Source organism: Lonchura striata, chromosome 3 (assembly GCF_046129695.1).
Source record: "Lonchura striata isolate bLonStr1 chromosome 3, bLonStr1.mat, whole genome shotgun sequence".
In the NCBI taxonomy this organism is placed as follows: Eukaryota; Metazoa; Chordata; class Aves; order Passeriformes; family Estrildidae; genus Lonchura; species Lonchura striata.
The window spans coordinates 69,403,905-69,692,262 of record NC_134605.1 but is presented as its reverse complement, the minus strand read 5'-3'; the positions used below and the strand labels follow the sequence as shown (position 1 = coordinate 69,692,262).

The following is a 288,358-nucleotide window of genomic DNA, read 5'->3' as shown; positions in this document are numbered from 1 at the left end:
ATGGAGTCTGACTCCTTCTGGACCAGACGTATAAATGCAGGTGAAAATATAGATATTCCTGCATTGGGTCATGTTTGTTTCAGAGGCAGCCTGCTTTCCCTGCTGAGGACATGTGTTGGACCTCCTGGAAGGGACAATGGGCCAGACCAGCTAAAGGTGCAAGGAGCAAAGCCCCACTGACTGTGAGCAGCAGGACTGGAGTGGGCAGCCACATGTCAGGAAAAGGCAGCTTTGTGTGAACACCTGCTTATCAGAAAGAGGCCCTGGTGAAAGATGTAGGCTGAAACCTTTTGGGGTGTCCCCATCACTGTTGCCAGGCCACCAAGGCAGATGTCTGGGAGGGTGCCTTTCTGGGGCAGGAGGATCCAGACAGTCTGTAGAGGCAATTGTGGGCAAAGCTCCAGTGCTTGAGCGAGCAAATTGTGCCAGAGGACGAGAAGATGCTCATGGCAGCACCATCCTCCTCTCCTGCTGGCAAACAAGAGTGATGGCTGCCTCCTTGCCCAGCAATAGGGCCAGCAGTAACCTCACCAAACAAGGTCCCAGCACAGTCAGCCAGTAAACTGTACCAGACTTGGACTCCCAGACAGAAAAAACAACCCCCTGCCTGTGCCATGTTTACATTAGAAGTTTATTTTACAGTTCATTTCACAATCCGTTTCTCTTCTCCCTTTGCTGTGAGGTGATTTATGGTGCTGCAGATCCTATCTGCCTGCCCTGCCCAGGGCACAGACCTGGCAAAAAACCTGCCAGGGGTCTGTCCTTGTCCTTGTTGCTCTTTCATCTACAACTGCCTTTACCTATGAGTAAAACTAGAGCCGTTCAATCCAAATTATGATAAATTAGTCTCTTGCTCCCTTGTGCTGGTGTTGGTGTTTTGAGGGGTGGGCGACTCAGTGTCTCAGGAGAGAATGAGTGGACAAACAAGGTGCTGAGGGCTACTCTGAAATTTCCTCTGGCTGACTACTCTGCTGGTCCCACTGGTGGGGTGTTGAGGACTCCTGGCATGCCATGGGACTGCAGCCCCTGTGCCCCTGGGTGAGAGGTGCCATTCCTGGCTGTGCAGCTGTTGGCACCATCCGTGGCTGCAGGACATGGCTGCTCCCTGCCCGTCCTGTGCCGCTAGGGACTTTCAGGGGCTGTTGGGATTAAGTGGGATTAGTTGCTCAATGGTACATTTAAATGCTGATTTTTATGTTTCCTGCTTTAGCGACATTCAGGGAGGTGGTTTAGCTTCACTTGTTTAATCAAGAGCTCCAGAGCTGAACGTGCAAAAATTCTGTGCTGCATTTTACTGAGAAAATAAGAGATCTGATCAGAAGATCTGGTGAGAAATCCCTGAATAATACTTGACCTTCCTTGCTGTCTGTGTGCTTTGAAGGCAAAGGATTTAGTACTTCCTTGTGCAGAGCCAGGTGTTCCCTATGAATAACTGGACCCAACCTAAAAGCAGGAGGAAGTGTATTTAAAAAAACAGAGGTGTGGTAATGACACTATCAAGCTTTTTGTGTGTTGTGTAATCCATGTGCGTGTGGCTCCTGAAGAGCCTGCTCCCCAGTCATGCCTAAATCACTCCATCAAAACAATGAAAAACCCTAATAAGTTGATTGGCAAGAGGGGTTTGTTCCTTTTCCCCAAGAAAATGGTGTTCACCTCATATAAATATGAAGTTCTGGGGACTGAATTCTTGTGTGACAGACACAGTGCCTTGTAAACATCAAAGCCAAAAGTTCTGGAAGAAGTTTTCTCTTACAGTTTTCTTTATCACCACTAATTGCCCTGATGATGACAATGTGCAGATGGTAAGAAACAGAGGAGTTTCACATAGAGGGCACTGAGAACCTATGATTACCTAGATTAACAGCTAAATAAGTGTGTCTCCACAAATGTTAGCAATTTACACCTTTTGAATTGCAGTTGTACCAAGTGGAGGGAGTTTAACGTTTAAGAACATTAAGAAATTGTTTTAATGTTCAACCTACTGCAAAGTAGAAGTCTCGAAAAAGGGCACTGATTTGGCAATACTTGTGTTTGGGCTTTAGGTGACTGGTCCAAATTTAGTTCATTCCTACAATGTTAACAGTTCTTAGAGGCAATATAAAAATATCTGCTTTTTCCTCCTTTCCTACAAATAAAGCACATGTGCTTTTATTTAACTGTGGAATGATTCTTTCTTGTATGTAATAATTCTCCAGACACTGGAGGATAATGTTGGAAATAGAGAAACAAAATGGTCAGGTAAGTACAAATTTTCTTCTTTTGTGCACATGACTAAATATTTGAAGGGAAGATCATGGCACCATTTATTTTGCCATTTTATGTGTCAATAACATCACGAAACAGTGCATTAAAATAATAAACTAACACTCTAGCTATAGAAACTGACCTTGGATTAGCTAGAATTCTATCTGATAAGCCCCAGTAAGGCTTAAACCATTTGCACCAATACTATGAAGCTGAGATACGTGTTGGGGTTTCTTTTCCTCTAACTCAAAGTGCACATTTTAGGAAAGGCAGCAAAGCTGTCACTGCTTGGCAGCCTCATGTGGGGACGTTCTTAAAAGCTTGTAAGGAAGTCAAAGGTAGAACTGAAAAGCTGAGGAATGGCAGCACCAGCAAGGGCAAGAATGATTTCTGCGGGATGATCAGGAGGTGGATTTCGTAAGAGAGAAACCTTCTCCCTGGATAGTTTTTCATAGCTAGCAACCATGCATTGCAGTTTCTATCTTGCAACACAAGCTGTCTGCAGAGATTGTGTCTCCCTACCTGACCTGCATGCCCTGAAAGAGGGCCATGGGGCCTCAGGGGAAAAACACGGCCCTGGGGTGTCCTGCAGACCCCAGATAACCTCTCAAACCTGGTGTAAACTCTGCTCAAGAGGCATCTATAGAAAACAGGCTTCCTCCTTGCAAACCTCCCTTTGCATGGAGCAAAAGTGGAGAGGTTGTCCCCTTCACCTCCTGCCAACCTCTCTGGCCAGGCCAAACTCAAGACCCCAAGGGAAAAGATTCAGCTGATATGTTGTAACATCCTTCCTCTGTTTTTGCCAGTCCTGTTTCTCAGTTTGTTGGCTAAGGTTCAGTATATCTCAAGGACAACCCAGTTCCATGGGAGGGAATAGGAGAGATGCAAACAATTTTGAAAACACTTGTTTACATTATTTTGTAGATTTTTGGGAATCTTAAATTAAATTCAACTGCCCATGAAATGAAAATAACCCAAAGGAAAATTTAGTAAAAGGCTTGCCAATATATCCAATGAGAACTACAACATGGTAAACATAGTGATACTAAAAGGAACAGAGATATATCTGCCAAAGTCTGGATTTCTCTGGTTTGTAAGTCAAATTTAGTGCTCCTTGAGGGTATCCACTTCCCAGTTCCTGAACAGTTTGACTCCTGAAGCTCTGCTTCTTGCAGTAGTCTCTGTAGGTTTGGGTCTCCATAGTTCTTTTCTACAAAAATTCTGGCAGCTCATGAGGAATGCTTTTCTAGAACTTTATTCTATCACTTCTCTCAAGAATCTATCTTTTCAGAGCAGTTTGCAGTTATCAGTGCAATATATGTAATACTTACACAGGTAAAGCTTCCCCTAAAAGTTCGTGCTGGACAAACAGCGTAAGCACAGGGCTCTCCCAGCCTTGCCACTGTGGGACAGGGCCAGGCTCCACAGCTGCATCTGGGGAAGCTTCATGTGAGACTGGCACCTCCAGGGTCTGCCATGGAGCAAGCTGTGAGGGCTGTGGACCATGGGCATGCAGGCCAGATGTAAAGGAACAAACTGCTGGCATTAAAAGAGCTCCTGCTCTTTATTTGGCATCCAGAAATGGCCTGGGATACTGGGAAGGGACAGATCAGAGATCTGTGGGGTGCTACTTTTTCATGCTGGTTTATGGGGACTGCATTAATAGGGCTGCTGAATGTTGATAAGGGTTGCTGTAGTGAGAGAAGCCAACTGATACGATAAGATGTATTTTTGTGTCATGTTTCGAGCCATTTAATAGCATGGGGTGGGGGTGGGGTAAACAGGAGCAAAAGTTGGGTTAAAAGATGACCTTCGTGTTAGAGAAACCTATTTGAACTTGCTTTCCTGTAGTTTAAATGAAAAACTGGGTTAAATTAGTTCTGATAAAGCACTAACTGCATGAATTATTGTTCACAGGCAGGAAAAGTGCAAATTCCTATCACTATTCTGCCTATACATTCTTTTGGGTTTGGGGTGGGTTTTTTATCACAGGACAGTACTTTAGGCCTTTCCTTCAGTTTGCTAAAGTGAACCTTTCTTTCCAGGCAAGTGGAGTACTGGGCTAAGATTGAGCTTTGTGATCCAATCCTTCTACTTGCAGCCACTCCTCACCCTTGATATGAGGTTGAGGTGACACAAGGTACAGATCATTTCCTTCTAATAAAAAGCAAAATGTTCTTCTGAAGGCCTGAAATATCCATTGTCTGAAAGCTCCTTCAGGAATATAATTTATGGTCCCTCTTTTGGGGTAGGGGTGTCTATCCCATCCATTTTTATCTGCACAACATGCACGTTTCTTTCTATGATCCTTCACCCAGAATTGTATTTTAATGTTACAACTGAAGATGCGTATTTAATTATTGTGATGCCTGTAAGAAACTCCAGGTTCCTCTGAAGTCCTCTGACAATGCAAAGTGTTTCACAATGTATGAAGAGGTAATTTGCATGGAGAATCAATATGCTAATTATTGTGTCAACACTTATTGTTTTGGCGTGTTTCTTGGCTCTTTGTCCCAGGATATACAGCCACGTATGGTCCCAATTCCTCTGCGAGATGTAAGATGTGCCTTGGCTCTGCGACAGTCACAGGACTTGTTAAAAGAGATGCAAACCAAAGAAGACTGGCACAGCTTGTACTGTCTTATCCAGTCTAGCTTCATTCTGTCAGGGAACATCAATTAAATCAGATGAAGAAATTAGGGAGCTTTTGTCTAGCTGGTGAGTTAAATAAATATTGATTAAAATAAAATGATTGCTAAGCAGATGAGTCAAACTAACCACCATACCAATTCATATGTTTACATAAAGCCAAGTGGTGTGGGAATACAAGTGTCAAATATAGGCCCAGAGATGTTCTCCTTCTTCGTTTTATTTATTTCAAAGATGGTTGAGCTCTGAGTCAGGGACCAGGAATAGTTGTGCCAGGCGCTGTGCTGCCTCAGAACAAAAAGATGAACTTTGCCTCTTGGCTTTGTTGGCAGCCCAAGCCGCCAGGCTCTCTGGGACGCTGGGGCCAGGCACGCGGGAGGAGCGTGAGAAGCAGGCGGACAATACGGCTTTTAACATCACGGCTCCGAGAGGGAAATGGCACAAGCACAGGGCACACACAACCTGTGCTGCAGAGCTTGGGGCCACTGAGTTTCTGACAGATAACACTGTGGTGGGGCTATGAACCACCCAGGACAACAGCCAAAATTGTCCTGGGAGCTTGGAAAAAGCCACCAGAAAACACCGTGTCTCTCTGCTAGACCTGTTAGCTCCTAATTGCGCCACAGTAACTAATGACCCAACTACCTAGGAAGAATTACAGTGCAAACTTGGATTACACTTCCAGTTTTAAAGTGCGTGCTTTAGGGGCTGTGTATACGTGTGGGGTACGAGGAAGGCTGGTAGAGAGGCGCTGTGGATTGGGATAAGCAGTCATAAGAGAAGAATGTGGCTGTTTCCTCACCCTTACTGTCCCTGGATGCAACAAAAACAGTGCAGGCAAAAGGGACAGGTGTGCACCTGAGAGCTCCCTATTGTCCAGGTGTTCACAGCACAAATGAGAGTGGCTGGACTTCCTGCTTTTGTCCAAATCTCCACTGCAAACTTTCTGGCAGATCACCGTGATCTGGCAGATCACTGTTATTTCCCCCTCACCTGGGAAAAAGGCTGCTGGATTATTGTTTTGCCAGCCAGCTGCTAAGTTGCTGAACCAGCAGCACACAATCAAGTCAGACACCCCACTTGACCCAAGTTTGCTTACCAAACCCTGTTACTCACCTCCCAAGGAACAAAATGGCTCTTACAGCCCCCTGCATATGTCTTCCCTGGGACACATGTATTTGTTGTGGATCCCAGACTTGGGGGGCCAGCTTAGAGGCTGGTGGTGGGTGACACTAAGTCAGTCTTGCACCTTCTCCATGCTTACTCCTCACCTCCAGCATCAGGAGAATAGTTATTTTCTCTCCCTCTACTGCAAAGATAAAAAGCAAGAGCAGGGAAGGGTTTATAATAAATTTATATTCACTAATAATTTTCAGATATACTTTTTCTAGGTCTCTGTGATCAAGAGCTAGGAGAAAAATATTTGTAAATGGCGCTAGTCTGAAACTCAGGCAACCATCAAAGCTTTCTTTTCACAAATACTTCTAGTTTTACTTTATCAAGGATTCCAAGGGCTTTCTGAGCCTAATGACAAGCCCTTTATTTGAACAAGCACATCTTTGGGTGGGTTTTCTCCCAAAAGTTGAGAGATTATATACATTCAGGGTGAAGCTAACCTTGAGATGACCTGCTCTGCTGCTGGCTAATCTCTTTTTTTTTTTTTTTTTTTTTTTTTTTTTTTTTTTTTTGGGTGTGTTTTACTGGAATATTTCAGGGCTATATGCATTAGGCTCATGTTCTAACACTTCATATTTTTGCTCTACATGTCAGCCTTTAATTTTCAAATTGCCAGCTACTATCAGGTAACTGAGGTTAACAGAGGTCTCTTTCTTTAGCTGTAGCTTAGAAAGCAGAGGAAGACTAGAGACTATTGAGAAGTCCCGCTCGAAATTTGACAGGGTGCTTTTGCTCCTTTACCTGCAGTAATTAAGCTGGCCCCCCACAGCCTCTGGAAAGCAGCTCTGCCAGCGGGACACCTCCAGCAGCCACTCTCACAGGTGAGCACAAAGGCTCACAGAGCAGAAATGCCTTCGGGCCCCCGGCATGTCAATAGGTCTGCTCAGCTATGCCGGGTTTAGTCATGCATTTTAAGTTTCTTCCTGAACTGGGGTCTTAATTCTTGTGCCATTTTACTGGAACAAAGAGGTCAGATTATTTATAGGTCGGCCGCCTTTGTGTGCACAGAGCTAGCAATGCCTTCAGTGCTCCAATTTCTGGGACTCTTTTTCCCTCCGGCTCTTAAGTCCCAGCTATTCTCTCCTAATGCAATAACAGTAATTATCCTATCGCCGGCCACCGCAGCACCCTGCATTAACGCCTGCCTTACCTAGTGCACAGCGAGGCTGGCAGCCAGGTAAACCCCTGTAATTTATAGCTCGTCAGAGAAGCCAGCCAGCCCACGGTCTTCCTGTTTTGCAAAGAGACACACTTATCACCCAGATGCTGCTGCGATGGGTGCACTGGAAAGGCAGGAAGATAAACTAGTGCACATGCAAGCTCTGGCCCCATCTCTGTTTGTGTTCTCTGTTGTTTCATCCAGGCATGCAGTCAAGCAAAATCATCATGGCTCAATGCAACCAGGAGACAATATTGATGTGTTTTTGCTTCCCAGTAGACCCATGACATTTCACAATGTAATTGTTGTTTCGCATCCTGCTGCTGAATGCGGAATGAAAGGTGTGGAGCAGGCCATGCCAGGGTATCTCTGCTAAGGCTTGGATTCAGATGGGAGCATCTCAGATGTTTTATGTGACTGGTGTCCTATAGCACCCCATAGTGTGTGCTGTAGGATGCATGGACTGACTTCACTTTTTCAGTCCTTGTATAGTTTGATGACCGAAGGGCTGGAGCACGTCTCCCGTGGAGACAGGCTGAGAGAGTTTGAGTTGTTCAGTTTGGAGAAGCAGAGGCTCTGGGGAGACCTTACAGGACCTTCCAGTGCCTATAAGGGGTTACAAGAGATCTTTGTCAAGGACATGAAGTAAAAGGACAAAGGGTAATGGCTTTGAACTGAAAGAGGACAGGTTTAGATTAGATACCAGGAAGAAATTCTTCATTGTGAGGGTGATGAGACACTGGAACAGGTGCCCAGAGAAGTTGTGGAAACACCATCCTGGAAGTGTGCAAGACCAGGCTGGATGGACTGTGAGTAATCTGGAAGGTGTCCCCAGCCATGGCAGAGGGTTGGAACAAGATGTTCTCTAAGGTCCCTTCCAGCCCAAATCATTCTATGATTCTATGAAATTCTACATGACAGCACTTGTGGTGTGTCTGCTCTTGAGAGGAGAAGATGTTTTCTTTTACTGCTAGGCTGACACATCCAACAGGATTTGGAAGACAGCAGTACTTGATGAGGACAGATGAAATTAAGAGCAGATCTTGAAAGAATCAGTGTTGACACTTATCCCAACCTCATGCAGTCAAGGCCAGACAGTCCTTTGTGCAGAGGGTGCAAACACACACTCATCTGCACTGGAGAGAACAGTCAAGCAAAACCTCAAAACCTTCTCCAATACCCTTCGGACTTAGCCTGCTGCTGTTCTTCAGGTAGTGAGGAGCATTTTCTGACATGCTAGAACACCTCAGGATGATAAGCACAAATTTACTAGCAAAGAAATCTGTGGCAATGTTTTGCTGAGTAGCTTTCACATTTCTGATGGTCCCATGACCTCTGAAACTCAGCAGGAACAAAGCTGCGGGGTCACAGTACACTTTCTCTTGACTCCTTTAGCTGCTGTTCGTGTTTTTGGCTGAGATAAAAACTCTTTTGGAAATTATTCATATCTTTGTTCAGTGCTTTGGCAATCTGAGGAGCCTCCATTACTCAATGATGCTTCAAGCTGGCAATGGTAAGGCCCAGATACCCTTGGATTTGACAAGCAACAAACATCTTCATCAGTGAAGTCATACAAAGTGATGCTGTTTTGGTGTGCAATTAAGTTACTAGAGATCTAGTCACAGAGCAGAGCTTTGAACTAAGTAGCTCTCCCTGTTTGAAGCAAATGGGGAGAACAAACACAAATATGTGTGTGTCTGAGGCTCAGTTTGCCAGTGGGCAAGCTGACAAGTGGGGCAACGTTCCTCAGCAAAGCTGTCTCAAGTGGAGAAAGTGGAGGCTTCTGTGCAGGGGAGGCACAGACAGGGTGTGGAGGTGAGGCATCCTGCACCCTGCCTGCTCGCTCCACGTGACTGGGTTGCTCAGTTCTCTGGTTAATCCTGGAGAGCCTTGTAGAAAGATGACTTTATCATTTAGAGGCCGAAAAATATTAAGTGTAAGCATCAGAAGCAAACCTGAACTGAAACTTGCAAAGCATTCCAGGAAAAAATGGGGAAAAACTTCTTCCAAGTAAGAAAGGAAGAAAAGCAAAGTCAGACTGTTGTGCAGTAAATGATATTAAAGATAATTTAGGCATGGCCTGCAATCAAAGGAGCATTTTACCACTGCTCAGGTTTAAGGAAGACAAATCCTAGGGGTAAAAGAAGGCTAATGTTAATGGGAACAGGGATATGTAAATAGAATTGTTACCGTGCTCAAAGAGCAGGGGGTGTTCCTCTCAGGAAGGCAGGTCATGCCTGTCCAGGAGTTCTGGAAAGACCAGCATGAGAGGTAGCACGTCTGCTAGCAACTGTTTTTATAGATCTGCCAAGTCAGAGAGGGACCCCGTGACTGCAGGATATCCATTACAACGTGTTCAGTTGTGCAGGGTTAAAAAATAATCCAGCCAACCATCGGCGCCCTTGTAACTCTGACCTCACTGGTATGCAGGGCCTTGGAACATGCCTTGAAGGTTAATTAAAAATGCAAAGGCACATCAAAAATTGGATGAAATGCAACTAAAGGCACATCCTGCCAGACTAACCCGATGGTTCTCTTTGATAAAACAATTATTTTTCCAGACAGGTGATATCTGCCAGATTTCCTTTATCTAGACTACTTTAATGTATTTGCTGTGATGTCAAGTGAGAAACCACTGATGTTGCTGGAGACAAAATAAATTATTAGAGAAATTGTGTTGTTGGTAAGAGGAGGAGACAATGAGTGCTGAGGCTGGAGATCTCAGGTTAGGAGAAGCTGTCTGTGAGAGTTCTTCAAACAGGAATTTTGGGACCAGTTTTGTTTCACTGTTTGCGTTAATGGCATGCTTCTGGCCCATGTGAGCATTGTGCTGATGAAATGTGCTGCACAAAGCCATGAGGCACTGCTGGCATGGAGGTGGTTTGCAGGCCAGGCAGGATGAGCAGGGCACCTGGAGAATGGCTGTAATAAAAGGAGGGTGACATTCAAGTAAAAGACAAAGAGTCATGCAGGTGAAAACTGATGTCAGAGGTGGCTTTTGCTATTAGCAGAGAGTGAATCAATTGGGAAAAGAACAGAGGAAAAAGAAAAATCAGCTTTAGGTACTCACAGGGGAGTTGTGTGCTGCCACCTTGATTCTGATGTTGCACCTATTTCCAACTAAGAAGTGCCCAGATCAACACTCCTTCCTTCCTACCCTTTTTTTTTTTGGGAAAGATGTATTAACAGCAGAGCAGCGGAGAAGATCTGCAAGGGAGACCAGAGACCCTCTTTCCCAGGAGGCCATTCTCCTGGGGCGTTACTGGAGCACATGCATGTGGTGATGGGGATGGAGTTTGATGAAACAGGCACCCTTCTGCTGTCACAAGTATCCAAGTGCTCCCCACTCCAACCTAAGGCCAGCCCCCAGTTATTGCCAACCACTAGCATATCCACATCTATTTTCTTTGGATTAGGGTCAAAAGCAGCCCCTGGAACAAGAAGCATAAATGGGGGTAGGGTGGAGGAAAGAGAAAAGCTCAGTGGTGCCTCCCAGTGCTTTGGTACCAATGAATCATTGTTCATGGAGCCACATTCCACTCTCTGTCCTGGGAGCTGCCAGCTCTTCCACCTCCAGCCTGTGGCAGCTGAGCTGTAGCATCAGGGGTCCAAGTGACAGTGGCATTCTGTGAGGAGCAGTTGTAGTGGCATGCAATTGCTTTTGTTTTAATGTTTTTCCTTTAAGCTTGGAAAAGCAATGAAAAAATGAATAAAAACAACTGCCTGTCTGCATGATTCATAGCCAAAGCAACCAACTATCTCTTGCTCTGCCTAGCAATTACTAGAGTTTTCATACATGTGTTGTGGAGAAGGGAATTTGCAGGAGGGCCCCCGGTGAAGCCTAACCAAAGAGGTACGAGCACAACCTGACCCTCTGGCTGTGCCTCAGGCCAGTCAGACATGGAACAGCCTGGGTCTGGAAGCTACATCGTTGTCTTTGCTGAGATGCACTGGGAGAGGGGCTGCTGTAGTGAGCTGTCAGACATGGCCCAGCAAGTGGCCAAGCAATGGTTTCCAGCCCAGGTTTGTCGCCCCAGTACTCAGGTCAGCAAGGGGAGCAGAAGTGCTCAGGGCTGTAGGATCTTTTGCAGAGGGACTGCAAGGTTACATTCCAGAATTCTTTCAGCTCCTCTAGGAGCTAATATTATCTCCATCACTGCTGCATTTCTAAAGAGAGGGGTGAGAGAGAAAGGCAAGAATGTGAGAAAAGAGTGAGACAGAGAAAAGGTGGGTGCTCATGCAAAACTGCAAGAATGAAAAGTGGTGGCTCTCAATGATTGTGTAAGACCCACGTGGCATTTGCAGCCTTGACAAAGCAGTCAGGCAAGCTCCGGCTCCTCTCGTGAGAACAGTCAGGAGCAGAGTGGGACTCTCCCACCAGGAAGTCCTGGCAGGCTCTTGATTAACACGTTGGTGTTGAGAAGCTAAGTCAAATACAATTATTAAACTGATTATTCATATTCCATTCTGTTCACTGTGGGAAGATACCCTATTTTGGGGTTGTGTTTATGGGCCATACAGACTGTCGGAGTGAATCTAATTAGCATGAGAAATCCAAATGGAACAATGACTGGTAACTGTTAATGATGCAAGTATGTATTATACCAGCTCAAATGAAATCTTGGGTTGCAAGCAGCACTGAAAGGCAAAAGAACATTTACAGTTTTGCATAAAACACTACAAGTCCTTACCTCACTGCTCTCAGGTGTTGTTCAGCTGAGCTTCCCCCTGTACAACAGCAGTGACTTGTGAAATGATTCCCAGTCACCACCAAAATAAAATGCTGCAAGGAATGAATGACCTGCAGAGCTTTGGTAGGAGAGGTGGTCTGTATCTGAGCTGAAAGCAGCCTCTCACTTTGCTTTCACTGCCGCAAACCTCAGCTGCCTACAGAGCTGACTTAATAAAAACAGGACCCTTTTTGCTTGTAAGGTCTCTGGATTGTGTCTCCAGTCTGGGGGTCGGAGCATCCTGGGCCACCAGCTGTTGATGCTGCTCTTGGCATGCCTCTCCAGCTCCACCAAGCAAATGTGGGGCAGGCCATCATCCAAATATTCTGGATTCAGTTTGGATGGTGAATTATGCAATACACACAGGCACACACACAAAACCTATTTTGTTGCTTCTGCCCAAACAGGTGGCAGAAACAACAGGAGGTGGGCACGGCACGTAGACCTTTCCAACTGTACAGTGAGCTGTGCGTCTGAGTTTGTTGAAATTATCCAGTCCCAGGCCTGCATTTTGGTTAGCAGACCCCAAACCAGAGTGCTGGTGACTGGCACTCTCACTCTGTGGAAACTGCTGTGCTTGAACAGCCAGGGGAGCCAGGATAACTCGTAACAGTCATGGATTTGGTCCAACACTGAGCCACAGCTCTCACATGGGATGGCCCTGATTCCATGCCCTGCTTCTCACTTTCTAGCCTTGAAAACATTTCAGATGGGTCTTCAGTTGAAGACCTACTTATTCCTCTGTGTTTTCTAGGTAGGATGTGTTCATAAGAAGTGAACTGTATAGAAAGATGGTTTAAGCTGCAACACTTCGGTTTTCAGAGGTTAAACACAAGTTAGATGTCTTTTTGGCAATGCTATAAATGTATATGCAATGGGAAACCTGGACAGTTGAAACATTTTTTACTTATTCATCCTTCCAAATGTGTGTGATAAAGACAACATGGTACAGAAAAAAATGCAGAATCTCCCCTGCAGTATTTACTTTACATTTTCTGTGTCATGAAAGATGGGAGAAGTAATTGATAAGGGTAGGCAGGAAAGTATAAGGAATAACATGAGTAATAGTTGTAAGACCAGACCATTGAATAAGGTTTCTGTGTCCTTGACCAGAATGTGCAAGCTGGCTGATAAATATCCTTTCATTCATATGGTGTTGGACTGTTTGAGATGATGTAGGGCATTCAGCTAAAATTAAAATATTTTAGTTAAAAGAGGAAAAATGCTTATATTAACAGTTGCAGAACTCGAATAGAAACAAATAAAAGGGCTGGAAAATTGAATTCAGATACTTTGGTTTTAAATAGCATTGAAGAGAGGTCTGACGTGGTTTGTGTCTTATAAAAACCCTCAAAATTTCAACAACACTTTTTTAAAATAAAAGTTTGGCAAAATTATTAAAAATACAGAGAAAATAAACCTTTCTTCTGTGTAGTCCACTTCCTAATGCAGATTTGAGTAATCATAATGAGTCCACTGAATGACACTCACGTTTTGGCACATGTGAGATTGAAAATAAAAAACCTGTGAAAGTACATAGTACATTTAATATATTTTAAGGATTTTTGCTTGAGGTTTATTTCCTAATGACTTTGCATAGAAGTTTTTTCCATGTAACTAAAGCCATACTTAGAAATTTATTTTTCACAGCTAAGAATGTCATCATAACTTCAATTTTGCCTTAAAAATAATGGTGAGATTTGACTTTTTATATGCTTTTATTTCTTCAGGATTATAAACAGCGATTTTTTAAATTTCTCTCTGCTATTGAGATGTGTCAAAGAATTTCAAAGACAAACAAAATTTTGCCATTGAAAGCAAAATTCCTACACTGTCAGGCAACCCTTGTTTTAGACGTTAAGGCTGAGTTTTTATTTTGCAAATTATTTGTGTAAGAGAAAGCATGAAAAAGCCCAACTCAGTTATATTCAGACTCAGTTTAACAAGGCACTATGCACCCTGAACTAGTATAAAAGCTGATCCAATTATGAGCAGGAGGTTGTACTACAGGAGGGCTCCAGAGGTCCCTTCCAACCCAAATTATTCTATGTTGCTAAAATAAAATATTTTAACTTCACAATTTCTATTTTTTCTAGACTTATGTGAATTTAGACTTCTTCCAGATTTTAACAATTAAAAAAAATCAAAACTAGGCTCAGAGTTCATTAATCTTTTCATTATTACCAGTTACAATAAATAAATCTGCTACCTTCAACTGGAGGGCTAGAAAATAATTAAAAATTACAAGACCTCTTGGTATCACTTTAAGAAGAGTGAACAAATTCTGAAGAGGAATCTTCACAAGCTATTTTGCTAATTCACTTACTGTGTAAGAAGGCATAACAGAACGAGCAAGACGTCTTGGATCATATCATAGCCAAGCTTTATTCTGTAGCAGCTTCAATATACTAAGAAAAACCTTACGTCTTTATTGCTCAAAACCATTGCGCTGCAGCGAACTGAAATTGCCTGGTACTTTAAACATACTTGCATGGAGAAATTTCTGTAATATGAGTTTTTCACTTGATATTATCAATCAATGGAACATTTAAGAATACAAAAAGAGGAGAAGCGTGGCAGAGCAGGTTGAGGTGGGCTCCCAAGTACAGAGCTGAGGTCTCCCTTTTGCCTGCACTTAGGGAATGCACCATTGCACACATACAGTCCCCAGAGGAGTCAAGCAGGAGGCAAGTCTTATTTATTCCAGAATCCATGAATAAGTGGAAATTGTTTGTTTTGTTAAGCCATAGATCAATCTTCAAAGCCTATTTCTTTTAGCATGGCTCCTGTGGGTTTTCAGGAGCTAGAACTATCCCGCCTGTGACTGAGAGTGACCTAGAGTGACTGTTTCTGTGTCTCAGGCACAAAGAGTTGTTATCAGAAGATGAAAGGACAAAAATTGCAATAACATTTACTGATTACATGGCCTCATCACTTTTCTTTTGAATGCACATTCAACGCTATGCCAAGATGTCATCCAGTGTCAGTGTCTACGATTCCTTTTGGTCCACATGACTTCTCCATTCATTTGCTCTCCTATGGGTTAAGGTTCTGCCTTGTCTACAAATACAGAACCAGAGGAGGAGAAAAAAAGCAGTTATCCAGACAGGATAAGAGAAGTTGTGTTCCCATCCTGTATACATGGAAACCTGAGAGAAATTTGTACCAGGCCAGGATGAAGTTTACAGCATCAAAATTCCACAAAAGTCCTAACACCTAATGTTTACTGTTGGACATTTGTTCATCTCCTGAAAAACACTGGTTAAAAAACCCGACACCAATACTTTTTAACTTCATCTCCCTAATCCCTAATTATAAAATGTGATTATCAAAGAACAAAGAATTTTCTCTACTGTCTTTATAATGTACAATTTACATATTACCCCATCGTCCCAGTACACTAATTTTTAAAGGGCACTAAAATATGATAATAACAAGTATTATGCTTGCTGATGTATTATGAAATGTATCCCATTAGTCACTTTATATCTGAAAGGCAGAAAAAATTTCAGCCTAGCAACAGAAAGGCTTTTAGGATTAAAAAAATATTTGGCAGGCAGTAGGCGTGTTAAACTATGCCAGGAGGAACCCAATTGGAGGTTTCTAGAGACAACAGGAGCATAAATAAGTTGCCATCCATGTCGCCCACTACAGAGCTGGAAGTCAAAGCTTTGTCACCTGAAGGAGCAGAAGAAAAGAAAAGGACAGCCTGGTGGCAGCTGTGGCCTGGCTCTGAGATCCTTGGGAGGAACTGCTGCCCTCCAAAGCCACAGAGAGAAACAAGGCAGCAGATATTCTAGCTCACCTGAGCCCCACTGTGCCATGCTCCTGCTTGTCATGTGGGCCACAATAAAGATACCTCGCTTCCTTATCTTAGAAAACCTGATCCACTACCAAAAATGCTTAATTAATGATGGTGCTGATGAGACAGACTGAGGGATTCTTGCTAATGGTTCTTTTTTCCCTCCTACATAGGAAAATAGTTAGTGCTAGAGATTTTACTGGAAAGCAGAGCAAGCAGAACACTTCCATTTTGGACACAAAGCAAGCCAGGCAAAGGGCAAGAATTTTTCCTGCTCTTTATTTATATCAATAATTACCTAGAAAAGTTTGGGTTTTTTTTGCTGTGATCTCTAACTTATTCTGGAGCAGGAATGTCCTTGATTAGCCAAGCAAAGGCTTTTCCCATGAGAAATGTGTTTTAATCACACTAAAAATTTAATTCAATCCTTTTTGGTTTGGACAAGGAGCTCTTTCAGCAGAAGAGGAGCATGCAACCAGCGAGACTCCATGTATAGCTTAAGACTGACCTGCTAAAGAGAAATAGGCAGCAAAATTTCATTTTCCAGGTGTGTCCAAGCTCAGGACCAAGCAGTTCAGAAGGAAGACAGGGAACTTCTACAGGCTTTATTGAAGATGAGAAATTGAAGATGAGGATATTCAAAGCAGGACACATACCTCAGCCACACGGTGCTATATTCCCTAAAGTCATCATAAAAGGTGATAGAAACATTGCTTTCTCCACTTTTGAAGGAACACTGCTTTCATGTCTGAACACAGCAAGTAAAATGAGCAAAATGAATATCAACTGGAAGGATATAAACCTATTAGAAAGCATCCAGAGGAAGACCACCAAGACTATTAGAGGGATGGAGCACTCTCCCCTGAGGAAAGGCTAGAAGAATTGGGATTTTTTCATCCTGGAAAAGAGAAGGTTTTGGGATGACCCAGTCGTGACCTTCCATCACCTAAAAGAAGCCTACAGGAAAGATGGAGAGAGACTCTTTACTAGAAAATGTAGTGACAGGATAAGGGGAATTGGCTTTTAGCTGAAGAGAATAAATTTAGGTTAGGTATTGGGAAGAAATTTTTTATTGTGAGGGTGGTGAGGCACTGGAACAGGTTGTCCAGAGAAGCTGTTGATGCCCCATTCCTCAAAGTATTCAAGGACAGGTTGGAAGGAGCTGGAAGCAATTTGGTCTACTGGAAGGTGCCCCTGCCCACAGCAGGGAGGTTGGAACTAAATGATCTTTAAGGTCCCTTCCAACCCAAAACATTCTGTGGACCTGTGATTCCATCGAATGAGCATAATGAATGCATGTCACCCTCAGTCCTGGGGAGAGCTGGCCTATTCAAGGACACTCTTTCTGCTTCACACTGCAGGCCAGCAGAAGGAGGAAGGAGGCCTGAGAAAGGACAAGCTACACCTGCAGGAGTCAATGTTCCTGCTCTCAGTGGGAGAGGAAGGTGTTTGCCTTATTTCACTGGCAGTGAGTGACAGTATTTGTGCCAAATCTTTGGGAAAGGCTCTATGCTGCACAAGAGGGCAGCAGGGTTACTGAACTGAGTGTTTCACAACACTGACAAACAAAGAAACACTGTCTGTGCCCCTTGCAACCTGGCTCCCAAATGCCAAGCACAAGTGGCCTGGTGGCACCCCCATGAAGGATTCCAGTGAACAAAACAGCACTGGGCAGGGGAAAATGGTCTGCTGTTGGTTATCTGAGAAGCTTTCAGATGCTTCTTTACTTATTTCCACTTAGTAAAGAGGGTGCTGGAACTGATAAACCTCTGCCTGGAGTGAAACCCTTCCCACCTTCTTATGTTAAACAAAACCCACTTTACTCTAGTTTGGAGACAAGTCGTAAGCAGTAATTTGAGGACATCTAAAATGGCTGTGCACTTTCCTTCTGTTCAGCCCAGTCTTTGTGTTCCCTATCATGACTTAGGTAGGGCAAACACAGGCAGACAAAACACGGGCTGAAACCTGCCATCAGAGCTCGGCCCCATCACACAACCAGTGCCCGAGGCTGGAATTCGATCATGAGAGAGCTAATAATAACAACACACAGCAAAGAGCAGAGTACCTTGCTGCTGTTGCTGAAAGCATGAAAAATACCATCTTAATTTAGAGACTTATTATGGCATATTATGGCAGGGCATGCTGACAAACATGGAGCAAGCTAGAAGTGCTATGCTATGGTACGTACTCTTATTGCAATAATAATAATGATAATAATACTGATAAAAATACCTGATGAAAATACAGAAAAAAAAAAAAAAAGGAAATTCTGCTGTTTATTCAACAATAAAGAGGAAAACTATTACATCCACAAAATACTCTCTCTTTATAGTGGGCAAAAATAAACTGAAATAAGTAACTTTTCTGCTTTTGAAAGCCTGTTAAATGCCCCCTTGGCCTGAAGAATATTTCACACAAATTATTCTGATCTTTTTCAGATTTGTATTTCATCATTGTTCATATATCCATTTTGCTAAATTTTATTTTTAAAACCAGTAAAGCTCACACTCAAAGAAACCCAGGAACTTCAAAGCCTGGTGGCATTTCATGGCTTTCATTTTATCTAGATTTGAGAAAAAAAAACTTTTAAACTCTTAAGACATTGCTGTGAGCTTAGTTAGGATGCAGTGCTTGCATACATGTCAGAGGCAGCAGCACATGTGCAGGACCCCTCAGTTTGCTAGGCTGCCTTCTTGTGCTGCTCCAGCTGGGGAAGCAGAGGGGTGCTGAAGATCTGATGCTGGGTTGAAGTAGGATCTCAGCTTCACCCAGCCTGAAATTCCTTGCTTCTCCCTGCCCTTGGCTCTCAGCAAACCAGGAACAGGACAGGTGAAGAAACTTAGGCATATCATGGGGTTCCTGTCTTTGGACATCCCTCAAGGCCATCACTGGTACTCTGCACCAGGACTCCCCAGTGCCATGCTGGATTCAGGCTGTTCTTTGCTTTTTCATAGGATCTCCTATAAAGCCACTGTAGTACAGGAGAAGGTTGCACCACCACCAGCACTGTCTGAGCTTTCCACATGCACCCTGGGAGGTGACCTGCATTTCATTTAACAGCAGCTTATAATTATTATCTGGGGTTTCTTAGCGAAATACTAGAGAAATCCTAAATTTGGTTGGAAAAAGATCAGCCTTTTCTGTTTGCAGTTACTTGCTGAAGAGATTATTCTCGGGAGTTATAAACCATTCTCCAGCAAGGAAGGAGTGTTTGGGATTTCCAGCATTAATGCTCCTAAGAAATCATTTGGCTGTCACTAACGTTATGTAAATAGATGGTTCATGTTTATATTCTACAAAATGCATTTACAAGAAAAAGGCTGACTAATTCAGAGGTCAGCTTCTAATTCAAGGTTAGTGCTCAACAGTTTTTTAACCCTGCCAAATAAAACCACTAAAGGCTAAATTAAAACCACGTGCTCTAACTTACCTTTATGTAGTTAGTGATATAAAGAGGGTGGAAGCAATTTTGCTGTCAAATTTAATGCCTCTGTCCAAGTAGTGAAGTAAAACATCCTACAGGAGCTTTTGCACAAGGACACACATCAAGGGTGCCTGACCTAGAACGTGTCAAGTGCTTGAGTACGTGAAAACCACATTTCAATGACCTGCCACTGTTATAGACTAGAAGCTTTATTTCCTAGGAATACATTGAAATAAATAGCAATTTAATGAACAAATCATCTTGGTATAGGGAAAAAAAATATCAGCATGAAGACATTTGACCCATACTATATGGTAATATTGGAGATGGTTGCCAATTTTCTGAAAATACCAGCTTCTAAAGTTTGTACCAGCATTTTATTCTTCCTTCTAGCCATTTATTTATTACTGCTTAAATGTTATACAGTCTTTGAAATTTCACTTAAAACTGAAATGAAAACTAAACTCCACTCCTTTTCATTAGATTCTCTGGTGTAAACAAAACTTTAAATTCATCTATCACCTAAAAACATTTTGCCTGGAGAGAGTGAGAGTGCTCATCTGCGGACTTGAGCAGAAAGTCAGTGATGCTGTTCAACTTCTGCCAGAATACAAGCAGGGTGCAATGTTTCTGTTCAGCTCCATGAACATGCTCCCAAATGGTTCAAGGACTGAGGTCTAGCTGGCCCCACCTCTCAGTCCCTCTGTGTCTAAGAAACATTTGGCCCAGGACTGTGAATGTGTGTCAGGGTGACAAAAACCCAAGCAGATGTAGTGCTTGCTGAGCAGTGGGACTGAGGTATGCAGGCAACTCCCATGCAGAGCCAGCCTGGTCAGGAGCTTCCCAGCTCCTTGGCTTCTGAGCTCTGGACTCTGCTTGGGGTCATGTAACCTCCCTCACAGGTCCCAAACAACACTTCTGGTGCTTACAGTTGCAGAAGAAAACCTTTGGTTTATGAATGGAGAATTCAGCTGTGTGGCATTCATCTGTAGAGCCAGTCAGCTCAGAAAGGTTTCTTTCTGGCAAAATTATTGTGGTTATCTGACTTTGAAGTGTATAAAATACAAGTTGGATTATGAAAAAAATAAAAAAATGTTTTCACTTCATGGCCTCAGTAAAAACAATCACTTAGATTGTATTATGGAAGTTTGCATCTGTTCCACAGCATCAAAAATGTCACCTGTCCAAGAGCTCAAGTTTCCCACAAAGTCCAGTTGTTATAAAACGCTTAAATATCTCAGTGGCCCAGTGCATACTACAGACTACAGGTGCTGAAGGAAATACAAATCACAGCCAACTGTAGAATGTGTCTCCAATTCAGTGAAGGCCAGGAAATAAAGAACATCCATTTCTTTAACTGCACTGGGCAAGGACAGCATGGGCATATGGTGGCTGAATGCAGGGCTGGGTTTGCAGTGCTGGCAGCCTGCTTCCACCTGGGTCAGGACTCCTCTGCAGGAGGGCTCCTTGCACAGGCAGTGCAAGGGTGGATGTGTCAAATGATTCTCCCAGGTGCTGGGTATTTGTGTTACCTGGAGATGCATCCTGCTTGAAATAGAAATAACAGGGATGGCTCCAGGTTCAAGGCACTGGCTCAGACACTGAAGTGACACCACAGCCTGAAAATGACTGAATCTGTTCAGAGCAAAACAAAGATCTCACAACTAAGTGCTAAGTATTCACCCTCTCAAAATGATTTCTCAGATGCTGAACCTCATGTTTCTGCTGAAGTCTCTCTTATTTCCCAAACCTTTGTCTCACTTCAGACTTTATGTTCACATTGTACCTTTAAACCCAATGAATCCTATATTTCTTTGCTAAACTGAACTATCACTGAATGTAAAAAGATCCAGTATGTGCCCAGACTAGATGTGGTGACACCCCAAGAACTGCTGCTACAGTCATCTCATATGCAAATGTTTTTGTCTCTAAAAATGGTGACCACATGCTTTTATTGTAGGCTCAGTACTGTCTGTAGGTCAACCACAGGGGTGGGACCCAGCACTGAAGGAGAATAATCAGAGGATTTATTATCTAACATTGAGCCTATATAACTTTAATAACTCTCATTGCATCTGTACCCAGATTCTGACCATGACTATAGTGGTAACATGACTTCCATGATGCAGGATATGCTGACTGCAAAGGAAGAGCTTTAGGTTTTTGGATTAAGTGGAGAAACGGTTTTGAGTGGATCAGCCAAGATAGCAATAATTGTTATGAGGCTTAACGTAGCTTGTGCAGAAAATATTTCTCAATTGCTTATGGTGGATTGTCAGATGTAAGAGCAGGCAAATTGAGCAGATTGTGAAAATAATCTTAGCGTAGCTTCCAACAACAGAAGTTAAACTTTTCTGTTGCTAAGAAATGTGAAATTACAAAAAGCAGTAATACCAGTTGTTCAGTACCAACAAAAGCATAAAATATTGTTAGCTGCAGTTATTCATTATACATTATCTGATTAAAAGAACTTGATAAGTAGCATTTTCCAAGGCTTGCCCTTAGATAAAATTATGTTTTGGCAGAAAAGGTGTTCTGTATTGACATATATTGCATACTGAGAAAACAGTTTTAAAAACTTTACTGAAGAGAGCATATTTTTCCTGCTGCTCACTAAAGACTCACATCATATTAAAACACTTCCAAAGGTTTTTCATTACTTGAAAACACTTCCAAAGGTTTTTCATTATTTGAACAGGGACTCATCACTTATTTGTCTGAGCAATTTCAATATGGTAATGTAGCAGTGATAGAAATTAGAAAAAAAAACCCCCAAACAATAAACAAGATTACAACCAAATTATATGTATTTCAATACTATCCTTAGCTGTAGATGCCAGTATTAATTCTGGGAGTTGCTACTTTCTAAAAATTTAATGAAAAATGAGAGTAAATGATTGCTGCCAGGTACCTGTTGAAATTATATATATTGCATACATCCATAATAGATGATCATTTAATCTTCATTTAATCTTGAAGATTATTCTTAGCTTTTAATCATTTAGGGTGTTTAATTATCTCTCCAAATGTCAGAATTACCAACCTTTGTCAAACTTCAGTTTACAGGAGTGATAAGGCAAGCCTTCACACGGCAGTTTATCTCTATACCCTAAAGTTGAAAGATCTTAAAATGTTTTCCAGCTAATAGAAGTTCTTTTTGTACAGTAGTTAAGAATTGCTCAATTGTAATTTTAAAAATTCCTTAAGGATGAGTTAGACGGTGATGAAGGAAAGACATTTTTGGTGACTGAATACTCCTTATCTTCACCTCACACTATCCTAAAAGTTTGACTGCTCTAATTTTCAAGCTATCAAATCTTTTATGTGCTAAAGCATAAATCATGCATTATTAGAAGTATGAATTACAAGAATAGTTCATTTATTTGGTGTTCTATATACTCTTTATCTAAAATGCATTATATGGTTAATTTTTTTTCATTTGGTAATATTCATTAAGTCTCAAACTCTTCTTTCAGAGAATAAAATTGTTTCAACCTGATTGAGACATTTTATCTGGGGAGAGAAAAGAGTTACTCTCTTAAAAAAATCCACAATAATCAGAAAATGTTTTGATACTTGAATGGGATGCTTGATGCTTGAATCCTGTGTATAAGGGATGTTCTTTACTGGGAGATCCATTCAAGAGAGTGTGCAGGCCTCAGGAGTCTCCCAATGGAAAACAGTCACATATTCTTCCTTCAGAAATGTGAGTTTTTCAATTTCTTAGAACATGTGAAATGTGTTATATTCCTTTCACTGTTGCATCTGAGGCTGTGACTATTTTCTTCATATGCACATAGCTGGAAAGAGTGTGGAAATCTATTGAAGGCGAACTCTATTTAATGTTGAGCTTTCAAATTAAATGATCTTCATTATAGAAGTAAATAATTTTATCACTTAATTTTTTTTTGTAAATATATGATTATAGCACTAAGACAATGCATATAATTTTACCAATAAAGTGAACCTTATCAGAGTGGAATGCCACAGTGGAGACAAGGGGACATTTCCACCTTGAAGAAAATCAGACAAAACTTGAAAGGCAAAATAGAATTTTTCTGAAATGTCCTTTAAAATAATGTTCCTAATTCCTACCTGAAATGGTGGCCTACCTGCCCAAGAATGCTACTTTCAGGACAGATGATTTGTTCTACAATGAAAACACAGTGTAAGCCTGCACTCATGCTTTTTAGTTTAGTCCTAGGACCTGGGGATTTGTTTTTTGTTTTCAAGTGTCACTAAATCTTTCTCCCTGCCCCTCTGCTGCAAGATTAATTATTTTCTGTACAAGGGCCCTTCTTTCAAAGTCCTCCATTATTCTGTTTTGACCATTCTGGGGAACTTATCCAAGTCAACAGAAAGACAGCCTTTATCTCAGAGAGGCTGTTCATGAAGTGGATGGTTTCATATATTGCTGGGAGAGAATTGCCTTAACATCGCTTATTCACACTGCTGTGCCAGGTGCATCCACTTACATGGCTCAAAATGCTGCTACCACCACATCCTCTGCTGCCAAGACCATTATGTGCTCCGAGAGATGGAGCAAGAGGCAGGACTTAGATCTTCTCTGCTGGGAAGCAGAGGGAGAGAGACCGATCTTTGTGTCTCAAAAGAAAAAAAAATCTGCTGTAGGAAGCCTTTTAACTCGCTGCGGCTCTGCTACTGTGAGCGCTTCGGAAGAAGATGGGGAGGAAAATAGCAGGAGTTTAGAACAAGATTCTGCTCTGCATCACTGCCCCAAGATACTGTAAAGAGGACAAAGGGAAACTGGGATATAAATAGAGAATGACATTTTCCTTGCATTGTCCACAATGAATACATTTGTACATGAACAAAATCGTTGGAACGAGTCAACATGCATGCCTGATGCTGAAGAAAAGCTTGTTTGTGCTCAGTACATTGAAGACATTGTTCGAAAATAGTTCATCCTTTTGTAAATATTGCCTCGGCATTGGTGCCAGGGTCGCTGTTGCTTTGCGCTATCAGCTGAATAAGTGTCAGTCATGCACATGCTGCTGGGAGAAATTTTAATACGGGCACCAGATTTAAAAGCAGAAAAATATCCTCTTAAGGACTGTCCCCTTCATTTGTAGTTAATACTCCCTGCTTTACCCTTAGTCTTCTTTCTTCAAAACTTACACAATTTTCTCAAAACTAAAGGGTGTTTCATACATGTCACCAGGAAGTAAAACTTGCCCTATCCCTCAGGCACTGCTAATGTACGTACAGAAAGCAGATTTCCCTTTCTGACAAAACCCTGGTAGGAGGAAACCTTGCCTTTGCTTTTCATCTGCAGTGAAACAACTACAGCAGACACAGGCAATGCTCCCTCCTTGTGCTAAGTGGCTGAGGTCAGCTGAGTGGTGCCACGATGGAAATCTTGGCTCTTCAGTTTGTTTGCTGTTTTCTGGAAAGATATTTACGTGGTAACAACCCTTTTCTTCAGAAGTTTTGAGAATCCAGCAAAACAAAAACTTGCACCACATGTAAAACCAAATCTACAAAATTAATACAGTATGTTCTGCATCCTGCAAAAGCTTTCTTGTATCCCTGAGCAGAAGGAAAATATGATGAACAAGATATATCCGTATTCATCCCCATACCCAGATTTTTTGGCAAAATAAACCAAAATCTGAAACTACAAAATATGTACGATCCTCCAGCATCTCACACTATCCCTATGATAAAGTCAAATAGATGAGGGGAAAGTGAACTAGTGACTTGGAAAGAAAAAGAAAAAAAATAAATGGAAAAGCTGAAAATTATACCTTGAAAACATTCTATGGTGTCCAGGCAAGTTTGAAAATGTTTCTCTGCCCTAAATAAGGTATAGTTCAATTTCAAATAAGATGTGGTAGAAGCTATTCTAACAGGCTTACACAGTGTCTGAATATAATGATGCCACACATCCTGAAGATTACTATACTCTGCCACTCTGTGCTTTTATCTCTATGGCCATGCCCCAGGGTTAAAAAGGTTCAGATCCTCCAGGCCTCCAGATATTTTGCAGGTGGAAAAGGGAGTTTCATTAGGCTGACAGAAAAGGGACATCACATGTGTTTTTCTTGCAGCCTAGTTAAGTTGTACTGTGCTCACCCACCTTCACCTGGGCAAAAGAGCGAGACACCCAATCTGCTCCTGGCTGGTAGGACAGGGCTGAGGGAATACAAGTCCTGCTGTGCTGCTGGCTTGCTTGGAGACAGTGGGCAACTTCTGAGAGAGCCCTCTGGGAAGGATGGTGGAGTTGCTCGGAAGCTGGGGAGGCTGGAACCAAGTACTCTTTAAGGTCCTCTTCAACCTGCCCCACTCCATGATTCCATGATCCGTGATCACCCCAGGAATCCCATTTTCTGAGTGCTTTAGTTCAACAACTGCTTTTATGCATTTGAACTCTGCCTGCATTTATGGCACAGAAGATGTACTGTTCTGGCCGTTCCCAGTTCAGATAGACTTGTCCTGTTACCACTTTGTTTACAGCTGTGGTGGGTTTTTGCTATGTTATTTCCTTTTGTTTTTTGACATGTTAATACAATAATAAAGTTTTCACATTGTGCTGTCTCCTAAAAAAAGGGTAAAATAATCTATAGATCAAGGATGAATGTCCAAAGATTGTACTAATTAATTAATGGAAAATTTACTTCATATCTTGTAATAATGATTTCCTACAAATTACTCCAACATATATCACTTAAGGCTTTCTGATAAATACTTTAATTAAAGCAATTTTTATGTTTTCTAATTCAGGTCTGCCATCCAGTAGCAGTTTGGAGATTATGAAATACTAGATAATTGCCTGCAAAACTGTTGCACCTATTTGTTAGTCTAGAAGTAGTATCACAGTGCACCCCAAACTAAAACATGCATGTGCTTTCACACATGAGTCAACTAACAATGGTAAAAAGTATATAATTGAAAAAAATAAAGGCAGGCCACTAAAATTCATGGTTTGGTCTTTATTATTACTATTACTTAAATAATTTGTGGCTACTGCACCAGGTGATGAATGGATTTTTTTTTTTTAGATTGGTTCTGTAAGTTTTGGAACTAAAATGACTGCTCAAAACCAGCTACACTAGCCAAATTGCTTTTGTTTGAGCTCTGGACACCTTGAGCTCTCATTTCAGTGTAGGTCTCTGCACATTTTCCAGCACTGAAATGGGCCTAGGATTCCATCCTTCTTCTCTCAATGGTTCAAAAATAATAAGAAAACCTAGGGGTTAAAGCAAAATCCTTTTGCAGTTGAATTATGTTGACTAGAAATGTGAATTTAAATCAGAACAAGAATCCATTTCTGTAGCAATCACTGCAGTGATTGGCTTTTGTATATGGTAGAATTTAGCAGACTTTTTGAGTAAAATTTGTAAATTTTATTCAAAAAAATTCGAGTGAAAAAGTTCCTTCAGTACAGCAGAAAACAGAAGATCAAGAAGTTGCCATTGTAGAAGTGAGGACTGATTACTCATTGTGGACTGAGTAATCAAGGAGACAGTATATATCTATCTTAAGTAGGTATAGCTTGCCTTCCTAATTGCATTTTGCAGTGGGAATAGAGCCTCAACCTTCTTCTGTATTTCTGATAAGCAGAATGGAATTTTATCCATATCTTCATAGGACAGAATGATAGCAAAAATATTGCAATACAATGGAGTTATTTCAAAATACTGCTTCTCTCAGTATTAGGTGATTCATCGATAACCATAAATGCAAATATTCAGGAGAAAGTAGTCTCAACAAAGGAACATCCTATCCTATGCCCTGGGAGTGATTTAAAGTAAACCATTTTATTAATAGGATTCCAGCAGTAGCCTATACAATGCTTTACCACTGTCTTTAGATGACACTCTGACATCACAAATACAATATATTATTAATTATAATTTGCTTTTAGCATCCAGGTGTCCCACTTCAGACCAGGGACCTTTCCTCTAAGCACTGTAAAAATTCATTAAAAATGTGTCTTGAAAGATTAAGATGAGTATCTGGCTACATCTTGGCCTTGATTGCAAAAGAGCACTGTCAAGCATCTTAATAACGTATTTACTGATGTTCAACTAGATGCTAGAGAACAAAATTGATCACCACACTTAAAAATATTTGCTGCTGCCTTACAGTAGTGAAAAATGTTACTATTCATCATGCATATGGCAGAACCCTTGGCTTAACACCAGTTCCTGCAATCACCCTCCACACCTTGTGGAGGAGCTGCCAAGTGCATCCAACCCTGCTTCTCCTCAGCTACAGTTTTCCATGTGTCCCTGAGCAGCTATGACAGGGAATGTTGTTGAAGTCTGAGAACAGAAGCCCCTCAAAAAACTATGCCCTCCCTGTCCATCTACAGGTTAACAGATTGAATGGTCTCTCTTGCTTATCAATAGTTTTTAGCATGGCATTGAACAACTGCTTTACCTTTATAGATTTGATGAACGAGGATAAAAGAGGGGAAAAGGGGTGCAAATGGGAGTCAAACTATGATCAGACTATTCTGCATACTCACCTTCATCAATCCTTATCACGTTACCAGTAGTGCCATAGCTATCTCCTCTTATGTTGATTTTTTTTCCTTTTGGCTTTTCTGAAGGTGGGGAAAAAGCCTGTGAAGCCAACTTGTTTTCCTTTAGTGCAGTGGGTATTCTTTGTTTGTCTGATATAGGCTTTCTAGCATTTATTTTGCAATGTTTTTTAAACACATGTGTTGCCATGCCTTTGCGCTGAAGGCAGACAAACCAAAGAAACATGCGCAACACTTAGAAAGTAGTAAAGTTTCACACAGCACTATGAGTTTTGGTTTTTTTTGGGTTTTTTTTTTTTTTTTTAGATTTTGCTCCCTGTCCCTTTCTTTGCAATTCCTTATGTTTTGCATGCTTTTTGAACTACTGCCAAGTTGTGCGTTGATGTTTTTGTGGCAGCATTTATTGGAGCCTCACAAAGCTGCTCTGGAGGGGTAGGAGCTAGCCAAGACCTCTCTGTGTATTACAGGGCATTTATCCACAGCAAGGCTCATCTGCTATTTTCTTGCTCAGTCACTCCCTTTTACAGCCACATCCCTCATCCTCTCCTCATGCTCACAGTAATCTATGCATTTTCATTCTTGCCCCCTCACAGAACATTTCTGAGCATGGTGGTGAAGGGGCTCTGCTACTGGACTCCTATCACTGCAAAAAAGTGATCATTTGTTTCTGACCTTTGCTTCCTCTCTTTTGTGTGATGTTTGTCCATGTGAGAAGCTGTCTCTTTGCCTATGCAGCTTAAGGTTTTTGAGACCCTCTGGTAAAAAATGTAAATTGTCTTTCTTTAATACCAGATCTCCCCTCTGCACAGAGGGACTTGTGAGGCGTTGCCTCCCTTTGCAAAAGCTGCCTGCCTCTTCTCCTGTATCATACTGGTTTTCTTCAAAATACTTTTTTGATATAGTTAATAGTGGTTATTTATATATATATATATATATATGTAACCAGCCAGCTAGATGTTCTTTTCTGATATCTCTATTTGGGCATAACTTCAGGTTTTTAAAGGATGCTTTTTAACTTGTAGCAACCCTGACCAAGTTGGTTAGCTATGTTCACATTCTTTTTAAGACTTTGTAAAACCTCCAAGATATGATTAGCCCTGGGCTGGAATAGAAGTGAAGTGTGAAAGTCTTGGAGAAGTAAATTGCAGGATTTAGAGATTCTTATATGTATGGTCTTCTCAGCTATATGCTGAAGACTCCAAGAAAATCCATGTTTTACTGTCTCTGTGAGTGAGCTTCACTGTGAATCCTTTTGTTGGAGGCGAAATGGCAAAAAAAATTAAGTTTTGTTCTGAGTTTCTTTATTTCTGGGTAGGCAAACTTGGTCCTTGAATCCAAGCACAAGAGCAGTCACCTCAACTAAGATTTTAGAAGTAATGAAAGTTTAAGAGGAGGAAAAACTGGGACGGCCCATCAAAAACTTGGATGGAAGGATGTGTGGGATAAAACTGGGTAAACAGAAGAAAAGATAAACACTACAAAGCTTTCCTAATAACAGATTATGACACACTAGCCAGACACAAAAATGCACCAAACTCTACTTTCTACATCAAGGAAGTGAGTCAACCTAATCTGACTGGACTTCAGGAAAACATTTGTTAGTATGCTACTTGAAAAAAAAAAAAATAAACTGAGGAAGATAGCAGTTGCTAAATTAACTCTTAATATGAATAAAAGCTTGCAAAGTAGTTTGTAAGGGAAAGTCTCAAGGTAGCCGAAAGTAGATAGTGAATTTCCTTAAGGAACAATCTCAGATAGATCTTATTAGCTATTTTCACTGACAACTTTAAATTTGGAATGATCAACTGAGGATACAAAGCTGGGGTACTGCCTGCACAAAGTGGGGCTGGAATATTGTATAACAATGGGCATGAAAGTCATTTTACATTATGAGCTTGACTCAGTACCCTGGAACTCTGCCTATACCAAACTTAGGAAAAGTTCTTCAGTATGGTATTTTCACTATAAAGACAAACCAAGTGGTTTAGTAGTTCCACAGGCACAGAAGTAAAATATATAAAATAAAATTACTATATAAAAATTCCACAATAGAAATGTCATGTACCCAGTTCCAAGGGAAGGCAAAAACCCCAAAATATAAAAAAAACCCCTATTTTTGATTGCTTAATTAGAGACAGTCATAATGGTAGCTAACTTCCACAAACATGACAAAAATCCTCCAGATTCTTCTATTAAAAGAAGCAAAAAAGAAAATTCTTATTTTTAGATGTTATTCAAGAGTGCCACACAAGCCTTGTACATCCGTTCCTCCTTCAATTTCACAGGCATCACCTGTAAACTGGAGATTAACCTACAAGATTAACAGAAACAATATAATGAGACACTAAGTCCATCTCCTCTGTTGTTCCTATAAAAATATTTCAGAATTTGGTCGCTTGCTCCCAGAGCTGTCAAATGAAGCCAGTGCAGGACAATGAGTCAGAAGTGCTGTACAAATTCTGGAAGGCTTACCTGAACTAACACACTGTGATGTGCTGAAGGTAACCTAATCCTGGACACAGCTCTGTTTCATGAGCCAAGCTAGCTCACCTGCAGTGCCCTGTGCTGTATCGTGTGTGTGTTCCAGCTCACGTCCATAGTCGTGCAAAGTGCAGAGATTCCCAAACAAATCTGGACATGCCAGGAAATTCAGGGGAAGCCCGTGGCTTGTATGAGAATGATGGCACCCTTTCATTAAAAAAACCTTTTGACACCCTTGTCATGCAATACCAGTATGATAGTGCACAGGTCAAGGTCACAAGCTAGGAATGAAGAATGTTTGCTGTCATCCATAAAAAAAGGTTAAGTTGGATGTTTCGGTCAATCCTTAAGACTTTTAAGATGTTGAAAGCAGATAGCTTTAACATAAAAATAAATATATTAAAAATCAAAATATTAGTTGCTTTGTATCTAGAAGGCATAGGAAGGTATTAACGACACCGTAAGAGGCAGTAGCAACATCTCATCTGGATCACTGTGCTTACTTCTAACCCCACAGATTAAAAAAGATTACTGGAATTTGAGATAAAAAGGAGGGTTAGAAGAACGGTTAGTGAAAAGCACCCTTCTCTGTGATAGGTACAGCACAGCTGGTTTGGCTGAACTCAGGCTGAGCAGGTTTTGGCAGTAAACTGAAAAACCCAGGGGAGGACACACGGAAACGGATTTTATACCAGGTGAGAGAAATGCTCTTTAAACTGAAGTTGAAGACCTTGCAGAATGTGAGAAGTTTAACTGGTCATGATACATATGATCTGAAATCTTTAACCGTGAAGAGGAACAAATAAACAGGCAAGCTGATGGCAGGGGATAGCTTCAAGATGGAGTCCAGTGTCTCTGCATGTTAAGTTGAAGAGTGCAACACGGCTGCCTGCGATAGAGAGGATTAGCCCCACAGCAGAGGAGGTCTTCTCCAGTCCTGCCCACTTTGTCAAGGACAAAGCTGGCTATGAAAGTTCTGATTTTCAAAACACTTATCAAATTTACCCACTTGTCACCGGCCAGTTTATCACCACCCGCTATCTTATACTCAGTGTTACACAAGAGTGTAAATTAATGTGGAGTGCAATACTCCTAATTATTACAGTTGGAACAAATGGGGCCATGCATATGCAAATATCCAATTAGTCACATTGTGGTTGTCTGTCTGTAGAAATACCCTGTGTGACTATGAAATCATACTGCCTGCTTTGGCTTATACAATGATGTGTGTTGCTGCGAGTCTTGCATAAGGAGAATTAGTCCTTCTGTTTTAATAATACTGTACCATTCTGCTCAATTCTGAGCCCTTAATCTTGCATCACAGTGCAACACTGTAACAGCAACACATAATTGCCTATTTTTCCAATTTTCTATTTTGTTAAATGCTAATTCCTGACCTCTGCTGAATGTATACAGTGGCCTATCTTGACACAATATTAGATTAATCTTAACTGAAAAGAGTTTCAGTGCAGCTGTAATAGAAAAAAGAATATGACTTCACCTACCCAGGAATTTCGGGTTTCAGTCTCCTTTTCTCAGAAGAATGTAATTGTTTCACTATGACACATTTGTAGTTTCATGAGTTCTGTTTGTTTTAGCCTGAGATGACCTGGCCTTATTAGTTCCTTCTACACCCTCCAGTTTTGGTGGGGTCCCAAGGGCCTCCTTAGTGGTATTGCAAAAGGAAATCCCCATAAACCACATGAATCCCTAAAAAAAGCTGATGGCACAACTGAGCATCTCTGTTCGGGCAGGCAGCGTCCTCCCCTTGCGCAGCGCTGCCACGGGTGTTGATCACAGCCCTGCAGAGACAGAGGACAGCACAGCAGCCTGTAGGTTCTGCTTGCTCTCCAAGACTGAAAGGCCACCCTCACCCAGAGCACTTTTTCTGTATTTCCTCAATTTTAAGATACCTCTTTGCTGTGATTTGCAACATCATCACTGTGGTGCTTCTGTAATTTACAGATAAAGGATGACAGAAATGTGGTTTGGAGGACTGGGTACGATATAGGGTTGTGTTCACTAAGGCTGGCATGATACCTGCCTTTCTGCTCAATTTGTAGGGCTAACTGGTTTCTGAATTATCACTACTTTGTTTTGAGGAGCATCAGCAATGGATTGATAAATAAATGTGTTTCTGTCGTTTTATAAATACCTCTACCTTTTCTCCAGAATACAATAATTCCTTATCTTACTGCTTATACACAGCAATTTAGATTACTCCTAATTACTAACTAATTTTATGGTTAATGTCACCTCCTTCCTCCTCTCCCTAGATGCAGACATGTATATTCTTACATACATACGCATACCTCATCAAAATTATTTCAGCATAAGCATGAATACCACGAACCAAAAGTTTGGCATCCCTGCTACAGTGAAAGATGACTGCCACCTATGGGTAAGAGCTCATGTTAACATATTTTGGTAAAATTTTAATATTATTCTTTTTAGTTAATTCAGTTTGTAATTATCTATCAGGACAGAGTTCTGATTAATTTGCTTATATTTTGTCAACAACAATCACTGAAAATCATCCTCTGAAAGTTAGGTATTAAACCAACTCCCATATGAAGGAGCATCAGCTTTATGATGAATAAAAAAATAGGGTACGACGTTCTTATTTTTCTTATTGTGAATAAAGACTACATTGAAGTGCTCTAATTCCCTATGCAAAGAAAAACGATTTATTGCTATGCAGGTAGGTACAACATGTTAGATAAAGCTGTATTTAATGACGACTATAATTTTAAAGTTAGCCATCTCAAGGTTTTAATATTTTGCTTGCTGTTTCTTTTACTAAATACATACAACTAGCTTAGATGTGCAGTTCCATGAGAATGTATGTATAATCAGCATGTCATAGTAATTTTATTTTCAAAATTTTTCATTTTTCATAGTAAAATGAAAGCTAAGTGGGGGAAGGGAGGCAGTAGAAAAATATATGTCCCGATTACGTAAGCCTCAATTTTTCTGATAATCAATCTGCACAGCATTTACCTAGAAAATTCAAAAGAAAGTACAGACTGGAAAGAAAAATTTATCATATCAAAAATACTTTTTTCTGATTCAGTTTTCAGGTGCATAAAAGCAAACAGCCTGATAATTCTGTATATCCGACTACCAAAGAGAAAAGCGCTCGATTACGGCTGCTATACTGTGGTAAGCTGCATTAAAATGGACATTACAATCTCTTTCTCAGAAATACCATACATAAAAATTGCTGGAAGTCTAGCAAATTAATACACATATTTCAGTTTGGGAAAAAATCTTTTTGCTCCAGTAAACAGAAACTAATTGTAGCCATAATATTTCTCCCTTTCGGGGCTGGGACATAGTATTTCTGAAGGAAGAGAGACAAACTTAACAAAAGAGAAAACTATATTAAAAGAGAGAGCAACAAATACAAACAAAGAATAAGTCCAATACTGATTTTTTTTTAAATCTCCCTTTTAAAGTAATCTTAGTCCCGGGCTCCAGTAAACAGAAACTAATTGTAGTCATAATATTTCTCCCTTTCAGGGCTGGGACATAGTATTTCTGAAGGAAGAGAGACAAACTTAACAAAAGAGAAAACTATATTAAAAGAGAGAGCAACAAATACAAACAAAGAATAAGTCCAATACTGATTTTTTTTTAAATCTCCCTTTTAAAGTAATCTTAGTCCCGGGCCTTCTCATTTGTATTGTACTTTGCTAAATATGATAATTGGCCTACCTACAAAACCCCACATCAGTATTACACTAGTGCTTATCTCCTCCATTTTCACAACATAAAATTAATACTGTAATAAATTAATACTATATTATAAACATGCCAAATATTGTAAAAGTGGTTAGTAAATGTTGCTCAGATATCTGAGGTTCACACATCACCATTTCATGCTTGCTTTCTAACGGCATTGGTACCCTTTATAATCTACGTAACTCAGACGCCTGCGGTAAAATCTTTGTGCTTCATAGAAAAAAAAAACATCTTCTAGGTAAAGTCACTGCTCCACAGTACTATATTAATGATGTATTTTCCTGACGTATTTTAGGCCAAAAATAGCATTCTTCAATTTACTTCCTTGTGTCCACTTTGGCTACCAAATCAAACTGTCACCAGTCCAGTAACATTTCCCTGTATTTTCAAACCATGTTTAAACTTAAACCACTCAGTCTCCTTTGATGGGAACTTCATATCAGACAGAAATTACTCCTTAGCACATTTGATGAATCCAGCTTAAAATAAAACACCAGAACTGCATGAACGTCTGTGACAAATTACTTGCCTCAGTCATCTTGCTCTTTTTTATTTAATCTCCCACTGGAGTACACTATTTCATAGGTACACTATTTTTTAGTGCAGACCTCCTCCCACCAACCTACTGCTTGCAAAAGGAATTAAAAAAAATATTTTCCATGTGTTATACCAAAATCTGAACAGATTATACTTTAACCTTCCAAAATAACTAGAAGTAGGAAAATGGAAATAAACAAATAAGCTAGTAACTCAAATTTACAAAAGCAACAAAAAGGTAAAGAAATGTAGAAATGCAATAAAGCATTGTTAAATTAAAAGATCTGCTAATGGAATATGAAACAAACTCTCCTTTCCTGGTGACACGTTGCTGAGTTACTACCTGCATATCCTACTAGTAAAAAGGAAGAGAAAATATTTTTTAGTCAGTATGACAAATTTTGAGATATTCCTGTTTCAGTCTCTTTAAAACCAAGGCCATCTTAAAAGACAGGGTATTCAACAAGATCTACATTATATTGGAAAACCCAGAAAGGTTTTTCCTGATTTTTTGCCGCCAGTGATCTCTGTGTTTTACAGAGGGGAAAAAAAAATATCCACAAATAAGGCGGCATTCTTAATTCTCTGAAGTGCTTGCTGTTAATTTTATACCCTTACAGAATGACCAGTAAAATTCACCTTTCCAAGTAAGGAAATACAGAACATTGTATCATAGCTTTTAAAAATGATACTTTCAGTTCTATAGAGATGTCTCATCAATTTCACTTGAATGCTGCTTATACTATATAACACAGATTTTACTTTAAATAATAGTACTTAATGCCCATATGGATTTTTTGTTACCTAATAGCTTTGCTAGATTGGTCATGGATTTTTTTACTGTGCTATGTCTTTTTTCAGTACTTAGTTATATGCCTGCATTCTCCAACAGACATTCAAAATACTACTGCATTCTGGTCTATGTCACTGTTTTGACACTGAAGTGCATTCAGATACTCATAATGTCCTTATAGAGGCAAGTAAACAAATAAACAAAAAAAACAAACAACAGGTTACCTTTTGATGTTCTGGAATGAATGGGATTTATTCTAATGGGATAAAACCTGTTTGTTCATAATAACTTAGTTTGTAGCTGAGAAAGAGAGCAACACCCCTGGAATCACTTCACTGAAAATTCCAGAAATGCAAGGAGTTTTACAAAAAGTCTGCAGTTACCTTGTATTGAAAGTAACCATGCAGAGCTGACAGTAGCAAGGACTTGCATAACAAGGACTTGGAGGAAGGCTTAGTACTATCCATGCCGGAGTGATTTAAAGAGAATGAAGGCACGTATTTCTTTATGATGCATTATGTAACAACAGAGAGGGTAATGTGAGGCATTCAAAAAACTGCAGGACCCACACTTGATCTCATTCTTGTTATTTATCAGACAAATATTTAATAGTTCTTCTAGAAGAAGGCTTATGAAACACCAAGCATAGGAATGTTATCCGGTATAAATTAGTATGAAATGTTTTAGGTGACGTAGTCTATGTTTTGTACATCTTTAGGAAAATGTAATAGGCCCTATAATTCATCTGCTTCAAACTTCTGCAATACATGCAATCTCAGATAAAAATGTCAAAATCAGTGATAGCTGGACCTTCTGGTTCACATTAGTGAAGAAAAAACTGCTGTTGAGCTGACACATTGATAGATTACGAGTTCTGCTGGAGAATAGCTAAAAATGGTGATTCAATCTTGTCGCTACTATGTAAGAAGAATAACAGAAGTGGTGATGATACTCATGATATCATGTCTTTTATCAAACTCCTAAAGGGTATTGGTGCATTGAACATATTCTCTTCCTGAGAGCTTCTGGTTCCAAAAAAATACCTGTGTAAGTAAATGAAACTAAATAAGCCTATTAAAAACCAGGATCACTTTGTGCCCTAAATTTATTTAAACATTAATATAAATAGCAGATTGTAAAAAGACTTTTTTTTCTTGCGGGGTGGGGGGGGGTCCTCTCTCTTTCTCTCTCACCGTTTTTTTTTTTTTTTACAGTAGAGATGCTGGTCTTGTAATGACAAAATGGAGAGCTAGGAGGATTATGAAACACAAGTAACATGAAGGGCAAATCTGACTGAAAGAGAGGGAGAATATTATTCCAACTATTTAAAACTTCACTGTGTTTCTTTACTAACTTAAATCAATACAGGTCCCCTGAAATCTATATGGTGATACCGATGCATCCAAGATGCATGCAAGATAATGCGAATCATCATCTTCTGTTAGGACAGTAAATAAAAACACTTGTATAATCATCTTTTCTGAACAGCTCCCAAATCTTTAGTTATGCAAAACAGAACTTTTAAATCAGGCACCTTAAGTGCTTCTGCTATTCTACCCATGGTCCTCTGTTACGTGAAACTTATGTGGTCGTTAATGCTGAAGTGAAGTCAGGTTTAAACACTGACTTCTGTTCCTCGGTGCTTCATACTTCCCTGTGCTGCTGCAAATCACCATGGAAAGCTCAAGATGGAGGGAACAGGGCCTGGGTGGCTTTTGCCTTCCTCCCACAAAGATCACAAAATGCTCCTGGCGCTTGCTTCCGACACATCCAAGGAGTTCTGCAACATCAGAAGGGGAAACAGGGCTTCACAGTCCTCATCTTTCACTGACAGGAAAAACAGGTAAGGAGAAGGAGGAAACAGAAACATGGGGGAGGATGGGGGTAACGATTTCAATTTAGAGGCTCCCCTTTTCTAAAGGGAAAGAAACCTTGACACAAACTTCATCACATCAAAGAGACGTAGACAGGTAGGCACCTCAGATTTCTGATAACTCGGTGGGTTTGTTTCAGGGAAAGATTAAGCATTCATTTGATTTTTAGTTTTACATTTACTGGGGCATCTACAGCAAGAATTTGCAGCTTCTCCTGCAATAATTAATGTTTCATGTTGCATAGAAATTTCTGATTACATAAAATAAACCCTCTCCAACAAAACTGTGACTTAAGCTGTGTTCTTAATTTGATGATGAATGGAGAAGAAAAGCAGCAAGGCAGAAAGTTTATCACCCTACACTAAAATATTGGGAGAACCAGAAACTGAAATCAATTTTAAAAAAGCAAAAATGTCTCAGCCTTGTTCCATATTTTTCCTGCAATTCTTACACATGCATTTGCCTTTTGAGTATGCAGGCCGACATCTTTAGGATATTCAGGCAACGAATTAACACACTGTAGATACGGGAAAGAATTAAGTCAGAAATATTTGTGGAGCGTGAAGCAGTAAACAGTAACCAAGAAGAAATATTTTACGTAATGCTATCATGGCTTGACAGCAAAGTAGATTTATACCGTGTTCTTTCAAGCTAGTAAGCTTGGTAACAAGTGAAATGGGTTAAATTTTCTGAGTTTGGAATGCAACTGATTTATGTTTGTTCCACAGTGCTACGCAGCTCTTAAATGTACGAGCTCCTGCGGATGAAAGTCTGCTTTTAGGACAGGCCCCGCAGTGACAGGCTGCGGCACGGCAGGGAGAAGCCCAGGTAATTCTGGCGGGGCAGCGGCTGGCGATGCAGGACGCAGCAGGTACCCAGCCATCCAGCCAGCCCGCTTTACGTAAGGACTTCATTTTCGTTCGGCTACATCTCGCCGCCGCGCGAGGCACGGGAGAGAAGGCTATTCCATCTCCCCGTGCAGCCCCATCCCCTGTGCCAGGCCCAATGACCGCATCCTCGCACGTTTTAATTTTTTAATTTTTTTTTTTTTTTTTTCTCCTCTCCAAACAGCACATCTACACAGTGGCGTTTACCTATTCGCTCGCGCCGTGGCTGCCACGCAACCTATCTGGGCGGCCGGCTGGCACAGCCCGCGGTCACCGGAGCGATGCCGAAGAGGAAACTCCCGGTCCCCCTCCGGGCGAGGGGCGCGCTGCCGGCCGGCTCCGGGCGGGCCGCTCTCCCTCCTCGGCGGCGGGTGTGCTCCGCTCCGCGGCCAGCGGCGGCCAGCGTCCATTGCAGTCGGCGGCTCCGCGTCCGGAGTCCAGGGGCTCCGGCAGCCAGCGGGGGCACCCGGCCCCCGCTCCCCTAAACACCGCTGGCCAGGTGCGTTTATTTCTCAGCCCGTCCTCTTCCCACAAATCCACCGTCTGCGGCCGCCGGGCCCCAGCAGCAGCCCGGCCAGCCCCCGAGTCAGCACCGATCGCTCTCCCCTCTCGCTCTCTCTTTCCCTCTCGTTTCAAGCTCTCCCCGAGGAGGAAAGAGCACGGCGGGGCCGCTCGTCCTGCATTTCACCGCGCGGGAGACGCCGCCGCCGCCGGAGCGCTTAAAACAAAGCGGAGAACAGTCACTTTCCACACTGCTCCCTTCCTCCCCGCGCCGAGTAACGCGGCTGGAGAGGGGAGCTCGCCTAGTAGGGCTGAAAACCAAGGGGGGGGCGAAGGCAGGAGAACCCACCCACCCAGCCCGGAGCCCCCCGGCTGCTCCCCGTTCCCGGCGCATCCCGGCGCACCTGACAGCCCGCCGCGCGCGCTGTATTTCCCTCCCTTAGCGACAGGGGAGGCGCGCGCCGGCCGCGGCCCCGCCATTGGCGGAGCGCGGCGGCGCGGCGCGGCCATTGGCTGCGGCGGCGGCCAATGGGGCGCGCTGTATCCGGGAGGCAGCGGCTGCGGAGCTATTTAAATCCTGCCCGGTGATGTCAGCGCGGGCGGCGCGGGGGGAGCGCCGGGCAGGGCCGCGGGAGCGCCGGCGGCCGCCGCCCCGCCTGTCAGGCCGCGTTAGGAGCGGCGCGGCCGCCGCCCCCTCCGCGGGCAGCGGAGCGGGAGGGGCCCGGCGCACCTGCGCGGCCGGCCCGCCTGCCTCACCGACCTGGCCGCGCTCCGCTCCCCGCCTTCACGTCCCCGCTGACTTGCCGCGGTGTCGCTCCTGGAGGGCGCGGGTTAATCCGGGGGGGCTGGGTGCGATCGCTGGTTGCGCGAGTGTCGCGCTAAGCCCTCGCTCGCAGAGAAAGCAGAATGGCAACTCCGCGCTGAGTACACTTCTGCCAGCTGTTCTGCGCGGAGGTGCCCTCGCTGTGCTTTATTTGTCCCTAGTGCCTCTGTGACACTGAGCCCCCCAACTCAGAAAGGACATTGAGGGTCTGAGTCCAGAGAAGGGCAATGCAGCTGGTGAAGGGTCTGCAACATCAGTCCTGTGAGGAGCAGCTGAGGGAGCTGGGGGTGCTTAGCCTGGAGAAAAGGAGGCTCAGGGAGGGCTTATTGCTCTCTAGAGCCACCTGAAATAAGGATGTAGGCAGGTGGGGTCGGTCTCTTCTCCCAGGCAACCACTGGCAAGATAAGGCGCAGCCTCAAGCTGTGCCAGGGGAGGTTTAGACAACACGAAGAATTTCTTCACAGAAATGTTGATTAGACATTGGAATAGACTGCTAAGGGACAGGGTGGAATCACTGCCCCTGGAATTGTGATGGAAACTTCCCCATGCTGTGACCAAAATGCAGGCATCTTACTTTACACAAAGGTGTGTCACCCACGATGGGAACACACAGCTACAAGATTTTCTCAGTTTGCAGATGGTAGTGTGTTGTGACTATAGATTTTTGGCCCATTTAACTACAACCATTTTGGTTGCCCAAAAATGTGTGTTAAGCTATGTTGCTGCAGAAGGTCAGGTGACATGTGGAAGTGGTTCCCTAGAAGCAATCCTGTGATATGATTGAGATAAATGCAGAGGAGGTCACTGAGCTGAATATTGTTGATGCCAAAAAAAGATTTATCACAAAGAATTTAGGACCAAAAGCCAGGAAGAAGGAGGCTGTTACTGAAAGCATGTTTGTTTCTTTGCTGTAGCAAGGTATGGCAACAGAGGTAGAGGATGACAGAAGAAGACTGATCATGGAGGTGGCTTCTGTGAGGTTAGGGATGGCATGTCATAACGTGGGGTCCTCAAGATTATATTCTTTTAAGGACATTCTTCCACTGAGAGTCAGATGGAAGAATGCAAGAGCCTCTTTCAGGAATTGACTCCATGTGCCTTTTCAGTCCCATTGGTATTTCCTTGTTTTCCCTATTTGGGAGGCTGCTTGGAATAAAGATTAACTCACTACACTGAGTGTGTTGTTTATGTATTGTATTTGTCCATTAATGCCACCATACTCCAGATTTTCTGTAAGTTACGAACAAGACTCAGGAATAATATTTTTTGTTGTTTTGACTGTACTTCCCCCCCCCCCCCCCTTGAACCCCCCCCATCGTCCCCCCAGTTCCCAGCTCTATGATTTCCAGGGGAAGCATTACCTTCCTCTAAAATATCAAATCAGCATTGGCAAGAGATGAAAAGCTGGGTAGAGGTTTTCATGGTGGCCCTGCTCTTGACACATGCATCTTGCTCAAATGCTTAGAGCTAGTGATGAGATCTGATTTGAGAAGAAATTCTTCTTTAACGTGGCCTGTTGCATTTGAGGTTAAAAAAAAAAAAAAAGGGTAAGAGGGAAGCATTCACCCTACTCAGCAAGATGGAATGTGGTTAATTTTGTAAAAGAAACTTGGGTATTTTGGGGACAAGAACTTCTGGAGAGAGCCCTCACCCTGGAGCAGTATAAACCTTAAATCTGTTGGCAGAACAGTGGAGTGGAAGAGGTTAATATATGTAAATGGAAGACAAATGGATATTTCTGGACTTTACAGCTATGGCATAAACTTACAGGGGTGGGAAAGAATATGAAGAGTTCATCTCATCTATCCCATGATTTTACTACCATAAAGCATGATCCAATCTCTCCATCTCTTTCCTGGTAAATACCCAAATTATGCAAATACATTTAGGGATGAAACTTAATAACCTCCCCATGCATCTGTTTGAGTTCTCTGCTTTCCTTAGGTTAGGACAGTCTAGTTCTCTTTTTATGACCCTGAGAGACTGGAATCTCTGACTCTTCCCCATTTAGTTCCACGCATCTGCTTAAGAAAGGTGTGGAGAAAAAGACCAGTAGTTATGTCAACATTTTGTTATGGTTTTATTTTTTTTGTTCCTAAACAAGCATGGTGAATTAGCAAAATTAATGGCAGGTGAAATTTACAGCCCTGGGAAAGTAGCACACACTACAGGGGAAGATGGATGGATGGTGATGAAGTGATGATGTCAGCTCTAAAGAGAAAGGTAGGGACAGCTGAGTGCAGCGCCACTGAAAAAAGGAAAAGAAAAATCCCAACCTCCAAATTTTAGCATTTGTAAGGAAAGGGATGCTGAATTATGAGCAATAAAATGCTACTGTAAATGATACTCCCTGGACATTACAGTGTGTACCAGTACCTCAGCTTCAGAGTTTTGAAAGGTGTACAAAGATCACTGCTAGAGCTAGGTAAACAGAGACATGGAGAAACTAGAAAGGCATATGAGTAGCTGAAGCTCAGATGAGGCAGAACTCATCTGGAAATCCTTTCCCAGTCTAGACACTGCTTCTTCCTGGCCAATCTTTAGAAATCATTCCTGCTCCAGACTAGTGATACATAATACTGTCGTTTTTCCTGTTAAGAACACATTTTGCAGAAGGGTCTATAACATGGTATAGGATTCAGCTGAATTCAGGCTGCAAGATGGGGTCACTGCAGTCCTCTGCTTTAAAACATTGCCGATAAAAATCTTACTTTAAATTTTCTGGTCAGGACTAGTGAAGCTTTTTAATTTTTAAATGTGTTTTGTGTGGAAAATCCCTCTGTTAAATAATTAGCAAATGCTCTGAGCATTACTGCATATTTTATATTTCATCTGCCTGGAAGAAATGGACAGTTCTGTTGCTATAGATTAACCACCATTTATTTTGTAATCCTCTGCTGGAAGAGAGAGACTTCTTATTTTTTCTTATTTCTTTTGCATACAGTTACTCAAGAAATGGGGCTGGACAGATGAAGGGTTTAGCCATACCTTTTCTTCTATTCCCAGCCCCAGTGGACATCTGAGTTTACAAAAAAAAAAAAAAAATCTGCATAAACTGCAAATGTGAAAACCAGAGACTGAGTGGTTCAGCAGTACAAAGGATTCAAGTGCTTGATCTTATTCTCTTGGCAGGCATTGGCTAGGATGGCTTGTTTATTTTACCTTTTACATAGCCTTATTCCACATTTTAGTGTAAATTTTCCTCAGGCAGAAAAAAATCATTGTGGTTGCATGAATTAGTCTTAGGTACCAATGGACACTAATTGTGTTTAAAAGGAAGAATTCCACATAAAAAGCTGTTCAGATTTAACCCTTTTTTCTCTCAGAAGTGGTGTTACAAACTATTCTTTTAATGGAACGAAGAATAAGATCACCTTTCAAGTAATTTTGATTATCAGATCTGTGTTCCTGAGGCTCTTTGAATGGGAGGTTGTGTCAGAAGTGTGGCCCTGGCTCTGCTGTGGGCATTTCTGTACATCTCATTTCTGTTAGGCTATACCAGCAGGTCTTGGTGTGGCAGAGTGGTAACTGTCACATCTGTTTTCCTAGAGAGTTGTTTTATCCCATCTTCAAGACAAACTTTGAATTCTGACATAGTTTTATATCCTTAGCACTGCAATGGGCAGCACCATTCCTGAAGGAAAAAGTGCTTAAATTTTCATGTGTGTTGGACCCAACAGCCCTCCTGGCAGTCTGCAGGAGCCTTTAGTCTGCCAGGAGATGCAGGTGTGGGTTCCTCAGCCTGAAGGAATTGCTCTAGATTGCAGAACATAGACAAACATTGATTAACCAAACATGCCTACAACACACAGAAGTTCTCTAAGAGTATAAGCTAACTTTCTAGTCTTCTCCCATAGTGTAGCACCAATAGCTCAAGTCTCTAAGCAGACCTCTACTTATTTTTACAGGCCCTGCTAAGGTGGCTGCTCCAGTTTGGTTTGTAAGCTGTGTTACACAGAAAGTGGTTGCCTATGGGTGCTGTCTCTGCACTGGGGCTCAGTCATGTATTTTGCCCACATCAGTTTCTTCCACAATGTTGCCTGGTTAGCACTTGCAACAAGCATCCTGTGAAGCCTTTGGAAAAGTCTCTTCCAGCTTGCTGGAACACACTGGTTGCTTTTGACCATCATGGAATATAAAGGGGATGTTTGCAGTGGTTCTCAGTGGTCTGTGAAGGACCAGGTCCCTAGTCAGGCCAATGAGGATTGCAGGGAAGAATCAAGGGCTTGGATAAAATTAATTCTCCATTCTGGCAATCAGACTGGGGAAATGTGTGTTTCCTTGCAGCCCTGCTGCAGTTTGTGCAATCTCTTCTATATCCAAAACACTGCTGAGACTGATGCCAATGAAAATAACAGGCAGAAACATTTTTAACATTTATGCTGCTCATTTGCAATTCAAGTATGATGAACTCCTGAGTGCTGAAAAGCAGGGAGCAGAATAGAATGGACAGATCTGTTTATGAGGACTTCAGAAGTTATTTACTCTGAGATTTAGACGATTGTTTTAATGTTATCAATCAGCATTTCCAAAATAATGTTGAACTGTAACTTTCCTGTTGTGATAAAGCTGAATGACTAGAATCTGGATGCTTTTTTTGTTATTAGGTTGGCTCCACATATCAAAAGGCATGGGACACCAAAGAAACCTGTAAGAATGTGTTTGAAATAGCATAAGGAGGAATTCTACGTAGTATTTCCTAGGTACGATGTTCCTAAAGAAATTAAAAATTTTACTTTATTCTTTCACAAAACTTAGCTCTATGTGTATAACAAAGTCTGTTTTTAAGTATTGGCTTGTTTGAGCAACTACTTTTAGATTTGGGATGAAGTATAATGTGATGTGATAGCATGTCAGTGGGCAGTATTAATCTCTGCATAATTTTCCATAAAGGGTATGGAACTTGAGAGAAATGTCCTTTTACAATCCCCTATAATGAAGGGGGAAGCTTGTCAGCTGATTTGCCCAGTATGTGGATTATTTTTGTTTATAAGAGTTAGCTGTCACATTGCACTGTGGTCTTTCTTCTCCTCACAATCCTGAAAAACAGATTATTCAATCACTAGCATAAAATTTTAAGTCCAGAGATGACTCTTACAGTAAATACCAGTGTGACATTTAATATAAATTCTTGCCTAAAAATATCTGCAATATATCTTAGATCCTATAGGTATGCATATGTATGTATTGGTACTAGAGGATGATGTAGTTGGACAGTTGAGCACCATGTTCCAAAAAAGTAAAGCCATGTAAAGTACTCATCACCTCTTCATCATCTGAGCATATGCAGACACCTACCATTTTTGTGACACTGTTTTAATCCTATGTGGAATGTCTTCATGAAGGCAGCTGCATTTTTAGCATACATGGAAGATTACTGAGCTCATCACCGAGCTATTTCCAGTCAAGAATGCAAAACAGCAGAGATGGTTATTGTCCACTTCTTTCCTAATGGACATATATTTAGAGGATAGAGTACTTGGTGAGGAAATCAGACTTTCAGCACCATCAGACAACAATTCCCACTTATTACATGACGGATTTCACCTTAGTGGCATGAGTGGAATCATGACACATCCTCTTCCATGGTTTTCAGAGTTGATTTATAGTCTCTACCATGATTGCACAGGACTGTTTTCCTTTCTATGACCACTTAAAATGCCATTCTCTTCTGGTTTCTGTGGAATTCAAGGTTTGTAGTAAGGAAAGGGATAATTTTAACACAAGAGCTGAAATTGTGTCTGACTCTTGAACAGATAGAGAAGAATATCTCTAGTGCTATTTCCATAAGTCTTTAATTTCTAAGATAAAACTATATATTTATTCTCTGGTACCAACTTCTCTTGCATCCTTTAAATAACTCTTCTGTTAGGAGTTTTAAAGCACACAGTGCTTTTAATTTAATTCAATTCAGCATGAGGGAGAAGTGTGTATCAAATTTAAGGACCCAAATGGAATCATCAACCACTCACAAGGCAAGAAAGCATTTACAGCTTCTTCTCCTGGGCAATAATCCAGAACACTGACAAGCTACTGGGTTAACTTGTCCCACCCAATACAGAAGCCCCTGGAGTGAATCCAGCATTATTTAAGTGTGAGCTGTGTCCATGCGTTTGATTGGTGTGTTGTTTTGTTTTTCCACAGGAATCATAACTCATTTGCACAAACAATCCCTTGTCCATAATGAATACACATACCAGGATTTATAACAGATAAATTAAATGAGATGTGCTCAGAAGACAGCAAAGCATGCAGTAGAAGAAAGGAAAAGAAGTGCCCTTTTCATTCTGCCTGATAAGAATGATCACTCAGAGCAGGATATAATTTTAATTTCTAAGTTATCGAAATGCCCAGATCAAAAAAGGAAAACAAAGAGAAAACAGGTCACTATGGGCACATAGGTATCACAAATGCTTTGGTATCTTGCTTTTGTGTTGCATTCAATATCCGATTGTACAGCATACAGCACTAAAGCACACAGCATTTATAAAGATGTCATTAAAGAATGAGACAGTCTAGGCTGCAGGAAACAGAAAGAAAAAACCTATTTCCACTTAATAATTTGCCTGAATCTTACATGACTTTTTCCAGGGCAAGAAAAACAATGACTGTTAAACAAGTGGGAATTGAGCTGCTGCTCAAAGAAAGGGGTGCAACTCTATATGGCATCATTAAAAAATGAGAGCCAAAGAAGTAGTGATCTGCTGCAGACAGCTGAGGGTGTGTGTTACTCTTCAAATTAATTTAGGTAAATTTAATTTATCCATAAATCAGCTATGATAAGATGCTGGAGATGGATAACCATGTTATAGGTGTGGGTGGGAATAATAAGCACAGCAAAATAAGCTGGTTAGGTATGTGGAGAAGTGTGTTGTTGGACCATCCTGTGAGACGCTTCATCTACCTGAATTCTCATATATAAACTTGCGTCATGTGCTGTTGATCAGGCAGAATTCAAATTCTGAAAAGTCTGAGCTGTGGCAGTCTCTGGCTTTGTGTGATTGCCAAAAAACACCCAGTATGGAGCACTTGGTAGCATCCTAACCTCTATTTTCTATTTGTTATGACTACATGGTGCTGTTTCATGGCAATTTGGAAGTTATTTGAAGGACTCTGGAGAAGGGAGGCTGAATGGCATATGGCATTAGAGTGGACCCAGCAACTGCTGGAAGATACAAGAGGATTCACAGGGGAGGAGAAGAGCAGAAGGCATTGGAGAGAAGCCAAAGTGAACAAGCATGGAGTGCAAAGAATGAACAGAGGGGTACCATTATGGTATAGTTTAAGATGTTACCCAGGGCTCCTTGGACCTCTGGGAAGCTGAACAGTCCTCTTTGCTTAGCATGGCGACCTAATTGTCTATGTGTTTTATCTGTAGTATTTCTAGAATACAAGTAATGTGCAAGCTGTACTGCAATGTGGAGATAAGTAATAAAGGCAATTCATCTGCTGGATCTGCAGATGCTGATGCCTGAGGTCACTCATAACCTTCTCTGTGCCCAGCAGGAGAGGAGGAAGTGTAGTAAAGAAGAGTCATACTGCACTTGGTTCCATGGTTCAAACAGCTACAGCTGTCAAACAATAGTGTTTCTTGTTTTGGAGTTAGCTTGGGCTAAAACTCTTCAGGCCTACTTTCCTGGGGCAAGCCTCCAAGCTACAATGCTGTTAGGAATTTGCAGCTTAAATCTCCTTGGCAGAAGTTGCCATTTTTCAGCTTTTGTGGCAGCGGAGTAGGTTCCTGAGAATGGTAAAGGAAATCTCAGAAGGTATTCGTGAGACACCTGGGCGATACCTGTGGGGAAGAAATCTGTGAGAAGCCAGCAGGATGTCATGGGTCTGCAGTAGACCTGCAATGAAAGGGAGGCTTTACTCAGTTTCTTTCCCTTTTCTCAATATGTTCTCATCTTTTCCTCTTCAGGGGTGGCTCCTCATGTTCTTGGGAGATTTGAGCTTTTTTCTGAGGCCCACAACTGTCTACTTCCCACCTTATAGCTGTTTTCCTCTGTCAAGTCATGTGTACCTTGAAAAGCCTTCCTTGTGGCTCTAATATTAATAGCCTCTAATAGAACCTGTAGTCTCTAATTAATCTCTGCTGAAAAGAAGAGAATGTTGGTGTGGCTCCTGTTACAGAGCAAAGAGGAGGAAAAAGGTGAATGGGGATTATTTAGGCCAGAACAGCAGGTTCTGTATCCCAAGGCACAGTCCCTTACAGTCTTCAGCTGCCCCTGCTGGGCAGACCACACACAAGTAGTAAAACTAATGTTGGAGGCTCACAGTTCAATCTTCATTATGTTGCTGTGTAGTTGTCAGGGATTAACTTTTGTTAGGTAAAGCATGAGCAGGCAAGTCTTATTAAGAAAGCATGACTGGTAGCAGTAGCAGAACTAACCTAATACAAGAACACTTGCTCAATGACTCAGTGTACCCATCATCAAACAACACTAGAATGAAGAATGAAGCTACAGCCAGTAAAAATCAGCCAACCTGGATGGTGCTCTCTACCTCATGAAACTCATCTTCCTCAACCTGAAGGGCAGTAACAGAGCCCTACCTTCAGAGACATCTGCGACCAAGCCTGTGTAGCTGGAACCTGCACAATTAATGCTGCTCCTCCCATCTATTGACAATTACTGGTCTTGTCAGCAAGGAGAGGGGAAGTAGAGATAGCCACTCTTCCATAACTTTGTAGTGTCCTTTGCGTTATTAATCACTCATTCATAGAGGTAATGAACAGTAACACTCCTTCCCACATATCCAGTTATTGCACAATAATTATTGTGCAATTCAGCCCATCCTGACCTAAACCACAAGATGCTGAAGTCTCTTGAGTCAGTTTAAGACTGTCTTGTAGGTTTCAACTAGGATCAATTAATGGTAGGTATTTTCTGCATGCTCTCTGCAAACTCCTGTTCCAGTTCCTGCCCTTTGCCTTTGAGGTCTGTTTTCCAGTGGAGTGATGGGCAGGCAGTGGTGGGTATTGGATACACCAGGACCATAGCTCAGTGGAAAGAGCCCTGATGGACACAGTAGCCTCTTTTATATCTACACCTTTGTGTGTAAGTAGAGGTTACATTTATATAGCTTTGCATCTAGATTAAATGTGCAGCATCCACTTGCTAACTCAATGTGCATGGATGGAATAAAACATTTTCCTCTTCATTCCAGACCTGTTTTCTAGCCAAACTAGAATCTTGGCCAGTTGATGTATCTACCTCATGGATAATGTCCACTGTCTCCCAGCATAAACAAACCATAGCTATATGTATTTCCTGCTAGTTAAACTGATTTAAATGACTAATCATCTCTTCTAATTCATGTATTGCCTTTGGTCCTCATAACCTTGTTAGAATCAGGTGGGATGGTTTTCTTTATCTCTTCCACAACCCATCCTCCCTCTGGGGAGCTATCTTCTGTTAATGAGCCATTGAGTCTCACTGGTAAAATTACATCATTCTGTTGTGAGATGCTCCACCCAGGGGGAGGAGCCAAGCATCCCAACCTGGATATAATCTGAGATCTGGAATACCTTTTGGAATTTCCTTTGGAAATCCAAAGGATTTCCTCTGGGAATCCTTTTCCACTGGATTCCCAGAGGAACAGCCTTTTTTCTACTAGATTCTCAGAGGAAGACCAGGCCCATGTACACCAGCACTGGACCTTCAGAGGAAAACCACATCTTTCTACAGAATCACTGCTTCAACATCTCTCACTCCAGGAGGACTGCAGCCATCATTTAATCAGGCTGCTACCAACACCCTGACCAACAAGGTGTCAAGTCATATTCTGTCAGTGTTGTTTGTATTTCTGCATTTTTATTTTTCCTAATACAGAACTGTTATTCCTACTCACGTATCTTTGCCTGACAGCCCCTTAATTTCAAAATTATAATAATTCAGAAGGAGGGGATTTACATTTTCTATTCCAAGAGAGGCTCCTGACTTCCTTAGCAGACACCTGTCTTTTCAAACCAAGACATCATAGTAGTTACTTCATAGATACCATCTCTTTCTACCTCTGTATCTACCTCTCCTTTTCCTAATAATTAAATTGCAAAATCTTTGTGACTGAGAACCTTGTCATGTTGCTCTCTATTTAGAGAGATGTCTATTACAATTGGCTTATCAGTCATGACTGGAATTCTTAGGTGGTAGTGAAATAAATTTTTTTAAAAAAATTAATTATGTATTTATTCAAAAATACCATGTATTTTAAGGGAGTATTTTAGGATATTTGAGTGGAATATTCCTGAAAATACAAATGTCAGTGATTCAGGATTCTATCCATAAAATGGTTTCTCTATCACTCCAATTGCCATGAAGTTTTTCTTTTTACTTTGTTTGTAAAGTCAATATTAAACACTTTTAGTGTTTATCTGGACTCTCACCATAGGACTATAAACTGGATCAACCTTCACTGTGGGAATGCAGTGGTATTAGGACAGAGCAGTTGCAAAAGCTCAGCAACTGTGTATTCTTTTAGATACTTAAAGTAATAGAATTTCTAAGCTGTATAATCTCACCAGATTCTTAAAGGACACCATCTGTCTGTACCATCACAAAAGTCCAAGTATGCCCTCCCCCTCCCAAAAAATGCAAGATGTTTTTAATCATAACTGTTGAATGTATTTTCACAATTCAAGAAATTTAACAATGTTTTTGAAGATGAAAGAACACCAACAAAACTGAGAAACAGATTGTGGGCCTTTCTTCCCTAGACCTGATGGGAATGTGGAATTTGAATAATGTTTGTCCTCCTTTGTTCTCCCAGCTCAGGAACACCATTCTTCCTGTACTACGGACAAAATCATAATATAGATCTCTCGATGTACTGTGGGAATAACAGAGCAGGAAACAGAAGTTAAATATTTACAGCTGACTGAGTCCTACTCTGCTTGTCTGTATCCAAGATAGCAAAGGAGCCATTCTCAGAATGTTGTGTTCCTTGTCAGAGAGGCTTCCTATACTCTCAGACACCATCACTCCATCTCCTTTCTCAACAGTACCATTAAATTGTGTGCTGGCATGGCTTTCTGTGGAAATCCCTTATGCACAAAAATGAGTAGAATGATAATGACAGCAAAGTGCCTCAAGCTGAAGTATCAGGATGCAGTTTCACAATTCGCCTACACTGCTCTTAGTCCATTTTGCTATATCCTTCCCCTGTGCCCTACACCTGCCAGCAGCAAAAGTGGTCCTACAATTACATACAGACTGATCAGCCACGCTAGACATACAAATCTGGCAAAGCCAGCTGATTTTGGAGAGGGCAGAATCTGTTTTCTGTTTAGGCAGATCCCTTGCCCCCTACACAGCCCTGTGAGAGTCAGCACCAACACAACAAGAGGGCAGGGACAGGACATAAGGTTGTCTGTATCTTTAGCAGCAATGCAGATGACTTAAGTTGGTAAAATCTCCCACTAGAAAAGGCATGAGAACAGACTGATAAAAATGAATTTAGAAATTGCCAGGACTTGACAGTATCTATTCTTCAATTTCAGCATGGTTAAAATATGAAACTGCTCTATTACTTTTTGTGGTGTCCACTTGAATTGGGAGCAGGAATTGAAGATGAAGGCCTTGTGATATTTTTGGTAAGCATAAGCCAATATATCTGATTTCTGCACAAAGAAAATAAACTAAAACTATAACCAAAACTAGAACTAGTGTATACAGCAGGTGGATAGAACATGAAGAGTCAATATGGATTTATCACAGGGAAGTTGTACTTCAAAAATCTATTAGAGTCCTTTATGCTGAGTGTATGAAAGTAAACAAGGAGCTGAGAGGGGATCCACTTTGGCTTTCAAAATACTGTTGACCAGGTCCCTCAGTAAAAGCCAATAAAAAATAAGTTTGATGAAGCAAGAAACTGTGCAGCAATGGATAAAAATACAAGTGTTTACACAATAAAGATTTGCTTCAATGTCACTGTTATTAGCTTTTCATTACCCAGTGAAAAGGTGAAGAATACTATATAGTGATGAGGTTTACTGATGATACTAAGTTCTTTAGCATACTAAAATCAAAAGCCAGGTATAAGGTGTTGCAAGAGAGCACTACGAATTGCTGAATGAGAAAAGAGCCAACAAAATTAGGTAAACATAAGCAAATCTTAACTTTTCAATACAGACTAGTAGTTTCTAAACATCACTAACATTCAAGAAGGAGGCTATAGAATCATTTTGACCAGTTTGATTAAAATAGTCACTGTTCAAAGGTAACCACAAGGAAAGAAACTGAGATTAAGCAGAAAAGCATTGTTAAAGCACTCTACTTTTCTCTATCTCAGATTTTTCTAGGTTACAATGAAGATCAAGAGGAATGATAAAGCTGTGGAACATTTTCATCTGAGGAGATAGTAAATGAAAAGTAAACAGACAAAGATGTTTCTATTTGGAGAAAGGGTAATTGAAGGGATACTATGAAGGAAATCTATGAAATTGTTACTGGTATTACTGCAGATAGAGAGCAATCACATAGAACTTCTCACAATAAGATAATTGAATGGGAGTCTATAAAATTGTCATTTGGCAGGTTCAAAACACAAGGAAGTATTTTTTTCCATAAAATAGAATTGAATGTAGAATAAACCTGTTGTTTATGGTAATAAAACTGAGAATGTAGGTTAAAAAAGGAATCAGAGCCATCTTGGAGACAAGCCCATTGAAGACTATTATGCAGTGGTTTAGAAATAAATCTCCAACTTGGAACTGTTGGGAGCTACAGGATATACCCTGGAAAGAATTGATTTGTATGTCTAATGAGCTTTTCATTAGCATCCACAATTGGCCACTGTGGGAAAGAGGGAACTGACCTACAAAGACCTCTGGTCTGTCCAAGTACAGACATTTTAACCTCTACTTTCCAAACACAGTAAATTACTTTAATGAGGCCTCTAATATCAGCCACATAATGTGAGGTTAGCACAGGTAGGCAATATTTTAGATATTACTCCATATTGCCTTGATTAACAGCTACGAAATATCCAAAGGGCATTCTTCAGCATCATTCAAGTGGAACTGGTCTTATGCCATGGATGCAACAAACCCCTGTATGAGACCAGAGCACTTTCTCCTGGTAAACACCATGACATATGTTTTTATCAGGCACTAATTCGGGGGAGAATTAATTTTTATAAAGTTATTACATTTGAGTGTCCTAGTTATGTCAAAATATAGAGCTGGGGGCTTCTTAATTTATACAAATGTTGCTAAACATTTATTTTCAGGTTTTCAGTCTGGTGGATAATAAAAAAATGACTACTCACCAAACTTGGAGCATTAAATTGAGGCTGTTTTTTTGGCAGCTCTTCATAGAGGGATTAATATTACTGGAAAAGCTTTGTTTCTCAGCAATACCTCCTTAAAAACAGCTTCCTCTGAACACATATTTCTATTTTATTGAGAAAAGGAAATACAGTATTAGAAATCAATGTTTTTAAAGGGTAATTTAAAGAAATCTATCTTGGCAGATGCTGAAATATTTTCAATTTAAAACAAATAGTATTTCTGTCATCCAGTTGGATTTTTTAAATTAGACCATTACTCCTTGATAAGTTAATTAAAAAACAGAAAGATACTCAACCAATCTAAAAAAGCATATTGATGAAAGTATAGAGCACATGTCTAAAAACTACTTTTACTGATTTATGGGTGAAATTTTACTTTTTTAGATGAAAAAACCTTGTCTCCAATGTCTTAAATCATAGGGGAAAATGCTCAATTTTTCACCCTATCACACCTAATGTTTTACATTGGTACACTGATGGACTATTGTTTCCCTGTGCTATCATCCATTATAAAAAGTGACAGCATCATAATTGAAATTATTTAAAATATGTTGCATTTAGATAATTCTTTACTTTGCTATAAATATGACTACACAAGGAATGCTGCTACTGGAAATTGCTAGGATGAGCTACCAAAATGGAATTATTGCTCAGTAGGCCATATTCCTCTGGGAGTAGGAAATGAAAAATATCAGAACCTCCTTTGAAACGCAGAAAGGTCAGAAGAATGGAATGAACATTTTTTATTGTGTCTGAGATGCAGACAAGGGAAGCATGGAGTATGTTGCAACCATGGATTGAAATGTTTCCAGATCCATCAAATGAATCCGGGTCTCACCAAAATCCCTGATAAGTCTTTCAGCTGAGTGAAGTTACAATATCACCCCAAAGATTTTGGGGTAAAAGGAAGTAAAACTTAAAAAAAAAAATTGCACTGTGTGATTAGCTTCGTAATCTCTGCCCATGGATGTCCCTGTAACTGTGATGCATGGCTGCATTTTGTGCTTTTTACAGTAAGAACTTGCCAAGGTACCCCGTGGGAATCCTTCTGGATTAGTGCTGGGGTCTGAGCCAAAGTCATGACAGGTATCAGTCTAAGAATTTAACAAAATAAATAGTGGCAAGCCAGAACCCAAATTAAATGCCATCTATGAGCAACTTACCCATATAGAAACTGTCCCACAGAGCCAACAGCTATTGCTGTCCTAAAGTGAACAGGCAGATTTAGCATTTTCAGATACTGTAATATTTTACAGAATTTCACACAACTGGGCAACTGGTGAAAAAGAACCTGGCCAACTTCAGAAAAATGGCAGAAATAACAAATCTTTGGATGTTACGTCCATGAAACTGTACAGTATCTGAAAAGGCTAAATTTATTTGTCCACTTTAGGGCAGCAAGATCTTGGAGTAAGAAAATATTTATCATATTATAAATGTATTCAACAGAACTGGCCCTAGAATTGAATCTGGAGGAACACTGCTGGTGACTGGTCACCAGCCAGTTTTAAGCACACCCCTTTAATAAAAATCCTTAGACTGTTCAACACCAGGTGAAATCCTATGAAACTTTAACAAAAAAGCTTTCACAGAAAACTTCTGTACTTCAAATACAGGAAAGAAAGAAAGGGGAAAAAAGTATGGGATACAACAAAAACCACAATTTTCAATATACTGTCTACTGATAATTTTAAAAACACAGAACTTTTGAAAAAGCAGGCAATTTTATTAATTAGATGTGAAGTCTCCTTTATATAAAGCTTTCCATATTGCTGCTCACATCAATACTATCTCATAGAAAACAGCAACCTACAAATTACAATATTGCTTACTTTCCTAAATGTGGAGTAAAATTTAGGCAGACACTATGCCTTGGTTGTACACCTCCATTCCCTCCTTCTGACAAACAGTAATACAAGTACCACTGTAAAGTTTGTAACTTTATGCTGTTATATGAGAATAATCAAGGGACAAATTTTCTCCATTATCAGAAAGGATCCAGTTGTGTCCAGCATCATCTCCAGATGTTTAGCCACATCTACACCTCAGTGTATGCTGCAATAGGAGATTTAAGATTGACCAGTCTGGCCATTTATTTAAAAGTTGTATGGCAGGTGAACATATTTTACCATGTATACCTGCAATTATGAAAGTAATTAAGTAGCACAGGTAAGCCCAAGAAGCCCCTCAAATAAAACCCCTTGGACTCACAATGTTATTGTAATTAGCTGTCTGTCTTAGTAGGTTGTCTGTTTTTTCCATCTGCCCTGTGTGCTAGGAATGACAACCCATAATTTGACAAAAAATATTTTACATGATTTCTTACTGAGACAAGGACTTATTTTCATTTTTTCCCAGTTCTTTCTTTCCTTTGCTTTTAATTACAAATCTTCATGGTAGTGAGAGACAAAGTAATGATCTTCACTCCTTCCATTTAAAGAGAAAACCTGTCTGGTGATATTAGTTTTATCTTTACCTTACAAAGTGACATAGTCTAAGGACCCTGAAAGGCAGGTATGTCAGCTCTGCGGTTTTGGTTTGGGATTGTTCCAGGTTAGACAACTTTACAAATACCCTAATTACAACTGTGGAACAGTTTGCATTTTGATATAAATTAAATCCCTGTCTGTAAGCGTGGACTTCTAATTTCCACAGAGGAAAAATGGAAGTCAGTAGTTCTATATGAAAAATAAACATAAGCTGCATTGAAAATTGGACTTTGGATCATTATTCAATGGTTCACATTAACATGCATTAGGGAAGTTACTGTGAGCATGGTAGCAGCATTGTGAGTCCAGGTTCCAGTTCTGTCACTTGCTTGTGGCTTTTCAGAAGGAGTTTCTTGTGTTGCTTCATGGTGGAGCAATGTGCAAGGTCAAGTGGGGAGTGTCACTGAAATTCTGTGTTAGGCACTGTGCCTGGGTTAGGAGAATGTGGCTGAGTCCATTATCAGGGATTTGACTCCTTTATTTATCATAGTTATTAATGTACCAACTCAAAAGGTCAAGTGACTCACATGAGAATCTCACTTTTCATTTGAAGAAAAATGTGTCCCTAGACTTGTGCTTATGGAGAAAAGATAAAAATGTAAATGTGCAAAGGCTTAAGAAGTAGAACGATACTTTAAAAATCATTAAAAGACACACTAAACATGAAGAGTTTTTGATGTGACGTTATGATCTAGGGGATGAATTAATGACTTTTGAGTCAAGGATAGAAAATAATTGGATAGACAATAGAAAAAGAAGTGGAGCAATCTCCCAAAATACTAATTAGTTAAAGAGCTGTTCCCACGTGTTTAAAACTTGAGATAATATTTTATTGTCTGCTGCTGTAGACTGTGACCCTTCTGGCTGTTATCTCACTTCAGTCAGCCGTAATTTTGCTGACCAATAACTTGGCATTTGTAGATCCACAACAGTAGATCCACAAAAGACACATTTGTCCATGCAGCACCAAATAGCTCTTCCACAAAGGCCTCAAGACCTGCTTCAGGGCTGGTGCCTCTCACCAATCAATTAAATAAGCTTATTTTTATTTTAAAAATTAACTCAGATTTTACATGAAATACAGGAGAGCTGTGTGATATGGTTTGCTATGCAATATCTATCCATGGTCAGGCCTGAAATAAAATTTTGGTTAGAGTTTGTTCTGAATAGTGAAATGCTGGAGCAAAACGTGAAGTAGTTTAGTGAGCTTTCAGCTACTACAAAGATCTAGTAGAAAGAAAAGAGGCTGAAGAACTTGACTGAATGTGAGAACTCTGGGTAAAATTTTCACAGTTGCCCCTACTCCAGCTTTTTGCAAGTCCTAAGTCTCTTGGTACAACTCTAACTAATCTGTTGCTGAAAGCATTCCTGTTCCACCTCTGAGTATCCTGTCAAGAGCTTCCCACAGGCTTGGTGATGGAACAGTCAGGTACAAATCATGGTATCTTGCAAAGTGAAGTGTTTTCTTATTAGCACTTGACATTGCTGGCTGAGTATGAAGAGAGAATTTCTCTACCAACCTTGATGACTCCAAAATTCCCTTTTGATCAACCAGTGGTTTGATTTTGAAGGGAAGGGCATAGCTGTTTCAAAAGTGAAGTTTAGTGGTTCTTCATAAATGCCTTCCATTTCACATCCTTTCATGTCAGGCGAAACCTCAATATCTCAGAAGTTTCCAAAAGTTGCTTTCTAAAAATCACGTAATTAGAAATTTTCTTTTAGTGACTATATATCCGTACTTTTGACTTTGAACCACTTCTCTGTGGTTCTGCTTAATTTTTTTGGTTCATCTATCACTTGCAGACTGATAACACCTTGGTGTCTAGTCATGGCCAACTGGGTCTTTATAATGTGAGATGATGATGATGTATAAACACACTTAGCAAAATGATGTTCTATCCCAGAGACAACTGTTGTTGAAAACAATCCTAAATATGACTGTACACCTGAGAAAGGAAGAGGATTATTGGTCAACAGACTACCATAAAACAAAAGAGACTGTCTTTAGCTTGGCAGAAATTTATCTTTTGTCACATATTTGCAGCCTCAGGGTTGCCGCTGTGCGATAAAAGATCCTTATTTGCTTCTTACATTTATTAATATTATGTCGTTCTACTCGCATCACAGCTGGAGAATGTTAGAAAGTATTTGGGAGCTTACTGAACAAAACTCTTTCTGTCTTTCCCTTCTGTGGGCTTCATCCAGGAGCAGTAAGTGGAGAGCTGAAATGTAGAAAAGAACTGTCTGTAAAAGATGTGTGATAAAAGAAGACAGCTAAGAGAAATACTGGAACTTTTAAACCCCTCCCACTTAGCAATGTTGTTTCTTGCACCTTCAGTTTCATCTGCTTCTCACAGACTATCTATCCTACCAAATATGCCTACCTTTCAAAATTACCCCAGCTTTGGACTGGAGGTAGCAGCAGCTGCAAGACCCCATAGGGTGTGATTATCTGTCTCCTGTTGATTATGTTTAAACATATGCTAAACTGCAAAGGTAATTTTTCTAGCGTGACTCTGGAGTACACTAAATGATAGTCTTGTTACCAACTGACCTCCTGTACCTGACAGAGATGAAACATCTTGGGCAAATTTTCATTGCTTGAATCTTTGCCAAATCCTTTTAATATGTGAAGGACTTGATCACTTTTAAACTGGTGATGTAGTACAAGCAAGATTCAGTTGTTTGATGCCAAGACGTCTGCTTGATTTTTGCAGTAAAGGAGCAGAAATTCAAAACCACTATGGGAAGGGCAAAAGAAAACATATCTGTACAGATCTTTGTCAATAGCGTAATCTGATTCCTCAGTACATCCTGCCTGGAAAAGGTTGAGTGATGCTGCAGCAGCCAGCAATACAATGGCCATGCTACCTCACGTGATGAAAAGCCACTATCTGTGTCCATGGCTTATCATGAGAAGCATAACCTCAACTTTCAAAATAAAGAATATACTTTTTAAAGTATTCATACTGAGGAAATTAAAGTAAATTAGATCATGTTGTAGTGTTGGTTTTAGCAACTTGTACTTACTCTGCTTTGAACATATATAGACTTAAACATACCTGAAAAATCTCACTAAATCTACAGTAGGGCTATTTTGGAGTTTCTTTCATGCTCCATTGGCTATTAACATTTCACAGCATGTCACAACAGGCCATTCTGATTCTAGTGAGCCTTGCTGAATGGGAATTTTTGTATTATTTAAGAGCAATTCATGGCACTGCCTATGTTCTTTATCACGTCCTCAGAAATAGGAATGATGATAGGTTATGTCTCAAAAGATAAGGAATCTTCCACTACATACCCTCTGTCTACAGTGAGTTCTCTAGATGTTGCACATGAGGTTCACCAGGAAAATTCATCATGGCATGTTACCTACTTTATTTATCCATTCCACTTGATACACCTACTAAAAATAGTTGTTCTTGAATGAATGAGTCTTGCACTCTCACATGTGTCAGTCTACAGGATCTAATTCTGTAGATAATTTTACAAAATTGAAGAGTCATAAGATGAATGGGCTGCATTCACCTACTAAATGGGAAACTATATCCTCCAGGGATATTTTGATGATTTAAAAATATCTTAGGATACACGTCAATTAAAAGGAAAAAGGAAGAGAAAGAATTCCATACACCCTTTCATGCTTATTTCCTCTTCTTCATTGTTGTTTCCCTTTTATTGCATCTATCCTCAGATAACCTTTCTGTCACCAAATCAATTTTGCCATTTTATATATTTTCTTTTGTCTTCTTTACTTTTGCATCTTTGTTGTGGTTTAATCTGACAAACAGCTAAACATCACACAGCCACTCGCTCACTCACTCACTCACTCACTCACTCACTCACTCACTCACTCACTCTTCCCCACCTCAGTGGGATGGTGGAGGGAGCTGGATAAGAAAAATAAAATTCATAGGCTGAGATAAAGATGGGTTTTATAGGATAGAAAAAGAAAAAAAAAATTAAAAGACTATGCAAAACAAATGTTGTGCCATGCAGTTGCTCTCCACCTGCTGACTGATGCCCAGCCAGTTCCTGAGTAGCAGCTCCTGGCCACCTTTCCCCCTGGTTTATAAACTGAGCATGACACTATGTGGTACAGAACGTTCCCTTTGCCAATTCACCTTGTGCAGTTGTGTCTCCTCCCAGCTTCTTGTGCCCTCTGGCCTGCTTGCTGGTAGGATGGTGGGAGAAGCAGAAAAGGCCTTCCTTGTCTTTGTATAGCAACATCTAAAGCATCTCCATGTTATCAACATCATTCTCATCCTAAATCCAAGCCAGCACACTGTGGCAGTTACTAGGAAGAAAATCAACTCTATCCCAGCTCAAACCAGTACAATGTTCTAGATTACACTACAGCTATGTGAGAAAATATTTCTACTTATTTCCAGGCATTCTCTGTATTTTTATTATTAATAACAATGAAATTGGAACCAAGTTCAGCATCAACCAATAGCTGATTAGTGGTCGTAGTATTTCTGATAAAAATGAGCAGATAACAGTGAAACTTTGATGGAGAGGGTAATGATTATAAAATTTTGCTCATGTTTTCAGCTTTTGTTGATACTTTAAGTAAAGAAATAGATAGCTGAATTTAACAGCTTCTCACCACTAGAATGGTTTTCTTGACACTATGACTGAAAACTGCAGAGAGGAGACCACAGAAAAACTTGCAAAACCTAAGCTTTAGGTTTAACATTGGCTTAACATTTAAGCTTGGTTTAACATTGACAATAAATGTTCTGTGCACTGAGACAGAAAGAATGGGACAAATTGTGATTTGCTGGGCATAGGAACAAGGACAGAAGGAAAAATAAGTCTTTCACACAGTCTTTCCTTTCTGTGCTCAGAGGCAGGTTGTAGAATACAAGAAATGATGAAAAACAGCAGCTGCAAAAATACTGAGCAGGCCAGCCTTTCTTCAGAGGTGGTGCTGAGCAGGTCAGCAAGGCTGCAAACTGAGGTGGGTTTAGAACAAGTATGAAAAGAATACATCTGCAACAGTCACAAGGTCATGCAAATACCACTCAAGTATCCATGAATATTTGAACTGCAACTGATGCCAGAAATTAAACTGGTTTTTCTTTCAATGTAATTCTACAGGTTAAAATATATTTTTGTACAGAGGATCAATCCCCACAGGAAAGTGTATGTTCCAAAATGACAAAGAACGCCCTTTTCCTAAGTTTATTTATCATGGGATAGAAATGTCCACACAGGCAACTTTACATTCATAATTATATTGTAAGATTTTTAGTGGTTCATTTTTTCAATAAGTCAAGTCTCAAAATGATTACTTGATGGAAAACCCCCAAATCTTTGAGGAAGAACAGGAACAATATTAATATTGCTCTGTTCTGGAGATGGTACCCTTGTGTGCAAAATCCATTGCCCTCTTTGGCAAATCTGGACCATCACACAAAGCACTGTCACCAATAAAGCACTGTGATTGGCAATTTAGGAGAGAAATGTGATGCCATCAGAAAGGAACCCGAAGAAGCAGCAAAGATGGTAGCCAGAAAATTATATATCAACAGTACTATTTCTACAAATAATGGTTTCCAAACTTTTCCATGAGGCATTAACAGCTCTTTAAGGGATAATCTTTATTGCTTTGTAATGTACAAAGCAATAAACAGCTGCTGAGATTGATTAATAGCCAAAGCAAAGTTGAGGCATGTAATCAATCTAAAAAGCCATTTATGGTGAATATACTACAAAGCAATAGAGATTATTGCTGTTGCACAACAAACCATAACAGAAAACACACACACACACACACACACACACACACACACACACACACACACACACAGAGTTGTTTTTTTTTTAAGGCTTGCAGTGCTAGGCTGCCTTTTACTTGAGCTTTTCTCTTTAACGAAGGCAGGCAACTGGCCTATAGCAAGCAATCTAATGGGAAAGGTAATGCTTTAAGAACTTCAGTGTTATCTAAAGGAGAAATAATATTTAGTTTTTTAGTTCTATAGCTAGAAATACAAAATTCCAAATTCCACAGTTATTCCCCATGTCCTTGGTAATGGTACTGCTATTCATATTACCAGGAAAAAAAAAATTATTAGCTTACCAATCAAAAAATCATCTAATTCATGCAAATGCAGTGCTTATTTAGAAATGAAGGCTGTTTACTTTTGTGGGATATTTTTATGAATGGCTACTAAATCACTTCAATTTTTTTTCAGAATAACACTGAATGAAACAACAGGCTTTCAGCTTCAGTTATTTCCAGCAACTTCCCCACCTCATTCTTTTAATAGAACTTTAATACAGCTCTTATTATAGTTTGGTTTATGACTCCTCTAGTCTTCCTGGGAGGCTGTTTCAGAGTCTTATCTCTCTACTAGTTTTAAACCTTTTAAAAAATTTGCATTCTGATTTTTCCAGGTCAGATAATGCTCATTTGTTCCTGAACATAAATAAAGTATAAATTGCTTTTTATCTTCTTTAAAGAGATGGTATGAACAGAGTCTCTCACCCTTCCCTTTGGCAGAATAAACAAGCTGTGCCACTGTAACTTTATGGCATGAATTTTACAGGCTTGTCCCTGGATCAGTCTCACCACCCTCCTGTACACTCATCCCAGTCTCAGTCTCGCTCCTGGATGTGGGTGCTCTGGATGGCACCGAGCTACAGAGGTAGTGCCTCCTCCTTACACACACTACTGGAAATATCTAGTAGACCTAAGGATCAAATTTGCCTTTTCCACATCCCCTTAACATTTGAAGCCAGTGGTTAACTTGTACTTCCAGGCACAACTCGCATATTTCTGTTTCTGAACTGATGACCTTGCAGCTTATGACAGAAATTTGTATTAGTACAGAAGGGCACAAGCTTGCAATTTACGCTATTACGTTTCAGTCCATTTTTATTACTCTAGTTCTCAAGGTTATTCGGGTCTTCCTTTATCATATTGCCATCCCTTTCCTTATTAACTATGTCTCCCACTTCCATGTCATCAGCAAATTTTATTAACAAATTCTGTCTTCCTATTCTAAGGTAATGAATAAAAATATGACTGAAGAGTTATCCTTGAAGAACTCTTGGTAAAATACCACTCAAAGTCAGGCATCACAACAGTAGGAACTGAGTTCTCCAATTTCACAATTACAAGAAATACAATTCAGCTCAATGAAAATTAATTTTTGGATCCTAGTGGATCTAAACGTTCCGAACTGTTGTCTTCAAAAATCTGAAACTACTTCATATCTGTAACTACCAAAATTCTAATAACACCTATTTAAAATAATAAAATAAGGATTTTCATAAATACATGTACATACCTCTTTTCTGATATAAAAATTTGGAGTATAAGAATTGTACTCATGATGTAGTGGTCCCTTTGGTTGTTTCTAAGCATTTGACTCTGTTAAAACAATTGTTTTAAAGTTATTATTGCCATAGCAGGCAATTTTTCCATTTATTCTGCCTTTTATTTAATTTTTATCACCTTCATACTATTCCTGCAAGTCACAACTTCCCTGCAGAAGACCATCTCCAGATTTGAGATTACATTCTTCATGAATTCCTTTTCTCTGTGGATCTGAAATTTGAAATTTTCTCATGTTTCCATTTTCAGCAGCCATACTATTCTTCTTTCAGGAAATACTGGACTGGACCTAGATTCATGGCCTTCGTAGCCCTTCTCTACTTTTTATCTTTTTTTTTTTCTTTTTCCAGCTGGGGAGTTCAGTGTCAGCAAAATCAATTACAATCTTTTGATAATTATCAGTGATATTTCTTTTGTTCCTGCTGGTATTTATTGTCAAAGGGATTGTCACAGAAGTGCATGACCTTTTGTCAAAAATTTTAGAGAAAATTCCCACTTACAGCAGCCAAAGTGAAGCTCATACCTATCTCTGCTGTGTCTAACCCTACACTTGTGCTCAGGAGGCATCCCAAGGCTGTGCACACCACCGCTGCTGCTGCTGCTGGCTTTGTTTGAACTAGAAAGTTCTAGTAGCAGAAGTTCTGCTGGCATGTGGCACTGACATAGCTGTTTTGGCAGGATATGTTCACATTTGGCTGTTTTTTAAAGATGCAGTATGTCCTCAGATCATCAGGATTTTATCAGCAAGAGAAATCTGGTGCTGTGGGAGATAAACCCAGAGTACCTTGTGCCACATTTTGTAGATTGCTTTCTGGTAATTCTTTGCAGCATGTTGTGGAGCTGCACTGTATACTGTGAGGTACAATGTCCCATCTTAAAGTCTCTGTAAATACTGGGTCAGATTTAAAAATGCTTTTCTGTCTTGTACAATAACCTATTATTATATGCATTGTTTCTCCATATTGCAGACTTCTCACTGCCAGAAACCAAGATTATTCAACAGCAGAGCTCTCTTGTTCATTTAGGACACATGAAAGAAGTCTTTCATATCCAAACAGGAGCTTAAAATATTGGGTACTGTGGGCAAGTGGGATATAGATACAATGAATGATAGCTAACTATTTGTAGTAAAAATTTGTTGAACTACAAAACCAAACTGTAGATTCAAGACATACTCTAAACACTGGATGAGGGAAAGTTTCAGGGTTGGATGTAAAGTTTGTGTTATCCTCACAGCACATTCACTCTGAGTTAACAGCTGCTTACAGAAAAGACAGTGGGGAAATAGGTGGTGCAGCATTCTGGAAAGTGGTGCCTGTCTGGGCATTTTGGCATTATTTGAGGTGCTCAGACTCCAGTAAGATACACAAAATTAAGTATTTCCTGCTGCACAGTCTTTTCATGCTGGGTAATGTACTGGAAATCAGAGATGAACTTGATATGAGCTTTGCTGATTGTGGTGGAACAGTAAATAAGGTTTATGTCCAGTTCGGTCCCTTCTTGTTTTGAATACATAAAATGAAAGCCGTGCTTCTCAATGGTGATCTCTCTAGAGAGCATTTTATATTAATGTTGTTTGTGAGAAAGCCCATGCTCTCCTTTCCATCTATACTGTTGTCATTAATAGAGCTACAAAGCCAACCCTGGCAGCAAAGACAAGGCAGATCTGGTTGGCAAATGTTTGTGAAAAAAACCCCACTGTATCTGGAAAAAATAACACCGAACCACAAACCTTTAATTTAGCAATCTTCTGCAAAACACATGAAGGGTCTCATAGGGTCCCTGCATTTCAGTAGAGTTTCATCCTGTTTCCTGAATTCAACACAAAGACCGTGGAAATGCTTTGTATTTTTCCATAACATTTCCAGGTATTAGAGACAAGTGTGTGAGAGACGTCCAAAGTTTCCTTCATTTGCTTCACGTCTGTCGCAAGGGCTCTGAAGACCCCTAACAGGAGTTCTGGCCTGGCCGAGGTGGATACGGACGCTTGCCAAGTGACTGTTTGCAGGTGCACTCGCTGTGCTTCTACAGAACGTTGCATTTAAGCAGGTTGTGACATGCAGTGGCTTGTCCCTGCATGCCAGCACCTGCTTCACAGACCAAAGGGCTCTTCACAATAGCCCATCAATCTTCCCCACCTTCTGGCCAGAGGCCACTCGCTTTGGCTAAACACTATATAAACTGTAACCTTTTGGGAAGACTTTGGTTAACCCCCACGGATGACGACGAATCCATGTGGCTGGCCCACTGAGGACCTCGTCTTGGTGGTGGTAGCTATATTCCCTTTCCCCTCTTTTCCCTCTATTCTTTACTTCCTTTTCCTCTCCCCTCTATCGCATTTGTTGTTGGTACCAAAATAAAGGTGCATTTGTTGTGATTAAACTGATAGTCTCCTGCCATTTGCCTTTTTGCACTTTTGGGATCAGTTAACAAACCATCACGACACCCCGCATGAGTGGATCGTGACACAACTGGATTCCTTAGATAGCTATTATAGATGTATAATATACAACTGGATGGAAAACACATAGAGCTTAGAGACCAGCATGGAACCTACTGGACTTGTGCTTAACCACACCTGTAAAGCAAGTTCCAAACAATGAGACTGACATGTTATAGACCTGCAGCACGTGTGGTCTGCAGGCAGCCTCTGTGTACATGAAAATAGGCCGAGAGAGTTGGGTTGTTCAGCCAGTAGAAGAGAAGGCTCTGGGGAGACCTTATGGCATTTTCCAGTACCTAAAGAGGGCTACAAGAAATCTGGAGAGGATCTTTTTAAAAGGGTATGTAATTTCTAACCCCCATATCTCAAGTGGATAAAGGGGAATGGCTTTAAACTGGAAGAGAACAGGTTTAGATTAGATTTTAGGAAGAAACTCTTTACTGTGAGGGTGGTGAGACACTAGAACAGGTTGCTCATAGAAGTTGTGGATGCCCCATCCCTGAAAGTGTTCAAGGCCAGATTAGATGGGGCTTGGAGCAATCTGGTCAAGTGGAAGATGCTCCTGCCCATTGCAGGGAGTTGGAACTAGATGATGTTTAAGGTCCTTTCCAACCCAAACCATTCTATGGTCCTATGACTTTTTGAACTTTGACTGAAAACTACTATTTCAGCAATCTTAACATGCTCTCCCACCAGATACAATTTGACAGGAGAATCTGTTTGGAGGAAAGGCAAGAGATGCTGATGTAGATACCTTGAGAAAGCAAGTAAGATCACCGTGTTGTGTTACACCATGGTGTTTATGCACCAGCTCTATTCAGCGAATCTCCTTACTCAGTTAGCTCCTTAATGGGTTCTGTGTCTCAACAGTTTTGACTTTATCCACATCTCTGTGCCCAAAAATCCATTCCAATTTAGTCAGTTCTTGGTCTTCATCACAGGCTTCTGTGAATTTTAAGTGCACTGTCCGAGCTCATTATGCTCCATAATGCATGCACAGCCATTGTAAGTTGTGCAAACAACAAAATGCTCATGAAAGATACACTTTGTATCACTAAACTTAAGGTTGTGTCTTGTGACAAAAAAAATGCCCTTTCTTTTTCAGCCTTCACTGGTTCTTAATTTGCTCTTTAGGCTCTACTTTGGATTGCAACCTTCACATTTTTCTTCCAAATTTATTTATTCTTCAAAAAAAAAGTCTGTTTCTCCAATACTTCTTCCTGTTTGGCTTGAAGAAATTTGGGTCTTAAATTGACAAGGAGCACCAAAGTCATGGGGAGTTCTGTTGATCTAGCTTTTTCAAAAGGCAGAGTAGAGGAAAATCAAGCATTTCACTAACATGCCAGGGATTTCCAGTCACTGGCAGAGGCAGCAGAAATATCAGGAAATCCATGAAAGCAATCATTGATGTAGGGACAATTGCATAGTGGGTGTGCAGCTGGTAGATTGCTCAGAATGCTTAGTTAGCTGGTACAAGAAGTCTTTGCATACTGTGTGTCAGCACAAACATGGGTAAAACTGAAGCACATTTTACTTGGGAAGCTGGAGAAATCTCAGCTTTTGGCTGGAGGGTTGAGTACTGAGCATGGAGGGAATCAACTGCTGGTCAGAGAGAGGGTAAGGGGTAGAGTTTTCAGGATGCAGTGGTCAAACCACACTAAGCAATACAAGGTAGAGATTGATCATGACTATTTCCAAAATCTAAAATTTCAGCCAAATCTGAATAAGATTTTAAGAATTTTTTTTATGTTTACATCACAGAATCTTTAAGGTTTGAAAAAATCTCTGGAGATCACCTAGTCCAACCCCCTTGCTCAAAGTAGTTACCTAGATAAGGTTGCTCAGGGACTTTTTCAATCAATTTTTAATATCACCAAAGGTGGAGACCATACAAGCTCTATGAACAACCTGATTTAGTGCTTGAGATGTTTAGAGATAACCATTGCCATCACAGAAATTTGGTTTCATGGAGTTCCATGTATTTCAATTTGTGCCTTCTTTCTTTTGTTCTTTCACTGTGCAACACCAAGAAGTCTGTCTCCATCTTCTTTGCACCCTTCCTTCAGATACACACGGATAAGTCCCCACCAGAGCTTCCTCTTCTCCAGGCTAAACAGTCCCAGCTCTCTCAACCTTTCCTCATACTAAAGATGCTTCATTCCCTTAGTCATCTTAGTGGCCCTTCTCCAGACTGCAGTATGTCCCTGGTGTACTGGGGACACCATGACTGGACCCAGCACTGCAGCTCTGGCCTCACTGGTGCTGCACAGAAGGAAAGGATCACTTTTGTCTACCTTCTGGCAGTGCTTTTCCTAATGCAGCCCAAGAGGCTGTTGGCCACATCTGCAGCAAGTGGCAAATTGCTGGTTCAATTTATGTCAGCTTGCATCCCCAGGTCGTTTTCTGCCAAGCTTCTTTCCAGCCAGTTGACCCCCAGCATGTACTGGTGCACGGGGTTATTCCCCTCGAGGTGCAGGACTTCACATTTCCCTTTTTTGTGCTTCTTGAGATCCCTCTTGGCCAGTTCTCCAGCCTGTTCAGGTCCCTTTGAATGGCAGCACAGGCATCTGACATACCAGTCACTCCACCCTCTTTTATACAATCTGTAAACTTGCTGAGGGCACACCCTGAGGATGAATGGTCCCCAGCTGCATTTTGTGTGGCCAATCTCAACCCTTTGAGCTCTGCAGTTCTGCCAAATTTAGTGCAGCTCCATATCCATCCTAATAGCTCATGCTTCATCAGTTTGTCTGTCAGAGTGTAATGGGATACAATCAAAAGCCTTACTTAAGATAAACAGCGTACACTGCTTTCTCTTTACCCATCAACTAGTCATCTCATCATATACCCAGCTCTCTTTCCTGTGACAGATTTCCCTGCTGCATGTAATGGAGATCTTCATAAACTTGCTTTGTTAAGACTTATTAGGCCACTTGATATAGGAGTTGCTTCTAACTGATAAAAAATGAACAGCTCCACCTGCCTTTGTAATGATCTACAAGTGATACAAAACATTGAGCTTATTTAACAGCACATACCAGATGGTTTATGCAAGGTTGAATATGACAGTAAGATTTTTGTCCAGATTGGGGGTGGGACTGTTGTTTTATTTTGAAAAAGAGGAAAGAAATACGGACAAATGGGGGATGCATTGCCACTTGTGTTGCTCAAATTGTACTGGAGGCTGCTTTTACAGGTCAGCAGCTAGAAGCAGTAAATGTGGTCAATGAACTCTCAGTGGGCAAAGTGCTTAACACTGTTAACTCATTCTGAATTGCACTGGTATGTTTGGATATTTAGGTAAGTTTCATCTCTATACAGATTTAAGTTAGTCAGACCAAAACCTGAGACTGGATACCGGCACAAAATCCCTTTCATTATTTTCAAATCAAACAAAAACTTTTTTAAAAAAGCAATTTGAATGAATATGACATAATTGAATACTTTTTCATTAAATATTTTTTCATTAGTGAGGCAGAAATGTTCAGAACACACTGCTTTTACCTTAGCAATCACTTCAGCAAATACTAGCTTACCTAGACCAAGTCAATTTATAGGCTTTGATGATACTTCCATCCTAGAGCACTGTTACTGCCAACAAGACTTAATTATGTATCCACATTTAAAAGTGGTGCTGAGAGAGCTCCTTCAATAAAAAGCACAGGATAGAAAGGATTTAAGTGAGAAAGCTATAACAGTTGAGACATAGCCGAGACATCACAAAAGAAATATTTGCTATAATTGCTAAAGCTCAGCAAATGAATAAAATTTAACTCTTCAAATTGATGACCTAGAAAATAGAGAGGAGAAATAATGTGCATATGAAAAGGATTACAAAAGAAGCCAAGAAAGGAGGCTTAGTGGGTTTAACTGGGTGGATTTAAAAATTGTTTAAAGAATGATGAGATAACAGTAATAAGAAATTCAAACTGGCTTTACCAGGAAACAGATCTACACATTTTTCTGTGAAACTTCCCTTGTATTATTTCAATAAAAGATAAGTTCAGAAGAAAGTAACAGAAAATGAGCTAACTGTGAATGATCTGAAAATAGCATAAATACATGCACGCACACACATTCTTTTGGCTTTTAAAGAAGAATATATAGAGAAAAGCAGGTACAATAATAACAAGGTTTTCATTACTTCTGAGGTATTGAACTTGGCTGCCAAAGAAAGAGGACTAGATGTCTAATAATTAGAGATAAAGTAGAAGCTAGCAGAGATAATAGCATGTGTTATGTAAACCAGGTAGCGTTACACACGGAGATCTTTTTACTGCTATCATAAAGCCTGTCAGAATCAAAAAAGGAACTAGAAGAGGATATTTTTCTAGAACAGAGGGGCATAACAAAACTTGTAATAAAAATCAGAAAGACAAATTTAAAATATCCACAAGGTTCTTATGTAGCAAACAAGAAAAAGTTACATTAGCAAGCGATTAGTAAAAGGAACTTCAAACTGGTAAGAGAGAGATATACATTTACATATAAATATATGTAGAGGATGAATTTATTCAGGGAGTGCTTTTGGATATATCTGAAGTATATAATAAAGGAACAAAGGAAGAAATTTGGTCAGATGGAGCTGTATTTGTTGTGCTTTTCTATTATTCACAGAGGTAACAACTATCCTCCTACAGCAGTTTTTAGATAAATTTCAAAACGCATTCAGAGATAGTGAACAAAGTCAGCCACAAACAACCCACTTGCCACAAAAGGCCTGTCTTTGTTGCTGCTACATGTCTGGAGATTTTCTGATACAAGCTGTGATCACATTACTCATTGCAAAAAAAAACAGGAGGGACACGAGGGAGCTGTTCAGGGAGCATCTGGTTCACCTGACCAACGGGACCCAAACCTGGAGGTAGATGCATTTTTGGTGAGACCTTGGCAGGAGGCAGCCTGGGGAAGCCACTGCAAGTGACCCATTTGTGCCACTCCAACAAAGCTATCTGGCATGTGGGACACATGTATGTGAAGCTCTGCTACAGCCAATGCAAAAATGTCCATCTTTTGGCCCTCCAGAGAACAGGAGGCAAGTGGGAGATATGACAGCACTTCTGGCCTGCCAGAGAATCAGTAACGTGAGCAATCCAACCTTCACTGCCTGACCAGAATGATCCCAGGTACAGGACAGGAGTTTATGGCTGCAGCTACACCGTGTCTCAGACCCTGATTTCTTACTTTGGAAAACTTTCAATGTCTCCATTTTGGACCTGTAAATCTGAGCTCAGAGAGAAGATATTACGATGATGCTGACACCTGAAGAGTCAGAAATAGCCAACAACTCACCCAGAGAGTTACAGAGAATGAGAAGGGGGTTGGGAAACAGTCTTGTCTTATCAGTGAAACAGGCATCATAGTATAGCTTTAAAGGACTGACCCTGAACACAGGATCACCTGGGCTTTTATCCAATAGTCTGGGGTCATCCTGTGAGTGTTCAGCTCCTGCTGTGTCATCTGTCTATTGTCACTTGCTGGGTCTTTGGTCACCTGTCTGGCCACAGGTCCAGTGCCCTTTATAATGCAAGGAATCAGTGTCAGTTCACAGCCTCTTGATTCTAGCCACCATGGAGACTCAACCACCACTGACCACCAACTTAAGAAACCCACCAACTCAAAAGAAATGAAAGATTGAGCATGAGGACTAATTAGCATGAGAAGCAAGAAAATCATTAAACCAATAGAAGGTTAAATACTAATAGAAGAATTTGCCAATGAACAGTGATTTGTTTGCTAAAATGTACATTTAGTGTAAGTGAAATGGATTGCCCATGGTGGTGGTGGAGTCCCTGACACTTTGAGTGACACTTAATGCCATGGTCTAGTTGACCTGGTGGTATTCAGTCGTAAGTTGGACTCAATGACCTCAGAAGTCTTCTCCAAGCTAATTGATTCTGTGATTCCGTAAATTTTTGAGAATCTGAGTTGATTTATGTAACACTTCCACCTTGCACTCTGCAAAGGACCAAGAACGTCTCCTGGCTAAACTGGACCCCGTATTTGTATTTAGCATCCCTAAACTGGCAACAACAGCAGGTCACCCCGAGTAACTTCTGCCAGCTATGCCCTGGGTTTGTGCCAGCCGCCACCATGCTGTCCATAAACGTGGGCCAGGACTGGCCACGGGGGAGAGAGAGCGCTACACCAGGAACCCCCTGTCCTGCGGGCCAGTGACGCGGCAGAAGCACGCACGGGCACTGCCCCTGGGACCTGGGCACGCCGTCCCGGGGATGCGGGCACGCCGTGCCTGGGATCCGGGCCCGCCGTGCCTGGGATGCGGGCACGCCGTGCCTGGGATGTGGGCACATCCTCCCTGCGATGCGGGCACGCCGTGCCTGGGATCCGGGCCCGCCGTGCCTGGGATGCGGGCACGCCGTGCCTGGGATGTGGGCACATCCTCCCTGCGATGCGGGCACGCCGTGCCTGGGATCCGGGCCCGCCGTGCCTGGGATGCGGGCACGCCGTCCCGGGGATGTGGGCACATCCTCCCTGCGATCCGGGCATGCCGTCCCGGGGATGTGGGCACATCCTCCCTGCGATCCGGGCATGCGGTCCCGGGAATGCGGGCACATCCTCCCTGGGATGCGGGCATGCCGTCCCGGGGATGCGGGCACATCCTCCCTGGGATGCGGGCATGCCGTCCCGGGGATGCGGGCACATCCTCCCTGGGATGCGGGCATGCCGTCCCGGGAATGCGAGCACATCCTCCCAGGGATGCGGGCACATCCTCCCTGGGATGCGGGCATGCCGTCCCGGGAATGCGGGCACATCCTCCCTGGGATGCGGGCATGCCGTCCCGGGAATGCGGGCACATCCTCCCTGGGATGCGGGCCCGCCGTTGCCAGCAGGCAGCGGCCGCGCCGCGCACGCGCCCGCAGGTGGCCGCGCATGCGCGTCGGGCGGCCCCGCGGCGCGCGCGGTTGCCGTGGGAACGGCGGGCGGCCGGGCGAGGCCGGGGCCCTGCGGAGGCGCCGGCGGGCCCCGACCGAGCGCGCCGGGCAGCGCCCGCTCCCCCCCGGCCGTAGTGCTCGTCCCTGGGGTGCCGCCCGGCCGGGCGGGGGCGAAGGGCGGACTGTTGCGGTAAGTCGGGCGGGAGGCTTTGAAAAGCGGCCCGGAGACCGATAATCCCTGTGCCGCTTCCCGGCAGCTTTCCCGTGCTCGGGAGAGAAGCATGATTGCCAGGTGTGGGCTGGGACAGCGTTACTCCACAGGTGCTGCTTATTTTGGGGGGTTCCTCTGGGACGTGTTGTCCCACGGCTGCCCTGGAAACCTAACTCCACTGAGAACTCAACTCTCGTTAACTCCGTTCTTGCTTCTCTTTGATAGCGGTTTCTCTGCGTCAAAATTTCACCGGGGTGAAAGTGCATCACTTGTGATTGGTAAGTTTCTCTTAATCAGAATTATGTCTAATAATAGCTATAGTTTACATATTCCTGAAAGGAGGATCTGGTGAGGTGAGAGCCTATCTCTACCGTGCCTGCAGTGAAAGGACTAGAGGAAATGGCCTTAAACTGAGATGGGGAAGATGCAGATTAGATATTAGAAAAAGAAAATTCACTGTAAGGATGGCCATGCAGTGGAATAGGTCAGCCAGGAAGGTGATGGAGTCACCATCCTTAGGAGGCCATCTGGATCTGGCGCTGGATGATGTGGTTTAGAGGTTACAGGGGCAGTGTGCAGTTGGCTGTTGGACTTGATGATGTTAAAGGTCTCTTCCAACCTCAAAGATTCTGGGATTCTTACTAAACCTGCACCTGTGTGCTGTTCTAGAGATTTGCTAGGCAGACAGAACATGGAGTCAGATGTCAGAGAGCAGAGTTCATAGCTTGAATGCAGGGCTTCTCCTCACTGTACTTAGTGATTGCAGATACACCCACTCTGCACCCTGGCAATTAAATGGCACTGGACTTGAGATGGGAAAGAGGATGGTAGAGGCAGTGTGAGATGGTAGATGCCATATCTGATGTAGTCAGCCACGTGTCTCTCACCTTGATTGAACTGAGATAAGAGCTGTGAGAGTACGGCTGTCTCACTTGTGGACTTTGCTGGGACTAATGTGTAGATCCTGTACTGCTATCTACTTCTTTAAAATCTTCTGTACAGCAACAACCAGACTTCTGGAGTGAACAACTGGCGAATAAAGACAAGAGCCCAAGTATGGCTTCTCAGACGCTGCTGTGATACTCTTCTACCTCCCAGCAGAGAGTCATAGAGGAGCTCTTCAGGTGCAAGTTAAAGGCTGTTTGGGAAATGGTGATAGTAGAGAGGGACAAGATTTGTATGCACCAGTTATACTGTCCCCATTGGCACTGCAGCCTTCCCTCTGTTTCCTGCTGGGACTGGGGAACAAAATTACAGAATCACAGAATAGGCTGAGTTGGAAGGGACTCACAGTGATCATGAAATACAGCTCCCAGCCCTGCACAGGACTATTGCCAACTGCATCAGACGTAAGGCCTACAGAAAAGACCTTCCAGCTAAGGTCCAAATTCTGGCTCACAGTAGTTGGGGGAATAGGGAATGATAATCTACCTTGCTTTTTCCAGTGAGAACTGACTGTATAAATTTTTCTAAACAGACAGCTGTAGTGGAACTCTACTGTTTTTTTAATCACATTGTAATAGAGGGAAGACTAAGGAGCAGAGAGAAAAAAATTCAATCACAGTGAAGACAAGTAATATATTAATGGTAGTTGGAAATACTAAAACCACTGATAGTCTCAGGCTCCTGATCTGTGCCTGAGGTTTTTTAAATTATGTATCATTTAGTGAAAGAGGTTGGGGCAGTTCTCCTTAGCATCCAATTTTGTGTTGGATGTGCAACAATGAAAGACACTGCCAGAATGTGCAGGCTCTCAAAGAAAGAAGAAGCAGCTGGAAAAGTTCAGCAGCAGAACAGGAAGAATTGAACTAAGAAGCTAAGGATATAAGATTTTTCTTTTTACTCCATAGTTTAGAAATAACCCAGGTGATGGTGTCTGATCTACTGTCAGTTCATTGTCATAAACTGTGTGAGAGAATAGAAGTTACCAGATGGTTTGAGTCACAGTGCAGAGGAATTTTGCATGGTGTAAGACTCACAATGAGTTTGCTATAAAATGACAAGGATATTATCTACAGAGAACTGCATCATGATAGTGATGGATTGTGGGTCCAGGGGGTTATGGACCAAGTCTGTCACTGCCCAATGCATTTCCCAGAAACTACAGCAGGACAGAATGCTCACTGGAAATTTGGGTTTATAACTTTATATTAGTGTTATCTTTCTTTGCTTGTGTTTGGGTGTGGGTTTGGGAGTAATTTCTTTCAGAGGAAAAAAAATGGCTTGCCTGTTCTTCCTTGTTTCTGCTTATCAATTGCTGATAACTGTTCTTCAGTTACTGATAATGATGCCTCTGACATATTAGGAAGCTGCCTTTGGTAAGGTTGATAATATATATTGGGTTTTTCCTGAATTGGAAAAACCTATCACTTTGCAGCATATTATTGAATTCCTGTTTTGGCTGTGATGTTTCCTAAGTAACTGGGTGTCAAGAAAAAGATTTTCAATGGAATTGTAGAGGACCACATCTGGCCCATGAAGCACAGTGATGTATTTTAGTATCCTGTGAAAAAACTGAAGGTAGATCCTCCATGTCACATACTTTCTGTTTTTGAATATTTTCCTACAGAACTGAGGAATAGAGAGAAAATGCATTATCAGTTATTATTTCCCACTATTTCAGCACTGACTAGGATTTACTGTGGTAGCATAACCAGTGAGGAATTAATAATGTGTAATTTAAAACTAGCATAATACTTTGTGCCATTCACATATATTTTCCAGTGTTCTTCCTGTGAAGTACTTTGCAGAGGAATGCAAGCTTCAAAGACTGAAAATAGAAGAAAAGCAGAACCATTCTACTGGCTGTCAGCAGCAAAGCCTAAGACCAGTTCTGAGATTGTAAATGAAGCCAGAGATGCTTTGCGAACAGTAAAAACTCAAAGACCATTCTCACCTACAGATGAACAAAGGAAACTTCTTGGGTCTCACTCTTCACTGTATCATCAAAATAGATGCCCTGTACTGTTTAGGTACTGTGACTTTAAGATTTTTTCAAATATCCTTTAGCAGCAAGAGATTTGGTACTGTAATTATGCTTCCGGTGGTTATTTTCCCTGTGTTAATCTGTATTCCTAATCACATCCTTTGCCTTCTTCTAATGATCTTTACTGTTGGTGTTAATCTAGATGTCCAGGAACTTTCTCTGGATTAGAGCTACCAGAGGGAGTCACTACACTAGTTTTGAATGTGGAGAATAGTATAAGAAAATAGTCTGTTACTTACCTTTTCTTGAGACAATTGAACACTTTTAATTGAGATAGTCTTCAGTTTTTTCCTAGAACATGTGAAAGCTTCCTTGTTTCCTATAACCCATGTGCTAGATCTTTTTTCAGAGCCTTCTGAGATCTTTTAAATATGAAGTTTTAGGTCCTGCAGTTTGAAATGCTCATTTTTAAAGTTTTTACTACCTTAAAATTATTTCTAGGTGGAATTTTGTTAACATGAGGTGCTCTTGTCACTTTTCCTTTCTTCCCTTTCCCCATATTCACTGGCAAAGGGAAGAAGCATGCAGTTAAAAAAAACCAGCTGATCACACAGCTCTGGGTCTGTTTTATTCTAACAATGTTTCATTTCTTCATTAGTCTTGATACATCCAGTTATGATTCATCTGAATCAAGACCAAATTCTGGTGTTCGTCTAAGTCCACTGACTCATGTAAGTACTCTGGAAATAACTCAGTACTGATATAAAAATATGTGCCTTGGTAGTGTTAGGAAAATAAATGATTTAAAGGCATTTGGGAAAAATGGAGGCTTGTTGTAACATTAGTCTGAGACTTAAAAAGTCAGTTTTGTAATTTTTCCCCCAAAAGAAATCCCAAAATAATTTAACTACTTAAATATTGCTATATTGCTTTGTGATTCTAAGTGACATTAACAATAATCGGAAGACTGATACTTGAATCAGCTTTCTTGTGTAAGTTTACTAAAATAGGTGAAGTTCGTGAGCATGAACATGTGCCAACAGCGTGCCCTTGCTGTTAGAATGTGGCTGATGGTATCTGGGGCTGTATTAAGGAGGAGTGTTGGCAGCAGGTTGAGGGAAATGGTTCTTCCCCTCTAGTCCACACTGGTAAGGGCACGCCTGGAGTGCTGCATGCAGTCCTGGGTTCCACAGTACAAGACTGACATAGAGCTACTGGAGGGAATCTGATGAACAGCCCCAAAGGTGATGAAGGGACAGGGAGACATCAGCCTGGAGAACACCAAGGGAGGACCTTATCCATGGTTGTAAATATCTGAAAGGTGGGTGCAAAGAGGATGGGGCCAGCCTCTTTGCAGTGACTGGACCAGAGGCAGAGGGTGGAGACTGGGACACAGGAGGTTTCCTCTGAACCTCAGGAAGCAGTTTTCCTGCTGTGATGGTGATGAGGCCTCGGCACAGGTTGCCCAGAGATCTTCAAAAGCTTCTTGGGCATGGTCCTGGGCAACTTAGTTTATTTAGGTGTCTGTAGTTGAATATGGGGCTTGGGCCTCCAGAAATCCTTTCCAACCTCATCTATTCCATGTTTCTGTGAACAGTAACTTGAAGGTAACTAGGTTGCTTTCTATTTGGCTTACATTTCTATAAAATGTCACAATTGTAATTTATTTCAAAACAGGTAGAGGTCCTTTAAGAACCTCTTTTTTTCCTCTGCAAAAGCTGTGAATTTCTTTCAATTTATAAGTGTATCTGCTCTTTCACAGTTTTTTTATATTTAGTCTTTAAATATAAAATTAAGTCGCAACTGTTTGTTTAGTACCTGAGATAACAGAGCATGCTATAGCAATTAAATTTGCATGCTGTATACATTGCTTTTTCCAGACAGGAACCTTTAGGAAATTAGAGGAAATAGCCAAGAAATTTTATGCTTTAGTAATTTGGATAAGGGAATGTATTTACATGAATCAAGTTTAAAAATTGTGAGCATACTTCTATTTAGATTAAGTATATCTACATTTTCATTTAAGAACTGGTGTTAAATTTTCATGTATTTTGTGTGTGAGAGTGGAAAAAAGTTAGCGAAAACTACCGACCAATGCAAAACCTGCTTTTTTTTTTTTTTTTTCTTATCAATGGATTTAAGTTAATACACTGTAAATTAAGAGTTTGTATTAATCATGGTGGTTGTAAGTAGTCAGTCTCACCTGTTGGCTCCTTATTACTATGGAGAGCTCTGCAAGATCGGCTGGAAACTTTTTTCTTTATTTATTTTAAGGAAATTGGTATTGATTTTAGAGGTCAACGCTTTTATGTGGGTCAAGGACACAAAAAGTGCTTGGTACTAGAGATCCAGAGACTTGATCACCTTTTCTAAGGTGCAAGATACTGACATAAAACTAGGAGTTTCACGTTTCTGGATCTGCATGATTTGTCTCAGTGTGATAGAAAGTAGAACATATTTGGAGTGTTTTGGAAATACTGTTTTAATGTCCAAAGGCAAATCAAAGAATAGATATATCTCTAGAATTGTTAGCTATAGTCATTGGTACAATATTTTCTTTGATAAATAAGCTTGATGCAGATGTAGTTAAATGAGTACTTATGAGGAATAAATAATTCTGAGTTGTTCTACTCAAGCTAGGTTTTTTTTTCTGCACCCCTGAATGCTGGCTTTCTGTGGTGATAATGGTATAGACATCTGGTTTGTTTGGTGCAGTGGTATAATTAGATTCAGGATGTGAAAATTTCTTAATGAGCAAGCTAGTGTAACTTCTGTTCTATTTTGAACTTAGCCCTTTCTTAGAAGTTATGTGGCTTTCTTTTTTTTTAGTTTTTTACTTAAATGAAAATTAAATTATCTGTGCTTTTGTTGAAAAGTCTTTTTTATTTTTGTCACAGAAACCAGTAGTAATAATTTCTGAAAAACAAGATGAAGCTTCTTCTGTTTTCCATCCAACACCACCTGCTGATGCTGCAGAGGTTAGAAAAGTCAGCAGTGCTTGCAAAGGCTTATTTAGAGCAACTTCTCTGAAAGATTTATTTTCTGCTAAGGTGGTTCCTCTGGATCAGAGTAAGAATGTTTTGATACATATTATTTGCTGGAAAGATAACTGCATGATGGGTTTTAATATTGGTAATTACATTAATTATTAATACATTAAAGGACTTGTGTGTCCTTTCAGTGTGAATTCTGGAAGTATTTAAATGGGTGTAAGGCAGTTTTGAAACTGTGGTTTCCCAAAATAATGCTGGCTTGCACTACTGAAAATGAGTTGAAAATTACTCAGGTACCTCTTCTTCCTATAGGTTTCCAAGTAATTGAATTTTACTGAAAGTTCTCATCAGTGAGTAAAATTAACATTACAAGTGGACATGCTTAAAGAGATAATGAGAGGCCATCATCTACGGAGAATCCCTGACAGATTATTGAGCCTAAAATGAGGAATAAAAAGGAATTATATGTTTTGACAGGCCTCCAACTACATCATATTTGTTGTTAAGAGTTTCTTTACTGGGGATTTAATAAAGGTCACCAAATGTGGGATTTAAAAGTAATTTTCTTGAAGATGGGAAATGGAATCTTGGCTTCCTCCATGCTGGCTCATAATAAAGTGTGCTGTGAGTCTCTATTTCAGAAGACTCATTTATAGTGACAGTTCTTACATTGTCTGGGATTGTTACTTTACATGATAAACTTAATATCTCACTTTTTACCTACTAAACTTGACTTCATTTTTATTTATTTGTTCTATAAATATGTCTTCATATAATGTGTCACTTCATGTAGCCTTAATAAGCTGATGTTACTAATTGAAGAAGTTGAGAAGCTAGTGTATTTGTAACCTGCCTTGGTCTCTTGCCCTTTGGGATCATGCAAAAGTTATATGAGGCGTTTTATTTGTGGAGGTTCTTCTTGTGTGTACATAGAAGCTACCTTTTTCCTGAGTTCCTTCATAATATTCAGGTCCTGAAATACAATCACTTTTTTCTCAAGGTGCAGTCCACCTGTTTGTAAAAGGGAAATAAAGAAGATTAAATATTAAAACTTTAAACACAACCCCAGAAGACTAAGAAATACTGTTCAGAAGAAGACATTGACTACCTTACTCTTAATAGTCTTAAGCTTTCTCACCTTTTAAATTGATACAAGCAAATTTTGATAATGTAACACAAGCAGTAATTAATAACACTTGAACAAAATGTGTTCTCTTTGACCATTTCAGATGAAGTGAAGCTTGATTTTGAAGAGCCAACCATGATGATGAATAATTTTGACAGAAGTAATAATAACTGCTTAGCAGAACAGAAGTTGTACACATCATTTAATGATGAGAGTAGACAATTAATTTGTTATGGGAATACCAGCAGATCAGGAAGTGAAGACTCCATGGAAGAGACACCAGGAACATTTTCACTTCAGCTTCAAGGAGAAAGGTCAGCATTGGTCAAGTATGGTAATGTGTATCTTCCATACAACCTTCTTCCTAGATACTCAATTATGCAAGTATCAAAATGCTTAAAATGAATGTAATTTGAAGGTAACATTACATATGCTTCAAAATGGAACTGTGTTTAGATTATTAGAAAAATTTACATTTATTCTTTTAGGAAGTTTCTGCATTCAAGTGACTGATTTGTAAAATATTGTTGGTAGAAATTTGTTCTGTATGATCTGTTTGATCATTAACATTCCAAAACCAAGTATTTTAAACACTGTGTGTAAAATCCTCAAGTGTAAATTTGATGTGCTTGCTTTTGTAGTTTAGTCCTGTTATTCTAAGGTGCTATATCATCTTCACTTAGCTTGACAGATGAGTAGAGTCATGCTTTCAGTTCTGGTATATGATCATACACCGAAACCAGGCTTAAACTCTTTAGCAATAGAAGCAGAATTTTTTGTGACTTTGAATTTTTAGTTCTTTTTCTGAGCAAAAAGGTGTAAGAGATTAATGAGACCTGCATGCTTGCAGTCTGTTTTTACTGGCTGGACCTGGAATGTCATATCCATTCTTTAATTCATAAGTTATTTGTTTTTCTTTTGATTCAGTTGTGAATTCTTGCACAGGGAGGAATAGTCCTGTGGCATTATGTATAGTTGGTGTTTCAGTTGCTGCATTAGAAATCAGATGAACAATTGTTTCTTGCTAATAACATTGACAGATCTGGCAATCTCAGCAACAAAGAATGAAAAACACTTCATTTTCAAAACACATCCTTGTAAAACTTGTTCACTATTAAAAATATGTATTTGCCAGTAGGTATCTTCTTTCTAGCATGTTTGTATGCTTAGGGAAAGGTTATTTCCCTGGATATTCTTAAGCACCTTTGATATTAAAGATTATGTTCTTAGTTTTGTAAAATGAAAGGCCTTTCATTTACTGACTTGCTGATAGCACTTAATAATTCAAGCAAATTTTGTCCATTGAGGCTGTTATAGTAAATTATACATAACAGAGCTATCATAGCCCTCTTTTATATTAAACTATAAGGAGAATTTTAAAAAAAGACATATTCTAAAAGAATGAAGACTTGTAGCAAAGAAAAAACTCCATGACTGTGGAGGAAAAATGAGAAAATAAGAGCAGAGGTGAAAAATGTAGGTAAAAAAAAAAGAAATTTAAGCACCAAAGAAAATACTTTACTGCAATATAATTCTCTTTAAAATCAGTGATCTAATAACTTCTTAGATAAAGACTATCTAAGACTAAAGACTGTAGTTGGACTGTCATACTACATAAAGTACTGTATTTTAAATTTTGTTTAAGAAAAGTTCGGTGTGAAGTACTTCAGTGTTGTAGTGGAAATGAGTAGTTCCTTTTGTGGAATATGCATCCTGCTGTGTTCAGTTCTGCTTTTTGTTTGGGTTGCTGTTTTGGTTGATGGTGTCCAAGTGCCTCTAACAGGAAAGGATCAGTTGATATTTTGCTAATTCAAAAGAATAACCTTCCTTCTCAGTCATCATTTTAAAACTTGCATGTATAATTGACCAGCTAACCCATTAGGCATGCTTCCTGTCTGTTCAAAATTGTACACTTCTCCTTATAAGAACAAGAGCTCTGCAAATTTTTGCTTTTGCATTTTGTTACTGGTGCTTTTTGCAATCATGAATCTCATACATCAGTTAAATTAGATCTCAAATTACTGGCTTAACATAATACAAAAAATTGTTTTCCAATATTGTTCTGACTAGTTTTCTCCAAAATGGAAGGGGAATATACATTCCTTCATCTTTCTGTGTTGAATGCAAGATCTGTATTTTTGAATGGCCCATTTTTATTTCTCCTGTGAGCTGTGGATGATTTCTTGAGTCACAGCTGATTTTTGCCAGTGCTTAGAAAGTGAAGCTTCCTGACACCATTTAGGTGCTCATATGGCTTAGAGCACCACATATATCTGCAGTGCTGCAAGATGCACAGGAAAAATACAAAATGCTTTCCCTTTAGCCACAGACAAAGGTCTCTCATTTTGTATCAGCCCAAGCGGTTCATCCCATCACATGATGGGATAGGTGTGGATAATCTCAGCTGCTCTCATATATTCTAACTCCTTGCTAAAACCAAAGAGCACATTGCTTCAGTGTTTGTGTATGATACTACACAAGTCAGGCAGATCACCTTGTTCTCTGTGCTTTTGTGAGTTCAGAGATGTCATTCTTCATCTGACAAGGCAGTTGAAAGGTACCACAAACCTAGCCTTCCGTATGGTTTGCTGAGTTTGGTCTCCATGATAGTTGTATATAAAAGGCTCCAGAACCATAGAGGGCCTGTTGCAGTGAGAGATTTGGCATTCTTTCTCAGTAGAGCATGTTTACTAGATGATTGATGATTGTAAGCTTAGATTACATCTGGTTCTGTATCATAAATACTTGAGGCATCTTGTGTAGGGTTACAAGATGTTTTCTATTTAAAGTACATTGCATTCAGGAGTAATAGGATGAAAGCTTAAAGGAATGTCAAACCTTTTATTCCCTAGTGTTGTGTCATTCTCTATATGAAGCAGGTGTCAACCTCAGTTCTGTGTCACAGTGACTTAAAATCCTTGCAGGAATTAAGCAAGAGGATTGTAGAAATAGTACACTTCATACAGGGAAAGGCGTGTGGGACTCCCCTTTCCCTACAATTCCTATACATGTACTGAAATAACTTCCCTAGTAAAACCATTTTTCTGCTAACGAGGGAACAGCAGAGCATGGCAAAATAGCATGGCAGATTCCTGACTTTAGTGCTATTATATTTATTTTAAAGAGAACAGAACGGAGGTATTCTAGTCCAGCAAGAGACTTGATCACTTTCTATCTCACATTCTTTTGTTGTCCCAAAGACTGAAGAAAGGAATGAACAGTGCTCATGAAATCACACCTGCCTTATAAAGGTACTGGGGGAAAAAAAGAAAAGGACCTTTTGAGGGGAAAAGTAATTTGCCATTTTGTTTGCAATTCTGTTTTGCAAATGACAATCTAGATGTAACAGAATAGGTATATTAATTGCATCAGATTGAATTTATTGGCATGTTGCCTCAGGAAAGCTAGAAACAAGTTCTGGTAATCATAAGGAAGCTCAGTTGTTTTTACATCTTCCTCTAACCATTGTGCCTTGCCATCTATTATGATTGCTATAGAAGTGAAACTTCTAAAATGTTTTCTGCATTCATATATTTCAAGAGAAGTGTCAACAGTGATGGCAGATTTGCTGATGAAGAGCAACAGTTTCCTGGGTGTGAAAGAATGACGACTTTTTTTTTTCCTACTCCAATATTCTGAAAGCTTAGATGTCATTCCAGGACTTCTTAAAAGCAGAGGTACCTTGAGTGAGGAAGAGTTTGGAGGCAAACAGTTCATTTCCAAGTGGCCTGTTCTTTTTTTAATAAGTGAGTTTTATAAAGTGCTACAAAAAGATCAGAAGGTACTGTAAAGAAGATATACTGTGTCTTGTTTTCTCACCATTGCTGTCTTTATTAAATGCCTGTTTTACAGTATCCTTGAAATATATTCATCTTCCATGAGAGTAGTTTTCTTGTGCTTTTTTAGAGTTTTGGAATATTTAAATAGGAAATGATAAAAGCAAAGGTTTAAATGATAAAATGAATCATATATTCATAGAATAGAGTGGATTGGAGGGGAACACTGGAAATTACTTCTCTCTGGTTGCTTAAACTACCTTCACATCTGTGCTCAGAATACATATTCTTTTTCTCTTCAAAGAAAAGGATTCCCATGGATGAGAGAGATTTTTTTTTTCCTGAGTGGAACACCCATTCTTTTTTGTTCTGGATGATTTTTTGAAATGAGTGACGTGGTGTGGCTGTTGGTTTGAAGTATGGTGTAGCTGACTCCAGACTTTTTTCAGAATTTTTATCTTTTTTCTTTGTTTTTAAATTATGTATATTGACAACTTTTGGAATTCTCATAAACACAGGGAAACAGGAAATTAACCTGCTCCCAACTAATCTTTATCTATTTCTGCCTCAGTTCCACTGGCTATTTGGACCACTGATTTCAGAAAGAAACAATTGAGTGGTGGGAAATCCTTCACAGGTGGAGCTTTCTACAGTGTTTTCTAGATCGTGACACCTACCCTTTCAAGAAAGTACCTGGTTTGGTATAGGGTTAAGGGACACTGAGAGAACATCAGGAAAGAAGAATTATTTTTTTCAGAACTTATTATATCTAAAGAAAAGTGTATGAGGTAACTGTTACCTCTGGTCTCTGAGCTCACAAAAGAGACAATGGAGTTTAGGCTTATTTTTACTGTGTACTCTAAACAGTCTTTCCCCACTCTAGCACTTAGTTTCAGGCCAGTGCCATTGGTCTCCAAATCTGGGAGATCTAGGTCTCGAGAGTCCTTAATACCAATTGAATTGCAATTCTGGAATGGGCAAGTGTGCCATGCAAAGGATAGAGAAGGAATGTCAGTTCAGTCTAGGTAGACCTGTAGTAACAATGGATTTAAATTTATTTTCTGTTTAGAAATGCAATGTTTATTCAATATTCAAGTTAGGAAGATGATGAGGATGTGTTTTTCAGAGTCAAATATATTTAGGCTAGTGATTTAGATATTTTTTGTGGTTAGAATTAGACTTTCGGTTGTCTGGTTGCCTAAAGATACTCTGTCACAAATAGATACTGTTAATATTTTCAATATTAAACAGAATATGCAAAGACTGTGAAGAATAAAAAGGATAAGGATAGAGGTTTATCATCAACCTTGATTATTCTTTTAAGTCATATTGTTTAACTTGTACATGAGGTTCTCCATCAATAGCCTGTATAAATAAGAAATGCTGTGTTTTTTTATTGCTGGGGTTGTCATACGAAATGAGTGAGCTATTCCCAAGACTGTGTTTACAGAATTGTTATTTACTCATCTTTAGGATGACTCAGAGACTTGGTCTATTTGTCAATATATTTTTACAAATTACATTGTCTTTCTACTAGTTATATTTTCTCATATCAGTGGTATCAGTTATACACATGATTATAGTTTTCACTCCCTTTGTTTTTTTCTCTTCTTATGATGTTCCTTATCCCCTACAGTTCCTGAAATAATTTCAGGACATCTATATTACCAGTTTTTAAATTATTTTCATGCTTTTCAGAAGTTTTGTGGTTGAGAAATAAAACTAACTCAAATTGTGTGTAATTGGCTTAATACTTCATTTTATATCTCTTTTAGCTGTCTGCCAGTAATTTCGTCTCCATTGTTTTTTTGAAAAGGAAAATAGTCTTTAAAAATTGAGCTATTATACTGTTTTTTTTTTTTCCTTTGAGGCTTATTTTCAGATTGTGTTTATCTGTCTTGTTTGTTCTTCAGATGACATCACAAAATGGAAGTTTCTGTGATAGCTGAGCAAAATTGGGACAGATTCTCTTAAGTGGCTCAGTGAAGGTCAATTCTTTGTCTAAGAGGATAGGGTGCTTTTCAAGTGCTAAGTTATGGGTCAGGAAGAAGTCAGTTGGTTTGTAATAAAAAACATATTCCCTACTATTCAAATAATGAAAGACAATACCAGAAACTAATTCTGATGTCCTCCTGGCAACATAAAATATCTGGATAGTATAATGAAATTGGAATAAAGGGATTAATGAGAAATGCAAATGTTAATTGGTATGTGGAAAAATTAATTTCTGTGAGAGTAAATGACAAAACTAAGTACTAATTTTTCTCATTTTGCCAAAAGCTAAAAACACTTTCTACTAGTTGCTTTGGCAAAAACACTTGAATGTTGCTTATATTTCTTTTCAAAGTCTACAGGGCAATGTCTTGTTGTTAACATCAGTAATTTTGGTTTAGAGTTAGAACTCTTGTTTCTTGGTCACTAAACACAGTGGAATAATCATTGGAGCAGGGGATTGTGTTCTGAAGCAGTGGCTCCTAAAAGCATTGCGTAAATGAGCCTGCTCTGAGAAGATTCATTGCAGTTTCTTGCACTTGTTGCAGCTCTGCATCTGACTCCTCCCCTTCTTTGCCTTGGGGCCCTTCCACCTTTTTGTCCCTGCTGCTGACTCAGGGTTTGCTCCAATGTCCTTAGTGCCCTAATTCCCTGGATCACCATTAGCTCCTTTAACTTTCTTTTTGAGACAAAGCTGCTGAGTTTGTCTGTGCCCTGATAAACTTGGTCTAGAGCCCTAAGTATCTTTGCACAGTGCTCCACAGTGCTCCTGCCAAGAGATCAGACGGGCTGTTCATGAGACCACAGTTCTGAACAATATTTTAAAAAGTGCTAACTGGCAATCAACAATCCATTGGCTGATACACCAGAGGGTGCTGAACCAGAGGAGGCTCAGCAGGCTGTAGAAATGGTTTGACAGGAATGTGATGCAGTTTAATAAAGCCAAGTGCAAAGTCCTGCATCTGGCTGGGCAGGAGCAACCGTGGGCCCTCCCTGGGGAGCGATATATATATATATATTCACACTGGGAGCAATCCAACTGGGAGGCAGCTTTGCAGAAAAAGACCTGGAGGTCCTGGTGTACACCAAATTCATAGAACAGGATAGGAGAGACCTCTGAAGATCATCTGGTCCATCTCTTTGTGGAAAAGAGAGTGAATGAGATTATCTAGTACCCTGTTCAATTGTGTCTTGAAAAACTCTGTTACACCTGAGCTGCTCCAGGCTCCCCAGTGCAATGGAGATATTGAAATTACTGGAGGGAATCCAGCTACTAAAATGTGAAGGAATCCTTTGTATGAGGAAAGGCTGAGAGATCTGGAACTGTTTATGGTGGAGAAGAGAAGGCTTGGCAGGGGTTCTTTTCAACATGATTCAGTACCTGGAGGGAGGGTGCATTGTGACACCATCACTGATTTTGTGACAAGAGCTCTTTCTTCTCCCCCATGGCAAGCACTCAAAACAGGCAAAACTACTTACCTGTGATGGTTCTTTTAAAGGATTTATTGGTTGTATATACTTCCACAACACCTCCTTGCAGCTTTTCCCTTTGTAGTCCATATAGAATTGTGAATCTTGGGTTGAAAGAACAAGAACGCTCAACTGCGTAAATAGCCAAATAATCCTTATCAACATAAGGCATGCCATCCTGGACAATGCTAGCAATAAAAATAAACCCAGATTACAGTGTAGATGTGTAGTCACACTCTGAATATACAGGTGAGTAAAATCTCAAATAACATTCTTTCTAAATGGCCTGTCTGTTTAAGGATTATCCACAATCAAGGTAACTGAGCTCTGATCTAGTCTGGAAGAACACCTTTGTGCCTAGTAGTCATTTTGATACATCTGGCTTGCCTGAACAGGCCCCCAAGACCTACTTAGCATTGCTTGAAATTTGTTCTTCCTAATACTTAGTGAAATGTCTTGATTTTTGGGTGTACATATAAATTGGTCTGGCTTTCCAATGCATACAACGTATGTTGGTAAAGTAAGATGTTCAGTGCTTGTATTTATGTGTCAACAGTCTGCATCTACTGCAGTGCCTACACTTCTTTTAGAGCTTTGTGAAAAGTTAGAAATTGCTCTCCTAGACTTCTGCAAACCTGAAAACATTGATATATCAAGGATCCAAAATAAAATTTGTAAAAATTTCAGTAACATTTTTGGGTTTTAAGTAAACTAGAAAAAGGAGTTTTGTTGGAGCTGAAGAGGATGTAATGAAGGAAAATATACTGGGGAGAAACTGAATGACTATGAGGGGAAAATGGAAGAAAAAATTTTGGTTACCTTATCAAAATAAAGACCAAATATAAAAGGGCTCTAAGGTTAAACAATTTAAACTATCTGGAGCTTAGATTTCCTTCTGAGGAACTAACTTAAAGATAAGAATGGTGGTTCTATAGATATAGGAAGGGCTCTGCAGTTACAGATGTGTAGAAATCGTGTGGTCATAATTAGAGTTCTTTGGCTTAATAAAAAGGGCATGTTTAAAAATGGAAAAGAAATCTGTTTCCAGACATCAGATTGTGTCTACAGTCTAGGGCTTCCTTACAGCATTTACTCGGGGCATACTATGCACAGTCTGTGTGTTGGTAGCTCTCTGCCTTTTTAAGAATCTGTTCAGGTCCTGGTTTACTTGGGATAGTCCCAGTTCTTGTCTGCTTTAGGAGAGGGTTCATAGATCCAATTTATGTGGGTACAAAGAAGAGGCTCATAACATCTGGATGAGCAAAGTTGTGTAAGACTTTGGAACTTGCAGAAGGAGATACTGTGGGGCTTATGATGTTTTCTGTCCCCACTGCCCTCATCTTTTTCTCATTCCCCTTTATTCCTTCTCTTCTCTTTGAAGAGTAACCTGTATCTTCTTTGTTCTTTATTACACTATCTCAGTTGCTGTGCTTCTCTGTTCTTCTCCCACTTTGTTGTCTAGTTTGGATTCCCAAAGCTGTAAGGATATGTAAGATTTTACAGGATCCTTACTGTGAGGAGAGGGTAATGTTAAGAGGGAATGCCTTGAAGCTGGACAATTCAGAAAAGATGGTCACATTCACTTTTTGTTCTAGTTGAGCTTTGCTACCTCACTGACCACAGATGCTTGATAGATAAAATTCTGAAGAGAAGAATTAACTTGTTAGTATTAGGCCATATGTCCCTCTTAACTGGTAACTAAATAATCGGGCACCAGCCATACGCCTCTACCAATAATTAATAAAAATTAAACAAAGGAGTAAGTCTCTGGCTTGGTGGCTATCTGCAGTGTCTTAGGTTATAGCAATACAATGAAACTATTTTTAATTGTCTCCCTCTTTTTAATACACTCGAGGTAGTGTCTGGGAATGTCCCTGCTTATCAGTGCCCTGTGCTCAGGCATTTGTTAAGGAAAATATCACCTTTCCTGGGACAAAACTGTAGCAGGGGTGATGCTAAGGGTCTAAATCTGCGGGACAGTGTGAGACAAAGTTCAGGCCCCTTGCCAGGTGCTGTTTGGCAGGCAGGGAGGTAGCCAGATTCTCAGATGTTTAAGGTGCGGTATGAGGAAGGAGCCCAAGCATTGTTCCTTCATTGGGATCTTTCACATTTGTAATTCTAACCTTGCTGCTGTTTGCAGCTTCTTTGGAGATTACTATTTCAATTCTTTGCCTCTGGGATATAGTTCAGAGAAATGTCGTTTGCCCTGGAATACCATGGAAGGGTGAGAGTTTACTGTTACTTTTTTACAGGTTTACTATTAACAAGAGGCTCATGGCAAGAACAAGCAGATAAATGTCTAAACATGCAGAATTTCTTAATAAATGCAGCTTTCACTTAATTATCCATTCTTTCACCAGGGAAAATACAGAACAGGTATTGGGTCTGGCTGAGAGAGAGTTCATTTTCCCTGGAGCAGCCCTCACAATGCCTGTGCTTTGCATTGTAGGGTATTGTTGATAACACACCAGCAGCTGGCTACTGCTGAGCAGCACTCCACAGCATCAGTGCTGTCTCTCCAACTTCAGCCTGTCACCAGTGGGCTCAGGGTAGGCAAGGTGTTTTGAGGGGACATAACCAGGACAGCTGGTCCTGGTAAGACAGCTGGTGCTGTCTCCTCAGCAGTGAAAATTAGGACAAAGGAAGTGAGGGGGCATTTGTTATTATGAGATTTGTCCTCCAGAGCAATCACTGAATACTCAAGCCCTACTTCCTTGGAAGTGGCTGGACGTTGCCTGCTGAGCATAAGTCTTTTGTTTTTCTTCGCTTCTGCAAGTGGCCTTTGCTTTTGTTTTATTAAACTGTTTCTGTCTTGGCCCACGGGATTTTTTCCATCTTGTTTCTATCCTCGGTCCTGCTGAAAAGAGTGAAAAGAGTGGTGTGATTGGGCACCTGACATCTGTCCAAGGTCAACCCACCACACCACACTACTCCAGGACTGGCTCACTTTCCTTTTGGAAGTCCTCACACTCTATATTCAAGAAAGCAGTGCTCTTCATTGAGGCTACTATGGTTTCTTTCATATGAGAAGGACAAAAATTACCCAGTTGCCAAGTTCTTTTTCTTCTGTAAATCATTAGAGCCTCTGTCAGTTGATTTCTTGATGAGGCCCTTATCAGATGATCAGATTTCTGCCAATTGACTTTGTTTCCAAGGCAACTACTCTCTTGACAAGCCAGTTCCTTTCAATAGTAGGTGACATACTTTTTATAATAGGTTGATTATATTTTAACTGCATTGTTCTTAATAAGATACTTCTATTTAAATTTCAATCCCAAATGAAAATGTAAAGATAACAAACCAAAAGTCTGTGTAACTAAAATGAAGTTGGCAGAGTGGTAAAGATACATGAACAGATTTTATAATCTCTCACAGAATTTCTAAATTGTACATGTTCCCTAATGATAAGCCTGCCCATGAACCATTCCCATTTATATAGGTATTCAGTGTATTCATTTTCTGAAAATAATGGAAGTTTGGGTGACTTACGAGGATGTTTCCCAGAAGCATAGATGGTTGTACTACTAGTATTCACAGAACAATTTTTTTTCCTACTAATTTAAGTCTCTAAACTGGTTTATACTGGTGTTTTTTAAACAACAGATTCCAACCCAACTTCTTTTCATGCACAATTGACATGATCTTGCTCTGCATCTCACACACATTGTGTTTCTCTCTGGTAAGTTAACTCATCCTTTGCTTCAGTGGCTTTTTATATTAATCTGCTTTTGCTTCCCACAAAACTCATAGGATTGTCTTTGAGTTTCTTGGATTCATCCTGGATTTACATTTTCAGGGAAGAGGCACAGATAGGATATAGTTACAAAACTCTTTCTCTGAAGAGAGCAAATTCAAACATCCATATACATATAGGCATGTAGTATCATCATGCCTACACGCAATTCTGAAGGTACTGAATTCTGAATATAGCTATGTTTAGTATAAGGTGACTGAAGTTGTTCTCTTGCTTATTCAGTGTCCCTTCAAGTTCTAGTCTTGATTTCAGAGATGGCTGAAGCTTGCAGAAACATTTCTGAAACTTAAAATTTGTAAGACAAGGCATTCACAGAAATTTTTGTTTCTACAATACACTGAACTGTCTGTAGTGTGTGCTCTAAACCCCTTCTTTCTTAGAGATGTCAGACAATTTTAGAGGGGCAAGCACTTGTCTTTTTTATTTTATACAGTATTGCCTCCCCAGAGGAGTAGCCTTTTCTGTATGTGAGCTGAAATAATTTCACGGTAGTTTGTGTAAGCATTCGGATTTTGGAGCACTTAAATCCTCATACTGTAAAAATAAAGCATTATTCACTGTTAGCCATAATGAAGCAACTGATCCTCTATAATGTGATTGCTTGGGAAATTTCTCACTGATAACAGTGACCTATCCAGTCCCTTTTGCAAGGAACTGATCTTGCAGGAGCTCTGTCTTTTATTCTGTCTCCATCTGTTGATAGTTGATAGGATGACTTACATCTTCTGTCTGGACTGACAGACAGGATTTAGGCACCAATCCAGCAAACTATTTAAACAACAGTTTAGTTTTAAGTCTTAGAGTAACTAAATTACCTGGTTAAAAAAAATTGAAATAACATTGCTAACAGGTTTCAATAATTTTTAGAATGGAGTTCAGGAGATTAGGTTGTATTGGTACATTAACTTTAAATGGAATAAGATATGTTAAATTAAACATACACTGAGAATAGAAAACATAGATTAAGACTTTCCTCTTTAGTACAGGAGAAAAGATTCCAGTTTGATAGCAGAGTCTACATTGTGTGTAGCCAGGCAAACAGAATAAATAAATAAATAAATTTATTATAGAGGTATGTATGTATTAGTTTCCTCTGTCCAAAGACTGATCATAAAATCAGCAGGAATTATAGCATTACTTTGTAAAACAGTAGAAATGGCAACATACCTGTTTCTTGTACTAACAGAACTAGGGACCACTGCAGTTAGCAATAATTCACTGGCAGACACAGAAATTCTAATATATACTTTAAAGGTTACTCAGGTGTTTGTTTCTTTGAAAGGTCTACTCATTAAATGTTATAAAAGTGTTCATCCTGTCAGAAAAAAAATACTGTCCTTGTGAATGGATGAACTTAGAGTTTTAAGCTATTTGAGTTTTATATTAATTTAATAATGCTGATGGGTAAAATAGAAGTTGCCTCTTTCTGAATTTAATTTGGTTAATCTTTCATTTTATTGAGCAAGCAGAAATGCTTCGTTTTTGTGTTCCATAATGGTGACCTCTTGTGGTGTGAATATGCTAGACCTCTTGTGGTGTGAATATGCTAGTATTTCTGAAGGAGCTTTCTCTAATACATAGGGGAGGAGGTTGTTTTTACATGTAACTTTTAATGAACGGCTAACTTACTAACTTAGTAAAATAATATAATCTTTTCTAATTAGTTATTAATATGCACAACTCAATGCCTGTGAAAGAACAAGCATTTTGAGCACAGTTTTCTGATAATGCTTTTGTGTTTTCATATTGTATCTTTTAGTGACCAGATGGAAGATCCTGGTAAAAAGTCATCACAGCTGAGGTCTTCAGGCCCGAAGAGAAGAATAACAGGTACAAGGGATTTCAATCTCCATTCAAAAAATGTAAAATGCAGTCAAATAGAAATAATCTAATTCTTGTGATTTTTCAGTATTGTTCTTTATTTTTTTTGGTGTTCTAGATATATTGTGTTTGCTTGCTCTTCTTAGTGAAGAGAAACACTATTCAAGAGATCTTCACTCTAAATACCTGTTGGTATTTTCTATCTTGCTTTTCCCATATCTAGGCTTAAGAATTTGCCAGTCCATTAATACCTTATTTGCCCATCACTTTTTGTAATCTGCCACAGTTGCAGAGAAACTAATAAAATTATGCCAGTATGTGTTATCTGAAGAAACAGATTTTGGATTGCTCTTTAGGGATGCATTTGCTAATTTTACATAACAGATTTTAATAATATTTCCTCATAGCTAGCACATTTCATACATCACAAGTGCATATTTGAGAGTCTTGTATGGTAATCTGAAGTTGCTATTGTGCTATTATTTTTCTTTATTACTATTTTTCTAGAACTGAGGAATTCTGTTATTCCAGATTGTTCTGGAAAAGGCTGTACTGTACTCTGCTCTCATTTCCTTATGAGGAGCAGAGAGTATTTACCATATCATGAGAGTTAGTACACTTATAAGCCTTTTAATTTGTTTGTGCTATTTTATTTATGTTACTGAAAATATAAAGTGTGTTTTTAGGATTGTCTTTTTTTATGTCTAGTTTTCTTAACATTTTAGCATCCTTAGTTTGTGCATGCTTCATCTTCTATCCCACAATAAAGAGTGGGATAGCACTAGGAATTCTCCATAATTTCTTCTTTACAATGGTATTATGGGTGAAGTGTTCATTTACAAATTATTTTTATTTTCTGATATGAATTGTGTTTATGCTTTGACATTTTAGAGGGGAGGTAAACTGTTTTAATATTGATCTATTTGTGGCCACTCATTATTCAGTGAAAAGGCTAAACATTATAAGTCAGGCAGTACTCAGCTTTTGAAAGCTCAGTGTTGCTAAGGCTCTTGTATTTACATGCTAAAAACAGCAACCAATAAATGTAGACTGATTAGTGATTTTTTTTTTTTACCACAATGCAAAGCAGCGGTTAAGACCTATGAAAAACTGAGACAACCAACTTGAACTTGCTGCATTCTTTTGCTTGAGTATTTTTTCTGTTGAATTGTGGTTTGCTCTATTAGAAAGTTCTAGACAGCTTCTGCAATATTTTAAATATAGCTTGTACCCTAACTTCATCAGCAGTTTAAAAAATCTCCCAGGACTGAGACACGTACAATTTAGTAATGTTGCTTTACTTTATAGTCATGTACTGTCTAGTCCTTCTTACTGCTAGGATTAATATTGTTCAGTAAAAGCTGATTATCTTCTTTTTTATTTAGGTATAAGAGCTACTTTTAAAAAAAATTATGCCATTATGACTTTCAGTTTGCTGTATTCTTCTGATGAATATGAGACATGTGAAGCAGAGTAGTACAAAAAAGCATCTGTTCTTTTCATTCTGAACTGAAAATTAAATGGATTTGGTAATTTTTTTTTTTAAGTGAGAAGTTTGGCTCTATCTGCAAATGCATGCCTGAAGTTTCTATTTCTTGCCTAATGAAGTTAAGTATCTGTGGAGTTAAAAAGCCAGCCCCATCTTTCAGTTTAAGAGAGGTAGCTACAGGTAGAAAATAAAAGAAATAATTGAGTCAATATGTGGGTTTTGTGGCAGGAAGGAAGAGTGCACGCTATTGTAGTGTTCTCATTTCAGCTGTACTTTCACATTATCCAGAGCAGAATTTTCACTTCATTACAAACACTGCATAGTGTTTTATTAATTAGACTACTCATCAATTTAAATGAGATTGTCAGCTCATTTGATCTAGAAAATAAAAATGCTATGCAAAATAATAAGACTAATAATATTTGCTAATAACATGTACTTACATATAATATATATGTAACAAGTATAGTGTATTACTTATCAAACAGCAGGATTTTTATAATCATGTGAAATAGGTATATTTGATAGATTAAACGTGTGTAAGATGTAGGTAGACAGTTAATATTGACCAAAAAAAGAGTCTGGATTATTTGCTAAAGAGCAAGCTTCTAAAATAGGAAGTTTTTAATTGTTTTACTGTTCCAAGTAATGCCTGTAGACAGTCACTGTTTTAAGGTCTGAGATACTGTTCTTGTGATGCACCTCTTATTATTAGTGTTCTCAGGTAGTATAGTAGTTTGTGTGTTCTTTCATATTTCTTTCTTGTTAGGAATTTACACTGCCCTTTAAATGCAAGAGCTAGTAATGAACAACAGGAGATATTTTCAGACAAATCCATCACTTAAAGAAATTTGTATAATCCAGTCTTAATGGCTTTCTTAACATTATTTAGTAGAGTTGTATGACTTTTATTTCTCTATTAAAAAAAAAATCAAAGCAGAAACAACAAACCAGACCCTGTCTTTATAACAACTTTGCTTGCCTACAAGATAAAGAGCTTAACCCAGTCTTGAACTCCAAATACATGCCTATATGCACCTTGTAAGCAACTGCTAGATCCTTTACATCTTGAGTTTCACAGAAACTCTGGCTCTCCATCTGTAGTGGCCCAATGGTCAAGGCCAGAATTTTGTCACTTCACAAAATACTAGGTGGAGGTGTAAAGGATGTTCAGCAAGTCAGGATAATTTGCAGTGATACTGCATCCATATGAAAACGAATCTTGATTTCCATTTTTTAATAAATTGTGTTTTCACCCTCTTCCTTGTCCAATCTGAAAACAGATCCATGCTCCCAGTCTTGTTTCCAGAAAAATTCTAGTCCACTGGTTTTTAGTTCCACCAATTTTTGACATGATGTCTGTGATACATTTTTTTTAATTTTATTTTTGAAGCCAAGTATAAAAAAAGCTTAAATAATTTTTAAAACTCTCTTTGTGAAGTAGGCAAGGTTTCTGATAGTGAAGAGTAGTTTTCTTTGAGTCACAAGGATATTTGGCTGAGAGTGGCCAAGAACAGTGGGACTTGGTTTCCTTCAAGATTTCTGACATGTTTTTTGGAGGCAAAATATCTTTCACCTATCTATAGTTTACTAATAATTTCACAGATTGTTGTGTGACAAACTGCTGAATGCAATGAAGAATAGGAAAACCCACACATTTTATAAAAGTTTAGTCATGAAGTTCGCAAAACTAATTGCATGAAGTAGTTAGAATTGCTAACAGGATGTAATAACTAACAGGACTTTTAACCTGTCAGTTAATCGAGCTTAGTGTTATATCATGCATATGTACTAGATAAAATTCTACAATCCTAGAGGACTGTCTATAGTATGCATTTTTTAAGCAAATAATAAGCTGTCATGTGAACACAGAGCTGAGAAATAGCAGGACACTTTGATGTTTAAGTAGTCATTATCTTCCAATTCAGTGATCAGATGAAACATTAATGTCAGCGAACAAAAGCTTTACAGTACAGCTTTACTTATCAAACCACTTATCCATCTAGTTTTGTTTAAAATGTTTGTTTTTGAGAACATGTAAATAAAAGAAAATCTTTAATTCATAGAATAACCCAGAATATAGCAAAACGTGACGTTTTTAGAGTTTTTTCTGACTAATGAATGAAGTATTTGTAGCTATTTATTATTGTAGAAATTGAAACCTTCACTGAATGTGTGCTTTTGTTTTGAATGTATTTTGAAGGTTTAAAGGATGAAACAAGGATAAGTGAATGGGAAGAGGAAGATTTCTTTTGGCATACAAGGATTCTACCAATTCTTCGTGAACTGGAAAAAAGTGGGTAATGCTGCTCTGAAAGAGTGTATTTTCTGTACTGTTTCTTGCAGGAAATGTGATACTCATTTTTGTTTACAACAAAATAATAACAGTAATTGGGGTATGTGGTCTTTTATGCTTTCATATATGTGGGAACTCAAAATGTCTCTCAGACATTTTTAGAGGTTCCAGGCCTTGGTCAGAAGCATTCTAGACCCTGGCAGACAGCTGAAAAACAACTGTGATTTTGAGTTTGAGCCATGGAATGAATTACCAACTTTGGAGGTGGAACAAGCAATCACAAAAGGTTAGATAGTATAGTAAAAGTAGTTACAAAGTAGAGGGGAAATTTTTTTAGTACTGTACAGGGGGGTTTTAGCACATGTACAGGGGGGTTTTAGCACATGTACAGGGGGGTTTTCACTTTGTACATGGGGGTCAGAAGTTCTAAGATGGAGGAAAGTGGGCTGAACCCATCCTTCTTCCTTCTTCTTCCTTACCTCCATGTTCTTGGTGATGTTGGCACTCACAGATTGGTTTAGAGTAGAAAAACACTTGGCAACGTAGGTAGTAGGTATTGGGGAATAATTGTAAACATGTTATACGTAATATATCTTATAAAAGATAGCAGCAACCCTGGGCGGGGGGAGAGACGAAGAAGACAGCAGATAGAGAGGATGTCAGGGTGTGTGTGTGCCTCTACCCAGGCCACTGATCAAATAGCCGCAGTCCAAGAACATAATCTGTTAGATAACTAGCAATAAACTGCCTTGAGACCGAACAGCTAAGCCTGCAGAGTTTTTCTTTGGAAGCATGGGTTGGAGGAGGAATTTCACCACCACATGTGGCCCCAAAACAAGTCTGGGGTTCCCACACATATATTCAGTGACTTCACAGTGTAAAACTGGCGTGGACAGTCTAGGTAGCCCTGCTTGAGCACAGCGGTTTTACCAGATGACTTTCAGAGGTCATTTTTCAACCTTACCTATTCTGTGACCCTGTAAAAAACCCCGAAACTGCTTTAGAGAAGATCTTCTCTTGTCTGATTAAATTACCTTATTTTAGACAACATAGCTCTGCCAGGTTAGCAGTCAGTGTTGAGCTAATAATTTTAAGAATAAATTACTGCACAGATTCACCACTACTTTAACCATAGACTGTATTGAAGGTCTCAATCCATTTAAAAAAAACTAAGGAAATCTAAATGTAAATTTCTATTTGTGATTAAAGTGTAGATGTGCCAGAAAAGTATGTAATGACTCAGAATACTGAAGCAAAAATTAGTAAATTAAGTATAGCATGAAGGTTAAACTCTGGAATGCATTTTTCATTGAATAAGTTGTTCAGTTGCCTTCTGTAGATACTGTGTTTATCTGAATGGTAGGAATATAGAAAGTAGATTTGTTTTTACAAGTAGTTCTGTTTTGCAGGATCTTTAATAGTGTTTGTAATAGCATGGTACAGATAAGAATTTTTTTTGCATAGTTTTGCATATGTTCATGAGTATGAAACACCTGTACAGTACTAAGTGATTCCCAATATGTGTAATTGTTTAAAAAAGACAGGATTCTCATTCCCACATCTGTCACTGATGTATAGAAAAAAGTGATCGGGAAATTTAAAAACAGCTGTGTAACTTCACATTTTCCTTGCTTAATGCCAAGAGTGTCAAATATCAGCCGCTGAGTTACAGTTTTGCATGGTGAAATGGTCTTTATTTGTAAGCAAAATAAAATTTAGAGGTAAAATCTAATAATGTCTTTCCCTTGTCATGAATGTAGCTAAGGAAAATCAGTTTTCATGCCCCTTTTCCTCAGTCTTCACTTGATTTGGTTAGTGTACTGGGGTTTTCCTAGCTTTTATAAAAATCTGATTATAGCTTAGTTTTTCTAATAATAGATGACATTTTCTAATGATACTTTCTAACCATTGATTGAATGTAGTACTACGTATTCCTTTAGATCTGAGTTTTGCTACTTCTTGAATATTAACACAAATTGTAACTGAATTGCATCATTGCCTCCTGCAACTGTGTGATAAATTGCTTTATTTAGACTATTTACTGCATAATTCTTAAGAATATTAGAATTCCATACTTGAAATGCTTTGAGTGGGTCTGTTGGTAATTTAATGTTTTTTAATTTCATGTGCAGTACCTTTCAGCTAATTCCCTCCATGTGAACTTTGGTCATGTTTAGTTTTTCATATATTAATAGAGAAGGCTTTTTCTTCACCTTCCTCATACAAAAATATTTGCAGAAGCCTTTCCATGCAAAAAAAAAATCTGAAGTTAACCTGGAATTTACTTAATTCTTCTGAATATGATGTGCTTGAGTTGTTTATAATATGAAAAAAAAAAACCAACCCTAAAGTCTCTTTTTCTAGAGGAACAAATAAGTTGTTTTGTTGCATTCCAATGCTCAGGAGGTTAAGCTTTAAAATGCCCCATGGGATGAGTGATTAATAATTTTTGTTGTTAATTTTGATGAAATGGAGTGTAAGACCTTTCAGTTTTGGTTCCTTGCCACCCCTGTTTCACAGCTTACTGAAGCAGAGCATTTAGAATCATGCTAAATTTTGTTAAATTTTCTGTCATGATGGGAATAGAAATGGAATAGTTATTGCTGTTCATTGAGTGTGATGATTACAAATTGAGAACTTCCAGCTTCTTCTTCTTCTCAGTCTCAGAGATTGGTCGTTGAATCTGCTTGCAGGTTTGGGGCCTCAGACATATTTTTTGTTATAATTTCCTGTCCAAATATATTTAATCACAAGTGCTTTGCCTCCTTGAATATGACTTTATTAGCTGTGAAGTACACCCTGAGTAAATGCAGAGTTTATACTGCCCATTCATGGGGATTTATGTGGAGGATGTGTCACCTAATGGACAAAAGCAAATGTAAGAAAATCTTTAAAAAATCTCACTTTTCAATTTAAAAAATAGACAAGACTTTTCCTTTGCTCTGTAAAGTAAAAATGTACATGATTCCATTGTGTTGAGATACAGTTTTTGTAATTCTGTTTTATTTTTGTGTATTTTAAGCAGAGTCTCAGGGACTTGGGTTAGGAAGTAGATGACGTTTTTGTCAGCTGGACAAGATTCCACTAATATGTCTTGCACCTCTACATTGAAGCGTTGTAGCAAGTTTCTACATTAACTTTTTTTTTAATCCCAGCAAGGTTTGATATATAAATTTATGTATATAGGGAGAAAAATGCTCATTAACTATCCCTTTTTCACATCTAATGTTTTGGTGGAGTGCTTTGAAGAATGTTTTCAGAGACACAGTTTAGTAGTAGACACTTGGTCAATCTGATTATTGAGCATCAAAGGTGAGTTTCATTTTAGCTGTAGGTATTATTTTGGCTCAATGACTTCTTGGTTTGAGTCTCCTTTTTTGCCAAAGCAGAATAAAATTATTTCTGGGGATCACCTTATCATGTGAAGACATTTATTTGGTGTCTTATTTTTGTTGTTGTGCTACCTGTTCTTTATTTTGTTTTTCTGTGTCTTCATGTATTGAGATGTTCTGGATAAAGTGACATTGATAATTATTTTTTATTTTTCTCTCCTCTCCTACACCCTCCAAGGAGAAAACAATATAGAACACCTTTGTCTAACTTGTACCAAGCTGCATCAAGCATTGGGTGAGGGAAATATGCTTGGAAAAAGGTTTAAAAGAAGAAACATCCTTCTGAAGACATTATATAAACTTGTAGACATTGATTCAGATCCACTTTCCCTGAAGCTGGCAAAGATTATTCTGGCTGTAAGTGTTTTGAAATGCTCTTTGGTAGACAGTGAAGCTCAAAATCATGAATTACAGCTTGCATTTAATTTTTTATTTCATACTTGTAAACTGTGTCTAAACAAACCCTTTCCTAAGTGCAGTTTACTACCACAGGGATACTAGTCTGCCATCCATCTAGATCAGCACGTTTGGCTTATTTTCTGCAGAGAAGTTACATCTTGGGCAGGAAGGAGGGGCACAAAATAGAATAGTTGGTGTATGGTGACAGGAATATTGTATAGGCATGGACAAGAGACAGTGTCCTAAACTGGGATACACATGCAAGTATTTAAAAAACCCAATGATTATAAAATGTACACATGGAACTGAAGCTTAGTTTTTGAATAATACCTTGATCTTGTTCTGAAAATACCAAAATGAAGGGTTTTGGTTTTGTTTTTTTTTTTTTTGAAGGTGAGTGAATGTAAATAATCGTTTTCTTTAATATTTCTGGTTAAAACTCTCAGTTAAATTTTATGCTTTAGAACTTCTGTGTTCATGTTCTACAAAGCATGTATGTACAGTCATTGGTGAAAGGATACCCACTAAAATTGTGTTTTAGGAATCCGAGTAATTTGTGTGTGTTGCAGGAGACATGTTCTCCTATAAGGTAGTGTAAGTTATTTTGTTGAGAGGGTACAGTTACATACTCAGATACCACAGAGATGTTAAGTGGTGCTTATTAAAAAGAAAGGTTCCTTTACAGACATTTTTCTGTGTAATTTTTCAAAAAGCATGAACCTAGAAGAAATTGCCCTTGAAATGCAGAGGAAAGGAAGAGAGATGTCATTGTATTTTACCACCTTTATTTTCCTTTAACAATCTCTCATCAAAAGATTGTGAGAATAAATTTCCTTATGATATGTACTGTTGTACTGGAGGTCTTTGTGGTAAGGCCATAGATGCCAAACCACTGATTTCCATACAGAATTTCCTTCTAAGAGAATTGGAGAAAGTCCTGCAAGTTATTGGTATACTACTTGTTTATATTAATACATTAAAAGTTAAAACCAGTTATTTTAAAGCCAGCACAGTTTGCTAAATAGAGTTTTAAATACCTGAATTTCAGGTTATTTCAATTTCCTTTAATTTTTCATACATAGTTTGTTTTAATGTGTTGTTAGGATTTCAGCTGTAATTTTAATAGTTCTGTGAGAATACAAGTTGCCATGGTGTCTGAACTTGTAGAATGTTATGGTGCATTTTTGTATGCAGATTTTAGTTGTGATTTTATGTCTTTTAATTTCTTTGCAGATGAAAGTAGATGGAAAAAATCTTCTTAGTGTTTGCAAGCTAATATTTAAAATTTGTAGGAATGAAAAAAATTATTTCATAATTCAAAACGATACATTATTGGGTATGTATTCTTTCTTGTCTGTATGTTAAATGTTGAAATTCAACAGTTAAAGTTGTTCATCTCTGAAAAAAAATATTTTCAGAGTTAACTTAGTCACAGACTAAAAATTGCCTGCCTAGGTCAAACTAATGGTTGGTCTAGTCCAGTGGTCACTGTCTAAGTAACGATGGGGATGGGGAATGCTGTTTAGAGGGAGCACAGGAGCCTGTGTGTTTTCTGTGATGTGTCCCCAGCACTACTCCAGCATCCAGAACTGTTCTGTTCTATTAGGGACATTGCATGGTGTATCTCCTTACCTGATCCCTTTTTAGTCGCTGTTTATACATCTTTTGTTAATTCATTGGCCTTTTTGGATTTTCTGATTCTGTCTCCCTCTATGATGTCACAGAACAATTTCCAGAAATCCTCTGTGTGCTGTTTTAAATCTATATATTTTTCTTTAATATAAAATAATAATAAATAAAATAAAATAATATATATTTTTATAAAAATAATTGTCTTTATCCTCCTGTTTGTAGTTTTGCAGGATTTGTAAGAGTTTGTACAGTCAACTTACCTTTCACCTTCAGTATTTTGTAAAAGACAGTCTTAAATGTCTGTCTTCTCATTTTCAAGACTGAGGCATCTCAGCCTCTTAGTTCTTTGAACAGATATTGTGTCATTCACTTGTTTTATAAGTCCTTCTCTGTACCTTCTCAAACTCAAGTGGATCCTTCTTGAGATTTATGATAGAACAAAACTATCTGTAGAATTCAAGCTCTGCACCAAATTTTGTAGAAATGAAATAATGCTGACTGTGGTGTTGGCCATCATCAGGGAAAATCTTGAAAATAGTCATTGTTTTTTTAATATTTTTATAGCTGCTGCTGCACATTGAGCCAATGGTTTTGCAGAACTGTCAGCAATGGCTCTAAATCTTTTGTGTTTGTAAGAGTGTTTGTATCATGAATACTGCCCACCCCTTGTAAATATGAGAAATATGAAGAAAATTAAAGTGTGCAAATGATACTCAGTATTGATTGAAAGTAATTCCTTTCATTAAAACTTTAGTATGTTTTATTAATGTAGGCCTTGTTCTTGCAAGCAGTTATTGCATGTGAATTAGTTAAGGCATATGTGTATTAGTTAAGGCAATATACACAAATATATGTGTATATTTGCTTGAATAGTTGAGAGTATTCCTGGTCTTAAAGTTTAGTACACAATTGTCAGAAATGAAGACACACCTTTCAGGTGGTAAGGAAAGGACTCACAGGAAACAGAACAGCTGGGTTAACTCTGGATGCTGAAAAGTAGTTTTGTAGAGATCAGCATCATACACAGCATTTGAGCAAGTCACATTTTGCTCTCACATTTCCATCCTTATTCACTTTTCTTTCACTTGCTCTTCTTTCCCTGTATTTTAAAAAGTAGTGAAGGAAACAGCATTGCTAGGTGTCGTTTTATTTGTTTATTCACTCTTTGTCTGTTGACACTAATAAATACTTATACTTCCACCTTGTCCTGGAAGAAGACATGGCCCTGGCCTATTATCACATCTGCCCAGATCCCTTTTGCTGTCACTGGGTTATAGATTCAATTTCTTTTTCTTCTTCTGTCCCTCTGAACTATTTATGTGCAGTGCAGCAGCTCCAGTAGAAGAAATAAGTTAATCCTTCATCCCAGAACAGACAACTGTTCAAGACCCTGTTTGATATTGTGCAGAGCAGGAACCTGTGAAACTGAGGTCTCACATTGCCACAACCCAAGTGATTTAATTGGTGAGGGCAGGATTTTGGACAAGAGCCTAGAGTGTGTACTTCATTCATATACATATATGTGTGGAGAAACTTGCAGCTTCAGTTGAGACAGAAAAAAATTTTTAAATCTCTTCAGTTTAATGATGTAGGAAAATGTTTTTCTTCAACTGGAACTGAGTGGAACATAGGAAGCAGAAATAAATATCACTTTGACTCAGTTACTAGAAGTTTAAAAGTATAATGTTGGTTAGGATTACTTATTTATTTAAGATACCCCACTAAATTCAGAATGTCTCAATTTGACTGCAAAAGATACCTTGGCCATGTGTTAACTGTAAATGTTAACATTTCAGATGTCTGACAGTGGTTGCCTACATAAAAAGTAAATCTAAAAAGACTATGAACAGATTTCAAATGTGAGAGTTGAATTTGGCCCCTGTGCCTCTTAGTGATCCATTTGAGATGCCTTAAGACACTGGATTTTTAAGGAAGTAATGGGAAGTACACAAAATTCGAGGCACACACAATCACTTTTGCAAATCTTGACTGAGGATTTCAATGATTCCTGCTATGTGTTTTCAGCTTACACTGGCTCTTGAAGTCTAGGAGAACAAAAGTCAGGCTCATTCTCTTATTCATCAATAATTGTTTCTTGGTTTCAGTCCAAATATCCAATTTTTCTAGACCACTTATTAGAAATGTAAGAGTTCAATCTGAGGGTGTTTTCCAATTGTTAATCTCTTTAATGAGTATCAAATATAAATTTTAATATTAGGCTTTCTGAATAATGATTTTCCTTTTAGATTATTTGTTGCAGGTTCTGGGGAATGAAGATATACAAACAAACCATGAAGCTCTTGTCTATTGCATGGCAGCTATAAAAGTCATGTCCGAAAAGGAAGTACTTCGTTTTAAAATGGTCAGCAAAGGAGCAGTTGAAATGTTTCTGGAATTAATGAAGCAGATTAATAACATAAAAGAACATGACACATATTTTTCCAAGTTGGGCCACTTATTAGTCCAGGTTAGCATTTACTTTTATTTCTAAAAGTATGTACTTCAAGGGCAAATTAAAAATTTAATTAGAGGAGATAAGCTAACCCTGTGTGCTACTGACAGAGTTGTACCTATATTTCAATAGATTTATTTTTAAGAAATTGAATTGTTCAGGACCTAATATAATTATTATAATAATATATTAATTATTAATTATATTAATATAATAATATATTATTATAATATAATATAATTAGCACAGATATTTGTGTATAGTCAATTTTAAAGGCTTTAGAAATTCTGAAGTTAATAGAAATATTTTTATACCTAATAAATCGGTTTCTCATTACTACTTTATTGTGCTGACTATTCTGGATAAAAATGTGTTCTCTATCTAAGTTCTTGAAACTGAAATAATAAATACAAACTGGTTTTGCAATACTCTAGGAGATTACAAAAAGCTTTTTTATTACAAGAAAAACAGCTTTTTATTACAAGAATAATATATTTTTTAAATGTATAGGGGAATACAGCTGTGTCTCTTTGACAAAGTGTTTTTGAAGGAAAACACTTTGTAAGGAATGTAAGGCAAAAGTAGCTGCAAAAGCAAACACTTTTTGAATCTTTTGAAGGCAGTAGGCTCAAAACTGTTTTCACATACAAACCACCTTGATAAGTGGTGGCTCTCAAAATTAATCCTTGTCCCTAAAACATTTTAAACCCATGTATTTTAGAAACACTGTGGGGTGGCTATTGTGTTTACCAAGGATTTGCCAGGTAGATTCCTGGCATTTGTTTGGAAGTTACTGATGTAATGTTTAGCAAATGGTTGAACTGTAAACTTTCAGGTACTTCATAGGAAAATACATTGTACAATTTTCTGAGGTAGCATTTGCACTAGATTTGTCAGCTAATTATGCCACATTTCTTTAATTCTCTACTAATTTATAAGCACAGGATTTTATACTTCTTGACATTATATGAGAAAACAGATAGCCTGCATCATCACATTACTATTGGTGATTTTTGTCTGATCTTTTTAGTCTTAGTAATAAAACTAATGAATCAAATTATTTCCAGGATTTTGGCTGTCTGCCTGATATTCCTCACAACTTTGCAGGAATGTTTTTCTTCCATTATTTGCCTGAGGATAAATTTACATTTTTTTTAATCAAAGGTTTTGTTTGCAAATGTCTAAAAGGAAAATGTTGTATTTTATGCTTTCTTTAAAAATCCCTCATATCTCTGCTTTTTTTCAGTACAAATAGAAGTATAGCAAAACTGCTTTGTACTGTTTGAATAGACTGGCTGTTTCTAAGAAGTGCTTGAGTGTTTTGTGGAGAAGTCAGTACTGACAGCTGTCTCTTACTGAGATTGCTCTTTCACTTGTTTGTGTTCTCTTCTGTAATAGTACAGATACTTCGGTTTTGTTCCTCTTGTGAGAAAAAATAGTGATTCCTACTTCTGTGGAATGCCTGTGTGACTTTCTCATATTGGTTCCTTCAACAAATCCATGTGCACTACTTCCTTCATGTGAGTTAATTGATCAGTCATCATAAACAGATGAACGAGGAGTTCTGTTTAAGGGAAGGTTGAAGAAAGTTTCTTCTGTGATCAATGTCTTCAGAATAAAGTTTTTGTAACATGCTGCATCTTGTAGCAAAAGATCAAATAGCCAGTGATGTACAGAAATCTTCAGTATTAGAAAGCAAATTATATTGGAGGAGAAAAACACTTTAAATAGTCCGTGGTCTCTGAAGGAAGCACTGGTATCTCTTAGCCTTGGTAACTGAGGTATCCCATTTAACTGGGACCAACTCTTCATTCTTTAACTGTATAATTGCACAATCACCAGATGGCAGTGTTATACATAATCTTGCTAGATCCTTTTTGTGTGAATAGAATCCCTATCTGATTTCTTCATTCTTCCACAATGTTTTGGTTTTTTTTTAAGAAATCATATAATACAAGAATAAAATTGTTTGTAATTTTTTTTTTTCCCTTAACAGAGGACATGAAATCAGGGTCAACTTTGATTAATTTTATGTTGCTTAACCTAACAGTCTGTTAATATTTATACAAAATACAGTAATGCTTACTCAAAAACCAAAATTTTTGAAGAGTCACTGTCAAGACTTAATAAGTACTCCTTGTTCCTTAATTCAAAAGCACTTAAATGTCTTCTCCTTTAAAAATAGCATTTGTCAGCAGTTAAATTTTCTGTTTGGGTGAATTTGATCTTTCCTATGGCAACATAAGGATTATGCTAAAGACAATTGTTACACGTTTCTCTCTGAAACATAGGGTCTGCTTGAAGCAATCACAATATCTCTAGAATTCAGCTGCTAGCTTCTATTACTTTTCAAACTGTACTCTTCAAGTTTCAGTTGCACATTAACTGTGTTTTGTGGATATATACTTCTGTGAACTGGTGAATGCTGTTTTCCTGCACATTTAAGTGTATGTTATTTTGCATTGCTTTTCCTTTCCAACCTGTCTTTGTCTGAGGATGTCTTTTGATAGAATTTACTACTTGAGGATTTTGAACCATCTAACTGTATCAAGCATCAAAAAATTTTACTCTCTTTTAGACACCTATGTACCATCATCTATTGATATATTTTTTTCCATTATCCAACATGTAAGTCTCTTTGCTGCAGTGAAAGCTCTTGTCTGGGTTTGAACACTTTTAATATGTGGCTTATCCTTCATTTCCTTTATTGTGTGTATTGAAACTTATCTAGAATTCAACAAATATCATCCTAGGCCGACTGTGAACATCTTGTATGTAAGCACTGAATGGGGTCGCCTGTCTCTATTCCATGTGACAGGAATTTTTCTACCAAAACTTTCAAAAAGCAAAGTATTTTATCAGAATATATTTATTAAAATGTATCTCCACTACTGTGTTTATTTTTGAAGCATCATGACTTGAGAAGGAATGTTCATCTGAATTTTTTTTTTGCAGTTGTTGCAGATGTCTTCTTAAAATGAGCGATATGAAGCAATTAGTTTCTGTAGGTTCAGATTCTCGGTATTATGAATATAGTATAAATTGCATTTTTAGTGCTGAAGTTAAATCCATTCACATATCATATTATCACATATTTTTTTCGCTCTATGCTTTGTTTTTCCATTTTGTCATGTTGCATCTCCTGTTGCTCCATTACAGAGCATCATGGTAGTTGCGGAAGACTTGCACTCTGTCAAATTTGTTGAAGTAGGACAGCAAATTTGAAACCTGATGGATAATGGACAGAATATGCATAGAGTCCTATGTGCAAAAGCTGAAACACAGCATCTTAACCTGCTCTTTGTCAAGAGTTTTCCTTTAAAATTAGCAATTACATATCACTGGATAAGCAGTCCAATTTAGTGATAAAATGCTTAATTTCCAGTTTTTTGTGATAAGAAACGATAGTTTTTGTGCCTTATCAAACTACATTCAAAACCAAATTGAAGTTAATAACTTCTCTCTGAATAAGAAAACTTTGAAGAATTCCCATATTCACATAAGATTGAATGACTCCACATTCATTTTATAGTAAGTTCTGGATTAGATCAAAATTAAGTTAAATGTCATTGCCTGTCTGACCTTGTCATTTGAATACTCTTGCCTTGGAAGAGAACCAGAATAATTCAAAATATGCAATAGGTGATGCATTTTGTACATCTACCAGTGTTAGATTATGCTTTTAGCTCCTTGAAATAGAACAGTATCATGTGAAAATACTTTGGTTTCTTCAACTAGACTTGAGCACTTAAGCTTTTCATTTTTATATTGTTCATACAGTGGATTTCTTTTATCATGATTAACTTTAAATTTTGTAATTAGAATAAATCTGACTGTGTTTTAAAATCAATTCATTTTAGTTTGCAGTTTAAAGTTATCATCAAAAATATTTTTAAGATTTAAACATAAATTTGCAATACTAAGATTTATTGAAGAATTATGCAAAAAATTACTTTAACCATCCACAACATTTCACCTAATTCCAGTTGGTACATGGCTGTATACATGCAAGATTTTAAAGCATATGTAAGAACGTGTGCTCCACATAGAAGGAGTTTACATTCAGGCAAAGACCAGTGTCAGTGTTACATCTTCAGTTATCCCAAACACACCATCTTGCTGCCTGCACGTTTCCTGTTATTTATTGGTTTATGCATGCCTGCAGCATGTTACCGGGGCATGCTTTAGGTGCTAGAAATGAGAGCGGAGCTTTGCCGAGTTGTCCGAGCAGCGCTGTGCCGTGAGCAGCCGTGGTTAACGTGTGTTCAACGCTCCGTGTGCAGCTGGCAGCCGCTCTGCGGATCCTGGCTACCTGCGCCCTGTCGCGGCGCCGGCTCAGCCCCGGCCGTGCCATCCCCGAGCTCTGCGTGGCGCTGGAGCGGCGCAGCAGCGACAAGGACGTGTGCCTCTGGATTGTCAGCGTCCTCAGGTACGTGCGAACGCGCTCTGTCCGCCGGCAGGTCCCTCTCCCTTGAAGGAGGCAGGACCAAGCGCTAAGATGGCAAGATTTACACGGAACTCTTTTTTAAAAAGCGCTGCGTAGCTTTTGACATTCTATGTTGTGTCTCTGTACAGACTTGGATTCATCATCCCCATGAAAAATATCTTGTTGTATGGTGTCGTTCTTTGAGCCCACCGATTCTGATAGAGTTTTTTAAAGTACACTTTCTTATATTTTAAAGCTGCATAAATTATTATGTATTTATTAAGCCTGGTTTAAGCCATGTTTGAAAAAAAATTAATGAGAGAAATTACACGACGAGCTGTGTATTGTGAAATAAAATACACAAGAGGGAAAATGTGACCAGTGTTCATTGTTTTGAGGTATTACAGAGTGTTTGAGGAGATTAATCCCTGGGATCAGGGCTTGAGTGTGCAGATGGAAGTGCTGAAAGAATCTCAGTTTTATGAGCAGTTCCCAAGTTGTGTTTTTTAGAGGGAGATCAGTATGACTTAGTCACCACAAAGACCATTCTGTAGTCTGAACAGTTTCTCAGTCAAAAGTCTTGAAGTTACCAAGCATCAGCTTGCAGTATTCAGTGCTAGATGGACTTGCAAACAATGCAAGGATTTGGAACATGTTGTGAAATCGGTTGTTGGTAATTTCAGGAATAGTGGGATTATAAATGCAATTTATGAATGATGTGCTGGATGAAGTATTTGCCATTGCTGCTTTTTACTGCATTGAGTCATGTTGCCTGTGGCTCTGTTCAATGAGATTCTGTTATGGACTTCTCCTCCTGTTCAAGTGCTCCAAATTATCCATCACATTCTCCTTTGTGGATGAGGTTGAGTTGTGCTTGAACAGTGGCTATGTAAGGGGCTGGCACTCTTTCCTCCCCCCAGCTGAAGCCAGGCAAATCTGCCCCTTTGCTGTTTGAGCTACCTGTAAAGCATGTGAATGGCTTCCCCAATTCCATGCTACCTTGTTCACATCTGTCTCTAGTTTTGTTCCTAAAAATAAGGTCTAGCAATGATTACAGCACTTTGAGCATATTTACTTCTTCTGAGGAGGGAGCATTTCTTTTACTTGGAAATGCCATGAAAAGTGGGATAACGACTTTATAATTAAGTGTAATTGATATTGACACTGTAATTCTGATAAGGACATTTACTTGATATAGAATTCAATATGGAGAAAAAATACCTTACTTAAAGTTTCCTACTGCTTCATTTTTTTTCCCCTTAAGATTAGAACTACATGCTCCAAGAATACAAATTAGCTATAAAAATAAATTTAATCAGCTTCCTGGAAATTGCAGTCACAAAAAAAATTATACTATGCAGTAAAGAGCTCAGATTTGAATTTTGTTTTGTCTTCTAGTGTTACAAAATTATTATTTTCTCAATCAACTTTAGACAGCTTCTTTGCAGAGAATGTGTTCAATCCATTCAGAATATTCATTCAATAAGACTGTAAATCTTCCTGAAATAAGTTGTAATTGAACATCAACAGAGATATTTTCTGGTTTTGACTACGTAAGAAGTAAGATGTTATCCAAGCTTGTTCTGTTACTGTATTTTTATGGTGTGACCAAAGCATGTCCAGTTCCCTGCTTTGGCAATGGTCAAGGTGAGCAGTGTAGGACTGGAGCAGCTGTTAGGAAATGTGCAGAGATAAATCCTGCCTGTAAGCAGGCACAGTCTCTGTATTTGCTGGTGAGAGATGTGTTCTCATAGTGCTGTTGCTGGGCTCTACTAGATGTGCACTAGGAAGGGACCCCTTATTTCCTCTCATCTGACTTCCCACATCATCTTGGAATTCCAGTTCTCCCCTTTAGCACTAAGACGTGCCGGTGTTAGCATACTGTGCCCATATGGCAAGCAGGTTGGGAAGCTCCTTATGTTTGCTTGTTCCCGTGGTTCACTGTGGCAAGGATAGCTAGGCTTCTGTTGTGCTCTTATATAACTGCACATGTCTCTGCTAGAAGTCAGAGTATTGGAATTCACTTCATTTGTTGAAAAATACAGCTCTGAGAATCAAAAGCAACTTTGTAAAAAATGTTTTGTGGAAAAAAAGTAGTTTCGTTCATTTATATATTTTTTTTTCTTTTATAGCAAACTTTCTACCTACAGTGACTTCTGTGCAGCTTTAGCAGACTGCTCCAGATGTTACATTGTATTTTTAGCCCTTCTAAACAAATACCAGAAGCAGCAGGTCAGTTTTTCATCTCTTGATTTTTGTATATTAATCCTCTGATGTGTCTGTATTACTGTGTATAAGCTTATTTTCAGTGTCCTACTTTTATGCATTTACCAAATAAAAATTTTAAATGGCTGACAGCATTTCTAAGTAGTAAATAATTGTAATGAAATAATTTAGATTAACAATTCAAAGCAATACAGAGGACAGTTGATTAACTTGTCTATCCATGTGTAGAAACAGTCCTTTGAGTACCTACTTTTTTCCTAGTTTTAAGAAATATTTTTTAAAGTAAAAAGCTATTTGAGTATTTAATTGTTGGAAATTGTTTGGCTTCCTCCCATTTTCCTCACCTGCAAAACAAGCATGACTTTTCTAGAGCTAAGCAATGTGAAAACAGAGGAAAATATGTTCTTTGCTGTCACGTAAAAAGGGGAGATTTACTCAATCCCTTTGTGTCTAATTAGTCTGTCAGAGCCCCAGGAAAGCCGTGACCCTTGTGCCCAGCCAGTCTGTCATTGTCCCATTATGGGACCCTTCACTAAGCAGTCCCACTGGATCTGTTCCACTGACTTATTCAGGGTCACACATGAAACAGAGGAACTTCCTCTTGGGTCTCCTGCTTTACCCACTATGGGCAGAGGGCAGTGCCCTTGGAGGACTCACACTAACAGTTTGCAGAATAACATTCTTTATTAATAGAATTGTGAAAGGTTAAGGTTTAAGACTTGACAGTGATAGTATCAGACTGCAAAAAATATATTCAAAGCTATATTCTAATTTAAAGCAATGTACTAACAAGCTCTAATCCCCAATAAAAGCTGGTCTGAGACAATCATTCAGCATTTAGAGATCACATTTCTTATGCAGTAGGCATAGGGTCAGCTTGTCAACTGATCCCAGAAGTTACAATGGAGTCTTCCCCAATTCTCCCTATTCATAACTCATTTTTATACAATTTCTTTATGTTTAGATGGAACTTGAGTGGCTTTTGTCCTGCCTCTTAATCAGTGAGGGGTGGTTGTACTAGGGGGTGGATCTCTCAGGATGGTACCCAAGATAACCTTGGGATGGGTACATGCGTTTCATCCAAGCAGAATGATTTCATAACAGTTGCTGATTCAAGAGCAGGACATTTTCCTTTATCTCCCTTGGTTTTCAGCTGCTATGGGGCTTATCAACTAGAAAGTACCACTGAGTTCCCTCCTCTGCAAAGCTTTCAACACAGTGCCTGGCCATGGTGTCTCCACTGTGCTCCACCCTCTGTTGGATCCCCCTTAGATTGCATAATGTGTGGGAGGTCAGATGTGCTGACCTTATTTCGTCCAAGGAGTACAACTGTATTTTTCCCTGTGACTTCCATACCATTATCTTTTTACTCTCAGTCATCTTCCCATACTCTCTAACTGTGTAAGATATCAAAATGTATCTCTCCTTTACCAGAGAAAATCACATGCCTGGAATACTGCATTTGGGATATTCATATAGAAACAAATCTTTAGACTTTGTCAAAATGCCTCATATCAGGTAGTAAAATTCTGAGTATAGTTGCTGCCAACTTTATTAGAACTCCAAGGGGGTTGCTGTATTGTCCTGCTGTATCACAGTGATCTTCTCTACATTTACTGAAGCACTGGGTTCTCAGAGCTTGGTGCAGGATCCCAGTCTTACAGATTGGTGCATTGGTAAGAGTGGAGTGCCCTGTGTAGGGCAAATTACTCAGCTCTATTGCCAGGTAAGTTTTAAGAAGAATATAATTTTTATCTAAAGCATAGATGTTTAAAGGTGGAATAAGGATTCAAAACAGAGAATATTAAATTACATTAAGATCAGTCTTAAAAGTAAGGAATTTTCTTGACTGGTCCATCATCTAAACTAGTTAGAGATCATTTAGTTATCCTATACAATTTATCCCAGGGTTGGTAAATCTTGGGGATTTGCTGGAAGGAGGTCTTTTGGGTTGCTATCACTGAAGGTAACTAGATTGGTTATGCTGAACAATACTCTTGCTCCTGCCAAATAAAAAAATAATTTGTTCCTTTGCTGTTTACCAGCATCCCTGTTTTCTGTGATAATGCACATGGAAGAAGAACAAAGATTAAGTTGTTTCTCCTAAATATCTGCTGTAGCATATCTGAATATTTCTAGGTTAACACTGCTCTTGCATAGTTTAATCTTCAAAGACACTTTAGTAAAATACTATGTAAATACTATGTAAATAACATGAAAAATGTCAAAGGCATTATATTTTCCTAGATTTATAGTTGTTCTTCCTTGTGACCATTGTATTAAAAACTCAACAAATTATGGAACCAAGAATAGGGATCTTTAATTAAATAACACCTTTCTTCTAAATTTAATCTGACATTTTAAGGGTAGTTTTTCTAGGTTCCTGGGATAATAGGTTTGTGTCATAATGAATTGTAGGCTCATATCTACCTCAAATTGTGTGTTATTATTTAGTATTCAGAATTTAGCTTCTTATTTGTCTATTAAGTGGTCTTGAAATACATTTCTTCACCAGGTTAGCATTGCATTTTGTGTTAAATTGTTAGTTGTTTTATCAAATTACAAATGAGTCAAGAAGTAGCTTGTGTATTAAAAAAAACCCTCAGCTATTACATTGTGTTGATTATATATTAAATGTCTTCAGAATAATTATTTCTTACTACAGTTTTGAAACAAGCATGCAATTGTCAGTTGTCAGCTTAGTGAAGCCCTGCAGAAACAAAAAGGATATAGATAATGGAATGCACCACTTTTTCTGTAGTATATAATAAACACTCAAGCTGTGTGGAGTGCAAATGTTTTTCCTGAGGTGTAGTTGGCACTGCTAAACTTTTTTTTTTTTTTAAATGCTGGCATCTAATGAGTTACAGTATGAGTTAGTATGTGTTGAAAATAAATGAAGTAATAGCAGTGTGAGTAAAGTTGTCTGCTGTGGGAAGAATCAAAGAAAAGAAAAAAATCATCATTATTTAAGCATTAAAAATCTTCAGGACTAAAAACTGATATGTGAGGAAAGGAAATGTCTGTGCATGTGTTTTTCTGAGTTTTCAGTTTGCAGATTTTGTGGGATCAGGTTTTTTACTGGCAGTCATAGTGGCAAGAAACACAGGGGAAGAAATGTAGGAAAGCCAGCATTCAGACTTTCTCAAGGGCTGTCATAATTGTGACTTTAATTATTAAATACTGTGAAAGTAAAAATGGGAGCACTGGAAATAGGCTTAATGACTGGCACCCACACCACATACTGAATTCCACAGCTGCAACCCAAATCATCTCAGTTCTTTGCTCCACACTGCAGTTACAGCTCTTTTCCATTTTTTCTCAGCTCATTTTCTCTCCTGGGTGAAAGAGTCAGAAGGAATGGAAGAGTAATGATTCAACTCTATGAAGAAGACTTTTGGGGAAATTGAGTTGGCAAGACTTGATAATACCATGTGTCATAGTCTTAGGTAGGGAATACAGAAGACTGGAAAAACTGAATCTTCAGGGCAGGACTGGGGAAGTCAACTGGGCTTTTACACACATCTGAAGTGTGTATTCATGGTTGGCTTTGGACCTTGCTTGTGTGGAGTAACAAAAAATCCTTGGTGGTTGCCACATGTAGTCAAAACTGCCAGAAGTGTTTGTGTAGAGCCTCTGTCTTGCAGGATAAGCTTTGCATGATTCTGTTTCTAGTCATCATTGTAGACTTCTGCCCATCTCAAGAAATCATCTAGCAGGGTTCCACTTTCCCACGTAATTATCATCTCTAAGCTTTCCAGATAAACTGCACGAAGAGTGACTTTCTCAGGCTATGGTCAATGTCACAAGTCACAAGCAGGCCACGCTTTTGGAACAGAGACATTGCCTAAATAGGACTGTAGCTTCTGTCAATAAGCCAGGCACTACCTGAGCTTAGGTGGCATTTTGGGGCCCTGCCAGCTTCCGTGTAATGTTTTATCAGTTAGGAGTCTGTTTTCAATCCTAAGAGATCAAACACGGGGTGTGATACTAAAACTTGTATAGGAGCAATCTTATGCCTGTTGTATAGAAAAGTCCCCTTACACTTTAGCGTATCCTAATTTTGAAATTGGGAAGCATTTGTTTAAGAGTCTGACATCACTGGATACAGTAATTGTCTATTCAGCAAAATGATAATTACATTGGATCACATGAACAGTTCATCCAGTCTGCTCTTGATACTCGGCAATGGTGAGATTCAGATGTCTGGAGAACAGTAAAAATGGAGCAGGCTTGTATGATACTTCCTGTGTGTACTTACCAAACCTCCAACTCTTTCCAGTTTGGAAACACTCTCAGCCAGCATATGAAATAAACCTCAGCTGACTTATTTTCTATGAAATTTTGCAGTCTCTCTTCTACCCCATATAAACTTTTAACATGTCAAAGATCATTGACAAGGAGTTGCATAGCAAACAATTCCTTTTGCCTATTCTGAATTTTGCCTTTGCTGTCTTTATTTGATGCCTTCTGGTTCTTGTATTGCAGATGTGGTAAAGCCTGTTGTTCATTTCACAGCTCCCTTGATTTTCTAAGTGTTTATCCTACCCTCTTCAAGTTACCTCTTTTCCATGCTGAAGAATCCTTACTTAGCCCTTTCTGATAGAGAAACTGTTCCATGCCATGGTGTATCTTGCTTTTCTCATAACATTTTCCAGTCCTGATTCCTGTCTCTATTTTTGAGAGGAAGAAACCAGAACACAGCACTTAAGATGTGGCCATGTAATAGGTTTACATGCTTGCATAAATTTATTTTGCAATAATTCCCAATACTTTATTTGCTTTCTTGATCTGTAATCATTAAACTCTGTCATTAACTCCAAGATTGCTCTATAGGTGAATATGGTTGGTTTAAAGGCGGTAATTTTATGCATGAAGATATGTTTGCTCTGTTCTTTTCCTGTATAAATTCATGCATTTAAATTTCATCTGCTCTTTTATTTACCAGCTGACTACAAATCTTTTTCAGCTCTTGAGTCGGCCTTCATCTTTGGTACTTTGAATATCATGGTGAAGTCAGTACATTCTTCCATATCACTGCTGCTGCCCATTTTCTGTGTTTATGGACAAATTAAATACAACAGATCCCAGCACAAATCCTTGGGAATTCCACTGGTCATCTTCCACCACTGCAGAAACTGCTAATTGGGTCAGCACCGGATGTAAAACTCTGTTTTGCATCTTCTAGTCATTTATCTATACCAGGACATTCTCCCTTACAATATGATTCCTTAGTTTCATTAGTATTTTGGTGAATGACTTTGTTAAAAGTCTCCTGGAAAGTCACATGGGTGGTATCAGATGGGTCTCTTTTACGCATGTTTGTTAATCTCTTCAAAGAACTCAATAAATGCATGAGTCAGAATTTAGAAGTTTTAAAGCTGATTGTGTTTATCTGGCTGTCCACTCATTTTTTTGTTCTTTTTTTCTTTTGTGGTCTCTTCTAATTTATTTGGTCCAGATACCAGACTTCATTCTCACTTGGAATCTTTTCATGCTTGTTACAGTTTTAGGAGGTTGCATAGTGCTGTTAGTAATTAAGCTGTTCAATTAATTAGTTATTTTAGAACTGTTGGATAATTATCCACTCCTGGTGATTGGTTACTCTTTGTTTGGTCAGTATGTTCCTTAAAGTTGATTGTGGTTGCTTCAGTTTTGGACAGATGGCTCTGATGAGCCTTCCCTGGAGAGTGCTGTCGCATTGAGATCTCCTAGTGGCTTCCAGAGTGGGCATGAATCAATGCAAAGAGCTCATTTAGCTTCTCTGCAACTATATTTTTTTCTCTCAGTGCTCCTGTTTTATCCTGATCATCAATTAGTTCTTCAGATTCTGGCAAACTTCCCAGTCCTGATACATTTGAAAAGATTTATTATTATTTTTGCATCTCTTGCATCAGCTAGAAGAACTGCACTTATTTTCAATTATAATTTGCACATTGCTTTACCTGGTTGATTTAGCAATCTGTTTGTCAGAAACGATTTATTAAGTGAAGAGATGTTGCCTTGTCATCCTCTGTAGGAACTTGTCCATATTTATCAGGTTCACTGTGCCTGGGTTTGCCCAGCTTCCTTCCCAAATGCTCTACCAGGTAGTGGCTCACAAATCAGCTTATTGTCTTCTGTGAGCAAGCAGGCTTTTGCTTATGAGACTTGCTCTTGTCTCTCCCAAAGAAAAAGCCTTGTTTCAGGGCTGTTGAATGTCCTTTTTGCTCATGGGAGTGCTGCTGTGGGGAAGGTTGTCTCATGTGAGGCCTCTTAAGTGCAGGGAATTTTCCCACTGTGTTTCTGGCTTTATTGATTAGGCAAAGCCTCATGTGATGTCATCAGTGGTGGTGACTGGTCTTTCTGCCTGCTTTTGGTTGGTTTATGGATAACTCTGTGATGAGCTCCCAAGAACCCACCATCTCTCTGTTTCAGTCAGCTGTAGAACATAAATCAGGTAGTGCCCAAAAGCAACCACAGGCTCTTCTTTATACAGTGTAGTGCAGCACCTGTGTTTAGTTCAGGTACACATTTGCCTTTTAAATACTTTGAGAGTGTTATTGGTACTCTGCTCAGTGCCATCACAGTCTTCTGAGTTTCCAAAGGGGTTTTGTATTTATATTGTACTGGGGGCAATGGTGTGTTCCTGTGTCTACCACTTGCTTCTAAATAAATAGTTATCCAGTGCTGACCCAAGTGCTCTTTGTGTTTTGGTTACTCATTTTTTCCTCTGTGCCATCCCTCATTTGGACTGAGGAGAGCTGTTTGTGTGACAGCATGATACATCATGTCAGAGAACTGACCCAGCTTCCAATAACCCTTAAACGGAAAAAAAGAACCCCAGCACTTTCCTGGTTATCATCTACATTACTTTCCTGTCTAGTTTGTTGAACAGTTGTACAAGTGCTTCCTTGATCCCAAATACTGAGGAAGCAATGTGGGAGAGGAAAGAAACTCTGTATGGAAAGGAGATTGAGTGCTGTGAATGCCACTACTTGTGCTAAAATGCTTGTCAAGGTAACCCTACAAAGAACTTGCATTGATTATGTGGTTCTTTGCTCCTACATTTGCTAGTACATATTTTCAGTTGTATTCTTCCTCAGTGTAGCTTAACATTATAATAGTGCCTAGGACAATATAGAAAAGGAAATTAATCAGTAATGTAATTGATCATTAAAGAGCAAAAAATAAAAAATTTTCTATAGTGTTTTGTGTGTGTACTTGCATATTCATAACTGATCAATCATTCTCTCTGAATTTGCTTTTTTTTCCAAGAAGGAAGTAACGATTCTAGGATAGATATTCTGACAACTCTGAAGGAATTTCCCTGCTGATAAAGCTGAATAACTACAGAAGGTCACTCTTTCCCTACAGTATGATTCCTGAGTGTGATGAGCTGAAAAGTGTATGTGCATCTTCCTAAAGCTTTAGTTATGATTTTTTTTCTTTTTTGGCTGAAAGAAAAAGCAAAAATGTTAAGAAGAGTGCAGAATATTTCATTTGTACACTGAGTGTAAAATTATCAGAAATACAGTGTTCAAAGTTTGTAATGAACCAGTCTTCACTGGCATGCATCATACAGAAACCTGCTTGTTCTGGTGTATCAAAAGATACAAGTGAGTGTATATAGTTACTAGATAGGTAAACAATTGAATATCAATAATAATAATAAGATATTACTGCTTGGTGAGACACTGTTATGAAAATATGTTATTGTATTTTTTTATTTAATTTCTCTAAACAATGCTGGAAGCTTGGGAACACCTCTAAAAAAGCTGAAATAATTTCTAGAGTTAAAATGCCCTGAGGAGATTAATTTATCCATGACAAAGGTCAGACCATTAGCAAGCTGCCCATTAATAGAATCTACACAAGACATTTCTGTTAGAAGACCAGTCTTTAATACAGAAAAAAAAAAAACCAAAAAAAAAAAAAAGAGCTGGTAAGAAATAGGGGCTAAAGTTGTTCAAATTTAAAGTCATAATAAGAATAAAGATTGTAACCTGGGAGATCAGCATTCATTGGAGCAATACTGTGGAGGATATGGTTTTGAACTTTTATTTTCCAGTTACTTTAATTTCTGAAATACTGTATTTTTTTTTAGAGAGCCAGCACAGTTTTTCATCAAATATTGTTCTGGTGACAGTGTGCTTGCTTTTCTTCTTTACCTTTCCCAGGTCTCCAGGTGTCCACAAACTTAAGCACAAGTTCTTGATTACAGAAATTCACCAAGTGCAAATGAAGCCTTTTCTGAAAAGTTTAGCTGAACAGACGAAAAATTGGGATGTAGAAATTATTGGGTAGGGTTCTGTGGTGTGTATACACTTAAGTATAATTACATTTTATTAATGGTCTCTGCTGCTCCTCAAATGCATTAATATTTGGGGGGAAGGAAGGTCTCTTTACTGACAAGGTACTCCCTGCTGTCACTGTGGCAAAACTTCTCCCTGCTCCTTATTTCACATTACTTAGTCAGGAGGCTCTCTATTTGTTTTTGATACTTCCAGTGTGTTCTACACCACTGCCTTCTCCACTTTTTTTTTTATTCTTTAAATTGAGTTTCATATTGTGGCAGCTGTCATTTCTGGGGTTGAACAGAATTTTTCCCAGCTAGAATGTCACTTCAAGATGAATCTTTACTGCATTTGGAAGAGATTTCCTCCGGGTTAGTATAACTACAGGAATTTTGCCTATAATTAGACTATTAAGCCCTGCAGAGAAAACTCCCAAGTTTTCTTTCCAAGGTGCATAATAAAGCAGAAATACAAATTTGGAAGTGAAGTGCACATTCAATTTGAATGAGAAGCAGGGCAGGTTGTAGAATTTTGACTAACTCCAGTGAAATTTGTGTAACATGGAGAGCAGATTTCATTTACAGCTGAATAGGAACTCAGCTGCTGGCATCTGACCTTTTGTTTTGTACTATCCCACTCATTCTGAGGGCCCAGACACCAAATAAAGTAACGACAGGTACTTGGCCAGCATTCACAGGTTCTAGATTAGACTGTCCTTCCTTATTGATCTTGTTTTAGTTAGAAGCTACTGACCTAATTTACTTTGCTTTCCTCCCTTACTGATAAGGACACCTGTACGGTCTGTACTTGTGCTCATCATGCTTACACTGAAAGGCAGGTATACTTTAATTGCCAAGATAAACTGTTGTCAGGTTCTGTGACTCAGCAGGTCCATGGGGTACCTTTGCTACTTGGGCAGTGCAAGGAAGAGAGTTTTAGAAGTAGGTAAATAAAAAAAACTTCCACATCCGTGACGATCAAGTGTTTTTTGTCAGTTGCCAGAAAAATACAAGTTAAATGCTGATGGAGTATGTGGTGCTATTGCCACCTCAAGACTCAAACAGTTTCTTTACAGATAGGAAGCAAATAAAAAGATCTCAATATTTTCTTGATTTTTTGTTCAAATTTACTTGTGTAGGTGAAGCTGTGTGCTCTCGTATATAGCATTCCACTCAGGTTTTAGTACACTCTGTGTTCATCATGTCTTACATGAATGCTTCACTATAAAAAGATTAAGTAATTGAGTGTAATTCCTATCTTTAATGTAGTTTGTCTTTAGTGCAATACATGTCTAAACTTCTATATGACATAGATTGATCTGATAAATGTAATTTTTCTGTAAGTGTGAAAGAATGTCTGAAATTCCATATGCACTTAATACTCCAAATATGTGGAAATGCACAGTAATGTCATTTATTATATTGATTTTTTGCTATGTACAGAAAAGTCCATGGGCCTTGCACAGGTTTAGTCTTGCAAGCAGTTTCAAAATATAATGTAGCTTTGCATGTAATTTTTTACACAGGCAGTCTAAGATGGTGTTTCTTACTCTTGCAGTCCTTACCCATGAGCATTTAAGGAAATATAGCCAAAGAAATAATACAAATCCTTGAGCATTGTACTGTTCAGGAGAAGTTGTACAGCTTTCCTCTTTGACCTTGTTAGTTAAAATTTCACTGGAAGATTATGTAGCTTTGGTACTATTCTATTAAAGCCGGATGTGCTTAGCTAAAAAAGAAGTATTTTATAAGTTTGTTTTGCTGGGCTGTAGGTGGAAAGCACAGCTGAGATCACACTTCTCAAAATATCAGTTGATTGCTGTGCGGTACCTGTTTGTCTCTTTCCTGATTGGGTAGAGCTGTTGCTGGGCTGATAGCATTTTGACCAAAATTAGAAAGTCAATATAAACGAGTCAAACTAGATTGCCTGCTTTTTTCAGTTCTCTCTTCTGATTCATCAGTTGTTTGTTTCAAATTTTTACAGCCTTTGTGAGCTGGGTGTTGTGCCAGCAAAGGTGAAAGCTCTTAGTGGTTAGTCATTAAGAATATTCATAAAAAAATGTCATGATAACATTTAGATCCTAACAAAATTGTGATGCCTAGTTAAAAAAAAATAAAAGTGGAAGTGGGTCCTACAGAATGATATTATTAAATACATGAATGTGAATTTCCTCACGTAGGAGACTGCTGCTTCTCATGTTCAGGCATAGCACTCATCTTCCCAAGAGGATGTTATTGCCAGTATCTTGAGTCAGTGACTTAGGATCTGGAACTTACTGATGAAGGCATGTATGAAAGGAGGAATTGCTGCCTAAACATCTCTTTTCCTTCAGTATTAGCTTGTATACTTTAACAAGTTAGACTGTGCCTGGTTAACTTACGTTACTAATACCAAAGAGGGTTAGAATATGTGTAAGTGTAATTATGATATTTGAAGAAAAATAATGTAATAATTGTTTAGTAAAATTCTAGGTTAGTGCAGGTACAGCAGGTTAGCAGCTAGAGGTAGATGGTTCTCATGTACTTGAAGAAATGCTGTTACTTTACCTGCACCAGATGAGTTGATTTTGATGCAAGTGACAGAGGGAAATGTTTCAAGTAGTTTAAACTTGAGTTACTTTAGACTTTCAGATTTTTTTTTCTTGTCACACACTGGTGGATGAGAAAAAGATACCATTCAGTTAGGATCCACTGCTCTTGACACTAATAGCTTGTATCTCAGTACGTACAAAATGAAAGGCTAGAAAGTGCTTTAGGAGAGCAACTTGGTGAAATCATGAGATCTCAAGATACCTTACAAAGATAGAAAGTAGGTCTCAGCAATGGTAAAAACAAAAGGGTAGGAAGAGCATATAAAATCAGAAAAAAACCCATGCAGAGCACAATATGAGGTGCAACTACAAAGGGACATGAAAAGAAACAAAACTTCTTATAGTATAAAGGGAGACTACAACAAGGAAATAATTGCTTTGGTGTTTAGAAGAAGCTGAGTATTACTGGCAGATACAGTGAACAGTGAAGTGTGAAATGCCTTTTTTTTTTTTTTTTTTTCTGCTTTTTTCTGAAAGGTTTATGCATGGCCAAATGAATAATCTCTGGTTTAGCCTGGATTATTTCCTTTTGTCTCTAAAAAAAAGCTGAAGCATATTAAATGCCATCAAACCAGATTATGAAGTTTACCTTTTGGTGTTTACAAAAGGACAGAAAGGGGATCCCAATCTCTGTGATTCTTGAAAAGTTATGAAGAATTGCAAGGTTGTAGGGTGCCTGTTTTTAAAAGGAGAAAGAGAAGGAACTGAGGAATGACAGACCAGTCAATTTAGATTGTATTTCTGGTAAGAATCAGGAACAAATAATTCAGGTATCTGTAAGCAATTAGAATGAACAACAAAATTAATAAAACCTAATTTGAATTTAACAGTAACAAGTCAAGGGGAAGGCATTTAACCTCTACAATGGTTACCAAGCCTAGAAAAGGAAATACTTTTGTCTCTTCCTGTCACAGCTGACACTTTCTTACTTGAAAGATCAGTAAATTCTGTCCCATATTATTATTCTAGTTATATAAAGTGTGGTTTTAAGATGTTTTAAGATTACTGTGGGCTTGGTAAAAATAGATGGCCTCTACTAAGTATATCACATTAATAATTACTCCAGTAGTGTAGTAGTTCTGTCAGATGTTTTTGATTTCTTCTGTAAATCAGGTTATGAAACCTGGTAGCATAAAAAATTATTTCTAGCTGCTGTATTTGGCATTCCTTCAGTTGTTCTGGATGTGCTGTTATCTGAATTGCGAAGCAAATTAAGTATTATCTTCTTTTTAAGCAGCTGCCACCTTCTGATGTTTTCCATGTAACATGATTTGGTTTTTTATTTTGTTACAGGATTTGGTTATCCGGATCATCTTCATTCTTGGTAATTTAACAGCAAGGAATGACCAATCCCGGGAGCAATTTTTTAAAGAAAAAGAAAGTGTTAACACCTTGACATCATTATTCCAAACCTACTATGAACTTGATTTGAATGCACTGACATGGCACGATGATAGAAAAGCAAAAAAACACCTAAAGTATCCTTCAGAAGCAGAAGATGTTCTTATAAAACTGATAAGAGTGCTGGCCAACCTCTCCATTCACCCTAGAGTAGGCGCAGCTCTGGCAGCTGCCCAGCCTGTTGTAGGATTACTTGTTACAGTACTAGGTAATCAAATTTGTGTTGTGTTTGTTATCTTCATTCAGCCTGTAAGGAGAGTTTAAGACTTTCCATTGCAAAAACCCCCAAAGTCAATTGGCTGATGTTCATAAACTGTTTTATGTAGAAGGCCTGCTTGAGATAGTGGTAGCGTTGGTACTTTGGTACTGACTTTTCAGTATCTGGGAAAAGGTGTTGTAGAAGTCTTTAATTCAGTGATCAGATTTGCAGATAGGATCATTAAAGATAAGAAAACAAATTTTATTTTAAACACAGTTCACTGAGAGTTAATATATAAGGAAAGTTTGTTCTTATCAGGTGCTATATAGATGTGTTTGGTGGTGGTTTGTTTTTTTAAAGGTTTGCATTTTTTGTGACTCTTGGATTATTTATTGTTTCTGTTCTCTGTATCCATAACTTTAAGCCTCTTCAACAAAATTTCTCTTACTTTTTTCCTTTTTCAGTCTTCCAACCTTTTATCTCTTTCAGATGGAAGAGTGTCTCCCTCCAAATGGAGGATTAGGACTGCAGTTCCTTTACCACTTACTGATCTCCTTGTAAATCTAATTACAGACTAGGACTGGTGTGTTCTGCCCATAACAGTTTAACTGTGACAAGATACATGTTAAACAGTTCAGTATATTTTACTGTGTAATGAGAACATTAAATATTGTGTTAAGGTAATCAACCTGATTGTACACTGTCTTACCAATCATGAGGGTAGAGACAAGTCAGACTCACAACTGGGTTCTGTCTCATGGGTTGAAACTGTCTTAATGATTTTGTAAGTGCTTTTGACCTTCAAAGCTACTTTCTGCTACCCTCTCCTCTTCTTGAGCACTCTATCAGTCAGTTTACTACAAAATATTCTGTCTCTATGAATTTACTTACCCCTATTTCCTTCACTCTTGGCTTCTGAGGCCGGAGGCCTCAGACAAATAAGTCTTTCAAACTTTACACAGGTTAACATTCTGTCAGGAACTCTGAGAGAAAAATATTTAAAATACTGTTGAAGGGATTTTTTACCCTTTTTTTTCATAGATACCTGACAGTTCAGTGTAGTAGTCCTTGGCATTTCTCCATGTCTGTCACACAGCCCTGTTTCTGCATGTGGACTCTCTTCAGCGCCATCTTAAAACAGCAAAGAGGATTTGTAAAATGTCTTAACTAACTAAATGTGAAGCTGTGTTGCCTGAGTCACAATGATTTCTGTAAATTAATAATGGGAAATAATGGGTTTGTATTGCCATTTTTGGATCAGGTGTTCCTGTTGGTTTCTTCCATGTTACTGAACAACAGAAGGTTTGACTGTAGTAGTGGCCATGTAAACTATTACTCAGTTTGCTTCTGGGATCTAATGCATTGCAAAATTAGATATACGTGTGTGTTTATCAACATATGCTTATGTTTTGGGGTTTTTTTTTTTATTCTTAGAATACAAGTCAGTTAATGCCTGTGAAGAGTTGGTTCTCAATGCTGCAACAACAATCAACAATTTGTCCTACTACCAAGTGGAGAATTCTGCAGTTCAAGACAAGAAGCTACACATTGCTGAATGTAAGGACTTTTAAGCAAGTACTTTTTATATAGCGTTTAGAAAGCAGAAACATTTTGACATAACAGAAAATAAAGACACGTAACATTTTGTGGTATTGTATTGCAGGAGTATAAAGTTCATAGGGCTAAATTCTTTCAATAACGATTTCCCATTTTTCTTGAAAACTATGACTTACCTGAAAATAGTTGGGTTGTTCATGAAACTCCTTTTCCTCTGCAAAGGAATTTGCTGTATTGTTTTTTGTTCAGCAATTTTTGCCAGACTTTTTTCAAAATCCATATACCTGAGCCAAAATAATCGTCTTGCTTTTTCCTTCTAATCACAGTATGGCAAGAGTGTTTTTCTTCTTGCTACTTTCTATACTTGTCAAATCAGATTTCTGTCTGTTTCTGGCTTGTAAATCCATTGGCAATGTTGTATTGAGTAATTCTCTCCCCTCTGACATTGTGGACTACAATCAGTTATGTGTAGGAGCTGTGCTGACTTCTGGGACTATTGTGTTAATGTTGTACAAAAGGTAGAGAGGCTGAGTCTTTCATCTCTCTGTCTCAATAGACCAGACACTGGGGAGAGACACAACCTGAAGTTCACACAACAGGTAGAATGAGGAATAGGAAAAACTATCCTTGTTGTCAGCCCAGTGCCTGGACTGGTAGACATCATATTCTCTGTAGGTAACATTTCTGCTGTTCTGTCATGGCTCATTTTATCACCTATAAGCCTGCTGCCTCTTGTTGCTGGTTGGAAACAAATTACTTCTGTCCTGTTTGTTGGCATGTGGAGCTAGTCCCATCACCTTCCTGAACTGAGGAAAGAGGAAAGCTTTTGGTGCAAGACCAGCAGGCTTTCTTCTCCTGCAGGCGTTTTGAGAATACTTGCTGTTTGATATGAGTGGTAGACAAAATCCCTTCAGATGTCATTTAAGACAAGTTTAAGGTGTGTTCAGTATTGCAACATCCAGAGGCAGAAGTAATGAGGACAAAGCCAACCTCCCTTCTATATTTTTTTCTCTCTTCTGTCGTATGAAGAGCTAAGAGTTGACTTATTTTGAATCCTCTGTGTGATGGACTGATTTTAGTGTTTTGCTTTGTACTCACAGAAGACTGATAAATGTAACTTCTGCAACTTCACTCCTCTGCTGTGTACCAAAATCCTCCATGATGGTAGCTCTTTCTAGGAAGTGCTGAAGGTCTCATTCCTACTGAAGCACACACTGATCATATGTGAAACTGCTAAGCAGAAAAGCAGCAAAGAAGTCCATGCTTCAGATTGGGACAATATTAAGTAGCTGTTAGAGAAAATGTGTGTTCAGAGAAACTGAGAGAAAAGAGAGCTATGTCAGAAAATAATTTGAGCTTTAGGAGACATCCCACCATAAGACTATCTGTTCAGGATCTAAATCAATTCTCTTATATATTATAACATTTTTAAAATTATGTTTTCCTGGATTTTCACATGAACCCACTCAAAACTGCATAGCAAAACTGGCTCACATTATTACAACTGTGCTTAGACTGTCTCCATATCTCCTATATCTCCTCGTTTGTTTCTTTGCATTTAGTCCTATATTGGAGCTCTTTGTTTTATCTTCAAAGCTGTACACAATTTTGTTCTTGTTCTACCATCAGCTTACCCTCTTTGCTACCACCAGACAGACAGACAACTGCCTCCATTTATTACATTTATTGCTGCTGCTGTTTGCATTCTGATATTCATTGATAAAATAAGAGCCATGTATTTGTGATTTACGAATTTTATTTCTCTGCAAACCAACAGTGCTTTTGAAGCTGTTAATGAGTGACAATATGGATGCAGTTGTGGAGGCTGTCAGAGTCTTTGGCAATCTTTCCCAGCATCATGAGATCCGTGACTTCATCATGCAGAAAAAGAGTGAGTTACTTTTGCATTTGTAGGAGTTCTATTTTTAAATGTCCATGGTTTTAAAAAGAAAAGATTGTTAATAAGCTGTCTCAGTTAAAGGGTACAATCAATCTTCCCTGATGTTTTGCAAATTAGGCAAACACTAGAATCCAATAATAGTCGTTATAAACACAATTTTATTTCAGTTTCATTAAAATGGCACTTGCACAAGGTAAATGCTACAAAACCCCTGTTTTTCCTAAAGTTTTAAATTTGAAATTTCCCTTTACTCAAATAGCTTTTCAGATCCTGCAGGTTAGTAGTGATATGATATAAAATTGAAATCCAACTAAAATCTCATTTATCTTCATAATCTCAGATTTTTGATTCCCATATTCGACCACTTGTTAGCACTTCGTAACGTGTGGCTAGGATATGAATGCCTCAGCAAAGACCTGTTTGCCTCGGGTTGAAGTAGGATGCAAGTCTTCTTTGCTTTGGGTATCTAAAGAGCTTTGGGGAAAATGGCACACAGAGGGTGTGTCATCAGCTTAGACACCAGTTTACTGTAAATGTTTTGGTTTTTTTGGTTTGCTTCTTGGTGCTGAACATGAGGTGATCATATCACAGTATGCAACTCTTTATTGCAAGGGTGGCACATCACCCTTAGTAGCTAGTTACTGGTGAACAGTCTCAGTCAAAGGACTAAATTTTCCAGCTAGAAGAGACTGTGGTGTTGGTGTGCCAAGCTCAGGAATTGCTGAGAGGCTTCCTCTCAGTGAGGCCAGCCCAGCTCCCTGGCTGGGGCTGGCTCCACAGTCAGTGCCAGCAGGTGCTGTGGGATTCTGGTCCCACAGAGCCCCAGGCTGCTGCACTTGCAGCTGGACTTGGTGCAGTCTGGGACATCCCTGCACTCATAGGGGAAAGAACTTCCCCCTCTGAGTGCCAGATGCCAAATCCTTGCAGTTTCTGCTGGGATGGAGAGGGGGGTGATACTTTCAAGAAATAAGCTGCAATTCAATTTGGTCAACTTAGCCTCTTCTGATGGGATTTTAACATTCCTTTGGTGTATATTTATTACTAGAATTCTTGGTTTGTTGATTTGGAAACTGGTGTTCAGCATGATGTTGCTCTGTCATGTGCCTCCTCTACAAATGTCACGGTAATACACAACCAGGGTGAATTTTTGGGTAGCATATTCTGCATTAGACTGCTTTCTAATTAGTGTGCTGTAATGCCACTTGTATGGTAAATCCATCTTCCTAGTAATATTGTTTCCTTCTTTAAAATCCAGTATACAAGTTCATGATTGCTTTGCTGGATTCCAAGAACCGAGAGGTGTGTTTTCCTGCCTGTGGAGTTCTGCTCAATCTCACAGTAGATGAGAACAAACGAGCTTTTCTCATGGAAGAAGGAGGAATTGGAAAGTAAGTTCCTGATTGTGCTTGAGAAAAGGTAATTTTGAGGCGTTTGGCCAGAAAGTTCCAATTGGATTGTTTTTTTCTGGGGCCAGTAGTTTGTAATAAAGATGTGGATAGTGGATACTTAGTATCTAAAATTCTTGGAGAACCAGCTTTTCATAGAAGCCAATCCCACAAAAAAGTCTTACAAAGACCCTCTGTGATGTAGCAGCAGAGGGTACCTTAGAAGAAAGCAACTCATGTCTGGCTTTTCAGCAGCTGCTTGTGCTTGGCTTAACTAGATCCTAGGTGGGCTACAGTGAACAGCACAGTCAGTGTGTGTCTGAGGCAAGTGTGAGGATACTTCAGGAACTGATAAACCACATGGTCCCTTGCAATTTTTGTAACCACTTGGTGCTGTAGGGAAAACTACCTGATGTAGCCATGCTTGGCCGGGAACAGCTCCTGAGTCTCCTCTCTCTGGGACTACAAGTTTAAGGCACTATAACATTGTAAGGGGTATTAGACCTTGAAAAACCACCATGGATGCAACACTTGTGGCTTTGATGTTCAGATAATAGCAGATCCAGCTTAATTGGAGCAACATGAAAAATCATGTTCTGTGCTTGTAAAGCAGTTGGGACAGCCCAGAGTTATGAAACAATAAGCCTCCCTTTGAAATGCTTTCCTGTTCATACATAATATAATTACTTTTTTATACACTGTAAGCAATTAATAGTCTTCTTGTCCTTCCTTCTCATATTCTAGTTAACTTACAATATAAAGCTGGAAAAGGAGAATAAAAATAAGTTGCTGACAAAATGAATAATAAGTGTGAGAAATCTGTATTATATAAAATATTCTGTAGCCTATAGAATCATATAAATTCAGAATTTCCTATGCTGTGTCTGAAAATTTGTGAGGGAAAGAACAAAAAAGAATAACAGCATGGAATGAATCTAGAGAATTTGGTAGTGATTGTTAAGGAGATCATCCTGACTGTGCCAAACCAGCTCTATGGATTTTTGGAACTGAGGTTATTGTACCAATATATAGTGGCCCAAAGAAAATAGAGAATTAGTCTTTTCAGAGAGTTAAATTTAAAAAGAAAAATTAGTGCAAATTATTTTGGCTTTTCATTAGATGCCTCCTGTTGTTCCACAAGGACTGCCTTCAGAGAGGAGAAAGAAAGCAAACCTCTTTTTGAGTGGTCTTCAGTGACTGATATTTTCAGCCATATCTGAATATAATAGTTATCCTGTACTAATCAACAGATTATAAATCTTTCTGTGGAGAAGTGAGGGAAGGAGGGGGTCCTAAGGTTGAAGAAAAGGTAGTTCTTTGATCATGGAAATAGCAAATTCATTTGGATTTGTGTTGTTTTTTTTTTGTTTGTTTTTCTTTTTTTTTTTTGGTTGTTGGTTTTTTTTGGGGGGTTTTTTGTTTTGTTTTGGTTGTTTTGTTTTGTTTTTTTTTTTTAATGATGATTTGCTGTGTAGTCACATGGGTATCCTGGCTGAAGCTTTTTCTGCATTCCCAACACCTTTTCCAGATGAATCATTTGTGCCTGATAAAGTTTGGCTCGGATTGCAATCTCTGCTTTAGTGGTAGCCACAGATTTGGGACAGTCCCATATTGTAGTGAAATTTGATGGAATTTTAGTATCTTTGAAATGGTTACATTTTCAAAGTATGTGAATGAAATTGGTCAGGTGGGTTAGAAAGTTACAGAGGATGGGCAGCTGCAGGCAGGAACACGTGTAGACAAAAGGCATGTTCACATCCTTGGGGAGCTACACTAAATGAAAAGGGGCAAGTTACTGAGGAAAAAAGTAGCATCTGAAGTTTATTAATGTAGAATTTTCCTGCAAACTTCCATGGAGCTTGCGTATATTTCTAGACTGCCAGATTTTGAAGAGCTGAGGAGTAAATTCCATGGAACAAACCACTGGTTTTGTTTGGTACTGACAGGTTGGTTGACTGCTTACAAGACTTTGGGCCAGCAGACTGGCAGCTCTCGTGTTTGATCTGCAAAACCCTGTGGAACTACAGTGAGAACATGGCGAGCACGGCCTCCTGCTTCAGCGGAAACACCGAGGCGCTGCTGATGCTGCTCACAGCACTTCTAGGTGAGACCCGTAGTCTTGGCCTCTTTTCCTCAATGAAAGAAATGGAAGGAGCAAAATTAAAGCAGGATTAGTTTGGGTGGGAAGTCTGTCCTGCAGCTTTATTGGGTAGCCAGTGTGGACTGTCTAGCAACACAGTGGCCCCTGTGCAGCACACACTGGGCCCCTGGGGATCATGGCATTTCTGGGGTGCAGCAGGCTGACTTTGATGCCTGGCCACCTTTCTTGTCTCTCCATGGTCTCCTTGTGGGCAAGGACAACATCTGGTCCCTAAAGCCAGGAAGGGTGTGCTCTTTGCTTCACAAGGCTGAAAGGTTAATGTAAGGACCTTCATTTGCTTACCCAGTGGGATTTTTTCATCCAGGCATTTACTTTTGCTTCAAATTTTACATAGTTCAGTGGCTGTGTAATAGTCCTGTAGTCAGTATATGTAATTTTCCTCCTTTAGTTTTTGAGCAATGCTTTGCTTATGATTTTATTTTGGGTAGGTCATATGCAATTTTCTTGAAAAAATCTTTAAAATACAAATCAAATTGAAAGAAACTAACTATATTTGATATGGTTTTAATTGGAAATTGATTAAAGATGTATACTTACTGTTAGACCCAGACAGAACATGAAATCTCATGGTCTCTTTTGTTGTAGACAATCAGAAAAGTGGGTGGATTTGTGAGGACTTTTTTCCAGTTACAGCAGAATTACTGATATTTGCTGCTGTAATAGTTCCTTGTATTACATTCCTTGCTGTGATGGACTTTATCTTAATGTGTGCAGCAATTCCATCTATTTATCCGAAAATAGCAGTGTTTCAAGGTTATTACTGCACTTCTTAACATTCTGCAAGAGATCTACAAACTTTACAGCCACAATCATGCTTGAATTTTCTGGTATACAGCAAGGAGTATATATCTTTGTTTTAGAAAGTATATGCTTATGTGCTTTTGTTTTCCTATGCATTTAACACTGCTTATTGAAGCAATTGATTTGACTGAAGAGTTCAGGCTGGATAGAAATTGTAACTCTCATTGTATAGTATAACTTTCATCAACTGGAAGTTTGTGTACAATTGCAATTGCAGTTAGAGTATGCAGCTGTAGTGGTAATTAATTAGGAAGAGGTTAGAATTAAATCAGAAGGCCAGTCATTCTTCACAGTCATTCTTCTAGTCAGAACAGGAGCTGTAGAAAAAGCACATCTTATTCATTGGATCTGGTTCCTCTGTGTGCAGAGAGCCAACAAATCTTAGTAATAGCAGCTGGTTAATATTGTCCTACATCTTCCTTCTCCCATTGTGTCCAGTAACAGCCTTGAACTGTCATTGCTCTGATTCTATCATTCAGGAAGCAGAAGGCAACTGCTGAAAGCCAGTGAACTGTACTTGAGCGTCAGCACACCCTCAGGAAGCGGAAAAAGTGGAGCATGGCACAGCAGACACCTCACTTCACCTGCTGTGCTTGGCCTCCTCCCTTTTATTTTTCCCTTCCCCATCTGGCACAGGATGACAAAAGATACAAGGAAGCAAAAGGGAATAGAAGTGGCCTGGAAAGATGTTGTGCCCAAGAGAAAGGCTGGACAAAGGGCACTGTTTGTTTTTCTTTTTCCCTGCCTGATCCCAGCAGCCTGGGATGCAGTGGCCTTGCTTTCCAATGGCACTTGTCATTCACCTTCTTTCAGCTGGTTGACTTTCATGTCACTCTGCTGGCTCAGAGCTTCTGGAGGCTGCTGTTCCCAAGCCCCTGGCAGCAGCTTTGCCTTGGCTCAGGCCCACACGAGCAGTGATGGAGATGAGCTTCTGTCTTGGGAACATTCTTCTGTTTGGTCATTCACTGAAAAGAAAGTTTCTCCCTCTCTCTCCAGACATTTTCTTGTGCTTTTACCTCCACTATCAATTCCAGGAGGTTATTTTGGAATCTCAGTCCATGTGAACTCTTACATGCCATGACAGAGCTTCCAGGGCTGCCAGCCCCTGTCTTGTTGGTATTTCAAGGATGGGCAGCCCTTGCAGACTGCAGGAGTCTGCACTCTAGTCTACAGTTTCCTCCACAGTATGCAGGCCCGCTGTGTTTGTCTTGTTCCTGGGCTTGCAGCCAGCACATATACTCTTTGGCCAGGACCCAATATTGCTGGTTTTTGAGGAGAGTCGTGGGAAAATTCAATTATCTGAGGATGCACAGCTTGCATATGGAACACTGATCCTCGCTGATCCCCAGCGCTACTCACGTTCTGCTTTGGGGAATTTACTGTTTCAGTTCAACACTTCGGCTTTGAACTGCTTCTGACCTTTGTTCTTGTAGGCTGGAATTCTTGACCTCAGTGATTTCATAAATATTCAGTCGACTTCTGGGGAGCACAGCTGTCTAATAAAAGGGAGAAATGCCTCTCACTCTGTGTTTGTACAGAGTTAATTTGGGTAGAAAAAAGCAGGAGTAGGCAAAGCAATTCTCCTTTAAAACAAATCCCATAATCCCTTATTTTTCACTTCAGGGTCTCTGGCTTCTCTGCTGCTGAGATTGATTTTAGGTATGTTGGGTTACTGTGCCATTGATATGACAAGAGCTAATGGCATAGGTTGCAATAAGACAAAATTCCAATTAAACATTAGGAAGAGATTTCCATCCTGGTGGGAATTAAGCTCTGGAACAAGCTGCTGTCCTAGAAGGTGTTAAGTACTCAACAGTATACAGACTAGAGCAAACTGATACATGGTGACTCTGCTCCAGAGATTTTTTCCCAACTTAAATTGTCCTATGACATCATCAAATATAGATTTGATGTCAAAGGCTGGATTTTGTCTCTGATTACAAGCTTTCTTCCTGCAGAGATATGACATCCTTCTTGAAAGAATGGGTGTTCTTTTCTTCTTTATTTTATTACAGAAAGACTCTAAATGTCATCTCCTTATGTAGAATCTCTTCTGCAGTCTTTCTCACAATCAGCCTCTGTTTAATTTTGGTAGTTGCAGTGTAGTGGCACAGGAGCCAAGTACTGCTTGCAGTTGCTGGTAACTTTGTGTGAGCTGGAGCCCATCTCCACACACAGGAATGTCATTTCTTCCTCCATACCTGTCTTAGCTCAGCCCATCTGATCTGCACAGGCACTTTGGCATGCTTTTGGATGGGAGTAAGTGCTGTTGGAGCATCTCTTTTTTACATAAAGTTTGACTCAAAATGTGGGTAACTGAATTTTCTGTTCAGCCCCAAGTTGCCTAAGCCTGCTGTGACTGTGCAATAAGCTCCCTTGCAGAGTTATTTATTTAACACATTGTGAATCTGGTGCTTTTTCATAGTGTAGGCCATGGGTTAAGTATTGCTCATTTGGAGCAGGATTCTACCTTCATTTTAGGTCTGTTTATGGTCTAAAGCCTGTCAAATATCCTTCTGTTAAACTGTGTGGAAACATTTGTTCACATTATCAGTTGTGTTTGTGGATTCCTGATTCAGGAGAATGCTTCTGGTTGAAGACTGATTTGTATTTTCTCTAAGTGTTGATCTTTTTGCCATATTAAATGCTAAGCAAAATGGAGGGGGAAAAATTACTGATGACTTCCTTTAATTCTTAACATTGTCTTTAATAAAGATTGTCCTGCTGTTTTATTTTTGAAATTTGCAATGAAAGGAGGGCATCAGTAAATACAGTAAGTACCATGGCTCAAGTTCCTTCAGTGTGAGAGTAGATACAGCTTGAAAATGTCTCCAGATTAGAAGAGCAATTTAGGACAGGAAAAACATAGTTGTAATTAGATGACTGGATTGCTTACCTCAGCAAAATTGCTGTGGGCAGTATTGAACCCTGGGTACTTTCCAGACTGACAGTCACAGTAAATGATCAGTCTCGGAGACAGTTTTTGTCTCAGAGACACCTGTGAGGTGTGAGAATAAAAGAACTTGCAGTACCATTTTCACTGTTCTACTGGCATTACCATCCTTTATTTTCACTTAAATCTAAGACCCTCAAAGAGTGATGCTTAACTTATCTCAAGTGCAGTTGTTCCTAAGCCATCAGCTACACAGCTGGTAAGCTGTGTCACAAAATATGTAGTTGAGTATATTTTTATTTGGAACTGATGAGAGTATTTCCTTGATTACAGATGAAGAGGTAGAGTTGGAGTGCAGCCTTGACAGAGATATAAAGGACTGCCAAAGAGTATATTGGGAAAGAGAGTTCAAGCCCGTGGCAGAAAAACTTCTTGACAGAATTCAAAGCCATCACTCTTCAGCTGAGTCTATCACTCCCTTTTAATCAGTCGGGGTGTTTTTGTCAGGTAAGTTGTATATTTCTAATATACCTGTACATTGCCAGTGATAAGCTTGTTGGAGAGCATGACTTTTTAAAAAAAGTCAGAAAAGCCTGGCATTTATGTACTGGATGCTATCTTCTGAAGAGCTTGTATGAAATCTTTGCATGTGTAATTACTTTTTACAATATTAACTGAGCTGATGAAGCAGCTGTTCAGTGTGACTTGTCTAGTAATTGCATTGTTTCTTGACTGGAAAAATAAAACAAAAATATTTGCTGAACTTCTACTTTTTAAAAGGTAAGTTATGAGTGAGTACTTGGACCTCTGTGGTACCAAAAATGCTGTGCAAATGAATGTTATGTGTCAGGAGTCACATCTTACCTACAGACTTTGACATGCTTTTACCTTAAGAAACTTCTGTGACAGAGTAACCCGGTGCTATTGGGGCACTGTCCTGTGTTCCTTTATGAGCTTCACTCTTCAGATCAAACACAGTCGGTGGCCAGAGCAGTCACCCCCTTTTCCTTCTGACACTGGGGACAAGGGTCTAGGGTATCCCAGCTAACCCAGCTGCTGCCTTGATGCTTGTGGGATGTAGGTCCAGCTGTGCTGGTCTTTCTTGAATTGGGACTTCCCATCTTTAGGCAAAGCACCTATATCCCTGATGTCAGAGAATTTCAGTTGGTCCCACACTCCCAGGAGCCGCCTGTGTGCCTTGTCTCAGATTTCTTAGCCAGCTGTCTCCCCTGAGCCTGTGTCTCCATCTGTGGGGCCGTAACAGGCCTCTTTCTCCCTGTTCCCCCTGACTGCTGCTGGCTTGTTTATTGCTCAGTTTTCATCCTTGCAGCTTGTAGCCCATGGATTAGCTCAGCAGGCGCATCACTGGCCTCGAGTGTTAACAGCCCAGTTGGCCACAGCGAGCTTTACAGACCTGACCCATTTCTCTCTTTCCTGACCTCAGATTACTGAGAATAAGCAGCTGTGCAGGTGCTCCTGCTCCTGCGGGTCAGCAGCATCGCGCTGGGCCATGTGCAGCAGGAACTGCTCCAGCTCCTCTCTGGGAGAGGCTGGAGGAATTTGTTGGGAGGCAGTGATTCCTAGCTCCCTCAGTGGCACTGTTCTCTCTACCTTTGGTAGTGGCCAGACCTCTGCATCCAGGTTAGGAGAGAGAGGCTAGGAAGTAGTGCCATGGTAGAAGGGCAGCAAGACTTCTTTCCTAGTTTAGATCCCTGCTTTTATGGGGCAGGGAAAGGGATATTTTGTGGTCCAGGTTTTGGGAGTGATGAGGAGGAAACTTCAGTGAAAGTGATAAAATTTGCTCCATTCTTTGTGTCTCAGCAGCTCAGGTGTTACTTGTGCCCAGTAAGGCTCAGGCCCTGCTTTGGGAGCTGGTGTGGTGGCAGCCTCTGTCACGGCAATCCACAGGAGAGAAGTGCTCGGTATTCAGTGTGGTTTGGCTCCAACAACAGCTCTGCTCAGCTCAGAAATATCTCAATTATCATCCCTTCTTTTGCCATTTTAATTTTAGCTGAAGTTGAAGGGAAGATAAATGGCTTCAATGTCCCATTTGTTTCTGGGAGAAAAGAATGGATTTGCTTTGAGAGAGTATTAAAGAAGGGATGACGGGTAAGCAGTCCCTATGGGGAAGAAGCTGGAGGCATTTGTTCCTGGCATGTGTGTCACAGAAAGGCAGGCAAACATCCAGCTGTGCAGGGCAGGGTGGGAGCACTGGAAAAGGCCCCGGTGGCTAAGCCCAGTTAGCAGGACTAATCGGAATTGACAAGGGCTGACTCTGTCAGAAAGCAGTTGATACTGATGGCTGACTCAAGTCAAGGTGGTCCTTGGATAATTAAGATGTGCTCAAATACAACATTAATTATGTCAGTTATTACTGATCAAACTATAACGAAGAGCCTGAAGCACTGAGTCTGCAGCTGGGCAGAGCTGGGGTTCCTGGGGCAGCCACCATGTGTGAGCTCTGGCCTTTGTACAGGAAGAGGCACCTTCAGAGTAGCTGATTGAGAAGAGAGGGTGGCAGAGGACTCTTGAGCACTCCTCTGGTTGAGCTATACCAGCCTCTGTCTTTCCCTGGAGATAAGCCTGTGAGCAGTAAGAAGCAGCACCAGAATGCTGGATTTCAGGTGTGTTCTTATGGCATAATTTACCATTTGGGTACCTCTGCCACAGACCTCAGTGCAGCAGCTCTCTGGTGTCTAGGAGCCCTTTCCTGTTGTCCTCTGGGGAGAGCTGCCAGCACAACAGCTGAGGTACTTGAGAGGCTGCTGCACTTCACAGCCATGGGCAGGGAGCTGGGATTGCCTGCAGGTTGTGGCTTGTTTTCTGATGGCAGCTGTGACCAGATAAAGCCATTCACACATGGATCCACTGCAGTGTTTACTGCTTGAAAAGTGAGAGGGCACTTGGATGTGGCTGAGAGCATAGGATGAAAACGGCCAGTTTATGTTTCTTGGAAAAATTCATGTCTACCTTTGACCTCAGAAAGCACTGGGAGACTCAAGCACTGCAGAAACTTTTCACAGACTGGAAAGGCACAACTCAGCTGTACAATGCCCTTAAGACAGGAAAGTTTTTCTCTGTTTTTGGAACATTAAAAATCCTGTATTTTCAGTTAAAAGGAAGCACCAGATGCTTCCTGTTAGTCACAATTTTTGACAGTTTATTAATCTTTCTCCTCTAGATCTTTTTAGATATTTTAACTTCTTGGACTGTAAACTTAAAACTGTTCTCAGAAAGTTCTGTAGAAAGAGAAACCAGTCTGAGCTGAGACCCACGCAAGAGGACAGACATTAAACTGCTTATGGTCTTGGGAAAATCCATTTCGCATAATCACAGAAAAATCTTAGAATCAGCTGAGTTGGAAAGGACCCATCAGCATAATCAAGTCAAATTCCTGGTCCTGCACCAGACACCCCAAGAATCACACCTTGTGCCTGAGAGCTTTGTCCAAATGGGTGAAAATATCAGCAGTACACAAGAAGTGTTCCCAGTACAGTTAGTGAAGCTCTGGCTCTGTTTTTAAACTTCTCCTCCCACCATTTTAGACTCAGTTAAAAAAATTCATGGGTCATGATTTTAACTGTTTGCTCAGTTACTGTTTGAAACATTTAAAATGGTCTTAGAAAACCAGTAGGAACAGAAGCCTAAAGTTAAACCACACAGAAACACCAAGAGAAAAAGTTGTTACCTTTATTTCAAAAATACCAGTAATACTGACAAATTTAAAAAGCAATTCACACTCATACAAAAGTATTCATGTGTTCTCCAAAACCACTGTATATTAAACGTCAGCATTTTAATCACGTTTTGATTTACTAAAAATAGATGTTTTTTAGCCTAGTTATTTAAGCAACTGCAAAAATCATTAAGACCAGCGTTGGGCATGTAATACAGTAGGACTGTTTGGCAGTCTAGAACAACATTCCCACGCCTTTTCCTAGCTCCTTCTTGGTTCATCCATGAAAAGGAGTATGAGAAGCTACTCGACACTTTGTGTAGGTAGATCTCTAAGAAGCTCTGAGGACTCCAGTCCCCTTCTTTCCATAGGAAGACCATTGCACTTTGGAGCTCACAAAATAATGCTGAACAAACATCCTGTTTTTAAGGCTAGACTAGTTGAGAAAATTGACTGCTATCTTTCAAATTATCAGTGTGGACAGAAGAGGTTTAGTTCTGATTAAACAGGGAATCTAAATAACAAGGCTTTTTTGAAACCACACACAGTAAAGGCTCAGACAATAGCAGTGCTCACTTTCACTTCTAGCTCAACTGGAACAGCCTGGGTCTGTTCACTCCACCTGCACAAATAGCAGCATCAAGATTTTCTAAAATTATTCTCGTAGGGAAAGCAAATGTCATCAAGTCCCAGTTCTTTTCGCACTCTGACTCCTGCAGTATTTGCCTTAACACAAGATCTATGTATCTATGGTTTGCTATATTGCCACAAGTTCAGAGAATGTCCCGGGCTGTCTAAAGCCAAAATACCATGAGCAGGCAGCACTTCTGCACAACCCTGTCTGTCAACCGCCAAGCATTCGCTGCCCAGCGGCAGCAATGATATTCCAAACATGGAAATAGCTGAAACTAAAGGAGTTATGGCACAATGGGCATCTTAACTTATAGCTACTGTTGGTCCTGAGGCTTCGTATCCTCCTCTGCCATACTGCAGCTGCAGAACATTCCAACGTCGACAGGCAGCCAGAGACATCAGGTCATATAGCGAGTAATAGCTCTCAGAGCATAAAGTAGTTCGGCTTGCATCCGAGCTTCTACCAGAAGCAAATTTACATGGACCTTCAGGAGAGAGAAGAAGTTCCGCTGTAGCACCGTGCTCACCACCACGTGCTGCAGCCAAAGGACGCCTGGGGGCTGTGGGTGTTGTGCTGGTACAGCAGCAGCAGGGGAGCACTGCCTGTGTCACCAGCCACACCTCACTGTGGAGCTCACTGACGCGGGCAGAGGAACCAATGCCACACTCGGTACTGTGGCACTGGCTCACAGGCACACTTACAAAGGGCCAGGGCCATAGGGAGAGGAAATTATCCTTTATCAGACTTTAGCTGGAAAAAACAGACAAGCTTTCAAGCACGCAAGCCCTTCTTTGGAGCACAATATGCACAGCTTGTTCAGTTTCAATGAGGCTAATAATTAAAGGCAGAAGGGTAGTGAGTATCTGTGGAGCAGAGGGGGGTGCTAGCAAAGGTAGGGGTGATAAGGACATTTGCCCCCAAGGACTGAGAAAGAAACAGAGAGAGCTTCCACCTGAAAAACACAGAGTGGTTGGTCAAGGTGAAGCACCAGAAAAACTCTCAAGTGTCATAAACCCTCTATCTCTACTGAGACACAGGTGTTTAGTAGCTCCTGGAGCTAAGAATTTCAGTTCCCCAGATCATCTCCTCAATGCCTTTACTGCATTTCTTTTAGGATGAAATCAAAAACTTGTTGGGGGGAGGGTGTGAAAGTATTTTTTCACTGACAGCAGGTTGCTCTGAGTTTGCTCTGGCATGTACAGGTTGTATGTGGTTTCATTTGCATAATATCTGTGAAGATGTAGGTTATTGCGTTCAGTGACACATATGTGAATGAGCCTTTGCTTTTAATGGCTATGGAGATGCAAAGTTTTGGGCTTTAAAGAAAGATTTGTGTGCTTGGAATGTTCATCTATCACAGTCTAACCAAATCATAGATAGTGTCGTACTTGAACAATCTTAAATCATTGTAGTTACAGGACCCTGCTTTAAGGGGTTTATCAAGAAATAGAGCCTTTAGTAATATGAGCATTAATGATTTCTGCATCTTTATGTTTCAGCATTGACTTTAAGTGAGGTCAAGAAATACCTTTCAAAAGAAAAACTGAAGGATATAAACTTAATGGATTCAATATCTGGGAGCTGACAGCAGGAAATGTGATTGGGAGGTGTAATTCAGGCTGTAACCCAGCAGCAGAGCTTTTAGGCTTTGATTAAAAAACTGTTTTGGGACTATCCATGCCAGAAGGGCTAGGGGACTGGAAACACCCTGGGCCAGCCAGAGACCTGTTCCAGGTCTGCTGCCAAGAGATGGATGGATCGTGCACCACTTTGCTGCCTCTCTGGGATACAGGCAGTACTGACTGCAGTTGAGGTGAAGCTGTACCATTCTCATGTCTAACCCCCTGTACTTCTCAGAGCTTGCCCACTCCATGTCAGCTGTTAGCCAGCACACAGGCAGGAGGAAAGGGGAGATTATTTCAGCCTGGGAACACAACACTTCCCAATGACTTGACTGTGAGCAGAACACCAGGAGCACCAGCTAAAGCTTAAGCTGTGTGGCAGTGGCTGCCAGGGAGACACTGATCTGGGGCCCGTGGCTGTCTCTCAGCATGCACACCAACTGTACCTTCTCAGAGTGTTCAAACTGTCTCCAGAAGCTATCATACATTCTTTTTGTGGTCTTTTCAGGAGTGCAAACCACAGTCTTGATATAAACTTTAAAGCTGCGGTCCAACAACTGATTAATTTCACCATAGTCATAATCATCATATCTGTTTGGAATTGAAAGAAAACACTTTCATTTTCAAGCAGCAGTCATTACACTTGCATTGTTTCTAAGTTCCTATGGCAAAACAAATTATTGGGTAAGTGTAACACCAGTGGCCCTCCTCCATAAACAAAAGTATGTTTAAAAATATGTGCATGCTTGCTTAATAAATAGTTCTGGTTCATCCCAAGCAATAAAAGCCAATGCATTTAGAGCAAAAACAGTAAAACTGACCTTATTCCAAACATACAATGAATATAGTTCCAAATAGCTCGTCTTAGCATTGAGGTATCCACATCTTTGTGCATGGCCATTGTGTTGTAAGTCAGATTATAAGCAATATGGAACTTCTCATCAAGTAGTTGTCCCACATCTGGATAAAGACGATTAACCAAGGAATAGCCGTGGTCTTCCCAGGAATAATCCTTCGAATAAGTAAAAATGAAGAATTGAGCATTTCAGAAATGAACTTGTGGAGACCCAGAGCTTTAATATAGTTAAACATCCCAGGGCAGATAATCCAATGGGGATGGGGGTTGTTAATTTGTTGGCTTAATTTAAGCCTCACCCATGGGGGCAGTGAGAACAAAGCCATTTCCAGGTTTGGTATCTGGTACAATGAGCAGGTTGTTCCCTAAGCCTCCTGATGGCAGCCCCCAGCCTTTACCTGAACACGAAAGGTGGGCACATGCATTCCGTGTCTGGAGAAGTCTTTGTAACCATAGCTCGTATCCTCAAAGTGGCGAGACACATCTCTTGTTGCTGCAGATTCTTCATCTTCTGTTAATGTCAAATAGAATTTCACACAATTTGTAAGGAACAAATTGGAAGTGTATGAGCAGAACTCCTGCAGAAGAATGGGTCTCTGTGCTTTTTAATCAAAAATACATTTTCACTGGACTACCTGTATTAAGATTCTCTGGTACAGCTCTGTGACTGCAGCTATGGTGTTCAGAGGCAACTCCAGGAAAAACACTCAGGTTTTTTTCTTACAGACAAACATCTTTTTTGCCCTTCTGTTGTACTGCAGTCTTCACCCTGAATCTAGGGGAAGTTTTCCCCCTAACTCAAGAGGTCTGTAAAAATGTCAGGGGAAAAATTTGGTTTGGAACAGAGCTTATTAAAAGAGAGACTTTGAGACTCTCATGCCAAGTGTGTCTCAGAGGAAACTGTATTGAAGAGGCCATTACAACCCTAAACTTTTAATAGATTTTGCCTCTCAGTCATCTGAAAAGTAATGTTTCATACACTTAAATAGCAAAGCACATCAAGTGTCTTGTTTTAGAGCATCTTGCAAGATGCATAAATATCCCGTGAAACTTCTAAAACTCTCCAGAGAGAGTCCATTTCTTCTGGAGATTTCTATTAAACACAATTTTGGTCAGAGACTGTTTTGGTGTGTCTGTGAGCAGCCACAAATCTTGGCACTACTTTGCTTTTAAGTGTTCCTGAGAGAAATCAAGGCATCCCTAATCTTGATTCCTTCAAAGAAATGGTAATGTTTGTGTGACATCTAATAGCACTTCTTTTTCTTTTTGCAGGAATATTTCTACAAATAATTTGGAAAAGTCTTAATAAATACATATACAGACTACATCTGCGCTACCTGAAGAGCACACAAACATGCTTTCTCTCTTCTCTCTTTCAAAACGTGTGGCCATCTCTTCTTGGCTGGCTTCCTCTTCATCTCTGCACTCCTGCAGCTGCTTCATCTTCTCCATAAGAGCTTCAACTTCACAGACAGACTCTGTAGACTAAAAAGAAGAGAAAGACATTTCAATTTTATGCAACAGGAACTGACAATGATGGCAGAAATTGCCAAGCCAGAAAGTTTAAACACAACTGAAATCCTTTACATCTTTAAATAAAGATTTTTCAAAGAGCACAGTTTTTGAAAGAAACCTGTACTGACACAATGGCTTACATTTAGTCATCATCTTTTCTTAATTAGACCCCTGGTATTTTTAGCATGATTTAATAATCACAGCATTTTGGAACAAGTTGTTCTCACACTAAAATTAGTTTCTCTTAGTCTAAATGTTCAGCAACTGAAAAACAAGGAGCTGTAACAGAAATTCTGATAGAGGAAGTAACCACAATTTACCACCCAACTGTATTTTTCTCCTCCTCTGCTCAGAGAAGAAATATTTAAGGAAAAAGGAAGATGAGTATAAGTGCAGATTTAATGAAGCCTCGAAAGCCAGTGCAAGATAATCGTCTTTCACAAGAGTTGTTTTAACACCACAGGAATTCAGTTATTGATCTTGTAAACATTCATCAGCACCAAAGTAGAGTAAAATTATCTTTAATTTATACAGTTCTGCCCCTTTCCTCCCTGCCTTCTTCAGTTTGGTCCTTCAGAGAGCCAGCAAGCTCCATCAAACAAATTTAAATGCCACCCACACCACTGCAGTAAAATATCACAGGCAAGGATTTTGCAGTGAGAACACCCTCATGGCTGTTCTTAAACCAACACTTAGTTCACATAATTGTTTTCACCAAGGGAAAACAAGTCCAGATCAGCATAACTGCTGCAGGCAGGAGAGAGTGTTTTAAAGAGAGTCACAAAGTTGTGAATGATCCGTTAAAAATGGTCCATTGTGTGATGCATGACAAACACCTCAAGGCAAAAAAGTCAGAGCCTGAAACCAAAGGAAGAGCCAACTTTCCACTGCACTGATGAAAAAAGCATTCCTGGCCACTGCTGCTTAGGACACTGTCATGAACTAGCTGAGGCTGGGACTCATCGAAGTTCATCTTTATGCATGACAAGCAGAAAAAAAAACAGAGATTATGAGATTGTGTCTGCTTCTGCCTTTGGTAGCTTTCCCCAGCTTCCAGGTATCATTTCAGCTCCTCCTAAATGCATTTTTTCAATACGCACACCTGGATTAGGCCATCAACCTCACTCTCAAAAGAATGAAAAGAGACAGGCACCCTCCACATATTAAGTTTACAAAGAAATTACTATTGTTGGAAGAAATTGTTTGTTCAGACAGACACTTACTGGAATACTTCCAGCTGGGCTGGCATGGATTTCATCCACCCCGTGGTAACCATTTGTTATATCACATATGCAATAATTACTGACAGAGGGGGGCCTGAAGGTGTGACCCCCTTCACAGTCGATCTCTGGGCTGATCCCACAGCCAAACGTGAAGGAAGCAAGGGAGTGGTAGTGTGTAAGGAGAACGACTGCATGGATCAGCTCTGCCAGGGACCAGCTGTTCTCTTCTGTCTTCAGAAGTTGCTTTAAAAACAATGCAAAACAAAAGTATTAATTCGTTTGACCCCACCTTAATGCAGTTTATCAACGCATTGCTTTGTCAGCTAAAATTACTTTGCTGACATCCAAACATGCTTCCTAACTCTCTGCTGCCATTAGTGTGCTCAGTGACCTGCCAGACACAGACCTGCATGGTTACGCCACAAAGGACACAACTTCTCTCCCCTCTCTGTCCCTGGGCAGTTGAGTAAGTTGGAGTTTCTGTTTTGCACCATGTGGTTTCTATCGAGGCCATATTGACTTGCATTGAAATTTCACACCTCTGATGAAGGTGCAACCACAACTGTTGCATGTTTGTTCAAGTGGTCTTTACAACATCAGAAAAGCCAGGCAACTCCTTGCAGATCAGCTGTGTAAAAACCTGGCACAGGCTCCCTCCACCTTGTCCCTGTGGGTGGAATGCTCTAGATTTGACAAGAAGCTTCAAACCCCAACTTCCCCTTCAGGCAGGAAAGTGTGGGAGGTTTGGGGCCTTCTGGCAAAGCCTGTGCCCTCCCCCACAGCACAGCGTCCTGCCTCAGCTGGACCTGCCACCACCTCTCACCCAGCCAGGCAGCACAGAGGAAGTTCCAGCATCCACGTTCTCCTTGCTGCAGGCACAGAGGAGAGCAGCAGGGGTGGAAGAAGCAGCCCCTTGGTGGTTTGTTGGTGCTGCAATCCTGGCTGTCCTATACCACCACCACTCCCCCGGGCAGCTCTGCCAGCCTGTTCTCTCCATCCCACCTGAAAACTTATCACTTGAACTGGCAGCAAGCCAGACAAAAATGTGGTGGCTGGTGTTCTGCCTGACCTCTGGCAGCATCTCAGAAACACCCGGGGGTTCTAACTACTGAAAGTGCACAGCTTGAGGAGGGAGGTGCACACCTGAGCACATATTCACTGCACCAACAGAATTCCAACATGACAGAGAAATTTCAGGGTGTTGTAAATTAAATTTGTTACTCATTTAACAGCCATTATCCTGTTAGTTTTACACAACAGGGCACAAGTGATAATAGATCATGCAGTGATGTAGCACTGAAATCAAAGTCATACCACAGAACATCTTTCACCCTGTCTGACTCTGAATCCCAAGAATCTGTGGCTGCTTTACTGAAAAAAGGAGACATTCACATTACTCCATGAAAGACCTACCTCAATATGTTCCTTGGTGATAAGCCAGGGTCGGTGAGCCAACATTTTGTTCAGTTCTCCTAAATTTTGCAATTTTTGAGGTGCGTTTTCCAGACCATTCAACCATTTAGGGTCTCCACCGACATGAAGGAAGTCATTCACGTGGAGGTTAACAAGGTAAGAGCACTGATGTCGTGCTGCAGCCTAGAAAGGAAAACAGTGTGATACAGAAACAATTACAGAAAGTTAGTACTTTATGACAAATACCATGAGGCATCATTTCCTCAAAACATCCAAGAATAAGACTTGCACTGATCAAAGACTCAATAAAAAAAGATTTCTGAGATTAACACATCAACTTGTTTTGATTATTGCTCTCGCAACATAAATATCCCTTGTTCATACACACAATCATTATGCTGGCTACAGGTGCAACATGCCTATACCCAGAGAGAAATATAGGCATGGATTTACTGCATGTCCTGAAGCAAGTAATCCATACTGCATCTTTACCAGCAACAATCAAAAGCGGGTTTTAGATTGCATATGGCAGGAGAGACTACGGGCAGCTTCTCAGCAAAGAAAGGCTCAGTATCATTTACTCAACCCTTTCTACATCAAATTAAGACACAGCCCAAAACTTTAATTCAACTTCAGCAAGCAAAGATCATTGAATTGGCAGATTAAAAGTTAGAAATTAACCACTTTTGGCAGAAAACTTGCTCAGAATGTACATATTCAGAAATGGCACAATGGGACCAACTATTGAGTTAGAAGTATATGTGACAGGACACACACAAAAACAAGCTTTCTTGAGAAACAGTTTCTGAGATACTAAGGAAGCCAATAACAAACAATTATATCATTTCTATAGCATGCTTTTCCTCTTTTTCTCACAGTCCTACCAAATCTATGAACATAAAGTGCTGATCTTCTGAAACCATCTGTAAAGCACACACCAACAAACCTACTCTGCTTTTCCCTTAGCTGCTGGTGAAATGCCTTTCCAGCTAGAAACTGCAAGACACAGCAACAGCTGCTCTCAGACCGGGCTGGAGGCACGGCCAGCGTGGCGGTTCCTGCCGGGTGCGTACCATTATCCCGATGTAGTGCCGGTAATGGAGCGGGAGCGGGCCGTCCATTTGCAGGAGATAGTGCTGAGTTTTTAGAAAGCTTTCGAGATACTGTGGGTGGAAAACCATCACCAAGGTGACGTTGTCCAGTCGGCCCAGCGTGGCAAAAGACTCTGCAAACAGCGTGTGCATCGTGGCGTCCTCCTTTCCCACCTGAATTGTCTGATTGGAGAGAAGGAGCAATGAGCAATATTGTCCAAGTACCACCAGTAAAATATTGAATAAATACATTACTGCAGAACCCAGAGGCCCCAAGTGAAAAGATTTATACTATAAATCTATTAATGGCGTTAAATCAGTGCACATAAGGCACATTAAGTCCCTGTAATACTCTCATTTAGGAGATCACAAGTGGTTATACCAGCAAAAGGAGATTTTTGGCTTTAGTCTCTCTCTAATACAATGCTGACTTCTCCTTTTTTTAACTTTCACCTTCACTTTCTTGAATACCCCAGGTTGATCTTAGTTTATTATAACTAAAAGCTAATTGAATCATCACTTCTACGGGAAAAACAGGGAAAGAAGCAAAAAGTTGGCTAAAGTGACAAGAGAGGAAAAAAAAAGGAAATTGAAAAAGATTAAAATTCCTAGGAAACCACAGGCATATTACTAACTTTTCCTCTGCTCCAAATTCTCTTACCAGACAATCAGGAGAGAAGCAGCAGAAATGCTCATCCACAGCACTCTGAAGCTTGTCAGATTCTTCAGAGTGGTAGAGGCAGCTCAAGAAAAAGCAGTCCCAGAGCAGAGGGGCAGGTACCTTGTGGACCAGTAGGAAATTACATCCGGATGTTCACAAGGAAACAGTATTGGGTTTCTCTCATACTAGATAGCAGCATGGGAGGAGTCATAACTATTCCAAAGCTCCCCAAGGCTCTCACTGTTCTGTACCTAGAACTGTGGCCAAAGTCTCAGGACTGAATGTGATCTCTCCTGAAAATATTTTGCAGATCAGCAGCTGTCCTGAAACCATTGTGGGCTACTACTAAAATTATGTTCCTTAAAAGCATAAAGTTCACTATGTACTTGAAAACACTACCACACCTCCTTCTCAGGGATGAATCTGCTTGGTCCGTGTCCCAGTGGTCTAGGAATTCTTATTCCAAGTTCCTAGAAAAGAAAATTACACCACCTCAGCATTTAGTTATAAACAACTTTTTAGCTGTGGTTGCAAGAAAGAAAAGAGTACTCCGTTCAGAGCTGGGCTTATTTGGGTACTTGTGGTACTCTTGCACGGGCACTTTTACTAGTACTGTTTGTACAAATGCAAATCATTTTTTTTTTACAAGTGCTTTAAAATTAGCTGTGCTTGTTTACAGCATACTGCCCCACTCCAGCAACAAAAAGTTCAACAACAAAGGCCCTGTCAACCAAAGAAAACACAGATTTATATGCATGCACACACAAAAACACACTACAGGCTGGTTCACAGAAAATTCTGCATAAAGCATATTTTGGCAGGGTGTCCAGGACAAGGAGTTCCGAACATGCCGGCTGCTGTGTGGTTATGCCACTGATACAAAACGAGGCTGCTGTGTGTGTGTACATCCGCAGTTCGCCAGCACACAACACCCTGTGCATCTGTCAGGAAATGAAACAGCTGTAACCCTAATCAGATTTCTTCTTCCCAACCTCAAAGAGCACTTAAGCTTCTGAAAGTACCTGATCTACATTTGCATCTGCTTTCTTTTCAAGATAGGATAAAAAGCTATTCACATTTACAGAGAAGGAGGGAGGGAGGGGAATTTACTTAATGAGAAGAGCAGCAGCCACATCCTTGCACCCGCTTGTGTGGATGTGTTACCTTACAGGGAAGGTAGAGGCTGGATAACCCTGGCAGTTTACTACCTGTCCTCTCCTTCAGCCAGATGAAGTTTTCTGACAGGCTTATGGCACCCTCGGCCTTTGCTGAAGCCAAGGAGCAAATATATGGAAGACTTGGGTGCATTTGTGTCCTGCCCATTAATATGGTTCCCTTTGGAAGTGGGGGAGCCATGTGTTCCGGGCAGTCTCTCTAGCACAGCAGATGATTCCCCAAGAGCTGCTTGCCAAATGCAGTTGTTTACTTTGCCACATTTTCCCCACATAGGTAAAGGCTGTTATAAATATGCAATACTTAGTAGTGGTTGCACTCACTATTGCACTTTTTTTCTCTTTGTCTGCGGTTTCTATTTGCACAAGTTTCACTGTATGAGAAGCAATTTTATTAATCAGTTACTGTTTCCTGAACTTTCTCCTAAGATTAAAAAACAGCTTCAGAGAGCTGGAAACAATGAGTGCAGGCCTAAGTGGCAACTGCTGAACTCTTTAGACTCTGACAGTCTCCTTAAATCCCAAAGACAGATGCCTTAATTTCTCAAGTCTTACTTGGATAAAATAAGATCAAAGGGCATCTCTTACAAATAGTCTTTTCACTTTTTCCCCCTCAGTATAGCTTTTTCCTGCTATGGGTCCCAACACACACAAGCAAATTTTGCCTGTCAGCCAAGCAATGCCACTTGTAGGATGGAATTTACCAAAATCTCTCTTTAAAACTTCAGCAGAGCTTCTTATTTTGGCTATTTACACTCGAAAAACATCCTATAGCCAAACAACAGCAGGCAAAAAGAGAAATAATTTAAATTGTAAACAGGATTTAATTTAGCAGATGTCTGCAGTTTGCCAGATCAAGCCCTCCAAGATAAATACCTTGAAGTTTAATTCTTGAACAACTGTTTTTCAGTTTTTCCTTTTCCCAGAACAGTTAGAGGGAGGAAAAAACCTCCAAACCCAGATTTAAGAACCTGAGATCAGCAAACTGCTGATGTATTTTGCTTCACAATCTAAAATACATCACAATCAATACACTTCTGTTTATTAAAGGATACAGAGGTCAAACTTACAGTTGCACAGCACGTAACAGGTTATATTACTCAACCATCCAAACCCTCACTGCAAAGTGACTTAAGAGGTTTTTTAACAATTAAATGAATTGCTTTGTTTTCCACCAGGAGAGGGATCATCCCCCTAATATCATGGCACCAGCCTAGTACATGAGAAGCTTGGGGTCAAGGCTCTGTTTTGACAGAGACGTAACAAAGGATTTGTGAAGATGAGCCTGTTTCCCATCTGCAAAAAGGGGGTTTCTTCCAGAGGGTGCTGAGAACAGAAGCAACTTGCCATGAGGTGCATGCTTAACACAGTCATGAGAGCTGTGTAAAATCTGACCTGTTAGAAGCCTTTTGAAAACTTGTTCTTCAGTTACAAGCTATGGCAGACCTTTCAAAATCTATTTTTCTCTCTTTTTCAGAAGCAGCATTTAATCAAGTTCTCCTAGTACTTCAGAAATAGCTGTGTGCTTCCAGCATCCCAGCATTTCAAATACTTGATAACACAGTAACAATTCTCCAAACAGCCCTAGTGAATCTCTCCTTTGTCCTGAACGTATGTCTATGCTTCATGATATCCTTCATTAAACCTCCATCTTCCAAATATACTCAACTCAGGGAGCAACACTCTCCCTCACGAGGCAAGACCTGCATCCTGACCAGATGCACCACTACCTCACTCTCCTGCACCTTTCTCTTAAAGCACCATCTCACTTGAAGTACTTGGTGAAGAAGCTGTGTCTAGGACAAGCAGCAGCTGGAAAAAAAGCCTGTATTCCTTTTGGTCATTCCAAAAGTATAAGCAACTTCCATGCAATTGCAGACCACAGAACTGCACACCAAAGTGACCTACTTAGTGACATATTCTCTGCATCAAACTTCTCCTGGCTCCTTTCCTCCTGTTTGTCAACCTCATCAGACCACTTTCATTCAGTCTAGAAACTCTGCAGCTAAAAACAGCTCAAAGCTCAGCAGAAAGCCAACCACAACTGAGGCTTTAGGTGCAAATAAATAATAACAATAACAATAATAACAATAATGATGATGGTGATGCATCAGAGGCACTCAATCTTCAAAGCCAGAACATAAAACTAAGGTGGCTGCGAAGCTGAGCACCAAGGGTGGAACACGTAAACACCTAGGAACTCAAGCTAATGGAAGGAGGTGGGCCATGCTGGATGGCAATCCACTTCACTGCTCACCTTCCAGACATATCTTGACAGAAAAGCAAGACTTTAGCCATGTAAGTGCTGTATTGCTGTGTTGACAGAGACAACCTCTTCCCCCTTGTGTAATGTAACTTGTATTTCTGTATAGCCACTATTATTATTTCCATAGGAACTATGCTCATCAGGTACCCATCATTTCTCAATTTACACATTCCTCACCACTGCCATATCAGCCCAGCATCACATCTCATGCATTTAGGTAATGCAAGATTCCTGTGAGGTAGGACAAGCACATTATCTCCCATCAAGGTGAAAAAAAATCCCTCAGAAATTAAAAAGCTACACATCTTAGAGAAGCTGCTACAGAGCTGAGATCTCTGAAGTCACAGGCTAATGCCCTATCAGACTGTGTGCCTGTTCAGAGACTTCTCAGCCAGGAAATGCTTTATGCAAATTTACACTAAGAAAAAGCACTGCAGAGCTGAGACAGAAAAGTTAATGAGACCACTCTGCAAGCTTAATTATATACTTCCCAGTCACCACTTACTCTCACCAGTCTGGCTCAATTAGTACATCCAACTCCACAAGGACAACCAGACCAAAAGCCTGTACTGCCTGCACATACATGCTCAGGGAAGACCACTCTAAAGCCTCAGACATGTAAATTCACACAATGTAGAGCTTTTCTGTATCTTACAGAAAAGCCCAATCCAGCTCAATTTATCTGATCCAGCCCAATATTTAGGTAGCTTTTTTAAGCCTCTTGACAGGAACATCATTACTGTCAAACTTATGTAAAAGCCTGACATAAAAAATTGAACTGCAGTGGTGTGGAAGAGGTTTGTAAACATTTACAGTACAACACACATTACCTCTGCTAGTAATAGAACATCAACTGCTTTCATTCTGAATCTCTTAAAAAAAAAAAAGTCCTAGTCTAAGCAGACACACAGTATCTGAAATTTCACCTAGAAACACTGAAAACAGAACTAAACTACAAACCAGGTCACAGAGACTCTGGAACAGGAACATCTATCTAACCTAAGCTACAGTTTTTCCTCTGTTGTACGCCTAAAATGCTTTTTCAGATCCTTGTTGGTCCCTCACTACTGGCTCCTTGCAGCTAGAGCTCTTCCCCTTATCCCAAAACCTCTCCCAAAACTCCATGGTAGTTTTGTCCAATGAATTTGGGGACTGTTACCAAACTTCTAATTTTCAGTCATTCAGGACTGATGAGCTATGATCCACAATGCTCACTCAGACTACTTCCCTGGTGTTAGCACAGTGAGTCATTTTGCTCCCCTCAAGTACAGTCAGTACCACTATCAAGTCTTCCAGATTTATATCTACCAGAAAGACTTATTTACATACTTAACTTACGCCGTCTCTAAATGGCAAAGGGAACATTTTACCATAGACAAGCCGCAGGCAAAGTAAAATTATAATTATCAATTTACTTCACTAAACTACATTTGAGTTAACATCTTTATCTGAATCATCTATGTCCTGATTAAGCATTAAGTGCTGCTAGATTCAAACAAAATTATATGAAAATCACACCCCAGAATACAATATAAAACAATCTAATGTAATGAACCAGAGAAGGGAAATGAGATTGAGGTGAATTTTTTGGAGGTAATATTTTTTCTAGATAACCAGTCATCATTTTACATAATCTAAGTGCTTTCCTACCCAAGCTTAGGGTTAAGAAAGGCACAATGAGCTGTGAGTTAAAAACTCTTCAACACAATCTCCCGGTAGAATTAACTCCTCCAGCATGCCTGTGCTGAAAATTCACATTAGTATAATATGATGAGCATTTGAAGCATGGGCATTAAAAATACACATTTAGGGCTTTATAAGCTTATAGGATGAAATGCTCTTAAGCATTTAAGTGCCCAAGAAGGTTGTGAAGCATTTCCAAGGGAGACTTGGCACTTACCAGTCTAAGAGGCTTCATGCTGCTCCTGCTGCTGTGCTTACTGTGAACTGTCTGGTTCCTACTTCCTTTTTAAAGGCCACTGACAGCAAAACCTCACTGGTGGTGACACTGAGGCTACAAGTGAAGTTTCCTTGTTTAGCACCTTAACAACAAGGACTGGCACAACTGGCCCCACAGGACAAGCTCTCCCCAAACTGATACATACTCAGCTTAAAAACTGTATTTTCAGTTCTGCTAAATGCAGTAGCTACTGTAGTTTCCATACTGGTCAGAAAACTTTTAGGAAGGAGGGAATTACGAACAAAGAGTGGTGATTAAATATATTTCTTTTTCTACACACAGAGAAATCCTACATATTTTCTAAATGTGGGGCTATGCAGAGCTGGTAATTTTTCCTATTTTATTTGTCTACTTAATCCTGAAGTAGCTGCAATTCTTGTGGCTTTCCCAAATAAACCATGATTCATATTAAAATGACAGAAAAAATTTATCCTAGAAATGCTCATGTACTTCAAATTTTTGTACTGGTTCTGTTCGCTGGGTGTTTCAGACTGTCATTCAGCTGAATCAACAGACATGTCTCCACTTGTACGGATTTAAAGAACTGGGAACAAGCACTCCCCCTCTGTTACAAAGCGCTTTGTTACACAGACCTAGCACTCTTCACTGGAATTAGAGCATGGCAAATGCTGAACTGTTCCTCTTTCATATAGAGTGCATTATTCTTACATGAATTTAAAGACGTAAATGGCTTAAATTTCATTATAATTTCTCTGAATGTCTCAAAGCCCTTTGAAATACCCGATTTTAAAAACATATCCATCTAGTTTATGTGACTTGATTCAAGACAGAAATCAAGGCAAGGGAGAGTGTGCCCAAGATCACACACCTTGTTCACCTTGTAGGAATAAAAGTAAAGCCCAGACTCCTCTATCTCCATCTCTAGCACCTCTTTGGTAATTTCCTAGGACTGATCGGTTCCTGCAGGTTCAGCTGCAGCAGTCTCAAGGTGCGTGCCTGTGTGCTACCTCCTCTTACTCAGCATCAACAGCTCTTCCTGAAGCACTTGTTCGACACAACTGCCTAGAGTCCACAACTCAGTTTTCTTTTGATATGAGCTCATTGAAACCGAGGCTGAGTTTCAATGATTAGTGCCTAGCTTTGTTATATGGCACTTCTGTAATGAAACAGAAAGCATTAAAGGGCAAAGGATTTCGAATGAATGCCTGCAATTTAATTTCCCTGCTGTAAACAATATTTACATATCAATAAATTGGTGACACAGGAGGAAACAGTCTAAATGCGACAGTAACCGTTTGCATTACATAGACTGTACTGCTGGATTACGTCAAAGCAAAGCCCATATTCATATATATATATATATATATATATATATCCATGAAGTACTGGGTTACTCTAAATCAGAAAAATACAAAACAGGGTCTGCCGCAATCTACACCAGTTCTGAGGATTTAAAAGTTTCCTTTAAAAGACGGATCTTAACTTGGTGACACTAAGAAATTTACAAGAGAGATCCAAATCAGCAGGTTTATTCCTGCTAAAAATAATGCTCTTGACTTGCATTTGTTTATAATTACAGCCTGCTCTTCTCCACAAGAAACACAGGACCAGCCTTACTGTTTCAAAAGGATAATCCAAACCTATGCAAGAACGATGTAAACGACTGGCAATTCCGGGGCACAAACCACCTGGACGAGCCCGAGAACTCTGCAGAAGCACCCGGTTAGCACACACACCAGCGGAACACAGCCCTCCTGCCACCGCAGCCAGCACTGCTTATCCCGCGGCTGAAGAGGACCTGCGAACCCCGAACGACACCCTCCCGCAGGGAAACGCCGCTGCTGCCTCCTCAGCCCCGCGGATGATCCGCAGGGGCTGCCCGGTCCCCGCTCCCCCTTCCAGCAGGGATTTCTCTGGGTGATGCGCCCGGGGAGAGAGACCCCCGTCCCTGGGGGTCTCAGCGCCGCGGGGACAGGGCCCCGCGAGTACCTGGTGCTGCCGGCCCGGCCTCGCCACCCTCGGGCCGGGCTGCGCGGCTGGGGCCGGGCTCGCCGCTCTCGCAGCCCCGCCGGGCTCCGCCCAGCGCCGCCGGGGCGGTGCAGCCGCGGCCGCCCGCCCGCTGCCGGGGCGGGGCGGCGGCCGGGGCGCTGCCCCGCCGGGCACCGGCGCTCGCCGCGGCCCCGCGGCTGCTCCCTGTGCCCGGGAGTGGCACCAAATGCCCCGGGCGGGGACACAAGAGGCAGCCCCCGTCCAGTCCACCCCGGCCCGGCAGGACAGCCTCGAGCCCCGGACCCCTCGGCTCCGTTCCGCTCTCCTCCCCGAAAGAGAGGCACTCCTTGGACGATGCTTTCCGCCCCCCTCTCCTGTTCCTTATGCAAGAGTTTCTACCTTCTCTTTAAGCAACAAAATAATTACGGCTTTTAAACCGAGAAATCGCAGGAGGTTCACATTTTGCAGATATTTGTGTGACTAAGTGCGTTGCTGCTGCAGAAATCTGGCCTCCTGCCTATTCCCAAGATCATAACAATCCTGGGCAAACATATGTTTTGCAATCGTATCAGCAAAACACTCAGCCTTTGTTTGCAGCAGGCTGTGCTGCGCCTGCCGACCCCCCAGGACTGTAAACTCTGCCAGATGCCTCGCATCTCCCACCTCTTTTGGTCTGGGATTTTCTGTCATCAGTTATTTCAGAAGAAACAAGCCCCTGAGCTGGCCCAGGTGATTTTTACTTCTTTTATCTTTCACAACATTATAAGATCTATAAAGCTACATTCTGTTAGATAGTTTTATTTCAAATAATTTGAATGAAAATAAAATATGGTAGACACCAAGAGGAGATCTACTGTTGCAGTTTTCATGGGAGAAGGGCCAGGACAGCTCTGAACCCCTGAACACACTCACCTGGGAGAGGAAGGCTTCTGCCTACAATTCAGGCTGTGTGGTTTTGAGCTGTACCGAGTTATCTTAACAACCAAGCAGGGAAATTCCATGACACTGAACTTTACACTTCTGTTAAATGTAAAACTGAACACTGCAAAATTGCACACAAACTGTTCCTGTTATCAAACCTAGCAGCTAAATGCAGAAAACACTGAGGACAGTGCTCTCAGGGGAACATGGCAACATGACATAAGGCAGCACTTCTGCACATCTCTAATTCTTGAGCCTTAAAGGCTTTCTTTCCTCTCCTGATTTCCAACACCACCGTGCCTCTGGTTCATGCAATTAATGCTAGAGAACCAAGGGATACTCTACTGCTGAAGGCTTAGCAGCAGTTACAAGATTAAATTACACAGAGATGTTGAAGTACCACAGTTCCATCCTTATCTGGGGCCTTGGATTGAAAATGCTAAGTTTCTCCAGAAGAAACTGAGTGTCCTTACCTACTTGCACTTTATAAAATGCTCAACAGAAGCATGGAGAAAGAATGATGCAATACTGGCAGAGAAGATTGCATTTTGTGAGCTAATAAAATAAACTAATGAAGAACAGTGTTTAATTTCCATTGCTTACTTCCTTGCTTCAGGCCAAGGTATAACAAAAAGGTGGCATGAGCTCCTCTTTAAGAAAAGGCAGAGAACTGGCTAGCACTCAGGAAAACTATTGAAAGGGAGAGAAATTACCTGAAAGCTGAAACACAAGAAGATGCCTCACCATAAGAAGCCTCCCTGGATGACAGACAAATGGTCATCCCCTAGAATGAATTTGTTAATACCCTTGGAAGAAGGGGTGGGAGAGGAGGAGAACTCCCTCACTTCCCAAGTGGTTTTGTCCCCCTGTGGTCATTTGTACTGCCTGGGTATTTGTGAGGAAGACTGTTTATATTAACAGTTGTTCCCACACAAAGAACCTTGGCAGATACAGATTCTTTTCTGGCATCGTCCAAGGGAAATTCTCTCTCTTTAAACAACCAGCTCAACAACAGAAGGTAGGAAATTGTATCGTGTTCTCCGCTTTCTCTGTCAGGAGAGATGGAGGCAGTGACAGCATGTCAGAAAAACTGTGTACAAAGGGGAAGAGGAAGTTGCACAGCCACAGCAAACAAGTAATAATGGACTTAAAAGCTCTCCCATATGGCCAGAGTACACAAGCCCTGCTCAGACCCCAGGTATGGCTCTGCCTTAGCAGAATCCCATCACCCAGCTTGCTGCAAGCCCTTTCTCCACTCCAGCCCTCACACAAGTATTTCCAAAGTTCAACTCCTTCAAACTAAAGAGCCCACACAAACGTGAGCCCCCTGCTCAACTATAAATCAGTATACACAATTGCAGACTGAAATTATTCCTATTGGTGAGCTAATATGACCAGTTACATGAACAATTTCATAACAGAATATGGAACAGAGCTCACTTGGGTACTGATGAGTGCAAACTACAGTGCAGCTGGGGAAGACGGGGACAGATCCATGGTTTGGTTTGCATAACTGGAGCGTTCCCCTGGGGAAACACAACAGTATATTTGACCATGTATCGATGAAAGCAAACAGATCTAGTGAAATGCTCCTATGGGAAAACACAACAGATGTTTAACATGAAAATATCGATAGATACTGAGTTCCTTTCACCCAGAAAGAGTGCATGAGATATACTCAAAGCAAACACCACTTACAGCATGGAAGCACACTCCTTCATAGCAAGCATATGCATAGAGGTTGGCAATTAACATCTGTGCACTCTAAGTTATCAAAGATGCAATTTTTTCCTTATTGCTACATTTAAAGAAAAGCCCTGGGGAAGCTAAAATGAGACCAACCAGCTACAGTGTGCAAAGCCTAATCCAGCAAACAAAAATGTCTGCACTTTGCTGCTTTAAGTTGAAACAGTTCTGTTTCAGCCCAGTAGGGCAACTTTTTGAGTCAAGTGCAGCAGAAACATATGACTCCAAAGAACTGGCGAACATAGATCTTAAATTCTTTCCATAGAAAAGCCATCCAGGCAGAAGCACTTGAAATGCCAGTTAGTGCAATGTCCTGGATATCAAATTAGTATCTTGGAGGATGATCAGATGATTCTTTCCCAGGAACATTTACAAGTAAAACCAGGTTATTCTTTGGGGCTCAGAGCTGATTTGTGTTAGTTTTACCTCCACCTAATATGGTGCCTTAATGAAGTCACCAGATGTTTCAGCAATGACTAAGCAGCCCCACACTGGCCACTATGAACATTTCCCTTTGGATTCCTCATTCTTTGCTGTCCACAGCCACTACCCTTTTCATAACAAATTTCATATGTGTCTATTAATCTCTTCTATCCCTTGATTATACATTTGTTATTTCTCAAACAGCAAAAATCTTTCTCATGATAACAATAAGGTACAGGAATCAAACCATTCATTACTGTGATTAAAGAATTTAAATTAAATAGAAGAACATACCATTTTAGCATGCAAGTAAAAAAAAAAATATGGCCAGTATTTGAAAGCATTCCTCTTGATTTAACCTTAATCTGATTGTCTGATTTAAAAAAAAAATCATTCTATTATTAGAATTGATACACAGTTCTAGGGAAGAGAATAAACTGTATTCTTTGTACAATCTAAATTCTTGCTGTATTTGTCAAAAAGGATCAACCCTTTAGGAATGTCGCTACACCTGATACTTTTATTATAATAACAACAAAAACAAGTTGTTTATTAGAATGGAGGGCTGACAAGTGGCCACATCAGGAGATAAGTTTAGCCTAATACACAGAATCTTTCCTCTTGTAGTTTTTAGAATTGTAAGGTTGGCTAAGACCAAACTTTTTACCCTATTCATACATTCAATTTTTTGTCTTTTCTTCAAACCTTATCTGCCCACAAAATGCTGTTTTTCTATTTCTAGACCCTGCTTAAAGGCTGCTTTCTTAATGGATGCATCTTCAGCATTAATAGGCAAACGACTTGCAAGTGATCATGCTTGTTTGTGAGCAATTATAAATCAGGTCATTCATTCCTAGACCACTGTATTTCCCACCAAAGACACCATCTTTTCTCTCAGAGCTGCAAGAGGCTGTGGGACTCCTTTATTTCACCTGAGCTGTTATCACAATTGATTGACTTGAACTCACCAATCTGCAAGAACTCCAGTGGTTTTATTTGTTTCCTGAACTATTTAGTTCGTCACTTAGGACTCCTACTGCCCCCAAAGAGTCCTTCTGGTAATTTCTACCTTTAAGATATCTACAGCTCACTCCCACCTCTAAACCACAAGTTGTTTTGTTTTTAATGTCAGCACAGCTTATCCAAATTTAACATTCTGTTCTGCAGTTATTAGGTAGAAGAAGTACAAAGTTTAATTTAGGGAGCTATAAGAAGTTTAGATCTTGAGATTATTCGTGCTTTGGCAAGGACAGAAAAACAAAAGTATGGTTTCTAAGACTCCTGTAAATAGGTAGATTAAAGATGCATATCTAAAGCTTAGAAGATTGAAAGAGTGCCTTACCAGATTACCCTTCCCCTTTCTTATGAGGGTACACAGCACTTCCTAGGCTGATAGGGTGCAGCTGACCTATCAAAGTTGTTTGTCTGGCTGGCTGTGGGTTCTGCTGCTTCTGTTCTGAGGTGGCTCCAGACTCACACACCATGTAAGAATACGCAGGTTAACAAGTTCCCCCAGATCCAGCTCTCCCAAAATCAAAGTCTTTGTCAGCTAGTTTCAAAGCTGACCTTGGTATCCCACAGGTGACTTCTGAAGTACAGGGTGTATAGAGAGGGGACTGGGCTGTCCAGCTGCAGATTGTCACCACTCCCTGGGGAATGGAATGTCTGCAGGCTGACAGTCACTCTGAAGTCTCTCAGTACTAAATAAACATTAAGGTTAAACAAAACTAGTTTAACCTTAATAAAAGAGTGTATTTGGAGTTCAGACAAGAAAAATAAAACTTAGCTTACAGCTGTCTAGAACTGGCTTGGCATAAATAGGTCACCTCTCTTTCCTTTAGTAGCAAACTGCTGGGTTCACACCAATGCCAAACATATTTCACAGCTCCTTGAAGCTGGGATACATTCTACCATCTTATATGGATGTCCCTTGTCCCCTAGATGAATACTGAAAAGGGATGAATATGATGTGTCCACTGAGTGAAAATTCACCCTTAGGAACTTCCTGCAGCTCCTCATCCTCATGACTGATTCAGTGAGACAATTCAATACCTTACTTGCTATGCTGCCTGGAATGCTGTCTGACCCTGCATCACCACTCTCATGTAAAGCTGCTCTTGGAAGGCCTGTCCTGCAGGGATAGAAGTGTCCCTATCACTCACTGAGAAATCAACTGCCAACAAACCTTTTACACAAAGCAAACATATGTCTTCAAAGCAAGGGAAGGTCAGCTGAATCATCTCTGAATTTAAGGCTTCTGTTTTTTTGGGGTTTTTTTTGGTTTTTTGTTTTTTTTTTTTAATTGCATTTAACCTCAGAAATATTCTTTAAATGAAAATGAAAGCAAAAAAAACAGCAAAATGTTTTTTACTAGCTTCCAACAGAAATAAGACACAACAGCAAGCACATGGGAAGAAAGACAAGGCCTTTAGGAGTACTGGAGTGTTATACTTGGCTTACTGGAACTGGCTGAGACCATGACAGCAAGTGACCCAGAGCTGCAGTGCTGTGAGTTTACAGCCAGTGTGCAGGAAATGCTGTGCAAGTGTCCTATAAAGAAATTGTATCTAAAACCTGCTCTCATATTCTGGAACATACAGGCATGCAACCCAGAAGTGCATCTTACTAGAAGCTTTTTGCCATCTTTACTCCTAGGGGCTCAAGTGTGTTTCTTGAAAATTGCTTCATGCTCTGACCTGAGGCTCATGCCTGACTTTATTCTGCTGGTACAACATATAGAAAGCTTACTTTTGCAGACCCTTCACTAAGAAACAAACAAGAAATTTATAAAATACTTTGTTAAGAAGTCAAGTCAACATTTAATCTCATATATATTCATGCTGCATTCAAAAATGAAGATATTTTTGTGTGTTTTCTTTTTGTGTGTGTGTTTTGTTGTTTGTTTTTTGTTTTTTTTTTAAATAAATTCAATGTTTTCCCCACAAAACCACAAGTAACAAGAATGGAATATGACAAAATGTCATGCCATTTAGTGTACCTCAAGACTCAGCTATTTATCTGTAGCTTGATTTTATAATGAGATAAATGAAGTGAAATAGGACTAAACTAATAATGTCAATTACTGATAGAGACTCAGGAACCCTTCTGTCAGTAACTGCACTTTGGGGAACTGTTTTGTGGCTTCTTGCATTTGCCACTTTCAGGCACATGCTCATAGTGCCTAACAGCAGAAGACAGGAAGACAAAAAGAAAAATCAGTTCTTTTATTTTTGGTTTTCACAGTCTAGCTGTGTCCCACATAATGTCAATTTTTTTTTAATCTTATTTTATTATTATTTTTTTTTTTTAGTCTGGGAATTCTGGAGAAATATCACAGTTTTTTATTAGGGGAAGAAAATCAAATAACCGCAAAGCTATATTCCCCTTGAACTGTCTGTAATGACCTATCTTGTCAGGGGGGTTGCAAGTTCCTCTACTGAATCTCTCTCCTTATTTACTTAATATATGGAGCCAAGTACAACACTATCATATAAGATTTATCAACTCCTTTAGAACAGTATCTTGGCAAAAAGTTAAGTACAGAAGTAAACAACATCATCATGGAAGAGCAACCCATATCATTGATTTAATGACAGCCATTAAGAAAACAGATCATTCTCTAGGTACTATTCAACAACTGATTGTTATAAGTTAAGGAGATAACACCAGATCTGTCATTTTCATATCAGATCTGTTTCTTTTTGCTTTTGTACTCAGAGACAAACCCATTAAGACCTCTTCATGAAGAGAAACATAAAAAATACTCAGATGAATCATGCATTTCCTGTAATTTTTTGGCAATTTTTACTGGTGTTTTGTTTAAATTCAGACAGCACTGTGATCTTCATTATTCCCATTTTCAGAAGACATGGCTAAGATTTTTGAAACAAATAAATTTTTGCCCTTTGCTTTCTAAATCAGAAGAACTGAGAAAAGCACTGCTTTCCTGCTGATACAAACCCTGAAAGATCTGGCCCGTCTCCTACTCAGGAATCGATACCATTTGCTACAGCGGGTCTTACTATGTTGCTTCTTGCAGCAATATGTAATTTCTTCCTCTTACAGTGAGTTTAGAGGTCACTGACCCTCGCTGGGGGCACACAGCAGGGAGCAGAAGCCTCCCAGCCCATAGGAGCCACCCCTGTGACCAGGGCCAGCCAACACCCGCTCTGATGAGCCCCAGCAAGCTGCAGTGCCTCTGCCAACACGTGCTTCAAGGACGGGGAACACGTGTCCCTGTTTAACACAGCACAACTTCTGCATCCTGCTAAATCCTGGATAACATCAGAGCTTGGAGAGCTCCCTCAAGGCCCCTGGGACAAACTGACCTGCGACAAGCTCCTGTGGGACTATCACCCTCCTGCTGCCACCGCCACCTTGGCACTTTTCCACTGGCCACAAAAGCTTGGGGTCCCCACAGGACAACTGCAAAGTCACAGGAGATTTCTGCAACTGAGCTGCTCGGGACTGAATAAACCCATATACTCTTCTGGACTTTGTAACATTGCTGTCTGCAATACTGTCATCTAAAACATGCAACTGTTAATACCTTCCCCCATCTACCTTCCCAAAAACATATTTTGTAGGGCAACTAAGCCAAAACAGCCTTGAAACCAATTCTAGCACTTTCTGTTCAAATACTGTTATGATTTTTGTTTTTATTTTTTAAAGTTAACCACAGTACTGGAACCTAGCCTTAAATCCACTGTTTGTTATAATCAGAATTTTAAATCAACCACTTGCTGTTGTGAGAGAAGAAAGGCCACCTACCACTGCCTACCTGCCTACTTTGTATACAGCATTTTAAACCCATCATAGATTCTGTCAGTCTTGGGAAAGGCCAGCAGTGACTTTATAGCCCCTCAGATTCACACATGCTGAAACCACACACAAAATACATATAAGCAGATGTGCTGTGGGAGACACAATGCTCTCAGATTTCTTTATCAAAAGAAGGATCTTGTAATCAAGTATCTTGCAATCAAGCTACCATTGAAGCCTGATTAACAGCAATTTTCAAATGTAAAATAAGTAAATAAAGTACAAGTAAGTAAATGAAAATGCACACAGACCATACTGAACACACACCATTATACTAAGAAAGGATAAAAATAGGAGCTAATAAACCTGGATATGAAGCTGTACGCATGCAAACACTTTATCATTTTGTCAGTGAAGCTACAAATCCATGCCTGACCCTCTGCTCCTCACCAGCATGACAACAGCCCTCTGGACACTCAACAGGGATTCCAAATCAGCAAAACAGAACAGAAAACTTGGGCAGAACTGGACCACATTTCCTCCACTGATAAATGATCACTGAAGCCCGTAAACTAAAATGTTAGCAAAAAACTCTGGTTCATTTTCTAACTTGCCTATATTACTAACAACAGCAGAGATGATGACTTTATCGGGGTATGTTTATCATCTTCCTGAGATGTCCTCTTGAGAAAGACTACCAGAAAAATAATTCATTCTATTATTTTTCTAAATGTAAATTTCATTCAAATAACAAATTATAACGTAATGGGAAATGTAACTTGAAAGAAAATCTTATGTCCCATCACACTCCTCTGAAGCTGGTAGGGTGAAACTAAACCAAATTTGGATTACAGCAAACAAGGGCCAGAGGCCAACTCTTCAGACCTTCAGCAAATAAGGAGTTATTCGGCAAAGCATAGGTCTGGAGATGTCAAGGATCACTGCACAATAACGAAAACATACAAGACTGAGACAAGTTCCAGAGAAATCATTTTGGTGAGTCTAGACCAGAGAAACCAGAGTCAGGATTGTCATGAGGATTTGAACCACCACTGACTGGCAGGGCAGAATTCAGGCTTTGGGCTAAGGAATGAGAGATAACTCCTTTGCATCATCTCTCTAGATTTAAACTTAAGCCTAGTGAGGGTCATTTTGCTAAGGCAAGGTGTTTGCATGTCCACAGCCAGCAGCTGAAGTGCAGAAGTTGTACTAATCAGGATCCAGAAAGGGAGGTTTAAATGTGGCAAATGAGAGAGCTCCCCGAGTCCCCTCTTGTAACAACAAGAGGCTGATTCTATGTTCTGAAAGAATAAAAAAAATAAAACCCTGTGTACCTGAATTCACACTGCAATATCATCTGTATTCTTTCTTCCATGTACAAGGGCCACATTTTCTACAATGGATTCTTCCTCAGGGCTATAGAACAATAATGCAGCATTACACACACAGGCAGGCACTTTCTTCATAGCTGTCCTGCTCTAATTATTTTGTTGAAATACAATCATTGCTGGGAGGGAATGTTTTAAACTGGAGTCACTTGAGACTTCAGGTTGTTCCTGGCAACACATTGCCCTGGCTGAGGGAAATGGTCTTGTACAAGCAACCAAAATTAATCGTCTGACCATGCCTAAGCTGACCTGAACAGGAAAGAATGATAACCCCCATATATGCTTGTACAGCAAGTATGTTAGGAGTGAAGGACTTTGCCCAGTTTCACATGATACAGCAACTGGACAAATTCTCCTAACGGCTCTGAACCTCAAACACAGGCTGCTCTGAAAGCAGAGGGAAGAAGAAATTAGCTGGGAAGCTGCTTTGCAGGGAGAAACTCCATTTAAAAAATGACAGGATAGGGTTAGAATGTTTCTGCATGGCAATGTGGGCACAGCCCAGGTGGGCAGCATAGATGATGTTAAATCAACAAATTTTGAAAAAACATGAAATGTAACTGCAGTGTATTTGGAACCATTTTAGTTCCCTGGGTACTGCCAGTGACTTCCTAAGTATAATTTTTGTAACAGCTCTGAACCTGCTCCAAAAATATCAGACACCTGTGTGTATGCATGCAGCCATCATTTTACAGACTGTAACCGGCTACCAGAAGTCCCAGATGACCAAATTCCTTTTTTTCCTTGTCTATGCCATCTTCCAGGAGGGAAGGGGATGGCAGGGGTGGAAGGGACAGGAATATCTGTGGGTAATGGGCAGTCCTATTTATGAAGTCCTAAAAACAGACTGGCTCTCTGCATGGGTACTCACTGATGAAAAAAATCAACCCACAAGTGCCTGCTTTGCCTCATAACAAGACAGACGTTCACATAAAACAAAACACACATTTAGATTTTTGGCTCAATATTCTTGTCTCTGAATTGTTGCTCTGCATATCAATAAATGATCCTTTGTTTTGAAAAAGCCTTACCAGCCACAAGTTTCCCCAGAGAGGGACATCCTCAGGCACTGACAGGCCTGCCTGCTAATAAGTAACCAACACGTATGGGATTGATGGCACAAATCCAGGTCTGAGTATAGAGGAATCACAAGAATACTGGCCAAGAGAGAGTTTAAGTTAAAAAGGTATCCGGATACAAGAATGACAGAAAAGTACTGGATACAGTTACCCTACAAAACTTGCTATGCTGCCTTGCATGCCAGCTTGTTGACATTTATGTAGCTATTAAAATCGAGAGAACAACCACAAACAAGTCACTATGCAAAACTTTTTTTCTAAAAGTACAATGTTAAGGAACATTGGACACAATGGTATCCAAGCCAGTCTTAAAGCAATCGGCCTCACATTGAGAGTTACTGGCTAACAATTCTCAGTCAACAGTAGCTAAAAACATTAAATCCCAAGCACCTAGAGCATGGGAACGACTGCAGTCTATTTAAAAGTCAGGAATATCAAAAAGCTGCAGCAGAAACAGAAGACTGGACTTGGCAAGTAAATGCCTTTTCCACTCCTTTTTAGACAAACTTCCTTGATGGAAGTTGTCCATTTTAAAGGAATTGAATTTTGCATTTGAGTATCCTATTAAATACTTAACTAAATATGGTTACAACTTTTTTATAAAATACAAGAATATAGAAACTTTTTTTTTTTTCATGAAGTTTGTTGACAGACTGGATCAACAGCACTTACATTAGTTTTCAAACAGTAAATAAAGCCTCTAAAAGCAATTTTATTTCATGTTTTCTCTGTTAACTAGCAAAGTATCAACTAAATGCTATTGACATTGATCCTGCTATTTTGGTCACTATCAGATTTGAAGGAATACAGCTGCACCCATTTTCCCATATATTTTATACCAGTGTCTCCCTAAATGTTTCCTTCCTCTCACCATATTAAACTTCCACCAACTGTTGGAGAAGCTCCCCAGCTGCCTTTGACTTAATATGAACTTCCTCATCAGACTGTCTACAACCTTTAACCCATGTTTCCAGTAGTCTCAGGGGGCAAAGGGAGTGGGCAGTTGCTCAGAAAGCTTGTAACTAACCGAACATTGTGAAAGGAACATGAAGGCAACTACAGTCAACAAATTAGATTTGAAGATTTTAAGTAAAGTGCCTGAAAAGACAGCACATATTTTTAGTCTGGTAACAACCTCAACCATTACATAAATGTATTTGCCCATCACCCTGGAAAGCCCATGGTTCCTTTGGTAGAAGGGTGCTTGATCTCCACGGTTTGCTGCTTAAAAACAACAGTCTTCATCAAGCAAAGTGTCTCATCTTAGATGCCCTTGAACCAATTTGAAAACTTATTAAAGCAGCATTGCAATTATGTGAAAAGTATCTGGAAAAGACCCAGCAAAAAAAAAAGCTTCAAAGGTTTTCAATTAACTTCCAAGTGGTATTTCCAAGAATTGGCATGTCTGTTCCATACTGTGAAATAGTTTTCCAACTGTTTCCTTTGCCCAGTATTTTTCCAAACTGACTAGTACAGCCAAGCACAGCTAGGCAACTCAGAAGAGTGCACAGTGAAAGACATTTCAGAAGAACCCTGGGTTCATGACCTATTTTATGTAATGGAAATATGCTTAAATATGATTCTAATGTAGATATAAGAACTCTTCACATTGAGATCATATTGACCTATGTGTGGCTCTCTTATGTGCCAGTAAGGCTTGTACATCATGTTCTTCCCTGATAGGAGGCCCCTTCAACAAAATGAGGTTCAAAGTTTACAACACAAAAGCCAGTTTTCTGCTGCTTTATTGTTTTCAGTCTCTCCTGACCCTACTGCTTCCCAAACTAGCTCAGCTTTTCAATGACATGAGAACTAGAAGGAGCTAGAGCAGTGTACCAAGATTTCAGGACAATGCCCTAAAACCAAAGCCCCCCAGTTCTCCCCTAAACTTCCATCTGCAAAGCCTTTCTTTCACATTATGGAATAGTCTCATCTCTGCTCTGCTATAGGTTGCTGCTATTAAAAAACAATTCTAACTCATTATTACTTTGGTGATGTCTCCTTATCAAAGCCACTTGAAGACTGAAGATATCTGGTCTGCCTCAGGAAAAACAAAGTCCAGGAGATTTTATCTAAATTTTAGCTCCTTATGAAGCTAAAACTTGCACAAGTTCAATAAATACAGGCTTTGTCTCAGCTATCTGTGGTTGTATTACACCACAACTTACTTCTGCCTTGGAAGCACTAGGAAGGTAGAGGCTGAAAACTCTCCATGTACACATGTAAAAGTAGAAGGAAACAGGCTGCACTCGTCCCCAGTGCCTAACAGCTGGATCCACTAATGACTAAGGACAGGGGAGAGAGCAAAGCCAGAAAAGGCAGTTTGTGGACACAGAGGATGGCAAACCAGAGCCTTAGGCATAGAGAGCAATAATGAACTTGATCCAGAACCAAGGACTCCTAGGGAAAGGCATCCCTGTACTTCCTGGGCTTAGGGTAGCCCCCCCCCACCCCCCCCATATGGGGACTCACCCAGGACAGCAGCCTTGTAAACTGCTGTGTAGTCTATCAGGAACTAGTGGAAACCATCTCTCTCAGACTAAAAGCAGCTTTTAGGGGGTGAAATCTGGTGTGATTCAACTTCATTGAAGTTTCAAATAGTGGAAGTTTAAGATAAGGCAGGGACTTCATGGAAAACATGGGTTTACCTGAGTCTGTGACCAAAATACAACTAAATCCTTCCCAATGGTCTGAGAGCTTTTCTGTATAATCTGTTCAGATGAATTCAATTTGTAGAATTGAACTTCCAAGTTTTATTAATAAGCACAGCTGCTGGCAAACAGAAACACACAAATCTGATGTGAAAGTAAATTGGTAGCCTATCTATTCCTTCCACTGTGGCTACTGTATTTGTTTTCTCTCTTTGGACAAACACTCACCCAAACTTGGGACAATTCCAGCTAGTTACATCAGCAGTTTATACAGCAGTAGTTACAGACAAAAACCAGCCTTCATATTACTCTCTGGACTTTATTACCATTTCCTTCTAAAATCTGCAGCATTAGCCACAACCTTGTATGTTATTAAATCTATAGCATCTGAAAAAGTAAATTGAGATGCTTTTATTTTTCATCTTCAGAACAAATAAATCAGAGTTCCACAGAGCATCTAATTATCACAGAGATGTTCAGGGACATCATATTATCATCAACTTTGCAATTAACACTACAGGCCAGTGACAAATGATGCAGGAGTACCTCATAACATAATTTAACAAAAACAGTCAAGTCCCAAAGCAAAGAGGGAATCAAAGCCTTTCAGATGGCAGGAAATAATGGCCAGCTGGCAAGAGATTTAATGAATACAACAGCATTCAGCAGCAACCTGAAAACTGTCTGCTTTGGTACAGCTGAGTTATTAAAGAAATCTCCATTTATAAACAGTGTTGATGGGATTTAAACAGCCTGTGTAAGAAGGATTAAAAGTAAATTGAAAAGTCTGTAGAGATAAGAAAGCAAAAAGAAACTGTGCCCTTGAATTCTGTACATAGTGATTAACCTTATCTCTGTCTCCTGGCAGTAAGCAGGGGTAAAACAGGCTGCCTTATGCTGGTAAGGTGGGCTTTGCATTAGGGCTATTTAATGCTTGTACAGCGCTTTGAGCTCTACTGTCCCTTCACTCTCCCCCTCTCCGTTTTTCCAAACTGTGTACTAAAAATAATCTTTTGCCATCCCACCAGTTCCATTTAGCAGATATCAAAGAGACACATAAATTGTATGAGTCTTTCCAGGCATGCTATAATGATTAGGTTTTTCCTTCCTTTATGTAATTGATGATCTTACTATTCTCTGTTAGACTTTTGTAACTGTACACTTTCAATATAAAGCAGTGTAAATATTGACAATGGAGATTGGCAAGTGGGGATTTTTGGGAGAAGGAGGGAGATGAGAACTTGTTTTTAAGGGTTTTCTTCCTCTTACTTCCAGAATATCCTGTAATATTCTGCTTTACCCAAGAATTCTTATGGCTCTTAATTTATGTATCACTTCTGAGAATAAGACAACAGAAAGGAACACAGAACTAGCTCTTTTCAGTCCTTAATCCCTCCCCTATCCTTCCCCTTGTTCTCATCCCACCCAAAATCCAGCCTATTCTGGTAACATAAGTTGCCTATTTCTGACGTGCCTTTTGTAAAACGGCCAAAGCCAAAGAGCATTTTAGGTGAAAATGTACAATGCCACATCTTGTCTTGGTTTCCCTTGCCTGTAACATAGCCTAACATTTGATTTGCTTCCTTTGGTCCTGTCCAGGATACAATAAGAGCTTTATGAAAAAGCTCTGTAAGAATCTGGGCCATTGATTTGAACAAGGACTATTTAGCCATGACACAGCACCAAAGAGAGCTGCTCCACATGCCAGCTCTAGAAGCAGCATTGCCCTTTCAGCACAGGGCTCTTAACAGGAGTGCAGCAAAGCTGGCACCCAGGTTATCTCCTGGCACAGTCCTTCACCTCATTGTACCAGCCTGCCAGAGCTAGTTCAGGTGTGTCCAACGCTGCACCACAAAACATGATGTAAACATATTCCAATTACTTATCTGTGGCATTTATCAACCTGGTTTTTTCCAAGGCATTGCAGAAACCACTTCATAAACATAACCAGAATATTACTCGCAGAAGGGGAAAGCTATTCCACTGGGAGGTAATATTTAAAAAACAAACAAACAAGCCACAGATATTTATGAGTACATTTCCACCCCAGATTTGCATGGAGGCAATGAAGAACATCAATATACAATTGCCCTAGGAAGATTCAATGAACTTTTATTCAATCAGCTGTGTTTGCATAAACCTGCATAAAAATACAGAGTAAGAACTATATTGTCACTCAAAACACATTTGTGACTATTCATTTTGCAGCAATGTTTTTATGATCCAGTCCTCACTCTGGATGACATACTCAGGGAGTCCTCACTGGGGATATAGAAATAAACTTAGCAAAACCAATCCCTCCTAAAAGCTCATCACCCTTTTATGTAGTTCCTACTGAAAAAAGGAGGGTTTCTTGGTACTTTCTTCTGTTTAGGCTGCAAAGTCAGCATAGGCAAGACAGCCAGGTCTCCCTATTTGTTGGGGTTCCTTCCATCTTTGTATGACACTAAAAAGCATTCGATTGCCTTTCTGTGAGAGCTGTGAAAGATGAGGTGAACCTTAAAATCTGAAAAACCACCTTACATCTGAATGTAGTCAGGCAGCTGCCTCATTGAAACATCAAGAGCATCAGTCACAGTTCCCCTGCCTCAATGCACGTACCTAAGAGGATTATGGTCTAAAAACGTGTAGTTTGGCTCCTTTGCTGTAACCTCATGATGTTATTTGGGCATTTATGAATAGCCAGATCTCTGTGCAGATGAGCTGCTAATAACATGGCATGTACCAATCACACTGCAAAGCAAGTGATCTCACCTAGCCAGCTTGTGTAAACACAGCTCAGCCACAGAAATATGACAAGTTTCTCAGCATGCTTAAGGTTATTCCATGAAGAATATTTAGTCTGTTGCCTGGAAACACATAAATAGGGCTTTTGAGGGTTCCCCTCCAATTTTTAATGAAGAAAATTTAGGCCAAGAATTCCTTCAAAGAAGGGGGTTTCCTATTGTGGTAATTTAGCACACCATATTCTGAAGATTAACTTTTCTAAACAGCATTTCCAAATCCATCAATCTTCCTTTCTGAACACCTATTTCCATTAGGAAGTATTCTTCTGTTATAGCTAAGAACTGATGGCACTTCCAGTATTTGAACAAATGTACACTGCTGGAATTAAGACCACTTCTCCCCATGAATGCATTTTATTAAAGTACTTTTTAAAGCTTTCTGGACATGACAGTACAACCGAATTTAAATTCTGAAAGACAAAAAAGTCCAAACCTGTTGAAAGAAGCTATAAATATCTGTTACCTTCTTCCTTAAATCAATAAATATTTCTTACTTGTTGGCAAACTGGTAGGAAAATAAAGCCTTTGGTTATTCATGAAGTCTACCATTAAAAACCAAGAATGGGTAGATTCAACTGTCTCATGGTCTCATGGAGAAACAGCTAAACACCAGTTCCGTGCAGATTAGAAGAGGGTAAATCGTATTTACCACCATTTAATCTCCCTTATACTACATCTTCCATTATTAATACTTAAAAACAGAATTCTATTTCATATGGAGCAGTGTTAAGGACAGAAATTCCATTCAGAGTAAATATGGTCACTCTATATGAAATTTCTGGTTTGCAAAATATTTACCAAAGAATCCTATAAGAAAATAAAGTTTATTTTTATATAATTTGTTTCATTATTTCAACCAAAGCAGTTGGAAAACTACAGGGGGCAAGCTCTACTTCAGATCAGGCTTAGAAGCTTATCTGCTTTTATCAGTTGCATGAGCTCATCTAAGAAAAGCAAGCATCTCTCCCCACAAGTCTGATTTGCTGTTATAACAGCTACAACACTATTTTTATTCAAAAAGAAAGAACAAGTTTAGAGTGTTTGCTAAATGTTTTTAGTTGGCTTTTTCCCTCCCCATCAAAACAGCAAATAATTATTTCCTGAAAGTTTCCACTGCTATAAATACTAGAACAGGAGAAGCAATAGGGGTCAGACAATTTATTTTAGATATATACTCTGCATTAAGTGGGATTTCAAAGAAAAATGGTATGATAAAGAGGTTTAGCCAACAGCTTTGGCTAAACAGCCAAAGATATTTTGATGCAACTTTGTAAAATGAGCAGCTATTTATTTTCAATATATAGTTATTGAACTCTGCCTGGCTCACCTGATGAGTGCAAAAAATTGATGGACAAATGACAGAAAATTATTACATATTCTTTAGTATTTTAATCTCCATAACCACAAAGAAAAACACACCTTGAAATTTGAAAATTTGTACAGCACACCATGCAGAGTATTTTAGAAACAAACATGAGGAAAAATGTCCCAGCTGTAGAAAAAGGACAGATGGGACCCCTGAAAGCCTACTCAAGACCAACCTCCTATTTCAGTAGAATCAACTGCAGCTTTGTCATCCTGACAGATGTTTGCCTAACCTGACAGAAATGCCATCAGCCCTTCAGTAAAGGAGTGCTTAAGTAACCTTATTACTAAGACCTATATATTACCTGATACCATTATCTGAATGAATCTGTGAACAAAGAATGACTCTTCAGTGTTATAAAAATTATCTTCTATTACTGCTGAATAATTTAAAACACCACCAGTTCTCAAAGAACATATTGTTAAGAAAGACTTTTATTATGTTCCTGCAGTGTGATTCAGCTGCTCAATTGTCTTTTTATCCAGATATAAAGCGAAACAAACTCAAATCTAGAAGCAAAGTGCATCAAATATAATGCATGACAGAATGGAAGTGACAACAGGTATTTCAGCTTGTGTGGCTCAAAGCATTATTGTTTGTTGTTCTCAATTCTTTTATGGCTTCAGTGGATTTGTGACGGAGAAATAGAGGGATGAGGATAAAGAATAGGATGATTTAAAATTTCTAAGGAACAACTGTTTTGTGATAAACTTTTCACTTTTCAGAGCACGGGAATGAAGCTCCTAGGAATAGCAACTGTACACAATCTTACTGCACCTTAGAACAATGCTTTGCAGAGGATGGGGGATTAAAAGAGGTCTATTCCTACTCTATAAGAAAACTGGTTGCAGTACACCATTAGCAAAGGGTGGTTCCAAAATCTTAGATCCCATCTCTAGTCAACCCTACTTTTTGTGCCAGCTCTTGCTGATTTTTGAGAACTTCTTGTCCTTCTCCAGCAGCCCCACTATTAGTTACTCTGTCAGGGCGAGATTACTTCTTCAGAGACAGATAATGACCTTGGACAGCAAGTTTGTTACTTCATCTTTGCCTCAGAAGAAGGGCACACAATGTTCTATGTTTTTCTGTGCAACCCTTGTTACTGAAGAAAACAAGTAGTGGCTCACGTACTGCTGTCTCCTCCAGACTGAAGAAGCCAAGTGATCTCAACTCCTCATAAGGCTTCCCCTCCAGACCCTTCACTATCCTCATGGCCCTCCTCTGGATGGTCTCTAATAGCTTCATATCCTTCTTGCATTGTAGTGCCCAAAACTGCACACAGGACTTGAGACAAGGCCGCAGCAGCACAGACTAAAGCGGGACAATCCCCTCCCTTGCCTTGCTGGCCCAGGGAGAGGCTCCTCTCTGTGCTTCCTTAGCAGTGGCTTAAGTTTAGATGGAACTTTCCACCTGCACTCTCCTCTATTGTTTCTTTCAGTGGTAATTTACTGCAATTATATCCCCATTCCCTGCTCACACGAACTCTGCCAACAGAAAGCAACCCTGTCCTACATCCTGGAAGGCCCATATATTTTTTTCCTCACAGAATAGATGTCATCACATCAAAGAACAGTGATGATTATCAGCAAGCCTCTCAAGGCACACACAAAGGCAAACAAAAACACACTGCTGTTTAATAAGTCTTGTTGAGGACCCTCAGTATAGTTACAAAAATTCACACAAAAGCAGGACCAATGAGTCTCCACACAAGACTTCTCCCAAATGCATGATGGTCAGATTTCAAAAAACTAGTCACAGGTGATAAAAAGAAGGAATGTGTGGAACCCCTTTTCAAGTTTCCACAGGTAGAGGTGAAACATGAAGTCCAAGACCCCAGCCAGTATAAGATGTAGGTAATGGATGGATAACAGTAGGGTTTTGCAGGAGTTTTACTTAAGTCAATGTGAAAGGGTATTTCTAACACTAGTACAAATGAAATTCAGGGTAGAAGGGAAAAGGGCTCAAGGACATTTTAAATGTATGCAACTATAAAAACCAACCCTCCAGGACAAAAAAGAAGGAAACTGTTGTATTGTGTTTGTTGGATTTTGTCTGTCATATACCCACGTTAAAAAAGCGGTTTGTTCCTGTACCCGCCTCTGTACCCCTATGGTCCCACCCCTGTCAATCTCCCTTAAACCTGCCCCCTGTCTCTCAAGTCTCCTCCTCAGTGCCCTGTCTGTCACTCGACGTCCCATCCCATTTAACTGGAAGCTTCCATTGAGGGCGTTGAGTGATTGGATGAGGGCCAGGGACCCCTCCCCTGACTTTCCCTGATTTGTTGTTACCCCTATCCCTCACCGCAAGAGCCACCCCCTAATTCCTCCCCTTTGGTTGTGGAGAAATCCACTCCCCTTTCCCCTCCCTGGTTTATAATCTGTTGCAATCTCCTTCTTGGGCTCTTGCTGGCTGGTTGTGTTCAGAGATAGTTGTGCTCTCATGAGCTCAAATGAACCTTTGGATTTGCACCCCCATCAAGAGTCGCCTCTTCTTTCCAGTGGGTCAGCTGTCCTTCAACCCACAAAGGCACTACCTGAAGCTCTGCGGGTGCAACAGGAGTGCCCTCCACTGTCCATTGCGCCCTTCTAGCCGGGCTGCTCGGACAGTCTCCGAGCGGGCACAACAGCAGCAAACAATGCTGAGTGCAGCTCTGAAAGGCAGTGCTGTAGCTGACAGGAGCACCCTTCCCACCACTGGAGCCTTGGGGTACCCTAATTTGTGAATATTTGCACATGTGTGTACACAATGGCACAGTAAAGACAGGGAAAGAACATGGCTGGGAAACTGTAGGTCTCTTAACACCCAATGTCCCTTTTCTTTTATCCTACATTTAACCTAGGACTGCCTGTCTCCTTTCAAGAACTCCTTAAAGAAAAACATTTTGCCTGTAGTTATACACACAAGCCATATTTCCATCTTTATTTGTCAATCGCTGATAGGTTTTCTTCTCTGTTAAACTGGCTTCCTATTCACCATTATGGCTCAGTTTGAGGCAATGATTAGGCACTTCAGTCTGTATGGAATAATTTCCTATGAAAAGTCTTAGACACTTTTTCCTACTTTAAAAAAAAACTTAAAATCTTATTGGAGAGCAGCAAAAACAAAATATCATGCCAAAGCAGTTACCACAGTGGAAACACAGTCAATGATTACGTCTGGGAACTGCCACAACATAACAATAAATTAATACCTGGGGAAAAAGACTAAACCCCATTGTTTATTGAATTATAATATGAATTAGTATAGCAATCCATAAAGGAACAAGAGGCTATATATGTGATCAAATTCAATATGAAATCTCTTTCTAAAAATATCTGATACTTATTATTGTCATATTTAAATAATTGATCTTATTTACTCAAGCACTGTACTTATCTGAAACTGAAAGCTTACCTTACAATCAAAAGAGGCAATTCTTTTCCTACAGTTAGCATCTCAAAGAATTCTCTTCTGCTTAAAAATGTAGTTGGGCTCCATCTGCATTATTTATTTGCCCTTGCACTATATCTGAATGATTCTATAGGAAATATACTTAAGTTCACAAACAAAGCATTTTTAAAAACAGTTTCCTACAGTTGTACAGCTGAGCTTGCAAATTCATCCAGGTCCAAAAGTCTAAAGTACACCTCTACAGACCATCAGTGCAAGAAGGTGTCTGAACAAAAGCCAGATTCAGTGCAGAAAGCATGTAACTGTGACAGTGTTTTCACCATTTCAAAGCTAATAAATTCTGGCTCTTAAAATGAGAAACAGGTCTAATACTTCCTGGAAGACATTCAACCGTAATGAAGGTCAAGTTATATCCCAGATGCATACCTGCAATTTCACTCTGTTTGTGTCATTAATGACCATACAAAACTAAAAATGGCATCAGATTTCAAGCAGCTAAAATGGCTTTGCTGATGCTGCTCAACCCTGGACAATTCATTCTTGCTCTACTGGGGAGTTCAATGACCTAACAGGATTAAAAAGCAGTGAGCATTCCCGAAGATACGCTCAGCAGATAGCTGTACTGTGAAAGGAGATAAGATCTGTTGAGAAGGCAGTCTTTCCATGGCCTTAGCTATATGCAGTATTTGTAGGTAAACTGCTACTGATTGTTTGAAATGGGTTTGGTTAAACTGCCACAAGTTATGTCCATATCTTTTTAAACGCCATTTATATATGGCTTAAACAAGAAAGAGATAAAACCAAATGAAAAAGAAGCTTTTATAACCTAGTGTACATTTATTTACATCAAGATTCAAACCAGCTTAAACTTTAATGATGGCTGGGTAAGGAATAGCATTTGCAAAACAGACTACAGACAAAACTATGCAAACATTGTTCTTGCAGTACTGTCAAGTCAGCTTGGGAACAGCTACTGCTGTGGTTTCCTTGTGAAAGTGTAAGCACCTTAGGATCTGATAAGAGACACTGTAGGAGTGTATTATAATAAAGACAGAATTTCAGTTCCAATTCTTCATCCTCATAAATTCTCTAGGGTAGCAAAAGCCCCATAGGACATAGGTGCAAGTAATTCTGGGCTTTAAACATGAAAACTACAGGTATGAAGCTAAAGTAATTGCATGTGATGCAATACTAGCTGACCCAACCAAGACTTCAAACTCTGTCCCTTTTCAGCTTCAGCAAAGAAATTTATGAAAAGCTTAGCTTCCAAAATAGAAAATTTAAATCTGCATAATCTAAATATCTGCATGTTATTTACTTGTAATTCAAAATTAGCATACAGTTCTGTGTAACTGGACTCCAAGGATTCTGCTGGATTACTGATGTCTATTTATTCTTGAAATGGTAATTTCAAACAATGAGTATAAATTAGTTTATTTTCTGTCCTCTCCCAAGAATCACACACTCAGCCATTACCTGGACATCCAGAAAGTCTATATATTGATGAAACAGTCTCCTTTATTTCTCATATATGATAGTACACCTTCTAAACCAGAATTTTTACCTGAACTGTAGTAATATGGTTTCAGAGAGATGCGTAATCAAACCATGAAGGGGAAATGGCTCTCTCTGCTTCAGGTATCTTCAGGTACAAAGAAGAAGTTACAGAACTGACAAATCGTAAACCTCAAAAACAAAGAAACCTGCTTGTTGTATAGTCTGTGTGATAAGAGCTCAAACCAGTAAATTTTGGTATACTCTGTAGTTAATCTCTGGACATACCTCCTATGATAAATACTTACCTAATAAGAATAGTTTAATGCATATACTTTTTCAAAACATCAGTTGGAGACAATCAATTCAAAACAACCAATGAAGACACTGGTTATGTTATTGCAAAAACATATGCTTCATTGCTCAATGAGTCTAGTACAAAAGTTTAAATAGATCTGCAGTAGTCTTTAAAGGAGACAAGAAAGCCTGTGTGATGTGCTGCTCTTCCCCCTTCAAAAAAATGGGAGAGGTAAAGGAAGTTTTATTTGACAAGCTTAGAAATTTAGGTTTGTTTACCTGAGACTCTAGAAAACTAGCACAGCTACACTGCAATTTTCAACAAGTTCAGCTCTGGCCATAAATTACAGTGGATACAGCCCAGCAGGTATGACTCATTCCTCTTGCAACTCTGCTTTAACATCTAAAAGGCCCTGCTCATCAGCTTGATTTCAGGAAAATCATATTTTTTGCACACCTGCCTAATGATGACAAGTAGAATTCCAGGCTTTTGTTCTGCTCAGGTCCCCACCTCCTAAGACCTGATGTGCCCAGCTGTGTCAAAGGCACGTGAGTACAAGTGTCCCCGGTTTACGGGTCAGCCTTGTTGATGAGCACTTTCCTCAAGTCTCTTTGGTCCTCTGGTCCAGTGCTAGGCCACAGGACTTCACTACTAGACAATAATACTCATCTGGGCAAGCAAAAGGAGAAAATTACAATAAAGACTGGCTATAAAAGGATTTAATTCTGGATGAGAAGGGGATTTACAGAAAATTAGTGAAGAAGGAACCACTGGTAGGCTTCACTGATCTTTCATTAAGAAAAGATACATTCTTTTTTACTTAATAAACAGAAATTCATTGCAAAGATTAGAGGCAAAATGCAGAATGATATCTCAAAAACTTAAATATATTTACAGTTGTATTGATAGTTTAAATTAATATGATGCAATCATTCCTTTGTAATGGAACTTTTATACTCACTTTGAAGATTTCTCTTTTCATTTTCAACTTAATCAGACAAAATTGTCAAAATCTATTAGCAAGAAAAGCTGATTTTAAAAACTGGAAATTTAAAGATTCACTTAAGAAATTAATATTAAATGCACCGGCATAAACAAAAAAATCTAAATCATTAATTATCTTAAAAAATTTCTGTAATTCAACTGATTGTAAAATTGCTTTAGTAGACAATTCAAAGCTATTTGATAAATAGAGGGACTACTACACTATATAAATGCTAATCATAAACTGACAAGACTTTCTTCCATGAAAGTGTCTAAAAGGCTGTAGGTCAGAAATCTGGTTTTTAAGTTTTTGTGTTAACCATAATGAAATCTGTGAGCATGTGTGAACACAACATGTACTTTTTAAGTAAAAGGATTTTTCTGACAAGATACAAAAGCCATAGCTGACTTCCTGCTCTTTCATTGGACCTAAATAATATTTCAAGGCAAATAAAAAAAAGGGTGGACATTTCTGCTTCTCCAGGAAAACATTAGTACAACCCATCTAACATCCATTTAAAGAGTTCAACTATGAAGGTAAAGATAATCTGATAGTATCCTAGAAATTCTTGTCTGGATCTTCTGTCCATATTCCACTTAAAAACAATATTATCCTTACTTGCTTATTGTATTTTGTCTATATTGTTAATGGTCAAAAATAACTTGAATTATTTGGTACAGCTTCTATTCCCACTAGCATATGCAATTAAGACCTTATAGGGTGTTGTAACACAGGCAAACAAGGTCATATGGCTATATCATGGAACACAGACTTTCATGGCCCTGAAAGAAAAAAATTGTCAAAACCTCAGAATTTCAGCATCTATTAAAACCAAAAATTTTGAAATTCTGGGATGAAGTAATAAGTGAATAGAAAATTACAAAAAGGCAACATAACAAAACCATCGGAATTTCCTTTTTGAATCCTCAAAGTTCAACATCAACACAGAAGACAGAAAGTCAGTCTAAACAGAAGAAGCTTAGCCACTTTAAAAAATTACCTATATTTCACCTTAAATATATACAGAATTGACTGAAATGGCTAGTTCTGTTTTCAAGATTTTATGGAAGATGGGCAAAGCACCAAAAACTAGAGAAAAAAGAAACAATGCTTTCATTTAAAGATGAAAACAAACAAAAAAAAAAAGGAGAAAAAAATAGCAAAGCACTTTCTAAGTGCCTAGACTTGACACACATGTTGAGGACAGATTCTGAAACGTTTCTAACTTGCCTTCCCCAACAGATAATAGGTTTGACCACAGGAAGGCACATGCTGATGGTAGTCTTTAAAACAGTCAGATAAACTTTTCACACACAGCTTAGATATGGTAATTGTTCCTTCTCTAAGGCACTTCAACAGACCTAACAGCTCTCTTCAGCACCTTCCCTACCTTCTCTGTTCTGTGGTTCTGTGAAAATGCATTTTAATTTAGCTATCCCGCACATAAGGACAAAGAAAATAATCAACATGCACAGTTGGGAAAGTAATTTGGAAAGCACTGTCTCCAGAAGGAACGTTGGGAACTGCAGTTTGGGCTCCACTGTGTATTTGTTACTGTGGTTCAGCTGCCTAGAAGGCTAATTTGAGCTAAAATATATAAAAGTAGAAATATCAGGTAAAACAAACAACTCCCTTTCCTGCAAACACTATGGCAATCTGATTGTTTATCAGATTTTTCAGTGTCAGAATTTACTTAAAAATACTGGAGGGATTTTTAAGGCTCTTGTCCATCTACTAAAGAAAGGGGAGCCTCTCAGTACACATCTTGAAAACCACACTATAGGCAAATTACAGAGGCTGAGAGATTACTTGATATTTTTGCATATGCACATGTATACTTTTACATATACACACACCTTTATGACTTATTAAGATGTCTAAGAAGAAAAAAAAGATTGGGGAAAAAAATTAAGATTTTTTTTTCAGATTCATAAATTAACTCACGGAAAACCATAATGAGTAGAAATTAACATTACACAAATGTATCTTACAGTGGTACCACTTTCTAGCAGCAAGAAAATTAATCTGAAAGCTCTTAGTACAGAAAATGGACATAATTGCTTCAATTTTTAAGTAAATTTAGATACTTTTCAGAAACTTAAATTATATTCAGCTTCTGGGAGAGAAACAAAATTTTCTGACCTACACACACAAGATGGAATCAGATTATCACAATCCTCTAACCTGGCCTAGAAGTCTGAACACTTCTTTCTCTCAGCTTCTGTGAGATGCTTCATAGTGTGTGCATTTTGCAGCAGAAGGGACTCAAGACAAAAGTGCCCTGATTCAAAGACAGAGAGAAAGAACACTGAGGCACCTGAAAAAAGGTACCTCAAAGGCAACAGTCATACAAAAATAACTCTTAGATTCCACAAAGAAAGGCACTTTAACACTTGGCAATAGGAAAACTCAAATAATCCTATGGAAAGGAAAGATGCAAGGAGAAAAATCAACATATCAGAAGGAAGATGACTGCTATCCATCAGGGAAGAAATTGTCATCTGCCTCTTGAAAAGGCTCTGGGCTCGAAATATGTGTGAGAGAAATAAAATTCATCTGCTGTCCTAGCCTGGGCTGCCTGACATGTTTCAAGCTAATAGTACTTCAGGCTTTCTGCAGTCCCTCCATAGGCTCAGACTTGCCTGACAAAGCCGTTCCAAAGTCAGGGACATTACAAAAAGCAAGCATTTTATTGTTATTGCTGTACTGATTAATCCATGTCCAAACCTACCCTGCATATTATATACAGTCTTTGTTTACATTTTATTACTGTACAAGTTGTTCCAAAGGAATCTTTCCCTTCCCTACAGTAACAACCAAGGAAAAAAAAATTCCATTAATACATTATGTTTCCAAGTGTGGTAATTGTCATAACAATTTAACCTCCAGTCCATCCTAACAACCATTGCTAGAACAAATTCTCCCTTTGGCCAGTAATGCATCAAGTCTCACTCCAAAATACTGTCAAGGCTGCTACTGGATACTCAGCAGAAGACTTCAGCAATGGTAGCAATTTATGCTACCTGTCTGCTAAAGAAAATTGAATACTGCCAGTTCAGGCAGGATCTTTTCTGTGACAGCAAAATAGCATATTTGACATGTTTATAACTTTCAACTCTCAGACTTAAAGTCTCAGTATTTCCATCACAATGTTGTCCCAAATAAATAGTAATAATGAAATTTTGTATGTCAAAGTAAATTATAAAGTGGCTGGAAAACAGAACCTAAGTTAAAAATAATTAGTTTTTTTTAGAATAAGACAATGTAGAAAGGATTCTTAAAAATTTAATAATGAGAAATATTTATTATGTACAAACACATACAGGATTCCAGGAGCCAAAACTAGATGTTTACTCAGAGAACAGGAGACCCTTAAGACATTTTTGCTGTTTTGGAAGACAGAATATGTTAAGCTAAAATAAACACAAAATACATGCATACTCTGTATCTTCAGATCAGTATATTAGATAAGTAAGTATGTTACACATTTCCTAGGACTTTCAGATCATTATGAATCAATGAATGATTGACTGAACAGTACATCCAGCACCCATGGAATAGAGGGTGATATGGAAAGGTGCCCTTTAAAAAACAGTCCTAGAGCAGCTCAGTCCTGAAGTCCAACTTCTGCCTGAATGAAATTTTGAATTCCTGGGACAGAAAGATAAAACCTTGTTCTACATGATATGGAAACAACAGAACATGTAAGAATTGAGATCTAGGAAGAAATATACATGTATCAGAGATACGCAGGGAAGAAGCAATTACAATATAACACTCATTACAGAACTGAATAATGAAGAGCAGGAAAACATCAGCAAAGCATACAAGAAAAGGGCAGGCTGAGTATGTTAAAACTCTTCTGGAGCTGAGCCATCTAACAAACATGGGAAACATTCTGAGAGATAAAATGCTCCACAAAGTGTACTGAGACAAAGTGTTTCTTTAGGAGATGGGGGATTTTTGTAAGGTAGGTTTGGCTCCTCTTTGCAATGTTGGGTACATTATAGCTGCTTAAACATCTGGCCAATTAATATTATGATCTTCTAAAACTTCTAAGTTTATCAAAACAACTAAAAATATGATTTTAAATGTTCATAACAGTGGAATTAAACTTCATATGTCTTATAAACAGTACTTCCTATACAGAAGAACAATACAGTATCACTTAAGCAAAAGCCTAAATGACAGTACAGCACATTACATTAAAACAGAAGCATTCTCTATTCTGGAGAACTGCATTTAATGTAGATATTTAACATTCACTTATATTTATCAAGCTCCAATTAAATGTTGCAAACATTTTTGTTCATTTTTAAGCCAGAAATGAAACCTGTAATTCTTATTTATTACCCAAGTGACACATTAGCAGCAGTACCTCCTTACTGAGCTAGGCTGTAACAAGTATTAAAAGAAAGCATCTGTCAGCTGAACAAGCAAACCAGGAGTTGTCTGCTTCAGGCAATATTTCATTTCCACATGAAAGTTAAGAACATGTGCACCCACCTTGGAAAAACAACTCTAAACTTGGCAAAACACACGGAGTATAGGTTTATTTTTTACCAATACCAACAGTGTATAATTGTTTCTCAGTCAAACTACTTTAACTAGCCAGTAGAAAAACTCCTGGAAGACTAAATACTCAGTCCTCCAGAATCAGGTTTGAATTTTCTACTTAACATCAAATTCGTGTTGTGATGCTGTTATTCTGGGAAGCAAACTAACATTTTCTATCTTTTTTTCCATGCCCTGAATCCATGGGCAATGAAACAGTACTAATAGGCTTGTATTTTAATTGCTGGTACAAAACTATTCAGTCAACCATTTACTGGTTCATAAGGCTCTGAAAGTCCTAGGAAATGTTTAACATCTTTATTTTTATGATTTCCATATGTAAATTAAAATAGGGGTTAATTACCAATTAAATTTCCTCTCCTCCCCCCTTGATGAAGAGATACAGTACAGAGCTTTCACTGTAGGATAAAGTGGATGAAAATGATTAAAATAGAACTTGCTGTACAGTTGCTCAGAACCACAATGTTGCTTTCTGCAGTTTCAGCATTTCCAGAATGTGGAGGAAAGCATAAATAGACTACAACAATGAAACGGAGCTCCACCAGAGATCTGAGACAATGTGTGCAAACACAGGAACTTCCCTTTTTCAACTCTTGGTAGTCCTTGATTCACAGAATATCCTGTATCAAAAAGTTTAGATGATAGAAAGTTGGACATGGGAAAGTGGTAAATTTCTTTGACTGAAATTTGAGTTTATATTCTCAGAATTTAACTGGACAGTGACTGTGGTGAGGATTGCATTTTCTATGCAATTGAAAAGAATGTCAACACTCAGGTGAACAGGTTGCATGAATGATTTTCAACACAACACCTGCATAAACTCCCACTAAGATCCAAGCCTGCAAACTTTGGCACTGTGGCATAATGCTGCTGCTGCTGGGGTACAAGGATTTTTACACACAAGTAGAAGTTTCTTTACACTTAGCAGACTGTTAAGAGTTCAGAGATCCCAGTGAACAGCAACAGTTATATCCATGGTCCAACTGTAATATTTGCCCCCCTGCCCCACAACTCCAAAGAAAGGGAGAAGCTACCACGTCTTCACAATTAGACTGCAGATTTGAAGACGGAGCCCAGTTTTACCCTTACACCTCCACTCTCACTACTGATCTGACAGCTTCCTCCAACTCCTAAGCAATGCTGGCAACTGCTGCAGTTTTTAGAGGCTTGTAACTGCACAAAGGCAAATCCTTCTTTTTAACACTTGTAGGCTTGACAAATATGAGTGGTAGCCATGAGGAAAAATAAAATTCCTCTTGTGTAGTTCAAGTGCTCCTGTCAAATATCAAAAGATCTGCTTAAAAAAATGGATAGACTCTCTAAAAGAAAAGGTCCTAACAACTCTTTCCAAGGAAATGTCAGGGCATATCTATGCAGGTTTTGCACAAGGTGATGTCTCAGTAATGCAAACCAACACTAGTTTAGAAAGATATATGGGTAGGGTATAGCTATAAAACTCTCAAATTAAGTCATAATAATGACAAGACAAAAGCACTTCTATTGTTACAGTTTATAGCTGCGGATAAAATGGAGAATAGTTTGTAGTGCAGAAATTTTAGACTAACAGAAATATTTCTGGGTAGTAGCATTATGAAACAGAAAAAAATACTGAAAACTCTGCAAATAAGCAAAAAACCTGAAAATCATCTTGATATAGGGTGATTTCCATAATCTATTTGATCTATAAACCAACAAACCAAAACTATTGACCCACGCACTTCCTCCCGAATCAAACCATATTCAGTGTCTTACCCAGCTCTGATTTAGTACCTCAAACAGTAGAACAGTCACTCTTACATATATTTATTTTGTGGCATTTCATTCTTTTCCTTCAACTGCTCAGTACAGAGAGGTTACATACACCTGTCTGCAGAAGTAAGGTGAGGAGGGGGTTTAAGCTACAGTATCTGGAGCTTTTGCAATGATTGAAAAAACTGTTTATATATGTTTGCCTTAGTTTCCACTTGGAGCAGAACGATATAATTGAATCCAATCCCTCTGTGTGGAAGGCAATTATTTATCAGCTTCCTTTTGGCAAAGAATTCTTTCACTTCTTATTTTAAAAGACTGACAGTACCAAGGTGTTTCCTGCTCAGCCATTTATCACAGCAGGCTTATAATTTATTTAAACAAGAAAAATAAGATAAAAAGGATATCACAGAATTGCAATGCCCCACAGTAAAGGGAATGCAATCCTAATAGCCACCAAGACAGGTTTCTAATGCTGAAGATTCTCCTGCCAAAGCAAGCACAGTTAATCCCTGTTGAGTCAGAGCACTGCACAGACTGCTGATGTATTCAGGAATTACTGCCCCCTGCTCATTGCCCCAGTTACAGTGTCCACAGTATTATGAACAATTGACATGTAACACCAGAGATTACCACCAGCTGCATATGCACACATGTACAAACACTCCACACCATGCTACTAAAACACCACATTTCTTCTGTCAGGTCTCACCTTCTCAGAGGTGTGCACATGCTGTTCCAAAAAATAGTCTGAACAAATGAACACTTTTACCTTAATTTCTAGATTAACATTCTTTGTTGTGAGAAACAATTAGCACCAACTGATGGAGCTATTACTTTGGTTGAGTTTTGAAATGAGTAGAAAGTTTACAGTAAGTTTGAAGTCACTAAAGACTTGATTTTTTTTTTTTTTGCCAACACAAGAGGGATGTTCCTACTTCCTCCATGAAACATACAAGTAAATTCCAGAATTCATTAGATGTTTGTGCTCTGCCTATTCCCTGAGCTGCATGATAGATCCTGGACAAGTAAGCATAATTGAAGCTAAACATTTCCAGCATTCAAGAATAAAATGTTGACCTTTATCATCTGAAAGAAATCCAATTTTTTTAAAAAAAAACTTCACCTTTCCCTTTAAGTTTTAAAAGAAGAAACTTACACACAGGGGATTTTGAAATTTTTCCTCTTAAATGTATCTTTATTATTTGTAAATTCCTGCATCCTGTCAGCACAAGGAATTAATCAGTTCTTCTCTGAGCTTTTCCATTTTCCAAGCCAAACATCTGCACTTGCCTTCCCCCATCTGTTGTTCTTCTTGTTGACTTAGTTTACCACCTCAATCGCAACTTCCTTTTCAGTTTCACTAGACAATAGATTGGTGTTCTTGTGAATGAGGTTGCCTTCTGTCTTTTCTATCATTCCATCCTTCCCCTTCACTAGCCTGAAGTGATAAGAAGAAACACCACTAGCAAAGGCTCGTTTACTTTGCTTTAAAAGAGAAATTTATTGTTTTATTCTCAGTAACTCTCCATCCTAGTTTTACCAAGATTAAGATATGCAAAAATACTAAGACAAATGCAAAGACAAGCCAAGAGCAAGGCCTCATATATATATAATATGTATGTATGTATACACATAAACACTTGTTTTCAAGCAGACTAGGAAGGCCATTTAAAAGCAACACAAACACATTCCTACAAACCACTGTAACTATTGTTAAACATTTACTTGGTTTTGCCTGTGTGCAGTGTTACCCAATAGGCCATTTCCATTGTATTTAATAAAGTGTGATGAGAAGCTACAATAGACAAAGTTGTCAATTCATGACACATTTTAGTGTTGTCCAGATTATACAAACCTCTATATGCAAGAATCTTAAATGAAAAATAAAACAAATCTGTAGTATGTGAATCCTATAGGCTGAAGGGCTTGAGTGCAAAAAACAAAGCCTACAGCCTATTTCTGTAAGTCTCACTGTTTTGGGAGTTGCTAGGAGCCAGAAATGGATCAGCAGATCAGACTGAGGAACAGAACTTTCCCAACTGCAGACTCAGCAGCTTCAAAACCAAACCACCCCACCGTTTTATCATATTGATCTACATTAAAATAGAAGACCTAAAAGAATTTTCTTAAACTACAGTAAAAGAAAAATTTAATAATTCCTGATATCCTAGCAACTAACATACATTATCAAACTCCAAAGTGTATTTCTTGGGAATTTTTTGTTATTATTGGAATGGTGTGTAAGCAACTGGAACTGTAAATCTCATGCCAACAGTTAATTCCATATTGACTTGACTCACACAATGATGTTAAACCATTTCTACACAGACTTTCAGTTATGCCTTCAGTAGGACCCTCCTTTGCCATTACCAGCACATCAGTGCCTTACAGCAGTATGCAAAGTATCATGTAATTCCGTTAAGGAATCCAAATTCCTCTCTAACCCATTTTCCAGGAAGAGGAATACTATGTGTAATATTTTCTTCTAATTTTTGATTTATTTTTTAAATTAGAAGCAGCAAGGTGAATGTGTTCTTTTTGCACTTACAGGGGAAAAGAACATTTGGGAATGTCCTTGAACATACTTGTTTCCCCATGGGCATTTAATTAATAATCTAGGAACACTCACCTCCAAAATAAATAACTATATATGCTTCCAAAGTTCCCACTATGTTTTTAATCACAGTCTTGGGGTTTTAGCCTTTTGCCATCTAAGGACTCCTTTAACAATGCTAAGCCTTGCGTTTCTTTTAAGTATTGAAAACAACTGGTGATCTGACAAAATCCAGGACTACTCTACAAATTGAAAAGAAAGAAATTACAAAGTTTAGTTGTTAAAACTAGAGATGTGACACAGTTTAGGTCACTGTGAGGTGACAGCCTCTCTGAATAAACAATAAACACACCAACACTAAACTCTTTCCTATCAGTATCTCTAGATATCCATCACTCAGTGTTTCTAAATTGTTAAAAGTAACTTCTTACTTTACTGATTTGTCCAAGAACTGTAAAATGTTATCTGAGTAACACATTCACCTCTGCAGATAAATTCTTTTTGAATCTGAGAGGGGAACAGAAGCCAAAGGTCCTATTTTAAACTCCTTAAAATATAATTCTGACATTTTTTACTTCACTCTTCCTATTTTTATTTACAATCCTCCACACATGAGGAGGACTCAAAACACTGTTCTCCTGAAAACCATAGCTACCCCAGCCACTCCAGGGTTTCTTTTTGTTGCCCACTTCTCATTTCATGTATGTTGAGCAGAGGACTAAGAAAAAGCATGCAGCCACTGACAAGCCTCCTTGGGACACCTTCAGCAAGGGGCAACCTGTGAAACAGGTGCTTCACTCTCTGTCTCCTCATTTACATCTTTGACACTTGGCCTTCTTTCTACTTGCAAGTGCAATCCTCTCCCAACAGCATGGCTCACTGCATTTTTGAGGGAGGGATACTCATATTTTTGGGACAAAGGCAGTCATCCCCTTGGTTAGTGCTAACAACAGCAACCAGTACCAGAGGCCCATAAAACAGGGAAAAGTAGAGGTCTCACAGCCCACTTGCCTTAAGGCACTCCCTGCCTGCCTCCAGCAACCTGCCACTCAGAGAGAGCCACAGTTGGGCAGCACATTTTCACACCCTTCCAAAAACCTCTCCCAGGTTCTGTGCAGTTGTCTGAACCAGCATAAGCTACTAGGAGACATACTGGCCTACACAAACAAAGTTTCAAGGGGTAGCTGTGCCTTATTTAAGAAAAATATTTTTAAAAGAAGTAATCTCATTTTACTTGTGAACTACCACCCAACCAGGATATTGAAAGCCTTTTATTCTTTCATATAAGGTGGAAACAGCAAAATACTGTTCCCATTCTCTAACAGAATTTAGACTTTTCTAATATGAATGGACAGCTCTCTTGTCATTTCACTGTTTTCTGAATAGCAAACACATAGAGCACAACCTTGTAAAATAAGAATTTACTTCCCCTTACATGCATATCTTGCAGTTGTCAGTCTGAAATGTCACCTGCTATTCAATCACACTTTTTGAAGCTCTCTGCTACCAGCTTCCCATTTTACTAACCAATGTACTATCACCAAATATTTTAAGAAGGTTAAGAGACTGTCAATTAGGATAACAAAACAAGAACTCTAAAAATTGCCTCACTAGCTCTTTTATGCCTGTGGAGAAAATGAAGAGATGTATCTTTCTTTCCACAAAAGTGACTAAACAGCAGCAACACTTATGTAAAGGGGAGAGCACAGTTTAACATTTTCATATGCAATATACTATTATAATACTATAATCATGAAACTCCCTTTCAAATTTAGTTCTGAAAGCACAGGTTCATCCTTCAGTCTCGCTAAGTCTCGGGATATGCAAACATAACAGTGGTAAGCCAAAGAAACCCTAAATTGTTGTATCAGCACTAAGGCACAGATATAAAAGGCTATTTTCAGGACTTCCTACAGCTTACAAAAGAGAAGCATCCAGATGAGCCCTTTTTTAAAGCAAGTCTTCAGAAATCTCTGCAGCACTGAACAAGATTCCCTCCTTCACACAGATCCCTTAATTACCCTAGTTTGAAGATATTCCAATTAATAGCTAGAAAGTGAGCATAAAAGGAAATGAGGCTGCTAGCTCTCCCATTCCTATCCAACAGGAAGAAAGTTTTCTTTAGAGAAAAAGTTACTTTTGCTTGTTATCTAACTGATAACCAATAAAAAAACTAGAAATCCACAATACCATTACCATACCACTCCTCCATTTGCAGCTGTGGAATTCCATATTTTTTTTTAAAGCTTCCAAGGAAGGCTTTTGTCAGTCACTTTTCTGGGTTTAGATTTTAAACAAACAATTAAAAAGACTTCTGCATTAGGCAATTTAAAGTATCTTCTGCTAGTAATTCCTCCATAATTGTGAATTATTTTTGCTCCTCACTTTGCTCCAAAGAGCAAGGAATTTTAATAGGATAATGTGAAAGCTTATAAAACTATCACTGAGGGGGCAAAGATTTAAGAAGGGAATGTTTAATATTAATTCAGCAATACCAATAAGGTATCACAGCTGGTCTTTTAAAAATCTCAACAGTTAATTCTGTATAGATCAGGAAAATAAATGCATTTTCAAAAGCTGATTGGCAATTTAAATATTACTAACTACTGCCTTTATCCACGTTTAAATATAACGGAAGCAAATCCAATTATTCAGGGAGGAGGGAAAAAACTGAACTTGGGTTTCAAGAGCTTTCTGGTAGTTAGCCTCTCTTGCCTTTAATATTCCCTCTCATCTATTTCCATTTTCATTTTCCTCTGTATCATTGCCTCTTCTTCTGAAGGCAGTAACTCCTACAGTCAATAATCCTGTTTGGTGCTTGTCCAAATCTTTGTTACTTGATAACAACCACCAGTTCCTGCTTCACGAACTAGCCTTTCACAGCCTTCTGCTTCTGTATGCATCCCATGTGAACCACAACGAAAGTCATATGTGTTTTCCATATAATTTTCTACCTTTTTTTTTTTTGAGAGAGAGGAAGTAGGTTAATGAGTTCTGATGTATTCAGTTATGCCAGATACTTACTCAGCTGGAACATTCACTGCAGATGATCAAATCACTCATTCAGTTGTGGTCTGGAGTTATTTTACATAGGGCATCAAAATAGTTTAAATCCTTAACTTAAAAAAAAAAAAATCCAAGAAAATTCCAGATCTATTTAAATTGATTAACATAATAAAAAAAAGAAACTCATAAAACATGATCAGAAATAGCAACTTGATATTTACAAAAATAATGAAACACAGTACTGCAAGTGTAAACATTTTATTACTAAGCAGACATAAAAACAGCTTCAAAATAATAACTGCCTTTAGTATAAGCTGAGGTCAATACATTATAAAATCTGAAAACAACTTTCAGCTCTAGTTAAGATGCAAGAAAGTTCTCAGATATATAGTCACACAGAAAAATTCAAACAACACATCTAGACAACTTGCACAGGCATGATTTTCTCAGGAGAAAGTGAGGAAAAAACAAAAAAAACACCACCAAATAAAACCCCAAAAACTTGAATTCATTCCACTCATCTAAAATACTAAATCTGTTCTAGAGAAGCTAACTTGTTTTTTCTGGTTTATTTGGATATTAAATGCAAGACAAAAGATCTCTAGGGGAAATGTAAAAGATTGTATCTTATTTTTAGAAAACAAACAGATTCCAGAGGTGTGTTCCCACCCAGCCAATCCCGAGGCTGTCGTGCAGCTCTGCCACCTCTCTGAGCCCAATCACAGCCACGAAGGGAAACTCGTTTTGCAGTTTGTCTCGGCAGTGCTGATGATGAATGGCTGCTTCAGGGGAAGAGATCAAGCTGTGCGGTAAATCTTCCTATTTGTTCCATCTGCTTTTCTATTTTAAACAGCTGCAGTGATCACTCTGGCACCCTACATTAAGTACACGTGAATTTCGTAAGAGAAAACATTTCTATAAGTGAAAACATGACCTAGGGAGAACAAACCTTTCTCAAACTGAACACTGCAACGTCTTCAAACAGATGCAGAAATTTACTATTATTTTGTATTTGCCTTCCAGAAAAGATACGGCATAATCATAGCTCAATTTTACAGCTTTTACAAGGTCTACTTTGCAGCCATAGCTGATTTCAAGATCATGGTGTTCTCCACTATCCATCCTCCTGTCTAGCTCCACTTTGCAATACAACTTGTAAGATGGCAGAAGTAATATGCAGAGTATGCTTACTAAAATATGCAACTCAAATATACTAAAACCTAACCTGTAAGCCTTATTTATAACTGTGCTGAGGTTGTACTAAGGTATGCCAATCCAGACTGGCTCCAAAGGTCATCATTTTAAAGGAATGCTTTCAATAAAGCCCATTACTGATTTTAAGCTAAAAAGACTGGTTAACATACTAAGACAAGGCTCAGGTTTGGGTGTTTTCTTCCTTTGGTTACAAACACCATTCTTGACTGGTGAGATTCCAGTGTGGCCAAATGCTGCTTTCATTTATACTTTCACTGTGTTGTTCTTTATCTCCTGACATACTGTGCAGCACTGCTGTGTTCTGCTAAACAGCTTCCTCACTTCTCAAAGCTAGCTTCATTTCAAATGCCAGCAAAACAAAGTTTACTGTCTTGATAAGAGCATCTACCCTACCCCCAAACTGAAATGTTTTCAGATTCTAAGGAAGGAGAATGCTAACACATACAGATGCAAATATTATAACATGGTTATTTTCGTATTACTATTTCTCTCCCCCACCCTTAAATTCAGTTTCTTTGAAAGTTTGAATATGTTTAGCCACTTCTGAATTAAAGTAAGTGAAAAGTGAAATGGCAATAAAATTAAATTGCAAATAGCAGCATTATAGGCTGCATTTTCAAAGTCTCACAAGAAATTAAAACATCTCTTCGATAACTTCCACCATACTCTATCTGTGGATAATTTTCTTCACATTAATATGTCATGCTATATAAGTTTTCTAAAGTGCAATGGTATATAGGAGTTAGCAGAAAATATTTCAACTTCAACTAAATATACTTCTGTAAATACATCCTATCAGCTTTTCACACAACTCAAAACTATTGTGAAGTTCCATGAGCATTATTTACATTTTACAGATAAGCAAACTGAAGTGGGGCTATAACTTGTCCAAGATCACATGGCAAATTAGAGTGGCAAGCCCAGGCCATTCCTAGAACTGTTAAGCCCATTTCAATATTGTTGAAGCAGGAGAAGGTACATTTTGAGGAGAAATGCCAGAGGAAGATTTCTTAGTAAGGAGTCAGAGAATACCCATGGTGCCAAGTTCTTGGGAGATCAAAGTCTCGATTATATTTCTGTCCCCTCCTTGCAATAAGACAACTTGCTGACAGTGTCTTTCAACAGCAGGACACAGGAATGTGAATTTGACACCAAGTTGGCAAAGGCTTCAGAAGTTAAGATTTGATCTTAAAGGCTAACTACAGTATCTTTTGATTAGCAGAATTTAAAGCTGACATGTTTATACATTCAATATATAACTTTGCAAATACAATGACTGAAAAATAAAATAACCACAATCCCAGCACTAATCTTAGGAAGAAATCAAAATTGAGAACTGCCTGTACAGTATCTGTTATTTCATACGCTTCATTTTAAAGAAGATTTTAATATTTAAGTTTTAAAGCTGAGACAATTAGCACCTTAAAGGAGAATTTCAGGAAAGGAATTATAATTTTCTGTATTCAGACAGACCTAAAGTAGACATTTTGAATATTATTCTAATGGTGACACAATACATAGTTAAATCATGCTACCAAGGTGTTTTATTTTGATTCACCATTAAGGACTGTAAAAATTGTGCAAAAAGCCTCTGCACAATCAGCATGAAAAAAACAGGTCACAGTAACAAAACAAAACCCTGAACAAAGCAGAAAGATTCTACTTACCTGCTTTCAGCAGTGTTTTAGATCTATGCAGATAATCCTAAATTGTCATACTATGTCAAGGAGCTGCAACACTAAATTGTGACCTCCCTCAGGCTGACAGTTTTTCTTTCATTTGGGATTTCAAACAGTTGAACTTCATTTACTTTATTTCCTCACCTCCCACCCCCATGTCCTGCCTCAGCAGTAACTCCTTCTGTTATGCTACTGTGCGTCAGCAGGATGAGTTCCTGCAGCCCTGCATGCTGCATGATGCAAGAATGTGCAATCTGGAACGGCTGTTATCGATACACTCCCAGCAAGGTATCTGCCTTATGGACACACAAAGTTGGGCAAATCCTGTCTGTACAGTCAATACAGAAATCAATATCTTTATGTTGTAAGCACCAGTGGCAATTAACAGCTCTTTAAAAACAAATTTTTGATTTCATGATGCAACATGAAAGTTGGCAAAATGTGACACTGTAGGAAAATACTATGATAATGGCAAAGTAGGAAGCAAGACCAATGAGATAACGATGACAGAACAGGGAAGAGAAAAGCTGAAAGGAGTTCAGTTTAGGATACACTAAGGTAGTCATCAAGTCATCAGACATGAATATGATCTATGCCCAGACAGCAGAGACAGAAAATGGAATCTGAAATTCAGAGACCAGAGATGGTCTACCTCAAAGAAAATTAATATGGAAAACATTGATGAGTTTGATAGTGCAGAGTAAGTGTAAAAAAAGCTACAACAATAATACCCTGCACATATAATTAACATGAACACAGAGAATTTGCACAAACACACTAGAGTCAAAAATCTGAATTAGCCTAGGACTAAAGGCATTTATTGAATGGATTTTACCATTCACATTGCTTCCTTTTTTAAATTCTGCCAATCTAATATTTGCAAGTTCCGCTCTTTCCTTACAATCCCTGGCTGTAAAGCTTAGTGAAGTGACTGACTGCTAACTGCCAAGTATACTTGTGCCTTAGCAGGATATAGGCACTTCATTCCAATAACGTGATTTTATTTGGCAGTTGGCACAAAGCAGGCATTAGGGTTATGATTCAGTACTTGGTTGTCTCAACAATCTAATGCTGAATGAACTTTTATCTCCCTAGCATTTGGTATGTTAAAACAGGCAAAAAGGTTTCTAAAACTCTTTTTTTTTCTACAGAAATCTTCATATTTCACAGGGCACTTTTCAAGGACAAGAACACTAAACAGCCAGAGGTGCATAAATGCCAAAGCAATATTTATTGTGTTACTATTAGCTACACTTTCTCCTAATACCTCTCTCTACTGCCCCATATAAACTCTGACACACAGCTCTCACTGAAAAATACTGCTCGCTTTGAAAATATTCTCAAAGCTTCATGTTCTCACAACCTTCACAGATCACAGAATTTTCCTTTCCCTGAGCATAGCAGTGAAGGGAAAATAAAACTGAACAAGCATCAGAATATTCTTCCTAGCTTCACAAGCTACTGTGTTGCTCTCCCTCACCAACCTGTACTTCTCCATTCCCCACTCCAGAAACTGTAACTAGACTTCCTCCCTTGTTTCAGCTCTGTCTCCAGAGAAGCAAGCAAGCAGCACCCATTACAACCCCTGCTCAGCTCTGAGCACTGCTCCCAGCATGGCTGCACAAAGCTCTGCCTGGCTCCAAACTCACCTGAAACATTAAGTCCAAAAGCTTCTGTCCTCTGACAGGCTGGTATCTTGAGCCAGAGGTTCAACCTGCTAGACTGTCCTCTGCTGAAAGCCACATACTCCAAGAAGGATGAAAAGAAGTCCTAGAAGAAATCTAGGAATCCTAGAAGAAATCACTAGAAGAAATGGTTGTATTTGAGTTTGGACTGTGTCCTCATTCCATGAAAGCCTAATGCCAGAGTTCAGTACTTGTCTTCCCCTTCAGATTATAGAGTGGTTTTTCCAAAAGGTAAAAACAAACTCACAAACCAGCACTTGGACAATGTAAATTGTGGGTGCTCAAAGCTATTCCTGAATTCTGGTCCAAGTACAGATCTAACTACACTCACTAATACCTCTATAAATCACCTCTTTCCAAATCAGCTGGGTCTAGTAATGCATAAGGGATCCACAAGAAGCAAGTCACTGTGGGATAGATTAAATTAATAAATGTCCAGCATTTAAATTGGGGATATTCCCAGATTTCCAGCAGGAAGAAATCAAGCAGACCTGTACACAAGCACAGCCTTACCAACTTCCGTTTTGCACAAACTGCTGTTTTCCCTTGTTCCACTCCCAAAGTATAATGATCTACAATACAAGGACTGACTCCATCTTTTCAAGGACATTGATAACTTAATGTTAAAAGGAAAACTATGGGGGTTTTGTTTCCCTTTGGTTTTGTTGCTTGTTTTTCTATTTTGAAGATTAAAACTTCACAGAAGAGGGAAGGAATCGCCAAAAAGGAAGCCTGCTAACCTGGCAATGGGCCAGCCTTTGGTTTTATGCTAGTTATTCTAGAAACAACAACGAACCAAACAAAAAACCCTAGAATCTTTTGAAATTCCATATTTATAACTCCAGGTTTCTGCTGTTTGTAAAAGCTTTTACAACTAGGAGGCCACTAAACAGTCACCCCAGGTATCATATAACTAATTCATGTCACTTGGGGAAGGTAGGGAGAAAACTATTAGCTCAGTCTTGTGGGAAAACAGGGAAGAACTGGCCATCATCAGCCACCTTCTTTAATCTACTGCCAATAGATTAAACCAATAGTTGTCTACGGCACCACTTGATGTTTGGTATTTGCTACATTTCCTTCCTTTCCAAAATCCTCTAAGAAAATGTTTTGAAGATGCTGGAATATAGGTTTTAGCATGCAGGCATGCTTTAACACAAATGGAAAAGTAAACATTAATAAGACCTGTTTTCATAATAAATTCACATAACTGCAAACAATCAATTTACCACCATTTTATGAGTTAAATCCTGTCACTTCAGCCACAGCAACTGACTGCATGCTCCCTATTTGATCCATTTTACACACCAAGTCAGACAAGTCAGTTTTTATAGATGAGCTACTCCAAAGTTAACAATAATTTAGTTCATGTGCAATCATGGGAAATTACCCTAAAATCAGAAGGCCTGAGTGTGAAAGGAAGTGTTAGCATCTATCTTGTGAGTTCAGTCACAGAGAAACATTTAAGGGCTCTTCAGGTTGCAGATTTTCATGGTACTGTTCATGAAACTTCTGGCATTTCACAATGTCCATGGCCATCCACTGTGCGCAAGATTCAACTGCACTCATATCTATGTTTGAAAAAAGGTCTATTAAACAGAGTAGAAGCACAGTGTCACTAAAGAGACATGTACTTCATCTCCTATTGTTTGATATAATTAGGAGACGGGGAAAAAAAAAGGCCTCTGCACATTTAATGTATGCTATTATGTCATCTAGTTGCATGCTTGCTTGAGGCTTACTTCATTTGGCCTGAATATAAACTTGGAAGAACTTCAGGTTCTTTTAATGTTAATGATCTAGTTCCTGCATAATACAGTCAAATGAAAAAGCTTGACATGGAAAAACTTAAATAGCAACAAGAATACACAGTTCTCTTCAAGAAGAATTTCAACCTCAGCCTCTATAAAACTCAAGCCAGTGTACAATACTTGTTGATACTGTTTTGCTCTTCCTTTAGACTGTCCTGCTGGTTCTGCAATCCTGTTTCAGCCAGTTTCAGTTTAGCTGCAGTAGTGCAGGTTACATCTCGCTGCACTTGGATTTTTAAAGCAAGTTGCAAATCCACTAGAGACCAATTACTTTTCTTTCTAGGTGCCAAACTGCTCTGTGAAGTCTTACACAAACATCCATTGATAATTTAAAGAGCTGTTCTTTTCCCTTCATGGGAACTTCTAGATGCAAACATCTTTCTCTGAAACTAAAGATAAATAGAATACTCATAAAAAATACCAAGAGACACCCAGTTTTGGTTCAAACCTCCAAGAGGTGGCAGTCAGTTATAACATTGCCCTCACATGTGAGGGGATATGAATTAGAAGAAGTCTGGAGATCTAGGGAGAGAAAAGTTCTCAAGCCTTCAGGACCCTCAAGAAAACAATACTTTCCAGCATGTGGGGATAACTGCCCTCATGCATTAGGACAGACTGGGTACTACAAACATGTGCAAGAAACAAATGACAAAACATCTCCACTTTCAACTGCTTTTTCAGATGCTTTTGGGTTGAAAGTTTCATGTGCATTCTCACCACAGGAACAAAATAAAGGCATTTTAGTTATCTAGTGTAGAAACCTCTAAATAGTATTTCAAGGAAGTACCACCTTAGTGGAATGTCAAATTTACAAATACAATAAATACTGCGCAATGATGTTGAAGACAACATTTCTTCAAGTGTCTGAATCTCTTAGCAAAGATCACACTTCACTTTATTACCCAGTAACACAAGTTATCTTTTCTACAGTTACACAGACATTGAGGAGAGTAATCAATCTTAACTAACATTCACAAAACCTGTAGGTCAAGTTGGAAGTCACCTAAGTTAACCAACAGGAAGCACTGAAGACAGGAGTGCCTTATCAGTTTCATCTCTCACTGTGCTAGAGCTTTCTATTCACCACAAAAAGGCAACTGCATCTATTCATGATCACAACCTCAAGCCGAGAGACTGGTGCTCTCACCTCAGCATTGAGATCACTTAAACAAGATAGAGGCCAGGTACAAGTCATTAATGGGCCCAAGGTGACTTCACCTCCTCCCTAGATAAACTGTTTCATGATGTTGACACAGCCAGCACTTCCAACTGCATTAGTCCTGCTTTACATGCAATTCTTAACTTTTTCAAAGGCCTGGAAATGAGAGCAAAAGCTACTTCAATTCTCTCATCTTGGGAGCCCAGGCATGTAAAGGACATGACTTTGAACCACCTCAGGGAGAAAAGATGCTGAACCCAGAGTCCCCACTCTTTGGAAATGTTCTAACCACTAAGCTATTTCTCAGGAGTGGGAGGGGCAGCTCTGGTTTGTTTTGTGCAAAGCCCATCTGATAGGTCTTCAGTAAACATGCTCCAAGAACACCATGTTCTGCAAGCCCTGAGAGGAGATAGAAGGACACATTTAACTTCTGGATCCACAATGAGCTTACTAGAGCACAGGCATGGAACTACTGCTCACTTCCAGATCTGAAACACCCTTAAGCACGGCTGAACATCTGATGAAGTTCTGCCTAGATGCTCACTGACTTTGGCTAAAGGGATAGAAGGATCCTGAGTTTTGAAGTTCTGAGTTGGGTCATAAACACAAGCTTCCTGAACTCAGCTCCTGTCTTTAGACTGCGTAATTGTCTTTCAGTGACTTAGTGAAAACCAGAACCTTTGTCTTGACAAATAATTATAACACAGGACAGAGGAACTCCTACGTTGGTTGCTGTAAGTGCAGAAATCTGAAGTTATCTTATTCCATTCAAAAAAAAAAAACAACAAAAAAACAACGAACAAACAAACCCCCAAAACCCAACCAACCAACAAAACAAACAAACAAAAAAACCCCCCAAAAAAACCCAACCAAAAAAAAAACCCTCATCACCTGTACTATAAAAATATTAGGTTTGAAAAGCAAAGCATTCTGATACTAGCAAGTACCAGAAGTTAAATCTATCTAGATTGTGTCAACTTTCAATTTTCAAGTTTTTATTCTACTGTAGGGAGAACATTTTCCTGTTAGAGTTACTTTTTCTTATAGTGCCATCTGTTGCAGAACCTCACCTCTTTTATTGTTATTATGAATGATATATCGATGATAAAGCAGGGGCCAACTTGTCAATGAAAATACTGCATAGTAAGCTCTGTCACAATGTATGACATAAATGCATCCCAAGCGGTTGAACTATCATTTCTCTGTAGGAGGCTGTAAGAAACAGTAAGTAAAAAGTGTAAGAAACAGTAGAGCATGGCATCTGAAAATACCTCCAAGATACAAGCTAACTCTTTCAGTTGCATACATATAGTAACAGAGTTCAAAAAATTGAAAGAGTATTTGCATCTAAGAGACCATAAGCTCCAGCCCCCTTCTTTCACTAAAAATGCCACCCATGCATTAGACACTGGTAGTAAATCTCTGGGGACACAAGCAGTCTTTGGGTCATTGCTACAGACAGGGTTGAATTAGGCACCTTTCCCACTGGATGTGGCCTTGCCATACAGCAGGATAAAACCTAAAATGCAGCCAGGAAGTTTCACCGTGCAGGGTCCCTCTGAGCACACACCAGCCACTCCTGTGCACCACAGTCACACAGCAAAGATATAGCTACTTCTAGCTAGTGAGGACTGCCAAAGAATTCTATTTTCTACTGTCTCTAACAATTAACAGTACTTGAATAGATTTTAGCTTGACAATGCGGTAATTTTACTCTGTTTGGAACAAATAAAAAACCACCAACAAATAGCAACACTACCACACAACACATTATTTTACTTAAGATAATGCAGTTCAGCAGAAAAAAATAATTTTATTCCAGATATAGCTTAAACATGTTTATGGGTTAATTTTGTTTAACAGGAACTAGGTTTAAAAGTCCTAAAACCTTAAATGCCAGCCCTCTCTTCCCAACTAGAATCTACTCTTTTGTTGAATCTGTTCTTAGAAAAACTGGTTAGGTGCCATGTGTTAGTTTAAAATTCTTCTTGGATAAGCTCTAAATTAAAGTTAAGAGTTATTCATCAGATCTTCTAATAGTTTCATTTCCCTTAAAGTCCTTCATATAGATCCATTGCTAGATCCTTCAGAAAAAGAAAACAGACTGATTATGGCTATTATTTTCACTTAGTACCTCCACTAGTATTTTCTGGTTAGAACAGGGGAAGTCTATGTCATAGCCAGCAACAGAAGACACCATCATACATACTCAGGACTGATTTCCTTCACAAACCTCAGCTTTTTGACCCCAACTCTTTCAGTTATTAAAACATGACTGTAGTTGGGTAGAGGATTTTTTCCCATTGTTGTTTTGGCTTTGGGATTTTTTTTTAATACATGGCAGTGTATGCCTCCTGTGCTCAGATGTGGTGACTTCGTGCAGTGAGTGCCTTTTTCCTTCAGTTTTATTTTTTTAAAAGACATATTGATGCCAAGGCTTCATTAACAATACAGAGGTAATATCAGGGAAGTTTCAGTTGGAGATTAATGTCTTACAAAACTGAAATAGTGACAATCATGAATTAAAATAGAAACAGAAATGAAACTTGAATATAGTGGTGGTTATTTATAAGTAATATATAAGGTGCTGATTCACCTACTACCACAAATTTCTTATCCATCAATGAATGCTTTTCTTCTTCTTTTCCTATAACTGTGTCAATCATCACTGCTTTAAGTCAGTTACTTTTATGTTATTTCTAAAGAAAACTAGCAAGATATCATAACCAACAAAAAAATACCTAAAAATATGCCCCATCTCAAGAAGTTTTCACATTACTATTCTGCAAACAGAAATAGCATGAGACAAAAAGGACAAAAGTTTCATTTTTCAAGAGTTTTAGAGTAATACATCTCAGTTTATATTGATGTCACTTCAAACAAATCAAAACCTTCAAACAACAAAACATGAGACATGAAGTCTCCCCCAAGTGTTCCTTCAAATTCATTACATCTTCCTGCAGCAGGTGCACCAGCTTAAGTTCATTCTATGTGGAATTCTGTGAAGCATGTACAAGTAAGGAATGTCTACTGACTGCTGTGGCAACTGGCACACCTGGTAGCCCACACTGAACCAATTTAGTCCTGAAAATACTGCAGCTGCATTCATATGACATTACCTTTAACCTCCCAGGCCCTGCTGAAAGGTACATCACACATATAGACACACTGTGCTTCCAGGCTCCATATGGCCCATCCAAAACTTGCTTCCTGCATCTCTCTACTCACAGTGTAACTTCTCAGATTAAGAGACAAGTGTGAGTGTCAGCTTGGCACAGTGATCACACTTATGGCCACTGGAACTCCAGGAAACCTGTAAGAGGAGACACATGACTGTTCATAACAAATGGAAGTACTAAGAGAATTTTGAAACAGAGTCCTGCAGCAATGTTTCAAAATGCTTCTGGACAGACCTACCAGCACAAGGGCCTCAACCCTGCAAGCACATGTATGCTTCACTCTACCACACAGGAGCAGCCATTCAGGCAATTTAGGGCTGTTCCCAGGAATAACAGGCAGACAGGATTTTTTTTTCAGGATAATGTACACAAGACTTTTAATTAAATACCTGCTAGTTTATTTTTAGATCATGTGATGGTATTAATGTATGTACCCTCAGTAAAGCAGTTCCCTCCAAATGTGACAGGAAGTGCCCAAAATACTACTGCTAAAATAATAAATACTTCAGAAAATTATCAAGGAAAAAAATCCCCCAAATCCTACCACAACAATCTAATTAAACAGATGTGTTTAATATCATAGTAAGTTTCACCTGAATAAAGAAAAAACATTTTCCTCTTGTAGTATAAAAAAAAAAAATGGTGTCCTATTTCTGTAGCACAACATACTCTTCAAAAAAAGATCCCAGAAGCTGAACTTTAGAAAAGCCATGTAAACATGTATTTCATCCTAATTTTCTGAAGTCAACATATTTAGAAGTATTCTAAAAAGAAAGAGAAGATCAATACTTAATGTTATGATTGGAGAAATTATTTTAGCATATTTCATTCTTCACCAAAATTCTTATTCAACTCACCTCATTAACCTGACTGGATTACCACTACTCAGGTTAAATCCTTCACACACCTTACAGGGCCTTCAAAGCTTCCTCACTACTTTGGTTTTAATATAAAGAACTTTTGGACTGAAGTAAATAAATTTCACAACATCTGGACAAAATGTGGTTTTTTCCAAACTTGATGATATTTTAAGACCTCAGGTACTTACTTCTCAATGTGACATCTTGTCAATAAAAATGACCTTTAGGGCCAAGTTAAATTTTGAGATGAGGCAGAGCAAGTTTCAAACTCCAGTTCAGTACAGATCCCACTCATGCTTGAATAAGATACTCATACATCCAAGGCAAATGCTCTAAGATTTTTACAACTTTAAATGAAAGCATAAAACTCCTAATGCTTGAGAAGATTTACTTTGTCTGTTCAACTGCCTTCACAGGTCACTTACCTGAGAGGCAAACCAGAGACTGGAATATGAGACCTTCATGTTCATAGTTTTTGGCTAATCTAAATGTATTTTATTTCCTATTCTTCGTAGGACTTTCAGTCATTATTGAGGAAGCCTTTCCCTGCAAGCACTTTGTCAAAAGTAGAACATTTTCACAAAAATGAGGGTTTTTTTGAGATATCAATCAACTTTGTAACAACCAAATAAACACTTATATTCTAGCAAATTCTAAATTTCACTCTCAAGAAAACACACCAAAGAACTAGTTCCAATATCGTGGTGAGTTGATGCTGGCTGCAAGCCAATTCTCCACCAAAGCTGCTCTATCCCTCCCATCTTCTGCTAGACAGGGACACAGCATGTAATAAAAGAAGCTCATAGGCCAAGGTAAGGACAGGGAGAGATCATTCACTCACCAGTTACCATCACAGGCAAAACATACTTGATTTGGGGAAATTAACTTAAATTATTAATAAATCAAAGTAAGATAATGAGAAATAAGTTCAAAATTTCAAGCATCTTATCCCCCCACTACCCCACCTTCCTCCTGGGTTTAACTTCCCTCACAGGGAACAGGGTTGTGGTCAGATGCATTGGCTCTTCTGTTCCTTCCTCCCCTGCTCCAGAGGTCCCTCCCCACAGGAGGCAGTTCTCCATGAACTTCTCCAAAGTGCATCCTTCCTCAGGGCTGCAGTTCTTCATGAACTGCTCCAGTTTGGGTCCCTTCCAGTGGAGTAGAGCAAGGACTGCTCCAGCATGGATCTCCCTCAGGGTCACAAATCCTGCCAGCAAAACCTTTGCAGCTCCATTCTCCACAGGGCCACAGGTGCTGGCAGGAGTCTGCTACAGCCAGTTCCCAGACTTCCTCAGGCACGCACCTGCTCTGGTGTGGAATCCTCCACACCCTGTAGGTGGAGATCTGCTCCACCACAGACTTCCACTGGGACATCCTGCCTCATCATGGTCTGGACCATGGGCTGCAATGGAATCTCAGCTCCAGTCCCTAAAACACCACTTCCCCTGCCTTCTTCACTGCCCTTGTCTGCAGAGCTGTTTCTCTCACATATTCCTCCTTTCTCTTACTTCAGTTACTGTTACCCAGGACTTTTTCCCCTTTCTTAAAATACATTATCCCAGAGGTACCACCACTGTCACTGATGGGCTCGGCCTTGGCCAGTGGCAGGCCCATCCTGGAGCCAATTGGACATTTGGGAAATTTTCAGCAGCTTCTCACAGAAGTCTCCCCCGTAGCTGTCTCCCCCAAAACCTTGCCATGAAAACCCAATACAAATACAGAGCCAAGGGGGTAAAAAAAAAATAAAATCCATTCTTTATTAAATAATCTGTTCCACACATTGCCTGGACTTCATCTCCACTACAAGAGAGAAACAAAAAAGATCGCTGTAAGAGCCTTCAAGAAATTTAGAATTTGCATCAATAATGAGAGCATTCCCTTTAGGATGCTCTCCTGCAGATGATGCCAGATTTCTAAATCAGACTCTGTGAAGAGTCATAATCCCATCAAATTACATGAAGGAAAGCAACTGCTACAAAGACATAATAGCAATTTCTCTTCTATATTTTCTTATAGACTAGCAGACTATCCTTAGCAGACTATTGTTGCAACAGAATATTATACAGCATGCTGCTTCAATTATTTATCATTCTATAACATTCAGAATTTTTAAGAACTCAACTTCTTAGAAGCTTTCCCTTGCCATTTCATCTCAGGGTTCAGACTTCTTAAAACCACAAACTATGTAAGAGATATTACACTATTTTGAAAAGAAAGTAGTTTAAAGACTTTATTATCCATGTGAAAACTGTCTTAGTCTGTTGGAGATGGAGAGCTTGATTTCAATAAGCATCAAAATCTACCATTGTTCCAGATAAAGGAATCTAGTCTCAAATCAGGCTATTAAATTATATTACCCCTGGCTTCTATTACATATAGAAGGAGAAGATATTTCACATGATACTATCCCTAGGAAAATCACTTCATTCTATTTCAAAATTAATTATGCTTGGCTTAAGAATTTAGAGCTAGTTCTTTGTTAGATTGCCTCTTATATTGTATATACATAATAAAAACTTACAGCACATGCTCTTTCCAGTTTGATTTCCACCTACATTTCTTAGCAGTTTTGTACAACAAAGGAGCTCAATGCTCCTGCCTAGTTGGATTGTCTGCTCTTACTTTTAAACAAATATTCCAGTAGTCCTGTAGCAGGATACTATACCCCGGAAAGTAGTCAAGCAACATGGACAATGTCCTATTTGCATAGCTATCAGTTGTGGGCTGAGCTCAGGCCATGTCCTGGTTTTGGTGTTGAACTATGCTAAAACAGTCTGGCTAACTGACCCCAAATCAGTATCCTGATAGCAAGGCAAAGATTTGGCAGACAAACTGCTAAACTGACCCGGCAGACATGGGACTGGCAGCGGTGACTTGATACTACGAAAGGCCAGCCCACTTTCATAAGGTAAGGTTTCTCTAGCATATTCCTTCTTGACCCTCCTCAATTTAAGAGAGAGATCTGCCCATGAGCATTGGTAGAGGGAGTTACATCCACATCTACTTAATTATTCCCTCTTTCAAGTTTTAATATAATTGCTTTGCAATAGTGCACTGTACTATCCTATACATACACTGCAAGCAGTTCTAGCTTTTATACTGCGCAGGAAAGAATTCTGGGGCTAAGATTGGATCCAGGCACACCTGGACCCCTCTCTGAGATGGAGTTTAGAAAGCAATGAGTTTCTTTCAGCACTCGTGGTTCAACAGCAGGACTTGTCACTCCACCGTCAACAAGTACATAGAACAAATGTTTAGAAGATTAGTATTCATTTTTCTGCTGAAGTTTTGACTCACATGATGATAGACTTGTATGTTTGTTTCTGTTACAGAACCAAGAAGGTGTCTCCTTACAGCTGTCTAAAACAGCTACATATGGAAAGAAAAACTTCACACCAGACCACCACACAGGACAGAACCAGACAGGTTATATGAGCAAAGGATAACCTGGGATAAGTTTGCACTAAAGCCACACACTTCAAACAAAACTTCAAGCTTTGGCCCTCCCACACCAGTATCCCTGACACACATTCTCAGATTATATCTTTGAAGATATTTTATTCCTCAAAAGGCATTTTTATTCATAGTTATTGTTAAACAGGGAATTTGTGAGTCTGAGTGAGTGTGCAACTAGAGAAATTTTAAGTTTCCCAACACAATCAAGAAAAGGTTTAGAAGATAGTATTAAAATCTGATTTTAGTCTCTGCAAAATGCATTAGCTTTTTGACCTCAGGACATCTTCCCAAGTATTTTTTAGCAACTATATTTTGAGGGAACAGACAGCAAGTCATTTAGCTTCCATGTGAGATTTCTAGCAGGACTTTGAACTGTAACCTCCCCCCAGAACATGCGGATGTGGAACACACTGCACTGCAGACCTTGGGCTCTGAGAGGAAGAACATAGGTGGAAGCCACATATATGGGAAGTACACCTTACAGCTTACCTTGTACAGCTTACCAGTACAAAATTAATTTTTGCCTCATGAAGCAGCCATATTTTCACTGCCCTTAGGAGTAATGCTCTGCACACTGAATTCAGAGTGTATAGAACCAGCACTTTTTCCAAGTCTTCTCTCACTACATGCACACATACAGAAAACTCTAAAAAGTAGAGTTCTTTCTAAAAAGAAAGAACACAAAACAGTCTATGCTTCAATCTCAGGTATTCATTTAATGCATAAGCTACAAAGAGTTAACTACTACCCTTGGAATCTAAAATTAAGATTTTTACATTGTGCATTAAAAATGGTATCTTCTGCATTAATAAACAGCTTTCAATCCTAGTGAAACCTTACTCAAAACTTGAATCCTTTAACAGAAAGGCCTGACACTGAATAATGAAAGAAGCAACATTTGACATTTCCAATTTACACTTACTCTTCTGACAGATTATAGACAATATCAGCCAAGCAGAGTTGCCGTGTTCTGAATACCTAGAAAAGCAGAACACTACAAGCCAAAATACCAATATGCCCTCTAAAAGCCAGGCAAATACTTTTCCATTTGGCTTATTTTCCTTCCTCATGGAACAGAATAATAGCAATAAAAATGTCAGAATTAAGATTCTCTTACAGAACACTATTTATACATCAATTTCTAGGTAAATATAAGCAACCATTACAATCATAACTCTTAAAAACAAAATGTAACCTAGGTGAAGTTATAAAGTTTCCAAAACTTTTTCTGTAACACAAGTAGGAAGGACAGAATAGACACAAAGGAAGCTACAGCAAATATCAAAAGCATATCCTGGTAAAGCTTTATCTCATAATAGGGTGAGCTCCAGAAAACGTTTTGTGCACCACAGTTGCCAAATATTTAGTACTGTTAAAGGGACATAAGCTTGCACTCAGCACTGACTTGAAATTCACAGAAATAGTTTTTCTTAAATTTCTTCCTTTGTTCCGTCTTTCTTCTACATGGGTATCAGTGTGAAACTAGTTCAGAACTAAAATTTAAATAAATGGAAAATCCAAAGAAGCAGTTTAATCTGAGTGGAATGTGCTGTTGGCAAACAGGCTAGATTTAAAGCTAAAAGTTTTGTAGCACCAGAACACCAGCAGCAAGGTCAGCAACAAGCTACAGTGGAAAAAAAGCTTTCAGAAAAGAGGTTCTCCTCCTCCCAAAAACAACCACCATCCCCTCTCCTCCCAAAAAAAGAAAACAAATGCAAAAAAAACTAAAAAAACCCACAAAAAAACCCACAAAGCCAAAATTGCACACAGGAAAGGCTTCAAAGCTTTAAATAAGTTTGCATTTTCAAATGTCCTGCTCCTTTGAATAAATGTCATATTATTCCATCTTTACTCTCTAGGAGTTAAGAAATCCTTGACAAAAATATTTGTCTCAGAAGAAAACTGTTTAAAAACAATTCAATAGCACTCAGCAATATCCCAGGGAGAGTATTTTGGTGAAGAGGTGATTACATTTTGAGTCTCAAAGCTAAGGCCCACAAAGCCAGTCAGCTATTTAGGCAGGGAAAGGACTTGCCAGGAACGACCTGCAACTAAGAAAACTTTATTACTGACTCCAAAAGGCATAGAATAGTGAAACAAAGTTACAATTTTACACTAATTTACATGGGGGAAAGAAACAAAAAACCCTAAGTGTTTTCAGAAGCAGTTTTCTGTGCTTTTCTACACTACAGTGCCTGAATTGTAAGGAAGTTCTTGCAGTTGCACAGAAGGGACACATTATCAGATTACATAAGTAGCATCACCTCTATTTTTAAAATACCAGCCCAGTATATTTTTGGGTAATATTCTTGCACTACAACAGAGAACTGGGTGATACTTTTAACCCAAAATTGCATGAAAGAATAAACTTGGTTACTACCTAAAGCTGAAGTAAGGAAAATGGTAAATTGTTTACTAGGTTTAAATAAAACTAAACCAGTTCACCTCCCCAAACCAACTTTTGGCAGTAATTAACATAAGCTTAAGGAAAAAATACACAAAGGGAAAAAAATACAAAGTCACTGAAAACATCATAAAGGCAGTAAACAAGAAAAAATGCCACCACTTAACTTTCTGGATTTAATTCATTTATGTAGCTTCAAGTGAAGATTTCCATATTTCCATTGATTTCTTGAGAGAGACCTAAGCTTTTCCCACCCTCCAATTCCCATTAAACTGTAAACAATTTACTGGAATAGAAAACCATACTGACAGCAAATCATATTTTTGGAAATTTAAATAGTCGGTATCCACAGGAAAATATCATCAAGCTTTCAAAACCTTTTTTCCTGGCCCACAATGGTATATTCAGTAATTTTCCACTGTGTTTATTTTAAAAGGAGAAACTCTGACCTGAAGAAAAACTCAAGAGTAAGATGACAAAACAGCAAGTGCTTCTTCAGTGCTCACTTTGCACTTGTCACAGTAAGATAACATAATTTTCTTTAAAGTAATATGCTTTGGTCAGGCTAACAGAAGATACATTATTTTACATAACCTAGAAGTCCATACTTTTTTTTTTTTTTACTTATTATATACTAATTTACAAAACATTGCAAAATCTTAGAGCTTTTCCCTTTACTTGAACATCTCCTCAAGATACATAAAATTTCCCCATTTGTGAGCAAAAAGCACCCAAATGTATGTCAGGAGCCCAAAATGAAGACAGTTATTTACTAATAAACAGGACAAACAAATTGTATTATAAAAACCACCAAAAATATAAATAAATTGGCTTTTTGGAAACTTAGAGCAGAACTAGGAAAATCAATGCAGAGAGGGGAAGGATCACTGCTACCCATACACTGTTTAAGTCAGAGCAAGAAAAACTATTTCACATAGAGACCTAAGTTGACACTAGAATATGAGTGCAGACTGGAAAAGATCATATCCAGTTATTAGTTGAAATGAACAGCCAACTTCTAAAATTACCTCTAGAAAGAGAAGCAGAATCAAAAGAAAGTTTAAAAAAATCTAAAAAAGCATTCATGTGACTTAGTGACTGCTAGATCAGGAGAACAGATGCTGCTATTTACAAAATGCATTCAAGCTGAAGCATTTCTGGTTCCTACAGATCTCTAGGTATTAGCTCCTACTTAAAAAACCAAAAAAGACAGGAAAGAAATCTTTTTTTAAGTAAGCCACCAATGTACATCCTATAATTGCTTACTTCATTACTAAACAGCAAGAGAGAAGGAAACATTTGTGTTTGATTTCTTCAGTTTTAAAGCATTTCAGTGCAGTCAAAAAAATATCAACCAAGGTGTTGCCAGAAGCGTGCTTCACGCTTCACTTACTTTGAAAATAAAAATTCTAGTTATCATGTCCTGAAAATAAATTCAGCAGAATCACATAAATTCACAAATTTACAGATCAAGTAATTTCAAACAATTCTAAGGAAAAGCTGACTAAGCAAAGCTCATTTCCATACACGAAGAGCTACATACTGTTAGCATGGAAAATTATGGAAAAGCTCCAAACACAGAAACAGCATTAGAAGTTCCCCAGATGCCCTAATTCGCATCACTTTGAGAATCTCCACTGTTTTCAAGCAATTCCTTATTCCAGCCAAAGACATTCCCAAGGTCAGGCAATTCTGGAGTTGACAAGCTCAGCAAGAGAAAATTTTCCTTCATCTCTCTCAAAAGACTGAAGCCTTACAAAAGAAGGCAAGTAGGCTGAAGGAGGGAAGAGTCAGATAAGGCCATGTGAGTTTTATTGAGCATTTAAGTCTTTAAGAAATATGTTCACATGCATGCTCAGAATATTCCTTGCCATGTCAAGATTAATTCTTCTCCAATAACATCAGCCTCACCCCACACATGTGATACAGACTCATCATCAGAACATGTTTACAATAAATACTGCAGAGGCAGCAGACGCCGTAAATAAGACTAATTATTTTAAAGCATCATGTCAGTATTCTCTCTCAATTTGAGAAAAGCAAGAGTATTAAACACCACCAAAAAAGCCCATAACAAACAGATGATTTCTAAACCAGTGATCTTGTAAAGCACCATGTGGACTTTTGAAGGGAGAACCCTACAATGAAAAATCCATTCCATCCAATGGCTGGAAGAGACAGAACATGGTTCTGCTGTTAAGTGAACTCACAAAAAAGGATGTTTTAATTCACTGTATAGAAGAGCACTGTGGGAAACAGGAACCCATTTGGGTATTAGGATTGTGCAGAGGGACTAGTCAGCTTACAGACAGACCAGATTCACCAGCACCAGTGAGGATACCATATTTAAATTCTTAAAATTGAATAGACTATAAATTTCAACTGAGACACCTTTCTGTGGTGGCTGACCAACAGTAAACATCACAGGGGAACATCCCTATCATGCAGCAGGACACGGTTAAATTAACTTGGACAAAAATCCTAAACCTAACAGATCTGCCTAGCTAGAGATCTCAAAGTTCACTAAAGAAAACTACTAGTGTTGTACAGGAAGGCTAAAAAAGACTTTAGACAAAGTTATAAAGTCATTTTTCAAAGATTACCCCCAATAAGATTAAAGATTTGGAAAGTTAGGCAGTCTTCCATAACACCACTCATCAGGATAACCATTTAGGAGCAATGAGCATCATTTTCACCCTCATTACTCTTAACAAGCATGCACTACAGAGCTAAAACACAAAGCAAAGAGCGCATTCTCTTGTGAATTCGTATTGCTAGAATAAATATAACAATGAAACAAAAAAGTAACTCCTATTTTATCCTTTATGGATGCACACAGGGGAATTACTACCTCTTCTCCTGGCAGAGTCTTTATTTGTCCTACCACAGTGGCAGAGCCACAATGTCTGCTTTGGCTATGACTAGAAGTCTTCCCATCCTTTCTGGATGCTCATTTAATTTAAATGATACAAGTATTTTGCCAGGATTTGGAAAGGAAGGATATTCCCTTCCATGTCCTCTGCCAAACAAGCCTAGACTCCAATCTACAAGGTTTGAAGACAAGAAGATATATTAGGCTCCTCACATGACCCCTTCTCTTCTATACCATAACAGCCCTTGGCAAACTGTGGAATTCTGATACATTTATCCACTAAAGCAGCAGGCCTGAGAAAACAAAGAGATAATCAAAACCACCTCTTCAAGCCCACCTGATGTTTTTATGTATGAGACAGATTTCAGACCACAGGTTTGAGCACTATTTGTCAGGTAAATACAGTCTTGAATATCAAAGGAAAAGAACTTAGTTCTTTAAGTCCCTCCAAGCAGTTACCATTACAAAACACAGAAATGAAAAATCATCCAGCTAGCAATGCTCTGCCTTTCCCAGGGAGAGATCAAATAAGCACCTCACTCCTGCCTGACATTTAAGAACAGTTTAGATCTAGTGATGAGCATGACTGAATAGTCTATCCTAATATTTACATTTTCTCCAAATGTCCAAACCAAGTCTTTCTGTAATTTAGATCCATTGATCATTCATTCTAACTCATTTTCGCTTTGTTTTTGCAGCAGGATTTTCATACCTTTTCATCCCATTTCTTTGGGAACATATTATCTTCAGCCTCCTTGTAGCCAACCACACCACCACTAAGTACTTCAAACTTTCTTCACAAAAAAACTCCAAAGGACTAGAAGATATGATACAAGCTCACATTAAAGTAATTTTAAATTATATGATTGCTCTCTATTCTTACTCTCCCTCCCAGCTCGTAATTTATTCAACAAAGCATAAAAGTCTTGTTAATCAAGACTTTGCTGGATAGGACCTTTTAGAGCCTGTACCAAGTACTTGTTACCTGATCTCGCTTGCCTTCTGGGGATGGTTTTCCAGTTAATTTTACTCTCTAAAGTGTAGCTTATAGATCACAATTCCCCAGCTTGTTAATAAGGCTATCATGTGAACATTGAGGACACCAGTTTATCAATTTATTAATATAATAGAATCTCTCTGTACCACAAGGCATGTTACTCCATCACAGAAGCAGCAGCAATGCTGGATTTAAAAGAATTTATCCTGGCTAAGTCTGCTTTGGCTGTTGCTCAACTTCTTTTCCTAGGCACTAAAAATGTGTTTCAACACAGATTAAATATTTTTTCTCTGAGCTACAGTTAAAATCTATCAGTTTTCTCTTCATCCCATCCCATCCAGCCCAGACTGAAGAGGTATGCACCAATTAATCTAAGTCTGCTACTTCCCTCCACTATCTTAAAATTGCAATCCACTACATGAGATCACTTCAGCTAGTTGCTTTTTTAAGCACCCTGGAATTAATTTCACCAGTCCTACCAGATTTAAAATCTGTTGCTTATCCAAGCAACCTACGGGTCTTCCCCCCACCCTCCAGCCTAGGAAGGTACTATCTATGCTTTTATCATGGCTATTGACTACACAGGCCGTATTAACCGTTTCAAAAAACATTCCAATCACCTCAGCATTATCTGTTAATCCACTCATCTGTGGATCTTTTATTTCTTGCTTTCTTCCAATATTCATTTTAGCTATGCCTCTGTATGTTTTTGACCACCCTAGCTTTATTCATACATCTTTCTGCACTTTGTATGTTTCTTTTGTTACATCAATGAAAAGATCAAGAGACAGCGAAGTTATTTTTTCATTACTAATTTTCCCCTTCAGTGCAAGTGTTTGGTATCATTAGACTACTCAAAGAGGTAGACATTGTTTCTTTCTTCCTTATAGTTGCCCCATCAAGCTCTGTGTACCAAATACTCTGCTTTTTGACACATACGGGTTTTATTCTGCTGTTGTCATCTTTTATCCCACGTAGACTACCATCTCCTTGCACCTGCAGAACCTGCCCTCCATCTCTTTGTATTCTCTTTGTTTATGAAGAGAATGAATTTACACACCCATGGATAGCAGTATGTTCTGCTGAGTTTTCTCCACTGAATGGTTACAAGAGATCTGAATTATCAAATCTCATCCTTTCAGTGATTCTTCTCCAGCTACAGACAGACACCTTGTACTTATATTCCACTCATACATATCTGATTGATCCAACAGAAGCTGGCAGAAGACTTTTAATGAGCATGTGTTTAGACATTCTGCTGCTGCTCTTTCCCAATATATTTGTGTTGGTGTGCGGACACCCAGCACACTGGGAGGAATGACGCACTACTCTGCAAGGTCATAGGCACTGTGCTATAAATACATGCAAAACACCCCATGAGCAAGAATCTACCAAGAACCTATGATACATATTGGGGGGTTTACCTCAAAAACTACTCATCAAACATTTTCAAATGCAAACGTTTAAACTGTTTTCACTTGGTTAAACTATTACAATTGAAATATCTTTAAAACATTTTTTAAATTATCTATTGAGGTCAAAGTGGCTTTAGGAACTTGCTTTTATTAATAAAAGCAAAAATTAGAAAGAAGAGGACTAATTTGTTGACACTGTCTTTATAATAACCCTTACAAAAAAAGTCATTTATTCTAAATGGGAAAACACATGTATTCTCTCAGGTAAAAAAAGTATATGTTATTATTCATATATAGACATATAGCCTACAATGAGAAAACTCATTATCCCAAACATAATTCAAATCAACAGGAATTTATAATTAATTCTATAGATTGTAATACAAGCAATATTATTTATTAATAATATCATTATTAATGCTATTTATTAATAGCAAATAAGAAAGCTGCACACTTAGCATTCCACCATATATCACAGGAATTTTTATCCGGGGGAAAAAACCCCAAAACATAACAAAGGCAGACTTAGAGGGATGCCATGCTGACACAGGCTGCTGCCAAGCCTGCAGCCTACACCAGCCATATAATGCACTCTACCAACCTGCTCCAGACACAAAGCTGCAAAACCACCAGGAGCACCAGTCACTCATGCCTAAATATTTGCTGACGGCCCCAACAGGCAAGAGGGCACTAACTCAAAGGAAGAAATAGCAATCAGACCACAGGGAAAAATCTAATATTTGATTTCATCACTGATTTATGCTGGAAGCAAATCTGAAAGATAAATAAAGTACATTTTGCAGTTCTCCATATTGAGGCAGCTGGGGTGGGCAGGAATAAAAAGAAATATATGAGTACAGTCTCAGAGTTCTAGTCTAGGATGGACCATTCCAGAAGAGAGAGAATGAGGGGAGCCCCAGTTCACAGGAGAACTTCTGGGTTTGAAGTTGCCCCTCCTGCCCTAGGCTCTATATCATTTAATAACTTTAGACAGCATAATTGTACATATTGGTGTGGACTTCAGATTCCAAAACAGGGAGATAACGTAACACAAGTGTTGATGCTATTCTGAATGGGATTGCACATTTTTATGTTACTAACCTTTGGAAGCACTGCTGAAAGTTCTGTGTGGTGATAATATTTAATTTAATAGTTTGCTCTATCTGCCATCTTCACTGCAGGGATTTGAACAATATTATTCTTGGTCATTAATCAACCGAAAACCATTTCATGCCTGACAATAGTCCTTAGCACCCAAAACAGAACACTTGCACTGGATTATTTCTCCAACAAATGTGGATCCAAAGATTACAATGAAAATTTTCACTTATGAGTACAGACACAAGAACTAAGATTTGCCACTCTTAAATTCATGAAATACAGAATACTCCTCTCAGATCTATGCTTCTGAAAAGGAAAATTTACAAAAGCAGCTTTTAAAAATTTTCTTAAAATAATATTCTATTTTATTTTATTTTGCTTAACTTGCTGGAAAACTTTTACTGCACCTTGTGTGTATACAATTGGTTTCACAGCTATTAAACCTTTCAAACCTATGGTTTATTAATCAAAGCAGCAAGGATCACGGCATTTGAACTTGCATTTGCTGTATGAAGATGGACATTTTCTGCCAGAACTTTTTGCCCTAGTTATAAAAAAAAAAAACTAGTCACAAAGTTTCTAAACCACACTAATAGTTGAACATGCCACTAACTTCAAATGCATAAAAACTTAAAAGGGAGTCATCCAGTCCTGTATTCTGACCTCACCCCAAAATTTAGGCGAGAGATCACCATCTGTTTGTTTTTGGAATAGATTCTGATATCTTGAACCTGACAAAAACAAGTCTTCCCTTAGCAGTCTGTTGCAGTAACTCATCATTCTCACTGGTAACAGACTCACTTCTCATATGAACAGTTAACAGGGAAAATGCCAGATTAAAGTTTTCAACTCAGTATTCAAGTTTGGGGTGGTTGTTTGTTTCACTGGCTTTGGTTTTTAAAGAAAAGCTGTCAAGCTTTCCACTTAGACCACATGAAACCATCAGCTTTGAGAAAAACTGCACACACAGCCTAAACTGGGTAAAATAAGTTACACTGTATTAATCACACTGCACAGTACTGAGAAGTTAGACAAAATAAACAGAGACTCTTTCAGCTCCAATAACTCAAACCCAGAATGTGTTTCTATATATATGATAACATATAATGGGTTTTATATTATACATATTTATGCATATAATGTATAAATTATTATACCTATAGTACTTTCATATATTGTTATTATGTTTCCCTGGATTCCCCTATATTCAACCTGTTAAAGTTCAGGCAGAAAAAGCACAGTAGTGACAATCAGGCAGCTATCTCCATGCACAGCTCTCTATTCATTTGTGATTAAAAGAAATAGCTGAATTTCCTTTTCCTATTCTTCAGTTAAAAGTAATATCTTTAGCCAGTGCTGTTGGACCCGTTGATACAAGAACTCCAAGACCTGAGCAAAAACCAGAGGTGAGCAAGACAATCGCAATGCAAGTAACTATAATTAGACTGTAAGAGTGGAAGAGTACAAAGTAACATTTATTTTTGTTAGCATTAGGTCAGTAAATGTATTCCTCTATTGGCTAGGCTGCATATGAGCTATGAAAAAAAAATAATTTGGATCATATTGATGCCAGTGGAGAAACTATTTACCAATAAACAACAAGAAGGGCATTCTGATGGGCTCTGCCTTAACAACAAGCTCATATGGCTTTTAAAAGCTCCAAAACTTCCCATTTATATTTTCAATTGGCAACACTAATATCAGTACCCAAATCCTTCCTGCTTTTCGTTTAAAGTTAACCGGGTAATACCACAGCACTTATACAGACTGAAACTAGAGTGTTAAAGTTGTCATTTTAGTGCTTCCTTGGGGATGCCCCAACTTTCCAGCCATTCATTGCCAAGTCCTCTCTGGTGGATTCCACTGAAAGACTTCGTGCTTTTTCACAGAATAGTTAGGGTTGGAAGGGACCTCTGGAGATCATCCAGTCCAACCTCACTGCCAAGGCAGGGTCACCTAGAGCAGGTGACACAGGAACGCATCCAAGTGTTTTTCAAGTGTCTTCAGTAAGATATTCCACCCCCTCCCCCCGCCGCCTTTCAACAACGCTTTTCCAAATGTTTCTCTGGGGAGAGAGCCGTAGGGGTGGGGAGCACTTAGCAAGTATTAATTGCAGGAATAAACCTGACAGGGTGGATCAGCCGCCCCCCTCGTCGCACAGGTGTAACCCGAAGGCGCCCTGCGCGGGACGGGGCCGGGAGAGCCCCCGCCCGGTCCCAAAGCCGAAGGGGTGGTCAGCCGCGCTCACCTGCACCCCGCCGAGGATCGCCTCGCTCTTCTCCCTCACGTCGGGGAAGGGGCACCTCTTGGACAGCATGAGCAGGCGGGCCAGCGCCTCGCCCAGCCCGTCGCGGGCGGCCGCCCCGGAGGCGATGCTCTCTGCGCGGCGGAGCACGGCTTGCCCGATGGTGTCCAGGGCGGCACCGCGGGCGGCGGCGTCCCGGCTGCACAGCCCGTCCCAGCGCACCTCGCCCTCCCGCTCCTCCATGGGGCCGCTCGGCCGCTGCTCCCCCGCCGCAGCCGCCGCCTCCTCCCGCTCAGCAGCCCCGGCGCGGCCGCCCCATGGCGGGCTCCCGGCAGCCGCCAGCCCGCCCACACAGACGACGACGAGCGCGGCCGCGGCGAGCGCAGAGCCCGCTGCCCGCGCCGCATGGGGGGCAGCGCGGGCCGGTGCCCCCGACAGCCGCCGCCGCCCTCCCGCGCCGGGGCTGCCGAGCCAGCGGAGCCGCTGGGGCTTCGCCTTTCCCGACCGGGAGAGGGGCGGCCACCACCCCACGGCGCCGGCGGCTCCTCCTCCCTGCCCCGGGCATGGAGGGAAGGGGCGGCCCCAGCCCTGCCTCTCTCGGGGCGGCCCCTCAGCCCGCCCCGCCGGGGCCGCCACCGACCCCCGGCAGTCCCCTCGCTCGGGGTTGGGGGAGAGAGCCCCGCCCAGCACGGGGAACCCGCATGACGGACACGCCGCTCAGCCAATCGCCTTTCAGCGTCGCGGCCGGGGGGCCCAATTGCGGCGGGGAGCGGCCGTTCCAGGGGGCTGCTGGGATATGTAGTCCGGCCAAAGGGCCGTCCTGTGGCCCTCGCGCGGGAAGACCACGTGTCCCGGCAGGCAGCGCGGCGCGCGGCCGGGATCCCGCCGGAGGTGGCTCGCTCGCTGGGATGCACGCACGGTATTCCCGCCGTCCTGTTTGGTGCGGGCCTGGGGGGTTCTGCGGTCTATCGCAGCAGGCTATGGAGCGCCGATGGCTGGCGGCAGCCGGGGGTGAAGCAGTCCTGGGATGTGTCCTAAGCGAGCGCGTCAGCGGGAGCGGAAGGACCGTCGGTGCTAGCGAAACGCATCCCGTCACACTTGGGATGGAGGAGAGATGGGAGGGGCGGGGAAATCCCCGTAATATTCACATTGAGCCACAGTTCAGCGGTGTTTTTATCCAGATTAATCCCAGGGGATTTTTTTAAATCCCAGTTGTGCAGGATCTGATGAACCTGGAGAAGAGAAGGCTCGGGGGGAATCTTGGCCGCGCATATATCCGGACATTTATTTGTGCCTAGAAGGAAGGTGCAGTGAGGATGGAGCCAGGATGTTCTCGGTGGTGCTCAGTGCCGGTATCAGAGGCGAAGGACTCAAACTGAAACACAGGAGCTTCCCTCTGAACATCAGGAAGCACGTTTTTTACTGTGGGGGTGACCAAGCGCTGGCACGGGTTGCCCAGGGAGGTTGTGGACTTGCTATCCTTGGGGATGCTCAAAAGCTGCCTGGACACGGGGCAACCTGGGTAGCTGTCTCCGGGTGGTCCTGCTTGAGGAGGGGGGGGTTTGGACCAGAGGATCTCCAGAAGTCCCTGCCAAACTCAGCCGTTCTGTGATTAAGTGTAATTTGCCACTAAAGAGGCTGGTATTGCTGCTTGCCTTGCTTTTCCTGCAGAGGCAAAAAAAAAAGAAAAAAGCTGCTGTTGATAAATTTATATTTTCAGCTAAGTCAGTTCCTTGATCCAGTTCACCTCTTGGCAGTGAAGAGGAGAAGAAAACAAGTGCAGAACTGTTTGCAGCTGTCACATTGAAGCACTAAAATTTTGAGTGTACAGAAAGGCAAAAGAATACTTGGGAGTAAATTAGAAACAGGACATTGGGCCTACATAGGGGCTTGCATAATTATTTTTAACTTCTCATGTACACATTTCCCACTCTAAAATTCGGATGTCAAAACTGAAGTTAAATGCAGAATGAGATTCTCTTATGCCACAGAAAGACACAGAAACCACTTCTGAGTCTAGGAACAGAGCCTGGGCAGGTTCACCAACACCATTCATCTTCAGCTTTCTTCTTTGTACAGAATCTGATTTCTTTATCCGCCATCACTTTTTCTTCTGGAACAGTTTCTTTAAAACGTGCATTTACCTGTACCTTTGAAGGAAGACTGGTCTTTTTTTTTCCCATAAAATCCTTTCTGCAAGGAGGCTGCATTGCCATTGTTCAGGAGGGTGGACAGGCCTGGACTGCTTCATGCAGCTGCTTCCTCCAGGCCTTTGGCACCCTCGTGAACAATGCATCTGCTGAAATCAGCACTACCTGTAATAAATATGAGTCTTGACTTCTCTAAGCACTTGAGGCCTCCACCCACCATAACTGATGGGTTCAAAGAAAATCGTTCTTCCAGTGCTTTTTATGTTGTTGAAGGGATTTTTTTTGTTTGTTTCTTCTGTTTTTTACATTAGCTACCAGTTCAGCTTCCCATCCCATTCTGTTGTCACTCATTATGGTCTCCCATTTTCCCATGAATGGGCATGTCACATCTGTTTGCTTTATTTCTATCTATATTTTGATCTCCAGAAGTTGGCTAGATCTTATTTTTCCCATCATGAGTTGTTGGGTGCCTCTGACAATGACAACATACATCCAAGATCAGAAGAGTGAACCAGATTCAGAGCTGGAGCTTTGGTGTTTTAGACTTTGGTACAGCTGTATTCACACACTGAATGCCAAGATTGATTGAAAGTCACAGCACTGCCTTTTATCTTTTAGAAGCTGTTTTTTCCACTGGCTCCAAATGAACTCTGGCTACAGGAAACAGATTGTGAAACTGGCTCCAAGGCCTAAACTTCAGATTTCAGCCCTTTGTTTTATAGATTTTAATGTAGACTTAGGGAATAGCAATGAGGATGGCTTTATTTTTTTTCCAAACCAAATCTCTGCAGTTTTCTGATACCAGGTCAGGCTTCTTTATGCACTGCAAGACATTGTGGAAATCAAGGTCAGAGGCTACCAGTGGAATTAATCAGAGCCCAAAGTTAGGGCAATGTGTTTGTTTGATTTGTGTGTTCACTGACTGCAGTTAATATGCTTGTTTTTGATCCCTAAAGAACGGATAAGAGAGAGGCAGAATTATGAAGGAAACAATCTGGCAACTCATCCAGAATTGCAGCAGTTGAGTTTTCAAAATGATAAGCTGAAGAAAAACAAATTTGTGGCTGTTTTAAATCTCAGTATTTCCTTCCTTCATGATTTATCAACTTCCTTTTTTTTTTTTTTTAAACTAGATAAGGACTTCTATAGCCTTCTTTAGACTTCTATAGCAGATGACATCCAACAGCAGAATTATTTTTGAAAATACAATGTCTAGTAATAGTATTCATGTTCTTTCTAAGATACAAGATCTAAAATACATTATATTTAGTTTTAAAAGTTCATTCCAGTTTCTGTATGTCACAAAAGAGCACTTTTCTCAAGCATGCATTTAGTCAAATACTGGAGAACTAATAATAACACAGTAAAACTTGTGCAGTCTAGAAGGAACTGCTTTTTAAATTAAATTCCTTCAACTGTTTTCCTTTACACTTGATTTTCTTAAGGCTTACTTCATTCCAATTGCTAAATACCTAAATAATTGGATGAGTCTTCAAAAAGTTCACCCACCCTTTTTAGATCTGTGTTTTGGCATGTTGCCACAATAAATGGTACTCCAGATTTAAATGCATTTTCCTTCACAACTACCCTCTGAGAAAACAAAGTTCTGTGACTCCTGTTTTGCAAAGAGACACCAAAAGGCCGGAGGCTGCTCCTCTACTGCCTTTGAACCCAAGCACCAAGTTTGGTGTCAAGTCCAAGCCATTTTGTCTAGGAGATGTGGCCTTTTTTTGCTTCTGAGTATGTGTTTGTACATCTAATCTGTTTTGCCCTATTATGTGTTGCAGGTGTACATTTGCACCAAACCCTGCCACCCTGCCTCCTTAGAGGTCACAAATACAGCAGAGATGGTTAAATTAAACACCAGCTTCTTCTTAGGAGACCAAATCTTCCATGCAGCAAGTCTGTGGAGTAGTTTAAGCTGGGGAGTGGGTTGCTTTGAGAAGAGCTGGGCTATGAACTAGAACTAGGCCAGAACTACAGGCCACTTAAAGTCCTGCTGGACGTTGCCAGCTCTCTAACTATACTTCACTGAATCTACTCCACTGTATAAATGTAACCTGAAACACTGAGAACTAGGAAAACAGTATGGGTAAACTGAAAGTGCAGTTCTGAAAAACTCCTTTGAGCAGCCACCTGAACTCTTGTTATTCTGTTTCTGGATAGAAATGTTTAGAATTGCCCCAGACTGGGCACCTTGCAACCTGTCTCCTCTTTGTTCCCATTTGTGGTCTAGGAAGTAGGTGGAGCAGCTCTAAGAGAGCTGAGTGGAACCTCTCCAAGCCCAGCAAGTCAGGGTCTTCTGTCGTAGGCACAAATGGCTTCAGTGCCTGCCAAAATTTGCTAGAGTGCTCACCTTCAGTACTGTAACCTGGGGATTGAAGAATTGCCTTTTAGCTCAAAGGCATTTATATTAACACCTCCTAACTATCAGGAGAGTGTCCCAGGTGCTCAGGAGGATTGCAAAACAAAAGGGAACCATTCATCACCTGGCTTGTTGAATTTGTGCCCTACTGGAAGGGATGGCAAATGAGTGGCACTAGTGTGAAGTAGAAGAGACACAGGGATCTGTAGGCAGTTATTCCTGGTTTCTGATCACTTTTCCCAGGCCAGTGCTGTTTTTTTATCCAGGAACTGTTTACTACAGAAATGCATAAATTAACCCCAGGACCCTGTTTTGATGATTGAACTAGATAGAACTCCTTGTTTTACTCTGTCTTTTTCCTCAGCTGTCTTGTCCTTGTTCGAGCCTCACATGCTTTTTGGAGCAGGGTCATAACTTCAAACGAAAAGGTGGTGACTCCCTGTTTCCTTCCTGCTCTTCCTCCTCCCAGTCTAGCATGGTGGTCAGGGATGAGGCATGAATGCTCCCCAGGAACTCCCACTTCCTGGCCAATGCTCTGACCACTGGGTAGCAGCACAGAGAAGGTGGACACTGTTTCCTCCAGCTGCACTTTAAAAGAAAAGGAACATTGCTTATTGGGAATTTTATATCTGCTGACAGCCCAAAAGGCCTTTTAAGCGCCTTTGGCAAGCTGTTAACACCGACCTTGGTGTTTTCCAGCAATAACACAAAGAAAAATGCTGTGACCAGCAGCCACATGAACTGAAGTCACAGACCAGAAAAGCTACAGAGACTCTTTATTCATTGTTTTAAAGAATAGGTTTTGGCACTCACGGGTAAAAGAGGACTCCAAATTCTGAGTCCAAAGAAGATAAAGGTGCCAAGCACCAGGGTGGGACTTCACCCACGTCTGTATTCATAGAGTTTCCTCACCCTGAAACAAAGCTCTTGTTAGCTCCTCACTGAGCTTGTTGCTTGTTTTGGATCTATACCTTCATTTCTTTTTCATGCAGGGGATGTAAGCCTGTCATTACCACACAGCCCCAAGGCTGAAAGGCTCATGTATCCTGAAACATCAGTCCCTTATTAGTCCAAATCCTCTGATTTATTAAGGTCACACAGAAAGGCAAGAATGTAAGTCAAGAACCTAGAGATCCACTAAATTTTCTTCATATATGCATAACTATTTGCATTCAGAAACTGCACATAGTTAACAGGGAAAAAATGCCTATTAAAAACTTTAGAATCAATTGAAGTTAGTTTTCTGCCTGCAGCATTGCACAGGATTTTGTAGCACTTTAGTCAGATTTGCTTTTTCTGTATCTCCAAAGCTGTGCAAGTTTAAATATACAGATTATATGAAACAAGTAATGCCTTTGACAGTTTTAAGTTTCCCCAGGCAACTCAGGGCAGAAGTAGTGAAAAAACCATTTCTAGACAAACTATTTGGCATTAATACCTAGAATATTGTGACTGAGAATGTATGCAATGAGAATGTTAGAATTGCTATGATTATTCTGAGTCATGTAAACTGGTGATATTTTTAAAAATCATTCTTCAACAAAATAGGTCTCCAAAATAGGTCTCCAAGATTGAAGAGTTACTTGAGGAGTTGCTTTCATTTTTTCTGCATATTTAAAGGCAACTATTTCAGACAAAATATGATTTTGGGAATAATTTCTTGCCTGGAGTGAACCTTATCTTTTCCTTTTCCTTGCTAACTTTTTTTTTCCTCATTCTGTTTCTTAGGCTGCCTGATGTACAAATGCAGAATGGAGTTTTTTGTTCCTTTCCAGGTGCCTAGCTATCGGCACCACAGGAATATATGAAAAACATGTAGGCGTGGTAGTTGGTAGAAAGAGACAAATCCTACTAATAATTACCCTCTTTGTGTTTCTCTGCTCATCCATGTCAAGCTTTTGTGGTTATCTGTCTAAAATCTGCCTCCTACTCCATCTTCAGGCTAGGTTAAAGGATAGTGGATGAAGAGACTGACACTTTCCCTGAGAAAGTATTGATAAAAACAGAAGTTTACTTTAAAAATAAATTCTGAAGCAACAGTGGGGACACAATCTGTGTCTTTCATCTGCCTAGAGGGCAAGTTACAATGTTCAAAACCATCTTTCAGTGATACCATTAAATATTTGAGATATAAAAGGTGAAAATTATAATGCAGTAAAAGTGTTTACTGTGAATGAGTCAACACCTGCAATAATCACCCCCTACCATCTTATATTTCTTCACTATGATTGTCATTTCAACCTACCCTTATATTTGCCCTGCCCTACCCTAATATGCGTTTTCCTTTTTGCATTTGCCTTTCTAATATCTAATTATTCTGCCTGTGCAGAGATATAGTCCTTTATACTGGCATGAGTTACCCTTGAAAACCTTCCCTTTACACGACAGCAAACCTTCCTTTTTATTTTTTTTTTAATTTTTTTTTCCCAAGGGTGTATTGCCAAAGCCAGTAATTTCTTTCTGCCTTCCAATTTATCAGGACACACCAAAATAAAGAAACTACATATGGAAGACTGTGGGGGATGGCATCAGCAGGAAATAACAGGGGACAGAAAAAGTAGCCTTTTCCATTCTTCACATAGAGTACTGAGAAGAACACCTTAGATCTCCACATTAGTCAGTATACTAAGGGCAAGTAGGATCTCTGGATTTTAAGTATAAAAGGAATAAACTTGATTGTTAATCTTGGTGATGGGGGGGGGGGGCAAGTGGGTATTTTTACTTTGAAAAAAATCCTAGCTTTTTGTACTAGAAGAGGGAGTAGGACAAAAGGAATACCAAATGGCAAAGGGCAAGAAACAAAGCAATAGGATCATGTAAATCCAATAAAGAGAGGAGATGAGGGACAAACCCCAAATGTAACAGAAGGTAAATGAAAGAAGAGGAACAGAACTGTGGGTGAAATGAGGAAGAGTATTAGTGATGATTTATAGTATTTGGGTTTTGTTTGATGCTTATTACAAAAATATTATGTTTAATTACTTTGGTCAGATTGAAGATATATAAATGTAATTATTTTGATAGCACTGTATTACAGGCTAAATGTTTTCATGCTAAGATAGCAGTTATTTCTAGGTAGGAATTTGCAGTCTTGTTCCTCTAAAGTTCAGTTATCATCTGCACATAGAGGTTAAAGCAATTTACACCAACTTGATTTCCCCACCAAGGGTTGATCGTGAGTGTATCATGTGCTTTTGGATGAAGGCCCAGGTGGATGAGGAATTTGGTCTGCTGCACTCATAGAAGAAAACAGCCAAACTCTAATAATATTTTGACCCAAGTTTGCATGCTTGATGCACTGCCAGGTTAGAATCCTTTCCCCAGAAATTGTTTAAAAATCACAATTTTTTTTTTATTTACTAGGTTGTTTCTTTACCTTGATCACAAAATAATCATGTAACTCATTCTGCTTTCTTTCTTCCTCTTTTTTATTTTTTGTTTGTATTCTTGTTCTCTCTTTTCTCTGTAACAAACAGGAACTAGAGAAATATCAGTGTAAATGCTTAGAAATTAAATGCTGACATAGTGAAAAGTCTTAAGAGTTTTGGGCGTTTGTTGGGTTGTTTATGGTTTGGAGTTTTTTGTATTAAAATGCCAGGTTTTATCCTACTTAACAATACATACGATGTCATGAGAAAACAGAGAATGCCATTTCTTTTCCTTTTCTTCCAAGAATGAAAAACAATGATTGTATGAAAGTTCTGTGTAGCACTTGATACTCCGAACGGATGGTCTTTGCTACAGTAGTATCAAAGAAGAGACTGGAAATTTAACCTTTTATGTATCCAGTTCTGAGACTGCCAGTGTGTCTTGCAGTTTGTGCAGAAAACTGCCACCCATGGATTTGGCTGTGTCAGTTTTTCAAAACACTCCCAGGTTCCTTAATTTCTCTAATAATTTTTTGCCATTTTTTATGGGCTTATTTAAAGTGGAAGTTGACAAAACTTAAAAAACACATTTAAATGCTTTATTGATTCAGTGAGGTTTCACTTCTTCTTAGTTCTGCAGCTGCTACCATTTCATGTCTAACCCACTTAAATTAAAAGAGACATGGAAGTATCAGCTGCTTAGATATGTCCTTAGCATTGTCATGTGTGTCAGTCTGATTAAAGTGGTTGTGTCAGGATGCTAGAGACTGGGTGTTCCCAGAACAACAATGCAATTTGCCCACAACATTATTTATTTCTTTTTTTTCCTCTGTGTAAGGGCTGTTCTTTGTCTGCTGGGAATAAGGCTGAGTGTTGCAGCATAGCTAGTACAGCTGACCAAGCTTTTCTCCCAGTTCTCAAAGGAAAGTGAAAGGGGAAAAAATACACTAGTTTAGATTGTGTCACAAAAATGGCTTCTCACATAACCATTAGCCAGCAAGACTTGGCTCAAGTAGACAAGGCAGCAGCCAGAATTTTGGGAGCTTCTTGGTATTTCCTGTGTTTGGGCAGTTCTTTAGACCTTCTCTTATGTCAGATAAACTGAATCAATCTTTGGTTCCTCTAAGACTTGGTTTTCAGTTATAAAAAAAAAAAAAAAACAAACAAAAAAAAAAAAAAAAAAAAAAAAAAACCACAATAAATTGTGCATGCCGGTAGGTCAGGCCAGAAGATAGGTATCTTTGTATTTCTTTCTGAAAAATGCTTTGATCTCCTTTTTATTTTTCCTCTTTAAAGGTTTTCTAACATCATCTCTTTCTTTGGTTCTAAAAGGTTGCCATCACAGCAATTTGAATGAACCAGTGTCCCTGTGAGATAGCAAACATCAGAGAATTTAGTGGAAGTATCCCTTAATTATCACATTATTAATTTAGTGTGTCTTTTGGGAGACTGTTAAGCCAGGATTATTCCTTGAGTCTGTAATTATTTACATGTGGGAAAAGCTTTTCCATATGCTGCTTTACAACATGAGACGTAATTGTATGTGTGGCAAAATGTTTCTGAACTTTTCACTTGAGGAGCCTTTTTTTGAAACTTTGTAATGCAGTGGCTTGCATTCAAGGGGGAGAAACACAGGGGAAGGGTGGAGGATGATGAAGAAGTCATAAGTGGTCTTTCTGTAACATTTGGGATTTCAGATGTGTTCAATAATTCTTCACTGTTAGTATACTTGCTTGGGCCAGACAGCAGTAACTAAAATGTCAATTGATTTTTACAGCAGCCCAATCCAGTACTCTGGAATTTACTGCAGGCCATATTCAGCAAAAGTAAATAGAAATGGTATAAAGGTAAATGGTATTTTAGATTAATCTGATGAAATGGGAAATTTTCTGTTTATCTTAAGGTACCAAACTCCAGTTTGCTTGCTGTTTTCTGAGTCATGAATGTCACATATACAGGGATGGACCTGGTGGGCTTGCTCCCCAGCGTACTTTGTGCAAGCTCACTCTCAGCCTGCATGTGATGCTGAGCCAAGAGGCAGAAGTGGTCCCATGGAAGGGACCAGCCCTTCTCATGCTCACATCCCCAGGGCTGAGCGCTCCAGCTGCAGCAAGGCAAGAGGTGGACAGAGTATTTGCATTAATGCAGTGCTGTCACAGAGCTAATGTGCTGTGCCTGGCATCGTGCACCATGCACACGGTTTCAAATGTGTGGCACAGAACTCCATGAGCTTCCTAGCTCAGACCTGGAGAAAAACATAGCTGGCTTTCCCAGGCTGATGTTTAATCACAGAATATTCATGGCAGGGACCCATGGACGCAACACAGTTACCCATGCTTGATGCAGCCGGTGTTGGAACCAGTTACTCTGTATTTTTCAGGGTAAAATGACACCGGGTGTCTGAGCATTGCTACTGCATCCACCAGCACACGCTGTGCTTTTTCCCATTAAAAAACCCAAAGGGCTATTGTTGACTCCAGATACGACCTGCACAGCACAAGTGCTTCACCCTGCTCACCACAGCAGTGTAGGCTGCTGAGGTGGGAGTGAGGCATTTCTTCCTTCTTCCCCTCCCCTCTGCATGTAACTGGGGTATTTGGTCAGCCTCTGTTTAATATGCATACCTCTCTCTTGGCTCTTGCCCAAACTCAAAGGAGTGCACTGCTTTCCTCAACCAAGGGCTTGTCTAAACAACGATATTCTGGCTGCTTTAATGAGTGTTGTTGTGCTAAATGCCCCTAAGCCTTGTGGAGTTACGTTAGTACAGACATTACTGTTTGGGAAGCAATATCTGCTTTGAAGCACCTCTCTAGGGCTGTGTACGAGGTATCCATGGCAATAGCACCATGGAATAAGAGAGTGATTTAAGCTTGCTGAATAAGACTTTTTAAAAAGCAAACCTGGTTGAGATGGTTTTATAGAAGCTTAAATACTTGGGGGGGGAAGTTGTGGTAGGACAGTTGCCGCTCAAGCATACGTCAAACTACTTAATTATTTCCTGATATGTTTCTTGTTGCAGTGGGCTGGAAGTGGCCATGATGTTTAGTGATGTCTTGGTGGTGTAGAGTGACCTGGTCCTTTTCCTGGTGTTCATGTCTTTGCCTGAGGTCTGCAGTGGTGTAGACATTCCTCCTGTGCAGTTTGGTTGCTATAAACTCTGTTTACCTGCTGAGATATTAGGACTTGTCTACACCAGAGCACCTCAACCAGGGTAATTATGCTGACACAGCCTCAAAGCACTATAGCAACCATGCCCTCAGCTGATCCACACAGCCTCTGTATCTGAGGAAGCTGTGGTAAAGCAGGGCGTCCCTAACTGTGTCTGCAGCAGAATTTCTGCAAACACAGGTGTCTCGGTCCTGTGGTGTTTTCTTTCACACCCTTTGCTGAGCCTGTGCTCTTAGGAGCAGCTTGGGGAGCTCCCCCCACCAGCTGGAGGGTGTTTATTTTCACATTAAAGTTGTGGGGTTTTTGTGCTGAAGCCCACTCGGGATTAGCTGAATCACCACCACCAGGCAGGTGAGCTGGCCTCTTCTCTTTCACTTCCCTTTGGTTTCACTTGCAGAACTAAAGGGGTTTTATTTCCCTTTCTGCTAAATAGGTGTCCCCCATGCCTCCCCCACCTTTGTATTACTGAGCTTGTCCACAAACTCTCAAATATTCTGCTTCTTTATTCCCTCCTTTTTTCATTATTTGATTCAGACCACTGCTCTCCTTACAACTGTCCACAGACCCATCTCCTTGGAAACAGCAGAAACTTGTGTATGTGAAAGTAATAAGGAAAGCAACTGATGTGTAGCTGTGCAGGCATGCAGGGGAGCCATGCTCCACTGGAGGATGTTGGAAAAGCGAGTCTCCACTTATGCTGACTGCCAGAAGGTTGGATGGTGTAAGCAAAAACCACCTTCTTCCTCTGCTGTTTCCAAAGTTGCCTTTTATTCACAGTGATGGTAGGAAAATTCTTGCTTGTGCATATGCTCACTTTTATGGACTTTTTTTTACAAGTCTTTTTCATCACCAATGTGAAGGGGTTGAATAGCAGCAGGAAAATTTTTAAGTATTGCTTATCTTATTTTCTGGAACTCCTTGCTGATGCACTGTACCATGCCAGGGCTATCTCCTCTCATGTCTTGGCCCTGACCACCTCTGTGGCCACAGGACTTTCTCATCCATGTTTTGAAGTTTCTGCTGCTCCTTCTGCTGCTTTGTGCCTTTCACTGCCATTGCCCATTGTGCTGTTGGACATGGTTGATAAACCTGGCCAGCTGTTATGGTCAGCTGGCTGGTCTTTCCCAGTCCTTAAGGACAGAGGTAGGGAGGCCCATGAACAGCTTTTGTGGCCACGAATGTGGTGGGGTCACCAGACAGTGATCCACCTCTTCCAAATGATGGTGGGCTACCTGACTGTCTGCTGCTGCCTACCCAGCACTGAGACCTTGTGGCCTGGCCTTGACTAAGATGGCAGCAGGGCCCCATGGAGAAATCTTTGGAAAAGACCTGTGGCACAAGGGTAATCTAGATAGACTCCCTCTTTGGGACCGAGTGGGGCTGCTCTGAATAGTGTGACCTCGGGGGTGTTAGCGCACAAAAGTGGTGATGGCTGGGAGGCCCCAAGTCAAGCAAGCCCTCATGAAGAGTTGCTCATGTTGACATGTCTGTGATGACAGTTTGGAGGAAGAAAGAAGGATTTCTGCTTGCCTTCAGTATAGTGCATACCTTGAAGAGGCAGTGTGTCTGGAAGATTTTTTGTTTGTTTGTTTTTTATACAGCCTTTGGAACAGGCTGTAAGAGCTGCAAGTGCTCCTAGAAACTTTTTTTGTTACTGTAAACTTTTTCCCTTGTTTGCCACCTAGTATGAATGGCTTCTCCTGGTGTGTGCTTCATCAGCAGGCTCTAGTCTTGGTCTCTTTCTTCCTTGTGTTACTAAATACCTCCTTTGGGTGATTGTCTTGGGGACTAGCATCTGTAAATAGCCTTACTCAGGTAGGAAGACTGTACTAGTTGCATGCCTTGTATTTTAAACACAAGTGATACAACAATCATAATTCTTATATCACTGATCCTTCAAATAAGCTGTTTTTCTATTAGCTGAAGCTGTATAGACTCTTTGCTTCTTACACTGTACCAAAAGCAATGCTTGATTCTACTTTGATAGGTAACTGCAGGATGATTTCAAACTTGCTTTGACTTCCTAGAGGTTGTATTAGCCTAAAGCACTTTCTGCACATTTCAGTGTCCATGTCTTGAGTATCAAGAAATATTTCTACTTGACAGGGTGTGAACTGTCTCAAATGTGCTTCTCATAAAACAAAGAATGTGAAGGGGTGGAACACGAAGGGAGTGAAGAAACAGGACTTAATACATGCGCCTGATAATGGAGATAATACTGAGGATATTGCATATTAAATATCCTCCTGTTATCTCAACACTAAATGAGGAGAACTTTATTAGGTAATAAGGGTTCATTATTTACTGTATGTAATTTGGTTTTACATCCAAAAAGATGGGAAGAGGAGCACTAAGGAGACAGCACTATGGAAACAGGCTGTAAAACCTGGAATGTTTGCTCTGCAGGGAGCACTTAGAGTTAAGACATTGAAGTCTGTAAAACAGTTAGTAGAAAATGCTCTTGATACTTGGGTTTTTAAAGGACAAAAAATAGCATAAGTTATTAGAAAGCACCTACAAAAATCTTGGAAAATTTTGGTCGGTCAAAGTGAGCTGTGTTTTTTAGTGTTACGAAAGATATTGTTTTGGAACTGCATTAAAAGGCAGGGTTCTTCTGGTGGGGTGTGGATATTATTATTGTTGATCTTGTTGTTATTACTATTATTATTATTTTGGTGTACATTATCTGGTTTGATATAAACAGAGCCAGGAACAACCCAGTGACATACTTCTGAAAAAAAGGCCTTTTAAAGAAATAATGTCATTAAATGTCTCTCTTTCTACAGGCTATGGATACTGAATCAAAGAACAGTTTCATAGGAAGTTTTCTTCAGCCACCAGATTGGAGGTTTCCTGCAGCCTTTGTTTGTGTAGAATCAAAGTTGGCAGCTGCTGCTGGTGACAAGCCTTCTCTCCCAAATAACCAAGGTATAGCCAAAATATGTCCTTAAAACAGTCTTTTTAATTGTTCCATGTGAAATCTCTTGAGCAAGCTCCCCATCCTATTTGACTGAGTTCAATGACTTGCTGCAGTTATCAGTCTGACATTAAGACAGGATGTATATGTGTCCTGAGGGAGTAGTCTCCCTGAAGTCATACATCTAGAATGGAAACCTCTGCAAATCTTCTAACATCCTTGTAAACTTTGGCTTTGAAATTTGTTTAACTTAAAATCGTCAGACTTCCTCTTAAAGCAAGAGAGAATGCTTGAAACTCAGTAGAAGTAGTTCATGACTTCAAATGAAGTAAAAAAAAAGATCATTAGTATGGTGCAGTAACCTGAAAATGGCTTTGCATAGTGCCATTTGACTGCTTACAGCTTAAAATCACTTCTAAGGGCTTTTTTTTTTTTTGGTGTTTTTTATTTTGTTTTTTCCTTTTGTTTTGTTTGGGGTTTTTTGCATGGTATGTTTCCTTGGGAGAACTTTTGAACAGCTCAGACTCCCAGGAAAGTTAGCAGCATGAAAGTTAGTCCCTATGAAATATGGTTGTCATGTGCCTTAGTGACTACTCTCTGGAGCTCACAAGGCAACTGCTTAGTGGCTTAGCATATCTGGAGTGCCTGGGGAATCTTAAGTCCATACTTGGACTTACTATCATAGACAACTTTGCTACCTTGCACAGACATAGCCTATGAGTGTGCATGTGATCATTTTTCTTCACCTGAAAAATTAGTGATTTCTGTAGTTATCTTATTTCATACAGAGTTTGGGCTTTTTTGGATTGCAGTGATCAGTTTAGTGCTATGTAGCTAAGTGGTTAAGGAAATGTTTGTCATGACAATAGAAAGATGGAAAAGGTGGTCCCACTTCATCCTTCTGCTTTCTGGTATTTCCTTTTTGGTTTGTTTTGAGTTTTTTGTTTGATGTTTGTTTGGCTTTTTGCTGTTTTATGGTTTGGTTTGGGGTTTTTTTGTTTGTTTGTTTTTAATGGATCTGTGACAATATGGTGAAAGTTGTTACAGAGGTAGCAATATTTGATGGTATTCTTTTGATGAGAGAGTTTGGAATAAAGAAACTGTCAATTATAAAATGTGAGAAAATAAGCCTGACATGTTGCAGGACATGGCTTAAGCTTCCACAGATGTGTATGCTTTATGCGAGCTAGCAGACTTTTTCTTGTAGCTGAAATTGCAGCTTTTATTTTTGGTATAATTCGACACATACTGATTTGAGGCTGAAAACAAAATCTTCCGGACTGGTTTCCATGGTTTAAAGAATCATCAAATACAAGATAACAAGATATTAGATGTTGAAACATTACCATTTGAAACAATAAAGTATTTAACAATGTATCCTTTGCTAAATTGTCCTTTTTATCTACTTTCTCCCCCTGTTGTGAGCATGCTTTCTCTTTTTAATCTGTCCAGGCCAGTTGCCTTACCCTAAAAACTTATGACCTCACTTGGGTGCCTGTGATCTCTGCTTCTATTTAAAGACAAGGCCCAAGGGTTTATTATATTCTACTTGCTTATTTTTGTGCTTGCTGCCATTTGGAGTGAAAATAGTTTTGCTTATAGGGCCGGAGCTTCATACCTCAGTTAATGCAGGAAATACATCCATTTTCTCCCATTTATGTTCTGCGTATGTTAGTGTACAGCTGGGGAATATTATTAATTTTGGGAGTGATACTAGGAAGAAAATCCAGGTAGTATATTTCAATGTGAAGTATTTTCTAATAATGATAATCATCATCAAATAGGAGCTGTTACTTAAGGCGTAGCTGTTGTGTTGTTTGCTAGCTGTAGTGGCAGCCCTGAAAGCTCTGCAGGAAAAGATCCGCCACCTAGAGCTGGAGAAGTCACAGGCTGAAGATAAACTGTGCAGCCTCTCCAGAGCAGCTGCTCAGTACAAGAAGATCTTAGAGCACAAATCCTACAAGAAGGATGCAGCACATCAAGAGCTGATGCAACAGAGGAAAGGTATTTCTTTGGAGTGATAAGGTGTAGCCACAGCAACACTAAGACTGTATAATCCAGGGAGTGTTTTGTCTTGAAAAACTGCTAATTAGTGCAACTTCCTTTAATTTTTTGCTTCAGAACTGAGGAGGGACAGGAGCTTGATAATTGCGGATCAAGTTGAGGTATTTTTTACATATATCAACCAAGTATTACATAAGCCATAAAGCAATTTTAAAGACTAATGATTTTTCAGGTGGTGAGTTTACTCCTACAATAAGCAAGCAGCTGCTTACATAACACTGCTAGCTTGAGAAAAGATAGAAGAAGAGAAGATTCTCCTTTCTCAGATTCTGGTTAGGTATCTGCTGATACAAATCAAAGTTACTGCAGTGCTCATGCCTTTGGAATTAGACACTAGCTTTGGAAAAACATTTTGATTTTTATGTCTTATATATAACATACATTTTAACCTCATTACTTGTACAGACTAACAAAACTGTTCTTGCGTGTTTTGAAGCCAGAGAATTCTTCAATGATATGACAGTGGCTAAATCTGTAGCTCTCTTTGCTGTACTGAATGTCTTGTTTCTTTCTGTAGATTCATATATGCAGTTAAATGCAGCACAATCCCGCTGCTCCCTGCTGGAGAAACAGCTGGATTACATGAGAAAGATGGTTTCCAGTGCAGAACTGGAAAAGAAAATTATTTTAGAACAACAGGTGAAGTCCTTTAGCATAATAACGAAGTAGTGACTTAGTTCAAAGGTATAGAAATGTGCAGGATCTGAAGTTTTTTGTAGTCATTGTTTTTCCTGAGGTCTGCTCAGGCTGTTAGCAAACAGAAGCAATTTAGTGTATGGCTGATGACAACTGTTCAATGAATTGTATGAAAAGCTCCCTGGGTGGAACTCCTAATGAGCAAAGCCATGCTAATACTTGCACACTTGGTAGACAAAAAAGCTGCTGGAAGCTTAAGTCGTCTTTGTTTGCCTGGTATTTTTCATCACTTTGCAATTTAAAAAATATGGAATTTAAACTAATTAAACACCTTTATTCTGGTGTGGGGTGGTTTGGTGGGGTTTTTTTTCTGTCTGAAACAATTTCAGTCAGTTGCCAATTCCATTCTTGCTTATTTTCTCCAGGCTCAGCTTCAGAAAGAGGAAGATCAGAACCGGTTGGAACTGCATGCAAAACTTGAAAAGCTTGAAATGCTAGAAAAAGAGTGTCTTAAAGTTACTGCTGCTCAGAGAATTGCTCAAGTAAGTTGCACAGAATGACAGTCTGAAAGTCATTTGGTATCATTTTATGGCATACTATTAATAGTGCTAAGTTTTGTAAAAGTTACCTCTGTTGAAGCATATCTGACTGAATGCCACGTTGGCTTCGTGTGCATGAGTCTTTTTTCAGTCTGGGCTTTAAAAATTCATACTGTCCAGTTTTATCCTCATATTATAATTGTGAGCTCCTCCAGACTTCTGATTCAGCATGACAATTTGAAGTGGGACTTAGCATTCTTGCCTTCAAATTCAGGACAAGATCAAACACTTAGAAGAAAAGCTGTGTAAAGAAGAGCATCGGCATAAGCTAATACAAGACAAAACTACTCAGGTAGACTGAAAATATTTTATTTTATCTTATGTTTTAGTACTGAAGAAAGCTATTCTCTCTGTTCAAAATGCCCTTCTTGTTTTATTACATTTTAACTCCTCATGTTCATTACCCAGGCAGAACTGCTGGAATAATTTATAAGCTACATATTAGAAAGCTTGCCAGGTGTGTTTTGTATCTCAATGAAGAAAGGTTCTACTTGGGTTTGTATTACTGATACAGTTCATCAGCCTCAACACTGCTCTAAGTGACCCAGGTGGAAAATTAATTTCTAGAAAATCTGTAACTGAATCGGGTTAACTTAATTTTCAGTAACTCAAAAATGTCACATATGAAGCCATATGAGGTTGGCTATTATGTTTGTTTTCCTCTCTTTGTTAAGATCTGTAGAAATCTAATACATAGGGCTGAACTTGGAAAATCCTTAATCTGATGTGTTGTTCATCAAATGAGATCTTGTATAATTCATTATTCTGTGAAGCCATAATCGGTTTGTTGGGCCAGCATCCATCTGAGAGAGGAGTATTTGCAAAGAGAGCAAAATGATGAAACCTTTTGTTAAAGGGGCAAGGCATTCCAAACCTCACTTTGTGCTTAAGTAGCAACCAGCTTGAAAGAGAGACCAATTGTGGGGGAATTCCCTTGGGGTGAGGTGGGGGCTGCAGTGCTGAAGAGTAATATTGGAAAGTAAGCAAAGTTGATGCCTTAATTTAATTAATTAGTGCTGTCAGCTCTTACACTTCATCCAAGGATGATGGGTTTTCATCAACCCAGGAAGCTTTAAATAACATGCAGATTTGCAGCCCAGATGTCTGACCATCTCCAGAATCCAGCAGAATGACACAGTGGAAAACTTGTAGATTTTTGGTTTCTTGCTTAGACTGCATACTGCTGCAGAGCAAAAGGCCTAGTACAGAGATTTTATCTTCTGAGAAACATAGTAAGAATGACTCTCCCAGAGCAGATAGTCTAAACATTTGGTCAAGAAAGGACTTAGATGCAGTAAACTGAGTCCTAAAGTAGTGTTAGTACCATCTTAATACACTGCAGGATGGATTTAGGTCTGTTGGATCTGAGCTGGGAAGCACAGGGTGTGGTGTAGTTCAGTTCCTCTTGATGACAGAAAAGACAGAATATTCTCACTTTAGTGGTGGACCTCCAGCATTGTTTAGCTGGAACTGTAACACATGGCAAAACAGTCCTTGTCCTGTGTTTAATTGGGGATGATTATCATCCTGTTTATCATGGGCCTTGATAGCAATTTTGAACCACCAAGTAGTATAAGGTCCAGCAGGTTTGACCTTAATGTAACACAGACAGTCCTCAGATTGTAGGAGTCAAATGTTCATATAATTTGGATTTTATGATCAGATCCTCAGCATGTGGCAGGATTGGCTTATCTCAGTTGCTGGTTGTCACAGTGGAAAAATACAGCTGCTGCTGCAACTGAATATGAAAATGAGGAATACTAAGAGCTGCAAGATCTGCCTGATACCCCACCTTCCTAGTAATCTGTTCAGGTTTTAAGAGTAGCTTATGCCTTCCAAGGACAATTAATAGTGCCCTTAATTGGTTCTTATCCATGCATGAAAGAGAATTAATTTAACCTTGCTATTTCACACTTCTAATATCACATTAAATGGCTGTTTTCTTTTTTGCTTATTGCCACAGCTTCAAACAGGATTTGATATAAACAGAGTTTTGATGTCTTCAGTAACATCTCAACATGAACCTGAAAAGGCAAATGGGAAGAACAAAAAACTTAGGAAGGTAATGTGGAAATTTTATTAGCATATTATTGCTGATAGCATCTGACTCGCACAGACTGGAATTTGTGAAAAACAGTGATGTAAGAGGCACTTGATTCATCTGCTGCACTTTACTTCTAAAGTGACAAACAGTGCTGAATAACTCTTTTTAGCCTCTTTTTTCTTTCCTTCATTAATTAAAATGGTACTGTGGCTGGTAGGACATCACAGGAAAACCTTCCCTTATCAGCTTGACAGTTACCTCTGTTAAAATCTTGCTGCCGTCCCCCATGTCCTGTCTTAGCTCCCTTTCAGTTTACCTGGGAAAAATTGTTTCCAAAGGAGTTTTGGCTCAGCATCTTAAGGTGGTGTGTTTTGGAGGCATTCCTGAAATCAAGAGAATTTATTTTGCAACATATGTTACAGATCAGTTAAAATTTTGCAACTGTGGTTTTGAAAACTTAAGTAAATAGGTTCAATTCCTTTAATGTTAGCCTAATTGTTAAACAATCTCCCACATGCATATGGAATAAAATTTACTTGTGTCAGCTATTGGAAAGTCTTATTTGTTACACATACAGGAGGGATTTTTTTTTTTTTTTAACCAGAAGAAAACTGAGGTGATGCATTTCACTTTGTATTTACTTGAATTTTACTTACTGAAAAAAAGGTTTAAGATTGTACTCTTGAGTTAGCAGATTGGAATTTTTTCTTATATTTTCTTATGGCAGAGAAATCCTACAATGAAGAAAATGCAGCTTTCACAATTATATGTAAAGGCTGGTGAACTACCTTTTGTGGCTGGGAAGGTAGGTGAAAACCACTGTTGTCACTAAAGTGACATCTACAGTTTGAGTAAGGCTGTGTAGTAGTTAATTACTTCTGTAAGCCACTGATCTTTCTTCTTTAAGTCTGTCAGCTCCAGCCACTCTGTCAGCGCAAATGTACAGAGTGTGCTGCACATTATGAAGCATCGCAATCCCTGTGTCTCATCACGAGCACAAAGAGGAGCTACAGCTGGGATTTCAGGGCACAGTGCACTTACAAAATCTGTATCCTCTTGTTCCACATCACCCACTGCCACCAGGAGCTTTTCAGACCTTCTGCTGGCCTTTCAAGACAAGCTGGGCCAAATGAGCTCGTGAGTACCCATTGTTGGTGTTGTGTAAACGTGACTTCAGCAGTAGCCCTGAGAAGTGGCGAGGTGCTGTAGTCGAGCCCAGCCTGTTTTTGTTATAGGACTGCTTGTTGACAGAATGACCCAAGCAGGCTTGACTAGTAGGATTTTTCTCATTCAAAAAATTCTTTCTATCCTGGTGTTTCACTGGTCTTGTTTTTCTGCCTCCACAGCCTGTATTTAAACAAGCTGCTACTGAAGTAGCAGCTACAGCAAATGATAAGCCTTTCAGACCTGTGCTTCTTAGACATTTTAAACATTTTCTGAGATATACAGAGTAAATCAAAATTTTTCTCCTGGAGAAGGCTGCAAAGCTGGTGCTGATATTGAGTAGGCCTGCAGGATACAGTCAGTCTGATTGGTGGAATGGGTTAGTACAGCTCTGGCATGAACAGTCCTGTCACAACATCTCTCCTGTTCCTTTGTACTCACTCCATGTTCTTTCCTTACCTGTGTACCTGCTGGGTCTTTGTGCTGAGTCAGTCTGGTGCTCGTACCCTTTACTTGTTGATAGCAGAACTTGCTGATCCTGTAAGGGGTTGTGAAAGAGGGATGGTCTCCTGCCAGAAAATGGGCAGGGTGTGGAAGAAGTTAACACTTCAGATGGGAGTGTATGTATCTTTCTAGCCATGCAAGTAAATGTGGATTACAACCTGTTGTGTTCTTAGGCATCTTCCCATTAATGCAGGCTTGTGGGACTGTGGGCCAAAGCTCTGTAGCTGGTCGTAGCAGACATGTCAACATGATGAGCTGTCATTTGAACAGAGGAGGATGTACTGATTAAACCAGTTAGGATGTTGATGCTGATTTGAAATCCTTGATGTGGTAAAATTTAAACTGGCAAGCAATCTAGTGTTCAAAAAGCAATGTCTAGCTTACTCTTGGCAGTTCAAGGACAGTTTTGTTTTTAATATAGCAACAACGAGTTGCTTCAATGAAACTGTCAAGGAGAAGCCATTAGTCAGAAGTCAGAAAAGAAGCTCTGACCTTTGTAAAGGGATTACTTATCTAAGAGGGGATCTCTGGCTTCAACTTGTTCAGGTATCTGGGTATCAAAATCTACACAGTTTCTTTTACTTAATCTAGTTAGTTTAATTAAACAGCCCACTTTGCTGTAGATCTTTTTGAGTAGAATATTTGAATTTGAGTAATTTGTGAGAAAAATTGTAACTTGAATGTACTAATTTAAAAAATCCTTCCATGTATTACACTAAGCCTTCAAAGTCTGTGCTAAATTGGCAGGAAGTGAAAATGTACTGCATAGCTGCTGTTCACTTTTCATTTTTCACACTGTTACATATGTAGTTGTTATGCCTGTGGGAAGAAGGAGAAGTAAGATGGACATCAGCTAAAAATTTGTAATGAGAAAATCAGACTCACAGGAAAACCTTTTCCCTTTCTCATGTTAATATATTCCAGATTAATGTGTATTGTGTCAGAATGGAAATAATGCTAAATCTCTGTACCCTGCACGAAATGACTAGGAACTCCTGCAGGAAGAAATCCTAGAGACTGTATCATGAATACTTAGATTGCCATTCTTTAATAGTGAGCATCAAGAACTTCTGGAGCAGATACGGGAGACTCAAGACTCCCAAGCTCATGAAGACCTGGAACAGGAGCTGGATTGCCTCATAAAACAAATGGAGATGAAAGAAAAACAAATATCCAAGCTGAAAAAGCATCAGGCTACTGTAAGAATGAAATGTAAACTCTCTAGCTACTAACATTTTTGTTGAAACGCTGCCACAACTCTGCCTCCTGTTGTCATCAGCTAGAATGTCACTGCAATGTTTCAAGCCAAGATGTTCCAGTATGTGTGATTATAATTAGACTGCTGGTTCGTATTTTTGTACCTACAATTTCTTCATTTGATCAAGAAAAAGTGCTAGTACTTACAACTGGCAGTTATGAATATATGCTGGTGGGAAAGCTTCCTGCCCTGTGGCAGTTCTGCAGTACAGAGCTCAGTTGCACTGTCTGTCACTTCTGCTCACCATGTTAAGACAAACTGTTGAAATTTCATTTCTTTATATCCTATCCCTCAGGGGAATGAGAAAATAGAAGCTGTAATTTCTGTACAGACAGGATTAAATGTCTTTTATATTACTGAAACTTTGAAGCTTTTTTTGTTAACTAGTCTGTTGACCAGAGCTTCTCCAAAATCATAGCTGGGCAAGCCTTTCAGTTTTCTTTAACCTTTAAACTGCCAACATTCTGTCAGTATTTAGTTTAGAGCCATAGATAACAACTTTTCATACATGCCCATATAAAATCCCTCTTCTGTAGTTGAACAGCCTAACTCTTTTGTAGCAATTTGGTTTGGGCATATGATTAAATATTCAATCCATAGTTCAGTCTGATTGTTTCTGTTTTTTCATCTTATGTTTCAAGATAAATACTCACCTGAGAACTTTGCTTATACAGGAAACAAAACAAAATTCAGTGTGAGACCTTATGAAAAGAGGAGGATATAGTTAATTTAAATCAGTTTTATTCATATTCATATTCATTTTTGATGGATTTTACTTGCTTAAACTTTTTATTGTCCATGTAATTGCAAGCATAGAGGTGCTTTATGTCATAGCAGACATGTCAGACTTGCATATTAGCAATATGGACAAAGGGCATTGACTGCTGAGTTCTCACTGCCTCTCTTGGCAGTGTCAGCTGTTTTTTCTTTTTGATAAAACTCTTATATTCTTGAAGACCCAACAATTAAGGTGTTCTCTTTTCCTCAAAATCTTGCTGTTTTCATCCTCAGGAACCTAAGCCACTGGGCAACAACTGCACCTTGGTTTCTTTCTTTTGTATATCTTTATGGCCACAGTTTGTTTTGGGATGATGAAGAGTAGCACCTACAATGTGGTGCAACCTTGTTGTCATCTTTGCCTCTTACCAGTGTGCAGATCTTCTGGCAAGTACTCCATGCTCTGGTACAGCCTGGTCAGAGCACACCCTTAGGGTCTTGCTGTAAATAGTAGTGTCTGTATGATTACTGTCCATGCATATATCAATACAGGCCATTCCTCTAACTCCCTGGCCTGTATTTTTTTTTTTTTCTGGTGCTTTTGCACACAGACATTTCCATTTGTATTTTATACAGGCCAGTCTTAATATTTCTAACGCTTATTTCTTTTTTGAGAACCTGCCATACTAAAAGTGCCATGCTAATCTCTGTGTTTCACAGTTAATAATATGTTCTAGAAAGCAATTAAAGTTAATTATTTTTAGAAATGGACTTAAAGCCTAAATTGGCATTTGGAATGCTTCCAGCCTAATTTTATCTTTGGGAAGTGACCTTTTCATGCCAAGTGCAAGTCAAGGCTCATTATTTGACATTTTAAAAAAACATTCTTTAGCAATTAACCCTATTTATTCTGTTTTCCATTTTTGTTAAGGAGGCTTCAAAATAAACTTCTTAGATCCAGTAACTGATAATTAACAGTATACGTTTTAGAGGTTTATTGTTTTTTTAGAAGTTTATTGCTTTTTTTTATTAGGGTAGTACAATCTGAAATGGAAATAAACTGTTGTAAATATAGATTATTAAGAGATGATGTTCCAGCTGTCTCAATAAAGCATTTTTATATTAAGAGTGATGGGATTCAACAACTAGTTAAGTGTGGGTGAGGTAATTTTTCTGTGGTGGTTTCTTTATGGGCAAGGTCAGTTTTCTGTTAAGTGAGACAAGTGTGCAAGGTTACAAAGATTAAACTTTTCTTTTTTTTAAAATGTCTCTTAGTCATCTGTAGTTTGGAGTTCAGTAGAAGTCCAGTCATCTCTACAGCTGTGGGTCTTTGGAGTATGTAACATGCTAATTAGTAATTTTTTTTTTTTTCCTAGGTGCAGAAATTAAAGAGAAAAACTCAGAAATTGAAGCAAGGGGCAACTCATGTCGAACTAAAGTGTGATGAACAAAAGGAAGCAAATGAGATTGCAGTCACTGTAAAGGAAAGTATTTCTAAACCTTGTCCCCGACAGAAGAGCAGAAGTTCTCTTCAGCTGCTAAAAGCTGTGCAGCAACTTCAGCTATCTCTGAAAAAAGATTATGTCATCTAAGAAGAAGAGTTCTGAAGTTTGTTATGTTTGAAGTTTTTGAAGTTGTCTGACATGTAATAAATTTTTAGTTGCACAAAATACCTCTTAAACTGGATACAGTAGACATGTACATTCTAAACTGCCTACTCTCCAGCAGGTCAGTTTGTTCACCTTAGAATTAATTTTCATGTAGTGTAGCTATAACTCAACTACACTTCCTTGTAATGAAGTGTTTTAATGGACTAATCAAATGTTACTATTTGTTAACTTCTCAAATAAAATTTTATACTTCTTTTACACTGTATGTGATCTTTCATGTCCTATTTCCCTGGCTACCAAGGAGGTATTCAGAGCTTGCTTTTCTAGAATGACTTGTGCTAGTCTTCTGTACAAATAAAAACAAAGGTGTTCCTTTCTCTAATAACTGAATTTTCAGATCACTGTGAATGAGGAAGAAGAAGTATTTATATATGTTTTCATTATTATTATTACTATTTTAGAAACTCTATTGACAGTGTTAGGGACAGCTGGGGTCTAGAAGCACAACCCATGACCTGGTTTAGCCACGAGAGTATGGGAGTGTTCTTGATATGTGCGTGGGAGAGACCACTGCCAAGTGCTTGAGTGCTTATCTTCTCTTTAATAGAACCTGCTTCTAGAACAGTATACAGTGACTGAGCAGGAGACTGTCATAGAGGATTCCTTCAGCTGTGTACCTGTTACCAATCTTCTTATTTATGAATTATTTCTAGCTTAGAAAAGTGCTTTGTATGTTTAAAGCTGCTTAGACAAAATTCAAAGCATGGTATTTTTTTGTGGTGCAGATGGCTTTTCTGAGATAGTTTATGCACTTCTAGATGCTGGAATCACTGATACTGGTAGGGATAGGGTACATAAATCTCTCTGGCTCCCTCTGTACCTCGACCTCATGTTTTTGTTGATTACAGAATCCTGGGGAGAGGGTGTTATTTTGGAGCTGGAGAAGCAGGGCCCTGGTTCCCCACTTGGGCAGAAGCTGTGGTGGAGAGCTGCAACTTTGGATCTATCAACCAGATACTGAATGGGGCAGTCTTTCAATGATGGCAGCATTGAATAGTGAGTCTTCAAAATGTGTGTACTGACAGGGGCTGTGCAGCCCCAGAAAAAAATTTGTGTTTGCCCTGCTGTCAGGTGAGTGGCTGAGAGATCCAACCCAGATACAAAGAAACTGTATCCCAAACCAGTTTTATTGCTTGAAGAAAAGCATAAAGTTTTTTTTCAGACTGTATCTTGGGAGGGAGGAGTAGGGTAGGAGGTCAGGTTGTGTATTTATCTATTAGCATATTCACAGTTCGAGGCAGTTATCAGTCATGTAAAATAAATCTTCAAAGAAATATCTGCCAGAGAATAATTGTCTAGAAGCTGCATTAGGAAGGTGAGCTTGTGCACAACTGTGGTGAAGTTCAGCTCCATGAGAATTAGGCAGATCACAGTGAATTTTGCTGGGATCAAATGCTTCATGTCTTTATGCTTCAAAAATGTTCTGGCCTAGAACTCCATAAACATACATTTGGAGAAAGCACAGTGGTCAGAGCAGGCTTCTTCACAAGAACAATATGTTTTTGGCTTAGTAAGTGCTTACTCTATTATTTTGCAAATCCCTGTTTTGATTTATATCCTGCATGTTTTTGTTTTCTTCTCAGATGAAACTGTATCTATCTTTTTTTTATTAATGGTTTGGATCTAGCTTTGCAAGGGAGCAGAAAAAAACACACAGTCATTCCAAAAAAAAGACTTATCAGTTATTTATTTGAGATCTGGGTTCTTTTGCGCCAAGTTATCCAAAATTGCAGCAACAAGCTTTATTGGTATTTGAATCAAGGGTTGTATTTTATGGTTAGATATCAAGGAAAGCAAACAAAAGATGTAGGCCAAACTGTGTGATTAAAAATACAGACCAACAAATTGCATCCAACAATAGTTGATTTTCCTGTTGCTAATGTATGCTAGCATGATTTAATGGCTTGTTACTTGAGCCTGCTGGAAAGACTTTGTCCTAGTACAAAAGATATTCAGTTTGAGCATGTGTGTTACAATCTTCTAAATAGTAAAGCTGGAGCTTGGACTAGCTATAAATCCAGTGTGTTCTGGGAATAGAAGCTGGCAAAAACACTCAGAGCTAAATAATCAGGGCAGGATCTTGCTGGGATTTGGATACTGGCTGACATAACTAAGTACAGATGTTTATGTGGACTGAAATACATTCCCAGAATAAGAATATTGTACAAACACATGATTATTTTATAGCAGGAAAAAAAAGCCAAGGAAATGAGGACAATAAAACAGGCACTCTTATTTTTGATGAAGGACGTTCTGTTTTCTCTCTGCTTGCCTGTACTGAAGTGCCTCTACTGTGGCACCTACTGGGGCCTGTTGAAGCTTCTGCAAATTGCTTTGGTTGTGGCTCTGGTGCTTACCTGAAAGTCTCCATGGGCTCCCACATGGGTGCCACAGTCTGTCTTAGATGAGAGGAGAAGGGAGAAGCAAACATTTCTGAAAGTGTTACTCTCAGGGAACAGCTGAAACAGGTCAGATTAATCTTATTCCAAATGCCTGGTCATTAGTTTTATAGCCATTATCTGTGTTATTTTTATCTGAACTTCACATAGTGGCATCATTTCTCTTGATTCCTTCTTATTTATACAACTGAAGAACTGCCTACTCTTTATTTTCCATAGCAATTTTTAATTTAGCTGTTGTTTCTTGCTTTAGTTTGGACCTCCCAGCCCTTATTTTGGGCTTCCCTGCTGTGACTTTAGCTGCACCAGTGAATTTTTTTTGGGGTCATGATTGTATCAACTGTTCAATATACACATGGGAGCCAGGAATGCTGGCTTTTTCATTGTGTGTTTACCACAAATTATGGTTGAAATTGAATGGAATATCAAAACATAAACTTGAAATGAACATGAAATGAATCCATAAAACATAAACATGAAGTGAATCCATTTCATGTTGTATATTATTAGGAAAACTCTAGATCTCCCTGGCAAATCAAGTGTGCCCTTCTTAGCGTGAAGAGGAAGCAGCTTCAAAACATAATACTGCAATGTATAAACAGAGTGGTTGCATAGGAGACTTTCCTTGGCAATTATGAGATGAAAGCCAAGATGTGTCCAAGTTTGGCATTACACTTCAAGGAAGCTGTAGACTACTTGGAGAATATGTGGAGGGAAAACAGAGGTGAAGAACACTTGACTAAGACAATTGAGACAAAAAAGAAAGGAACCAGATTTACACCTCCACTCTGTTTTCTCTAGGTTATAAATCTTAAGAAACATGGGATATTGCTGTAAAGGTGAAGGGAATAAAGTTCTGTTTGCACTTATGTATAGGACATATAATAGTGGGCTAAAAATCAAGCTTTCCAAAGATAGTGTGAACTAAACACTGACATCTAGGCTAGGATGTTGTTGACCATCTGTAATGGCCATCCATTTTTAAGAACAGAATAAACAAATACCTAAGGGAACAGATTTACTTTTTCCTGCCCAAGAGCAGTGAAGGTAGTAGATGGATCATAAAACCCATTCTGGTCCTACCTCTTTAGGGCTCTGAAGTGTTCCAGCAGTTGCCATGTTTTGCTTTTGGGTGAAATCTAGGGGGCCTTTTTTAATGGTCCAGATTTTCACCTGTGGTTTTAATTTTCACACATTAATTTTTCTCAAATAGATAAAAATTATGTAGTATATGCTTCTTGTAAGTATATTTATCATAGAATCTTAGACTATCTCAGGATGGAAATGAGCCATAAGAACCAAAGATTCTAATACCCTGCTCCTTGCAGGACTACCTAAAGCTAAACCAAATGACCAAAAGTGTCATCCAGATGCTGCTTGAACTCAGACAGATTTGGTGCCATGACCATTTCCCTGGCAGCTTGGTCCAGTGACAGACCACCCTCTGGCTGAAGAGTCTTTTCCTAGTGACCAGTGTTGATACATGAGAATTAAAAACCAGTTCTCCTCCAAAAGTTTTCTCAGCTCCCCCTTCTGTGACACAGCCATACTAGGAAGGTGGCAGAATTGTAAAGGATGTTTGTCAAGGAACTCCACTGCATAGCTGTGCATTGTAATATGTATTTATGGTATTGACAAGTATCCAGATGGACTTTTTAAAGGCTTACACAAAAACAAAAAAAAAAAAAAACAAAAAACAAGAAAACAAAACAAAACACAAAAAAGAACAAAAAAAAAAAAAAAAAAGAGAAGAATAAATAAATTCTGCTCTTTTAATATAGTCTTTTCATATCATTAAACTTACTCACTCATAAATTCACTATCTGAGCTGCATTGAGCCTGACAAATGTTTGGATTATACCAGCTTATGTGTAGCATCCTGTTGAACATTTGTTTTCCCCTATTGCTCTGTTGGAATTCCAAAGGATGCATCTTGTTTCAGAGAAGAAAGAGAGGTCATACTGAAGAAAGGCTTATAGACAGGTAAATAAAATGCACACTGGTTTAAAAAATAAACCTCTTAGATCTGCCAAGAAGTAGCTGAAAATTAAAACCAGAGAAAGAAACATGATTTTTGAAATCTGGGCCTGTAAAGGCAGAATAGGAAGAGTCATAATGCTGTTTTTACTGTAGCAAAACAGCATAATCCTTTTTTCATCTGAGTAGTACTGTGGACCTGGTTCTGCAACATTTATTTATGTGACATCTCAGTTAAATTCAATGCCTAATAATTCTTTCTGTATTTACCACTTTAGAAAACCTTTTTTTATTTTATTTTTTTTTTAATTCAATGTATGTTCCTTTTGCATGTGCCAGAAGCAAATGTCCTTGTTATTCGGGCTGCTGTCATGCAGAGGGAGTTAGAGAGCTGGAAATATCCCGAAGAAGGGAGCACAGGATAGTACTGCTGCTGCTCCAGGTTGAGCTTCTGCTGACTGAGGACCCAGCAGGTTGCACTGTGCATATTTGAAAGCAAAACCAATATGAACTCCTTCATGAAAACAAGCATGAAAATGCCAGTATTCGCAGTTCCATTGCACAAAATGAACATTTTTTTCCTATTTATTGAAAAGATGGGGATCTATGCCAGACCCAATGGGCTAGGCCAAGGTTCTCTTAATTCCTTTTTTTTTTGTTTTGTTTTGTTTTGTTTTGTTTTTGTGCTGTTCTAGTACATCTATGTTGCTGGTTGGTTTTATTTTCAGTTTTTAAGTGGGTTTCAAATTTGTAGGTTCTGTGATCTGAATTCTGCCATTTTCTTGGTATGAACTGTTTTGGTTTCTTTATACCTGTAATACTTCCACTGTGTCAACTTAAGGGAAGTACACTTCATGAATAAGTTTAATAGCACAGTGGTGTTTGATGGCTGATTAGCTGTTGTTTGGTGTTACTTTCTGATGCTATATGATGATATATATGCTCTTTAAGTTTTCTATTATATCAAGATGCTATTGTTTTTGAATGTGGGATATGATGGTTATTTCTGTTTTTATTTCAGTTTTTTGCAGGCAGAATTACTCAGCTAGTCCAGAGTAAATATTTGCAGATCCTAAGATGGAAGAGATTTTGTACACACAGCAGTGTTATTGGACAGTTTTATCCCCTTTATCAGGAGGGAACCAAATCTAGGATCTGTCATGCATACATCTAGTCCAGCAGCTCTTCATGAAAAACAGCGTGTCAGCAATGGCTTTTTTCCCACACAAATAAAAAGCTATTAACATTGAGGGTAATTTGTCTCTAGACTTTCACTCTCAGCTGTCTATTTATGATCAGAATTAGCTGCTCAGCAAGATTCACTATTGGGACTGAAATTCCCTTTTCCTCATTGGGTTGGAAATAACATTGTAAGCACCTAGGAAGAAAATAAACCTTTGAGATTACTCTAAGGCAAGGATTCTTCATGCAGTGGGAATGCAATGGCCTTCTAGTTAACACAGGAAGAATATACAGAAGTACAAAAGTAACAGCCTCTTTTTTATATACATAAGCAGAAGCAATTCAGTCACATCAAGAAGGAGCACAGCAATGCAGTTCAGAGGGCTGCAAGGACTTCAGTGGCAAGGAAAAGTTCCTGACAGGAAAGAAAAATCCAGTGAATGTAGTGATGCAGGAAGATTCACGCCTAGTAGTTATAGTGTGTCACCTACATGCTCATTTTGTTTCATTTTGTTACTAAATTTGCTACTGAAGAGTTTATATGCTTTCTGAATTAGTAAGGAAAATAAGGTGTGTTCTTAAGTCAAATTTTCTAGCATTTGCCTATTTCTCATAGAATGAATGTGGTTGATGATAAATATCCTGATGCGGTTCAAGACAATTGGGAAAAATTAAGAAGTGCTTTAGACAGGAATTCAGATATTTTTAATACTGATGTGATTCCCTGTTCGAGGGTTTTAAGAAGAAATTGTGAATTATCAACTTTCCTTTAAAACCAGAGTCCTACAGATAATGCATTTGTTTATATGTATTTTCTGAGAAAGGTTAATACTGCAAATGTTGCCATCCTTGGTTTGTATGCTTGAGAACTCTGGAGTGTGGCTTTTAAAGTGAGCAGGAATCCTGGAAATGTGGTGCTCAGATTCCAGAGTCTGGAGCCCTGACTCTACAGTGGTTGCTCCTCTGGACTTACTGTGTCTTGGACTGCAGAAATAGGCAGTTCAGAAGGATATTTGTGGGATCGACTTGGTAAAGAAGCCAAGATACTGTCTCAGTTATGCCAAATCCTGAAACCAATCCTTCCAATTTTCTGCAACAATATTATTTGAAATATTTCTGTGGGTGGCCTGTTTTTGGATAAACTAAGAGAAGAAGTCTCTTGTGTAAAGACTTATGCTGAAGTATCTCTAAGAGTCTTTAGATTTTCACTCTAAACTGTCTGCTAATTATCAGAATTAGCTGCTCAGCGAGATTCACTATTGGGACTGGGTATCTAGGAGTATCTGCTTGTGGTTATTCTCAGCTTCTCCTTCTTTTTGAATGAAGGGAGGGAATTGTTGACATAGAATTACTCATATGAATGGTACTTAGCAAGCAAAGCAGCATTCCTGTTGCAGAATGTTTAAAACCTAGGATGTAATCCATGGTGTTACAGAGTAGGAACTGTGTGAAACTGTAGCAGTTCACAGGATTGTCTCTGGAAAAGTGCAACCCTTCTCTTCTGGGAACTAGGCAGGACTATGCCTTGTCCTTGCAGGTGAGGAGTGGGCTACCCAGGATGGAAGAATGAAAAGTGCTGTAACTTGTCCTCCCTGTCTCCTTTCTCCACCAAAAATCTCTAGGAGATGTACCTGTGGATTGGCACAGGGGAGGAAGGCGCAGCCCTTGGCCCAAGTGGGACTGTCTAACCAGTGACAATTGACTGTGCTAAGGAAAGTACAGCTTAACCTGGGGCAGATAAGGGGTCTGTAGCATTTAGTTAGTGGCTCTGACTAGTCTAACTGGTTGTGCAGGTGTAACCATTTTTCACTCCTTAACCCAAAGGGGTTCATTGGTGGGGAGACACAGCTGCACTACCACAGGAGTACAGTGCTACCAGGGCAGGAAGAGCAGGGTTAAACTCTTTGTCCCAAATGCAGCCTTTTGAATCTGCCACATTTCTCTTATACGAGCAGGATAGAAAGAGAGATGATCCATGATCTTGGATACAATGGGCTAATAATGTACAGAAAAGGGAGCAAGACCTACAACATTACAAAGTTCACCTGAGCCACTCTGTGGAGTAGACCTTTATTAGCATTAACAGCAACTCAGATGAGCTCTGGATCATTTTGATCTTCAATATCTGGTTATCTAATATTTGAAGAACAGTTTCATCTTGCCATCATAAGTGTCATTCATCTGCTATCTAGATCTGAGCATCATAGATGAAACGACAGAATGATTAGACAAGACATTAAAAACAAAGCTGAAATAAAGCATGGAGCAGAAACACAGATGGCCCATATAGATTAAAGAATGAGATAAAAATTCTATTACATGTAGTTCCAGTAAACCTTAAGAGTTGTGCTGAATTTTAGCAAATTCTGTCTTACGTATTAGAATCATTACACATATATGCAATACTCACCAATACTGGATAAAGAAGGATCAGCTGATACTTACATAGACTTTCAAAGGTCTCTGGAAAACTAGTAGCAGAAAAAGTGTTATTCTTTGTTATGGTTTGGCCTAAGACAAAAAGCAAGCAAGCAAGCAACCAACCAAACAAACCCCCAGTATTAAATATACCCATCAAAGAGCTGAGAAAATGCAAGAAAATATGACAAAACTTAAAGTAACACAGGAGTTTTGGCTCTTCAAGGATGAAGTAATACTGGTATCCTTCAAAGCCTTGAGCAAGCCTGAGGTGATGTAAAGAAGGATTTCTCCTGAATTTTCTTCTTATAATGGTTGTTATGATCCCAACAGACTGTTCAACACCAGGCCAGATCCAGCCACCTCTGGATACCCTTGTTTCAGAAGCTGGCGATAGCAGCTTCGTGCCAGAATCAGATAGCAGAGGAGTAGTAACCCTGAAATAGTAACATACTTGAAGTTCTCATGGCATGTGAAGATTTGGGAGGTGTGTGTGTGTGAGAAGAATGTTGTACATGACTGAGCAGGGCCCTGTTCGGGCAGAAGGATTTGTTAGCTGATGTCTTTTCCTAGAGGATAGGCACTCCTCCAAGGACTGTGGAGGTGCCTTGACCTCCAACAGCTGTTTGTCTTTTGGGGTCTGGCAGAAGGCCCTTTATTAAAAAGGATATGAAAATAACAAAAATCCACACAACATGGATTTCCCCTGCCATCATATTCCGTTCTCTGATATACTTCTACTTCGGGATAAAAAAACCCAGGGAATTAAGTCATGGTGTGGATGAAAAGTAAAGGGCACTGACAGCATTGCTTTCAGACATCTTGCACTCATGTTTCTTAAAGTGTTATTCTCCAGCTGGTCTGATTATGGCTTTTTTGCAGAGTCCTACCACAAGGACAATGGTTTCACTCTGCCCTGGCACAACACTGAAACCAAGGAGCTGAAATCTCAGTTCCAACTTCTGCTTTCTCACTCTGATATTGACTGTAACTTTAAGAATCTCAATAACTCACTGATGAGATTGGACCTCTTTTCCCTAGTAACTGAAATGTACTTCCCAATGGTAAAAAAAAAAAAAAAAAAGAAAAGAAAAAAAAAAAAAAAAAAGGAAAGAAAGAAAGAAAGAAAGAAAAAGTCTTTAAAAGCATGGATGAAAGTCCCATTTTATTACAAGTCAGTGTTTTGCATCACAGAATATAAGATTGTGTTATTTTTGCTCTTGACAGGAAGCAGCAGAAAGGCTCAACTCACACCCCCTAAGTTCTAATAACTGCTCATATTTGTATTTTCAGTATCTTGGCTTTGAGGCTGTACCTTTATTCCCTCAGGTCTCACTAGCGTTTTCTGTGCATTTTCTCGAGTTTTCCTGCCTTTGTTTGATGTCTCCCTGAGCTGTGGTCCTTCCACTAGAGGTCGGCTGCAGCACATCATCACCCAGCCTCCACAGTTCTCAGAATACCAGCAGAAAAACTCTGAGTTTCATTTTTATTGTCATCCAAAAGGGCCAAACAAAAATCTCCACTGTGTGCCCAGAGTCGAAAAGAGTTGTGTAACTGTTAAACAGAAAGAACAGACTGCTTTTAAATGCATGACTTGCCTTACAAACTGCACCTTGAATGAGCACAGGTGATCACCTGAAAAGGACAAAGGTTTGATTGCATAAACTGATCTGTAACACTTTCCTCAAATTAGCATTTGAGCTATCAGAGATAAGCACAGACAGATGTGTTTACCCAACTAGGCAATGATGTACACTGCCTTCATTGTAAACTGGCTTATTCTGTGGTTTTAGTTTTTGAACAGGACTTTCAAGTATACCTTCTGGGCTAATGCTATTCTTACCAAAGCCATTGATAAGAAATGTGCTATTAACTTTGGTTGAAAGACAGTGGTTTTGAAAATCCTGTTTTTTTTATTTGGAGGTGCCAGAAATAGCAGCAGGGAGTTTCATTGTGTCTGCAGGAAAAGAAAAGAAACACAGAACCAGAATGTTTCCTTTGCCCCTTTACCACTCCACTTATTTTCATCCCTTTTTTTGGCTGATAATATGCAGAATTGCTTTACTCTAGGATTTCATATCCAGCTTAGGAAATTTATATCAGTACCATCTCCTTTTGTGCTTTAGGTTTTGCAAAATTTTAGAAGTATCTGCTGCAGACAACAGACTATGAGAACATTTCTAGCTTATGTTGCAGAAGTTTCACAGTCAGAGAGCTGGGGCATGCTAGTTTCTGCCAGGACTTTGGAAAAGAGAAACCACAAGATTCAGGTCCTTATTCAAATGTAATAATGAGGAACTTTCCTTTTTCAGTTGTGTTAGTTCTAACTAGTCTTCAGGATGTACCAGGATATATTTCAGCAATTAAAATCTAAAACATTTCTTTTGACAAATGGAGGGATAATTTTTTTAAATAATTCAGGCCTTATCAAACTTATCAACAAAAGTTTCTGTACAAACTACAGTATTTCTGTACTACAATAGTCAAGAATCCCTCTTCATATCTGCTGAAAATACAAACTGAGTGTGTTGCTCTTGCTTTACTATATATTGCCTCCTGTATAAAAACACATAGCAATATTCGTAAGTTTTGTGGTTACTTTTATGTCAACCAGATTAATCCTAAAGTAGATCCCTGGCAGCAAAAACATTTGATGAAACTGCAAGAGTAGAAAAAATGAGATAAATGGATGGACCTTCCTTCTAAATCTGTAGAGATAATATAAGTGAATAAAATGAGTTAATTTGAAGTTATTTTAATTTATTTATTGGACACTTCCAGGGAAATTGAAAGCTCTAGAGAAAGGTTGCCTCAGGTTTATGTATCATGCGCTTATGCTTGAATTCATAAAGATCCATTACAAAGATGCTATAGAGATATTTTTTCCTCCTCTTTCCCAGTTCAGGAATTTCAAAAGGCAGCTCAAACACTTGCATAAATATTCAAAAGCTCTGAAGTTCACCCAAGGCAAGTCAAAATCAGTGCTTGAATTTGTGTCATAGGAATTGCTCGGAACAGCTCTTTTTGTAATGTGACCAGGGTTCAGACCTGTGCTCTAAAGACAAGGTGAGATGCTCCTTGTACAAAGCACAAGTTGTTGGGGCACAATGTGTTCCAGGGAGTGGCTACTGAATGTCTCTATTTTAGTTCTGGCCTCCCAGGTTCTCTTGACTATAGTGATACAATGTCATTTTGGGACATTTGGAGGATGTGCTACCTGCCACCCAGCCTCCTTGGAAAAATGGCAATGTGTCTTCAGAAATCACCTCTAACACCTCTCATCCCTTTGTCCTAATTGCACCTTATTCAGCATGTGTACCCTTCAGGGCTGACCTGCACCTGCCCAGCAAGAGCTGCTCATTCACCCCTGCTATGGATGCTTGAAGGAGATTCAGGGTATGACAGGCTGGTCACGTGTGCTGGGGTCTTGCCACGTTTTCCCAGTGAAATTGGAGCAGGTCTGGTATCCTCGTCTGTAAAACTGGTAAAACAGGAGTGTTCTGCCTCCAAAACAAGAGGAAAACAAATGTAATTAAGATGGTGAACTGCTGCTATAGAGCTGGATCTATACAAATATCTCATCAAGTGACACTGATATGGTGTCAGAGCATGAGGTTACTGCCTCTCATCCCCTGGGTGAGCCTAAAGCACTATGAAAATAAGAACACCTTGTAGCTCACCTTCCTACATAGAATAAATGCCTTCTCTGAAACTGTGGAGGAGTTGTGCCCCTATGTGCCCTTTTCTATCAATAGTCACATTCCTGACAAATGGAAAGTCCTTGGTGTGCTATCTCTTTCTTCTTTTATTACTCGTGTGATGTCTTCAGCACATGTGAGGCTGTTTCAGCCCAGAAATGTTGCTGAGGTCCTAAGTTTTCTATTCCCAAAGAACCACTGCTGCAGTCCATCCAACTACTTCTGTGCCCAGGCTTGAAGATCCCTGCTGTAGTTGTGGTAGCAGTAGCCGTGGATGTGTTTGAGCGTGGGCAAGCTTTCCTTTGGGACCCTTGTTGGGTGGTAGCCGTTTCGTAGAGAAGCAGTAAAGGATCAGAAATTGTTGATTCCCAACCAATGGGAAAGTGAATAAAGTAAATAGTTGGGAAACTAATGGAAATGTAATTTCCATAGAGTTTGATATTTAATTTGCATTTTTATTAAAGGCTTCTTGGTCCCCTGCCTCCCCTCCCCCTTTAATGTTGTTTTTTTTTCTGTGTTAAGTGAGGTCTTATGAAGCTCCTGTTCTTAATATCCTTGGAATTCCTGTAATGCTTTGCTAGAAGTTGTATCAAAAAGATTTTATGGATACAAATAACTGATAAAACATGACTATGTTCTTCAAATTATACTTCTGATTAAAGTGGCAATTAAAAAAACTCCTGCAAGGTGAGATGTGTGTTTTTACAATTACTTTTGTACTATTATTAATCTTATTTAACCTAGAGTTTGGCAGTACTCTGTAATATTCTCACTGGTTCCTACTTAACATTCATTATTCCTTTTGTGGGTCTTGCAAAGCATGTGAGAGAGGACTTGTCTTAAATTGCAGAATTCAGAAACTGGATATGAAGGCTTTACAGCTGAATTTGGCTGTACAATATTTTAACTAATGTAATGGGTTTGATTCTGATGATACTCAGAAAGATTAGGTGTTCATGGCCTTTAAAAAAAGATTAGAACAGAAATAAGTTTTCTTTTATGATCCATCTATTCAGACCTTTTCCTCATGCCAGATACTTCACAAAGAAGCCATTCTTTCAAAACTTGCTACAGCAGGTAGTTTTTCTGGAAAGCTTGGGTACAAGCCATCATCACGAACAGAAGTAAAACTGGCTTTGCTGCTCACTGAGACAATGAAAGAAAAAAAGATCATTCTCCTTGCTTTTTCTATAGTGATTTGCTCACCAGATATAGTATATTTGATTTTGATCATCATCACTCCTTAACAATGAGAGGTAACAGAAAATGAGAGAGGTAGTCCCTTCCCCCCATAAATCTTAGAAAAAATAGAAAAAATAAGACACACTTTTGCATTCTTTCCAATCTGGTGAATTTCCTCCACGTGCTATAACAGACAAATCCATTCTACATTTTCACCTCGGAGAGGGGGCAGCAGAGAACTTTCTCAAAAGAGAATCAGTCAGGAGTGCTGCAGAGGCCAGATGCTCTAAATTTCTCTTGACTCACTGTGGGATGGGGTCTGGTGTGCTGACTCATTGGCCTTGTGAATCTTTTGTCTGTATTTGGTGTGAGAGTGATGGAGGATCTCCAGCAACATGCAGCAGCATTGCTTGAAACACATCCTGTGTGGTCAAATTCTACTACTTCTTTTCATGCCACTGGATAGTAGAGCTATGATTATGTCTGGAAGAAGTTCCACCAGATACTTAGAAGGGTGGAAATTATGGATAATGGACAATTTACACATCAAGCATTTGTCATATTTGATAGAAGGGTTCTGTAACAGATTTCTCATTGGACACCAGACTCCCCTTTTTCAAAATTCGGTCTCCTGATATGCTGCTAAGCAGGAGCTGCCCAGCTGCAGTCTATGGTGATGTGCCAAAGTGTCCTCTGCTCCTTGTGCTCACCAGCTCCAGTACAGCACAAGCCGTGTGAGACGGCACCTCTGTGAAAAGAACAAGGGGATGTGCCTGTAGCAGGGCTCTGGTGAGGATTTAGCCACAGGAAGTGTGCCCTGGTATTTACTGAAGGGTAATGGTCTTAGGGAATGGCTTAGCATGTGTGTATGGCGGGGAGGGCAGGAAGGATGGCGGCATGACCTGTCTGCTAGAAGCCATTCAGCAGCTGAGCACCTGGGGAGCCGAGAGCAAATGTCTGCTTTGCGCAGGGGCAGGTGTGGTAGCGAGTTCCTCCTCTAAAGGAGGAAGTGGCATCTGTGGACATGGCCTCACAGAGGCTCAGACGCTGCAAGAAGTCTCCACGTTTTGTAGAGGGGCAGAAAAAGCCCAAATGGCCTCACTGTGGGGGTAGTGAATGAAAAGTAGGACCTACTTCTCTGGCATCTGGGGAAGTTACAGTATCTGTGTGGCAAGCTCTATGACTAATTCTCTGAATATGAAGCTATCCCTTTGATGCACGTGGGCTTTGATTCCCTATTTCTTTATTGTTTGGACTCAGAAGCCCTTCACAGCTGCTGCATTTTGCTCAGAAGGGTTACTTCCCAGAAGTTTTTGTATCGACAGCCCAAAGTTCATTTTGGCTCGCTCTACCAATGCCTGCACCAGTGGGCCTTGGTGACAAGGTAAGAAAAAACTGAAAAATCTCCTCACTTTGCTGCTCTTTTTTGAAGAGGAAAGGTCTCAGCTACTGGAGCTGAGGCAGCCTTAATGTTAATGAGAAGGTCTTGAGCCCATGTGCTTGGCCAGCATCAATCATGGCAGTAATACAAGAACAGGGGAAAGGGAACAGAGAAAAAGAGAAAGCATTTAGTCTCACGCATTTCCTCTTTCCTGCTGATTAATCTCTCCCAAGCTTGATACCAGCTCTCTGTTAAAAAATATAACCACATTTTTTTGTTAGGAAAATTTCCCACCTACAAAAAAATAGTGAAGGTCTTCCTACCTCAGACTGACCCAGACCAGGAAATATTCAATCAATAAATGAAAACTTCAGAAAAAAAAAGGACTCCAAACATTGGATTGACTCATGCAAGCAACATGAAAATTAATGAAAAAAAGGGAAAAAAAGGAACAAAACCAGGTTTGCCCAGTGCATCTTTTCTCAAGGGCACTAAATCCACAGTTGGGTTGGAAAAGAGTAGCTGATTGAGGGCAATGCAAGGAATGTGACTGATCTAAATTTCAAAACAGCCTAGTCATCAAGGTTATTGAAGAGCTAGGATTAGATCCTCCACAAAGGAAAAAAAGGTGCTGTCCAGGTTTCTCTCTTTTAAAATCAAACTTTATCTGCTAGCCAAAAATGTGCCATCACTTTTTTCCTCATATCACTCACAGCAGACAGCATTGTCTGTTCTTTTGGATTGGAAATTTTAAATGGAAATGCTTCATCCCATGCTTAGTCCATATACTTACCATGATATTTAACAGAGATGCACAATGAATGCTATTGATTCAGGAAAACATAGTTTAAGATTATTTGACCTCATGCTAATTTAAGAAATAGAGATGGAAGGACCTAGAGTTTCTCAGATTTAAGCAATTAGACCTTTAGTGTCAATGAGAATAGGATGAGTGAGGATGATCATACTAAGATAGAGAAATTGGTTCACAGATAATCTGTCATTGCAAGGATTATGTAAAGAATTCATTGCTTGACAGTTTGTCATCAAGATTTGCTTGGATTGAAGGAATTCTTGGAGACAATACGCTCATGATGTCAACTTGCAAATTTACAGAACTGCCAACGTAGTCCTAAGTTTATCTGTGCTACTTCTATTAGAAGCTTCATTGCAATGTCTCATGTTGAGCAGGATAAATTTGACAAGCACCCATTTGTAAAGATACATTAACAGGATTTTCTGTAATCAGAAAAAAACAAGGCCAAGATTAATGCTAAACCTTTAGCACACTGAAAAGGATTCCAATTTATGCCACCCAAATAAATTTGGTTAGAGAAGATATAAGAATTTTTCTTATCTACTAGATTGTCTGAGACAATGAAATGGATAATGCCAAGTAAATCACTGTCCATAATGATCCACAATTAATAAATACTGCATGACTCACAGAGGTCTTCTCCTATACACTGATACTAATGCCAGTTTAATTCCACTGATGCTGGAAGAGTAACTCCTGATGTTTGTGAAAAGGCCTTGGAATTGATACCAAGGCAGGCATAGCTGTTTTCTTGCTTGCTGTTCTTCTGCTATTCTTTTACTACACTGTTGAGTGTGCTCAAAAGAAGTGAGGAAAAAATCCCAAACTAAGTATTTAATGTCATTTTACAGAATGTTGGAGAGAGCGTTTAATATATGCTTGTTCTGGGGATATTGTGTATATGTCACAATAAAACTTTCCTACAGCCTAGTCTGATGTTACTTCTTTGTTGCACACTATGATTTTACCCCATGCTGCTCCTGTGACCTGCTGGAGCCCAGAAATTAGTTTTGCTTTTATGTCTGGAGGAAACAGGATGAACTAGGAGGTCAAACATGTCGCTAGCCATAGCTGTACTGAGGTTTTAGTGAAACAGATATTCTGAATTTCTTCGGAAAATTCCCTTGGTTTGTCCCTTGCCACAGCCTTGTCTTTGAAACAGGGGCAGCACTTTCATACAGCCCAAGGACAAAGCACTAAGGACTGAAAAGGAATAGAATATTGTAGAGTTATACACTGTGATAATTTCACTGCTGGATGGATTATTAATTTAATCCAGTATGGATCTTCCTTCTTTTTCCTTTTTCTTATGATAAAGTCTATGCATAAAACTGCTTGTGTATGTATATATTTAATAAAGCCCAAAACAAGGGAAAACAATGTTATCAATATATTAACAGAAGCAGTAGTGCCATCCTTTTTCCTTATTCCATACTGCAGGTTTCCATGATTTTCAGTTCTGTAGGCAGCACCAGTCTTCTGTTAGACAACAGATATAGCCAAGCTGTTTGTTTTGGAAAGGTTCTGAAATCTCCCTTAATAGTAAAAAATGGAATTACATTTTTCCTGACACGAAAAAGGTATAGCTATACAGGCATCCTGCAGCTGCTTGGGCTAGAAGGTGACACAGCTACTGCTCAAAGGAACCACATGGTGAGGAGAAGAGCCTACTTGTCCCATCTTTTCCTATGTTCCCTGAGGAGTATGTGAGCTAATGGTAAAGAAAATTGACATAAAATCTGCAGAGATCAGAGTTAGTATTTTTAAGATGGTCATCCCACTGAAAATGCACCTGTTGACTTGTTCCAGTAAATGTACCTGAGGATCCTTAAGTATTTCAGGTCTATGGAGAGAACACTCACCATATGTGCTTGCTGGCCACTCCTTAAAGAGTTGCCTAAATCCCAGCACAGAAGATGCTGCCAAAGGAGGCACTGGGGTTTTTGGTGACCTGAGTTCTCAGCCACATGTTCAGTACACACCAAGGTGAGGTACCACCCAAGTCTTCCAAAGCACATTCTTCACCAGGAGTACCCTACCCAGTGCTCTGAATCTCTCCCTGCCAGTTGTGTTCTGATCAGTTGCTGAATGATCTGAGGGATTCAGGGTAACCCATTCCTCAGAACCCCATGTCTTGCCCTTACCAACTAAAACTTGTATTTACCTTGGTTTGTAATAAACCTGACAAACTTCAGGCATGTAGAAATGCAAAATAATGACTTCCAGATAAACATTCACTTACATGGGTGCTGCTGGTTGTGCTTAAACTACAACCTCTCCAAGTGTGGGACTATAATACAGCATAGATAATCCTGAAAAATCCAAGGCATTTTGCAATTTATGGAAATGCTTGTTTAAGTAACTCTTAATGACTTCTAAAATGTACTACTAGATTTAGGTAGACCTTATTACTTACTGGTTTTTAATCTTGCATGAGGGTATGTGGCCAAAGTGAGATAATTTGTACATTTACTTGACAAATTTGAAAAAACAATGACAAATGTAATTTCTAAGGCTTATCAAACTTTCAGTCTCCACATTTTTTTTGGAACACCGCAGAAGTGTGATATTAGTGGTCTTATGTGAGGTATATAGTATTTTGTCTTTTGAGATGTAGAATTTCTGCTACTTAACACCCATCCCAAAGTTCTCATGTAGAAAACCTGAAGAAGCATATTAGTATTCTAAAATATTTATTACTCATATTTATTTCTTATTTACTGAAAACTTGTTTGTGTGTTTTTCTCCATAGAAACATATAGAAGTAAACACAAATGCAGAAGAACTGTGGCTATAACCAAAAAGGAAGTAGGCTTCCAGCCCCGATTTTTTTTTGTGTAAGACTTCAAACATTCCATCCACCATGCCCCAGGAAAAAACAAAAGAACCGCATCAAAAAACCCAAACAACCACAACAACAACAACAACAAAAAACCCAACAAAACTAACAAAGAAGCAAACAAAATAAACAAAAACCAAAATAAACAACAGCAAAAAATCAAACTAACCAAACAAAAAAGAAAAAACAAACAAAAAAAACCCCAAACCCACACCACCTTCATCCAGAAATGAAAAATCCTCAACTTCTTTGAAAATAAACAAAATGTGGGGGACAGACATATATATTTTTAAGTATCTTTAGTTTTATTTCTAATGTGATCACATTTATCCTTTAAAAATATAATCAGTAAAATTCCTAAATGAGAGCTAATTGGAACTAGAAAATTGTATTTTTCCACAAAAGAAATGTTGAACAGAGTGCTCCAGCATCTTCAAATTTTCAAGTCAGAAAAAGTAATTTCAAAACTTTTGCTTTCCCATGGGAGGTGTTAGCTTTCCAGGGAGCAAGTGCTGGGAGAAAATCTCCTGAATTCTAGATAATATATATTTGTTTTCATTCCTTTTTTTTTTTCAGTGGCAGAAGAAATGATGCAAAGACCAGTTCTGACCTTCCATGTAGGCAATCTCTGATCTGTAGACTAGATGTGAAATACTTCAGAGAGTCCTCACAATGAGAGTGACATTATTGCACAGGGGCCTTTCTTTCCCCTGGACTAATACATGGATATGGATATATACTCTTGAACTTTAACTAAAACCTAGATAAATATTTACTAATCTGATTACGTTTATTTGGCAGTGAATTTAGAAGCAGAGGCAACAGTATTTCCTTAACAACAGTCTCTAATGTGTTTTGTTTGTTTTGGTTTTTTTTTAATATACTGCACAGACTGTCTTTAAAGAACTGGAACAACAGGAAAGCCAATTTACTAGCAACCTACTTGAGACCTACCAAACATGTAGGTAGCATGTGTTATAAACACAAAATGTATGGCATTGTTTCTTAAATACATTATCATTTAATCAATGCTCTTAATTGGAGGAGAACCTGTGTTATGAATCCCTCCACACTGTAAGCTGTGAGCCAGTGTGGCAGTTCAGGACACATTCTATCTGAAATTGAGACTCAGTCAGTGTTGCACACCCTATAGCAGACTGCTGGGATGATCAGAGGTGTGGGTTACACTGACAGCAGTGGGTTCCATTGACACTGCAAACCAATGAATAACATCATGTTAAAACCATTTTCTGTTCCACTTTGAAATTCAGCTTGGAAGAAAGTAGCTAAGACGTATGTTGGTGTGTAGGTGTTGCTTTATAACCCAAACACAATTTATTAAGCCCCAGTAAGCTTTGGCAGAATGAGAGGAGAAAACCCAAAACCTGCAGAGAGAAAAAAAAAAAAAAAATCACACAAATACCCAGTTTCTTGCTTTGCTGCTAAGATATTTATAGGCATAAGTAGTACTTAGAAGGCTTGGGTAGTCTCTTTAAAATATGACTCCCAAAACAAGCACAACATGGAGAAGTCTTAGAAGTCTTAATTTTTTTTTTTTTTTTTTTTTTTAACTGAAATATCTCTAGCTTTGTAGCCACATACCCCTTTTGCAAAGTGCAGTAGTCTTGACTGAGATGTTCAGGACTAGGAGCGGGAATTGCCCAAAAAAAGAGTCCAGATCTTGAAAGGGGGGGTACTTCAATGAATGTTTTTTCAGTGAATGATATTTCAATGAATGTTGTTTAAAAACACAATCAAAAACCTCTTCTATCTGCTATAGTGAAGTCAGCCCAGAATATGCTCAGTTATTTACCTCAATCAAGTTGGGTTTAATTCTTCTATAAAGGGCTTTGATTTAACCTTTAGCAAACTCTGCACCCCACCATTAAGAGCAGTGCAACAGATAGTGTGTTCAAAAGAATAAGGAAAGAACAGAGTGCAGAGAATTGTATCAGAAAAGGAAAGGAATCTGGCCAGGCTGATCCAACATGATGTTCAAATGAGGTGAACATTTTTCAGGGGTGCCTCATAAACTCTGGTAAAGATTGAATTCTGATTCAGCATAGGCTTGTGAAGCTGGCAAGCTGTTCATCCCAGCATGTTTGAATTTGACTAAGGTTTCAATGGCTAAGGCAAATAGCTCTTCCTTTTCTCCATCCTTTCTGTGAATAGAATTTGAGACACCTGGGAAGCAGTGGAGATCCTGTCAAGGCAGATGTTAGGACAGACAGTGGAAAAAGGAAGTCTGCAGTACAGCATGTATCATTATTTGGCACTGAAGGGAGAATAAAGGTGCATTGCACACCAAGAAATAGCAAAACACAAGGAAAACCAGGACCTTGCATTTGCTTGCTAGATTCTTACATGGAGAACCATTAAAAAAATTTCCATGGTTGTACCCTTATACCAAGTGCTTGTTTATACTGGAAGATTAACTTCAGTAATTATGCACCAGTGATGTATGTATGTAATTCTCTTTGTGGCACTCTTGGTCAAGAAACAGAATCTTTTGAAAATGAGCACCACTTCTGCTGACTGCAGTACTGGATTCTTGCCTGGGGTGTTACCAGCCTAACTAATGACTCACTGCTAAGGTAGACAATTGTCTCTTAAACATGCTGATGGGTCTTCTAGAAAAAAAAAAGTCATTGTTAAACTAATCTACTGAACAAGTTCTGATGTCACAGCCATTTGGGACACCAGTCAAGAGTTTTCCTTTTAATTAGTGCTAAAGTCCTTGCCTTGTGTGAGCTTATCTTCAAATTTTACAAGTGGAACTTAGCCAGGAAGGCTTTAAAAACATGTTGACATTGAATATCAGAATTTAAGACTTTTTTTCAAACTTTAGCTAAATTAGAAGAAAGAAGAAAAGTTCTACCTTAGTTCAAGAGCTAATCTTTTGCAGTTTAATGCCTTCTTGGTGCTTTTTGTGAATTTATATACCTGAAGGAAAAACTAGGCACAATAAAAAATTCATACAGTATGTCTTACTCTGTGACAATATCAATGAACCCACAGTGTAGGTCTTACCTGTACAAAAGTAATATTTCAGTGATATTTTATTTAGTTGTTTTCTGCTAGTGACAAAACACCATGTTCCAAGGCCAGATCAACTCTAAGGTCGATTATACAGAATTGATGTCTGTGCAGAGCTGGCTGCTGTTCCCTGGGTGTCTCTTTTTCATGGCATAGGTCCACAGCATGCAGTTCATGGAGTTTCCAGAGGTGGAAAACCATGACAACTCTTAGACTGGTGAGGATGGATATATTCACACACAGGACCAGTAAGGGTTTTACATAATTTATGATGTGAATATAGAGAACTGAAAGGAGGTTGGGAACAGCTGCTGCTTGTGACCAGACAGTACATCAAAAAGATAAATATAAGATACCCACAGGTTGAAAAACCTATGTTAGGTTTGCTCTTTTCTAGGTAGGCCAAGTCCATGACTCTAATTGTTGCTGTACTTCTGCAAGAGTAAGTGCTGACTCTATTTCTGGGACCTTTCTTTATCCTTCTAGTTAGTTAGATGATGAATGTTCCACAAAGACCTAACTGAACATGTGGAATTGGTTGTCACATATAGTTAATATCACAGTTTTGCACTTTTTCAGGGTCATAGACAACAAAGTCACCCTGGAGGGAATAATAACAGAGAAGGGACATTTACTGATGTAGTTCAGTAATATAATGAGCGAACACATCTAGAAACAGGGAGTTAGAAAAGCAAAATGTTAATTTTTTCTGATTATTTTTAAATTTATGTACTGAATTTATTTTTCCACAGAATTATATTTAACTTCCTACCATTTTAAACTTTTCTCAGCTGTAAATTAAGATCCACACATTACTTGATGTTTCAGACTTTCTTTTTCTTAAACAGTAAGATCTGAGTAAAGTCAGACTATTACAGATTTCTAAATAAGACCAGGTGTACTTCTAGAAGGGTGAGGAGGAAGAAGCTTGGAAACTTCATGGCTGATTTTTAACTCTTCAGCTCCAAACTTTTCAGATTCACTCTACTTGATTTATAATTTATTGTCAAAAATAGCTCTAATTTAGATAGCAATACAACCAAAAAACCAAATGCATCAATTCTTTATGGATTTCTCATGGAGTGATAGTATTAAAACATTAGTAGTGTTGGTTTTTCCTCCTTTCACAGTAATTTTGAAATTATGAAGACTGACTTTTCTGATACTAAGCTATCTGAAAAGAAAGTCTATCCCCTTGATTCACTCTCTGTCCCTATACCTCCTAGTAAGATTTATCTTTGAGCAGTCTGTGCTGCTTTTCATTGATTGGAGAGTGAAGGTGAAGGGATGAGGATGATACCAACAGGATTTTGTCTGTGAACAATTAAGTTTTTCTTCACTTTCCTCTCCTTGTTTTCTTTTGTTCTCTCTGGCTTTATGTTTCTTGATGTGTGCCTTTTGAAGTTGAACCTCACAAAGAATATTTGTTAAACGATGATGGAAGAGATATGTTTACACCAAATGGCTGGTGTGCTTGCTCCTTCCCTCGTAGAATACTCTGGGGTGCTCCAAAGCTTATGGAACTTGAAATCTTTTCCTGGCCTGGGGTTCCCTGCAAGCAAAAAGTGTGCTATATATAAACCAAATTATCATAAACCCTGGGACCGAAGGCATGTGGAAATCCCTGTGATACTGACATCTGCTTGTTTTCTCCTTTTTTGGTTTGTCATAGGCAACGTAACTTGTGAGCAATTCAGTGGCACCAAGCCAATCCTTGGCTGGGCACACGCCTCTATGTATCAATGTGCTATGCTGCTTGACCTCTGGACCTGTGAAACTGCCCTCCTGGAAAAAAAGGGTATAGATGACTTTTGCTCTGAAAAGTGATTTGATTTGCTATCAGTTTTCTTTGGGTTGCGTAAAGATTCCCTTTCAATGTTTCCTGTTGTGAATATGTATGGATGCTAGAGCCATCAAATATATATATTCTATAAATATCACCCTATATTTTCTATAATTTTTAAAAATTGTTATTTAATCTGAGAAAAAAGTCTCACACTTTATTATGTAGTTGGGAAAAACAACGAACAAAGCAGCACTAAAACGTGTATTAAGCAATGAGTAGCATTGTTATTCACTAGGGCTGCTGCCTAGAGGGCTCTCCCCTTCCTCTCTATGAATCTGGAGATGTGACTGTATTTTACCATTGCCCATGGAAGCATAAAGTGTTTCTGACCAAGAAAGACTTCAATGTTGAAAGGTGAAGATTGGACAAGTTGAGAGGAATGGACCTAGAGAAGCTTGGAAGGGTATTTCTGCCTAGGGGACTCAGCAGTCTCAAGACCAATGATGTGAGTGTCAGGAGGTGGAAAGGGGTGGATAAACCACTTCAAAAGCAGGGAGAAATGGCACTAATTGAGGTCATCTTCACACACTTGAACTGTTTTGTTCTCAGTCCTGGAATAACACAGGGCAGCTCTCAGAATAAGAATAATAGAGGGTGTTAAGGAATCTCCCGGGTATCCTTGAGGAGGCTTTAAATAGAAAACCTTTTAAAACTAAAAGTATGTAGTTTAGAAATTCTCCTAAGGCCACACTTCTGTTTCCATGGGTGTTACAGAGCTGTATAAAAGACTATCTAATTGCCTAGTTCACTAAGCTTCTGCCCTCATCCCAACAGACTTCACTTCTCATTGCTGTATGATCATGCTACCTCTGTGAATCTACCTTTCATTTTTATCATGGGTCTTCTGTACAAGGAAACTCGATTTATTTTATAAAGAAAAAACTCCAGCTAGAGAATAATGAAATCTCTACAGCAACAATACAGTAATTTTCTTCCAGAAGTGTCAAAGAATATATTCTGGAATTGCTCCCATAACCCAGCTATCTAAGCAGGATTAAATGTACAGATGTGCTGTTGCCGGAGGCCTCACTTTCAGCTGAAATTTTAGCTAGCTTTCTTTCCATCTGGGACAGAGTTCATGTAGAAGAATAAGGAAACAAAAGCACTTTGTCCAGCAGCTTCACTTAGCCAATACAAAACTTGCTATCAGTCTATTGCTCAAGCATTCTCTTAGCTTCCTCAAAACAGTTCAGGTCAGCCAGGTCTACATCAGAGAAACTGAGTGTTGAAAACTGCATTTTCAGCAACCGGGTTACCTCCTAAGCCTTTCTGCATCTTCCTCTTCCAGAATCTTTTGGTTTCAGTATGGAAAGTAATCTGAATGCTTTTCTATTAAGTGTGAATGCAAAAGAGTCAGATCTGGATCACTGTATAGTGACATTACTGGTATGTCCAGAAGGAAGAGCACTAGTTCATATTTTCAATCTCCTAATTACCATTTGACCAAAAAGTACTACAATGCCATCTCAAGAGTTCACATACGCCATTGTTCTTAGAACATTTTCTGACCTAAGCTGTGGGCATTTGTAATTAAAATTTTTATTTAACAAGAACTTAGAGTTGGTAGAGGAGCCTAAAGAGGATTTGAGTCTTTGTGCATCTTTAATTACACCCTCATTTAATTTGGAATTTCTCCAAAAATATAAAGTAACAGTGACAGTCACTGCCAAATGTGGTAATGGAAAGTCTTGGAAGAGTCAACAGGTTTCAGGCTGAGGGAAATGGAGCTCTTCATATATATGAAAATTGATTAGTTGTCAAAAGAAGCAGGTGTTTTTAAAGCATATGTCAAAAGAAGCAGGTGTTTTTAAAGTTGTACACCGCCTGTTACTTTTTAAAAAGAAAAATATGTATCATAAAAATCTTCGTATTTCAGTAGAAAAAACCCAAAAGTTAACTTTGCAAGATTTGGAAGAAATTTCTTGCATGAGTAATTTATTCTATATTCTGTTCTTGAGCCTTCTGATGAAGCATTCAGTAATATCCTGTACCATAAGCATGATGCTGCACCAGTTTACTGGTGGTTTGATACAGGCAACAACTTCAATGTTCAGAAATCTTCCCCCCACCAAAAAAAAGAATATTTGGGCAAATAAACATTTCTAAATGTGCTTCTGAGTATATCTTCAGCTTTTTAATGTTTACTTTGAGGTTTCTCAGAATGCTTTGGACCCAGAGGAAAGACTTACTTTGGCCTGAGCAATGAGTGACATCATGCATAAACATCCAGGGTTTGACCTTGAGCTTCAATGTATGTTAACGCCTACAAAGATGAATGTATGTGTTTGCACCTTCACCCACTGCTGAGGGACATAGCAAACCAACAAGTAGGTTGAATGTACAAAGTAGCCATCTTGGGCAAGTAGATTAAATCCATAATGGAAAACTTAAAGCCTGCATGGATTTACAGTGTTAAGGTGAGTCAGTACTAATTTAAAAATGAAGTCCATGGATGTTTTGTAAATAGAAGGCCTGAAGCTCAAGAGTAGTAAGCTGTCATTTCCTCATCATAAAAAACAAAACATTGGAAAGATCGCAGAGTTCACATGTCATGTAAAAGCCCCATCTGCTGCTGTTTGAAACAACTAGAAACAGCATTTGAGAGGCATGGAAGGTAAATAAAATTATAATATTTTTCTGTAATGCAGTGGATAAGGAACTATTCATGTTTAGAGCTGTTGGAGGGCCATCAGCCCTCTAAGAGAGACCTTAAAGAGAGTATAAACAAAGCTTGTATTTGTGGTTCACTTTGAAAAAATTCAGATAGCTGGGAATTCCTGTGCTAATAATTAAAGCACAGCATTTCAAATCCTCACATTTTCTTCAGGTCTAAAAATCTTTCTCAGCTTTCAGTTGTATCCTGTCACAGGGTATTTCCTTTCCAGGGCTTTGATTTTGGAGGCTACAGGTTGGGAAGTTAATTAGCTAACTTTTGTAGCCTGGCTTTTAGTCCAAAGACAGAAGCTGGGGGTTTGGTACAAAAGGCACCTGTTGTGCTGCTGTTGCCACCAGTGCTTCCACATTACTAGAAACAAAAATGAAAAGTTGCCAGCATGAATGGATCTCAAATTTTGTTCTGAGACACTATGAAAGACTCAAAATAATTTTAATATGAATGATTCATGATTCATCTAGAGTGGGTACACAGACAATGGACATGAAAATTTTTACAGATATAGATATGGATATAGAATAGAAATTTTTCTAACTTCAATTTAAATAAAGAATAAATGATTTTTGCATTGATTTCTAGCTATATGTGAATTTTGTTGGCTAATGTCACTGTGTTTATTGGTAGGTTTTATGTAAAGGCCCAGAGAGAATATATCCACAACAGTTGTTTGCTTCTAGAACACATCTGACAGAGCCAATGTCATGCAGCTCCAAGATGGACCCACTGCTGGTCAGTGCCGAGTCCCTCAGTGACAGTGGTAGCGCCTCTGGGATAACAGATTTAGGAAGGGAGGAAAAAACCTGTACAACAGCAATTACAGGCAGAGAGAAGTGAGAAGAAACAGCCTGGCAGACACCAAGGTGAGTGGCGCAGGAGTGGGAGGAGGTGCTCCAGGTGCCAGAGCAGAGATTCCTCCACAGCCCCTGGTGCAGAGCATGGGGAGGCAGCTGTGCCCCTGCAGCCCAGGGAGGTCCATGGTGGAGCACAGATCCACCTGCAGCCCCTGGAGAACCCCACACTAGAGCAGGCTGATGCCTGCAAGGCTGGGAGCCTGTGGGAAGCCTGTGCTGGAGCAGGCTCCTGGCAGGACCTATGGCCTCATGGAGAGGAGCCCACACTGAAATGGGTTTGCTGGCAGGATTTGTGACCTTTGGGGGGACCCATGCTGGGGCAGTTTGTGAAGAACTGCAGCCTGAGGAAAGGGCTTGGGCTGGAAAAGTTTGTGGGCGACTGTCTCCTGTGGGAAGGACCCCATGCAGAAGAGCATGAGGAATCCTGCCACTGAAGAGGAAGGAGTGGCAAAGACAACATGTGATGAACTCATTGCAGTTCCCAGTCCCTGTCCCCTTGCCCTGCTTGTAGGGGGAGGTAGAAATAATCAGGAGTGGAGTAGAGCCTAGGAAGAAGGAAGAGGTGAGAGGAAGCTCTTTTAAGATTTGGGGTTTTTTTTCATTACCCTACTTTGATTTTTAATGTCAGTATTAATTTTCCCTGAGTCATGTCTGTTATGCCTATGAAAGTAACTAGTGAGATCTCTAGTCCCTATCTCTCCCTATGAGAATTTTGTTATATCATCTTTCTCCTGTCCTGCTGAGGAGTGGAGTGATAGACCAGCTTTGTGGGCACTTGGCATCCAGCCACCACATTGATTATAAAAAATTTAGGATCCAACACCCAAAAGTAAGACTGTTTGAAAAAACTGCAGTCTTATAGTGAATCAAGCAACAGATAAAAAGTCTCACACTGTTTAGATACCCAGAAAAAAAAAAAGAAAAAGTGACTCCTCCCCCACCAGCTTTATACTGCCCTTTCATGACAATGGATTTGGTAATTGCATCTTGCAGTGCACTGGGGCATCATTATTCCTATGGGTATAATGATGGAAGCAATTACTGAGGTTGGCCTGCATCAGTATTTTGACCTGGTGGTGCAACTTTCCCTGCCCTTTGGCCACAGCCTGTTGCCCATCTGAGTACAGCTGCCCCGCTGGGTGTGTAAGCACTGTGATTTCACATATGGAACCCACCCGTGACCTGCAGTACAAGACTGCCCTCGCTCCCGATCCCGTGTGCAACACTGTGGGTTATGCAAGCAGCCACAGAGCAGCTGATACACACCCAGAAGCCAAGAGCTCCTTGCCTCAGGTCCCTTCTGGATTACTGCCTCTGTCTTGAGCCCCTTGCCCATATTCCTCTCCTCACAGCCCCTGTGATTTTGTGTTGCTTATCTAAGGGTTTATTTCCAAATGCATGCAGTTTTAATGGGCAGGCATGATCATAGTAGATGTGACAATGTGGTTAATAAACCATGTCAGCTAACAAAAGAGAATTTTAAACATTTTCTGTTTTCATTAGCAAATGAGACTGCTTAGATGTGTTCCAATATAATTACATTTATTATGGCTTCAGTTCTGTTTTCATATTTGATGTTTGATATCTGATGTGCACTAAAGCATTGCAGTTTATTTTTGCAAATGAACCATTTGCAAGGTTTCATATGTAGATAATTTATAAAAGCCTTATTTAAGACCTTTTTATTCTTTGTTTTTGTTGGTTTTAAGTTCTACTTTGAGGAACATTTATTTAGCTGGAGTTTCACCCCTCTCTTAGTTTGGTGCACTCAATCCCCAAAGCTCTTCAGTATGTCTACGAGGAATTCCACAGCATCTACAGGCCAAAACCAGATGACAAAGGAAATAATCCAGAAAAGTAAGTACTGCAGCAAATAATTGATAAGTGGCTAACTATGGAAAACCCATAGTTCTTGGATTCCAAAGGACGTAAGTCCCATTTTTCTTATATTAGTAATAACTCTTTCAAGTCGAATGCCCCAGTGTGATCTTGCTAGTTTAATTACATTTCCTGGTTCAATTCTAGCTATGCGATCCTTAATTTATTTATCTATTGCTTAAGATTGGTGAATATACATTCTATACATTCACCTTATATATTCTATATTCACCCTTAAAACAAGATTTTTTTCTTGCAAATGACCACAGAAAGGTAGAACTCTTGATCTCATAGTGGCAGGAAGTAAAAACAATCAGCTTAATGAGAAGGAAAATATACATGTTTAATACTGATGTGAGGTCATGATATGTCTACAGATTTTTTGCTTGTGTGTTTGTACAGTCAAAAAAAAAAAAAAAAGACTTGACATTAAAGCAAATATTGTTATAGTTGAAGCAAATTATCACTATATCTACCATTTCTTGGTAGGACTCCAAATTTGGTTGCGTATAATTTAGATAAATGCTAATTATTGTGAATTAAATTACTGACATTGGATGCCTCTAGCAGGTCGGCAATTTTTAATTAGTCAGCTTAGTTGCTGCCTGTTACTTCCCCTGTCCTCACTGGAAACAGGAAAGATGCTGTTCTCCTTGTAACAGTTGTGTGAAGAAGTGTGTAAAGATGAATTTCTTGTCCCACCTGTCCAGAGTCATAGAGTTACAAAAGCATATTTCAAAGTACTGGGTAGAGGGGACAGAACAAAGCTGAACAGCTTCTGACACTGAAGTTTGGGGTACTGTCTTTCCAAACTCTTTTTTTTTTTCAGTATAGTTGTGAAGGAGTGGGGAATGGCTGGTGTTGAAATCTAAGCATTTATTACTAATAACTGCGTGGCTGTGTTACATTTTCTTATGATCTGTGATTCATTGGTCACAAGTGGCAAAGTCTGAAGCCACTCAGCCATAGCAGTGGCCACATCTGCCGTCTGCTGCGGCCAGGTGGCCCAGCTGTACAGGCTGGGACAGGCACAGAGAAGGAGCATCTTTCTATGCGCAGAGTCAGGATTCCTGACTCCACTTCCACAGCACAACATTCCACAGCTGATGGACCATTGTCTTTTCAGCTTCCATGTGACCAGTCTGCAGCTTTTGATAATTCTTATTTTCTGGAGTTTCTGTTCTTTTGGAGGCTTCCATCATAATAAAAAAGGAGTCCAGCTCTGCAGACCATGGGTGTTTGCTGTTCCCATTTTGGGAACATCATAGGTACACTGTGCATGTGCTGCGATCTGCACAGTCTTTGGAGGAGGAATGGTCTCAGCTGGTAATAAGTGAACCAGGTTACAGAGGTATTTATACTTTAGAGAGGTGTATACAGATGAAATCCTACTGCATTTTGATTCAAAAGGTAAATATCTTGCATTAGATGCAAAAAATAGATAAAATAGCATTTGTTATGGATAAAATAAGCTTTGAGCAAAGACAGGTTTATAGATTCAGTGTCTTTTACCTTCAAAGCAAAAGAAAAAATGCCAGCATATTTTTAGGAGCCAGAATAGGTCAGAGTAGGCACAGTTCTGGCCTTGCATGGGTGGCAAGTCAGAAACAAATCCAGTAACAATTTACGATTGATTTTTGAATGATTCCCTAAAGTATCTAAAGGCCTTTGTTATCTGTATGTAAATTATTTCTGTTTCCTTTTTTATTATTCCTCTTTGTTAGCAGTTGTTTGCTGAGGTATTAATAGAAGACCCTGTGTTGGTGTAAAAAATTGCTTTGTCACTATTAGAGATGGAAGCAGACAAAAAGTCAGGCAGAAGAAAACTGTTCTTTATCCTGGATTCCTGCTGCACTCTCCTGGACCTTGTCACACTCTGCCATTGGCAGATGAAGGAGGCAACAGAGGAGGTATGGTTAGCTAGGTTAGTGCTGTTTTAGATGAGGTGATTTCAGAGCATCTGTAGGGGAAAAAAATTACTCCTTTTAAATAGACCACCTACTATAGTTGGAAAAAAATGCAGAGAGCAGGAGACTGCTTGCATTTTTATTGTGGGAGCTGTTTGCCTGCATGTGGAGATGGGGAAATGGGCTTAGTTCCAAAAGTTAAGGCCATGATGCTCCTCAAAGCTTGACAGGAGAAACTCTCTCCAGTGAAAATACCAAAATTCTGTCAAAAGGAGCAGGTGGAATTCACTAATCAATAAAATGCAAAGATGCATCCTTCTGCTAGGTTTTCCACACTAAAATATTTTAACAGCCTTTTTATGAAAGGTAATGCAATATAAGAAGAGAGACACAGGAAGTGCAAATTTTGTTCACCACCAGAGGTAGGAAAATATCAAAATTTCTCTAGCTCTGCTGATCTTCACAATGATAATGAAATAAGATAGGCAAGGTAAGTCAGTGTTATTTATGGAGTTATCAGCTGGAGGAGATGACAATTGGTACAGGAAGACAAAGAAGATAAGGACTGAGGTAATGGGGAGACTACAAAAGGAAATGTTGAACTGCTGTCTTGGAGGCAGGTTATTGGTGAAAATTCTTCTTGTTCAGCTCCATACTGCTCGACACTTTTATTAATGATGTCAGTAGAAAACATAAGGAAGTGTTATTAAATCTAGGACATTGCAGTGCTGGCAGATAAAACTGATATGGGAAATAAATGGAATACCTTGCATGAAGAACTCACAGTTCTAAGGATTAGAGCAGTAGAGAGGAGATAAGCATCAAAAACACAAATCTTGAGGTTATGAATAATAATAGAAAATTCTCCTGTTGGCTTTGAGCTTATTACTTGGAAACAACAGAGGAGGAGAAAGAACTGGGTGTAGAGCTAACCATGGGATGATTGTAAACTGCCAACATATCACAACTGTGATGGGCAGGAAAGCCATTATTCCTTACTGTGAGTCAGGCAATGAGTTTATAGATAGAGGGGAAATTGATGCCTGTATGTGGTTCTGGTAAGGCCTTACCTGCATTATTATGTATAATTTGGAGATTTGTGTTCAGGTAAGATCAATTCAGCCTGGAATGGGGGCAAAGATGATATACTGGCATGCTGGGGCAAAATAGAGGACACATTTTATAAAAGCAAATGAAATAGATTGGCTTGTTTATCCTAGCAAAAATGAAGGCTGAGAGAAGATTTTTCTCCATAAATACACCAGAAAGATAAGCACTGAGAATGGAGGGAAGCAATTAAACTAAAGGCCAATTTTGGCAGCAGAACAAATGGATCTCATCACTGTGAATAAATTTAATCTTGAAATTAATAGGGGATTTCTAAGAATCAGACAACAAAGTCCTGGAAGGGAAAGAGCAAACAGTAGAAAACTAACAGTTTTAAAGTGGGGCTTGATTCATTTATGGAAAGGATTTGTGGGATGTGACTGCTTGCAATAGCAAAGCTGGGTATGTAGGATAGATGACATTTCAATCACCCTTTCAATCACCCTTTCTCTAACTTTCCTTTTAAAAATTCAGAGTCGGTATCAAAAAATCAGCAACATTTATTTTCAGCAGTTGAAAACCTAGACATCTTTAAGATATGTGAACCATGACCACTCAACTTAGTTTGACGGAAAATCTAATTTTCTGTTACAACTCTTTTTCATTGAAATAAGAACTTCTTGAACTATAATCTCACATGTGGAACTTTCTTGATCAAACTAAAAGACAGGTTAATCTACTTCATCCAACAAATTCCATGAAGCAAAGAGGTCTCTTTTCTTGGGAGTTTTTTTTCTTGTTTGGATACTCCACTTTCTAATAAGATAGATATTCTAGTTAAGCTGGTTGAGATTTTCCTTCAATTATACACATGCATGCATACAAACACATTTTCTGGTAATTAATAGGGGGTAAGGTTATACAGAAACTTTTCACTTACCTTTTTTCATGAAACCTGTAGGAACTTAGTATCTTGAAAATTCTGTCTCTGTATCAGATTTCATTAATACTCACCAATTGCTATAGATGTAATCTAGAGCAGACAGATAGGCAGTCCAGATCACTCCCTGGCTACATTTCTTTGGGGAGAGGACTAACAGGATATACTTACCTGAGGTGATTTACTCCCTGAGAAATAGCAGTAAATTGTCATTTTACAGTATGAGAATGGAGTGGAAAGTTATGACAGACAGCAAGATCTCAGATGAATATGTTAGACCAGTAAGCATAATATTATCTTCATTTTAGAGAAAATTGTTAGGTCAGTCTAAATATTAATATAAACCTACATAGCTTATTTAATGTGGTACTTGAAGGGGATGTTTTTACATCTTTTGATGTGATGAAATTCACAGTTCATTACAGTATGAACTGGTAAAGGCTCAGATTCAGACTGAAACATCAGAAAGGTTAGTGATCTCTTTTCCTGTTATGCAGTCTTAAATGTAGCTAATTTATGGATTCCTCTATCTCATAAAATAGCTTTTGTCAGATCTGTCAGAATTACTCCCATTACTTGATTGTATCCCCATTCCTGGAGTGGAAGGTCACTTACAGTTAAAAGTACACGTTTTTATTGTATGTACTGTTCCTTTCATCCCCCATAGCTTCTTTTTGTTCCTCAGTGTTTCCACAGTTCTCAGTTTCTCAGTATTCCTCTTGTACCATTTGATGACAAGGGACATCCTTTAGTAGAAAACTAGTGCTAGACATAGCAGCTTTAGTCCGAATTTTGTTTCTTTTTAAATTTTGTTTGACACAAATACCTTTTTAATACATTTTATTGCTGTCTATTTTTCCCCTTTACGTGACAAGAACAAGCTGGTGTGTGTGCTGATGACTGTTCTGTATAGGCTCTTTATATGTCTATACTGGTTAATTGAGAGCAACATTTATAATAACAGAGAGCTCTTTGTTGTAAGATCTGGAGTTGATTTTGGCTGTGCCCCATATGATTCTTTATTCATGCATATGGTGTCTTTCATGTATTGTTTTGTCTCCTTCCTTTTTCTTTCCTTTACTTTTTTGGGCAGGGAATGACACCTGATTTTAAAATATTAAGAGCTATGTTTTCTAAGTCCTCTTTGTGTTTTTATCACATTCTCACAGCATAGATTCTCTGTGATCAGATTGTTTGACTGATAAAACACCCAATGTGATGTTAGGAGGAAGCAAGGGAGTATCTTACTCCTTTGCACTCTGTACCAAGAAGTCAAAGCCTTTCTTTCTGACATCTTCTTACACTATATGAGATGAAGCATCACAGGCCAGATCAATATTTCTGTGGTCTTGCATCTGAAGCAGTGCAGTGATTAATCTCTAGGGAGGGAATACTAAAAGCAGAACAGTGCCCAGCTTCTGATACTTGGTGCTTTACAAGTTGCCTGAGCTAGTGTTTGCATCCAGACTATGTGCTTGCTGTCTGCTGATGGACTGCTCTCATAATTCATTAGATGGGGGAGGTTGTGTTAGGATTGTGTCATACTGGGGCTATCTAGTTTCTTAAGTTTTGAATTCTCTGTTTCAATAGTAATAATGTGTATGAGCTCTACTTGTTTGTTCAAGCTTCTTCTCTGGCAGTCAGTCCTCTACCCAATTTTTAATCTAAAATAATGTTATTCATCTCTCTGCCAAAGGCTATCCTTTCTAAATAAGAACAGTTAGCCTATTTCCTTTGGTTTTCCCTTATGCCATTACAGGCTTTCAACTGGCTGCCCTTTGTGAGTGCTGCGTGTGTCAATTGAATGGGCAATCCTCAGCAACCATCAGCTCTCTCGGTAAAACACTTGTTTGCTTTGGATCTATCACACCATTTCAGATGCTGAGAAATATTTTAAGTTGAATGCAGGGGTCTGACTGAAGTGAATATGATGGAGGCAGATTTCTAGATGTGGATTGTTTACAGCAGAAGGAAAGTCAATTTTTCAAATGCATTCATGTGGTTTTTGTTTTTGGTTATATAAGGCTCTTGCAGTGGAAGAAGGTTTGGGGAAGTTCCATTTGTCCATTAATGAATCATTCTAAAGTCAACCACAAAACATCATGAGAACATATTCCTTTTCTTAAAAAACTCCTTTGAAAATAAAAGCATCATCCTAATATCACTAAATTAAGGACTAGAGTGACCAATTCCATTATTGTTCTAAATCTAAAGGGGGAAAGAAATAAAAAGTGCTTCTGAATTTATTGCAATTTTCCTTTTATTCTCAGTTTGGATTCCTCTGTCATACTCCATGTTGATGAATAATTTTGCTTTTATTGCAGATATTTTCCATGTAGCCTACCAATAAGCATTCAATAAACTGACAATGATATTGGAAAGTTTAGTTTCTGTACAAGTGATCATAAGGCAGGAGAATGATTTAATTTGAAGAATAAGCAAAAATATGTGTATTATATTATGAAAGAAAATTACTTTAGTCTTCAAAATTATTCTTTTTTTGCATTCTTAATCCTTTCCTCTTTGTACAGGTGTATAAAAACAGTGTGTCATACTGCCAGGTCATAGACATTTCTTCTTTAAAACTTTCCACAATGTCTCTTTCTTGCCATCAATTCAGTCATAACTTGTACTTTGCAGCATGATGGCCTGTAATTGAAAATTTACCGAGGAAAAAGAAATAGGTTTTATTTGGTACCTATTCCTTTCCCAGCCTGTTTGCACTTGGCTGCAGTCTCTAGTACTCTGCTCTACCAAGTAGAATTGAGCATACAACTCACTAAACACAAATGAATGAAATGTTTCCTCAGTCTCTACATTTAGTCATGTTTCAATGATAACAATGCATACAAGTATAACAGAACACCCTCCCTTACTCCTCCTTTCTTTAATTAAGCTGCTGAAGTACTACAAAACAAAGAGCAGTTTGTAAAGTGAGCAGCAGAGGAAATGTCTAACACTGTTTTCCCTTTCCTTAGCTCTTGTGTCTATCTGGAATAAAGAAGATATAATTTATCCTGGCCTCTCAGGTCATTCAGAAACATGCTCTTTGGCAGACATTCAGAAAGCCTCCTTGTGTTATTGGATCCAGCCTCCCCATTGGATCCAGCTTCTGTTTCTGTCCCTGGACAGAAAGGTTAGCAGCATTTTCTTCCTCACACTGCCCTAGTAATAATGGGGTTTGTCAGACTTAACCCTCTGAGCATGTCTGTTAATGCTATTTATAATCAGTTGGGTGGCAGTCCTGCACAATGCTTGGATCAGCATCCCTGATGACTGCAGGAGCTGTAGTGGGTGTGTATTAGCACATGACATAAAAATAAATGGTGTTTTCACATCAGTGATTTATTCAAAGTCTATGAGTTGAGTTAGTGATGAAGCATAGCTAAAAATACACAAGAGAGGACTGATGGAGGTTGGAGATGATTTGTGTTCAAAAGGCACAGTGAAAACTTAAAGCCTGTGGTATGCAAAAGGATGGCAATCACAACCTGACCTTGAAGTATGCATTCTTCTGGTGTAGTGAAACCATGAATTCCCCCTACTTTGCTTTGTCCTGTCTCCCAAAGAGAAGTATGATCAATGCTATTTACAATGGGAAATCTCCATGCCAGCTTGATGCTATGATGTTGGTTCAAAAGCCACCTTCTAAGGTTACCAACATTATTCTTCCTTATATAATATTTTCCTTTTTTTTAACATCCCGCATTTAATATATGGTGTCCAGGAGCTGCCCTTGCTTTATACATGCTTTATACATGTCAAGTTTTCACAGGGCTCTGTGCAGCATTATCTCACACAGCTGTTGTGTCTTTTCCAGAGACAGCTGCCTTACAGTGGTGAGCAAAGTGATCTCACGTGCAATATTCATTCACGTGCAATTCATAAACAAAGAGAGATTATTTGGGGCTTGTTGTGCCTTCTCTGTGCTTATATTGACATCCCTTTCTGTGTTCCTTAGTAGACTTCTTCCATCTCAGCTTCCTCTTGCATCCCTGATGTACCTGATCCCTGTGCTCAATTCCTCACCAGCAGGGAGTATCCTCAGCCCATTCCTGAGTGTAGGAAGTGCCCATGGTTTGCTGTCTAGCCAGGCAAGAAACACTGTGTTTTGCAGCAGGTCTGTAGCTGTGCATGTGCTGACTGCCTGGCTGTGATGCTGGGAACCCAGCTGGCTGCTGCCTCTTGAGAGCTGAGAAAGCCAAACAAAGCTGCCAGGAATCAAACCCTCCTTGCCTTTTCCCTGAGCAGAGTTCTCCTCACTAGCTGAATGATGATTTTGCAAAACTGGAAAGAACTTTTTACCCTCAAGACCTCTGTTCTTATGTCAAATGTATTTAAAATTAGTCAGAGGGTTCAAAAGTTGTTGGAGATGAACCAGCCAAGGGAATCAGGCTAAACCATTTCCTGTGTGACACACCACTAGTTTTTTTCTGAGCTTAAAATTGAAGAATAGATGTTATCGTGACACTCCATTGTCTCATTTTGGGTCACTCAAAACTGCAGTGTAAAGAGGGGAGGGAAAGACTCCACATGCACTGCAGCTGTGACTTGCAAGCTTCTGAGCATGAATTGCTGTTTCTAGAGCAGTGTATGACATACTGTCTTTCCTTGAATTGGAGATAATTGTAAATGAAATTCTAGGGTCAGTACTGCCCCCAGAGACTGTCAGCTGCATCAGTACAGACTTGTTCCACCACTACATGGTTTGCATCCTGTCCCAGGACAGTGATTCTGCACTATATGGAGGAGATCCACTGGCCCAAACAAATTGATACCCTGACAATCCCCCAGGAAAAAGCCTAGTGCTGCGTGGTCAGAGCTGCCCACTCATTGCTGAGCAGGAACCTTCACAGCACTGAAATGCAGCTTTTGGCAGCACACAGCCCATGTCCCTGGGGGGTGCTGCACTCTGCAGCCGCTTGGTGAGCACCCAGGCATTGAGACCAGCCGTGCAGCCTCCCTGGGCCAGCCAGGGTCTGCTTCATCCAACAGACTGGTTTCCATTCCCTCTCACAGACATGTCTCCATTTCTCATCAGATCCTGCAGCACTGCAGGCTTCAAGGGGAACTGAGCAACTGGTTGAAAATAATTGATCTTCCAAACATTTGGAGCTCGCTTACTGTCTAAATGCAGACTAGTTTCTTTGCCTCAGAATGGCAGCAACTCTCTTTCATTTTCAGATGTCTCCTCACCTCTGTAAATCATATAGTGGCTGCTGCATCCATTCTAAATCGGTTTTTGCCGATTTACTGTCAGTGGGTATTAGCTAACTTATCAAACTCACATACAGGAGAGAATCAATACAACCAACAGAGGCAGTGATAAGGTGGTCATGCAGCTGTTAGTCGAGTAATACATAAAAATGGAACAAATCGTGTAAAACCTCCTTATATAGGAAAAGGAGATGGATTCAGGATGTCACAGGCTGTGTCAGCACTGAAGGACCCACTGGTGCTGTGAGTGGTGTAGTTGCCTATCCAAAACAGGGCAAGGTTCGTGGTGATTCCCTTCAGCCTGTGTGAAGGAAAGCTGTTTGTGTGATGCCAAGGGAGCTGTGTGCTCTGCAGCACCTGCCACGGCCTGGCTGGTTGATAGCCAAAACACATGGGCTGTGCCATGGAGGGCACGGGCTTAACCAGGTCAGACTCAATGTGCAATAAGACCTTGTGCACACCGTCTGTTTGATAATGGTCTAGAACCTTCAGAATTATGAAATTCCCTGTATTTGAAACCTCAGTGCCCAGCTTTACTATATTGCCTTTGTTTATAAGCTGAACTATTTCTCAGGAAGACACTGCTCCTGTCTGCTTATTTACTTCTAAGGCAATTGCTGACCCTTGATTTTTAATATGTTTTATATTCCTTGTGCTCAGAAAAATTGTTCTCTGGGCAATAAATCCATTTTCCACAACAGAGCCAAAGCATTCTTTGGTAGACCTATCTGAAAGCTGCCACTAACACAAGTCAAGTTAGTACTTAGTTAAGAGAAGGAAGTCAATCCTCAAAAACGTGCCTTTTTTCCCCTCTTTGATTTTTCCCTTTCCTGCTATACAACAATAATTCTCCTTGAGCTGCAGTGGAATTAGTGTACTTTTTTTAGCACTCCTGAACTTCAAAGGGCCTGTGACACTTTTAAAATATAACTTAAACTATTTGGAAAACTACCACTTGTTCCTATATGAAAAATAGGATTATTTTAATATACATATGCAAAACTTTCTAAGGCTCCTTCATACCAAGAGCCAATGGGACTTATGGTGGAGTTGTGAGGGGGTGAGTGTAGTTTTTAATGTTTGTGGGGAGGCAAGCTGATTTTCCAGACAAGTAGCCTAGAAAAACAATTATTTGTACGTATTTGAAAAATGTGGCTATCTGTAAATATTCATATTTTAGTTGCAGCTGACTGAATGCTGAGAATGTAGTCTGATTTATAAATAGGGTGCTGCCTCTATGTCTGCTGCTGCTACAGTGTCATTATGCCTGTGCTCAGTGAGAAATGTTTTTCTTCTGTGATTTTCAATAATCCCAGTGAATTATTATAGCATAAAACCAGAGTAAATGAAAACACACAGAATTTCAAATCTGCAATGGTTTAGTAGGAAGAGCTGCCAGTCTTTATGACAGCAAGCACAGAATTGATGTTCACAATCTTTTAGGAATAATATGTTAAGCCTAACAAGTCAGAGCAGTTCAGCCAATGAAAGAAATTTGGAAATTCTGGAATTGAAAGAGGGGATTGGTTGATTTGATGGCGTTCAAGACCAGGTTTATGGGGCTTTGGGCAACCTTGTTTAATGGACAGTGTCCCTGGCCGTGGCAGGGCTGTGTAACCTCTAAGGGCCCTTCTAACCAAAGCCATTCTATGGTTCTATATGACTCTGGTTTCACATTAAAACCCATGGAGAAAACTTTTCATTAACTACAGGAGAAAATCTAGATGTCTCTCAGGAGTTTCTAAACATCATCGAGTTTACAATTGAAAACACTGCAAAACTTTGACAAATAATAAGTGGGCCAGAATAAGGACATTAAATATGATTTTTCTCTTCATGTAGAACAGAGATTGGTTTCAATAGTTTTATGCCCACTTACTGCTTCCTGGATTTTACATTAGGTACTGTGTACTAACAAGATACTGGCAAGACACAGATATATATTTTTATATTATTTAGTGCTGATTAGCTGGAAGTTGATAATAGAACACTGTGTGCTAACTGAACCACCTGGTTTGGAGATACAAATAAAAGGGAATTCAATGTGTCTAGTTTGGCCCAGGCAGACTCATGGTTCCTATTACCACTTTAATGCTAGTATGAAGAGGTTTTTTTTTATTTTTTGTTTTGTCATTATTTCTTTCACCATATATTATGCTTGCACTGAAATTAAAAACACATAAACTGTGTGACTTTTTTTCAGAACTCACCTAATCTCTGATAATTGATCCACAAGGCCCTGTGTATTAATATCTGCTATATATAAGGAATCAGTAAAATGCATCTTGTTGGAGAAGTTAGCTAAAGAAGTTGAGTGGTTCAGAAGTAGACTATCAGTTCACCTTTCAAAAGGTGACTCTTCTCAGCTCCCATGCTTCTCTCTTTAGGCTTCCAGAGGCTTTCATTTGCCCTCAGCTGGACAAATAGGCACCTCAAGATAGGATGCTGAACCTTTTCACTCAAAAGAGAGAAGCACTGGGCAGCAGGCTGCAAAGCCCTGTAAGTACATCAGGATGTTCCCAAGTGATTTTGAGAGGGACTGTTGGGTTTTGGCACGCAGGTGAAGTGGCAGCTTTGAGGTAGCATTTGTACTTTCTCAGTGGTTACTTTAAGGGGAAGGGTAAGCCAGTGGCAGGTGTGGAAACTCCAGCAGAGGGGAGGGGGCTGGTATGTGGCCAGATGTCTGGCCAGTGGTCTGGCTCCTTCTTCTGCTGCAGTCTCCCTGTGGTCTCCCATGGGCATGGCTGCAAGGCTCGTGATGGATGGAGAGGGGCATGGAAAACAGCAGCCGTCCACAGGCACAGGACTGACTAAGGCTGTGAATGCTAATAAACATTGCTCCTAAACTATTTCCAGTCTAGATGAGGACACAAATTCTGGCTGTAGTTCTGCTGATGGGAGCAGAATTGCTCTGGGCTTTTGCATATGAAGTGTCCAACAGTGGTCCTAGCTAGAGAGGGACACTTTGTGAGAACGGCTCCTCTAATAAATATTTCTATTAATGTTTTAATTTTAGAAGAAGATGTGATAGTTATTGAAAAATAATAAATGTAAACATACAGTTATGACTATAGATTTTGTCTTTTGCAAGTTCTTATTTATCCAGTGTCTAAAGGTGAGAACATAGATCCTGTATTAAACTTGTGATTCTGAATCTTGTGCTGACTGCATTACAGGTTAGGCACAGCCCTTAAGAATTTACCAGGTAGTAAAAACTTCTTTTACACAACTCCCTAATGCCTATTCTGTTTCTAAAATAGCCAGCATATATTATTTAGTTTAATATACTCCTAAGGTTCTTGCCATCTCAATAAGCTTTGTGACTGTATAAGGAAATAACTGCAAGCCGCAGGCTCTTTTGGGGAAATACTAAGGAATTTGTGAACAAAACGGTATGAACCAGACTTCAATAAAATAATTTTAGCTGTCTACAGGGCCTGGCATACTGCTTGAAATGTTTTTTAATGTTTAACCTCCTTAAGATTTTGGAGTTTCATAGTTCAGATGTTTGTAATACTGTACATAATCTAGAGGGGTTTTAAAAATTATATTAATAGAAAATGTTACAAGTGTTTTGGCTTTGCTAGATTTAGAGTGTGTGTAAGTCCTACATGGTGGTAAGAAGAAAATATTGTCTCTTGATAGGGTAAAGTTTTGAAACTCAAAAGAAGAATTATTGTTGAATATTGTCATAACTAAGCATATCTGATATAGATGTTTAGTGTATGTCTAATAGATGCTTAATATAGACCTAGTACAGCCATTTCCATAAAAAATGCATCACAATTTAAATCTAACTCTTGTTCTGAGGTTGTCTTTTTCATGTAGATAGTAGAAACTTAGAGACTCTTCATTCAGAATATTATGAACACACCTGTAAGGTATTTTGCAAGGTGAGGAAAAGAACATTTGCAGTGGTTTAGTGGAATAACATTACAAGGAGTACAAGCCATGCTGATGAGTAGGAAATGTGCTGCTTGGTTTCTTTATGAGGAGAAAGGATCAATGGTGGCATGCTAAGCAACAACACCAACACTTTTTTGGTACTTCAGCAGAAATATGAGATACACATCATTGATATGAGTGATAAATTGTAGTGGAAATAATGTGCAGTAGATCAGAGAATGAATGAGTGGGATGTGCCATCCTGTGAATTCAATACAGCTTGTAAAACAATTTGTGAGAAAACATAAGTTCAAACAGAGTTAGACTTGATTTTATTTTTTAACTCTGTGTTTATATGTAAATGTTCAGTATTTACTGTTTTTATTCCCAGATAAGTTTATGTTTATGAGACCTTTCTCTTACATACAGTATTTTGAGATTAAGCACAAATGGCAATAGAGAAGAAATTAAAAACAGAAATGGGCTTTTTCTAGTTTATTTTCACTAAGAAATAGACCACATAACCCCATAACCTAGTTTATATGTGTTCTTTCTGCTGGGTGTGTAGCCTGTTTTGAAGCCACCTAGAAGTGTATATTCCACTCTGCCAAAAGCCTGGGCAAGAACACGACATACGGGCAGCATCCAGGAGCCATTTCATATGCCCAGGTATGGAAAGGGGCATCTGAGCAGCCTTGGGAAATACCTTGGCCAGGAGAGTGCTGTGACAGGACAGAAGCTCCAGGAAAAACTGTGTTCTGCAAATGGGGTGGGTTTGTGTCACACTGCAGGTACAGACTGCCTGTATCCCAGCTAACAGTGGGTGGGCAAGACCACACTGAGGGGACCCCAGGCAGCTTGCAGCCTGGGATTGGAGCAGAATTTCAGCTGATGATGAAATGAAATCTGACTCGGGGTCACGCTGTCAAATCCCCAGTTCTGCAATTAACTCATCATCTCACCTCCTTCCCACTTCCGCTGCCTTATTGTAACTTAAGTATCAGCAGCTACTACAAAGTGGCTACTGTATTATTTTGTGGATTTTTCTAAAGCATTGTAAAGACACATGTAAGATGAAAGGCATTAAATCTAAAATTTACCTTAGTTCTTAAATGCCACCTTCACAATTTTTATCATTCTGGTCATCACAGTACAGAGGAAGCATTGCTTGTAGATTTGGCCATAGAAGATGCCAACAATGTCCATAAAGAAAGAAGTTCAGCAAAGGTAGAGCTTATCTGGGCTGATGATGCCCTGCACAAAATTACACTTTAAATTATACTTTTCTTAGGCTGTGTCATCGTATGTCCCAGCATGCCCTGAGAGGTCAGCTCACTGGGCACTACTATAGCCTAAGGAGCCTCTTAGATGATGTCCTTGTCATCAGAGAAAAATCCTGCAGCTAATGCCAGGTGTGCATTACATTTGCAAAAGTATTTCTGGGGGCCATAGTCTTCAGTCAGTGCATGTTGCTAAGTAAGGGTAAATACATATCTGTAAAGGGAGTGATAGTCTGATAGTACCTTGAGCTGTGTGTTCTGCTAATCTTCAGACAATTTTTGGTGGATGGAGAATATGCACAGAGTCTCCTACAAAGCCCAGCATACAGAGAAATGAATATGTTCTTGCTTCTAATCCCAGCAGAAAACAGATAATCTCATTTTCAGGATGTAAATCCACTTCTTTAATGATTAAGCTTAGGTAGTGAGGGTTGTTTACTCTTTAAATTGTATTTATTTAAGATTTTAATTAAACCTGTTAATGAGTTGCAGACATGTGACTTTTTGGAAGTTAGGAAAGGGGAGAAAAATAGCACACAGCATCTTAGGAGATGACCCTGTATCAACTGCTCCTTTGAGAAAGCACAATTTTTTGACCATGTCACAAGGATCTCCTTCCTCAAAACTTGTGTCTAGCAAGGTGTGTCCCTCTGCTGACTCCCTGTGTGACTGTTAGCACCAGCAGACAGATAGATTTGGAAATAGCCCCCCAGCACAATGGTTTTGCTTTTGGTCATCTTATTCCCCAGCAATAGAGAGGCTCAGCAGGAAACACAGGAAAACACATGTTAAGACTGGGTCAGATGTTTGTGTTGAGGCTGGAAGCTGTAGTTACAAGCCCAGCAAGGTATGAAAGTTGAGAAGGTGCTCGTCAGTCCTCACCTGCTGTTTAACTGCACACCACTTGCAGGCATGTGGAGCTACGCCAGTTTGAGGTAGCTCTTATCTGGCTGGTAGTTGCTGGAAAGTAGCCCCATCACAGGCTTTTTGTACAGGCTGTTTCCTTCCTTTATCTGCCTAGTCTTGTTGGGTGTTGTCTAAGCAGCTGTGTTTTTCCTCAGACTGTCCCGAGAAGCTTTTAAGCTTTATAGTATGTTATGTATTATCATAAAACGTTGTACACAGGCCACTCATAGCACATTTACTCTTAGATTTAGAAAGAGTTTTCTCTGAACACAATAAGAGAAGAGGTAATAGCAATCCTAGAGGAGATTATTTTAGTAGACTTGAGTTTCAAGGTCCTGCTGCCTCCACCTCAGATTGTTTCAGTCTGTGGCTTCAAGAGTCTCAGCATCCTCCTGCCCTGAACTAATTTGGGAGCTAGGACCAAGGGTGGTGGCTTGCCATAGTAACTTTTGATAGTCATCCTAGTTTATCAGAAAGAACTGAATCAAACATGATTTATTTGTACCAAGGAGCTGAGTTAGCTGCAGAACCTATCCACCTGCAGTCTGTGCCATGCACTTCCTGCATGGCACTCCTCTTGGAGTCACAAGGACATCGAGTAAAGAATAAAGCCATGGTGCATTTCAGGAGCATTCATCTTGTGGCAGAGAAGGCATTCCAGACCACTGACTCTGATGGAATGATCAAGACAGAGATCTGCAAGTCCTAATGCTGTACACCCTGATCACATACTGGTTCGTGCCTCTTGAACCTGTAACTTGTTGGCAGCAAGAAAATATTTCAGTACCCTATAATATTTTGTAGATTTCTACTATTACACTTCTTCAAGGAAGTTAATGTGTAACTTATAGATGTTACACATTGTCCTTTTACACTTTAAAATGAAACATCCAAGAAACTGACACATCCTAGAAAACGTGTGTATACATATGAATGCCCTTTTAATTCTTTAAAAGCACTGATTTTTTTTAAGTTGCCTGTTCTTCTCCTGTTCTTTGACACTTCAGTGTGTGGCCCAGCCACACTCACTTTCCTATCACTTTATATACTTGTTTTCTATGCTTCAGATGCAAAGGAAGCTGAGAGCAAAAACCTCACCTACTGAAGGGAGGCAGGTGTGAGGGTGCCCAGAGAGCAGTGAACGTGGGGACAGCTGCAGCATGGGGGATGGCTTCAGTATGGGTTTCAGGGACCCCTGCAGCATGGGACCACTGCAGCACACCTTTCGCACCTGTGTCAACCTGCCCTGCACAGGCTGCCACAGAAACTGGCACTCACGCCAGAAAGGCAGCTGCAAGTTGCTGGAGAAAAGACCTTAATTAAGAATTGCTCCTGCCCTTTCCACTCCTCTGCTCTTTTTTCATCTCTGCTTTATCAGTTATTACCAGTTAATGTTTCATTTTCTGGTTTTGTTTAACCGAAGCCAAGAAGTACCTCGTAGATAGCAACTGCCAATTAGTTATAATGAAAGCAGAAATTTAGCTTCCAGCTTGTCTGCATTTGGAGGGCTATAGCAGGAGTTAAATCAATTTCTTTCTTATCTTCTGAACTATTCTTGCCATGTGCATTTCTGGTTGCCAGGTGCTTCTGGGGTGAGCAGGCCCTGCTTTTCCTGTCTCTCTCTCCCTTCTTCCCTCTGATAAGGAGCTGCAGATAAGTGGATGGATGGATGGATGGATGGATGGATGGATGGATGGATGGATGGATGGAATGAACAAAGGAATAAACAAACGAGCTACCAGCTACTGACTCTGGGGGAGAAGCAGAAGTTAGTTATAATGTAGATCTCTCTGGAAATATATATATGCATTTCCATAAGACTAAAATTAATTAATGTTAATAGGAACTGTTTGAGAATAGCCCATCTAATTGTAGTCACTTGTATCTGAGAAGAATCCCCTGATCAGGAGATGCTTCAAAGATGACTTGTTTCAGACTCCTGGGTTTGGATGAGATGTTTTGTGTCCTGGAGGATCTTCTTTCTCTCCCCAGAGACTCAGGGGAGGAGCTGACATTGTCAAAATCTGCATTTGGTCAAGTGAATCCTCTTACTTTCCTGACTTTGTCTGTCTTCATGTTACATAGAGTTGAGCTGCAGCAGGGTGAAGGTAAGAGTGTGGACAGTAGTCTGCATCCACCCTTACTGGCTTACCTAGGCCCTAGCAGTGTCTCTGAGTAAAAGGCAGAAGCACTGGGTGCAGCAGAAATGTTACCTTACAGAAGATAGTAAAGAACTCCCACAGCAACTGCTGTCTTAAAAGTAGATGTTGGAAGCAGGATGAAAGAGGACAATGTAGAACTGTGTGCTTAATGCAGTGGTGCCACCCTGTTCTTTCTTTCCCCCAGACTTTTCTTTTGTTCCCAGATCTGGCATATGAAACTAGGTCAAGGCTCTTAGCCATACATATTTTAGAAGTACTAGTCACTCAGTGAGCATGACAAAACATATTGGCATGGAGGGTGGCTAGGGTTTACAGTTTTTTTCTCCACATAATGTGGAAATTCCATTCTATTTGGGATTAAACCGTGTTGTAGCTGTTTCTTGGGAAATGGCACTGCAGGTCTTTCATCTGTTTCCGCACTGATCTAGATGCAGTAGCATGTTCTTTTTTTCTCCCTGAAGAAGCCAGGTGCCAGCCAGAAGAGTGACAAAGTGTTGGGACTCCTCTGCAAACATGGCTACGGAGAAGTCACCCTTAGCGTCCTGCAGTGAGGAGGAGAAGGACAGCATCTGTGACAGGCAGCTCACAGTTCTTGATTGCCAAAATCAGTAACGATGACGCACATCTGGACAGTGTATGTGCTTCTGCCCTGGGAGGAAACCCTGCTCGCCCTGCTTGCTCTCAGCCTGCTAGTATCATTTACGGGTTGTGATGTAAAGCAGAGGAAATGGGGAGTGTGAATACCAATCTCACCCTGAAAAGGATCTGGTTTCCTCAGGTACGGTTTGTGCTTATCATTCTTGCGCAAAAGTTATTAGGTCACAGCTGGTTAAACAAACCCTGCCTAATCATAATTTCCGTGCTTACAAAACAGAGTACTTAACCTTTCATTACTCCTTTCCACCCAAATCAAAGATCTAATTTTTGCATTCAATTTTACTTTGTTCTTTTTTCAGCATAAAATAAAAAGGAAGACATTAAAATCCTGTAAAACTCACTTGGAAAAGACCTGAACTTAATCTCTAAGATTAACTGATGTCTCTTATTTCAGAATGTACTAATTGCATATTGTGCTTCATCTACATGTATATGAAGATAAGAAATGGCATATTGTATATAAAACCAGGAAAATGTGTTATTCATGTAATAAATGGGTTTTTTCACATTTCCTGCGTAAAAAGTGGGCTGCCCACTAGTAATTACACATCATATTTTAAAATAATGATGCAGATTTTTAATATGTGTCAGTTGCATTGCTCTGACTGTCTCCTGTCCCAGGCAGGAAAAGCACATTCCTGGAGGAAGAGACCCTGAATACCCTCAGTGCAGCAGCTCACATACTTGCTTTATAAATTAGATGATTTAAGAAGTTTCTTCCAAATTTCATTCAAATTCAGCAGGTTTTGAAGAGCAAACCTTTACCTTGTACTGTACACATCATAGCTAAATCATGTTATGTTTAAAATACACTTGCTTCAAATCTGAGAGATAAATCTTATGCTCAAGTAAACTAAAATAAAACAAAAAAAAAAGATATTTCTGGGAAGTGACAGGCACAAAGAAGCCTCAAAACAATATATACTTCTAGCTCCTTGCAATAATTCCTTCTAACCTCAAACATGCTCTGCTGTCTAAGTATGGACACACATTCCTTAACTTGTAGATAATGACTCACACGAACAAAGTGCTGGTCATGTACAAAACGCTTCAAGAGAAGGTCAGTATTTGTTAATGCTAGAAGAAAATTTGTTCTAGGCACTAAGCCATCCATGGCTTTTCACATGCATTAAAAAATGGTTTACAACTGGACACGGGGAAAAAACAATTACAGTGACAATCCGAACGCAGTCAGTGTGAGCCACAAATGAAGGGTTTTGTTGCAGCTACAAAAGACATGCCAAAGGAAGCATGGCATTGCTCTAACACAGCTCACTCCTCACCTTTCTCCTTGGCACCAGCCAGGTCATGGCCACCTCAGCCTGAATAAAAGGCTGCATTTACTGCTCTGCTTAGGGTTAGGGTTATGCTTAGGGTTAGGGTTAAGAAACCCACAAAGCCTAGAGCTCCAGGGTCACTGGAACTTCAAAACACATGCCAAGAGCAGCACAGCACTGCCCCAACATTGCTGTCTCCACACCTTTCTCCTTGGCATCAACCGTGTGCTGGCCACCTTCACCTCAGCTCATGCTCCTTTTACTGCTAACTTAGGGTTAGTGTTATGCTTAGGTTTGGTCTTGGTGTTTGGTTTATGCTTTAAGAAAACCACAAAGCGTACAGCTCCAGGAATACTGGAATTTTAAAAGCAGAACTTGCTTCTACAGATGCTCATCATGCTCAATGGCCAACACAAGGCAGGGCAGGGGCACGGAGCTCCCTTCTTCTCTCAGGAGGCAATAACTGCTATGCTGAATCTCAGGAATCACCACAAGAAATCTCTTGTGTGTAGGACTGGGACATGCTGAGGCTAGGACTCTCCCACAACTGTCCAGTTCCAGGATGATGCACAAGCTGTTGTTGATTCCACACAGAGAAACTGCATCCCAGACTTCCAGCCCTCCTGCAACCCAGTCCTGCTCCATCCTGGAGCTGTTCCCTCAACAGGGTTCATAAATTAGTTAAAGACTGTGGGCTCCCAGGATTGGACTTGGTGTCTTCCACTCTGGTAGTAATGCATGGGAGATAGCCCTGGGATACAGATACCTGGAGACCAGAATGGAGCAAATCTGATACGAGCTCTTTATGCAAACACATTTTCTGTGATGGATTCAGACTTGTCAATTTAAAATGCTTTGGCCTAATAGGGACATATGCACTGACCATTGTTTGTTTCCTGACCCATTGCATGACAACAATGTTTTCCAGTGCCTACGTGCACAGATTTCACCCTCACTGTGTCACCTTGCACTTTCACTTCCTTTCTCATGGTTTCTGGGGACAAGGCTCTTTAAAAGGCAATGTTAAATTTTCTGCTTTCAGAAGGACCTCTCTGATGGCAATCTTTCAAATTTCTATTCTTGACTGCTCAAAGTTGAGCCAAGTGGGAGGGTTAAGAAGAATTCTGCTACAATTCATCTAACAGGCTTCCCAAATTTCCATTTATTAAATAGTGTATTTAACATTGTTTATGGAATCTGAATTACAGGGGCAGATCTCATGACTAAGAAGATTGCACATGGAATACAGCATCAGTAAACAGGCTGAATAGATCTTGAAAGAGGGGAAAAACAACTGTATTGAAGCAGAAGGTAACCCTCAAGCCTTTAGAGAAAAGCAAAAGTACTTAGCTAATAATAAGTAAAAATAAAGAACAGCAGAAATTTAAAAAAAAAAGTAAAAGAGGAGGGCAAGAGGAAAATGCATGGACAAGGAGAAAAATTTCTTATTTTTTATCTTTTCAGCCTCTGAAATATTATTGCATCCTTATGGCTCACAAAATTCTCTGTAGAGAAGAATTGTATTGATACTCTCAGTTCTCAGCTTCAGTCTGCCCTATTCTGCCTTTAATGCTGCTTCCACCGTATCAGAAAAGATCTTAGCAAGTTAAATGATACAACCAGATCATGAACCCCCAGCAAATGTTTGC

General features: G+C 39.5%; 3 protein-coding genes and 1 long non-coding RNA gene across 12 annotated transcripts; 2 read left to right on the top strand and 2 right to left on the bottom strand.

Moving 5' to 3' along the window:
• Positions 1–34,443: 34,443 nt before the first annotated feature.
• Positions 34,444–38,945, bottom strand: LOC144246067 (uncharacterized). Of its 4 annotated transcripts, none has more exons than XR_013339732.1 (3): positions 38,915–38,945; positions 38,217–38,727; positions 34,444–37,028 (listed from the first exon to the last, which is right to left on the bottom strand). It is a non-coding gene; the product is annotated as an uncharacterized LOC144246067 (long non-coding RNA). The 4 variants fall into 4 exon arrangements; XR_013339731.1 differs by having other exon boundaries at positions 38,864–38,919; XR_013339733.1 differs by lacking the exon at positions 38,915–38,945 and adding an exon at positions 38,860–38,907.
• A 32,931-nt stretch (positions 38,946–71,876) lies between these two features.
• On the top strand, positions 71,877–141,741 carry ARMC2 (armadillo repeat containing 2). Its single transcript, XM_021553773.3, has 20 exons — positions 71,877–71,983; positions 72,230–72,282; positions 74,729–74,976; positions 75,589–75,661; positions 77,828–77,999; positions 79,153–79,363; positions 91,801–91,871; positions 95,555–95,647; positions 99,218–99,396; positions 100,672–100,774; positions 103,317–103,537; positions 107,806–107,951; positions 110,081–110,180; positions 122,334–122,649; positions 124,075–124,197; positions 125,975–126,088; positions 127,353–127,485; positions 129,429–129,586; positions 133,671–133,844; positions 141,398–141,741. The coding sequence occupies exons 3-19, from the start codon at positions 74,759–74,761 to the stop codon at positions 133,820–133,822; spliced, it is 2,583 nt and encodes an 860-aa protein (XP_021409448.2). The 5' UTR covers positions 71,877–71,983; positions 72,230–72,282; positions 74,729–74,758; the 3' UTR covers positions 133,823–133,844; positions 141,398–141,741.
• On the bottom strand, positions 137,006–215,034 carry SESN1 (sestrin 1). Of its 6 annotated transcripts, none has more exons than XM_021553768.3 (10): positions 214,633–215,034; positions 146,433–146,498; positions 145,350–145,550; positions 144,277–144,459; positions 142,864–143,106; positions 141,463–141,610; positions 140,524–140,636; positions 140,091–140,281; positions 139,716–139,860; positions 137,006–138,131 (listed from the first exon to the last, which is right to left on the bottom strand). In XM_021553768.3, the coding sequence occupies exons 1-10, from the start codon at positions 214,870–214,872 to the stop codon at positions 138,045–138,047; spliced, it is 1,617 nt and encodes a 538-aa protein (XP_021409443.1). In that variant the 5' UTR covers positions 214,873–215,034; the 3' UTR covers positions 137,006–138,044. The 6 variants fall into 6 exon arrangements, with proteins under 6 accessions (XP_021409443.1, XP_077638403.1, XP_021409445.1 ...); XM_077782277.1 differs by lacking the exon at positions 214,633–215,034 and adding an exon at positions 199,220–200,575; XM_021553770.3 differs by lacking the exon at positions 214,633–215,034 and adding an exon at positions 191,434–192,202.
• A 465-nt stretch (positions 215,035–215,499) lies between these two features.
• On the top strand, positions 215,500–239,458 carry CEP57L1 (centrosomal protein 57 like 1). The gene is made up of 11 exons (XM_021553785.2): positions 215,500–215,569; positions 228,467–228,608; positions 230,422–230,601; positions 231,179–231,300; positions 231,723–231,839; positions 232,111–232,188; positions 233,860–233,958; positions 234,668–234,745; positions 234,848–235,077; positions 236,663–236,807; positions 238,960–239,458. Exons 2-11 carry the CDS (start codon positions 228,470–228,472, stop codon positions 239,173–239,175), a joined length of 1,404 nt encoding a protein of 467 aa, XP_021409460.2. The 5' UTR covers positions 215,500–215,569; positions 228,467–228,469; the 3' UTR covers positions 239,176–239,458.
• The last annotated feature ends 48,900 nt before the right edge of the window (positions 239,459–288,358 follow it).

What these genes read in the sequence shown, in the direction of transcription:
- ARMC2 (XM_021553773.3), top strand. Translation starts at nt 74,759, where the DNA reads ATGCAAGCTTCAAAGACTGAAAATAGAAGAAAAGCAGAACCATTCTAC. An exon ending in TGGCAAAGATTATTCTGGCT is followed by an intron (nt 99,397 to 100,671) that starts GTAAGTGTTTTG and finishes ATTTCTTTGCAG; the next exon opens with ATGAAAGTAGATGGAAAAAA. An exon ending in GAAGAAGGAGGAATTGGAAA is followed by an intron (nt 127,486 to 129,428) that starts GTAAGTTCCTGA and finishes TGGTACTGACAG; the next exon opens with GTTGGTTGACTGCTTACAAG.
- SESN1 (XM_021553768.3), bottom strand. Translation starts at nt 214,872, where the DNA reads ATGGAGGAGCGGGAGGGCGAGGTGCGCTGGGACGGGCTGTGCAGCCGG. An exon ending in CGATCCTCGGCGGGGTGCAG is followed by an intron (nt 146,499 to 214,632) that starts GTGAGCGCGGCT and finishes TTTCTTTTCTAG; the next exon opens with GAACTTGGAATAAGAATTCC. An exon ending in TCACCAAGGAACATATTGAG is followed by an intron (nt 143,107 to 144,276) that starts GTAGGTCTTTCA and finishes TTGTTTTTAAAG; the next exon opens with CAACTTCTGAAGACAGAAGA.
- CEP57L1 (XM_021553785.2), top strand. Translation starts at nt 228,470, where the DNA reads ATGGATACTGAATCAAAGAACAGTTTCATAGGAAGTTTTCTTCAGCCA. An exon ending in AAATTATTTTAGAACAACAG is followed by an intron (nt 231,301 to 231,722) that starts GTGAAGTCCTTT and finishes TATTTTCTCCAG; the next exon opens with GCTCAGCTTCAGAAAGAGGA. An exon ending in TACAAGACAAAACTACTCAG is followed by an intron (nt 232,189 to 233,859) that starts GTAGACTGAAAA and finishes TTATTGCCACAG; the next exon opens with CTTCAAACAGGATTTGATAT.